Below are 288,358 nucleotides of genomic sequence, written 5' to 3' on the forward strand. Positions count from 1 at the left end.
TGCCCCATTCCTCCTTGCAAAACAGCTCGAGCTCAGTGAGGTTGGATGGAGAGCGTTTGTGAACAGCAGTTTTCAGTTCTTTCCACAGATTCTCGATTGGATTCAGGTCTCGGACTTTGACTTGGCCATTCTAACACCTGGATATGTTTATTTGTGAACCATTCCATTGTAGATTTTGCTTTATGTTTTGGATCATTGTCTTGTTGGAAGACAAATCTCCGTCCCAGTCTCAGGTCTTTTGCAGACTCCATCAGGTTTTCTTCCAGAATGGTCCTTTATTTGGCTCCATCCATCTTCCCATCAATTTTAACCATCTTCCCTGTCCCTGCTGAAGAAAAGCAGGCCCAAACCATGATGCTGCCACCACCATGTTTGACAAGTGGGGATGGTGTGTTCAGGGTGATGAGCTGTGTTGCTTTTCGCCAAACATAACGTTTTGCATTGTTGCCAAAAAGTTTGATTTTGGTTTCATCTGACCACAGCACCTTCTTCCACATGTTTGGTGTGTCTCCCAGGTGGCTTTTGGCAAACTTTAAACGACACTTTTTATGGATATCTTTAAGAAATGGCTTTCTTCTTGCCACTCTTCCATAAAGGCCAGATTTGTGCAGTATACGACTGATTGTTGTCCTATGGACAGAGTCTCCCACCTCAGCTGTAGATCTCTGCAGTTCATCCAGAGTGATCATGGGCCTCTTGGCTGCATCTCTGATCAGTCTTCTCATTGTATGAGCTGAAAGTTTAGAGGGACGGCCGGGTCTTCGTAGATTTGTAGTGGTCTGACACTCCTTCCATTTCAATATTATCGCTTGCACCAGGCTCCTTGGGATGTTTAAAGCTTGGGAAATCTTTTTGTATCCAAATCCGGCTTTAAACTTCTCCACAACAGTATCTCGGACCTGCCTGGTGTGTTCCTTGTTCTTCATGATGCTCTCTGCGCTTTACACGGACCTCTGAGACTATCACAGAGCAGGTGCATTTATACGGAGACTTGATTACACACAGCTGGATTCTATTTATCATCATTAGTCATTTAGGTCAACATTGGATCATTCAGAGATCCTCACTGAACTTCTGGAGAGAGTTTGCTGCACTGAAAGTAAAGGGGCTGAATAATTTTGCACGCCCACTTTTTCAGTTTTTTATTTGTTAAAAAAGTTTGAAATAGCCAATGAATTTCGTTCCACTTCATAATTGGGACCCACTTGTTGTTGATTCTTCACAAAAAATTACAGTTTTATATCTTTATGTTTGAGGCCTGAAATGTGGCAAAAGGTCGAAACGTTCAAGGGGGCCGAATACTTTCGCAAGGCACTGTATATTGTACACAACTGAGCTGCATGTTGAACTGGGTGGATGGATGGATATTCATACGTGATTTATACATCATGTTTTAATGTTATATAATTTAAAAAAACAACAGTGCTCCATTTTAAGATTTCAGTCTCGTTCCAATCGCTCTCGCTCATGTTTCTGTGTGTTTTTCTGTCTCTGTGTGTGTTTCAGGTACTCAGATCAGCTGCTTTGCTCCTTCTAATTTCTCCTGGAGGCAAGCTGCTTATGTGGACTCGTTCTGCTGGGCCTCTGTACATACACACACTCTACCTCTGTGGCTGCACAAGGTACACACACATACACACACTCTACCTCTGTGGCTGCACAAGGTGCACGCACACACACACACACACACACACACACACACACACACACACACACACACACACACACACACACACACACAATGTTAGAATTCCTGCAACTATTCCAGTGTGATTAGAGAGTAGTTTGAAACCTGTCCATACACCTGAACAATGCTTTGAAACACACCTACCAGAACAATGAGGCAGGTTTGGACTGCAGGCTCATTTAAAATGAGTCATCATGCCATGCAGTAATAATATAGGTATAAAGAGCATGCCATGCTGCATGGAAATAATAAATGTCTGAAAGGGATTTTCTTAAAAATTCATAACAGGATGCACTTGTGTTGTCTTCCCGTCAACCTTGAAAAAAAACACTTTTTTTCTCCAATGTTTTTGACGCCTTTTTTTCACAGTTTTAAATTGTACAATTTTTCTTGTACACATTTTCAGCGCTTATTTCTATGTCTCATATCTTTATGATATAAAGCAAAAATTGAAAATGGGTCAATTTGACCCGAAGTCGACACAAGGGTTAATCTGGTCAAAATCTGAGAGAATAGTTTTTTTTGTTGTTGTTTTTTTTACATAGCAGGAAGTTACATCGTCAGTGTCAGAGTTGTTCTCTGTATATTGTGGTGAATTCTTTGTATGGTGTATTTAATTTAATTTAATTTAATTTAATTTAAAGTAGTACCGTAGGTCAAATTTAAATTCTGCACAGGCAGGTTTTAATTTGGACATTTTAGGGCGTGGTTGACAATATCATTATGGTGTAGGCTAAGGTGAGACATAGAGCGCTGTGTGTGTGTGTGTGTGTGTGTGTGTGTGTGTGTGTGTGTGATGTGTGTGTGTGTGTGTGTGTGTGTGTGTGTGTGTGTGTGTGTGTGTGTGTGTGTGTGTGTGTGTGTGTGTGTGTGTGTGTGTGTGTGTGTGTGTGTGTGTGTGTGTGTGTGTGTGTGTGTGTGTGTGTGTATTCCTTCCTAATTTAATCTTTGGGACACCCTCGAGAACGAGATGATACATCTCAAGGGGTTTATCCTAATTATAAACACATTTTGAACAATCTACCTGTAGCATTAGAACAGCTAATAGTACATCAAAATGTTTTGTAGTGACACCCAGTAGCGTCTATAAAGATAATTTACAGCTTGACCTACTGTACGCTGTATAGTGTTATACTTTTTCTTTTCACTTTAGCTACTGAAATCATTTGCTTCCTTTTTTTTTAAATCATGGTATCACGTTCATGCAGTTAGAGAAGCCTTATGAAACCTCTTAAACCTTATCAGACAAGTTATGGAGGTTTGCTGCGCCGCTTTTAATGCTTCAAGTTCAACTTGTGGTATTGATTAAACAGACACACTCACCTTTGACTCTGGTTAGTGAGTTAGTTTTTTTTATTTGTGTAATTAAAGAGTTTGCAGTAGCTTCCAGTAGCTTTTTTTTTTGCACAATCTACTGGAGCGGTGCCACTGCAACCCAAACTTCTCAAAATCTGGATGTTGTATTCATGTAACAGTCTGGCTTTTATATTTTTAGCGATAAAGGGATCGCAGATACGATACTATTTGCATTGAAACAAACATATTTCTGGTTTAAAACTGCAACCTTGACTACATTGCTATAAGGGCTGGGCATCGTTTAAAAATGTACGATACCGGCACCGATACCAGTTCCCTTAACTGGTACTTAAAGTGAAAAAGTTTTTCTAGATCTGGGTACAAAAAGGATCAAATGCAGGTATCGTTTGACTGGAGAAGTTTTAATACTACTTGGTAGGGCTGTGCAATTAATCGAAATTTAATCGTGATTATGATTTTGGCTCCCAACGATCACAAAAACAGAATAATTGAGAAAAACTATTATTTAGCTCATTACGTTTTGCAAGTAAACTCTTATTTTCTCTTGTTTTCTGAATGGAAAAAATAAAGTTTAAATAGGAAAAGTATTGAGGTAAATTTCACAGTTGTGTGTTTTTTTTTACTGTTGATTTATTTAACTTTTTCCACTGTTTTTTAAGTTCAATAATTGCAACATCTTCCCAGAAGTCAATGAGTAATGGTGTTAAATTATCGTGATTTCAATATTGACTGAAATAATCGTGATTATATTTTTTTCCATAATCGAGCAGCCCTACTACTTGGTACTTCAGTTGATACCTTATATTGAGTTCCGATACCCAGCCCTAATTACTACATCTAAATGCAGTTACGCTGCTGCACTCTTGACCAATATTATTATCAGTGGACCAAACAAATAGTTTTTTTTATTTAAAAGTTAATGTCTCCAGACAAGTACAAATCAGAAAACCGAGTGAATGAGAGACGATGGGATAAAGGACAACAACTTAGAGATTAGGCAAGAGTGCAGAAAAAAAAAACACACATATACAAACACATGATCTAATAAGACATACATAAAATAATTAGAAAAAAACACATATAGGCTGTTCATCTACTTTATTACATTACATCTGACCACCTCATGTTTCATGTTCTGAGAAGCCAATCATCCTCCTTTAAACGTGACTGAGGCTCTGACATGGAAGACTGCTGGGAGGGGAGGGGACTTTCACCAGCAGGTTTCAGGCTTCAGCTCGGAAGGATTACAAAATAAAAACCTCAGTAGACAAAACATTTCATTAAAACCTGTGTGACAAATATATGTCAAATCTAAGCTTTGTCTAGGAAGTGATTAGCAAACTCTTGAGTAGCAAACTCAGATTTATATGTATATTTTTGTTTAAATCACGCGTGGAAATGTACATTAAAAAAAATTGTCGCATCGATTATCGGTTTAGAATCGAATCGTTGGCCTCTGAATCTGAATCTGAATCGTGAGGTGCCAAGAGATTCCCACCCCTACAAACAAGGCCTCCTAACTAACACTAAAGTACATTAAAATCAAATCAGCATGCATCAGGTTGGCACCAAGTTTAGGGCTGATTTGTAAAATGAAATGGAGCCAACAACCTCACTGCAGAAATAAGGATTGCGTGCATGTCAGCTGAAGATAGTGACTCCTGTGTTTTTGGTGGAGACTTGGACAGTTGATGGGTTGTGTTTGCATGTCTTATATCAGCCACTGTATAATGTGATTTGGTTACTTACTGTGCTGTCTCTTCTCTGCAGTTCTTCCCCTACATCCTGTTGCTGGTGGCGGTGCTGATGTACACGCCGGCGCTGTTCTGGAGGTTTTCTGCAGCGCCCCTGCTGCAGTCGGACCTCAGCTTCCTCATGGAGGAGTTGGACCGCTCTTACAACCGTGCCGTCACTCTGGCCAAACGCATGGCCACCTCGGCAGTGCGCACCTCAGACGGGTACAGTTAGGGCTGTGCAATTAATCGAAATTTAATCGTGATTATGATTTTGGCTCCCAACGATCACAAAAACAGAATAATCGAGAAAAACAATTATTTAGCTCATTACGTTTTGCAAGTAAACTCTTATTTTCTCTTGTTTTCTGAATGGAAAAAATAAAGTTTAAATAGGAAAAGTATTGAGGCAAATTTCACAGATGCGTTTTTTCTTTTTACAGTTGATTTATTTAACTTTTTCCACTGTTTTTTAAGTTCAATAATTGCAACATCTTCCCAAAAGTCAACGACTAATCGTGTTAAATTATCGTGATTTCAATATTGACTGAAATAATCGTCATTATATTTTTTTCCATAATCCAGCAGCCCTAGGTACAGTAGGACGCCTGAAATCAAACTCAGAATTGCAGAGAAAACTGGCGTTGGTGTACCGTTGGGTTCAGATTTAGCATCGCGTAAGAAAACTGGTTTGAGTTTGTGCAGTGTGTGAAATATGTTGGGGGGGGGGGTCCCCTCGCTGCTGTTGTCGTCAACGTCTCTTTCTCCAAATCAACTTTACACCAGCAATTATCTCAAAATTAATTCTGGGCTCGACCTAACTTGTTGAAACAAGCGCACACTCCCATCTTGCAATAATCCTGCACATTTTAAACACCGCTGGCACCACTAGCTTTATTGATTATTTGAATCTTGTGACACCACGCTGGGATTGTTTTTCCCGTCTAAAACACTGGTGAACTGTTCCCGACAGATTCCAGGTTGACGCAGTGAGATTATTTGGCCGGCACCTTTTTACTTACTTTCCAAAAAATTCTCCAATCTCCTCAAAATATAAGGACTGATATTTTGCATTTGGGATTGTGTACGTTTACTGGACTTTAACCCTCATGCCCTCTTCGGTCATTTTTGTACATTTTTCTCAAGTTTTTTTTTTTTTTTTCATTTTGTGATCATTTTAAAATCCTAAAATAATATTGAATGTTTGGTAGTTTAGAGCAAGTTAGAAGTTGTTAAAGTGATTTATGAAAAAAAAGCAGAAAAAAATATTGATATATGATGATTTAATTACAGTTTTTTGGACATGTACATTTTTGCCTCGAAGGTGTCCAAAGGGAGTATCTGGAACTATGTAAAAAAATACTAATGCAATCAAATTAATTTAGTTGCTTATCTTTGACATATCCAAGCCTCTAATCACCACCAAAGCCCCATCTACATATTATTCATTATATGGAGAAAAAAAAAATCATTTTTTGCGTTTTTTGTAATAAAAAATGAAATACTTCAAATACATAAACTGGCATTTAAAGGGTTAAAATCCTGAAAATGATTGAATGTTTGGTAGTTTTGATTAGGTTAGAAGTTGTTAAAGTGATTTATGAAAAAAAAGCAGAAAAAAATATTGATATATGATGATTTAATAACAGTTTTTGTGTGCGTGGACATTTTTGCCTCGAAGGTGTCGAGAGTAAGTTTTTTTTTTTAAGGAGGGCATGAGGGTTAATAACGTAAATGACTGCTTTCAAATATGCAGAGAGGCAGTATCCTCAGAGTTTAAATGTGGATATTTAATGTAAATAATAAAGCCATCACACATGTTAAGTAATCCTGGCTTTCTGCTTTCTCCTAACTGTTCTCTTTCTCTCTTTGCGTCCGTATTCTCCTAACGCAGCGACATCACCGAGGGCTGTTTCGATTACCCGCTGGTGGGGAAGTTTCTGATGACCAAGCGCTGCTCGCGGTCGATGCTGTTTTACTACCTGCTGTGTCGCGGCCTGACTCTAGTCACCCTGCTGTGTGCCTGTGTCTACCTGGGCTACTACCTCCGCCTGGCCTCCAAAACGGACGAGTTTGGCTGCAGCCTGCGTGTCGGCCTGCTCGCCTCCGACCCGGGCGTCCCCGACAAGGTGCAGTGTAAGCTCGTCGCTGTGGGAGTCTTCTATCTGCTGAGGTATTTGTCTGTGCAGTAGGAGGTTCGGTTAGGTCTCTTTCCCCTATGATAGTTCTGGATGGCATTGTTATCCTAAGGTGTCTTTGTTATTTTGTCCACCTGTATAATGGGCTGCGGTTTGTAAATTGACTTTGCACCGTTATCTAGATAAACTTCATATTTGTTACTCAGTCTAAATGCTGTGAATTAGTTTCGATCCGTGTATTGTTTGTGGAGTTCTCGTCAGGCCTCCTCTCTACAGGTCAAACTGCAGCCTGCTTCTTTAACTCTTCTCTTTCCAGCCTCGTCAACTTGGTTCTGTTCGTTGCGCTGATTCCCGCGGTGATCTATGCCGGTCTCCGTCCCCTCTTCTGCCATGGATATGCCCGCTTCCTGGAAACCTACCAATCGCTGCCCACCGTGAGCGTCCTGCCCACCCCTGGTAACCAATGGGACGATCTCTCACTGTATTTGCTCTTCCTGGAGGAGAACCTCAGCGAACTGAAGTCCTACAAATACATCAAGGTGTGTTGGCATCTATTGTGTGTTTGTGTCTGAAATCACTCCCTTTTTGACTACATAGTGCACTATATTTACTGTCCACCATTTTATTATTGTCTGAAATGCTAGTGTCCATCACCGGTACACCACTGTCTGCTCACAATCCCACAATGCAGTGAACATTTTTTTAATAGTAAAATGAACAGTTGTGTGTCTCTACGGCTGTCAGTGACGACACATGATGTCAAGTGTCAGAAATCTCAGATTACTTTTTATTATTTAATTACTAAACTACCATTACACAGGGAGTAGTGAATGGGGAAATGAGAGCCCAGGTAATACATCATTTTGGATCCTGCCATTATGTCAATTGATCAAAATCTTATTTTATTACTAAGCTCTGTTTCCAGTGTGAAACTCAGACAACAACAAAAAGTGATTTAAAAAAAAAACACAAGTATGGTGTACAATTATTTAGTTTTGGCAACTAAAACAGGATATATATGGTCATATAGAATTATTTGCAGCTCTCCTTGTTTTTCGTTGTCCAATTGCGTATGTTTTTTCTGACCGTAGGTGTTGGAGTTGTTGAAGAGACGAGGTGAATGCTCAGGGGAAGACTTTGATTCCATGGGTCTGCTGCAGACTCTCTGTCCAGTGAAGATGGACAGCGTGGATGGGAAAAAACCTACCGGCGCTGCGGGGAAACAGGATCAAGTGAAGACGAATGCAGGGGACCCTGCCGGCAGCCCCACAGCACCTAAGAACAGCTGCGAGAGTCCAAACTCGTCCGAGGATAACGACAGCAAGACGGAAACTGAGATGAAAGGTGAGTACGGACGGTCTTCGATGAAGGATTCAAAATAACATTTAAATTGAGAAATGCATTACTCTTGTTTAAGCATAATTCTGTCATCCGTTTCAGTTCAGATTGATGATACGAAATTCTGTTTAAGAGGTTAAAACCGTCTTTATTTAATTTCCTATTTATTTATTTATTTATTTATTTGAAAGAAAAGGGGGACAATACATATTAATGAACATTTTCACAAATGTAAATATGCCAGATTATAGCCTTAGGCTAATTTCCATCTGCAGACCCCCTGGCAGGTTGGTGTTACACACAAATTAATGAATACATACAAAGACACTATATGCAGACTATATACAAAGGGACAAGGACAAGAACAGTGATCACATCATCCTAAAACAAACAACAACAACAAGAGTGGACAACAAGGGACATATAGAAAACAAGAAAGCATCGACTATAGTGAACAAACCACAAACTGTCTTGATATTACACTGATCCATATTACACCATTACACCATTTTAAACTGTGCCACCTTCAAAGACTCGAATGAGTTGGCCTGTAGATGGGGAAGTGCCCTGATCATGTCTCCGTGTAGTTTTACAACTTTTTGTTTTAAGTAAATGTGAAGGGGAAGGGTGAGGAATGACAGGAAACCGAGAGTTAAAGGTGGAGGAAAGGCTGTGTGACGGTGATAATTGTCCTGAGCATGCATGCCATTTTCCAGAGTGCACGTCAGCGTTTGACCTCACATAATAAAATTAGGTTTCACTTTCAGGTTTCTGTTCCAGTGGGGATCTTTTTTTTTTTTTTTGAAAGAAATAGGCGATATCTAAAATCCTACAAAATATCTGTTTGGAAGTGAACAAGGTTTTTTTTTTTTGTGACTCATCCAAAATCTACATATACACAAGACAATAACATACAGTCAGGTCCATAAATATTGGGACATCGACACAATTCTAATCTTTTTGGCTCTATACACCACCACAATGGATTTGAAATGAAACGAACAAGATGCGCTTTAACTGCAGACTTTCAGCTTTAATTTGAGGGTATTTACATCCAAATCAGGTGAACGGTGTAGGAATTACAACAGTTTGTATATGTGCCTCCCACTTTTTAAAGGGACCAAAAGTAATGGGACAGATTAACAATCATAAATCAAACTTTCACTTTTTAATACTTGCAGTCAATTACAGCCTGAAGTCTGGAACGCACAGACATCACCAGACGCTGGGTTTCATCCCTGGTGATGCTCTGCCAGGCCTCTACTGCAAATTAGAATTGTGTCGATGTCCCAATATTTATGGACCTGACTGTAGTTATGTAAAAAGGTTGAAGTTGCTGTAGTCTGTCCTTCGCATTCCACTTTGGAGGAGGGTCTGGCAAAGCGAGACTAATATTGCTCTAACGTGTAAAAATGACCATTCGCTGTTTTATGAGAGGGTAGGCAAAAAAAAAAAGAAAAGTGAATTGTCATTTTTACACTTTTATTATTTATTTATTATTATTTATTACAAACAAGATACAGCACATTACTTATTGAGCTTTAAATGTTCTGGTAGGCAGATTTTGCCAACATTGGACAGAGCCCGGCTAGCTGTTTCCAGTCTTAACGACAAGCTGAGCTCACCGACTGCACCAAAAATTTGGGCCACCTAGTAAATATGCTCCGTACATTACAATACTAATTCAGTAACCTGTTAAATGATTGATCTATTTTCAGAGCTGACTCCCTTGATACTGAGAAACAGCGACGTAACGGGCAGCAAAAGCAGCGAGGGAGAGACTCTCCGACAGCGAGCGCTGTGATCGGGACACCCTGGACAAAGTTGTTTCTTGAGGGAAATAACTCCACAACTATCCCGTGGCGCAGCCACAGCTCGTGCCCCATCCTGTCCTGATGGAGGGGTTGGAAAAATGGAATGGGAGAGAGCGAAGCACCATCATTGTCCCCCTTTTTCTTTTTCTTTTATTTTTCTTTTATTTTTTAAATGATGTGCGTTTTTTTTTTAAGAGTGGTTTGCGAAGCAGATTTATTTTTGTCTAACAGCGCAGTTAAATAAAGTGAGGATGTGAGCATGGGGTGATGTAAAACTAGACACTGGAAGATGATGTTGGTACGGATTTCAGGAATCGTTGAATTTGTCGAAACCATTAAGGACTCATACAAACTTATTTCTGACTGAATGCTTGAAACACTACAGTACTACAATGCAAGGGGTAGGGTTTTTAAGTGAGTTAAATAATATAGAAAGTGTCTTAAAGCTGCCACCATACGACAAGTATGGAATTGTCAAAATTGCAGTCATGCAGGTGATGTATTTATTTGCACGACCGTTGTGGGAGAATGTAATTTTTATGAGATTGTCAATCACATTACAAGATAATGTCAAGGTTGTGGAGGAGGATAACACTCAATGATGAAGTCCTTCTTCATTATAGGCAGCTGAAACATAAACCTGTGCTCGTAAATGTCAGAGAACTCTCTGGTCTATTTTAGAGGAGCATTCTCAGTCAGTCATTGGATTATCGATTATAAGATGTTTTACATGTGGTGCAAATGGGAGGACGAGGAAAAACGGTACAAGCTGATCAGCGTAATTTCTCCTAAATGTCAGTATTTTATAAGGAAACGGAACATCACAGGTAGTAACTCCAAGTCATTATCCAGTTTGGGGGCTTTGGGTTAAATCATTTTGTCAGAGTTTATACTTTTTTTTCAGATGTTTGGATGTCTCAACCTGGAATTAAACTTGCCATGTTGGTTTTGGGAATCTCAGGGATAAAAACATCTCACTACATCGCATGTGATTGTCTGTGTTTACGTCAGACTTGGTATTTTAAGCCTCTTCCACTGCCTGTATATATGTACTGCACTAAGTGGAACATTTTAACATTTCTTCATGAAAGTGGTCAGGTCTCCTCTTTACTATATATCAGTGTGTTTAAGAACTTCTCTGCTGTTTTTTTTTTTGCATGATAGCTAAATGTTAATGCGGGCCCTTTCTGGGGTCCTCAATGGTCAATTTCTGAAGTGACATTTTGATGTCTGCAACTGATGTTGGTCATGATTGAGATATAATGGCTGTTATTATTACACTTGTAGTATTGTCTGCAGTCTTAGAAATAAATATAGTAGATATTACCGTTGAGTTAGATGTCTGATTACTTTATGTTGGGTGAAGGTTTACAGTTTTACTGTAGGGACTTTATGCCACAGCAAAAGTAATTAGTTGTATGTATAACATTATTAACTGATATTTTAAATGTGATTACATGAACAGGATCGAACACCCTAAGTCTGTTTAAAACCGCAGCATCAATACTGTTAACCTTCTGTCTGGTCAGTAGGTGGGGCCATTTTACAAAGTCCTCACCAGATGGTCTCTTGGTGTCAGATGCTCCTCCATCTATTAGGTCTGCAAATCCTGGCTGTAAAGTCGGTCCTGGAGCGATATGAGGAGAATGCAAAGAAGAAGTTTCCCCTAATATCTGGTTGAAAATGGGGCTAGGTCTGAGCCTCACCATTTCCCCCTAAAATGTGTTTGCAGCGGTTAGTACACAAACGTATATTTCACTTCAAATTAAAGAGTATTCTCGGGAGCTTTTGGGGTTTTAAATCATGAACTTGGGAGATAAAGGACATGTTCTTACATCATCCCATCACATTTTTACCAACTATTTAACACTGTAAACTCACCGAAATATGCTTCCTCTCTACATTGTATTCAGTAAACACAAACCGATTGATTTGAGTTAAAAAATCACAAAATATTTATTTTTCATTTAAAGTCAAGCTCTGCTTTAAATTATATAAATCAAAAATTAGTTAAATTAGTTTGTTATTAATATAATCAATTCACCTCTCTCCCAATTTGAATAAATAACATGATTATAGCATTTGGTTAACTGAGGTCACGCAGTCTACGGTTAATAAGCAGTCGGTTGGTCAGTTGATGGACTTCGGTACAGAGCAATAACTTTCTTTTAATTGTAGCATTAGAAATGGAGCATTAGAAATTTAATTGTAGCATTAGAAAATGGAGCATTAGAAATTTAATTGTAGCATTAGAAATGGAGCATTAGAAATTTAATTGAAACAATTTGATTCCTTTCTCTGTCTGATTTCAGATTTGATGTATTACAGAGTCTACGTTGACTGTGGACAGTTACGGCCCGTCATTGGCCCAGAGTCTACGGTCACTGTAGACAGTTACGGCCCGTCATTGGCCCAGAGTCTACGGTGACTGTGGACAGTTACGGCCCGTCATTGGCCCAGAGTCTACGGTGACTGTGGACAGTTACGGCCCGTCATTGGCCCAGAGTCTACGGTCACTGTGGACAGTTCTGACGTCTTGGCCCAGAGTACGGTCACTGTGGACAGTTACGTATCGGTGGCTCAGAGTCTACGGTGACTGTGGACAGTTACGCGCCCGTCATTGGCCCAGAGTCTACGGTGACTGTGAGACAGTTACGGCCCGTCATTGGCCCAGAGTCTACGGTCACTTGTGGACAGTACGGCCCCGTGTGGCCCAGAGTCTACGGTCACTGTGGACAGTGCTGACGTCTTGGCCCAATCACGGTCACTGTGGACAGTACGCCCTATTGCCCAGAGTCGTCACTGTAACAGTTACGGCCCGTCATTGGCCCAGAGTCTACGGTCACTGTAGACAGTTACGGCCCGTCATTGGCCCAGAATATGCACGGTCACTGTAGACAGTTACGCCCGTAATTGGCCCAGAATATACGTTCACTGTGGACAGTTACGGCCCGTTCTTGGCCCAGAGTCTACGTTCACTGTGGACAGTTACGGCCCGTCATTGGCCTACAAGGTCTAACTGTGGACAGTTACGGCCCGTCATTGGCCCCAGAGTCTACGGTCACTGTAGACAGTTACCCCGTCATTGGCCCGATATACGTTCACTGTGGACAGTTACGGCCCGTCATTGGCCCAGAGTCGTTCACTTGACAGTTACGGCCGTCATTGGCCAAGTCTAGTCACTGTGGACAGTTCGGCCCGTCGGTATGGCCAAGTCTACGTTCACTGTAGACAGTTACGGCCGTCATTGGCCCAGAGTCTACGGTCACTGTAGACAGTTACGCCCGTCATTGGCCCAGAATATACGGTCACGTCAGTTACGGCCCGTCATTGGCCCAGAATATACGGTCACTGTAGACAGTTACGGCCCGTCATTGGCCCAGAATATACGGTCACTGTGGACAGTTACGGCCCGTCATTGGCCCAGAATATACGGTCACTGTAGACAGTTACGGCCCGTCATTGGCCCAGAGTCTACGGTCACTGTAGACAGTTACGGCCCGTCATTGGCCCAGAATATACGGTCACTGTAGACAGTTACGGCCCGTCATTGGCCCAGAATATACGTTCACTGTGGACAGTTACGGCCCGTCATTGGCCCAGAGTCTACGTTCACTGTAGACAGTTACGGCCCGTCATTGGCCCAGAGTCTACGGTCACTGTGGACAGTTACGGCCCGTCATTGGCCCAGAGTCTACGTTCACTGTAGACAGTTACGGCCCGTCATTGGCCCAGAATATACGGTCACTACAGCTACGGAGCCGGTTACGATTGCGCGCAGAATATACGGTCACTGTGGACAGTTACGGCCCGTCATTGGCCCAGAATATACGGTCACTGTGGACAGTTACGCCCGTCATTGGCCCAGAATAACGTTCACTGTAGACAGTTACGCCCGTCATTGGCCCAAATATACGGTCACTGTAGACAGTTACGCCCGTCATTGGCCCAGAGTCTACGGTCACTGTAGACAGTTACGGCCCGTCATTGGCCCAGAATATACGGTCACTGTAGACAGTTAGCCCGTCATTGGCCCAGAATATACGTTCACTGTGGACAGTTACCGGCCCGTCATTGCCCAGAGTCTACGTTCACTGTGGACAGTTACGGCCCGTCATTGCGAGTACGCGTTCACTGTGGACAGTTCGGCCCGTCATTGGCCCAGAGTCTACGGTCACTGTAGACAGTTACGGCCCGTCATTGGCCCAGAATATACGTTCACTGTGGACAGTTACGGCCCGTCATTGGCCCAGAGTCTACGTTCACTGTAGACAGTTACGGCCCGTCATTGGCCCAGAGTCTACGGTCACTGTGGACAGTTACGGCCCGTCATTGGCCCAGAGTCTACGTTCACTGTAGACAGTTACGGCCCGTCATTGGCCCAGAGTCTACGGTCACTGTAGACAGTTACGGCCCGTCATTGGCCCAGAATATACGGTCACTGTAGACAGTTACGGCCCGTCATTGGCCCAGAATATACGGTCACTGTAGACAGTTACGGCCCGTCATTGGCCCAGAATATACGGTCACTGTGGACAGTTACGGCCCGTCATTGGCCCAGAATATACGTTCACTGTAGACAGTTACGGCCCGTCATTGGCCCAGAATATACGGTCACTGTAGACAGTTACGGCCGTCATTGGCCCAGAATATACGTTCACTGTAGACAGTTACGGCCCGTCATTGGCCCAGAATATACGGTCACTGTAGACAGTTACGGCCCGTCATTGGCCCAGAATATACGGTCACTGTGGACAGTTACGGCCCGTCATTGGCCCAGAATATACGTTCACTGTAGACAGTTACGGCCCGTCATTGGCCCAGAATATACGTTCACTGTGGACAGTTACGGCCCGTCATTGGCCCAGAGTCTACGTTGACTGTGGACAGTTACGGCCCGTCATTGGCCCAGAATATACGTTCACTGTGGACAGTTACGGCCCGTCATTGGCCCAGAGTCTACGGTCTCTGTGGACAGTTACGGCCCGTCATTGGCCCAGAGTCTACGTTCACTGTAGACTCTGGGCCAATCAGAGAGCCGAACTGTCTACGGTCAGCCGGCGAACGTAGACTACCAATCAAACGTAGAGTATGCGAATTAGCCCCAGCACACGGTGACAGCGCGTAACCATCGTCAATCAGCATCTATCTCAGACAGTCTTAAAATATAAAAAATAAAAACAAAGACAGCCTGCAAAAAAAAAGCAACCAGGATTGCTAAAAATACGATACAGATTTTCGTCCCGACGAACTTGGAAGCATCATTTGGTCCCTGCTCGCCTACAGAGGAGGACGTACCGATCTGACTAGAAGCTAGTGCTAGCTACCAAGTACTACCAGAGACCACTATCAAGCTGCACCAGGCACTTTGAGGTAAGCTAACTATATACTGTTCAATTTAGACACTTATAGACACACAGAAAATGGCTTATATTCAAGTTTAGAGCGACCAATGATCTGTTAGGATGAAAAGTTACTGCTGTAGGTATCTGTCCATACACATAACGGTAGTTAGGTGTATGGTAGATGCTGCTAAGCTGCTAGCTCGCCTCTTCAATCACCCCAGAATAGCAAAGATGGACACCTTAAAATATAAACTACAGGATGTATTGGATATAAAACGGTTTATTTGATTGATGTGGGCATTCAGTCTTAACTAGATCTAGTTTGTAATTAGTCGCTGTGTAGTGACGTAGTTAGGTGAATGACCGTGCTCATCACTGAATAATGGAGATTATAAGTGAACTTGACGCTGTAATGGTAGATTTTTGTCCTGTATTTACCTACAACGATCATATTCTAGCGATATAACTACCTTTTTGATTTATCAACAAGATAACCGTTTTATTTTTAATTAAAAATTTTCAGCATAATGGGAGTCATGATTTTTAAATCATGGGAGTTTTCTTGAATCAACTCTATAAAGTTTATTTTCGCTAAAAATGTATACACCATGGCTATATTTATATCGTTTTCCTGTCTACTTTGTGAATGTCACAACAATAGATACGTTGTTAGCGTTGTAACGTGGAAGTTGAGTGACCCCAACGACAATGCACAAGCACTCTTTCAAGCTGCAACTCAAGTCAGTGTGTCTGCGATTTGGCCCGGAGACATTATTTTGCAAAAAAATAAATAAACTATCCACCTCGTTTGTATGAATTTAAATACGTGTTACATTTGCCAATTGTATATTTTTAATTCTAGTGACAAAGATATAGCTTTTGCCTCCATTTGTCTAATAATAGTGACTATTGCAATGGTTATAATGATCATGATATTGATAAAAGTATGTTGCCAATATCAGGTATTGATAATAGTCTGTTGCCAGTTTCAGGACATGGATACTTTGCTGCCAGCCCTCCGAATTAACGACACCAGCCTGCCGGCAGAGAGGCAACAATGTCTGCTAAAAGCCTCAAAGGAAACCAAGGACCAGCAGGGAAGAAGTCAGTTTGCGGGACTACAGGACCACAGGCTGAGGGATCCCAAGACTGCCATCAAGGAAGGTAACATCTTGGCATTGCATTTATACTACAAGCTAGGGCTGTGCAATTAATCGAAATTTAATTGTGATTATGATTTTGGCTCCCAACGATCACAAAAACAGAATAATCGAGAAAAACAATTATTTAGCTCATTACGTTTTGCAAGTAAACTCTTATTTTCTCTTGTTTTCTGAATGGAAAAAATAAAGTTTAAATAGGAAAAGTATTGAGGCAAATTTCAGTTGTGTGTTTTTTTTACTGTTGATTTATTTAACTTTTTCCACTGTTTTTTAAGTTCAATAATTGCAACATCTTCCCAGAAGTCAACGAGTAATCGTGTTAAATTATCGTGATTTCAATATTGACTGAAATAATCGTGATTATATTTTTTTCCATAATCGAGCAGCCCTACTACAAGCAATGAAAAGCTGTACCGCACACACTGGGGCAACACGTTGTACTGCCGTACAAAGAGGGATGGCCTTGCAGACGCCGCCGTGGTCCAGAGAGTGAAGATGGCCGAAAGGTACGCGCCAGCACAGCAGGACATCAGCCGCCTCATGTATGTGCTCGTCAAGATGCTGTGGCTGCGCTCCCCCAAGGCCTCTCGCTCCAGCCCCGAGAAGGCCAGCATCCTCAAGGCCTAGGACAGGATCCAGCACCGGGTCTTGGTGGATGACCCAATCCTGTGCAAGGCAGGCATCGCTCTCCCCAAAACAAACACAAAAACAGTGAGGGACTTCATCCCCCAGCAGGAGAGGCTGGTGGACCTGCACGCCACCAGGCAGCCAGCCGTCATCTCCAGGACCACCTCGGTGTCGAACGGACCAAGACAGCCTGGTAGCATTTTTTTTACTATGAAGGAAATGATTTGGATAAATTCCATGTTGTCATTTTGAATCTTTTAATTTTATTTGGAAAATGTTATATCCATAAATGTAAATGGTCCGAAAGAAAACCACATATTCACCAATTTAAAAATGAAAATTATGAAATTATATCTTGAAACTTTAAAAGGACGGACAAATAAGAAACCCATCCGGACTCTGAACATTTACAATGACTTACGACCTCTTTAATGTACATTTCATGCGCCTCTTTTTCATGTATGTATGTATTTATGCATTTAATGTTTTCAATGTGTTCATGTATCTGTACTTAAATAATAAAGTTTTTTGAAGACAAAAAAGAAGCCAGCCTGGTAGCGAAGCTGATATAGCCTCTTGTTTCACATTAGATGATAGAAACTGATGATGTAGACTAAACGACTTTTCATTTGAAAGTGAAATACAAGGCATTTTCTTTTTTCATGGTCAAAAGGGGATGGGAGAAATTTAAAATATGCATGTATGTATTTTATGATCTATGTGAGATAACCAAACTTCCTTCTAACGTGCAAATAAATAGACGGAATAAATAAGTCCCCTGAAATAAATATAACATATGTACTTAGGCTATTGAACTATAATGACTAATGCCTATGTTCATATTGCCTCATTTATGTATTTCATGATCTATTTCATAGCCATATTTATGTATATTTATGTATAGGAGGGCAAAAAAATGGATGATCAGTCACTCAGGGATATGCACTGCAGCCGGGATATTCTCAAACGCTTAACGTGGTTTAATGTACCTAAACAATGATCAATCAAATATCAGTCAGTTATCAGTCAGATAACGTCCATAATAAGTGGACTTTGGGTTCGATTTTTTGACTGTTTTCAGTGGTTATGAGGAGCAATATGAGAGAGAAATTTGGTAATCATTGATCATTGTTTAGGTACATTAAACCACGTTAAGCTTTTTTCACGTTAAGCATTTTAGAATATCCCGGTTGCAGTTGAGGGAAACTGTAGCCTATAACTTCCTGAGCGACTGATCATCCGTTTTGTGCCCCTCTTTACATAAATATACATAAATATGGCTATGAAATAGATCATAAAATACATAAATGAGGCAATACATATGAACATAGCATAGGCATTAGCCATTATAGTTCAATAGCCTAAGTACATATGTATTACTTATATTTATTTCAGGGGACTTTGATTTATTCTATTTATATGCACATTATATTCAAAGGAAGTTTTGTTATCTCACAGACTTAGACTAAAAGCAACTAGCAACCTGCCTGGCATCAGTGCATCATATCAGTATCTGCAAAGAAAATAAAATATGAATAAATCACGAGCGCGGCGGATTGCCAGCTCAGCTAGAGCGGGTAACGCAGCTCTGCAGACGGACCAGAGTCAGTCAGCGGCGGGGAGCGAACCGCGGGGACCGAGGTCACAGGGCTGGAGGCTAGCTAGCTGCTAGCTGCTAGCTAGCTGCAGCAGCTAATATTAGAATATTAGACCCAGCACCGGAGGTCTGATCCCCATGATCTGATCCCGAACCGCCGGTGACTCTGCCGGATCAGCAAGCTTAACGGCAGCAACAGAAAGTTTGCTGGGATTGTTAACGGTGGCGTAACGGTAACGTTACAGCCGTGAACCGAAACTCTGTTTCCTCAGCTGGTTCGACCCCTTGGGGCGAAGTTGTCTCCGGCAGGTAGAGACAGAGAGGCAGAGGGAGGCAGGGAGAGAGTAATAAATAAATAAATACATGTGACATTATGAAATAAAATTCCCTCCAAGGAAAATCAAGAGTACAGGTTTCCAAAGTAATTTTAGCCTGGGCTGAAAGCAACACTGGTAGGCTACGCTGGCGCTTGTTGCCTTGGAAATGACAACATCCGGTCTGTGAATATGAAAAAAACAAGCCTTTTTTCATTTCTATTTTCCGAGTAATTTTATTTTTGTTATATTGAAATAGAAAATGAAAATCACAGCATATTTAAAATGTCTCCCATCCCATTTTGACCATGAAAAGGAAAGAATGCCTTGTATTTCAATTTAAAATGTTGTATTTTAAAACGAAAATCAAATAACCATTTTTCACCGGTTTTCAATACCTGTTTATGAAATGAAAATCGAATGAACGAAAAAGTACACGGACCAACCAAATGTACAAGGGGGCGATTTTGCTTTATTAACAATTAACAGGTGAACCAGAAGCATACAGGTGAAACTCGAAAAATTAGAATATCGTGCAAAAGTTCTTTATTTCAGTAATTCAACTTAAAAAGGTGAAACTAATATAGTATATAGTCTCATTACATGCAAAGCGAGATATTTCAAGCCTTTATTCGTTATAATTTTAATGATTATGACTTCCAGCTTATGAAAACCCCAAATTATAAATCTCAGAAAATTTGAATATTGTGAAAAGGTTTAATATTGTAGGCTCAAAGTGTCCCACTCAATCAGCTAATTAATCCAAAACACCCGCAAAGGGTTCATGAGTCTTTAAATGGTCTCTCTGTCTGGTTCAGTGGAATTCACAATCATGCAACATACTCCTCGGATATTACCTGCACAGTCACACACCTAAACTAAGTATTTCAAAAGGTCGAACACACATACAGACGTCTAGACCGTAAAATCGCTACGTGATTACCGTTATATCCGAGGGGTGAAGTTGCATTTTAACGGGACGGTGCAAGTTGCTGCTGTAGTTTAGCTGAAGCTAACGCCGCTTGAGCTTTCACGTTACACTATAAAAGGTGTTGACCGTTGACTTAGCTAGCACGCAAACAGTTAATTTACATGTCTACGAGCATTTTAGCAAACTACACCAAGAGACAAATACCGAGGAATGTTGATAGAAAGCAGGGGAAACTAGTACTTTCATACTTCTTAGCATTGGCCAATTAGCAACCTGCCTGCCATTAGATGTTAGCTTCCGAGCTAGTTAGCAGCTAGCACCAGACGCTCATGAAAACAAGGCTTTCACCGGAGCAGTCTTAAATTATCTCCGAGCCACTCTTTTCGTTTCAAATCGGAAATCAAAATGAACAAAAAAGTACACGGGACAAATTACAGTAACTGCATGAAAACGTCACTGTTGCATGAAATGTCGTTCGTGTTTAGCTCCATCATCTGATGTGAAACAAGCATTAGCGACCAGGCTGTCCGGGGGCCTATACCATGAAGCTGGTTTAGGTGGCTAGCCAGCTATGTTTCAGTTTAGTTTCCACCAACCCTGGGTTTTAGGTACTATGAAAGTAGCTCGGCTTTAATCGGTGTTCGTTGCCATGGTATCTTACGCTGCACGGCTAACCTGCTCCGGGGCAGGTTATGTTCTGGATTCGAGATCTCAGTCTGAAGTTTGACCAATCAGCGGTGAGCAAAGAAACATATAGGTGACGTAATTAATTCCCAGCTGCTGTTCTCTGTTGCAATCATTGCAATGGCTTCACCTTTTGCTGCAAAGAAGTGTTTGTGATAAAATGTTCACAAAAATAATAAAAGGTTGTGATAAATACTCACAACTTTGAATTATATTTTTATATTTTGTCTTGATCTGCTGCCAAGAACATTTGGAGTTGGGGTTGCATCTAAAAATCAATTAATATTAATCTTTCTTAGGACGTCAAAGCCAATACATTCACATTTTACAAACATATACATATATATATATATATATATATATATATATATATATATATATATATATATATATATATATATATACACATTTTCATTTTATTTAATAAATTTTTAATATGATTAGCCTATACTCATAATTTTACATTAATGGCCTATAGAATGTATTTCTTTAACTTACGCATTGATTCACGCAATCAGCAATCTTCCTGCGTGCTTGAAAAACATTTTTATATTCTAAAATAATTTCTTGCTCCTTCGCGGAAAAATATATTGCTCTCGCTCTATCCATATCGAACGTGATTGGTTGTTCGGTGCCGACGTCACTCTTTTATGTGCACGCGCGCGGGGAGTAATCAGAGTTTGAGGATCAAAGCCTGAGTTAACAGAGAAAGTTGATAAGCTGCGTCATGGTACCAATAGAGCCTGATTGCATCGGTTTGGTTTTGTCAACTCTAAACCAATCCTGCAACCCTGAGTTTGTTCAACTACCATCATGGTACAGGCCCCGGGTCCGTTGGAGCGTATGGGGAGTAACGTAAACAATAACAAAAACAAAAGGGTCTGTTCAGCCCATAGACAGCCCCCTGTGGTAATACATCCATGGTGGTAGGGTCGTCGTGGTCTCGATCCACACAGTACAAGAGGAAGCTGGCAGACCGCCCCACAGGGCTGGGCGTTAAGTTGACGAGGCGTGCGGACACACAATCCAGGGACACAAAAAATAAAAAGACACATTGCCCTGCGATCCAACAGTTCACCCTCCAAGGGACTGGAGAACAGAGTATTTAAAAACTATGTGAACATTTTGTCTCTGTTGTGGACGGATTGGAGGAGTGAACGGCTGGCCCGTTGTAAACATTGTATATACTTCTTGTTTTACTGTTCTACATTGTGTCTTCTGGTCTCACAATTGCCCTTTAACACGAGACCTTTTTGTTCTCTGCACTGTTGCCCTATTTCGTGCACTTTATGAGGGGTTGTTCTGTGTGCTGCTGTCCTATGGACTTCGTCATCAGCTGCTTACTGTGTCCTGGGGTCAACATTGCTCTTTAACTTGGATACTGGCAAGTTTGCTGTGGTACTGAATACAATTGGTCAGTGCTACAGTCACAATGAGTCGTGGAGTCTGTAAATGGATTCATCATCATTATAAATCACTAAATGGTTTAGGGCCAAAATACATTTCTGATCTGCTACTACACTATGAGCCACCCAGACCTCTCAGGTGGTCTGGGACAGGTCTGCTTGTTGTCCCCAGAGTCAGAACTAAACAGGGGGAAGCAGCGTTCAGTTTTCATGCTCCACATATCTGGAACAAACTCCCAGAAAACTGCAGGTCCGCTTCAACTCTGTTCTTTTAAATCAAGGCTGAAGACCTATCTTTTTGATCTTGCCTTTCTTTAAATGACCTATTTTATCTGCTTTTAAAAGTTTCCTACCTAACAGTGCTTATACTGCACTGTAAATTTTATTCTTGTCTTTTTTTTTTATTCTTATACTGTAAAAAACTGAATTAAAAAAAAATATTGTAAGTAAATTTTATTCTTGACTTTGAATGTTTTTAAATTGTTTTAAATTGTTTTCTGAATGCTCTTTCATGTTTTATGTAAAGCACTTTGAATTGCCCTGTTGCTGAAATGTGCTATATAAATAAAGCTGCCTTGCCTTGCCATCAGAGAGCCAACAGTTATCAGAAAATAAGGGGCAACATAAGTCCCAGAATAATTTAAAGTGAAGACATGAGGCCTATAGAGGAATAAATGCCTTTAAATGTGCATCACACTTTTCAAAATGCCCCCAGTTGAGTCATAAGGGCCTTATGAATAAATTGCTTCTAGGGGAAAACCGTTAAGTGCCATAAGAGGCATATGAATAAGTGGTTTCTAGGGAAAAAGAAAGTGCTCACACAAGCATGCATTATGACAAATCCAGCTACTTTATTAAAAGAAAAAGGAGCAAAAGAATTACATGGCATGACTTTTGAATAGCTTCGGTTCATACACACACTTAAAATATAGCAAAGGTATTACAATTAATACATTTAATCATTCATTCTGTTGATTGACATTACAAATCCATGCAAAAAGCATACCGGGTGGGACTTCTGTGTGCAACTAAGAAGACTCAAAGTCATTAAAATGAATGCAGGGGCTTATGCTTGGTGCAATTATGAAATTGTGATGTGCCATTGCAGCTATAAAAGTCATGTTAATATCAACAGCAACTTTGGATCATTGATGTGCAATAATAAACAAGATGTATACCTTTAATTCTTAACACACAGGTCACGGTTTTGCTTGTTTTGATGATGTCAGAGGCATGTATGCTGTCAATTCCTTGGAGTTCCTGGTCCAGGACACCTGGGGGAAGGTATCTGCAAATTAGTATTTGGGTCAGTGACATCAGAGGTGTTGATTTTTCCCAACGTTGACTCTCGGCCTATGGCGTGCAGGGTCAATTGCACTTCCGTTCTGCACACAACAGTTCAATCAATTCAACTTTTGGACATCTATGAAGTCCAGTACAGGGGTAACATCAAAACACACACATTACCTACACAGTACTACATTAAGTTTTCAGGTTCCCATTAAAAACCATAGCAATAATTTACGTTATTAGCCCCTTTGGCAGGTTGATGTTAAAATAAGTTAGTATGCCCGCAGGAGTCAACCTTGAGTGGAGTGGGGACAGAACCAGTTTGTTCTTGAGTTGTTAATTTCTGTTTTTTTTTTTTAAGACATGAAAACATTTCCTAAATTTAAGGCCATGTTTACACATATGGGATGGGACGGCCAGACTGTTCCGATATGAACACGAGTTGGACTCAAACGCAAGACCGAGAGCATGATGGCGGTAAGAACAGAGTCATTTATTGTAAGAGAGGAGACTGGTGACTTGGTAGGGGAATCCCAGAACAGCAGGCGAGATGGTGATTGAAGCTGGCGTGAGCAGTGAATGTGGGGGAAGCGTAGGGAGACCACGTCCATGCCAACTGAGACAAACCGAACCAAGAGAGAGAGGGGACACAGAGAGAGGGGACACAGAGAAACTAAGGAATCTTCTGTAGGGACAACCAGTAAAACAAACACCTTTTATTCTACTCCGTTTAAGAATGCTTGATTCTGATTGGCTGGGAGGAGGGCATTAACCCGGCAGGTCGCCCGCTGACTGAGCACAGCGGCATCAAACAGATCAATACGCCGCTTGTATTTTTTTTTTTTTTATTGTAGAGCGATGTGACAGTTATCGAGACTTCGTATCACTTTTTCTTTTAAAGCCAACCCTTTTTTTTTTTCTTCCTCTCTGCCGTACAGCAACACCAGTTACTGTCAGCGGGGCGGATGGTTAAGCCTATTTTAAAAAGGAGTTATTTCAGATACTTCCCTATGGTTTAGGTTATTTTTAGACACACACACCTGCGTTAAAGGGTCCTCGCTTCGGTGGAAACCCGATGACGAGACAAGAGGCTTTGATTGACAACCTAGATGTCTCCCGTATGTGAAATACACAGCACACAGAAGATCTTTACAACCGAATAATTTCATTTGATTACTCACGTTCTGACCGCAACTTCTGCATTTATGAACCCAGGGCCTCCACCGACACTTCCTCTTTACGGCTCTTTTTTTGCAGGGTCAGTCAGACAGTTACACAAAGTAATTCACACTAAGATGTCTCTAAGCATGCTTATAATAATCTCAGTAACACAACGTTTAGCATGATTATATTGTTAAGCAATCATACAGTTTTGAAAGTAAATCAAAAATCAAAAGCAGGAGTATAGGTTTAGCCGTTTTTAGGTAATACATTTCAAAAGCATTTCATTTTTGGGGTTTTCAACTGAACCTCATTCAACACTATCACAGAAATTTCAAACATGAGGTCCATTGTAAAAAAAAAAAAATTTTCTAAAATGTGTCGGAAATCTATCGGAGGGTCAGTCGATACATAGTTCAGCAAGCGAGATACAATGTAGCAACTACGTTATTAAACTAACGTTAGTGATCAGATGCAGCCTTGTGTGGTTGCTATAGAAACTAATTAGCTACAGCTGAGCTAACGTTATTCACTGTAAGGGGACTACTTTTTGAGGGAGATGAACTCAAACAGAGTATACATTTAAAAAGCATGCAATACGAATAAGAAAAAGCATAATTATTAAAGTATTTGAATTGTTTTATTATGTTAGAAGTTAATAAGTAGAATAAATGGAATAATCACAGAGAGGCAGGGCAACAAACCGTTTGATATGCCCGGCTTGTGGAAGTGGTAAACAGTCCACAAGCCGGGCATATCAAACTGTTTATTGCCCTGCCTTGAGGGGATAATCCCTTACTTCCCCACTGATGAATAAATGCTGTAAAAAGTGGATTTTTACCAAATGTTCTTTAATGTAAAAACATTTAGAAAAGAAGCAATCATATCTCAGGTACTGAATAGTCTGGAAGGATGACATTTGAACATTTTCATCCTCTTATGTTGTACACAAAATGAAGGAAATATGTGTCTATGTCCATGGGCCTTTTTCACAGCAGACATGTTGACTTGTAATAGTAGGAAAAGCACAGCTGAAACTGATAACCTTAACGATGGCTCAGTTCCATCAAGTGTCCCAGTAAGATGTTTCTCACTCAGCATGCACAATACCAGGACCTCTCCTGAGGCTACATTTAGACGGAAACAATCTGAAGAGAAAACGCAAAAGTGGCGTTGCGTTCTCACTTTTTATTCTGCGTTTAGACGAGTTTTTTTGGGGGGGTCTGCGTGCATATGGTGACGCAAAAGTGTGTGAAATTGATGTAGTATGCACGCCAGGCGGCTAAGTGGCACTGCCACACAACCAGTGTTGGAGAAGTTACTTTAAAAAAAAAAAAAATTGTTTGCTCGTTACTTCTTAAAAAAAGTAATCCTTTACTTAGTTACCCCCTATGGAAAGTAACTTTTTACTTTACTCGTTACTTTAAAAAGCAGGTGTCTCTGGCAGAGACTGAAGTTAATTACTCAAAAGCTATCTGTGACCATAAAGCCAATCTCTGGTTTATCAGTGAAGTGTCTGAACTAGGCTACGCTGCAGATTCTCTCCTCACAGAGTGACGGCTGATTCATTACGAACGAGTCCAGCGCGGGTTGAATGCACATCGGCAGGTCATCGGCGTTACACGGTGTTAATGTGTAATGTCCATATCTACTCGTAGTACTGGTCAGGCAGCCACGATGGTCCGTGCATCGTCATAGACACATGGAGCCTCTTTTCTGGAAGTCCTTGTGTGTCCGTGCGACCGACACAAGTCCACAGCGTGTAGCCTAGTCTACGTACGAGCCCGTCTCCACGGCATCCATCTGTGAGGTTGTCAGCTTTGGGTCTGCCTGGCGTGCTCTGTCTGTAGGACGGCCGATTTAACCGCCAGTCCTCAGCGATGTAGTGGCGTGTGTCACATAGCTCCGTCCAGTAAAAAGCCGCGAAGCTCTCAAAAAACGCTCTCAAAAGTTAGTGTTGGCTGCAGCAGTGCTCCGCTACTACCAGCCTCTGCCATGTAGGCCTACCGTGTGGAGCTTGTGAGCACGCAGCCGAGAAGGTCGCTGTCAAATCTGTCCGTGGGAAAAGTAACGTTGCGCCGAATTGAAAAAGGAAGGAACTACGTTTTGTTACCAAATTTTCAGTATTAACGCGTTACTTTAAGTTACCCCGAAAAAAGTAGTTGCGTTACTCCCAACACCACCAAGGCCGCACGCCTACGTAGAACCTTCCTTCTACTTCTCTCCCTAGTCGCGCAAAACAACAACAAAAGCGACAAGGAGGTGGAGTTGCACGTTTGATGATGACCGTCTCTCTCTCTCTCTCTCTCTCACACATACACCTATAACACACATATTTCCACATGACATGGTCAAAAACATTTGTGGATTGTAAATCAAGATCCATCTTGTTCCTTTAGGAGCCCTCATCCCCAGCTAGCAGCTCTGCAGTCAGCAGGTCACCACTGCCAAGTCCCTCGCCCGCAAAGAAAAGAAAAAGAAATCCCATCCTGGATTTCCTCACTGAGGAATCCAACAAGGAGCAGCGGCGCCACGAGGAGAGCGAGGCCGAGAACAAGGCCAACACACGGCCGTTGTTGTCCCTCCTTGAGAGGATTGTTGAGAAATTGTAGTTTTTTTTTGAGTTTTCTACATTTGACTGCCTTTTTTTTTTTTTTTACCGTCATCTACCTCATGTATAGTTTTAAAAAAATGTGGCTGCCTTTTGCAAAGTTTTTTGAGTTTTATACATTTGAGTGCCTTTTTTTATTGTCATCTAGCTATGTATATTTGACTATTCCAATATTATTGCCATTGCACTGAACTGCCTTGCACTACATTCATATTTACATATTTAAATCTCAGTACACTCAACATTGCACTATTCCTGCCCTATTTTCAATTATTGTACTGTACAGGCCAAAAGTTTGGACACACCTTCTCATTCAATGTGTTTGTTTATTTTCATGACTATTTACATTGTAGATTCTCACTGAAGGCATAAAAACTATGAATGAACACATATGGAATTATGTACTTAACAAAAAAGTGTGAAATAACTGAAAACATGTCTTATATTTTAGATTCTTCAAAGTAGCCACCCTTTGCTTTTTTTGATAGCGCTGCAAACCCTTGGTGTTCTCTCAATGAGCTTCATGAGGTAGTCACCTGAAATGGTTTTACCTTCACAGGTGTGCTTTGTCAGGGTTAATTAGTGGAATTTTTAATACTTAATAAAAAAAGCAAAGGGTGGCTACTTTGAAGAATCTAAAATATAAGACATGTTTTCAGTTATTTCACACTTTTTTGTTAAGTACATAATTCCATATGTTCATTCATAGTTTTGATGCCTTCAGTGAGAATCTACAATGTAAATAGTCATGAAATAAAGAAACACATTGAATGAGAAGGTGTGTCCAAACTTTTGGCCTGTACTGTATATGTTTAACTTTTTGCACTGACTAATGTCCTGTTTTTATTCGGGCCAATAAAGCTATATTGTTATATAATGTTTTGCCCATTTACTTTCATTGGTCAAGTCATATTTGTGCAATCCAAACTTGAATTAACTATTTGGGGGGGTCTAACTGAGATGTATTAAGATAAAATAGATTTTATTAATCACACACTGGGGAAATTCCTAAGCACCGTTTGGATACTGACTCATATTGAGAGACAATAACTGTTAAGTTAAAAGCCTCTGATGTAAAGCGGCTGACGAAGTTGGTGAGTGAAATAACTGTAAACACATTGTAACACATTGTAACACATTGCCGATCCTTGTCCTGGCGACGTGACGTGGTTGGGACACACGGAGGACAGTCCGCCCGCCCCCCCCCGGTTGACAGCTGTAGCAGGCGGCCCCTCCCCTCCCCGCGGGGAGAGAGGACGCAGCGAGGGTTATTGAGGTAAAAGTCGCATCAAATCCGCCTTGGTTGTTCACACCGCGGCCGGATTGAAAAAAAAAAAAAAATCACATCTGGGTCGGATTCAGGACCACATATGGAAGTGGCCTGAATCTGATTTGAAAAAAATCAGATCTGGGCTAGATTTGAGTGTTCACACTACCTCTGAAGAAGCCTGACCGGGTCACTTGACCCCAAAAAAAAAAAAAAACAGGCCACTTTTGCCTGCAGTCTGAACGTAGCCTAAGGCAGCCAGTCTGTTTCTTGCATCATTCCCAGAGGTTTCATTGTATGCCATGTGTCCACGGGGAGGTTGGGCGTCATCCATTAAAATGTCTTCACCCGGAACCAGTGCGTCACCATTGTCCATACACACATTAGGGCTGCACAATTATGGCCAAAATGAAAATCACGATTATTTTGATCAATATTGAGATCACGATTAATTATCACGATTATTTGTTGATTTTAGTAAATAAATTGCAAATAAAGTGCATGGGTTTATGCAAAATATTAACTTGATGCTCAAATGATAAATGCAATAGGCTACAGTAAAGCCAATGTTCACATTAAATTCACAAGTTGCTGACCCGTGTTAACTCATAACCCAAGAAACATGGCAAATATAATTTAACACTTTGCATTACAAGTTCACTTGAACAACTGAACATGTTAAATAAGAGTCACTTAAGGATTCCATACCTCGCTCCACTTCCCAAGGGTGCAAAGCTAGCAGTCTACTTAGCTGTCCATTAGCCACTTGCAGGTAGTTCACCGACAGACTTAACACAAGCATATACGTTCAAAACGTAATCTGAAGCGAGGACATACAAATAAGCTTCAGTAAGAGTGAAAAATGTTGAGTTTACATGTTGTATAGTACATGTGGTGTAAGTTTTAAGTAAGAGAGCGAAAAAGTAACGGCTCTCGTCTAGCAAGGTTTGCTGCGCGCTGCTATGTTTTCCTTTTTTTGCAGCTTCCTCCTGTTCAGTGTTATTTCAAAATAAAAGTATTTTAAACTATGGTCACTTACATTCACTATAGAGGATTCCAACAGCGGGACGTCCAACAGTCTGCTGCTAAAGCTATGAGCTAAAAGACAAACTAGCACTGGTCACTGCTGTTGTCTGAAAAACAACACAGACGGGACAAAACGTTGCGTAAACTGGTAAACTGGTAAACATCGTGACCGACTTATGATGACCGACTGCTACCTGTTGTGGAATTTTCCTCACGTTACTCTGTCCTCTGTGACTGTCTACATCTAGAAACTAAGCAGCGCGGTGCAGGCAGGGAACAGCTCTGATTGGCTCATGGAGACATGTGATCAGACAGTGGTTTATGGAGCGCTAGATTGGCTTTGCAAAAAACTGTTCTATGAAGGCGTCTATGAATGATGCATTTTAAATATCGCTCAATCACGCAAATTTGATCGTGGGAAGCCAAAATCGTGATTAAAATTCGATTAATTGTGCAGCCCTAACACACATTGTGCAAAAAGGCACATGAAGCAATTAGTTGGGGTGCAAACATGGGCTTCACCTCCAAAGCTCTGAAAAGCGTTGACCTCCATCTGGTCTTCATCATGCCGAACGCCCTTTCAATTATGCTGCGCCCCCTTGACTGGTAGCAGTTGAATCGCTGTTGTACTTCTCAATGCACTGGCTCCTTGAATAAGGTGATGAGGCAAATCGGAGTTTCCAAACAGGGATACCCACAAATCACCCGGGAGGATGTAGCCTGTTGGGGGATACCGTCTTGTGGTGTAAAAACTGCTGTTTTTCAGTATCCGTGTGTCATGGACAGACCCCAGACACCCCACAAAAATGTCCAGAAACCTGCCATTCGAGTCACATATTGCCTGCATGTTGATTGAGTAAAAGCCTTTATAATTCAAACAGTCCAATCTGTGACGCTGTGGTTTTATACCTATGTGGCTGCCATTGATGGCTCCAACCACATTGAGGAATGCAGGGGTTCCAGAAACGTTGACAAATCCCTGACCCACTGCAGGCAGGTCCACTGTTTGAAGGAAGTCGATTGCTCTCCTCAGATTGTCCCATATGTTCTGGGCCACTCTGTGGATGATGTTGTGAACTGTGGCCTTTGGCATATTAAAGACACGGGCCACCACCCGATAAGAGAGTCCATGTGCCAGCCAATAGGTGTATTTGAGTACCTCAAGCTCATTACCCCAGCCACGGTCCTGCTCATTGTGCAAAAGCCTCTGTAAGCTGTGCATCGCTCTTCTGGTGAGGCGGAAATCCTGCCTCAGCTCATGGTGCGTTCTTTTTGTCCACCGAAGTCGATCTACGAGTCGTTTTTTCGGAGATACGAACCGGAAGTTGCAAAAAGAACGTCCCCGAGGTCGTATATACGACTCGTCAAGTCGTCTGAACTCAGGACCCCGAGTTAGTTTCTCGTTTTTCGACACGGATGTGACGTCACACTCAAGCTACTAGTCGCGATTACAAGACAAAAAGAACGCACCATCAGTCTCCACATCAAACCACAGGCGCAGTATAGGCATGTTGTGGTGTATGGCACAGTATGTTGTTGGATCACCAGTCTGGAAAAGAAAACCATTTCACACCATTAATGGGCTGAGTTGGAAAAATGTTTGCCCCTTCAAACTACTTTCAAACCGTCTCCCCTTCCCCACAACAATAGCACTAACAATAGTGGCTACAATTACGTCTCCCCCCAAAAATAAAACCCATCGTGACTACAGTTGTCTTCCCCAGAACAAAGCACGTAGCAGGACTGGACTTGTACAAAAAACCAACAAAATAATGTCCCCCCTTCCCCACAACAAAGTACATAGCTAGCTAGCTAGTGGCTACACGCCCCCCCTAAAATAAAACACATCGTGACTAGAGTTGTCTCCCCCCAGAACAAAGCACATATCAGGGCTGGACTGGTACAGAAAAATAATCAACAAAATAATACTTAGATATAGATATGTACTGGGGTTCGTATTACAATATAATATAGTCCATGTAATGTACGCGAGTCCAGCTCGGCTAGCTACACCATAACGTTGTTTGCAGCCAATCCATACATACCATAAACTGATCCACCAGCATTCGTAGGCATTGTAGAAGTCTTCTTCTCCTCGCATGATTTCTCCTATTTGTTGCAGACAATCGCAAAAGAATCACTATAACCAATGCAATCGACATGCGCACACTTGCAGACGGCATCTTGGATGTTTGTGATCAACTTGTCGCCTCTGGTGACGTACCAGCCGGCTAGCGACAATGCTTGATGACGTAACCGTAACCAAGTAGGGTCCGATTTCTTAGGGATAGGTTTCCTCCCCTAGCCCTTATCACTCTGCGTGTAGGGCCTAGGGTTAGGGATAAGACAAAGGGGAAGGGATAAGGGGAGGATTCGGATTCAGCCTAAGACTGTCCTACTTTAATGAAGGGGCTTAGGAAATGCCAAGTGAACAGGGTCATATGTCAACAACGCTTGGAGCTAGATGTAGTGTTTCCGTTATCCGGTAATTGCAGTTTTTTTAACCCGAAAAATCTGTTGTCAGACATATTTAAATATCTCCAGTCATAATGTCTAGTGAAAATAATCCTTTTTACAATGTATGCAGCTGTTCTTACTCTTTCCGTAGCCTCACTCAGGGCCGTTACAGAGTCAACGCATCGGTACGCATACGCGTCCACAAGGCTACGCATCGCTACGCTTCGGCCGCCATTATGCGTCGATGCGTAGCCAAATGTGTCGCCCCAGTTTTTGATTCGCGACGCGCCGATGCGCACAATACTACGCGTTGTCGGTGGGGGGCGACTCTGCACGTATTGTACATTAAAAATATTGAATCAACATATCTGAGCAATTTCATCAAACACAGGACTACTGAGTCACATTTTTCTGGTATGTATCAACGTTGTGTGTGTGTAGTCTATGCTGTGTGCCCTCCTCAAGAGGCGAGAGAGAGACCCAAATGTATCTATATATTTTTAAAACCTGCTAAACCATTTATAAATATATATTATATATATAATATATTTACCTTTTATCAATGTATTGGTCAGTGCTACCCAATCGTAGCATACTGTACTCGTGGGGAAACAAGCATCTGATAAAAAGAAATCAGCCAGCCAGCTGCTCCCTGACAAGAGCCACTCTCTCCGGGAGGGTCTGGCTCTGCCGACCGAACACCGTGGAGCCCTCTGCTGCCCCCTGTTGCGTGGGCAACGCAAGTAGACCCACGCATCGCCCGTGACGCTTGGGTCTACTTGCGTCCACTGTTTAGACTATGAAAGGGAGCGTGTCGCTCGCGTTGACTCTGTAACGGCCCTCAATGTCACAACCACAGCCCTATCTGTTACGTCACAGTAGATAGATTCTTTGTCCTAATGTAGCACAGAATACTACCCAAACAAATTACGTAAATAAAACCTGCTGGTAGTCATGTCACAGCACACCTCCACCCGGGAAAACGAAAGCTGCGTAACAAAGTTAGGCTCATGGACACGTTGCCACAACTGCACAAATAGAGCACTACAATTCACTAGGGATGCACCGAAATGAAAATTCTTGGCCAAAAAAAGAGGAAACCAAGACCGAAAACCGAAACACCGAAAGAAATTATGCCAATTATTAGTACCATTGCATTTATGGCTATGACTGTGTACTAACTTCACTAAAATCAAGGCATTGCAATTGTATAAATTTAAATTTTCAAAAAAATACATCAATTACAAATTATGCAAATATTTATTTAGCACATTGCAACAATGCACAGTATAAAATAAAATTCCAACTTAAATGTTTAACTTGACCCCACTCATGTGTACATTAAATAATAGAAGACTAGATTTACCTAGCCCCAAAACAAAAAGCTGTGCAGAGATCTACAACATTATAGCTGCAAAAAGAGTCAGTCATTCTATTGACAACATATATGAACACAAGTAAAGTAGAACTGACGTAACAGCTGTTATATATGTTAACGTTTATTTTCAAGTTTTATTTTGAGGGTCTTTTAAAGTTTACATTCTGTCTCAGCTAGCGGTTAGTTTAGCTAACAGCTAATTCGGCTAACGTTAGCTTAACTGTGGAGGCTGACAGCAGACTGCTACAATCAGCTAGCGGTTAGCCAAATTAACAGTTAGCTTCCCGGTGGAGGCCTAGCGGTCCACTGAATTAGCTATTAGCTAAACTAACGTTAGCTGGAGGCTAGCGTGGGAACAGATCGGGTAGTGTCGTAAATCCTCGTACCACAGCGCAGAGCGATCGTGCAGGTGGAACGGATCGGGTACTGACACACGTGCAGGTCGCGGTTTCTGTTTGCGCCATCACAACATTTCGGGCGTATTGTTTCGGTGATAAAAGTATTTCGGCCGAAAAGTTCTGCTTTGGGGCTAGGTAAATCTAGTCTTCTATTATTTAATGTACACATGAGTGGGGTCAAGTTAAACATTTAAGTTTTTATTTTATTTTATACTGTGCATTGTTGCAATGTGCTAAATAAATATTTGCATAATTTGTAATTGATGTATTTTTTTGAAAATAAAAATTTATACAATTGCAATGCCTTGATTTTAGTGAAGTTAGTACACAGTCATAGCTATAAATGCAATGGTACTAATAATTGGCATAATTTCTTTCGGTGTTTCGGTTTTCGGTCTTGGTAATTGTAGCCACTATTGTTAGTGCTATTGTTTCGGCTGAAGATTTTTGGTGGCCGAATATTCGGTGCATCCCTACAATCCACCTAACGAACCTCTAACTAGTGAGCACAGCAGGCAAGCCCCTGAGTGCACTGACAATTAAAAGCAACCCCCCCGGTACCTGCCTAACTTTTACTAAAGCCTAAATATCTTCTGAGGCATGCCGGGCTCGGGGCGTCTTTAAAAGCAGAACTTCAGTGACTCAACCATACAGCCAAGCCCTGAAACGCTTACCCCCACCAGAGAAACATGTCTCCACCCAGGGTTACCTCGAAAACAAAAAAGGCAAAAAAACAAATGAGTGCACCGATGGAAGGACGAATTTCTCAGTCCAGCTGGCACACTCCCTAACTAACCAGGGAGATCACTAGCAACCTCAGTGTAACAGCACTCAGACACTACACCCACCATCTACTCACCAAAGTAAGGAACTAACACAGCAGCCCACAGCCACAAAGCAGCTTTCGACATAATCTGTAACACATCAGTCTTTATTCATCTTCACAAAGTTTCTTTACTATTATCACAATTGCAGTCATATTAATGCTGACGGTATTAAGTTTATGTATACGATTCCAGTGTCCTTGACAAGCACCGAGTAGAGGGGATATCGATAGGTGCGTCTACAGACAGAGGGTTCAAGGATCGCACCTTTCAGGAGATGTGGGAGCTCTACAGTCAGTAAAGGTGTCTACACACCAACCAGACGGCCGACCCTCGGCAGAAAAGCCAGTCGAAATGATCAGTCTCCCCGTGTTGGTCCAAAAAGTGCCACAGAACACATCGAAGAGACGAGACGAGACGTAATTCATCTCTATAACAGCAGGCGGCGCTAATCTGTATTGTTGCCCAGGAAATTAAAACCGGCAGCTGATTGGACGAACGTGTCACATGGGTTTGTTTTCTCCGGAAATTCAAAGCCAGACTGTCATGGCGGCCGTTCAGAATACGCTCTCATATCGTACTAAAATAGTTCACCGAAACATGTTTCTGAAAACATTTTAAGAGAGAAATAGGTCGTGCAGTTGCTGAATCTGTCTTCATTTCAGATCAACAAAAGGTCCGTTTAAAAGATTTTCATCAGATTTTGAGAGACTGTAGTCATCTCATCCCGCTCGTCATTTCCGGGTGAGCCCCGACTGCCCTGCCGCCGACCGAACATGTCAGTTCGGCCAAAATGAACGCCGACAGCCCCCCAGACTGAAGACGGCACGGGACACACCGAACAGACTCACGTCACTGACCTCGCCAGACTGTCCAACGGCCAATAATCGGCTAAGTGTGTCCCGGCTATTAAACAATAAGACAGGCCAGCAGATTACAGCGCGGAGCAGAGGGAGCTAATACAGAAGGCCTCCAATTCTGTTAGGAGGTGGCTACACACACACCGGTGACGCACATCACCAGCGTCCAAATGAAGACATTCCAAAAAATATCAAGGATAAAGAGCAAGTGCTGATTTGATTATTTTATATGAAACCGGAAGAGCAAAATAGTAAATAGTTAAATACAGATTTTAAGCACTTCTGCTAAATGAAAATGTGTTTACTTTTGTATTCATGATGTTCAATGTTTTCACAATACAAAAACTACTTTGGTACATTCTTAGGGTAATTTTATTTGGGCGAGACTAGCAGTCAGCCTCTGGATTCCCAGTCCCAGGGTCCCCAGCCAATAGACAAGACCACACAGCCTGAGGCTGCTGACTGACCCACAGACAAGGGTCATGATTGCCCCCCCCCGAGTGACTCCCCTGTAAGTGATGCACATTATATGCAAACAATGTAATATCACACAGTAATATCCAAATGTTTTGTATGCGTTGTGTGTTGCAGGTGGAGCTAGAGGGTTGGGTGCATCTGTGGATAAACCCCAATGGCATCCCATCTGCCGACAGATCCTGGTTGAAAAGAGGACCCAGAAAGAGGGCCGTTCACCCCCCACTCTAAATGTACAGTGACATCACCGGTCTTTTGAGAAAAAGCCAGGTGATGGAAGTCTGACCGAATGTGGTTTTACCCACCAGAACTTTCTGGCTATGTCAGGGGTTCTCCCAACTCCACTGCGCTTTTTCAGAGATGTGTCACAGTGGCTCGCTGGATTGCGTGGGATTTTGCCATTTTTTCTGAATTTAGCGAGGCTCATCAAGCTTTGTTCCCTGCCATCCTCACCAGCAAGTGCCAACAACTAGGTACCTGTCTGAACACATCAATTATGTTGCTAGACAAATTTATGTTTATGTTAAAAAAAATATATACTTTTAGATTTTTTCAGCTACTGCATTGTAACAGTAGCTACTCTTCCTGGGGTCTCCTGGCATCTTCCTTGACTGTAATCCATTTTTAGCAGCACATAAAAAAAACCTGTATGAGGTTTCAAAGACAGACAGGCAATTATACATACTTTTGTCTCATTACGCCTGGGTTACTGTAACAGTCACTTTTACATGACCAAATAGAAAAACCCTAGACAGACAGACTGACAATACAGAGCTCAGCTGCCAGGCATTTAACCAGAGTAAACATGTGGCGAAGTGAAACCATAGACTGTTAATATTAATGGACAGAGCATGCGTGACGTCACCCATTGGTTTGTGGAGATCTGCTGTGAGTCGTCGAGTTTGCCGTTACGGGCGCAGCCATCCTGGTTGCGGATGTGAGGATTTTAGACGAGAGGGACGAGTGAGGGAGGAGCTAGCTGAGAGTTTGCAACGCTGCTTACACTCTACGTTCCCTGGCAATCACATCATAGCCACGCCCTAAAACACCCCCTGCTTTATCGCAGATTTTAAAATCAACGAGACCGTAATAAAAAATAAATAAATAAGCGGCGTCCGCCAGTAACCCCAACGAGCAAGGAGGTGCGAGGGCCCGTCTTGCAGCTTTAATGTTGTACATGTTCTTTGCTTGCTATGGATTTTTTAAGATGAGTGCAATATTATTAATGTGTGCATTAACCAAACCTCAAAGTGGGCACCCAAATAAAACTCAACATAATGATTGGGACCCTTCATACAGGCGAGGAATGTTGTGTGCCTTCTCAGGGACCGGACCGAAGGAAACGCTATGATCAAAGTGTGGCGGCAGATACAGGAGAATCACAATGAGGAGAACCGTCAACAAAAGGACCTGTACACCACACTCCTCATGACAGTAGCAGAACCCAGAGGGATTGTCTCTGCATTTAGACAACTCTGTTCCTGGCTTTCAAATGTTGGAAATGTTCTACTCTGTGCTGTTTGAGACTGGCCTGACCGAGGACAAGCCGTCACTCCACACTGAGCACAGAAACAACATCCTGAAGTCTGGAACAAAGTGGAGCAGCACAATAATCAGTTCAACCAGCTGTACAGAACACACTGGGGCAACACCCTCTACTGCCACACGAAGAGGGATCATCTTGTTGATGCTGCTGTGGTACAAAGAGTAAAGATGGCCCAGCACTATGCATCAGCACAACACCAGGCAGGCTGATTTACATGCTGGTTAAACTGCTGTAGTTGGGCTCGCTTTAAGGGTCTCGCAGCAGCCATGAAAAGAGCATTTTTAAAATTCTATAAGGGCATCCAGAGCCGGATTTTGGTAGATCCAGACCTGTGAAAAAACAGCCACTCCTATGCCAAAAATTAATATTAAGACTTAATTGATGTTAAAAAAGGAAAAAAAAAAAGTTTTGTAGAATGTCTACATACTGCTGGAAATAAGAAAGGAATTTGACAATGGATTAAAAAGAGCTACACAGCACTTTAAACGTTACTTGTAAATTATAGCCTCTTGACAATATTATGTGTTGATTACAAAATCCTAACTAAAGTCATCACAAACCGATTAACCGCTGCCATGCCTTTTATCGTTGGTCTAGACCAAAACGTGGGGTTAAGGGGAGGAGAATCGGGTGAAACATTAAATTACACAGGGTGCAGAAATCTGTCTGCAATGTGTGTCCGTTTACATAAACAAAAAGCTTTTGACCAAGTTAACCACTCCTTTTTAATAAGAATTTTAGAACGTTTTGGACTTGGTTCAAATTTCATGAAATGTATAAGGATTTTGTCTAACGACAAAGCAGCAGGGTAACTGTAAAAGGGTTCCTCAGCGGACAGATAAACACAAGGGATCTCCACCAAGGCTGTCCCTCGTCTGCCTTGCTTTGTTTTGTATGCTGAACCCTTGGCAAGCTCAATTATGTCGAATCCAAATATTATGTGGGTGCTGCTTCCAGGGGGAGAGGTTTGGAAGGTATTGCAATATTCAGGGCCCAGTTTTTCAAAAGTAATCCAGTGGGATTTCGGATCACGGATTGGATCAAATCTTGGAAATGGGTTTTTCAAAAGCAAAAGAGGGATTCTGAACTAAGATCAGACCACGTAATCCGATCTTACATTTGATCTGGATCAAACCTGCCTTTTGGGTTTTTCAAAACTTTGAACTTGGTTTGGGATCTATTTGATAAAAAAAAAAAAAAAGATTATCCTGATCCCATCAGAAGGGTGGATTCAGTTTAGATTTTTCGAACCAAATAAAATCAGAGACTTTGTTTTTTTTAACCCTTGTGTTGACTTCGGGTCAAATTGACCCGTTTTAAATTTTTGTTTTATATCAGAATATATGGGACGTGGAAATAAGCGCTGAAAATGTGTAGAAGAAAAATTTAACAATTTTAAAACGTTGGAAAAAGCAAAAAAAAAAAAAGGTTGACGGGAAGACAACACAAGGGTTAAGCGAATGATCACAAAATCAATGTTTACTGATATATACATTTCTTCATATTTGAAGTATATATGAAGCATGTCACATATAATGAGATATGGTCAACAAAATAAATAGGGCTGTGCTTGATTGAAGAAATTCTTAGTCGACTAACACGTATTCAATCGTATCAACTAATCGATTAGTTGATTTAAATCGTTTCTCTGCAAAGAGTCATGCAAAAGCACCACTTTAATTCTTGTGTTACCAGAGATGTGCTCGTACGTTTCTTGGAAATAAGTCATTCAGCACGAAAAAGAGCATCAGACATGACTAACGGACTAAAGAAATCTAAGTTGACTAAGACCAAAACCACCGATTAGTCGACTAATCGACTAAGAGGGAGCAGCCCTAAAAATAAACCTAACAAAATAAGGAATGTAAAATGTTTGTTTATTACAGTGTTTCTGTTTCTTAAAATTAAAACAAACAATGGCTATTTGTGGCCACCGGTATTTTGCCTACCCGTTCTTTGCTAAGCCAGTAGGCTACACTGTTAGTTCCATTTAAGGCTCTGGTCAACAGGATATGGTAATCCTGAAATTTGGTATTTGGATCACAGTGATACAATCCAATGTTCCTTGGTAAAAAGTAAGATGGATCAGGTGATCCTGGATAGCAAAACATGGGATTTCCAAATCTGTATCAATTTGATCCAGATTAAAGGTTTTGAAAAACTGGGCCCAGGTGATTTGTTTTAATATACAGCAGATGACTGCAGCTTAAAAGAAGCTCTAAAAACATTAGATGACTTCTCCCTAGCTTCAGGGTAAAAAATAAACAGAAAGAGAATGCATTATACATTTTTGGGCGTGTGTAGCTGGAGGAGAGATGCAACTGGTGGTGTATGTTTATGGCGTTTCCTTTGGTCACCCTGAGGCTGTATAATTGGTCCCAAAAGTTAAATGTGGTCAACAGAAAAATTTTACTATGGAAAAAGACACCCGATTTATGTCGGGAATGTAATGGTAGTTAAAGTAGACATTCTGCCGGTGTTAATGCATGTGACACATGTGTTCCCAATGCAAGCCTCTGTTAGGAAACCCCTGATTAAGACAATATTCATTTTTTTCTGGGGAGGTTATGAATACATATAAAATGTGACAGAATATGCACAGAAGATGGTGGGAGAAACCTCCTTTTTTGGTAATATGTTATTTGTCATCTTATAATTACAAATGTCAACCGGACACTGGACTTGACTGACTGGTTTGGACGGGCCTCTGGGTGAAAGCTAAACAGAAGCATGACCCAAGCCCACTTTTATGTACCGTGGACAGCGACTGAGACGGCAGGACTCCGCTTGACTGTGACCCAGACAGACCACAAAATACTTGGGGTGAAATTTGATAAGGAGGGGGGAGGGAAAACAAATTGGTCAGACATGGTAGGGAAAGTTAGGCAGCGACTAGAGTACTGGAGACTTAGAGGACTGACATTAGAAGGAAATGTTTTAATCATCAAAGCAGTGATTTTACCCTTTTGCTTTTACTCATCAGCTCCGTTTTTATCCCACCCAGAAAAGTAATCTTAGACCTGAACGAGCCATTTTTTATTTCCTGTGGGGGTCCAAGTGGGAACGATTGAAAAGAAACGCGATAGCAGATATTCAGCTAATCCATATAACTGCAGCCACGGCCCCATCCAGAAATCCCAAGACTGCAGCTATGACACTGTTCTGGATGGGGTCATACCTCAGAAGACTAAAGATGTTACCCTCTGATCTTCAAGTACCCGTGTCTTTTATCCTGCCGCCAACCTATGCTTTTCGACAAGCGATTATTGCAGACCACTTGCTAGCTCTCACGTGATCCGAACCGGCCAGCCTGATAGCAGACGCCTCGTCGCCTGACTTAATGACCTGGGGCCTCATGTATAAACGAGTATGCACGAAAAGCTTGCGTACACTGGCTCTCACACACACACACACACACACACACACACACACACACACACACACACACACACAGTGTGATGTATAAAAATTAACTTGTTGTAAGAATGTGCAGGTGGTCACGCAAACTCTGGAGCAGCTATGAGAATGTGCCCAAAGTCTTGTCTGGCTCTGTATCATGGAAAATTCAAACCCAGCAAACACTCCAGTTACTATCCCCATTTCCGGGTCACATTACTCCTGAAACATTTCCAGATGTAGTATTTGGTTTAAAAGCCTTCATTTGCGATTTTTGACTGTAGAAAGTGCTGGTATATTCTATCAGGCTGCGTTCACACCTACGTCAGCCATCGGATGGTCCGGCAAAAAGAACACACAAATGGTCCGTTTCATTTCTGATTTATTTTCCAAACTGGAAAATTGTAAACTGATTGTTATTTACAAAAGTTCATAATAAACAAGCACATTTTTTGCTTCTATACTTTACTTGTTGGAAGTTTTGCATGACTTCAGAACCGAGGTAAGTACCGAACCGTGACTTTTGTCGGTTACACCCCTATTGAACTTAAAATCGTGAATTGTATTGAATCGTGAGTTGAGTGTATCGTAATAACAAAGACAAAGAAAAAAAAACAAAAAGAAACCATCATAAGAACGCTAGAAAGCTACTAAAGCTTTCTGAGATGGAAAAAAAGGGGAGAACGAGTTTTCACGTTAAAATACAACTGCTTGTCATTAGTGTTAACACTTTAAAGACTGTTGAAAGATCTCTCTGTGATTAACGTGTGCTGTTGTCTTCAATTTAAAAAAGAATGGAGCTTGAACAGTCTCTAGTGGACAAAACACATAACTGCAGCTGGTACACATTTACGCCTCATTTACTGAATCTTATTCAGCAACACAACAGTAAATATCAAACCCATAGCTACACTGTACCACAGTTGCTTTACTATGTAATCCAGCATCTCCTAACAGTTTCTGCTGTTCATGATGTAGGTTATATTTTTCATTTCACATGTTATCAGGGGAGAGCGCGAACGCAGTCCCCCACTACCAGAAATTATGCAGTCGAGATTCCCACATTTGGGGAATTCGCAGAGGTCAGCTCAGCCGGAGTGCAATGGCCAAGCCTCGCCCTGGGTGAACCACCTTCTTGATCATGGTATCTCCCCTGCCAGGTAAGTATGAGTTGTACACATCAGAGTCAGGAGAGTCTTTCACAGAAACACCATGCTGACTAATGGTGCCGACAATATACAAATTACCAACATCAGAGACTAGAGAAGGCATGAACATCTACAGGATTTAAATATACAACAAACATGTTTGTACTAAGTAAACAAAGATTATTTACACTTCACTTGAGATATAAGGCATTTATATTTCCCATAATGCAATGCTGTATCTTCAAATCAAAAGCAAACTCAAAAATCACCCATTTCATGTATTTAACTCCAACAAACTAGTAACAGCCCAACAGAGAGTTTAAATAGGAACAAGCTAAATCATACTGCAACAAAAAGTAGTTTGATCCACGTTTGAAATTCAGAGAAACATAAAAACACAGTTCTGTTTCTCACATTAAAACTACTTCCTGTCTTTGTTCATTTCTGGAGGGCAACTGACCCACCACCTATTGGTCTGGAGAGTGAACAACACTTTAGTAAACATTCATCTCTGTGCTTGTGTCTATGCAACGTATACAGCAAGAAGAAATAACTTAGGCCGGTTACACACTGCACGCGTCGCGCGAGCGTGTCAGCCGCGTGGCGTGTCCATTTATATTTCGGCTCCCATGGTAACAGGTTAGAGCTTACACACTGCCGGCGTGAGACGCGCGTCTCTAGAAATGGAACTGACGCCTATTTTTCACGCAAGACGCGAGCGTGTTGGAAGAGTTTCCAGGCAAAATAGAATAGGAAAATGTTTATATGTCATTTAGACACAAAAGCATATTAATAAATGACATCTTGATGTTTGAAAGTCTAGGTTTTGACATCAATGTAGATATAAATGTAATACAAAATTTCAGAGAAAAGATTTTCAAATATTGCACCTGTCATACAGAACAAAATATTTTGTAACATATTTTGCAGTCAACACTGCCGATGTTGTCTTGATTTAATCAAATCAGCAGGCTATATATAAAGGGTAGGATAGGCTACGATAACAACATAGTGTGTGTTCTGAGTGACAGTCCAACATCAGATAGGCTGTAGGCTCTTTACAGCTACACAAAGTTGTTAAACAAACAGCCCACTTACCCATTTTTCAGAGTTTGAATCTGTCGGCACTATGTCCCGAGATCAGCCCTCCCTGTACCTAGCGGCAGGAGCAGCGCTGCGTCAGACACTTCTGGTGTGTAGGACACAGAAAAATCCACGCAGCTGAGACGCAACAGAAATGCCACGCTCGCGTGATGCGTGCAGTGTGTAACCGGCCTTAGATAACAGAAAATGAAGTGCATATGCCTTTTTAATGTCAGCAGAAAGCAGACTGGGAAACGGCAGCAGAAATTATGCAGAAAGGATTCTCACTTTTGGGGAATGAGCTAACCTAATTATCAGACTGAACCGACAGTTCATTTCAAAACCACAGTGAAATAAAGTTAACCAACTACATCAAGTTTGAGGATCTACCAAGATCAAGAATCTACAAGCAGTGAGTGCAAAGAACAGCACATTTCTTTTAACAACCTCCTCGTCTCTCTCAACAGTTACTGGTTTGATTCATTTTACAGTGACCGACATTAAAAACATGTCTCCACTTTGCAACCTCCTGCTCTTAAAACAATAACAGCACCAGAGCACTTATAAAATAAAATGTACCCACCACAACAGCCAGAAAATGTGAATAAGATTGATGTTGAACATTGAGAGGGGGGTGCACCGTTCCTGGAGGTACTGCAATACCAGGTCGATGCGTGGAGTGGACGGAGCAAGCCCCTATTCCATCTCCCAGTTCCAAAAATCAATTTAATATATGGTCCCCGGGTAGGGGACGTATCAGATATTAAACTGATAAGAACAGATACTACACTTGATCTTAGCCAAAAGGCCGAGAAGCGATACTGAGAAAGGGTCGGCAGAGAGGACCACATTCTCCGCACGGTACGTCTCACCTATGGGTCGCTAATTAACTACAACCAAACAACTGTTTAGGTCACCGTATAAAACAGGAACAACGGACATTTGAGTTCATGTACAACTGGTGACGGTTTGTGGTGATATTTATAAAAAAACTTGTATTTGGACTAAGACAGACAACAATTATTTACGTTACTTGAGAAAATGCGCACATATCCCATCATGCAATGCTGTATCCCCAAATCAGAAGCTAAAGTCACCAGTTGAATGTATCCGACTCCAACAAATGAGTAACAGCCCAACAGCAAGTTCAAATAAGACTAAACTAAATCATACTGCTACCTAAAGTAGTTTGATCCACGGTTGAAGTTCAGAGAAAAGAATGAAAACACACTTTTATTTCTCACATTACCACTACTTCCTGTCTTTGTTTTCTGCCGATGGTTAACTGACACACCGCCACCTATTGGTCTGGAGAGTGAACACCACTTTAGTGAACATTCATCTCTGTGCTTCTCTGTATGAAAATGGGAAGAATTGTCAGATTCTTGTTTTTCTTCACTGATTGACAGTTTACTTCCACATCTACTTAACAACAGAGATGTTATGACTGATTTCACATTCATTAGAGGATGATTCACTGAATCTGGATTCATTTAAAGTAATGTGAGAGGATATATTAATAACATTGCAAGAACTGATTTTGTTGCGTTAGTGTCAGACATTCATTTGATTATTCTGATGGATATATTTTCATTTCACACGTTATCAGGGGAGAGCGCGAACGCAGTCCCCCACTATCACAAATTATGCAGTCGAGATTCCCACATTTGGGGAATTCGCAGAGGTCAGCTCAGCCGGAGTGCAATGGCCAAGCCTCGCCCTGGGTGAACCACCTTCTTGATCATGGTATCTCCCCTGCCAGGTAAGTATGAGTTGTACACATCAGAGTCAGGAGAGTCTTTCACAGAAACACCACGCTGACTAATGGTGCTGACAATATACAAATTACCAACATCAGAGACTAGAGAAGGCATGAACATCTACAGGATTTAAATATAGGACAAACATGTCTGTACTAAGGCTAACAAAGATTATTTACATTTCACTTGAGAAATAAGGCATCTATATTTCCCATAATGCAATGCTGTATCTTCAAATCAAAAGCCAACTCAAAAGTCCCCCGTTTTATGTATTTAACTCCAACAAACCAGTAACAGCCCAACAGAGAGTTTAAATAGGAACAAGCTAAATCATACTGCAACAAAAAGTAGTTTGATCCACGTTTGAAATTCAGAGAAACATAAGAACACAGTTCTGTTTCTCACATTAAAACCACTTCCTGTCTTTGTTCGTTTCTGGGGGGCAACTGACCCACCACCACCTATTGGTCTGGAGTGTGAACAACACTAGAAATAACTTCGATGAAAGCCGACTGGGAAACAGCAGCAGAAATTATGCAGAAAGGATTCTCACTTTTGGGGAATGAGCTAACCTAATTAGACTGAACAGACAGTTCATTTCAAAACTACAGTGAAATAAAGCTAACCAACTACATCAAGTTTGAGGATCTACCAAGATCAAGAATCTACAAGCAGTGAGTGCAAAGAACAGCACATTTCTTTAAACAATCTTGTTCAACAGTTACTGGTTTGATTCATTTTACAGTGACAGGCATTAAAAACATGTCTCCACTTTGCAACCTCCTGCTCTTAAAACAATAAGGCTACGTTCAGACTGCAGGCAAAAGTGGCCCAAATTTTTGGGGGTCAAGTGACCAGTCAGACTTCTTCAGTAGTAGTGTGGCCAAAATAGCCAATTTGTATCCTTCTCTTCATTCTTCTCCTCCTCAGCATCTGCTCATTAATGTTACGGCTGCCATTACACAAACATTTTGAGATAAAAGCGAAAATGCTTACTTCCTCCATAACCTCCCTAACTTTAGTGCAGCAGCGTGCTGCGTCTGATGTCATGGTTACTGTTCTTTTGCGTATGCGGGTCAGTTCAAAACCGCAAACAGTTCACACTAGGGCTGTGCTCGACTGAAGAAATTCTTAGTCGACTAACACTCATTTAATTGCATCGACTAATCGATTAGTTGATTTAATCGACAGATCTGTAAATCTGAGTTTCTCCACAAAGAGTCATGCAAAAGCACCACTTTAATTCTTGAGTTTACCAGAGATGTGCTCGTACACTTCTTGGAAGTAAGTCATTCAGCACGAAAAAAGCATCAGACATGACTAATCGACTAAAGAAATCTAAGCTGACTAAGACCAAAACGACCGATTAGTCGACTAATCGACTAAGAGGGAGCAGCCCTAGTTCACACTGGAATCTGATATAGGCCACATTATAAAAGGTCATGTGAACAGCCCAAAAAAAAAAAATTGGATCTGAGCAAAAAAAAATAAAAAAAAATATCTGAATTAGGCATTAAGACTTGCGGTGTGAACGTAGCTTATTTACCCACCACCACAACAACGGCCAGAGAATGTGAATAAGATTGATGTTGAACATTGAGAGGGGGGTGCACCGTTCCTGGAGGTACTGCAATACCAGGTCGATGCGTGGAGTGGACGGAGCAAGCCCCTATTCCATCTCCCAGTTCCAAAAATCAATTTAATATATGGTCCCCGGGTAGGGGACGTATCAGATATTAAACTGATAAGAACAGATTTTTTTTATTTATTTTATTTTTTTTGCTGGCATGCGGAGGCACCACAGTGTCCGCTTCAATTTTAAGGACAAAGATGGTAATCTTTCGGTGATGTCAAGACTTGACTTCTCCAGGAAGTTAATACAGAGAACGTTACATTTCCCACCAGAAGACATCAATTGTATTGTTACCTTGCCTTTTAACAAAGGTTTTGATGTAAGCTTTCGCTCTGCCAGTGTTTTTAGAGACTTCTGGAACAGATATGAAAATGAAAAACCCCAGTTTTCTGTTTTCAATGTTGAGAAACTGACTGACAATGCCTTTAAAACAGTCATTGTTAGAATGTTCAATGAGACAGTGAATGCGGACGACATTTGTTTGTGGCTGGGGAGATATTGCACTGTGAAAGGCCAGGCTACCAAGGTGAGGGATGAGGATGGAATCTGGAATTGCGCGTGGAGGGTCCCCATATATCAATATCAGGACCCTCAGGGCTTCCAGGGCCTGAAACATCTGCCATCAATGATAGTTCTCGGTAACAACAGAGGCTACATCCACTATCAGGGACAGCCCAAACTCTGCCGCAAGTGTGGTGAGCATGGGCACCTGGCATGTGAACAGACAATTTGTGGGAAATGTAGAGAAATTGGGCATACATTTGAGGTGTGTACCAATGGCAGGAAGTGTAATCTTTGTGGAGAAACAAACTACCTTTTCAGAGATTGCCCAAAGTCTTTTGCCAACAAACTGAAAGCAGCAAAGGTAGTCACAAAGGAACAAAATGGCGGACCGGATGAACCTTTTAGAGAGCTGTTTGAAGAAGCCGAGCTGGGAAATTCAAATCTCCCTCCAAATCCTGTGATTGGAGAACAGGCAATTTGCGAGGGGGGAGAGGAGGAGGGGCCTGTAACTGCCCAACCAGGGGAGAGTGGTGAGAAAGAGGAGGCAGTGCAGGCAGAAGGCGGAGCTAGTCTAGAACATGAAAGTGAACAGTCACAAGGCAATAGCGAGGATGCCTCCCTCCCCAATGCCCAGCCGGCCAAGAGGCCATTATCGGAAACGTCCTCCGAGTCTCCTGGAGTCGCAGAGAAGAAGGGAAGAGCTGGCAACTCTTCAGACAGTTTATCTGTGGGGGAGCCCAGAGTCTTCCCGCCCAATTCTCCAAATGAGGTCTCTTTCCTAAACATAGCTCTGCAATCAACCCCCAAGGACTCAAACTTAAATGCAACCTTGCAACAAAGGCCCACCCCTAGAGTCCGACCGGGAAATGAAGCTCAAACCCTTCCCCTTTCACCAATGGGAGTGAAGGAAGAGCTCCATTCACAAGTGATTGACTGCCTCTTTTAAGACATTTTAACATTGCAACTCCCCTCTTAGTCTTTTAAAATGTCATATTTGTTATTTATAATCATACTCATGACACTTACATTCTCAACCATAAATGTGAGAAGTGTGAAGTCGAGAGTTAGAGCAGAGACTGTTTTATCTTTTCTTAACTCTTTTAAGTCTGATGTGTTTTTAATACAGGAGTGTGGCCTGCCGTTTTTAAACCATTACAGAGATTGGGAGGAGTTATGGCAACAAACATCAATATGGAGTGGATCAAACCAGAACAAAAATGATGGAGTGGCCATTCTAATCAAAAACCCCCTAGTCACGGTGAAGGGTAGCACAGTGGTGAGAGACGGCCGGGCACTTTTAGCACACTTGACTTTTATGGGAAGAGATTTTAACGTCTTAAATATTTATGGTTTTAATGATAAAAATGACAGGTATGACCTTTTAGAAGACCTGCAGTTCCACATGCTAGGTAGGGCACCACTAGTTGTAGGGGGAGATTTTAATTGTATTTTAAGCAGGAACGACAGGAAAGGAGCAGGGGAAGATCTTAAAATTGACAAAACATCGGTTTTATTACGGGACACATGCAAAGATTTTAAACTTCTCGACTGTTTTAGAACCATGCATCCCAGAGAGCAAGGCTTCACCTGGTTCAGTGGTGATGGCACTAGAGCCTCTCGTATAGATTACATTTTATCACGCGATTGCCCACCAATGGATGCTAGATTGGAACCTGTCTTCTTTTCTGACCACGCTATGCTTTCCTGCACCCTCTCACTTTCTTCTGAGGTGATACTAGGAAGTGGTCTGTGGAAGCTCAACTGCTCCCTTTTAGAAGATAGGGAGTTAGTTAGTCAGTATCGGGAGCAGTACCTAGAGTGGCAGACCCTTCAAGACTTGTAATACATATACGTGCACAGTGGTGGGAAATGGTAAAAGCGCGGACCCAGACTTTCTTTAGACAGGCAGGTAAGAGAAAGAAAGATAACGACAGACGGACAATGTTGGGACTGCAAAAACGACTCAGCGTTATTTTAAACTAAACCAACAAGGGATGGATCTACATGAAGACATGAAACAAATTAAAGTAGAGATGTCCCTTTTAGCAGAAATGAAAAGCAAGGGTGTCATTTTAAGAAGCAAAGAAAAAGAAATAGAGGAAGGGGAAAAGTGTACAAGATACTTTTTTAAGAAAATAGTAAATAAAGGGGGGGGCATTTTTAGCTTAAAAAAAGAAAATGGCTGCACTGTTAAAACAACAGAAGAACTTAAAGACACAATTGAAAACTTTTATACAGAACTATATAGAGAAAAACCGGTTCAAAGAGACACCATGATGGAAGTTTTAAATTTCATTGAGCAGACAATAGACGACAGTGTGCTTTTAACCCAAGATTTTACCATTCTAGAGTTAAATGAATGTATCAAGAGTTTTAGAACAGGGAAGTCCCCAGGAGAAGACGGACTTCCCGTAGAATTTTATTTAACATTTTGGGACATTTTAGCACCTGACTTGTTTGATGTTTTTAGTGACTTTGAAAAACTTGAACGACTTCCTGACAGCTTTAGAGTAGGGATAGTGACCCTTCTTTACAAAGACAAAGACAAGACTGACCTGAGAAATTGGAGACCCATCACACTTTTAAATGTTGATTGTAAACTTTTTAGTAAACTTTTAGCATCACGCATGTCTCTGTTTTTAGAAGGGTTGATTCACCCGGATCAAGCCTGTGCCATACCAGGGAGGAAGATCACCGACAGCCTCGTACTGATCCGAGACACCATCTGTTATGCAAGAGACAGAAACATCCGGCTAGTAGTCCTAAATTTAGATTTTGAGAAGGCTTTTGATCGGGTCTCGCACCAGTACCTTTTCCAGGTACTGCAAAAAATGGGCTTCCCAAGAAGGTTTATAGCCTGGGTGGGATTGCTGTACCGGGGCATTACCAGCAAATTCCTCGTTAATGGGAATCTGACAAAAGCAGTCAATATCAACTGCGGTGTCCGTCAGGGTTGTCCGTTATCTGCCCTCCTTTATGTTATTTCCATCGAACCACTGGCACAGATCTTGAGAAGGGACAAACTGATTAATGGGGTAGGAGTGCCGGGGAGCGGGGGACTCGCAACAAAGTGCATTTTATATATGGATGATATTAACATTTTATGCACTGACCTTTTATCTGTCAACAGGACTCTAGACTTGACCGACTGTTTCGGACGGGCCTCTGGGTCAAAACTAAATAGAGGCAAGACCCTAGCCCATTTTTATGGGCCGTGGACGGCGACTGAGACTACCGGACTCCCCCTGACTGTGACCCGGACCGACCAAAAAATACTTGGGGTAAAATTCGACCGGGAGGGGGGAGGGAAAACAAATTGGCCAGACACGGTAGGGAAAGTTAGGCAGAGACTAGGGTACTGGAAACTTAGAGGACTGACAATGGAAGGAAAGGTTTTAATCATCAAGGCAGTGATTTTACCCTTATTTTTACTCATCAGCTCTGTTTTTATCCCACCTAGGAAAGTGATTTTAGACCTGGAACGAGCCATCTTTTATTTCCTGTGGGGGTCCAAGTGGGAACGAGTGCAAAGAAGCGTGATGAAGAAGCCAAAAGAGAAAGGAGGGAAAGGAGTGCCGGACCAGTTATTGTTTTTAGGGAGCAGATTTACAGCTATACACATAACAGCAGCCACGGCCCCATCCAGAAATCCTAAGACTACAGCTATGGCACGGTTCTGGATGGGGTCATACCTCAGAAGATTGAAGATATTACCCTCGGATCTTAAAGTACCAGTGTCTTTTATCCTGCCGCCAACCTATGCTTTTATCCAGACCTTTTTAAAACGTTTTTCACCTTGAGCAAGAAGAAGTGTATGTTTTAACAAACCATCGCTCTCTCATTTCAGTTGTGCAGGAGCGGGAACCAGTGAGTCCAGTGCGCGGGCTGGCACTTGGCGAGCCCCTAACTGTTTGGCGCAACGTGAACCATTCGGCTCTCCCAAACAGACTCCGGGACCTGTCATGGATGGTGGCTCATGAGATCCTCCCGGTCAGGTCCGTTATGCACTCCCGGGGCATGTCAGCGCACTCAACCTGCCCCCGACCTGGCTGTGGCGAGCCCGAGTCGGTGAGGCATTTGCTCTGGGAGTGCAGCGCTGCCGTAGACCAGTGGGCAATGGCCGGCTCCTTGCAATTGCCGTACTTACCAGCAAGGGAGGTCCTCACAGCACAGCTAGTGCTATATGGGGTGAGCCCAAAGAAACCGATGCCAGCATGTGACTTTGCAAATCAGTGGCTCACCCTGGCCGCCATCAAAGACGCCATTTGGATCTCCAGAAACTTGCTGGTAAGAAAGCACATGCAGATCCCCCCCGTGGCTGTGATCAGGATGGCTGCAGCCACGGCCCGAATGGCCCGAGCTGCAAGCGGCAGGCCAAGGACACAGCCACAAAGAAGAATCGCCTCTGTGCCCATTCGGACGAAGGAGCCGGAGCCACACAGAAAAAGGTCAAAGCAGCGGCGGCCTGACTCTCCGGGTGAGGCAGGTGGGAAGGAGCAAAAAGGGGAGGGCCTCCTCTGAGCACCGCAAGAGGATCCCGAGAGACCCAAACGGATTAAGTACATCCTTGTTGTCCCTAACTGCGCTCCTGCACAACTGATTTTTGAAAAGAGCTTTTCAACCAACGCACTCTCTTAAGACTTTTAATATGGTCACTAAACGCACTCTGACATGCACAAGATGACAACATTTTATATTTACCTGAAACTTATGAAAACAACTTTTACCTGTATTACGTATGAAAACAAATGCTTTTACTGTACACCACCTGTTTTAAACGTAGTTTTACAGAGTAACTTATTTATTGAGTTGTATTTTAAATGGTAACTGAAGTTTTGTGAATTGTGTGAGGACCTCTATGAAATGTGTTTGAACTTGTGTCAATAATAATAATAATAATAAAAAAAACTTATAAGAACAGATACTACACTTGATCTTAGCCAAAAGGCCGAGATGCGATACTGAGAAAGGGTCGGCAGAGAGGACCACATTCTCCGCACGGTACGTCTCACCTATGGGTTGTTAATTAACTACAACCAAACAACTGTTTAGGTCACCGTATAAAACAGGAACAACGGACATTTGAGTTCATGTACAACTGGTGATGGTTTGTGGTGAGATTTATAACAAGCTTGTGTTTGTGCTAAGAAAGACAATTATTTACATGTTACTTGAGGAAAATGGGCACGTATCCCATCATGCAATGCTGTATCCCCAAATCAGAAGCTAAAGTCACCAGTTGAATGTATCCGACTCCAACAAATGACTAACAGCCCAACAGCAAGTTCAAATAAGACTAAACTAAATCATACTGCTACCTAAAGTAGTTTGATCCACATTTGAAGTTCAAAGAAAAGAATTAAAACACTTTTATTTCTCACATTACCACTACTTCCTGTCTTTGTTTTCTGCCGGTGGGTAACTGACCCACTGCCACCTATTGGTCTGGAGTGTGAACAACACTTTAGTAAACATTTACCTATGTGCTTCTCTGACAACATTACAAGAACTTATTTTGCTCCATCAACATTGTCACAGATGTTACATGTCATGTTTCCTACTTTTAATAAATAAACCCTTTGAGCTACTGTTCTCTAGATGCTTTACATGTAATCCAGCATCTTCTAGCAAAGCTTCATCTGATTATTCTGATGTGTATATTTTCATTTCACATGTTATCAGGGGAGAGCGCGAACGCAGTCCCCCACTATCACAAATTATGCAGTCGAGATTCCCACATTTGGGGAATTCACAGATGTTCTCTCTACCGAAGTGCAAAAGCTCTACGTTCACTGTAGACAGTTACGGCCCATCATTGGCCCAGAGTCTACGTTCACTGTAGACTCTGGGCCAATCAGAGAGCCGAACTGTCTACGGTCAGCCGGCTCCCCTCTCCAATCACCCCAGAACAGCCAAGGTGGACACTTTAAAATATCAACTACAGGATTTATTTGATATAAATGGGTATATTTGATTGATGTGGGCATTCAGTCATAACTAGATCTAGTTTGTAATGTCAGTCGCTGAGTAGTGACGTAGTTAGGTGAATGACCTCGCTCATCACCGAATAATCGAGATTATAAGTGAACTTGACGCTGTAATGGTAGATTTTGTCCTGCATTAACCTACAACGATCATATTCAAGCGATATAACTACCTTTTTGATTTAACAAGATAACCGTTTTATTTTTAATAAACGATTTTCAGCATAATGGGAGTCATGATTTTTTAAATCATGGGAGTTTTGTTGAATCAACTCTATAAAGTTTATTTTCGCTAAAAATGTATATATGCTATATTTATATCGTTTTCCTGTCTACTTTGTGAATGTCACAACAATAAATAAGTTGTTAGCATTGTAACGTGGAAGTTGAGTGACCCCAACGACAATGCACAAGCACTCTTTCAAGCTGCAACTCAAGTCAGTGTGTCTGCGATTTGGCCCGGAGACATTATTTATGCAAAAATAAAATAAACTATCCACCTCGTTTGTATGAATTTAAATACGTGTTACATTTGCCAATTGTGTATATTTTTTATTCTAGTGACAAAGATATAGCTTTTGCCTCCATTTGTCTAATAATAGTGACTATTGCAATGGTTATAATGATCATGATATTGATAAAAGTATGTTGCCAATATCAGGTATTGATAATAGTCTGTTGCCAATTTCAGGATACGGATACTTTGCTGCCAGCCCTCCGAATTGCTGACACCAGCCTGCCGGCAGAGAGGCAACAATGTCTGCTAAAAGCCTCAAAGGAAACCAAGGTCCAGCAGGGAAGAAGTCAGTTTGCGGGACCACAGGACCACAGGCTGAGGGATCCCAAGACTGCCTTCAAGGAAGGTAACATCTTGGCATTGCATTTATTCTACAAGGAACAATAACCTAATGTGGTGCACTAGAGCTTTTGTTTGCTTGTTCATGGAGAAGCTGCGGCCAACGGCTGAAGGACTCATGGACAGGTACACGAGAGCGGGAGAGGCGCCTCCCAAAGTCATGTCCGTGGGGTTGACTGTCGTGTCCGTGGGGTCTCGTCATTTGAGCAGCTGTTCAGAGGCTGGCATGCTGATACGGTTCGACATTTTAATTGGATACACCGATTTGATGCCGCTGTCAGAACAGATCACCATCCGAAATATGCCCTGTTCAAGTCTGCTGCCGTCCTCTCATTCAACAAAGACGACATGCTCTTGCAGGCCATTCGTGCAGGACACTCAACCCACTACGACTCCCTGACTGATGGTCTGCTGACACCTATGTCACCTATGACTTAAAAGTCACCTGTTTTATGTATTTAACGCCAACAAATTAGTAACAGCCCAACAGCAAGTTCAAATAAGACTAAACTAAAATCATACTGCTACCTAAAGTAGTTTGATCCACATTTAAAGTTCAGAGAAAAGAATAAAAAAAACGTATTTCTCACATTACCACTACTTCCTGTCTTGGTTTTCCTGCCGATGGGTAACTGACCCACCGCCACCTATTGGTCTGGAGAGTGAACGACACTTTAGTAAACATTTACCTATGTGCTTCTCTGTATGAAAATGGGAAGAATTGCTAACATGCTTATAAGGAGGTTCTCTATGTGCTTATGTGCTAAGAATTGTCAGATTCTTGTTTTCTTCACTGATTGACAGTTTACTTCCACATCTACATTAACAACAGAGATGTTATGACTGATTTCACATTCATTAGAGGATGATTCACTGAATCTGGATTCATTTAGAGTAATGTGTGAGGATATATTAATAACATTACAAGAACTGATTTTGTTGCGTTAGTGTCAGACATTCATCTGATTATTCTGATGGATATATTTTCATTTCACACGTTATCAGGGGAGAGCGCGAACGCAGTCCCCCACTATCACAAATTATGCAGTCGAGATTCCCACATTTGGGGAATTCGCAGAGGTCAGCTCAGCCGGAGTGCAATGGCCAAGCCTCGCCCTGGGTGAACCACCTTCTTGATCATGGTATCTCCCCTGCCAGGTAAGTATGAGTTGTACACATCAGAGTCAGGAGAGTCTTTCACAGAAACACCACGCTGACTAATGGTGCCGACAATATACAAATTACCAACATCTACTACAGAAGGCATGAACATCTACAGGATTTAAATATAGGACAAACATGTCTGTACTAAGGCTAACAAAGATTATTTACATTTCACTTGAGAAATAAGGCATCTATATTTCCCATAATGCAATGCTGTATCTTCAAATCAAAAGCAAACTCAAAAGTCACCCGTTTTCTGTATTTAACTCCAACAAACTACTAACAGCCCAACAGAGAGTTTAAATAGGAACAAGCTAAATCATACTGCAACAAAAAGTAGTTAGATCCACGTTTTAAATTCAGAGAAACATAAAAACACAGTTCAGTTTCTCACATTAAAACTACTTCCTGTCTTTGTTCATTTCTGGGGGGCAACTGACCCACCACCACCTATTGGTCTGGAGAGTGAACAACACTTTAGTAAACATTCATCTCTGTGCTTGTGTCTATGCAACATATACAGCAAGAAGAAATAACTTCGATAACAGAAAATGAAGTGCAGATGCCTTTTTAATGTCAGCACAAAGTCGACTGGGAAACGGCAGCAGAAATAATGCAGAAAGCAGGGCTTGACATTAACTTTTTGAGGCACTTGTCCTTTGGACAAGTACATTTACGTTTCACTTGTCCATGCACAAAAGTCACTTGTCCGGGTAAAGATTCATCATTTTATAAAAAAAATTGTTTTGCTAATGCAGAATTCTAACAAACCGTTGAAAGCATCCAAACACTATCAGCATTAATAAAATTCAGTTGAAACAGTAGAAACAAAAGTGTCTTCACCAAGAAAAAAAGGATCTCCAGACTCCATAATACAAAGTAATATGTTGCACGCCGGTGTGCAGAAGTTAATATATTTATATTCTAAGTAGGGCTGCAAGATTATGGCCAAAATGATAATCACGATTATTTTTGATCAATATTGAAATCACGATTAATTATCACGATTATTTGTTGATTTTAACCAAAAATAATATTATTGTCACATAAGCTAATTATAACTACTTTTACATCCCTATTGTGCTACATTCCTGCTAATACATCCATATTGTGCTACATTCCTCCTTTATTGAAGGATACTGTGAAGGAGTATGCCATTTCAGCTGTTGTGCGACCGCTTTCCACACATGCACGTTTGCCGTAAGGGATCTACCTGACGAAATAGCAATGCGGATTTTGGTGACTCATTACACTGCTACTTACATGTCTGCGTTGCGCTCTGATGCTCCGAAACCCACGTTCGAGGCAACATAAACATCGATGCATGTCAAGCTAGTAAACACTAATAACACGTTACACAGCAGGTAATGTTAGCCTACCATTAGCTAGCTACAGTAAACACTAATAACACGTTACACAGCAGGTAACGTTAGCCTACCATTAGCTAGCTACAGTAAACACTAATAACACGTTACACAGCAGGTAACGTTAGCCTACCATTAGCTAGCTACAGTAAACACTAATAAGACGTTACACAGCAGGTAACGTTAGCCTACCATTAGCTAGCTACAGTAAACACTAATAACACGTTACACAGCAGGTAACGTTAGCCTACCATTAGCTAGCTACAGTAAACACTAATAAGACGTTACACAGCAGGTAACGTTAGCCTACCATTAGCTAGCTACAGTAAACACTAATAACATGTTACACAGCAGGTAACGTTAGCCTACCATTAGCTAGCTACAGTAAACACTAATAATCAGGCAGATTTGATCGTGGGAAGCCAAAATCGTGATCGTGATTAAAATTCGATTAATTGTGCAGCCCTAATTCTAAGTCAATATTTTAAAGTTTGTCACTACTTTCAGATTCCTAGTCAATATTCTAAGTTACTAAGTCAATATATTGAGATACTAAGTCGATACTTTGAGATGTTGAGTAATTTATTGAGATTGTAAGTCTGTTTTAAATGTTCTCATTGGTATGAGATTCTTAGTCTATATTCTGAGTTACTACGTCAATATATTCAGATACTAAGTCAATATTTTGACATAAGTCTATATATTGAGATTCTAAGTCAATATTTTGACCAGAGGTAGTGGTGACTTAAACTTTAACTTATACTATATAATTTTGGAGACATAACAATGGATTTTGCCACTAAATGTTGGTGTTAACTTTTTTTATTTTAGTTATACAATTTCACCAATTTCTACCCAGCAGAGGCTGATTTAGAGATCCTTTAAAAAGGTGTAGCTACAAAAACAGGAGGAAAAAATCTAACTTTCATGGTTTCATTGTATAATGCTTTACTCCTCTCAATAAAAATAAATAAATAAAATAAAAAGGTGTAGCTACTTTACAGCTGATTACCTGATATTTAATCCGCATATTATTTGTTTCAAAAAGGAGCACAAAAAAAAACGACATTATAGAACGGCAAAAACGACCACTAGATGGGAAAAGGGTATTTTACAACAACTTTGAATGCAGCACGACCATGGCAAGGCCAATTTATTATTGACTTTAGTAAACATTCATCTCTGTGCTTGTGTCTATGCAACGTATACAGCAAGAAGAAATAACTTAGATAACAGAAAGTGAAGTGCATATGCCTTTTTAATGTCAGCAGAAAGCCGGCTGGGAAACGGCGGCAGAAATTAAGCAGAAAGGATTCTCACTTTTGGGGAATGAGCTAACCTAATTATCAGACTGAACAGACCGTTCAAAACTACAGTGAAATAAAACTAACCAACTACATCAAGTTTGAGGATCTACCAAGATCAAGAATCTACAAGCAGTGAGTGCAAAGAACAGCACATTTCTTTTAACAATCTCCTTCTCAACAGTTACTGGTTTGATTCATTTTACAGTGACAGGCATTAAAAACATGTCTCCACTGAGCAACCTCCTGCTCTTAAAACCACAATATCATCACCAGAGCACTTATATTACACTTATATAATAAAATGTACCCACCACAACAACAACATGTGAATAAGATTGATGTTAAACATTGAGAGGGGGGTGCACCGTTCCTGGAGGTACTGCAATACCAGGTCGATGCGTGGAGTGGACGGAGCAAGCCCCTATTCCATCTCCCAGTTCCAAAAATCAATTTAATATATGGTCCCCGGGTAGGGGACGTATCAGATATTAAACTGATAAGAACAGATACTACACTTGATCTTAGCCAAAAGGCCGAGAAGCGATACTGAGAAAGGGTCGGCAGAGAGGACCACATTCTCCGCACGGTACGTCTCACCTATGGGTCGCTAATTAACTACAACACAACTGTTTAGGTCACCGTATAAAACAGGAACGACGGACATTTGAGTTCATGTACAACTGGTGACGGTTTGTGGCGATATTTATAACAAGCTTATGGTTGTACTAAGACTGACAACAATTATTTACATGTTACTTGAGAAAACACATATCTCATCATGCAATGCTGTATCCCCAAAGTCACCAGTTGAATGTATTTGACTCCAACAAATGAGTAACAGCCCAACAGCAAGTTCAAATAAGACTAAACTAAAATCATACTGCTACCAAAAGTAGTTTGATCCACATTTAAAGTTCAGAGAAAAGAATAAAAAAACTTATTTCTCACATTACCACTACTTCCTGTCTTTGTTTTCCTGCCGATGGGTAACTGACACACCGCCACCTATTGGTCTGGAGAGTGAACGGCACTTTATTAAACATTTACCTATGTGCTTCTCTGTATGAAAATGGGAAGAATTGCTAACATGCTTATAAGGAGGTTCTCTATGTGCTTTGACTCTGTGAAGTGCTCTCTGTTTAGAATTACATCACACCGCTATATACTGCTCAGTTGTGGTCTAACTATAAGAAAAAGAGTATGCAGAGGCTCAAGGTAGCATACAATGATGCAATGAGGCTGCTGCTCTGTGTCCCTAGGTGGCATAGTGCCAGTCATTTGTTTGTGTCCACTAGAGTGCCAACCTGTGAAGCACTCTTAAGACCACTGATGTTTAGTTTCATGTGTCGCCTGGACAACTCAGAGAACCACATAATCAAAGCTCTAGTCAGCCCTGTGAAAAGCTGTTATAGATACACTTCTGGGTTAAGACAGCATTGGTGCAATAGCCTGTATATTCTATAGGTTAATATGCAATTTGTATGTATTATTGTATATCATATAGGCTAATTTGCAATTATGTATCTCTTTTTTTATACTATGTATATTGCGTTATGTGTTATATGGACCTGTGTCTGCAATAAAGTTTATACTAATTGTCGGATTCTTGTTTACTTCCACATCTACATTAACAACAGAGAGCTGTTATGACTGATTTCACATTCATTAGAGGATGGTTCACTGAATCTGGATTGATTTAAAGTAATGTGTGAGGATATATTAATATTACATGTCATGTTTCCTATTTTTAATAAATAAACCCTTTGAGCCACTGTTCTCTAGATTCTTTACATGTAATCCAGCATCTTCTAGCAAAGCTTCATCTGATTATTCTGATGAAAATATTTTCATTTCACATGTTATCAGGGGAGAGCGCGAACGCAGTCCCCCACTATCACAAATTATGCAGTCGAGATTCCCACGTTTGGGGAATTCACAGATGTTCTCTCTACCGAAGTGCAAAAGCTCTACTTTGACTGTAGACAGTTACGGCCCGTAATTGGCCCAGAGTCTACGTTCACTGTAGACTCTAGGCCAATCAGAGAGCCGAACTGTCTACGGTCAGCCGGCGAACGTAGACTACCAATTAAACGTAGAGTATGCAAATTAGTCACGGGACATGGTGACAGGGCGTAACCATCGTCAATCAGCAACTGCTCGTTAGTCCTCGTTACCTGGTGTATTTAGTCTTTGTGTTTCCCTTGTCTCTTGTCTGATTGTCTCATCTTGTTTGCTGTGCGTTCTGTTTTTGTTTCTGTATTCCCGGTCGTGGATTTCCTTTATTTATGGATTATTGCTCCAAGTAAGTTTTGCCTGTCTTTATTAAAGCATTTGGGTCCCAACCTTGCCTACCTGCGCACCAGTCCTGACAGTGGTTATAATGAACATGATATTGATAAGTTTGTTGCCAATATCAGGCATTGATAATAGTCTGTTGCCAGTTTCAGGACATGGATACTTTGCTGCCAGCCCTCCGAATTGCCGACACCAGCCTGCCGGCAGAGAGGCAACAATGTCTGCTAAAAGCCTCAAAGGAAACCAAGGTCCAGCAGGGAAGAAGTCAGTTTGCGGGACCACAGGACCACAGGCTGAGGGATCCCAAGACTGCCTTCAAGGAAGGAAACATCTTGGCATTGCATTTATACTACAAGGAACAATAACCTAATGTGGTGCACTAGAGCTTTTGCTTGGTTGTTCATTAAAAGGTCAAAATATTTCACCTCAACTCCCGCTGCCAGCAGCTGTTTGGTGAGACGGTGGAAGAGAACTTCAGGGCCCCGGCCGACGTCCAGGAAGACGAGCTGCTTGGGCTCGAATATCTTTTCAGCCAGAGCACGGGGTAGTCCTTCTCGAGGCCACCATCACCCACGGTCCTGGGCCAGAGGAGGAGGTCATTCAGCCTGGGCAGGCCGACCCAGACGCTGAAGCAGACGAGGCATACCAGAGCCACGAGGACCATCCTGCTGTCGAGCCCCGCATCACACTGACCAGCAGTGAGACTGCTACGGTCAACCCTCCTGCCTTTGTGAGTAGAGTACCTACTTGTCTGATAGAACAGAATATAGGGATAAATGTGACCGCTGAAAAACAAGACATTGTATGCACTGGAACTTTTCTCTGTGTGTGTATGTGTGTGTGTGAGCGTGGGTGTGGGTGTGTCAGTGTATGTTTTACAGGAGGATGTCTGCAGTGACAATCCTCTGCCCGGGTTTCAGAAGCTGGAGGCATTCGGCGCTGCGCTGGTGGAGGTCGGCTTGACGGACCAGAAGCTGCTCCTCAACAGATTGCAAAGGAACAGGGTCCTCGACTCCTGGAATGCGTTGGAGGAGCACGACAAGCAGTCACAGAAATACCACCAGCTGTACCACACACACTGGGGCAACATGTTGTACTGCCGTACAAAGAGGGATGACCTTGCAGACGCCGCCATGGTCCAGATAGTGAAGATGGCCAAAAGGTACGCGCCAGCACAGAAGGACATCAGCCCGCAGCACAACCGCCTTATGTATGTGCTCGTCAAGATGCTGTGGCTGCGCTCCCCTAAGGCCTCTCACTCCAGCCCCAAGAAGGCCAGCATCCTCAAGGCCTATGACAGGATCCAGCACCGGGTCTTGGTAGCATCCGTCTACCCAATGAAGGAAGAGAAGACCCAATAAGAGCCAGAACTACCATCAACAATGTGTTTTAGTTTAACCTTCCTTCACTAAAGTCCAGTCACATCATGTCTAGTGTTTTTGTTACATCAATTTCTTGACAGAAAAAGAAAACCAAAACAAACAGAACTGACTAAACACTCAGCTGTACAGTGGTTGTTAGATATGGTTTTGTCTTTGTTACACTACCAGGTTACATTTGAAGGCTGGCACAAAATGTGAGAGTCTGCTGCACATGGGCTGCCACAAGCAGATTTAAAGTGGCTGAAAGAGGACGATGTCAGGGGACTGTTCCAGAGGGCAACATCGTACCAGGACAAACACGGGCGTACGAAGTGGAGGAAAGTCCTCAAGTATGACCAGATGTGGTTTTATCCCTCGGAGCAGTGGCACAGAGAGTCCCCTCGGCAGACTCCTTTTTTCACAGCAATGGTTGTTTTTGGAGACCAGTACGGGTGTGGCGGTACAAGCCTGAGTGCCCAGTAAGTGGCAATAACACCGCTTTTCTGTACCGTTGTGGGTACTCCCACACAGTCAGACAGATCTGCGGCACGTCTGGCTGGTACTCGATGCTTACGAAGGTGCTGGCCTGCAACGCATAAAGGAAAGCTGCCAACAAGTTGGAGGAGCATGCCATTGGCTGTTTCCTGTCATGGGAGGCAGGAATCATGTATCAACTCAGCCCAGCTCACAAGGCTATGTTCCCTGCTGTGCTAACATTACGGTGAGCGTCTGTGTCATTTAACAGCTATTTGAATTTTAAATCATTGCAATATATGAAGATTCATAGGCATTAAATGATTGTGCTCTAATTTCAGGCGTGGACAAGCAGGTGATCCGCCTGATGAGGGACCGCACCGAGGGCAACACCATGGCCAAGGTGTGGAGACAGGTGCTGGAGAGCCACTGTGAGGAGTACCTGCAGAGGAAAGACCTCTGGAAAGATCACAACTCAGATATTTTTTCCTTCAGCGTTGAGGCAAAGACTAAACTAGTGAGACAGCGAAACAGTGCAGAGAGCAGCAAACACAACAGAAAGCCTTCATTGTAATAGAGTACATAAGTTCTAATGCTACTGTCAATTCTCAAATTGAGTTTTTCCATCACTAATGAGGTCTGTATCTGTGTATATTTTCTCTGCCTTCAGGGAATTTGAGCATCTCCTTCCAGTTACCTCCACCAAGGGCAGAGCTGCCATCTCCAAACCTGCTCCTTGCGACCGTGCATTTGCACGGCACTCAGACACGGCAAATCGTCACCAACGAAAAGGGAACTGTCGGCGCTCGGGCCCTAATAATAACACCTCACTAAAACACAAAGATCAACAGTGTACCAAAATGTTTGTCAATGTTAATCTGCTATCAGATCTGCAAGAAACTGTCTGGGGATGGGAAAGGCACTGCAGAATGGTGCACCAACGTGGCCAAAGAACAGAGGCAGATCCTCATGTCTGTACTGACGCGTCAGGAGTCACTGGAGAAGCTGCGGCCAACGGCTGAAGGACTCATGGACAGGTACACAAGAGCGGAGAGGCGCCTCCCAAAGTCATGTACGTGGGGTTGACTGTCGTGTCCGTGGGGTCTCATCATTTGAGCAGCTGTTCAGCAATTGGCCAGAGGCTGGCGTGCTGATACGGTTGGACATTTTAATAGGATGCACCGATTTAATGCCGCTGTCAGAACAGATCACCATCCGAAATATGCCCTGTTCAAGTCTGCTGCCGTCTTCTCATACAACAAAGACGACATGGCACTGCTCTTGCAGGCCATTCGTGCAGGACACTCAACCAACTACGACTCCCTATGTCACCTATGACTTAAAAGTCACCCGTTTTATGTATTTAACTCCAACAAACTAGTAACAGCCCAACAGAGTTTAAATAGGAACAAGCTAAATCATACTGCAACAAAGTAGTTTGATCCACATTTGAAATTCAGAGAAACATAAAGAACACAGTTCTGTTTCTCACATTAAAACTACTTCCTGTCTTTGTTCCGTTTCTGGGGGGCAACTGACCCACCACCACCTATTGGTCTGGAGTCTGAACACTTTAGTGAACATTCATCTCTGTGCTTCTCTGTATGAAAATAGGAAGAATTGTCAGATTCTTGTTATCTTCACTGAGTGACCGTTTACTTCCACATCTACATTAACAGAGAGCTGTTATGACTGATTTCACATTCATTAGAGGATGATTCACTGAATCTGGATTAATTTAAAGTAATGTGTGAGGGTATATTAATAACATTACAAGAACTGATTTTTAGGGGTGGGAATCTTTTACCATCTCACAATTCAATTCGATTCCGATTCTTGAGGCCACGATTCGATTCAAAATCGATTTTCGATTCAAAAAGATTTTCGATTCAAAACGATTCGATTTTATCCATAATGATTTCTAATCGGGTTTTTGATCATGATCTACTCTCATCTGCTTTGCTATACAGAATGACAAATGGAGACATTAAAGTGTCTTTTTCACATTTTAAGTTCAATTCTCAGGGACGTGCCTTTTATCAAAAACATTGTCTGGTTCTCAGTTGCTACTCATTAGTAGCTAGCTATAAAAATAAGTTGGAACAAAAATAAAGTGCTTCTTCATAATACAAAATGGTTGAAAATCAATGCATTTCCCAGGAAAGTTGCAGTTTACCACAAATATCATGTAGAACACAACCGGTGAAGACAAAAAAACATCTATATTTCTCAGTCAGACTCAGTAACTTAAAGAATAACAAGTTATGAAAATAAGTTGTGCAGCCAGGTTGAGAGTATGGGCAAAACATGTAATGTGTGCCAAGTTGTCAATCTGTGCAGCGGCGAGCATGTTGGCAGCATTATCAGTCACAATCACCAGATCCGAGACCGTCAGCTCCCATTCATTAGCAACGGAGTGAAACATGGCTTTGACATTTACGGCTGTATGGCTCTCGTGCATCACACGAGTTTGCAAAACACGGGATTCGAGCACCCACGTATCAGTTATGTAGTGAGCGGTGAATGTCACAAAAGACTTGGTTGCTCTTGATGTCCATGCATCACGTTAGTGCCACTCTGGTCGTTTCGGTTAGGGCACTGGCGACCTTTCTTTTAGTCTCATTGTAAAGCTGTGGCACAGCTGTCTCAGTGAAAAACTTGCGGGACGGTATGGCGTACCTCGGCTCCGCTGTCTGTAACATGCAGACGAACCCCTCGTTCTCCACCACACTGTAAGGCCTTAGGTCTTTGGCGATGAAGCAGGCGATAGACAGAGTTATTTTTTTTTGCCCTCTCGGAGTTGGCAGGAAGTTTCGTGAAGCACTGCGGTGTGTGTTGGTCTCCAGCTGGCGGCTGACTCTGCTCCGTGTTGCTGAGCTCTGGGTGATGCCTAGTAATATGAGCCCGCGCATTTGTTGTGCTGTCGAAGTACTTGGTCTTCGTTTTGCAAAGCTTTCACACTGTGTGTCATGTCCAGCGCAGTGCTTCCAGGCATTCGCTAAAAACCGAAATGACGCCAAACTTTAGCTTTAAGTGAAGACGGGGCTGGTTGGATCTCCCTCTCATCCATATTTGCTTCCTCTTTGTGTTAGTGATTTGCCGCTCACGTTCAAAAACCGGCTGCGTGGTGACCTCCGGACGTTCCGTATAGGCTAGTTACAAAAATGGAGGCGAACAGCCAGCTGATTTTATTTATTTATTAAATCGATTCTTGGACATTTCAGATCGATTCTGAATCGTTGCATATGAGAATCTAGATTCTTCTGTGAATCGATTTTTTGGCACACCCCTACTGATTTTGTTGCGATAGTGTCAGACATTCATCTGATTATTCTAATGTATATATTTTCATTTCACACGTTATCAGGGGAGAGCGCGAACGCAGTCCCCCACTATCACAAATTATGCAGTCGAGATTCCCACATTTGGGGAATTCGCAGAGGTCAGCTCAGCCGGAGTGCAATGGCCAAGCCTCGCCCTGGGTGAACCACCTTCTTGATCATGGTATCTCCCCTGCCAGGTAAGTATGAGTTGTACACATCAGAGTCAGGAGAGTCTTTCACAGAAACACCACGCTGACTAATGGTGCTGACAATATACAAATTACCAACATCAGAGACTACAGAAGGCATGAACATCTACAGGATTTAAATATAGAACAAACATGTCTGTACTAAGGCTAACAAAGATTATTTACATTTCACTTGAGAAATAAGGCATCTATATTTCCCATAATGCAATGCTGTATCTTCAAATCAAAAGCCAACTCAAAAGTCACCTGTTTTATGTATTTAACTCCAACAAACTACTAACAGCCCAACAGAGAGTTTAAATAGGAACAAGCTAAATCATACTGCAACAAAAAGTAGTTTGATCCACGTTTGAAATTCAGAGTAACATAAAAACACAGTTCTGTTTCTCACATTAAAACCACTTCCTGTCTTTGTTCGTTTCTGGGGGGCAACTGACCCACCACCTATTGGTCTGGAGTGTGAACAACACTAGAAATAACTTCGATGAAAGCCGACTGGGAAACAGCAGCAGAAATTATGCAGAAAGGATTCTCACTTTTGGGGAATGAGCTAACCTAATTATCAGACTGAACAGACAGTTCATTTCAAAACTACAGTGAAATAAAACTAACGAACTACATCAAGTTTGAGGATCTACCAAGATCAAGAATCTACAAACAGTGAGTGCAAAGAACAGCACATTTCTTTTAACAATCTTGTTCAACAGTTACTGGTTTGATTTATTTTACAGTGACAGGCATTAAAAACATGTCTCCACTGGGCAACCTCCTGCTCTTAAAACCACAATATCATCACCAGAGCACTTATATTACACTTATATAATAAAATGTACCCACCACAACAACAACAACGAGATGTGAATAAGATTGATGTTAAACATTGAGAGGGGGGTGCACCGTTCCTGGAGGTACTGCAATACCAGGTCGATGCGTGGAGTGGACGGAGCAAGCCCCTATTCCATCTCCCAGTTCCAAAAATCAATTTAATATATGGTCCCCGGGTAGGGGACGTATCAGATATTAAACTGATAAGAACAGATACTACACTTGATCTTAGCCAAAAGGCCGAGAAGCGATACTGAGAAAGGGTCGGCAGAGAGGACCACATTCTCCGCACGGTACGTCTCACCTATGGGTCGCTAATTAACTACAACACAACAACTGTTTAGGTCACCGTATAAAACAGGAACAACGGACATTTGAGTTCATGTACAACTGGTGACTGTTTGTGACGATATTTATAACAAGCTTGTGCTTGTACTAAGACTGACAATTATTTAGCCTACATGTTACTTGAGAAAAATGGGCACATATCTCATCATGCAATGCTGTATCCCCAAATCAGAAGCTAAAGTCACCAGTTGAATGTATTTGACTCCAACAAATGAGTTCAAATAAGACTAAACTAAAATCATACTGCTACCAAAAGTAGTTTGATCCACATTTAAAGTTCAGAGAAAAGAATAAAAAAACGTATTTCTCACATTACCACTACTTCCTGTCTTTGTTTTCCTGCCGATGGGTAACTGACACACCGCCACCTATTGGTCTGGAGAGTGAATGACACTTTATTAAACATTTACCTATGTGCTTCTCTGTATGAAAATGGGAAGAATTGCTAACATGCTTATAAGGAGGTTCTCTATGTGCTTTGACTCTGAAGTGCTCTCCGTTTAGAATTACATCACACCGCTATATACTGCTCAATTGTGGTCTAACTATAAGAAAAAGAGTATGCAGAGGCTCAAGGTAGCATACAATGATGCAATGAGGCTGCTGCTCTGTGTCCCTAGGTGGCATAGTGCCAGTCATTTGTTTGTGTCCACTAGAGTGCCAACCTGTGAAGCACTCTTAAGACCACTGATGTTTAGTTTCATGTGTCGCCTGGACAACTCAGAGAACCACATAATTGAAGCTCTAGTCAGCCCTGTGAAAAGCTGTTATAGATACACTTCTATGTTAAGACAGCATTGGTGCAATAGCCTGTATATTCTATAGGTTAATATGCAATTTTTATATATTATTGTATATCATATAGGCTAATATGCAATTATGTATCTCTTTTTTATACTATGTATATTGTGTTATGTGTTATATGGACCTGTGTCTGCAATAAAGTTTATACTAATTGTCGGATTCTTGTTTACTTCCACATCTACATTAACAACAGAGAGCTGTTATGACTGATTTCACATTCATTAGAGCAGGGGTTCTCAACCTTTTGCAAGCTGGGCCCCCCCAAAGCTGGTTCATTGCAGTTGGGCCCCCCCCCTCCAATTTCTTGGCGAAATGTCTGATAAACATGGCCTCAAATCATCCTCGATTTGTGCACGATTGCGGTATTTCGTTTTGAGTGCAGTCATTTCTGAGAATCCTGCCTCACACAAATATGCCGACGTGAAAGGGAGGAGAATCTCCAAGGTGACGTCACAGAGTTGAGAGTATTCCTGCATCAATGCTGCCCAGAATGACGACAGAGGGCAGGAGGTCAGTGGCGTAACTAGCCAACACCAGGCCCCTATGCAGGATTATCAAGGCGGCCCCCCCTACTACAGCATGTGACGACGGCGCAATGTCCACGAGTAGGCTACCATGAATAGGACAGGATAGGATCATAGAGACACAGCATATAAGAGATGAGATGACTGACAACATCAGGAGTAGCCTACACGCACCACAACAACAAAAAAACACTGGTGAATGGCATCATAACACATGAAAAAACACACAAGGGATGTCCCTCCAGGATTTCGTGGCCTTTTTTTGAGATTGTTGCGGCCCAAAATGCCTGATTTCACGGGAGCTTTTGTTAAAAATTGCGATAAAAGTTGTGGTGTCTTTTGTATGTTGCAATTTTTTTTATTACTTTCTTTAAAAATAAAAAGGAAACTTGTTTTGGGGAGAATAATAATTAGTACTATTAATTAATTATTCTGGGCTGAGATTTCCTAGGAACCTTAAAAGGCTCTGGATGCTGCAAATGTTGGTATAATAGGAAAATGGCTGGTGGATTTAAGACAAAAAATAATTTATTGAATGTGAATATGAATCAAATATGAACATATCTGTCACTGTCAGTGGCTTGTTGGTCTTTACATTGTTAGTTAATGTCCAATCCTGGCCAGTGGCCACACACACACACACACATTCATACGGTTTGATAAAGTACTTATTGGACTTTAACTTATCATTGCACTTACAATAACGAGCATAGCTGTCCTCAATTTAGGTCATCTGCGTTTTTTCCTGCATCCACCGTGTGTGTGTGTGTGTGCGTGCGTGCGTGCGTGCGTGCGTGCGTGCGTGCGTGTGTGCGTCAGTCGCGGGGGAAATGGAGCAGCAGCCCCGCCCGCTGCAGAGAGCAGACATTACTGAAACAGCAGCCGCTTCAGTGACTGTATAATGAAAAACGTTACAGCGTACATTGATGTTAAAATGTTCACAAGTTGGCAGGACGGTCTGAAATGTTTTGCGCGGTCTTTCGCTGTACGTTTTGTTGGTAAATGTGAGATGTTCGAGTCACACACACGATCGTCTTCATAACAGAAACAAGGAAATTAATTTGACCCGTTCTCACTCCCGCTTGGTCAGTGGCTGTTCATTGCTGACAGGTGCTCAGACGCTGATTGAAATAGAGAGGAGAAGTCGTGTGACGTGCATCAGTGATAAAGTCTGCGAGGCTGGGGAACATGTCGCTGTTCCCTCGACTGATGCGGCCATGCTATAGGTCAAGTTTTTGTGTGAAGGCGTCCACTCTGTCTGCAAGGAGCAAAATCAGAGTTTCTATGAGGAGTGGTGTGTGTCTCCTCTCTGCTCTGACTGCAGGCTGGGACTGCTGTGCGAGGCTACTGAGAGACTGACCGCCTGGGAGGGCTTTTGGACGGGGGAGGGGCTCACGGCAGCACCTGCTGCTCGTTGAGCACAGTAGCTGCAGAGTGATGCGTGCTTTTTGTCTCCAGACACCACAAAAGTCTCCAAAATCACCAGTAAAAGTCGCTAGATTAGTTTTTGACAAACAAGTCGCCAGGAGGATGATTGTGTGTTACAGTCCAACCACTTGCATTTCAACATGAGGGAAATTTTTTTTCTGAATTTTTTATTTTTTTTTTCTCCCATCCTGTAGCCTACTCGCGCCCCCCCCGGGAGAGTGTCCGCGCCCCCCCAGGGGGGCGCGGACGCCCCACCGGTTGAGAACCACTGCATTAGAGGATGGTTCACTGAATCTGGATTGATTTAAAGTAATGTGTGAGGGTATATTAACGTTACATGTCATGTTTCCTGCTTTTAATAAATAAACCCTTTGAGCCGCTGCTCCTTTGCGTCGAAAGGAGCCAGTTGAGGTGGTTCGGGCATCTGGTAAGGATGCCCCCTGGGCGCCTCCCTAGGGAGGTGTTCCAGGCACGTCCAGCTGGGAGGAGGCCTCGGGGAAGACCCAGGACTAGGTGGAGGGATTATATCTCCAACCTGGCCTGGGAACGCCTCGGGATCCCCCAGTCGGAGCTGGTTAATGTTGCTCGGGAAAGGGAAGTTTGGGGTCCCCTGCTGGAGCTGCTCCCCCCGCGACCCGACACCGGATAAGCGGACGAAGATGGATGGATGGATGGATGGACCCTTTGAGCCACTGTTCTCTAGATGCTTTACATGTAATCCAGCATCTTCTAGCGAAGCTTCATCTGATTATTCTGATGAATATATTTTCATTTCACATGTCATCAGGGGAGAGCGCGAACGCAGTCCCCCACTATCACAAATTATGCAGTCGAGATTCCCACATTTGGGGAATTCGCAGAGGTCAGCTCAGCCGGAGTGCAATGGCCAAGCCTCGCCCTGGGTGAACCACCTTCTTGATCATGGTATCTCCCCTGCCAGGTAAGTATGAGTTGTACACATCAGAGTCAGGAGAGTCTTTCACAGAAACACCACGCTGACTAATGGTGCTGACAATATACAAATTACCAACATCAGAGACTACAGAAGGCATGAACATCTACAGGATTTAAATATAGAACAAACATGTCTGTACTAAGGCTAACAAAGATTATTTACACTTCACTTGAGAAATAAGGCATCTATATTTCCCATAATGCAATGCTGTATCTTCAAATCAAAAGCAAACTCAAAAGTCACCCGTTTTATGTATTTAACTCCAACAAACTAGTAACAGCCCAACAGAGAGTTTAAATAGGAACAAGCTAAATCATACTGCAAAAAAAAGTTTGATCCACGTTTGAAATTCAGAGAAACATAAGAACACAGTTCTGTTTCTCACATTAAAACTACTTCCTGTCTTTGTTCATTTCTGGGGGGCAACTGACCCACCACCTATTGGTCTGGAGAGTGAACAACACTTTAGTAAACATTCATCTCTGTGCTTGTGTCTATGCAACGTATACAGCAAGAAGAAATCACTTAGATAACAGAAAATTAAGTGCATATGCCTTTTAAATCTTTGATTCCTAATGTTTTTTTAAGATCCAGAGCTATGAACTGAACTTATCTTTTTCATATCTTTTTGTATTTACAAACATTGTTCCATTGTTGTTTTATTTTATGTTACATTATTTAAATTCTACCTTTGCCTAACTATATTCATGGTACCTTGCACATGTGATTATGTATCTTTAAGGCATACTGTTTTTGCCTTCCCTGTTCTACCTGTAAAGCACTTTGGATCAACTGTTTGTTTAAATTAGGGATGCACCAAATATTCGGCCACCAAAAACTTTCGGCCGAAAATGGCCCAAAAGGGCAATTACATTTTTATTTATGCAAGAACCCAAATAGTCTTAGTTATTTATGCAATTATTTATTTATCCATGAATTCATACTTAAAATGTATTCATCTTCGACACATGGCCCTGAGAAGGATGGCTGGTTGGATCCAGGAAATGAAGAGGGAAGGAGAGAGTTTGGATAGCAGCTGTGTTCGGATTGAATAATTCCTGTTTTGAAGCACAGAGAGACATTCTGTTGTTCTTTCCCCAGACCATAAACCACAACGAGGCGGAAGAGCACCGTTTGCCACAGCAAGGGTTAAGTGACACTGTGGTGGTGACACATTTGTGGTGGTCCTTCATTTTGTTTTGATACCCTCATTCCCAACGTCCATCAAACGTATCGTGGTCCACTGTTGACACAATGACATGTCCTACCATGAAAGTGAGAGCACAAGGAAAGATTTTAACACTTATAGATACTTTAAAGAGCACTGAGATGCCGGTTTTTATTTATTTTCGGACCCACTTCCCTCTCTAGGTTGCGGAAAAGAACTTTTTAGCAGATTTCTCGACCTCAACACCTGGCTTCAGATTACCTGTAACCATCACAACAAAGGTTTCATTGACAATTTGAATCTGTTTTGAGAACGTGGCTCCCTGTTTAGCAGGGATGGGAGTCACCCCAATGCACGCGGCAGCCAGATGCTATGTGACAATAAACGGCATGCCCATAGACAGTTATGACGGTTTGCATCCCGAAAATACACTTTCCAGACGCACTCTCCTATAACCTCCTTCTCCTCTAGAAATAACTCTGCTGGTCCACAGACCAGCTACATCATTTCAGTCATTACCAATAATAGACCACACATACTGGTGAGTCGGCAAAGTGGTAAAAATCACTCAACTGCAAACATAGCCAACTTGGCATCCATTCCCCGTTTACTACAGCCTGCCCCAAAAAATGAGGCAGATAATTCCCTTAACACACCAACAATAGCTCTATTAAATGTCAGATCTTTAGCAGGAAAATCATTTTTAATCAATGATTTTATTATTAAACACAATCTGGATTTAATATTTTTAACTGAAACCTGGCTGGATCAGAGTAGCGGTGCTGCTGTTCTTATCGAGTCAGCTCCCCCCTGGCTTTGGTTTTACTTATTCCTATGTACACAAATATCTGTTGGAAATTTTGCTTCCTTTGAATATGTGGCTCTTCAGCAAGAGCTATATTTCTAATTATTTACAGGCCACTTAAGTATTGTGCTGCCTTTTTTGATGACTTTCCTGAACTGCTGTCAATGATCTGTGTTGACTTTGATTGTGTAATCATTGCTGGTGATTTCAACATCCATGTCGACAACCCCCAGGATAAAAAAGGGACAAAAGAGCTGTGTTGTATCTTCGACAATTACGGGCTGACTAAACATGTAACAGATCCTACGCACAGTAAGGGTCACATCCTGGACTTAATTATCTCGAAAGGTCTGAACATTTCCAAGGTTGTGGTGAATGATGTTGCTCTTTCTGACCATTCCTGTGTTTTTTTTAACAGCTCTATCTCTGTGCAAAAAAAAAAAAAAAAAAAAAGAGTTCAAACTAAGGTAATTGGAAAACGATACATCACTGAAAGCACCAGTGAAAAATTCATTCAGCTTTTTGTCTTCCACATCTGCCCCTTCTGGAGCCTCAGTAACCAAGCTTGTAGATAACTTCAACTGTAGAATTACTAATGTTATTAACGCCACTGCTCCTACTAAGGTCAAAGTTCTCTTGAACAAAAAAAAAAAATCTCCATGGAGAAATGTCACATGTAAGATCTGAAAAAGAAAAAAAAAAAAAAAGTTTGTCGAAAAGCTGAACGCAGGTGGCAAAAAAAAAAAAATCTCCAGGTTGACTATGACACTTACAGACCTGCCAAGCTTGAAGAAATTTTATGAGTACAACCCCCCGCATGCGCACCAATCACCGACAGCCCACAGCCAATATACGCTCCACCGTTGCACTCACCAATGAGAAAACTATGAGATACCTAACACCATACTACATAATATAATTTCACCAATCAAGATTATTTTGTTACTCCATAACTATATACAAGTAGACCATAAATGTTTTACAATTACTGCTATCACTCCGAACATTGAATTGAAAACAAACCGTTGTACAGGAGGCATAGCCCATGGAAACTTCTTCCACCTGAAAATACATTGTTTGGCTCATCACTACCTTCTAGATTACAATAAATTATTATTACTGTGTACAAGAGTGGATGAATGGCTGTACGCGTAGTGAAACTACTACACAAATGTTTTCTTATATCCTGTCCAATATTTTGTGCCCATATATTTGTTAGTCTAACCAACAGGAGGCAGAGAGAGCTAATAAATATGCCTAAGTACTTCGGTGTTAAAGATGAGTTAAACCAGGTTAACACATAGCCTTCCTCTGATTACTGAAGGGAAATTAAGTAGTTTAAGTAATGATTTACTCATAAAGCAACTTTAAATAGGCCTAAAGCAACTACTAAAAAAGCACAGATTGAAGCCTGACAGAGACACAATTATAGGCTAATAAATAACATGGGTCAGATATTTTCAGATACACTTTTAAAAATTTGACATGGGTGACATTGCATTATGTCAGTTCCCATCACATCACATAAATAGCCTAACCGTTACCTTTATCTTACGTTAATCAGCACCTGGCCTTTCTAAAACCTTTTAGTTTTCTAGCCATTCCACCACTTTTCTAACTGCCCCCAACAAATGGGAGGGATGGCAGGTGTGATAGGCTAGCCTATTGACACCAGTGTTGGGCAAGTTAATTCCAAAATGTAATACATTATTACTAGTTACAGTCATTTGAGACTAATTAGTTATATTACAATATTATTGTCTCTGAATTGTAATGCTTACACTACTTTTGCGTTACTTTCACCAAAATAGAAGCAGAAGTATTCTTGGCAGGTAGCTTGTGAATATCACCACGGGGTCAAAAAAGTCTCATCTTTATCCACTTTAATATCATAATTATAATTTATTCATATTATTTTGTATTATTAATCTGACGCTGCAAAGTAACTAAAGCTATAAAATAAATAGTTAAGTAAAACATTCAATAGCCTACTTGACTCTGAATTGTGGTGGACTAGAAGTAGCCTAATAAGTGAAAATAAAATGAAAAATATCCAATTAAAATTTAATCAAAGTAGCCAACAGTTACTTTCCACCGCTGATAAAATGTAATATTACGTGTAGCGAGACTAAACATTAATTCTCGACATGTTATCTGTCAGTTGCTCGGTCACATTGCTGTAGTCACTGACAGAACAGATGTTGTCCGTTACCGTCTCTGGTTTTGGTTCTGACCACGGAAACAGTGACGGGACAGCTCGCTTCAACGCAGCGTAAACAACTCTGGAAAATAACGTCCGTGTCGCAAATGTATCTCTGCAGTCAGTTCAACCACTGAATTGATTGTAATGCGTTACTGATTGACACTACGAACGCTTTTTTTCTTATCATCCATTTATTTTTAATATCATTACGTTTCGGGGGGTGGGGAGTATTTGTTTATGGGACTGTGTTCGTTACCTGTTGCCCCTTGGTGACTGATGTTGATGTCTGTCTTGCACTCTGTGCAGAACGCGTGAGGAGGGTCTATATAGGGTCTATGTGAGGTAGTCTGGACATGTGGAGGAAAGGCTATCTCCAGGGCTGGACTGGCCATCGGGCATACCGGGCATTTTGCCGGTGGGCCGACGCACTTTTGGGCCGAACCGCCGATATAAATAGGCCTTTTTTTGGCGGGCGGGGCCGGCCCATAAAGAACTCACAGCGGCCCATTGGTTAATTTTCTTTATTGGCACTGGCCTGACCCAATCAAATCCAGGAACCCCCTTCCGCACTCCAGGCCGAAAATTTACGAATCCCACTTTGGCCACGCCTCCCGGCCCTGAGACACGAGCTGTAATAGTTATGCTGGAAGTTTAGCATTCACGTTATAATGGACAAACGACCACCAAAGCGCAAGGGAGGTGCAGAGAAATGACAGGAGAAAAAGATTAAGAATCTACAGGCGGATTCCTCAAAATGTGCCAAAATTTCTGACACGTTTGGGGCTGTAGTAGCTGCTTCAACATCAGCATTACCTGAAGTAGAGGAGGAGGAGGAGAGGTGGCTGGCTATAGAAGCAGAAACAACATCATGACAGGGAAGAAGCCGAATGACCATGACAGGGCCATGGGAGCGAGTGAGGAAAAGATGGAAGGAGAGAGTAGTTGACGATGTGGTAAGGAGTAGGCAAATTAACAGGGACTCTCAGGAAGGGAGGGAGGCTGTGTGTGTGTGTGTGTGTGTGTGTGTGTGTGTGTGTGTGTGTGTGTGTGTGTGTGTGTGTGTGTGTGTGTGTGTCATGTCATAACGACAACAAGCAGTTTGGCAGTAACATTAAAGTTAGTGGTTGTCAAGTAACCAAACTGCTTAAGCTTACATTGAAAATGCTAGCGGTTAGCCTGTTGGGTAGCTGAAAAGTCTGTGATCTATAAAATCAGTGATGATACAAGCATCAGTGTTCCTTGAATGGCTTAATTAACTTCTCTTGTATTGGTGCTCTTTTCCAGGGCATATACTACTCTCAGCTTTATTGTAGCTTTTGGGAAGGGTTATAGTTACAGTATTTAGCAGACACTTGTGTCCAAAGCGACAAAATATGAATCTTACAATAGTTAAAATTAACAGTAAACGGTTTTTAAAGTTGCTAAGCCAATATTAAGCATACTAGTAATAATAACAATAGCAATACAATATCAAATGTCAATAAAAAATATACCATAAATCTACAAATCATAACTAAGAATGAATGAATTATTTAAGTGTAAGAGCAACAGATAAATCTTGAGTCCCCTCTTGAAGGATCCAAAACGATCAGATGAACGCTGAACACTAGGCAACTCATATACAATGCACGCATATTTTAAGAGGACTGTCTGCAGGGAATGTGTCTGACCAATCACGGTGGGTGTGGGCCTCCTGGGCCAAAAAATGCCAGGGCCAATTTTTGTCCCAGTCCAGCCCTGGCTCTCTCTCCCGTTAAGAAATCCTTCTGAACCTTTTTTTTGAGGCGGTTCAGCCATAGCATGCAAGCCTACGGTTATCCGGACAGCCTGGCCTGCTGAGGCACTCACTGAATTGAATTAAACGCGCAAAGCATTTGGCTAGGAGGGGCAGGTGGGCAGAGGGTTAAAATGCAGCACTCTGATTGGATGAAAGCTTTTCACTCCACTCCTCAGCAGCAGAATCAACATGATATATGTAGATTGCATAGAACCTGAAACCGGAGAAATGCGAGATGCAACAAAATGCGTACCTAGAGAGCAGCGAATCGTACAAGCGTACTTAAGGGTTAAATGCGTGCAGAGTACGCAAAATGCGTACATGTTGGCAGGTCTGCACTTACAAAGAGAGACTACGCACTTATAATATGGAACTGAGGAATGCAAGATGGTCCTTCTGATATTATTGCTAAAAACAATAATTCACGTGCCTTGTTTGCTATTGTTGATAGGTTAACAAACCCGCCAGTGCCAGTAGCATCTGAACTTTCATCTACCAAGGGTTGCAATGATTTCACCATCTTCTTCAAAGAAAAACTTAGGCAAACAGTCAGTGCATCCATGTCAAGTACAGGATATATGTTGTCACAATGTCCAGACAAAACAAATCCCAATATGACACAATTTCAAATGATTACCTATAAAAACATAGAGGACATTATACAACATCTAAAACCCTCCTCCTGTTGTCTCGATATTCTACCGACGGACTTCTTCAAAAATGTTTCAATCTGTTTGGCTCCTGATCTTCTACAGACTGTAACCACGTCTCTTTTCTCGGGTATCTTCCCACAGGCCCTGAAAACTGCAGTCATCAAGCCAATCTTAAAAAAGAACAACCTAGACACGTCACTAATGGACAATTATAGGCAAATATCGAACTTTCCATTTTTAAGCAAAATTATTGAGAAAGCTGTTTTTCAACAACTCAACCTTTTTCTATCCCTAAACAATATTTTTGATGCCTTCCAATCAGGATTTCGACCTCACCACAACACTGAGACGGCTCTTGTCAAAGTTTTTAATGACATCCACTTGAACTCAGATGGTGGTAAAACGACCTAGTATTACTTGATCTTAGTGCTCCGTTCGATACGGTTGACCACAATATACTTTTGGATCGATTAGAAAACTGTGTTGGCCTCTCCGGCTCGGTATATTAAAGTGGTTCCAATCCTATTTAAAGAATAGGAACTACTTTGTGTCCATAGGTAATTGTGTTTCAGAGCACAAAGACATGACGTGTGGAGCTCCCCAGGGCTCTGTCCTGGGGCCTCTTCAGTTTAATATCTATATGCTCCCACTGGCCCAGATAATGAAAAACAATAGCATAAGTTACCATAGTTATGCTGATGACACACAAATTTACATAAAACTGTTGCCTGGAGACTACAGTCCAATACAAAAACTGTCTAGGTGCATTGAACAAATTAATGATTGGATGTGCCAGAACTTTCTTAAATTGAATGAAGGAAAAACTGAGGTGATAATTTTTGGAGCAAAAGTGGAACGACTAAGAACCAGCACCCAGCTTCAAACTATAATGTTAAAAACAAAGTCAGAAATCTCGGTGTAATCATGGACTCGGATCTGAATTTTAACAGTCACGTTAAGACGATAACAAAGTTAGCCTTTTACCACCTTAAAAATACATCAAGGGTAAAAGGACTAATGTGTCACCAGGATTTGGAAAAGCTCGTCCACGCCTTTATTTTCAGTAGACTAGACTACTGTAACTGTGTCCTTACAGGTCTTCCTAAAAAAAAAAAAAAGTCAGACAGCTGCAGCAGATTCAGAACGCAGCTGCTCGAGTCCTCACCAACACAAGGAAAGCGGATCACATCACTCCAATTTTAAAGTCTCTACATTGGCTTCCTATGCCCCAAAGAATAGATTTCAAAATTCTTCTGCTGGTTTATAAGTCGCTAAATGGTTTAGGGCCAAATTACCTTTCGGATCTACTTGTGAACTATGAACCGCAGAGGCCTCTAAGATCATCAGGGACAGGTTTGCTTGCCATCCCCAGAATCCGAACAAAAAAAAGGGGAAAGTAGCTTTCAGTTTCTATGCAACTGTAGATCGGCACCCACGCTCAGCTCTTTTAAATAAAGGCTAAAGACCTTTCTTTTTGATACTGCCTATGTTTAATTCTTTGCACTGCACTGTATTGGGAATTTTATTCTTTTATTTCTGTATTGCCTTGGCTTGCCTTTGACTCAGATGGTGAAACAGTTTGAGACCCAATGCTATCCTTAACTTCACCACCAGATGTCCTCATAGACTTCTGAAGCTTCGAGTATTGAACCTTTTTTCGATACAGTTGGATTGAAAGCTTCACTGGTTCAGAAAGCTTCAGCTCGCCATCACTACTAGATGCTTTACATGTAATCCAGCATCTTCTAACAAAGCTTCATCTGATTATTCTGATGAATATATTTTCATTTCACACGTTATCAGGGGAGAGCGCGAACGCAGTCCCCCACTATCACAAATTATGCAGTCGAGATTCCCACATTCCCACATTTGGGGAATTCGCAGAGGTCAGCTCAGCCGGAGTGCAATGGCCAAGCCTCGCCCTGGGTGAACCACCTTCTTGATCATGGTATCTCCCCTGCCAGGTAAGTATGAGTTGTACACATCAGAGTCAGGAGAGTCTTTCACAGAAACACCATGCTGACTAATGGTGCTGACAATATACAAATTACCAACATCAGAGACTACAGAAGGCATGAACATCTACACGATTTAATATAGGACAAACATGTTTATACTAAGTAAACAAAGATTATTTACACTTCACTTGAGAAATAAGGCATCTATATTTCCCATAATGCAATGCTGTATCTTCAAATCAAAAGCCAACTTAAAAGTCCCCCGTTTTATGTATTAACTCCAACAAACCAGTAACAGCCCAACAGAGAGTTTAAATAGGAACAAGCTAAATCATACTGCAACAAAATGTAGTTTGATCCACGTTTGAAATTCAGAGAAAAATAAAAAACAGTTCTGTTTCTCACATTAAAACTACTTCCTGTCTTTGTTTGTTTCTGGAGGGCAACTGACCCACCACCACCTATTGGTCTGGAGTGTGAACAACACTTTAGTAAACATTCATCTCTGTGATTGTGTCTATGCAACATATACAGCAAGAAGAAATAACTTAGATAACAGAAAATTAAGTGCAGATGCCTTTTAACTCTTTCATTCCTAATGTTTTTTTTAAAGATTCAGAGCTATGAACTGAACTTATGTTTTTCGTATCTTTTTGTATTTACAAACATTGTTCCATTATTTAAATTCTACCTTTGCCTAACTATATTCATGGTACCTTGCACATGTGATTATGTATCTTTAAGGCATACTGTTTCTGCCTTCCCTGTTCTACCTGTAAAGCACTTTGGATCACCTGTTCGTTTAGATGTGCTATACAAATAAAACGACTTTACTTAATGTCAGCAGAAAGCCGACTGGGAAACAGCAGCAGAAATTATGCAGTACGGATTCTCACTTTTGGGGAATGAGCTAACCTAATTATCAGACTGAACAGACCGTTCAATTCAAAACTGCCGCCTCCTGTCTCCACTTTGCAACCTCCTGCTCTTAAAACAATAACAGCACCAGAACACTTATATTACACTTATATAATAAAATGTACCCACAACGACAGAGCGGGGATGTGAATAAGATTGATGTTGAACATTGAGAGGGGGGTGCACCGTTCCTGGAGGTACTGCAATACCAGGTCGATGCGTGGAGTGGACGGAGCAAGCCCCTATTCCATCTCCCAGTTCCAAAAATCAATTTAATATATGGTCCCCGGGTAGGGGACGTATCAGATATTAAACTGATAAGAACAGATACTACACTTGATCTTAGCCAAAAGGCCGAGAAGCGATACTGACAAAGGGTCGGCAGAGAGGACCGCATTCTCCGCACGGTACGTCTCACCTACGGGTCGCTAATTAACTACAACCAAACAACTGTTTAGGTCACCGTATAAAACAGGAACAACGGACATTTGAGTTCATGTACAACTGGTGACGGTCTGTGGTGAGATTTATAACAAGCTTGTATTTGTACTAAGACTGACAACAATTATTTACGTTACTTGAGAAAAATGGGCACATATCCCATCATGCAATGCTGTATCCCCAAATCAGAAGCTAAAGTCACCAGTTGAATGTATTTGACTCCAACAAATGAGTAAAAGCCCAACAGCAAGTTCAAATAAGACTAAACTAAATCATACTGCTACCTACAGTAGTTTGATTCCCATTTGAAGTTCAGAGAAAAGAATGAAAACACTTTTATTTCTCACATTACCACTACTTCCTGTCTTTGTTTTCTGCCGATGGTTAACTGACACACCGCCACCTATTGGTCTGGAGAGTGAACAACACTAAACATTCATCTCTGTGCTTCTCTGTATGAAAATAGGAAGAATTGTCAGATTCTTGTTTTCTTCACTGATTGACAGTTTACTTCCACATCTACATTAACAACAGAGAGCTTTATGACTGATTTCACATTCATTAGAGCAGTGTTTCTCAAATGGGGGTACCTGTACCCCTAGGGGTACTTTGGAGTACTGCAGGGGGTACATAAAATGTTTACAAAAATGCTAATTTAAAAATATATCATGCATAATTCCTAAAATAATTATACTATAATGATGAATGAATTAAGTGATGGATTCTAAACATTTGAAATGTAGCATTTAAATGTTTTTGTTTAAAAAAGGTTGTTGTTTGGTTAATCTATCACTGCGAGGCTGTATTGTTCCTCTTAAAAGACTTTTTTTCTACCAAAAATGTTTTGCGCTGTTCAGGGGTACTGGCTGAAAAAGCAATTCAAAGCGAGTACAATATTGAAAAAGTTTGAGAAACACTGCATTAGAGGATGGTTCACTGAATCTGGATTCATTTAAAGTAATGTTTGGGTATATTAACATTACATGTCATGTTTCCTGCTTTTAATAAATAAACCCTTTGAGCCACTGTTCTCTAGATTCTTTACATGTAATCCAGCATCTTCTAGCAAAGCTTCATCTGATTATTCTGATGTAAATATTTTCATTTCACACGTTATCAGGGGAGAGCGCGAACGCAGTCCCCCACTATCACAAATTATGCAGTCGAGATTCCCACATTTGGGGAATTCGCAGAAGTTGAGTCTACCGTTGTGCAAAGTCTACGTTGACTGTAGACAGTTACGGCCCGTGATTGGCCCAGAGTCTACGTTCACTGTAGACTCTGGGCCAATCAGAGACCCGAACTGTCTACGGTCGGCCGGCGATCGTAGACTACCAATAGGAAACGTAGGATTCGCCGACCGTAGACTACCAATCACATGCCGACGTTCAAACCTGAACCTGCCCCTGAACCTGGAGCTACTGCGTTCGACGGGGAGACCTCCGCTCATCGTAGCCTACGGTGTTTCTGGTAAGTCTGAATGAAATAATTCTTTGTAACACTCACTGCTTATATTTTTACTAAGCCTGAAATAATTAATTCTTCATTACACTCACTGTTTGTACTGCCCAGTTGGTTTTCATCGTTTGGGAAAGCGTATCAACCAAAGCTAGCTATAAGTTAACCAAAAGTCCCGTTGGTTGACAGGCAACGTTAACGTTAAAGTTACCGCTAATAGTTCATTACATTATCGATTAGCCTATTCTGAGTCCTTTGAAATAATACATTACATGTTTTTTGTTGTGTATCCACTACGGAATAGTGTTAATAGCGGCGTACGCCGGTACTGTTAACGTCACTGCTAACGTTAACGTTACTAACTTGTCATGACAGACAAAGCATATTGTGCAATGTTTTCATTAATGCCATAACCACCGGTGGAAAAATCATGTTGTAGAATAAAGTTGTTGTTGCTGTCACAACACTATTTACTAAACTTGGATAGTGGCCCAGGACCATTTCCCCTCCCCCTCTCCAAATAAATGCTGCCTTAGGATGGTTGTAAAGACAGTCACCAGAGTGAAATAATCCCTCATTATAGTACTGTCAGGACAGACAAAGCTTTAGTCAGCCTAGTTGTCATTAAATTCCATAACTTCTGGTTGAAAAATCATGTTGTAGAATAAAGTTATTGTTGCTGTCACAAAACATGAACTTATTACATATTACTAACCTAATTCATGTTTCTGTTCATGCTATAACAGCATGTGCCATCTCAGGAATGTGTTTCATCAAATAGAAATTGTAAAAGGATTTTAACTGATTTTGAGTGTAAAGAAATGGGCTACAAAGTGGATAAAATGTCAACTTCAGAAGTTATATGAACTTTACCTCAAAGACATCTTCATCTGAAGAGCTGTAATCAGGGTTGAGCAGTTGTCATCCTGCTCTGACACTTCCTCCTCGCTGTGTGATGATAATCATAGGGTATCAATGACCTTTTGTACACTAACATGCACATTGTCATATTAGAAACTGAATACAAAATATATAATGTTAAAATAAAATATATAATGTTGTGCTGTTACTGTGTCTATTTCAGTATCTATAATTGAAGATGGCGGCCCCAGCAATCCGCATCTTAAACCCAGAGGCCCCTGCACACCGCCAACAGGCCGTACTGATGGCGACTAAAGAGGCACGTTGCTATCGGGAGAAAAAGATGTTTTTCCCTAAACCTCCACAGGAGCTGCTCTTCCAGGACAGCGCCCTGACACATGCAGAGAAGCTCCTTCGAGCAGAGGGCATCCCTGCACCGTCACGTCAGCTGTGCCTGGGAAAGCTGGTAGTCCCTTTTGGCCAGTATGACAACGCACCCTTCCACTGGCTTGTCGCAAATGATGTGGGATACATAAAGTAGTAAGCATATTATATTCATTACCATTGTTGGCTGTGCGCAAAACTACTTTATTCAGTGTTTATTATTTATCTATGCAAAGTTGTCTTTACTCATCATCTTAATTGCAGTTTAACTCATGAAGATGATGGTACTACGTTGAAGTAGGGTATAAGCACCATATAAACCCCCAGAAAACTATTCATTCTACTATTCAACTAGCATTTTTTACTGTGTGATGTTTAACCTACTTGTCACATAAGTAGCACTTTTCAATGTAAGCGAAAAAGATTTGTCAATATTAAGTTATTGAAGCACATGTATGACATGTGCCTGCTGATTCAAAGGTGCAATAAAATTGAAGATATATCTAGAACTACTTTTTCTTTTGAAATCAAACTAAGGTTCAGAATGCGAGCAAACAGACCGCACTTTTTCAAATGCCATTTATAAAATAAAAGTGAAAACACTGATATAAATTGGTTATAAACACAGAGACATTAGACTTTCATTTTATCTAAAATGTTCTCACTTTAATTGGGGCAGTATAGATTAAACATCTGAAAAGCAATGTTGGTGGGCTTAATAAGCATTTACCCTATATCATTTCAGCATAATTGACAAGCACCAGTCAGAGGTCGCAAACCCAAATCGGAAGGGAGAGGTGGGGAACCGGTGGGTGAAAGACCTCCTCGCCGAATACGCCGAGAGCTTCCCACAAATCTCCTGTCACCTCGAAGCCAACATCGACAGGTGCATCTACGGACAGAAAGGGTTCGAGGATCGCACCTTCCAGGAGATGTGGGAGCTGTATAGTCAGTACCATCGACAAAAAGATAGGCCAGGCGACTACAGCGAGGAGCAGAGGGAGGTTATACAAAAGGCCTCCAATTCTGTGAGGAGATGGCTCAACACACCAGTCACCCACATCACCAGCGTGCAAATGAAGAGGTTCCGGAAATACATCAGGGACAAAGAACAAGTAAGTGTTGATTTGACTATTTATTTGTCATGAAAGAGGAAGAGCGGGATAGCTAATGACTACAATTTGTTAATTTTGTAATGGTATTTTAAGCACTTTGAATAAATGTGTATGTTTGCTTTTGGCATTTAAAAACTAGTAAATCATAAAATGTAGATAGTTACGTTACATTTGTGGTCCAGCAACCGCAGGCAAGCCCCTCCAAGAAGGATCGTTCCTTATGGCCAGGTGATGAGACGGAAATGTTAGCTGTAACCCAGGCTGTGGAAGGTAAGTGAGATTAATGAATAGAAATCAAACTGTTCAATCATAAGATAATCATAATACAAAACTATTTTGCTTGATACATTCTTAGACTTGCACAGGTCCCAAAAGACCCCATGTATGGCTATGGGCGAGGGTAGCAGTCAGTCTCAGGGTTCCCAGGCAACAGAGAAGACCAAGCAGCACGTGTTCGCTGTGCAGTCAAACCACCCTGAGACCGCTGTCCGGCCCAAGCATCGTGTGTCTGCTGTTCAGTCCAAGCAGCGCGTGTCCGCTGTCGGGTCAAAACAGCCTGAGCCTGAGAATGCATTGCGGCACAAGCAGCCTGAGCCTGAGACCACTGTCCGGCCAAAGCAGGTATCAGCTGTTCAGTCCAAGCAGCGCGTGTCCGCAGTCGGGTCAAAACAGCCTGAGCCCACTGTCCAGCCCACACAGTCCACCTCCACAACTAAGGGTCAGGATTTCCCCATGCACTCACCTCTCAGTGACTCCCCTGTAAGTGATACTCACACATATACAAACAATGTAAATGAGAATTATTATTTTAATTTTTTTAACATGTTTTTTAAAACCGTTTTTAGGTTTTAACATTAATATGTACACAGCAATAACCAAATGTTTTGTATGCATTATGTGTGTTGCAGGTGGAGTTAGAGGGTTGGGTGCGTCCATGGGAAAACCCCAATGGCATTCCCTCTGCCGACATCCCCTGGTTAAAGGAGGACCCAGAAAGAGGGCTGTTCACGCCTGTCCAGGTGTACAAAGACATCACCGGTCTTCTGAGAAAGAGACGGGTGATGAAGTCGGATCGGATGTGGTTCTACCCGCCAGAACCTCCTGGCTATGTCAGGGGGGCTATCCCAACTCCACAGCTCTTCTTCCGGAGCCGTGTTTTTGTGTGGCGCCCTGTTGGAGTTTGGAGATACTCCCTGAAGTGTCCTAGGGGTGATGAGTGTGTGGGTAGGACACAGAATGTGCACCTGTACAAGTCTGGCTACCACACCTGGGTATACCTCACTTCATCTTTGAAAAGCGTTATTACCTGTCAGTTAAATACCCAATACTATCTATGTAAACATGCAAGAAAAAAAGCTTTAGCCTTTATTTGATTCCCCCCCCCCCTATCTGTACTTTAGGTACGCCACATCTGCGACGTATCCAGCTGGTACACCATGCTGTCAGAGGTCCTGTGCTGCGGGCCGTGTACCAAGGCAGGCAGGAGCAAGGAAGGTGTGACAGTGGGTCGCTGGATTGCGTGGGATTCCGCTATTTTGTCACAACTTAGCGAGGCTCACCAAGCTATGTTCCCTGCCATCCTCACCGCCAAGTCAGTATACAAACATTCAACATTTTTGTTTACACATTTATTTGCTTGCTTGCTATTGCTATATATAAAGCACTTTGTAACTTTGTTTTGATGAGTGCAATATTATTGTACTGAACATAACGTGTGCATTACCTAAACTTAAAAGTAGTCACTCAAATCAACCTTAACATATTGATTGTGACCCTCCTCACAGGCGAGGTGTGGACAAGAATGTTGTGCGCCTTTTGAGAGACAGGACCGAAGGGAACACCATGATTAAAGTGTGGCGGCAGCTACAGGAAAATCATAATGAGGAGTACCTTCATCGGAAGGATCTGTACACCACACTCCTCGTGACTGTTTCAGAACCCGGAGGGATCGTCTCTGCATTTGGACACACCTTCCAGCCTCCCCCTCCTCAGAGAGCGCTTCCATCCGCTCCGCTCCTGCGCCATGCCTTCCTGCTGGCAGAGGCCAGCAATGTGCAGGACTACCGGAACCAGATCCTCTCCACTTTTGGCATTGTGCTGAAAATGGATTCCACCAAGAAAGTATGTAAATCACAAAAATTGTGCTATTCTGTATGATGCAAAACATTAGCAGTATTGTTTTTTTGTTTTGATTCAGCTTTAATTGAACCCAGTTTAACACTGACAGAAATAGAATCTAACAGAAGTTATCGCATTTTTTTAGGTGGTAAAGAAGCTGTCTGGCGAGGGAAAAGGCTCAGCTGAGTGGTTCACCAGCATCGGAAACGAGCACTCCCAGATTGTTTCGTTTGTGCTAACCTGTGAGGAGTCCACCGAGAAGCTGAAGCCAATGTGCCGTGGAGTCATGGAAAGGTTCCGGCTGGCCAATCAAGCTGTGCCCAAAATCTTATATGTGGACCGTGGGTGTTGCCGTGCACAGGGACCAACAGGGACGGAGACCTTGTTCCAGCCTTGGGTGGACAGTGGTATGGTTGTGCGTCTGGACATCTTCCACTGGATCCACCGGTTTGACGCAGCCATACGCACAGACTCACACTGCAAGTATGCTGTGTTCAAGTCGGCTCTCTCTGGGGCTGTGATGGCCTACAACCGCACCGACCTGGATCTACTCATCAAGGCCATCAAGGCCAAGAATCCGCCAGTGCTGAACTCTGTCCCAGACAAAGACATTGTCCGGCTATACATTTCAAGGGACCACCTCAAACACCACGTGCGGAGGGTCACACTCGGGGCTCAGGAAACATTCCGGCTCATCCAGCTGGCCATCGAGGAGCTAAAAGGTCCCGCTGGGCTGGACGAGAGTGGAGTGAGCCTCTTCAAAACACCTGGTATTAAAGACAACATAAACAAGTTATTATTATTATAACAGCAAAACAGATAGTGTAGCATAGGTAGTGAACATAACACACTGTATCTCTGAATGAATCTGTATTTACAGAGGCCATTGATGAGATGTGGGCAAGCCAGCAGAGACACCTGGAGTGCATGCAGGATCCACCAGGCATGACCATGTACAGGGTGGCGCGTACCACAAACATCAACAATGTGGACGTGCCCTTCTACAAATGTCTGCGTGGAAGCAACAGCCTGGAAGGATTCCATAAAACTCTTCCAAACATGATTCCAGGTACACAAAAGTAGTCTGTACACTTGTACTGTACACAATGTCATTATTTGAATACCTTTTATTGTATTTGTGATGGCAATTAAAAGCCTCTTGTGATGGTTCTGGTGACAGGTTACAACAACTACAGCAACGATGATGCTGACTTTGTACTTGTGTTAATGTTTGTCTTTATGTCTATAGTGTATGTGTATATTGTATGGTTTAGATAAGCCAAATTGCCCCTCTGGGTCATTTATTAAAGCAGTGCTCTATTCTATTCAGGCCCCCACTGTGCAGCAAGGCCCTATCAGGTTTACCTGATAAGTGGCATTGCACGGTGGAACTCGGACAGGAGCTCGGATGCGGTGTTTGGAGGCAGAGGACGGCATTACAGGACCTATTCAGCCCCGCTGATTGACCGCCTCAACACCCGCTGTCAGCAGCTATTCGGAGAGACTGTGGAGGAAAATTTCCGGGCCCCTGCTAATGTCCCTTCCGAAGAGCTGCTGGGGCTAGAGTACCTGTTCAGCCAGAGCACGGGTGAATCTGGACCCTTTTCACTTAAGGACATTGTAAATGATGGACCTGGTCCAGAGGAGGAGGTGGTTCAGCCCGGGCAGCCCGATCCAGAGTCCGATGAGGCGTACCAGAGCGACGTGGAGGCACATGATGATGCACTGGATGTCATCATGCCCCACATAACGCTCACCAGCGACGAAACCTCCACGGTTCACCCTCCAGCCTTTGTGAGTAACTGTGTGTCTGCCAGAATTAATTACAATGCACTGGTTGCTGGACAATGTACACACTTTAACTTTATTTATTTTAACAGGAAGATGCCTGCAGTCCAAACCCTTTGCCCGGCTTTTCAAAGCTGGAACGGTTCTGCTCTGTGCTGGTGGAGATTGGCCTGACGGAGGACAAGCTGTCGCTAAGCTCAGAGCAGAGGAACGACGTCCTGGATGCCTGGAGCAAAGTGGACGAGCATGACAAACAGCCACAGCAGTTTAACCAGCTGTACAGAACCCACTGGGGCAACACCCTGTACTGCCGGACCAAAAGAGACGACCTTGTTGATGCTGCTGTAATACAAAAGGTCAAGATGGCCAAGCGTTATGCACCAGCACAGCATGACATCAGCGCACAGCATAACCGGCTCATGTACACGCTGGTTAAACTGCTGTGGTTGCGCTCACCTCAAGGGTCACGGAAGAGTCCAGAAAAAAGCACAATATTAAAGTGCTACGAACGCATCCAGCACCGGATTTTGGTGGAGGATCCAGTGCTGTGCAAAGCAGGCATTCCTCTGCCAAAGATCAACGTCAAGACTGTGCGGGACTTCATCCGGCGGCAAGAGCGCATCCTAAATATGCACGCCACAAAGCAGGCATCCACCATCACTAAAACCACCTCAATTTCTTCTTTAGTCCTACCTCCAGCACCCCTCCAGCCAGCAGTACTCCCTCCACCAGACTACCCCCTGATGGAATATGTGCCCACACCCAACATGGCAGGGACAAAGGTGTTAAAGGAAAGGACGGAAATGATCAGGCCGCTCTTCCGGCCTCAACAACCACTACCCCCTGTTCTGCTTCCCCCGCCAGTCAGAAAAGCCCCTGCCACCTCTACCATCACCAGACCTGTGATCTCCATCACTTCATCCACACGGCCCACAATGCCTGCTCCCTCTGCTCGGCCCATAATGCCCGCCCCCTCCATGTCTGCCCCCTTGTCTCGGCCCATAATGCCCGCTCCCTCTGTACTGCCCATTATGCCCGCTCCCTCTGCTCCGCCCATAATGCCCACTCCCTCCATGTCTGCCCCCTCGGCTTGGCCCATGCCTTCCACCTCCACACAGCCCATAACGCCCGCTGCTCAGACCTGGGCGAGAGCAACGCACTTCAAGCGCAAGATCAAGGACCACCCCTCTGAAATAGGAAGCAAACTTTCACGGGTGCAAAATCTTCCTGTCTGTGCTCTCTGTGGCCAATCCACTCAGGGACATAAAAAGTACAAAAAAAAGACATTCTGCCCTGAGAAATTGATGTCCACTTCAAAAGGTCTGGACAACACTGTGTACACCAGCTACGAGCACTTCACCTCTGTCGTGGACATGTTGGGACTGGACACGGTGTAAAATAATCTGTAAATATCGTACAGTTGTATTTTGCATTGGTAAATATTAGGGCTGTCCTCAACTAAAGAAATTCTTAGTCGACTAACACTTATACGATTTTGTCGACTAATCGATTAGTTGATTTAATTGACGGAGCTGTGCGCTTTGAGAGGTGGTTAAGACTAGAAAAGCACAATATAAATGTAGTTAATTAACCATCTGTAAAACTGAGTTTAATTTAATTAATCCTGCAAAAGCACCACTTTAACTCTTGTGTTTACCATAAATGTGCTCAGAAGTTTCTTGGAAATGAGTAATTAAGCATGAATAAGCATAAAAAATGACTAATGGACTAAAGAAATCTTATTCGACTAAGACCAAAACGACCGATTAGTCGACTAATCGACTAAGAGGTGGCAGCCCTAGTAAATAGTTTAAATAACAGTTTCTTAGTCTTAATCACGTTTAATGATGCCTTTTACATTGCAAATTATTGGTACACTGTGTGTGTGTGTGTGTGTGTGTGTGTGTGTGTGTGTGTGTCTCTGTTTGTGTGTGTGTGTTTCTCTCTGTGTTTGTGTGTGTTTATACCGTGTTTAAATCTAAGTAGTAAACAGTAATCACATTGTACTTTTCTTTAACTTCCTGCAGTATTTTGTGATGTACTTTGATATTTTGGGCTTCCAGCTGACAGTACCTTGTGCCATGTGTTCTCCTGTCTGTGCTCTCTGTGGCCAATCCACTCAGGGACATAAAAAGTACCAAAAAATTGATGTCCAGTTCAAAAGGTCTGGACAACACGGGTTTACACCAGCCACGAGCACTTCACCTCTGTCATAGACATGTTGGGACTGTAGACATGACATGGTGTAAAATAATCTGTAAATATTGTAAGCTGTATTGATTGGTAAATAGTTTAAATAACAGTTTCTTAGTAAATTGCAAATTATTGGTCAAATCATAAATAGTTTTTGTTTTTATATACATATTCATGTACATATTGTAAATAGTAATCATTTTTATGTCTTTTCATTGTTCAATGTTCAACTTTTTCTACACGGTTGTGCTGTTTTTTTTTAGTGTTCTCCCATTTCGTGCACTTTATTGAATAAAGTGATATTTGCTACAGTAACAGTGAGTTGTGGAATATCAATTAATAAATGCAACAATGTTTATTAAACAATTAGGAACAAAGATACAGTACCAGTCAAAAGTTTTGGGCAAGCTTTCCGATTAAGTGAATGAGAAAGCGTGTCCAAACTTTTGACCGGTACTGTATATAGCCAGATTACTTGCATGTAAGGGCCTGTGCCATTAGTACACATACAAATACATACTTACCCAAATACATTGATCATTCATAAATTTGCACATATGGAAATAGAAACATTAAAGTAGCTTTAGGCCTTTTACATAAACTCTTCAGGCTGATAAGAACGTCCATGATCCTTAATAAATATTAATACAACCCTCAAATGAACACTATAGTTGAATCTAACTTCATTATCTTACACTTATATATAGTAGGGTGAGTGACACCACCTATCACAATACTTGAAAGAAGTTAATGTGATATACAAAAATGGCATCTGTGCTCCCTGTACATAGTGGGTGCATAACATACAAACACAAGAACAATAAAAGGATTATTCTGGATTCGTTGAGTAGGTGTGCTTAATGAGTTTTATTATAGTTGAATATATCATATTTGTACTGTTAATTTTAACATCAGTATTCTAGTGGTCACAACACTGTTTGACCACTTGGGGGAGACACATTGTCAGCTTCTGATGTTTACATATTCGACCACTAGAAGGCGCATCTGAGGTCCGCTGAAAATTTTCACCCTATCACGTTGAGGGAAATTGCACTTGGGTCCAGGTGAAGCCCATTCGCAGAGGTCAGCTAAGCCGGGGTGCAATGGCCAAGCCTCGCCCTGGGTGAACCACCTTCTTGATCATGGTATCTCCCCTGCCAGGTAAGTATGAGTTGTACACATCAGAGTCAGGAGAGTCTTTCACAGAAACACCACGCTGACTAATGGTGCCGACAATATACAAATTACCAACATCAGAGACTAGAGAAGGCATGAACATCTACAGGATTTAAATATAGGACAAACATGTCTGTACTAAGGCTAACAAAGATTATTTACACTTCACTTGAGAAATAAGGCATCTATATTTCCCATAATGCAATGCTGTATCTTCAAATCAAAAGCAAACTCAAAAGTCACCCGTTTTATGTATTTAACTCCAACAAACTAGTAACAGCCCAACAGAGAGTTTAAATGGGAACAAGCTAAATCATACTGCAACAAAAAGTAGTTTGATCCACGTTTGAAATCCAGAGAAACATAAGAACACAGTTCTGTTTCTCACATTAAAACTACTTCCTGTCTTTGTTCATTTCTGGGGGACAACTGACCCACCACCTATTGGTCTGGAGTGTGAACAACACTTTAGTAAACATTCATCTCTGTGCTTGTGTCTATGCGACGTATACAGCAAAAAGAAATACCTTAGATAACAGAAAATGAAGTGCATATGCCTTTTTAATGTCAGCAGAAAGCCGACTGGGAAACAGCAGCAGAAATTATGCAGAAAGGATTCTCACTTTTGGGGAATGAGCTAACCTAATTATCAGACTGAACAGACCGTTCAAAACTACAGTGAAATAAAGCTAACCAACTACATCAAGTTTGAGGATCTACCAAGATCAAGAATCTACAAGCAGTGAGGGCAAAGAACAGCACATTTCTTTTAACAATCTACTTCTAAACAGTTACTGGTTTGATTCATTTTACAGTGACCGACATTAAAAACATGTCTCCACTTGGCAACCTCCTGCTCTTAGAACAATAACAGCACCAGAGCACTTATATAATAAATGTATTTTAACAACAGCAGAAAGCGGATGTGACTAAGATTAATGTTGAACATTGAGAGGGGGGTGCACCGTTCCTGGAGGTACTGCAATACCAGGTCGATGCGTGGAGTGGACGGAGCAAGCCCCTATTCCATCTCCCAGTTCCAAAAATCAATTTAATATATGGTCCCCGGGTAGGGGACGTATCAGATATTAAACTGATAAGAACAGATACTACACTTGATCTTAGCCAAAAGGCCGAGAAGCGATACTGACAAAGGGTCGGCAGAGAGGACAACATTCTCCGCACGGTACGTCTCACCTACGGGTCGCTAATTAACTACAACCAAACAACAGTTTAGGTCACCGTATAAAACAGGAACAACGGACATTTGAGTTCATGTACAACTGGTGATGGTTTGTGGTGAGATTTATAACAAGCTTGTATTTGTACTAAGACTGACAATTATTTACGTTACTTGAGAAAAATGGGCACATATCCCATCATGCAACGCTGTATCCCCAAATCAGAAGCTAAAGTCACCAGTTGAATGTATCCGACTCCAATAAATGAGCAACAGCCCAACAGCAAGTTCAAATAAGAATAAACTAAATCATACTGCTACCTAAAGTAGTTTGATCCACATTTGAAGTTCACAGAAAAGAAGAAAACACACTTTTATTTCTCACATTACCACTACTTCTGTCTTTGTTTTCTGCCGATGGTTACCTGACACACCGCCACCTATTGGTCTGGAGAGTGAACAACACTAAACATTCATCTCTGTGCTTCTCTGTATGAAAATAGGAAGAATTGTCAGATTCTTGTTTTCTTCACTGATTGACAGTTTACTTCCACATCTACATTAACAACAGAGAGCTTTATGACTGATTTCACATTCATTAGAGCAGTGTTTCTCAAATGGGGGTACCTGTACCCCTAGGGGTACTTTGGAGTACTGCAGGGGGTACATAAAATGTTTACAAAAATGCTAATTTAAAAATATATCATGCATAATTCCTAAAATAATTATACTATAATAATGAATGAATTAAGTGATGGATTCTAAACATTTGAAATGTAGCATTTAAATGTTTTTGTTTAAAAAGGTTGTTGTTTGGTTAATCTATCACTGCAGGCGCTGTATTGTTCCTCTTAAAGACTTTTTTTCTACCAAAAATGTTTTGCGCTGTTCAGGGGTACCGGCTTAAAAAGCAATTCAAAGCGAGTACAATATTGAAAAAAGTTTGAGAAACACTGCATTAGAGGATGGTTCACTGAATCTGGATTCATTTAAAGTAATGTGTGGGTATATTAACATTACATGTCATGTTTCCTGCTTTTAATAAATAAACCCTTTGAGCCACTGTTCTCTAGATTCTTTACATGTAATCCAGCATCTTCTAGCAAAGCTTCATCTGATTATTCTGATGTAAATATTTTCATTTCACACGTTATCAGGGGAGAGCGCGAACGCAGTCCCCCACTATCACAAATTATGCAGTCGAGATTCCCACATTTGGGGAATTCGCAGAGGTCAGCTCAGCCGGAGTGCAATGGCCAAGCCTCGCCCTGGGTGAACCACCTTCTTGATCATGGTATCTCCCCTGCCAGGTAAGTATGAGTTGTACACATCAGAGTCAGGAGAGTCTTTCACAGAAACACCACGCTGACTAATGGTGCCGACAATATACAAATTACCAACATCAGAGACTAGAGAAGGCATGAACATCTACAGGATTTAAATATAGGACAAACATGTCTGTACTAAGGCTAACAAAGATTATTTACACTTCACTTGAGAAATAAGGCATCTATATTTCCCATAATGCAATGCTGTATCTTCAAATCAAAAGCAAACTCAAAAGTCACCCGTTTTATGTATTTAACTCCAACAAACTAGTAACAGCCCAACAGAGAGTTTAAATGGGAACAAGCTAAATCATACTGCAACAAAAAGTAGTTTGATCCACGTTTGAAATCCAGAGAAACATAAGAACACAGTTCTGTTTCTCACATTAAAACTACTTCCTGTCTTTGTTCATTTCTGGGGGACAACTGACCCACCACCTATTGGTCTGGAGTGTGAACAACACTTTAGTAAACATTCATCTCTGTGCTTGTGTCTATGCGACGTATACAGCAAAAAGAAATACCTTAGATAACAGAAAATGAAGTGCATATGCCTTTTTAATGTCAGCAGAAAGCCGACTGGGAAACAGCAGCAGAAATTATGCAGAAAGGATTCTCACTTTTGGGGAATGAGCTAACCTAATTATCAGACTGAACAGACCGTTCAAAACTACAGTGAAATAAAGCTAACCAACTACATCAAGTTTGAGGATCTACCAAGATCAAGAATCTACAAGCAGTGAGGGCAAAGAACAGCACATTTCTTTTAACAATCTACTTCTAAACAGTTACTGGTTTGATTCATTTTACAGTGACCGACATTAAAAACATGTCTCCACTTGGCAACCTCCTGCTCTTAGAACAATAACAGCACCAGAGCACTTATATAATAAATGTATTTTAACAACAGCAGAAAGCGGATGTGACTAAGATTAATGTTGAACATTGAGAGGGGGGTGCACCGTTCCTGGAGGTACTGCAATACCAGGTCGATGCGTGGGTCGCGGAGCAAGCCCTATTCCATCTCCCAGTTCCAAAATCAATTTAATATATGGTCCCCGGGTGAGGCGGTATCAGATATTAAACTGATAAGAACAGATACTACACTTGATCTTAGCCAAAAGGCCGAGAAGCGATACTGACAAAGGGTCGGCAGAGAGGACAACATTCTCCGCACGGTACGTCTCACCTACGGGTCGCTAATTAACTACAACCAAACAACTGTTTAGGTCACCGTATAAAACAGGAACAACGGACATTTGAGTTCATGTACAACTGGTGATGGTTTGTGGTGAGATTTATAACAAGCTTGTATTTGTACTAAGACTGACAATTATTTACGTTACTTGAGAAAAATGGGCACATATCCCATCATGCAACGCTGTATCCCCAAATCAGAAGCTAAAGTCACCAGTTGAATGTATCCGACTCCAATAAATGAGCAACAGCCCAACAGCAAGTTCAAATAAGAATAAACTAAATCATACTGCTACCTAAAGTAGTTTGATCCACATTTGAAGTTCACAGAAAAGAATGAAAACACACTTTTATTTCTCACATTACCACTACTTCCTGTCTTTGTTTTCTGCCGATGGTTACCTGACACACCGCCACCTATTGGTCTGGAGAGTGAACAACACTAAACATTCATCTCTGTGCTTCTCTGTATGAAAATAGGAAGAATTGTCAGATTCTTGTTTTCTTCACTGATTGACAGTTTACTTCCACATCTACATTAACAACAGAGAGCTGTTATGACTGATTTCACATTCATTAGAGCAGTGTTTCTCAAATGGGGGTACCTGTACCCCTAGGGGTACTTTGGAGTACTGCAGGGGGTACATAAAATGTTTACAAAAATGCTAATTTAAAAATATATCATGCATAATTCCTAAAATAATTATACTATAATAATGAATGAATTAAGTGATGGATTCTAAACATTTGAAATGTAGCATTTAAATGTTTTTGTTTAAAAAAGGTTGTTGTTTGGTTAATCTATCACTGCAGGCGCTGTATTGTTCCTCTTAAAGACTTTTTTTTCTACCAAAAATGTTTTGCGCTGTTCAGGGGGTACTTGGCTTAAAAAAGCAATTCAAAGCGAGTACAATATTGAAAAAAGTTTGAGAAACACTGCATTAGAGGATGGTTCACTGAATCTGGATTCATTTAAAGTAATGTGTGGGTATATTAACATTACATGTCATGTTTCCTGCTTTTAATAAATAAACCCTTTGAGCCACTGTTCTCTAGATTCTTTACATGTAATCCAGCATCTTCTAGCAAAGCTTCATCTGATTATTCTGATGTAAATATTTTCATTTCACACGTTATCAGGGGAGAGCGCGAACGCAGTCCCCCACTATCACAAATTATGCAGTCGAGATTCCCACATTTGGGGAATTCGCAGAGGTCAGCTCAGCCGGAGTGCAATGGCCAAGCCTCGCCCTGGGTGAACCACCTTCTTGATCATGGTATCTCCCCTGCCAGGTAAGTATGAGTTGTACACATCAGAGTCAGGAGAGTCTTTCACAGAAACACCACGCTGACTAATGGTGCCGACAATATACAAATTACCAACATCAGAGACTAGAGAAGGCATGAACATCTACAGGATTTAAATATAGGACAAACATGTCTGTACTAAGGCTAACAAAGATTATTTACACTTCACTTGAGAAATAAGGCATCTATATTTCCCATAATGCAATGCTGTATCTTCAAATCAAAAGCAAACTCAAAAGTCACCCGTTTTATGTATTTAACTCCAACAAACTAGTAACAGCCCAACAGAGAGTTTAAATAGGAACAAGCTAAATCATACTGCAACAAAAAGTAGTTTGATCCACGTTTGAAATTCAGAGAAACATAAGAACACAGTTCTGTTTCTCACATTAAAACCACTTCCTGTCTTTGTTCATTTCTGGAGGGCAACTGACCCACCACCTATTGGTCTGGAGTGTAAACAACACTTTAGTAAACATTCATCTCTGTGCTTGTGTCTATGCAACGTATACAGCAAGAAGAAATAACTTAGATAACAGAAAATGAAGTGCATATGCCTTTTTAATGTCAGCAGAAAGCCGACTGGGAAACAGCAGCAGAAATTATGCAGAAAGGATTCTCACTTTTGGGGAATGAGCTAACCTAATTATCAGACTGAACAGACCGTCCAAAACTACAGTGAAATAAAACTAACCAACAACATCAAGTTTTAGGATCTACCAAGATCAAGAATCTACAAGCAGTGAGTCCAAAGAACAGTAAAAACATGTCTCCACTTGGCTCATAAAACAACAATAACAGCACAAGAGCACTTATGATAAAATGTACCCACAACAACAGAAAGGAGATGTAGCTTTTATGTTAAACAGTGAGAGGGGGGTGCACCGTTCCTGGAGGTACTGCAATACCAGGTCGATGCGTGGAGTGGACGGAGCAAGCCCCTATTCCATCTCCCAGTTCCAAAAATCAATTTAATATATGGTCCCCGGGTAGGGGACGTATCAGATATTAAACTGATAAGAACAGATACTACACTTGATCTTAGCCAAAAGGCCGAGAAGCGATACTGACAAAGGGTCGGCAGAGAGGACAACATTCTCCGCACGGTACGTCTCACCTACGGGTCGCTAATTAACTACAACCAAACAACTGTTTAGGTCACCGTATAAAACAGGAACAACGGACATTTGAGTTCATGTACAACTGGTGACGGTTTGTGGCGAGATTTATAACAAGCTTGTATTTGTGCTAAGAAAGACAACAATTATTTAGCCTACATGTTACTTGAGAAAAATGGGCACGTATCCCATCATGCAATGCTGTATCTCCAAATCAGAAGCTAAAGTCACCAGTTGAATGTATCCGACTCCAACAAATGAGTAACAGCCCAACAGCAAGTTCAAATAAGACTAAACTAAATCATACTGCTACCTAAAGTAGTTTGATCCACGGTTGAAGTTCAGAGAAAAGAATGAAAACACACTTTTATTTCTCACATTACCACTACTTCCTGTCTTTGTTTTCTGCCGATGGTTAACTGACCCACTGCCACCTATTGGTCTGGAGAGCGAACAACACTTTAGTAAACATTTACCTATGTGCTTCTCTGTATGAAAATAGGAAGAATTAGCACCCTATATATAGAGAGTGTGGCCAACTCAAATCATGGGCACCATATTGGATACCAACGTCAGATAACTACAGTGTAGCCCTATGGGGTGAATATGCAATCTTGAAATAAATCGCTTATTTTCACCTTAAACAGGCATATACATGTTATTATCAACGTTTGTCAATACGTAAAAGGCCCTTACGGAAATATTCCAGTGTATATTTACCTTCTATATTGTAAATGGGCCTCTACAAAACGCCCATTGTAGTGAGTGACCACGTCGCCTAATAAGTCTCTGAGCCGTGTTTACCATTCTAATGTCCGCTAGCATACAGGCTAACTATAGCTAGCTTTGTGTGTAACGTAACAAAAACCCAACCCATCTCAGAGGAGCGAAGCTTAATATTTCATTCAATAAAACCATGGTACAAAAGCAGCACTAACGCCACAGGTCTTATGTTGACAACGTGGACGCAGATATAGGAAACTCCAAAGGCACTCGTAATATTTACCTAGCAGGCTAGGCTAACGTTGTTGCGCTAATGTTAGCAAACATCGGCGTAGCCGTCTAAACTTGTGAAAAGCCGAACATCCCCGTCCAAGCTGCGTTTCCCTTTCCCTCCAATATTATGAAAATAATAAAGACACCTGGACTCGGTCGAGACCAAAAGCCGTAGCTATGATTGTGGCAAGATCACAAGCATTTAGGTACATGGAGTGCTAGCGAAAAAGGTAATGCTAGCATAAGGGTAACTTCAAACTTCATTAATTTCTAAAGCAGCGTTAGAACTTTTTTCAGCATGGTACACCAACGATGGTATTACTATACTTGTCCTATGTAATTTGTTCTATCGAAGAGAGAAATTGACATTTACCTCCCAGCTCCCATACTTTTCACATTTTTTCTTGTGAAATCTTTTGCTGCTTCCTTGTCTTTCATTGCAGCCAAAACACACAACAGTTGGGCATTTTCTCAGTGATTTATGTCATTATTTAAATTATTTATTAAAATTTTCCACTATTCCCTGCACTATATCAATGGGAATCAGAGTCCGCGAAACACGTGACCACCTCGGAAACCAATCGCAGAACGGGATAGCTCAGAACATTCGATTCCTAGTTGGCCACACTCTAAATATAGGGCGCTAGGAAGATTTGTCAGATTCTTGTTTTCTTCACCGATTGACAGTTTACTTCCACATCTACATTAACAACAGAGAGCTGATTTCACATTCATTAGAGGATGATTCACTGAATCTGGATTCATTTAAAGAAACGTAGACTACCAATCACATGCCGACATTCAAACCTGAACCTGCGGTCAACGGGGAGATCTCCGCTCATCGTAGCCTACAGTGTTTCTGGTAAGTCTGAATGAAATAATTCTTTATAACAGTTTTTGTTGTTTGTTGTGTATCCACTACGGAATATTGTTAATAGCGTACGCCGGTACTGTTAACGTTACTGCTAACGTTTACGTTACTAACTCGTCATGACAGACAAAGCATAGTGTGCATTGTTTTCATTAATGCCATAACCACCGGTGGAAAAATCATGTTGTAGAATAAAATTGTTGTTGCTGTTACAACACTATTTACTAAACTTGGATAGTGCAGAGCCAGTGGCCTGGGACGTCTTCCCCTCCCCCTCTCCAAATAAATGCTGCCTTCAGATGGCTGTAAAAACAGTCACCAGAGTGAAAGAATCCCTCATTATAGTACTGTCGACAGACAAAGCTTTAGTCAGCCTAGTGGTCATTAAATTCCATAACTAGAATAAAGTTATTGTTGCTGTAATGATTTGTTATTGTTGCTGTCACAAAACGTTAATTTATTACATATTACTAACCTAATTCATGTTTCTGTTCATGCTATAACAGCATGTGCCATCTCAGGAATACATTTCATCAAATATAAATTGTCAGATAGACATGTTTTACTGGCAACTTTTGGGGCAAAGGAATTTTTAACTGATTTTGAGTGTAACGTTGGCATACAAACTTTGCCAGAGGGAAATGGGCTGAAAAGTGGATAAAATGTAAACTTCAGAAGTTATATGAACTCTACCTCCAAGTTATCTTCATCTGAAGAGCTGTAATCAGGGTTGAGCAGTTGTCATCCTGCTCTGACACTTCCTCCTTGCTGTGTGATAAAAGGGTATCAATGACCTTTTGTACACTAACATGCATTGTCATATTAGAAACTGAATACATCATATAAAATAATGTTCAAATAAAAAATAATGTTGTGCTGTTACTGTGTCATCAACCCAGAGGCCCCTGCACACTGCCTTGATGACCTTGCAGAACAGGCCGTACTGAAGGTAACTAGGATTTTGATAAAAGTATGTTGCCAATATCAGGTATTGATAATAGTCTGTGGCCAATTTCAGGACATGGATACTTTGCTGCCAGCCCTCCAGATTCTTGACACCAGCCTGCCGGCAGACAGGCAACAATGTGTGCTAAAAGCGTCAAAGGAAGCCAAGGCCCAGTAGGGAAGAAATCAGTTTGCGGGACCACAGGACCACAATCTGAGGGATCCCAAGACTGCCTTCGAGGAAGGTAACATCTTGGCATTGCATTTATACTACAAGCAACGATAACCTAATGTGGTGCACTATAGCTTTTGCTTTCTTGTTCACTAAGGTCATAAAATGTTTTGTCTGCAGCAAAAAGGCACTGTGGGCTGGAGAGGCCTACTGAGGCACAGTACCTGGGGTAGCTGGTGTTGATATTTGGCCGCTACACTGGCAGGACCTTCAGTTACTCTCAGATGACAGTAACTAGTAATCCATAATGTATTATATTTTTGAAGTAACTTGCCCAACACTGAGCATTTCCCAGAAAACCAAACCATGCACAGTTTCCCTTTACTAAAACTAACAACGATAAGTGTATGTATTTAAGTCTCATCGACTGCCACATCAAAGAGCAGTCAGCCGGAGAGGCATGCGGCCATCAATGACGAGTGGGTGAAGGACCCTAACCCACCACCAGGCAGACCGTCGAGCTGGGAGGGAGCAAGATCAGAAGATGGCGCAGGAGGTTCACACTTCTGTCAAGCAATGGCTGCTGATAAAGGAAAGCGACATCACGTCCAAGTTGCTTAAGCGCTTTCGTCAGTACATTCTTGACAAAGAGGTAACTACATTGCATTCTGTAACTACATTGCAATACCCAATACAAATGCAAAAGCTCACACTCACCTCCTGTAATTCACAGAAGCCTCCACAGGACGCCACTCCTGCTGCCGCCACTTCCAGCTCTTCCAGGTCCCCTGCACCATCTGCCAACTCCCACTCGTCATGGGACAATGACGCTCTGGACGACACCGTCTTGGTAAATGCCCTCGTCACTTTTCAGAGCCACACGGAGCTCTTGCCAATCTCCACCAGCCAGCCTGTGTCCGCCGAGTGTCCCAAACAGCCGCCGCTCTCCACCAGCGTGCCAGCAACTGCAGAGCGTCCCGAGCAGTCTCCTCTGTCTACCAGCAAGAAGGCAAAGCGCAACAAGCAGCAGAAGCCCCAGCTGCCCTCACTGCCCTCCACCAGCAAGGCTGCCTCCAGTGAGCATCCCAAGCAGCAGACGCCCCTGCCGTCCTCAGCGCCTGGTCAGTCTTCCCCTGATGCTCGCCCCGAGGACCCGCTGTCGACCTCCAACAGCCAGCCTGCGTCTGTCACCACCTTGCCGCAGAGCGACGCTCCTGTAAGTGTAAAATCACAATATACACAAGCAATGTTAATGCATTTCACAAAATCCCTTGGTTACTAACCCACACCACATTATGGAAAATAACTAAAAAATAACTAACTAACTAAATGTTGTGTCTTGCAGGTGGAGCTGGAAGGCTGGGTGCGGGAGGCTGTGGGAAGAGTCCCATGGCATCCCATCTGCAGACATCCCCTGGCTGAAGGAGGACAGCGAGAGAGGCCTCTTTACGCCCGTCCAAATGTACAAGGACATCAAGGGCGTCATTAGAAGGCGGCGCGTCCTGAACTCTGACCGGATGTGGTTTTACCCCCCTGAGCCACCCGGCTTCGTTAGCGGCGGCATCCCCACTCCGCAGGCCTTTTATGGCAGCAGTGTTTTCTTCTGGCACCCCATCAGAGTGTGGCGGTGCTCCCTGAAGTGTCCGCGTGGTGATAAGTGCGCTGGGGCCGGAGGCAACGCACACCTCTCCAAGTCTGGTTACCACACACGGGTAACACTCAGTCTCTTCACACTTGTGTTTAGAGTAATACATATACATCAGTATTGACTACTGTATCAGTAATGCTGATCTGTGATTCTCTCTCTCTCTGTGTGTGTGTGTGTGTGTGTGTGTGTGTGTGTGTGTGTGTGTGTGTGTGTGTGTGTGTGTGTGTGTGTGTGTGTGTGTGTGTGTGTGTGTGTGTGTGTGTGTGCGTGCGCGCGGTTGGTACGCCATGGTGACAGAGGTGGTTTCCTACGGACCGTGCCTCAAGGCTGCCAGGGGTGGACAGAGTGGTCCCATGGGTCGGTGGCTGGCGTGGGACGATGTCATTCTGCAGCAGCTGAGCGAGGCTCGTCGGGCCAGGTTTCCGGCCGTGCTGACCGCAAGGCGTGGGGTGGACAAAACTGTAATTCGCCTCCTGCGTGACCACACAGAGGGCAACACCATGTTTAAGGAGTGGTGGCAGGTGCATGAGAACCACCTGGAGGACTACTATCAGAGGAAGGACCTCTACACCACGCTCCTCATGGCCTTGGTGAAACCCGGAGGCATCGTCTCTGCGTCCAGGCAGCACCTCTTCCCAGAGAACTACCCTGCGAGCAGCTCCTGCGGCACGCCTTCCTCCTGGCCGAGGCGGACAACATTCAGGACTACCGGAGCCAGATACTCTCCACGTTTGGCACCGTCCTTGTCCACACCTGAAATTAGAACAATAATTTAATGGCCGTGAATCTTCATATATTGCAATTATTTACAATTCAAATAGCTGTGAAATGACGCAGACACTCACCGTAATGTTAGCACAGCAGGGAACATAGCCTTGTGAGCTGGGCTGAGCTGATCCATGATGCCTGCCTCCCATGACAGGAAACAGTCAATGGCATGCTCCTCCAACTCGTTGGCAGCGTTCCTTTATGCGTTGCAGGCCAGCACATGACCGTCCAAAACTACAGTGAAATAAAACTAACCAACAACATCCAAGTTTGAGGATCTACCAAGATCAAGAATCTACAAGCAGTGAGTGCAAAGAACAGCACATTTCTTTTAACAATCTCCTTCTCTCTCTCAACAGTTACTGGTTTGATTTATTTTACAGTGACAGCCATTTAAAACATGTCTCCACTTTGCAACCTCCTGCTCTTAAAAAGACAACAGCCCCAGAGCACTTATATTACACGTATATAATAAAATGTACCCACAACAACAGCAGCAGCCAGAGAATGTGACTAAGATTGATGTTAAACATTGAGAGGGGGGTGCACCGTTCCTGGAGGTACTGCAATACCAGGTCGATGCGTGGAGTGGACGGAGCAAGCCCCTATTCCATCTCCCAGTTCCAAAAATCAATTTAATATATGGTCCCCGGGTAGGGGACGTATCAGATATTAAACTGATAAGAACAGATACTACACTTGATCTTAGCCAAAAGGCCGAGAAGCGATACTGAGAAAGGGTCGGCAGAGAGGACCACATTCTCCGCACGGTACGTCTCACCTATGGGTCGCTAATTAACTACAACCAAACAACTGTTTAGGTCACCGTATAAAACAGGAACAACGGACATTTGAGTTCATGTACAACTGGTGACTGTTTGTGGCGATATTTAAAACAAACTCATGCTTGTGTTTGTACTAAGACTGAAAAAAATTATTTACATGTTACTTGCGAAAAATGGGCACATATCCCATCATGCAATGCTGTATCCCCAAATCAGAAGCTAAAGTCACCAGTTGAATGTATTTGACTCCAACAAATTATTAACAGCCCAACAGCAAGTTCAAATAAGACTAAACTAAATCATACTGCTACCTAAAGTAGTTTGATCCACATTTCAAGTTCACAGAAAACAATGAAAACACACTTTGATTTCTCACATTACCACTACTTCCTGTCTTTGTTGTCTGCCGATGGTTAACTGACACACCGCAACCTATTGGTCCGGAGAGTGAACAACACTTTAGTAAACATTTACCTATGTGCTTCTCTGTTAGCCTAGAAATCTAGACACACCCTAGCGGCAGCAAATGTAATTTGCAGCCAGGGGGGTCTAGGCACTCTCCGTTGGCTTGCGAGCTGGAAAAACCAAACTTGTCAGGCCAATCACATCGTGTATAGAGTCGGTGGGCGGGGCTTATGGCTGCTGCTGGGAACAGCGGTCTTCTGGAAGACTTGGAGTTAAGCTTTTCTTTGAGAAAAGAACGGCACTGAAATCATTCTTAAAAAAGGAAGATGTGTTCGGAGTTTTGCCGACCGGATACGGCCAAAGTTTAACCTATCAACTAGCTCCGCTACCTTCTTCACTGCTCTGCCTGGTTGTAGTGCCCCTTGGATTGAGCCCTGTCAATGGTGATCTCCCAGACCAAACATCTTGATGTAGGTCTGACTTGTTAGTAGAGGTCTTGAAATTAATCAAATAATCGTGGACATGGACGATGCTGCATCGATAATCGGCCGGCTGATAATCGATTATTTCGGTTTACAATTTAATGTAGGCCTAACATTTGTTTACATATTCTGGTATGTTTTGCACATTCAGGAAGTGCCATATGCTCAGTGCTGTATAGGTTTATGTATCCAATTTATTTAGTATTAGAGCACTGCAGAATATTTTGTTCTTAAAGCTTGAAAAGCTTTGAATTAAATATCCTACATGGCTTTAATAGAAAAATGTATTTGACGCATCGTGATATCGAATCGAAGACCTAATCGAATCGGGAGATCAGTGAAGATTCACACCTCTACTTGTCTGGCTGCTTCTCTGTATGAAAATAGGAAGAATTGTCAGATTCTTGTTTTCTTCACTGATTGACAGTTTACTTCCACATCTACATTAACAACAGAGAGCTGTTATGTAGTGAGGTTACCCGTGAACCTCCTGCTTCGAGGCACGTATCGAAGAAATTAACCAATTTGGAATGAAGCTTTGATTCGTTTTGAGATAATCACGTGACCAGTGACGTCCGAAGCTTCGTTTCTCACACACACCCCCACGTGACTGCTTCGAAGTTGAATTCAAAGCTTTAAAAATAGTGCGACACAGGGCGCGTATTTGTGGGTTGCTGCAGTGGGAGAGTCAGGAGAGTTAGTGAATATAGAGATTATTATAGCAATTATTATAGCGAGTAGACAGTTTATTGCAGGTAAGAAAAGAAATGGGCTCAGCCCTGGAACAGTGGAAAAAAATTCTGTTTCTGAATAAAAATGACATCTGATGTCTATTCCTACAAACATTTGTCACCAAGCACAATAATCACCTGTCCACGAGCACTGTTGTTGTCCATAAGCACCATCACTGTTTGTTAACTGTCACAAGCACTTTCACTGTCCCAAAGTATGTCCTTGCCACTGTCAAAGCACTGCCCCAATCAATTGACTCAAACCGTTTCTATAAACACCACACTGGCAGTAGACTACATGTCAGACTTTTAGATTGCTCATATAGCGTACACCTTCTGCACTGCCGATCTCACCTATCTGGCTGAGGAGACAATGTTGCTCTAGGCTACGTCCTCAATGCAATCACAGAAATGTGTGTACAATGTGTTCTTCATTCATTTCCCTCCCAAATTGATGCATTTGTTTACAAACACAAGTTCACAACCAAAATCCTAACTTTGTTTTATGTGGAGAAGGCAATTACATTTTTATTTATGCAAGGTCCCAAATAGGTTTAGTTATGTAATGATTTATTTATCCATGAATTCCTACTCAAAATGTTTTCATCTTTGACTCAAAAGCCCTATTCGCACGGGATAAGTATTATCTTGGGACCTCGTGTGAATTATAAATAACCCACCCACGTATGATTTTCATCTGGCGCATTCGAACGGGATAAGCGAAGCCTGTGATTTTACTTGAATTTACTGACATTAAGCAACAGTAGAAACATGGGTGTGGGTAGCTCTGCTACGTGTGTTTGTGTGTGGTCAGATCTCGAGGACACACACGCACACAATCTCAACCGGGTAGTCAGTCATCGTCCGAACTGCGACCTCTCCTTTTTCTCTCTCTCACTTTTTTCTCCGGATGGTGTCAAGCAGGGTCCGGTTAGATGGATAAAACTAAACATTTCACCAGGTTAAAATCTATTAGCTCAAGCTTTCGCGCATTTATTTGTAACATTAACCTCTAATTATGAAGTGAGCCCCCTCGCTTGATTGTGCATTATTTTTGATAAGCTATTGCTTGGAGAGGTGTTGTCGTTATCTCTAGATTTATGATAACATAAAAAATATACTTGCCGCATGCTGCTATACATGTCATCCATCGCCATCTAATCATTCTTTTTGTCTTCGCACTTGTGGTGGTTTTCATCTTTCTCTTTCTGCAAATTGTATATGATGTATAGCGACATGACCCAGCATCCAAAACACTGTCAAAACACTCCAACGCACCCTCCATTCTTCGCGAAAGATGGATAAAAAGGCGCAAAAGAAGGAAATAGGTACCTTGAAAAAACAGAAAAGCCCGCCAAATCCTGGACAAATCAGAGATGCCGATTCGCACGGGACTAATATTATCACAGGACCTCCGTTTTCGGCAAAATATGGTAGGTCATTTGCGGGGGAATTATTACTTTACAAATTACAGACATGACCGATTCGCACGGGATTAATATCACAGACAACCTCTGCAATTATTACAAATGACTGGAGGTCACCAGGTAATACTTATCCCGTGCGAATAGGGCTAAAGACATTCATGGCTAATATCTGTGAAACAGTTTGAGACCCAATGCTATCCTTAACTTCACCACCAGATGTCCTCATAGACTTCTGAAGCTTCGAGTATTGAACCTTTTTTCAATACAGTTGGATTGAAAGCTTCACTGGTTCAGAAAGCTTCAGCTCGCCATCACTACTAGATGCTTTACACGTAATCCAGCATCTTCTAGCGAAGCTTCATCTGATTATTCTGATGGATATATTTTCATTTCACATGTTATCAGGGGAGAGCGCGAACGCAGTCCCCCACTATCACAAATTATGCAGTCGAGATTCCCACATTTGGGGAATTCGCAGAGGTCAGCTCAGCCGGAGTGCAATGGCCAAGCCTCGCCCTGGGTGAACCACCTTCTTGATCATGGTATCTCCCCTGCCAGGTAAGTATGAGTTGTACACATCAGAGTCAGGAGAGTCTTTCACAGAAACACCACGCTGACTAATGGTGCTGACAATATACAAATTACCAACATCAGAGACTAGAGAAGGCATGAACATCTACAGGATTTAATATAGGACAAACATGTTTGTACTAAGGCTAACAAAGATTATTTACACTTTACTTGAGAAATAAGGCATCTATATTTCCCATAATGCAATGCTGTATCTTCAAATCAAAAGCTAACTCAAAAGTCACCCGTTTTATGTATTTAACTCCAACAAACTAGTAACAGCCCAACAGAGAGTTTAAATAGGAACAAGCTAAATCATACTGCAACAAAAAGTAGTTTGATCCACGTTTGAAATTCAGAGAAATATAAAAACACAGTTCTGTTTCTCACATTAAAACTACTTCCTGTCTTTGTTCATTTCTGGAGGGCAACTGACCCACCGCCACCTATTGGTCTGGAGTGTGAACAACACTTTAGTAAACATTCATCTCTGTGCTTGTGTCTATGCAACGTATACAGCAAGAAGAAATAAGTTAGATAACAGAAAATGAAGTGCATATGCCTTTTTAATGTCAGCAGAAAGCCGACTGGGAAACAGCAGCAGAAATTATGCTGAAAGGATTCTCACTTTTGGGGAATGAGCTAACCTAATTATCAGACTGAACAGACCGTTCATTTCAAAACTACAGTGAAATAAAACTAACCAACTACATCAAGTTTGAGGATCTACCAAGATCAAGAATCTAGCATGTGCGATAGGAACCAAAAGATGGTGAACTATAGCCGCTTTCCGACCAAGTAGTTACAGGAACGTAGTTATAGGAAAAGTCCACTTCTAAGCAGTTCTACTAACTACTTTCCCCCAAAACCGTTTTTCCCATTTGCATTCGCACTGGCCAAGTGGCCACAGGGACTATAGGAAGGGTAAGGGAGTGATGCAAGCATGGCAACGGTCTTTATAGCATTACAATCAGAAACCAAATGCACCAAAAAAGTGTGAACTAAATACTAAATCTAATGTATATAGCATATTTGTAGGGCTGGGTATTGTTCAAAATCTTTCGATCAGCTGCCAACTTCGATACCTCAGTTTCGATAGTTTCCTAACGATACTTTTTTCGATACCATATGTTTAAAATCCATTTCAACATCAACAAAAATATATTAAACACAAAACTTTTATTTTTCACCTTAATTAATTTATTCGACATGGCACTGATCTCGTCTTTGCTTGGACATTTTCCCTCTTGCTGCCAGTGTGAAGGGATTGACACTTTCTGGTATTGTCTTCCTATTCCTAACATCAGGCGACCGGTGCAGAGGCTAATGTGAAGGGGGGGAAATAGACAGAGCGAACGCTACAGCGATCGTCCGACTAGGAGAAACAAGCTAACATACATAAAGTGGTAGTCAACGTTATGGGGATGCAGTCGGTTTAAGTAGTGAAATTACACTTATCTGTCAAGTATTTCTAAAATGTGTAACCTTAACGTTACGTTGGAAAAACAAAGATGTTGCCTGGTCAAAGAATAACGTTATAGCTCCTAGGTAACGTTACATCGCAACGCAGAGTTGCATCCACACATTCAAACTACTCGCATTAGCGTAAACAATTACTTTAACTTCTGTTCGCTAAAAAAGGTTATCTTTCTGACCTACTACAATCCCAGAAATGGCAGATGATGTTGAAGGGGGCGGGTTTGACTGCGAGGTGGTGAAAGGCTCCTCTGGTTCCATCTTTTTACAGTCGAATACCGTGCAACTTTCTGCCTTAATATTGATCCCGTGCATGGTCAAGTGCTTCATTAAATTGGTGGTATTGCCGCATTTGGTTGCAATACTCTTAGCGTATATGTTGCACTTTGCTGACTCTGCATCCAGTTTTTATAAAATGTAGCCACACTTTAGACCTCTTTGGCATTGTAAAACTATGCGGTACAACACATGAGGAAAAAACAACTAGCTACACTTGTGTTGTGTGACTGAGTATCTTCAGAAATCCTCCCCGTCACGTGGTGGTGGACAGCCAATCGCCGGCGACTTTAGGTCTTTACATGCAAGTATGCTACAGGGTCACACAGACGCAGCAGCTTCGGCTTTTGGAACCGAAATTTGGCACCGAAAGATAAATCATTTTTCGATACTCCTAGTATTGGAGTTTTTCGCTCGATACCATGAAAGTATCGACGTTCGGTGCCCAGCCCTAGTGAATATAGAGAGATTATTATAGATTATAGCGAGTAGAGAGTTCATAGAAAGTTTATAGCGAGTAGACAGTTTATTGCAGGTACGTTTATAGCGAGTAGACCATTTATTGCAGGTAAGAAAAGAAATAGGCTCAGCCCTGGAACAGTGGATAATTCCGTTTCTGAATAAAACGGACATGTGATGTCTATTCCCACAAATGTTTGTCACCAAGCACAATAATATCCCCCTGACCGGTCCACAAGCACAGTTATTGTCCATAAGCACCATCACTGTTTGTTAACTGTCATAAGCACTTTCACTGTCCCAAAGTATGTCCTTGCCACTGGCAAAGCACTGCCCCAATCAATTGACTCAAACAGATTCTATAAACATCACACTGGCAGTAGACTACATGTCAGACTGTTAGATTGCTCATATAGCGTACACCTTCTGCACTGCCGATCTCACCTATCTGGCTGAGGAGACAATGTTGCTCTAGGCTACGTCCTCAATACAATCACAGAAATGTGTGTACAATGTGTTCTTCATTCATTTCCCTCCCAAATTGATGCATTTGTTTACAAACACAAGTTCACAACCAAAATCCTAACTTTGTTTTATGTGGAGAAGGCAATTACATTTTTATTTATGCAAGGTCCCAAATAGGCTTAGTTATTTACGTAATTATTTATTTATCCATGAATTCATACTCAAAATGTTTTCATCTTTGACTCAAAGACATTCATGACTAATATCTGTGAAACAGTTTGAGACCCAATGCTATCCTTAACTTCACCACCAGATGTCCTCATAGACTTCTGAAGCTTCGAGTATTGAACCTTTTTTCGATACAGTTGGATTGAAAGCTTCACTGGTTCGGAAAGCTTCAGCTCGCCATCACTACTAGATGCTTTACATGTAATCCAGCATCTTCTAGCGAAGCTTCATCTGATTATTCTGATGGATACATTTTCATTTCACATGTTATCAGGGGAGAGCGCGAACGCAGTCCCCCACTATCACAAATTATGCAGTCGAGATTCCCACATTTGGGGAATTCGCAGAGGTCAGCTCAGCCGGAGTGCAATGGCCAAGCCTCGCCCTGGGTGAACCACCTTCTTGATCATGGTATCTCCCCTGCCAGGTAAGTATGAGTTGTACACATCAGAGTCAGGAGAGTCTTTCACAGAAACACCACGCTGACTAATGGTGCTGACAATATACAAATTACCAACATCAGAGACTACAGAAGGCATGAACATCTACAGGATTTAAATATAGAACATGTTTGCACTAAGGCTAACAAAAGGTTATTTATACTTCACTTGAGAACTCACTCATTTATACTTCCCATAATGCAATGCTGTATCTTCAAATCAAAAGCAAACCCAAAAGTCACCCGTTTTATGTATTTAACTCCAACAAACTAGTAACAGCCCAACAGAGAGTTTAAATAGGAACAAGCTAAATCATACTGCAACAAAAAGTAGTTTGATCCACGTTTGAAATCCAGAGAAACAAAAACACAGTTCTGTTTCTCACATTAAAACTACTTCCTGTCTTTGTTCGTTTCTGGAGGGCAACTGACCCACCGCCACCTATTGGTCTGGAGTGTGAACAACACTTTAGTAAACATTCATCTGTGCAATGTATACAGCAAAAAGAAATTAGTTAGATAACAGAAAGTGAAGTGCATATGCCTTTTTAATGTCAGCAGAAAGCCGACTGGGAAACAGCAGCAGAAATTATGCAGAAAGGATTCTCACTTTTGGGGAATGAGCTAACCTAATTATCAGACTTATCAGACCGTCCAAAACTAGAGTGAAATAAACTAACCAACAACATCAAGTTTGAGGATCTACCAAGATCAAGAATCTACAAGCAGTGAGGGCAAAGAACAGCACATTTCTTTTAACAACCTCCTCGTCTCTCTCAACAGTTACTGGTTTGATTTATTTTACAGTGACAGACATTAAAAACATGTCTCTACTTGGCAACCTCCTGCTCTTAAAACAACAATAACAGCACCAGAGCACGTATATTAAACTTATATAATATATGTACCCACAACGACAGAGAGGGGATGTAAATAAGATTGATGTTAAACATTGAGAGGGGGGTGCACCGTTCCTGGAGGTACTGCAATACCAGGTCGATGCGTGGAGTGGACGGAGCAAGCCCCTATTCCATCTCCCAGTTCCAAAAATCAATTTAATATATGGTCCCCGGGTAGGGGACGTATCAGATATTAAACTGATAAGAACAGATACTACACTTGATCTTAGCCAAAAGGCCGAGAAGCGATACTGAGAAAGGGTCGGCAGAGAGGACCACATTCTCCGCACGGTACGTCTCACCTACGGGTTGTTAATTAACTACAACCAAACAACTGTTTAGGTCACCGTATAAAACAGGAACAACGGACATTTGAGTTCATGTACAACTGGTGACGGTTTGTGGCGATATTTATAACAAACTTGTGTTTGTGCTAAGACTGACAATTATTTAGCCTACATGTTACTTGAGAAAAATGGGCACATATCCCATCATGCAATGCTGTATCCCCAAATCAGAAGCTAAAGTCACCAGTTGAATGTATTTGACTCCAACAAATGATTAACAGCCCAACAGCAAGTTCAAATAGGACTAAACTAAATCATACTGCTACCAAAAGTAGTTTGATCCACATTTGAAGTTCACAGAAAACAATGAAAACACACTTATTTCTCACATTACCACTACTTCCTGTCTTTGTTTTCTGCCAATGGGTAACTGACCCACCGCCACCTATTGGTCTGGAGTGTGAACAACACCTTATTAAACATTTACCTATGTGCTTCTCTGTTAGCCTAGAAATCTAGACACACCCTAGCGGCAGCAAATTTATTTTGCAGCCAGGGGGGTCTAGCAACTCTCCGTTGGCTTGCGAGCTGGAAAAAACAAACTCTAGTCAGGCCAATCACATCGTGTATAGAGTTGGTGGGCGGGGCTTATGGCTGCTGCTGCTGCTGGGAACAGCGGTCTTCTGGAAGACTTGGAGTTAAGCTTTTCTTTGTGAAAAGAACGGCACTGAAATCATTCTTAGGGCGAGACACGGCAGGCAAAAACATCGTTTTTTTCACTGGTTAATTTTTAGATTTTTGGCTATTTGTGTTCGATAACATGTCTTCTTTCAGACTTGTGGTGAAAAAAAGTCCAAAATACACATTTAGGTCTTTATTTTAACTACGCTTTGTCTGTTTGCGTCGGTATATTTCTCCTAAATTCAACAAAAGTTGGCGTTCCAGCCTAAATCATCCCGCTGCTCCGCGATCGCTGTCTGCACCCTGTCATCTCATATACAGTTGGAAAGCTCTCTCTCTCCTCTACAATGCTGTCGGATCCAAATATGGTCATTTGCTTTTCATCAGCAACCAATCGTGAAAGTAAAAGGGGGGATTTAACTCAAAATGTGCAATCTCATTGGCTGATGCCAATTTCTGACAACGTGATTCGTTCAGAATCGTCACGTGACGCGCTCTGACATTTCCGCGGTAGTTCAGAATGTCGAAAGAGGTGCGTCTACAACAGTCGAAAATCACCTCAGAGAAGACGAAAACAGTTGTCATTAGCAAGAAGACACAGGGGATTACACACTAAGACAGCAGATGATGAAATGCCTTCACATAGTACGTTGATGTGTAAACTGTCGTTCAGCGGAGGTAATCAGACTCTCTCTCAAAGCACTTTACAGAAAGTCATATAGCCTACATGTCAGATATACTACACTGTACTGATCGCGATACAACACACTGCATTACAAAACAATTACATTACACAACAGTTAAAATGGTTGTATAATATAATTACTATATAATAGGCTACTAAAAAAATTTGTAATTTTGGGATCTAAGTGGTTGTGAGTCCCTCAGGCTGTGGCAGGCAGATACACATTTAGCTGTTCGTGGAGCTGCTGTCCCCTCTCCTAGTAGAACTACCAGTTTCTTTTCTGGTGTTATCTTTAGGAAGTTTTTTTTTTTTTGGCTATTTTTCCAAGGTGTAAATCTTTTAGTGAAGATAGTTTTTCCCAGTGGAGGAGGAAATGCATATCTCTCTCTCTCTCTCTCTCTCTCTCTCTCTCTCTCTCTCTCTCTCTCTCTCTCTAACAATTTAGTCTACTTTGTTTGCTTTCTCCAATGTTCTAAATATTGATCTTTTGAATGATTCATAATTAGTTTTGTTCTGTTGTTATGAACCAGTGCTGATGGGAGCCTGGTTAGTTAGCTTCACCATCAGCTGACTGAGGGGACTGGTTAGTTAGCTTCACCATCGGCTGACTGAGGGGACTGGTTAGTTAGCTTCACCATCGGCTGACTGAGGGGACTGGTTAGTTAGCTTCACCATCGGCTGACTGAGGGGACTGGTTAGTTAGCTTCACCATCGGCTGACTGAGGGGACTGGTTAGTTAGCTTCACCATCGGCTGACTGAGGGGACTGGTTAGTTAGCTTCACCATCGGCTGACTGAGGGGACTGTTTTGTGGGGAAAGTAAGCTTGAGGCAGCAGCAATATGGCCATCTCCATCTTCGATGAAGGTGCTTCTGCCATGCTTTCTGTTATGGAGAAGTTGTGGCTTCAGAGCACAGTTGTGATGGTCAATTCAATGAGAGAAACTGATATGCTCAGGATCTCGAAAGCTGAGGATGTCACAACTGCCAGTGTAAAACAAAAGGCGCAAGAGTCTAAGCACAGCTAAAATAGCCTACATATAGTGCTGGAATGGACAATTAGACTTTAGAAAGCTGTGACATCTACTGTTGGTCTTGTTCTGTGTCCATACAACTGTCTAGCATGGGTTTTGTCTGCAACTTTGTGCATGATACACCAATATTAATTCATTGAGTTACTGCAGTTGTAGGCCTTATATGCCTGTCATTTTATTAAGTAATCAATTTTCATGAGCTTGAAATATTCTATATTATTATTACTACTACTAAGGGCCTGGGCATTTATTCTGTTTTTGAGCAATTTTTCCAATAGAAATGTATAAAATTTCCCTATTTAAATCTTTAAATGCCATTTTCTCAAAATGAGTTTTTTGTCATTTTCCTGTATAAACATCTCAGCCTATGTAGCACCTATGTACACCAAACTTTCCAGTTATACACTTAGTAGTATTCTGAAGACATTTACAGAGGGATTTGTTAATAAATCATTCCTGGCCTGATTTATGTGACATTTTAAGCAAAAAATTATGGCGAAAATCGATTTTTTAAGGCTATGGACAGTATATTTGGATTTTCTAGATAATGAAAGCATATTTCTTGAAATCCCTCTGTAATTTTGTTTTCATCTTGTGTGTAAACAAAATGAAAAAATATATTGCACCTGGCTTTATCATATGTTCAGATCTATCTATCGAAAATATATGCAAAATCATGCATATTTAATGAGATAATGCCTAATTTGCATAATTAAACATACACATTTCAAAAACTTGTAATACATTTTTTATATATACTTATGCAAGTAATCAACTGACGAAGTTTCATGGTGATATCCATTATTTAAAAATGTTACCCTATTCACCTGTAGTGTCTCGCCTTAAGGAAGATGTGTTCGGAGTTTTGCCGACCGGATACGGCCAAAGTTTAACCTATCAACTAGCTCCGCTACCTTCTTTGTTGCTCTGCCTGGTTGTAGCGCCTCTTGGATTGAGCCCTGTCAATGGTGATCTCCCAGACCAAACATCTTGTTGTGGGTCTGGCTTGTTGGTAGAGGTCTTGAAATTAATCAAATAATCGTGGACATGGATGATGCTGGATCGATAATCGGCCGGCTGATAATCGATTATTTCTGTTTACAATTTAATGTAGGCCTAACAACATTTCTGTTCACATATTCTGTTACGTTTTGCAAATTCAGGAAGTGCCATGTGCTCAGTGCTGTATAGGTTTATGTATCCAATTTATTTAGTATTAGAGCACTGCAGAATATTTTGTTCTTAAAGCTTGAAAAGCTTTGAATTAAATATCCTACATGGCTTTAATAAAAAAATGTATTTGACGCATCGTGATATCGAATCGAAGACATAATCGAATCGGGAGATCAGTGAAGATTCACACCTCTACTTGTCAGGCTGCTTCTCTGTATGAAAATAGGACGAATTGTCAGATTCTTGTTTTCTTCACTGATTGACAGTTTACTTCCACATCTACATTAACAACAGAGAGCGGTTATGTAGTGAGGTTACCCGTGAACCTCCTGCTTCGAGGCACGTATCGAAGAAATGAACCAATGACAATGTTGCTCTAGGCTACGTCCTCAATACAATCACAGAAATGTGTGTACAATGTGTTCTTCATTCATTTCCCTCCCAAACTGATGCATTTGTTTACAAATACAAGACAAGTTCACAACCAAAATCCTAACTTTATGGTTTGTGGAGAAGGCAATTACATTTTTATTTATGCAAGGTCCCAAATAGGCTTAATTATTTATGTAATTATTTATTTATCCATGAATTCATACTCAAAATGTTTTCATCTTTGACTCAAAGACATTCATGACTAATATCTGTGAAACAGTTTGAGACCCAATGCTATCCTTAACTTCACCACCAGATGTCCTCACAGACTTCTGAAGCTTCGAGTATTGAACCTTTTTTCGATACAGTTGGATTGAAAGCTTCACTGGTTCAGAAAGCTTCAGCTCGCCATCACTACTAGATGCTTTACACGTAATCCAGCATCTTCTAGCGAAGCTTCATCTGATTATTCTGATGGATATATTTTCATTTCACATGTTATCAGGGGAGAGCGCGAACGCAGTCCCCCACTATCACAAATTATGCAGTCGAGATTCCCACATTTGGGGAATTCGCAGAGGTCAGCTCAGCCGGAGTGCAATGGCCAAGCCTCGCCCTGGGTGAACCACCTTCTTGATCATGGTATCTCCCCTGCCAGGTAAGTATGAGTTGTACACATCAGAGTCAGGAGAGTCTTTCACAGAAACACCACGCTGACTAATGGTGCCGACAATATACAAATTACCAACATCAGAGACTAGAGAAGGCATGAACATCTACAGGATTTAATATAGAACAAACATGTTTGTACTAAGGCTAACAAAGATTATTTACACTAGAGAAATAACATTTATACTTCCCATAATGCAATGCTGTATCTTCAAATCAAAAGCAAACTCAAAAGTCACCTGTTTTATGTATTTAACTCCAACAAACTAGGAACAGCCCAACAGAGAGTTTAAATAGGAACAAGCTAAATCATACTGCAACAAAAAGTAGTTTTATCCACGTTTGAAATCCAGAGAAACATAAAAACACAGTTCCGTTTCTCACATTAAAACTACTTCCTGTCTTTGTTCGTTTCTGGGGGGCAACTGACCCACCGCCACCTATTGGTCTGGAGTGTGAACAACACTTTAGTAAACATTCATCTGTGCAATGTATACAGCAAAAAGAAATAAGTTAGATAACAGAAAATGAAGTGCATATGCCTTTTTAATGTCAGCAGAAAGCCAACTGGGAAACAGCAGCAGAAATTATTCAGAAAGGATTCTCACTTTTGGGGAATGAGCTAACCTAATTATCAGACTTAACAGACCGTCCAAAACTACAGTGAAATAAAACTAACCAACTACATCAAGTTTGAGGATCTACCAAGATCAAGAATCTACAAGCAGTGAGTCCAAAGAACAGTAAAAACATGTCTCCACTTGGCTCTTAAAACAACAATAACAGCACAAGAGCACTTATGATAAAATGTACCCACAACAACAGAAACGAGATGTAGCTTTTATGTTAAACATTGAGAGGGGGGTGCACCGTTCCTGGAGGTACTGCAATACCAGGTCGATGCGTGGAGTGGACGGAGCAAGCCCCTATTCCATCTCCCAGTTCCAAAAATCAATTTAATATATGGTCCCCGGGTAGGGGACGTATCAGATATTAAACTGATAAGAACAGATACTACACTTGATCTTAGCCAAAAGGCCGAGAAGCGATACTGAGAAAAGGTCGGCAGAGAGGACAACATTCTCCGCACGGTACGTCTCACCTATGGGTCGCTAATTAACTACAACCAAACAACTGTTTAGGTCACCGTATAAAACAGGAACAACGGACATTTGAGTTCATGTACAACTGGTGATGGTTTGTGGCGATATCAAACTTGTGTTTGTACTAAGACTGACAATTATTTAGCCTACATGTTACTTGAGAAAAATGGGCACATATCCCATCATGCAATGCTGTATCCCCAAATCAGAAGCTAAAGTCACCAGTTGAATGTATTTGACTCCAACAAATGAGTAACAGCCCAACAGCAAGTTCAAATAAGACTAAACTAAATCATACTGCTACCTAAAGTAGTTTGATCCACGGTTGAAGTTCAGAGAAAAGAATGAAAGAATGAACACACTTATTTCTCACATTACCACTACTTCCTGTCTTTGTTTTCTGCCGGTGGGTAACTGACACACCGCCACCTATTGGTCTGGAGTGTAAACAACACTAGTAAACATTTACATACAGTGCTCAGCATAAGTGAATACACCCATGCTAAAGTTAATAAAAAAAGAGGAATAAAAAAATAAATTAAAAAAAATAATCATCTTTTGGAAATTGATCTCAATGCCGTAAATTGTGAATGACTAATGTATCATAAATAAATAAATCTTCTTCCTTAAAATACAGGGGGCATAAGTATACACACCCCTATGTTAAATTCCCATAGAGGCAGGCAGGTTTTTATACCTAGAGATCGGCATGGGGTACTTTCCATAAGATCATCTTTCAATGCAAATCAAATCAGCTATTAGGCTAACTGAAATAAAACCGTGCCAATCTCTAGGTATGGTGAAGGGTATGTGATGATGTTAGGGTATGGTGAAGGGTATGTGATGATGTGGGGGTATGGTGAAGGGTATGTGATGATGTGGGGGTATGGTGAAGGGTATGTGATGATTGTGGGGGTATGGTGAAGGGTATGTGATGATGTGGGGGGATGGTGAAGGGGATGTGATGATGTGGGGGTATGGTGAAGGGTATGTGATGATGTGGGGTATGGTGAAGGGTATGTGATGATGTGGGGGTATGGTGAAGGGTATGTGATGATGTGGGGGTTTGGTGAAGGGTATGTGATGATGTGGGGGTATGGTGAAGGGTATGTGTATGTGATGATGTAGGGGTATGGTGAAGTGTATGTGATGATGTGGGGGTATGGTGAAGGGTATGTGATGATGTGGGGGTATGGTGAAGGGTATGTGATGATGTGGGGGTATGGTGAAGGGTATGTGATGATGTGGGGGTATGGTGAAGGGTATGTGATGATGTGGGGGTATGGTGAAGGGTATGTGATGATGTGGGGGTATGGTGAAGGGTATGTGATGATGTAGGGGTATGGTGAAGGGTATGTGATGATGTGGGGGTATGGTGAAGGGTATGTGATGATGTAGGGGTATGGTGAAGGGTATGTGATGATGTGGGGGTATGGTGAAGGGTATGTGATGATGTGGGGGTATGGTGAAGGGTATGTGATGATGTGGGGGGGCTATTTTAATTCCAAAGGCCAAGGGAACTTTATCAGGATGCATAGTATCCTGGATCCATGAAATAACTGGCCTTTAAAAACAAAAATATGCCTGCCTCTATGGGACTTTAACATAGGGGTGTATTTACTTATGCCCCCTGTATTTTAAGGAAGAACATTTATTTATTTACCATACATTATTCATTCACAAAGAAATTTGGTGTCCTTAAAGGTTGGACTTTTCCTCATTTTTTTTAATTAAGGTATTATGAACAATTTCCAAAACATGTTTTTTTATTCCTTTTTAGTCAACTTTAGCATGGGTTCATAACGTTATGCAGAGCACTGTATGTGCTTCTCTGTATGAAAACATGAATTGTCAGATTCTTGTTTTCTTCACTGATTGACAGTTTACTTCCACATCTACATTAACAACAGAGAGCTGTTATGACTGATTTCACATTCGTAAGAGAATGATTCACTGAATCTGGATTCATTTAAAGTAATGTGTGAGGATATATTAACGTTACAGGAACTTATTTTACTGAGTTAATAGTGTCACAGACGTTACGTCATCGTTTCCTGCTTTTAATAAATAAACCCTTTGAGCCACTGTTCTCTAGATGCTTTACGTGTAATCCAGCATCTTCTAACAAAGCTTCATCTGATTATTCTGATGGATACATTTTCATTTCACATGTTATCAGGGGAGAGCGCGAACGCAGTCCCCCACTATCACAAATTATGCAGTCGAGATTCCCACATTTGGGGAATTCGCAGAGGTCAGCTCAGCCGGAGTGCAATGGCCAAGCCTCGCCCTGGGTGAACCACCTTCTTGATCATGGTATCTCCCCTGCCAGGTAAGTATGAGTTGTACACATCAGAGTCAGGAGAGTCTTTCACAGAAACACCACGCTGACTAATGGTGCTGACAATATACAAATTACCAACATCAGAGACTACAGAAGGCATGAACATCTACAGGATTTAATATAGGACAAACATGTTTGTACTAAGGCTAACAAAGATTATTTACATTTCACTTGAGAAATAAGGCATCTATATTTCCCATAATGCAATGCTGTATCTTCAAATCAAAAGCAAAACTCAAAAGTCACCCGTTTTATGTATTTAACTCCAACAAACCAGTAACAGCGCAACAGAGAGTTTAAATAGGAACAAGCTAAATCATACTGCAACAAAAAGTGGTTTGATCCACGTTTGAAATTCAGAGAAACATAAAAACACAGTTCAGTTTCTCACATTAAAACTACTTCCTGTCTTTGTTCGTTTCTGGGGGGCAACTGACCCACCGCCACCTATTGGTCTGGAGTGTGAACAACACTTTAGTAAACATTCATCTGTGCAATGTATACAGCAAAAAGAAATAACTTCGATAACAGAAAATGAAGTGCATATGCCTTTTTAATGTCAGCAGAAAGCCGACTGGGAAACAGCAGCAGAAATTATGCTGAAAGGATTCTCACTTTCGGGGAATGAGCTAACCTAATTATCAGACTGAACAGACCGTTCATTTCAAAACTACAGTGAAATAAAGCTAACCAACTACATCAAGTTTGAGGATCTACCAAGATCAAGAATCTACAAGCAGTGAGTCCAAAGAACAGCACATTTCTTTTAACAATCTTGTTCAACAGTTACTGGTTTGATTCATTTTACAGTGACAGACATTAAAAACATGTCTCCACTTTGCAACCTCCTGCTCTTAAAACAATAACAGCACCAGAACACGTATATTACACTTATATAATATATGTACCCACAACGACAGAGAGGGGATGTAAATAAGGTTGATGTTAAACATTGAGAGGGGGGTGCACCGTTCCTGGAGGTACTGCAATACCAGGTCGATGCGTGGAGTGGACGGAGCAAGCCCCTATTCCATCTCCCAGTTCCAAAAATCAATTTAATATATGGTCCCCGGGTAGGGGACGTATCAGATATTAAACTGATAAGAACAGATACTACACTTGATCTTAGCCAAAAGGCCGAGAAGCGATACTGAGAAAGGGTCGGCAGAGAGGACCACATTCTCCTCACGGTACGTCTCACCTACGGGTCGCTAATTAACTACAACCAAACAACAGTTTTGGTCACCGTATAAAACAGTAACAAAGGACATTTGAGTTAATGTACAACTGGTGACGGTTTGTGGCGATATTTTTAATAAACCCGTGTTATAAAATGCGACTTCTGGTGTCTTCCGGGACACGTGGTATGCTTTAGTCCAATAGGATGTAAGGAACTTTTAACTTCAAACTAATACTTCTAATTTCCTTTTACAGACACGTTAGCATATGTATATATATTCATTCATTCAACTTAACTTATTTGCGTAAAACCACCCTGTGCGGTTAAGGAAAATAATGTTTTCACGCTTCAAAACTCACTTCCCAACAACAAACACAGAGCTCCTCCAGGAGTTTCCAGTGGCGAGGAGCGCTAACTACACACTTCACGGCCTTCAGACTCCCATAAAATGATGAAACCCCGGCAAAGCAATCATTTGCCAATTTACCGCGGACGCCATGCTCCGCTACTCATCCAGAACAGGAACAAAAATAACCATTATTGTGACACAGGTGTCACAATAATGGATGCCAGCATGTCAAACAGTTGCAGGCAAAGACAACGAGCCAATCAGAGGGAGAGGAGGGCGGGTTATGTCTTCGCCATTCGAGGGAGAACAAAAATGGTCCACCATTAAATTTAACCCCAGAGTTGACTTTCGGTCAAATTGACCAGTTTTCAATTTTTGTTTTATATAAAAAAAAATATGGGACGTAGAAATAAGCGTTGAAAATGTGTAGAAGGAAAATTTAACAATTTAAAAACACTGGAAATAGCAAAGACAAACTGAAAAAAGGCGTCAAAAACGTCGAAGAAAAACTTTTAATGCAATAAACTGTCACTCTTTGTAAAAAACAAACAAAAAAAACTCTATAGGTTATTTCACTGGCTTGTTCGTTAAATACGCAGATTAAACTCGTAACGTTAATGTTACGGTGACAAAAACGGCACTGAGGCGTTAAGTAGGCCTATCGTGATTATCGGACATGGAGGTGAAGTAACCCGCTATTAAGGACTGGAGGTCGGTCTGAAATAAGCTAAAGCGAGTAGGTCATCTTCCACTGCCACCCCGACGAAATAAGTATTAACACAACTCAGTTTTTACTACGCAAAGGGTAGCATAAAAACAAAATACTCCAAATAAAATTCGTTTTGGCAAGCTAACGTTAGCTTGTCAAAACACGGTTAACGGTTTAACGTTCTGCGGTCGAAAAAAGGCCGTTTTCCTCCTCAATAGCTGTTATCTAAATAGTTAACGTTATATTCTTTCTATACATCTATAAGAAATGTTACGTTATTTCGTTAAAATTAACTTACTTCGACGATAAAGTTGTCCTCGACCGCGGCCGAAGTATGGCCGTGGCAAACAGCAGCAGCTCTTCTCTTTTTTTTTTTTTGGCAGCAGCAGAGTAACGTGATCCAGTGCGCTTGACCGTGTGCAAAATTACGTACGTTTAGCTCAACCAACCAATTAGCGTTAGCTACGGTGCGACCTCTAGCCCACCCGGAAGAGCGTGCGCCATATCAATGCGCCATATAGGCAATAATATCAATAAATCAGATAATAAAAATACAAGAGTTTATTTCAGATCGCATTTTAGTACAGCAACAATTTTCGAGCTTTCTGATTGCTCCTTTTCAGGGCGTTTGAAAATAAATGTACACAAGTATTCAGAAGGAGATGGGTTGGGGGCCATACCTGTCAAGTATCCCGTTTTGGCCGGGAAAGTCCCGTATTTTACCCTTCTTTCCCGCCGTCCTCCCGTATTAGTATTTTCCCGTAAATCTCCCGTATTTTAACCTGCGTTATTAAAAAATAATACCCCGGGTCCGAGCGGAGTAAAAAAAAAAAACATTTCCAATCTGAGCTCTGTCACTAGCCTCGTGATAACTGCCACCTGCAGTAGCCTATTACAGGTACTGTAGGTGGCAGTTGTCGCGAGTTTAGTGTGTGAGGTCAGATGATGAGTGACGGATGATGGACGCTTCGACAGAGACGGTGCGCTGCCAAAACTTATGAAGGCTTTACTGCATTCCCCATAGCAATGCAAGTTCAGAAAGGGTGTTTAGCATGGTACGAAAGATTGTTACAGAGAATAGGATGACGTTAGACAACAGAACTGTTTGCGCTCTACTCTCATGTAAACCACTCTGTAAACCACTCTGGCCCAGCCCACAAATACACTCCTTCCAAAACAATCTTAAAGAATGCAAAGTCTGCAACAAATTTATACAATAACTCACTAAAAGAGTAAAGAAAATTTATGTGAAATGAAAAGAAAAACTGTAAAAGAAAAGCAATATGAAATGAAAAGAATGTGTGGAATGAAAATAAAATGTAAAGACAAGCAATGTTATAAATTGTAAATGTTTTCAGCATTCTGCATCAAGTGGTGATTTTAGCTTTCTTGTACACCTGTCTTAAAATGTAAGGGATACTGGAGCTTGGTTGGGGTGGTGGGACTGCTTGCAATGGGTGCCGGAAAAAATTCCCTTATTTTCAAATCCAAAACTTGACAGGTATGGTTGGGGGTCAAAGTCACCAAACATGATATCTCCTTCAAACAAAAAGCTTATTTTATATTGTCTCGAGCAGAAAAAAAGAATAGCTTAAAATGCAACTTGCTAGTGCAAAGTTAGCACCAACAAGGCAACTAGTAGTTAAGAAATAGATTGTTTAGCCTATTTTTCTTTTACAATGCACAACGTTTTTTAATACATTTTTAATTTGTTTTAATAATATTGTTTTTAACTGTTTAGCTGTCAAAATTCTTACCATCAGTTAACGGTTGAATGGATAACTGTTGACATCCCCAAGCCATTAAGTGGAATATCTTATTCCATTATTATCAACAGTTAAGTAATCCGAGGGCCTCATGTGCAATTTTATATAAAAATGTCTGTTTTGGAGTGCCTGGCTGAAACACCAAGACCCCTTTGATAGTTTAAAATTATTTAAAATTAATCAAATTAATCAAATTAATTTCTCTGATCCCAGGCAAGATGTCTATAAAAAGAGATCAAGATTATTTAAAAAAGAAATCAGAAATTAAAATGTCATAACACACACAAGCAAGAAGCTTATTCATACCTCACAAATTGAAATGTTAGTTCACTGTGTGTCTGTGTTGCTTTGTGCATACGTGTGAACACACACTTCCTGTTTGACATGTTTTACCAGGTGTGTCACAGCATGAATATACTGGGTGATTCAACCTGTCCCGGTTTCATTTTGCGATAGTGTGACTGTCTATACAGGTGAGTGTTTGTTGGGCAGGGTGGGGGTGGTGTGGTGGTGGTAGTAAGTAAATTGAGAAGGATTTATGTGTGTGTGTGTGTGTGTGTGAGCGAGTGAGTGAGAGATCACATAACGTTGAGTACATGTTTACTCAGTAAACTCTGGCTAAACCTGCCTGATAGGTGTGGGCTGGCTGGCACTGACTTGCGCAGGTATGAAGAGGAATCCAGCACAGTCCTGAGAGAGGAGGGAAACTACAGCACTTCTGTGACGGGACCTCTAATTTCTCTCAAAAATAAGGGGGGGAATAGTCGCACACACAGATACCTGTACAGGTGGAAGAAGAAACCCTGGGAACGAGGAAAGGCTGTTTTGGAAGGAGAAAGACAGGAGAATACTTCAGAATGTGAAATAACCCGGAGGAGATTCTTCAACTGCGGTTCGACCAATGGGTCTGGGATTCCAATGTGGCATTTCAGGCTCTGGGATGTACAAGATGTTGCTGTTTTTCTCAGCATCACATTATATATGTGTCACCTAGGTAAGCATTCCAACACATGCTTATAATGTGGTTTTCTCTAGAGCATGCCTATGTGGCAATCTTATATTTGCTCAGGGCTAAATACATAGGATGAGGATCCAGTCCTTTCAAAGAGAACTTAGTTGCAATTCTGGCAGGGGTGAAAACTAGAGATAGAACTGTAAACATCAGATTGCCCAAGGTCCCAGTGCACAAGAATCTGAATTGCAAGGAAAAAAGCTTTTTTTTTCCACACCGTCTTGTTACGTTTAGTCAGCCTTGGTAATCTCAGGTAGAATTATTTACCTGTGACTCATTAAGTAAACACCACCAGCAGAACCAGATCTCCCAGTGAAAACTTGTGAAAATATTTGATGAGGGGCGGCCAAAACAGAGCAGCACTGTTGGCTACATTCAAATAGATACTTCTCAGCTTGTTTGAATTGTTTCATCCCTCCAGCGAGAGGCTTGTAATTTGCCAAAAGAAACTAACAGAGCAGCACATTTCTGTCTGTACATGGAATTCAATGCATATGAGTCACAGTGTTGGCGAGCAACAGTGACTTACTGTGTCTTGAAATGCAAAACATATGAGGTAAAACATTTTCTATTTATGGTGCTGTATGTGTCATGCTCTGAAATGTATCCGCTGTAATTACTGTCCTACCTAGATGAAGGTTGAACAGGAGCTAAAATGGTGAAAGACAAAGGTGTGACCGTAACAATCATGCAGTGTGCAATATTGTTGTGCCTTCTGAGCAAACATCTATCTATCTATCTATCTATCTATCTATCTATCTATTATATTTTTTTTTTTTTTTTTTTTTTTGTTTCCTATCTATCTATCTATCTATCTATCTATCTATCTATCTATCTGTCTATCTGTCTGTCTGTCTATCTATCTATCTATCTATCTATCTATCTATCTGTCTCTCTGTCTATATCTATCTATCTATCTATCTATCTGTCTGTCTATCTATCTATCTATCTATCTATCTATCTATCTATCTATCTGTCTATCTGTCTCTCTGTCTATATCTATCTATCTATCTATCTATCTATCTATCTATCTATCTGTCTGTCTGTCTATCTATCTATCTATCTATCTATCTATCTATCTATCTATCTATCTGTCTCTGTCTATATCTATCTATCTATCTATCTATCTATCTATCTATCTATATGTCTGTCTATCTATCTATCTATCTATCTATCTATCTATGTCTGTCTGTCTGTCTGTCTGTCTGTCTGTCTGTCTGTCTGTCTGTCTGTCTGTCTGTCTATATCTATCTATCTATCTATCTATCTATGTCTGTCTGTCTAGGCTCTTGCCCCATATCTTGATGTGTATTACATCTGTTTTTAAACTCCAAAATGCATTCACAGTTCATCTATAATCCATATCTTCACATATGTTTATCCTTTTGACTTTGGAAGCTGAAGCCATCTCCATTCAGTCTCCCCAGAGGAGCCTGACCAGGTCGGTGCAGGAGGATGTGTTTTTCTCAGTGGATGTTACGTGTTTTGGGATCCCCACCATACAATGGACCTTTATGTCAGGGGCGGTGAGCCGCACCATAGGGACTTGGCAGTCGGGGGTGTACACCAACATAACAGAGGATTACAGCAGCAGAGTGCAGTCCTTCAACAATGGCTCAATGGGCCTGTCAGACCTGCAGCTGCAGGATGCTGGATACTACGTGGTCACTGTCACAGACACGGCAGGAAGCAGCAAGGACGCTGGCTTTGTCCTGAAAGTGAACGGTGAGTGGGTCTGGGCTTCTGTGTATGTCATTCGATAAGAGTGCTACATTTTGGAAAACCTCATTTGACCACATTTTCTTTTGCATTAAAAGCCTTAGGTCAAATTAACAGAGCTTGATTTCACACCTGCTGCCTAATACAAGCGAATTAGACAAGAGTATAAAGCAAGAACGTTTAAAAAACAAAACAGGATGTACCACAAAATACAGCTAGTGAACTGATTTGCTAAGCACTGATGGTCCTAATTCAAGCATGAAAAAACAGTCTTAAGATCCCAGTCTGGCAGTCTGACTGCGAGTGTGCCTTGCTCAACAGCATTGTGGTAACAGTTGTTGGCATATAAGAATGATAGTTGCCCTGCCAACATTTCCCAAACTTGTCTGCACTTATCCCTCCTTCATTACCACCACTAAGGTGCTCTTGAGCAAGTCGCTAAACTTTAACTACTCAGTAACCAGTAGATCAGACTTTGGTTGTACTGGGCAGCTTCCAGGTGGGAATTTGCGTAAGTGTGCTTGAGGAATTCCTGCAAAAAAAGAACTGAATAAATAAAGGTAAAAAATAACCAAAACACTGGCAAATTACCTCATTTTATAGACATTTATGATGTAGTCAGCTACTCCGGTATCTGTGAAGGTGGTGAAAGTCTGGAGTGACATTTTCAAATTTTTTTTTAACTTTCAGATCTTCCGATCAAGCAGATACTTTGAGTTTATCATAGTTATTCATCAGTAGACGACACGAGCAACATTACAATCAGATACAGGACTTTACTGTTAAAAGGATGATACAAATAGGTATACATACCAAATGATCTTGACATAAAAATTTGAATGTTATTATTTCTCAACACTGAACAGAGTAATTGTTGTGTTTGCATCTTTGGAAAGTAGTCTGTGCCCAAGGCTATTTTGAAGTGAACATGATTTGGCTTCCTGTGTCTCTGTTCTCCAGAGGTGCTGTATGAGGATCTCCAGTACCTGTCTGTCTCTGCCTTAGCACTGGCCTTTGTGGCTGCCCTTCTCATGCTGGCCACATGGCTACTAGACAAGGCCTACAGGAAGATAGTTGCATGTAGACGCAGGAAAGAGATGCCAGGTAAATAACGTAAAAATTATTCTTTTCTTTTCTAAAGTGCATGCCCCTTTATGAACAATCATTTTGTATGAAAGATAAAATGTCACTTAACTACTCAATGAGTTATTACAGAAGCTTAGGGAAATTACAATGTAGGATAGTGGCATGTACTGCTGTTTGTCTAGATGGTACTAAAATGCTTTTTTAAACAAGAATATAATTGCTGGATTTTCATTAAATAAACCCACGTTTTATATAAGCTTGTATGGATGAGTGTAGTTCAGTTTATTTTGTTGCTGCTACATCATTGTATGTGTGATGTATGAATATGGCTTTATGGGCGTGAATGTGGGTTTAAGTTATTTATTGTGTGTAAGTATGGGTGTGTTTGAGTACAAAGGTCCATTATAGCTTTGTTACATCGGTGCGTTAAGTTGAATTCTCCTTTTATGCAGAAAATGACGCAACAGAGCTGCAGCCCCTCTGAAGGACGTCTGGCTGTGCTTTGTACCTGGCAGGGAAACACCAGAGACTGTTCATCGAACATAAGGACTGCTTTTTAAATAAAAATGTTTAAGTTAGATGTGTACATAAAATAACAGAGTTACTGTCTAAGCAAATTAATTGTGTGATTTACTTTGAGTTATGGGTTCTTCACAACAATTATCAAAGTTGAATCAGGCTTTGAAAAAAGGTTTTATAGCAGGTAGTCTGTATCAGACCTTTGATGCAGTAACAGATGGAATGAACAATAAGTCTACTTTTCTCATCACTTACGTACATTGCTCATTTTAAAAGGTGAACTAAAATCTAACGCATGGTTCTTTCTTACAGTAAAACTGATGAATCAGACTAAGAAGAAAGTCAGTTTCTCTAAAATGCTATTCAAATCAGACAAATTATAAAGATTAAGCAAAACTGCAGAAACACATTCCTCACAATAAAAAGACATTAACCAGAAGTCCTTAGAAAACAGCAAAATAGCTTTATGATATGACAAATCAGCACAAATACATATAGACAGACAAAGTTTTATTTTGTATCAGATTGTTTGAAGTACACACAAACATAAAAAACAGCTGCAGACACTACTGGAGGTGGAAAGGAAGAGAAAAGTCACATTTTTTAAAAAGGAGTCCGCAGACTGATTGTATCTAAGGACAAGGAGTCAGTGCAGCCATGAGGAGCTCCATCTTGTAGACAAAGTTTCTTCCTTCCATCTTGCTCCAGTGGACCTCTTTGCTCGGCCCTCTGAGGTGGCTCCACTTGGCGTCCTGGATGACGTCGCTCTTCGGCAGCTCTTTGGTCTGGGTGCGGGGGAACTGGACCAAAACTTTGCACCCGCTCTCTGGGCCGTTACGCACTGAATAGACCAACAGATACACAACAGTATTAGTGACTAAAATCTGCTTATATTAATACATCCATGCCCAATTCCTAGTCATTTGAGGTTATGCGGCTATTCAGTGTTCATTCATTGTCTTAGGATACTCTTATCATGTTAGATAACATTAATTCATGATGTTGATGTGATGCATTCAAGGGGTTATTTTGTGGTGAAGTGTTTTGATTAATTTTCTCAATGACCCCTCAACTTGAATAAACTCAGAGTGATTTTAGACAGGGTGTGTGGCCTAGATGCATTCAGTGAGAGCAATGCTCGAGTTGCTTCCCCTTGTTTGGGAAAAAGGGAAAAGTTGGGCCATTTAAATCAAAATGCAACAGGTCTCATCTGCTGCATTGCATTCTGGTCATTTAGGCCTAATGTTGGTAAATATCATTATTTCCAATTCTCATGCATTTCTCCTTCTGTCTGTTGAATCTCCCTGTTTGATTTCCAGATACTGACGCAAAAACCTGATAAAACCGATAGGTCAACATTATTTAGCTATCTAGCTGGTTATTGCACTGAATATTTTTATTTGTTGGACTAAGAAAAACACATACTAGCAACAATAAAGCTCCACAAGTAGCTGATTCTTTTTTTTTTTTAACATGCTTCAAAGTTGAATTTGTATAAGTTTTCTTAATATTAAGGTGAACTTTGTATCTGGATCTTTACCACACTCATCTCACCTGAGATGGCGTACTCTCCATTGGGAGATGCAACAGTTATAGCTGAGGCATTTCCAATGCTCTCCACTGGGCCCAGGCCTACATGGTTACTGAAGCTTAGGACATGCCAGCCCATCACTTTGGCCAGCTGCTGAACTGCATGCACCTGATGCTGTGACATCTGTAGAAGTAGAAATACCACACTGAAAACACTCAAATAAATTACAAGTTTAAGTCTGCATTCAAAACCTTCCATAAGTAAAAGTATGTAAGAAGTATCAGCAAAACTTGAAAAGTAAAAGCATTGCTTGTGTAGTAAAATGTTCCCTGTCAGCGTTTGATGTTTCTGGATTAATATTCCTGCTGCATTAATGTGTATGCTGTAGATGTTTAAGGTTGTGCTCATTTATATGCTGTTGGGTAGTTTAATCTACAGTAATGCGTCATGGTCTATAAGATCATCATATGTTTGTAGCGTCGCTGTCCTGTGAGAACCACGTATCTCTAAAAAGTTTTAAAACTTTTCATGGTGTCAGAAAAACAGCCCTGTTTTCAGCTTCGTGGCGATGCATTTTACCAGCTGATCCGAATTGTTTCAACACATAAAGGAACACTTCATCCTTCAGTTTATCACAAAAATTCAACATTTGGAGATTCATGGTTTTCATGGATAGGAATGGGATGAAAAACTGTCATCTGAAAATCAACTAAAGCTTTCAGACAAATGAAGTGAATTAAAAAGTACAATATGTACCTCTGAGATGTAGTGGAGTAAAACATAATGTTCAGTTCAATCAGGGAACTGTGATACCTGCGAGAGGAGGAAGTCCTGCAGTTCCTGTTCCTGGTGGGACAGTGTGACGACACGCCCATCTCTGTGCACCACTCTGATTTGCTCGACGCCGATGTTCAGCTGCAGCTGGATGGACCTAAACACGCAGAACATGTTACGCCTTATCTAGGATCGTATGCGTCAGTCAAGTGGAATGAGACCAACCATGTGCAAGCAAAGAAATACAGGAGGGACTAAAAAATGCATTTCATAAAAGCAGAAACTCATAGCATTGTGTGGCCTGTATTTCACAGCCATGTAAGACTCACTTCTATTTCTAAATTCATAATGAGAGTATAACATGCTGAAAAACAACAGCCATAGCTTCCAATTTACATAATTTAAAATGTTATTAAATGGCCTTCACATGCCAACAGCAGCTCTTCAAAACATTAGCAGGTCCCCCCCCCTGTCCCTGTATTTCCCACACTGTGTCCCCTTATCTGATCTGGTTCTTCCTTTGGCTTAATCTACACTACTACGTTTTAATTTATAAGCAGCATTTTGAGACTTAGACAATCTCCATCCACACAAGAGTTTTCGTTGCAATAGCAGAACTAATCTCCGTCCATATTAACACATCTGACAACGCATATCACATGACGATTCACGCACACCGGGCATGTGCGTGCCAGTGTTAAACGGTAAGCAGATTGTCTGACGTTACTCTGCGGTTGAAAATCATGGATGTAAAAGTTGAAAATACAGAAAAATACACTGGAGAAAGAACAACAATGGCGAAAATGTAAGAGATGGGATTTATTAGCTTGGACCGACGACGAAAGGTATGTAAGCCTACCTAACCGATAAGACTGACAGATGTGCATCGTCGTTATCAAAGGTCTCCGTTTGTGCCCGTCCAGACTACAAAGCACGGCTGTAGTACTTGAGTACTCAAGACGCTTTTCTGTTGTCTCGGACTCGGCCATTGAACTTGCCAAATATTCTAGTTGGTCTCGACCGAGTCCAGCACTAAATGCTTTTGTTCTAAAGTAACTTCCTCCTTCAAAACAAAACCATAGATGAAGCATGGTTGTTCAGAAAACAGGTATTAGTTTAATTCAAAATCCATCTAGAACAGGCATCGTGATTGGTCGCCTGGTATACACCTGGCTGCGTCATATTCCTCAATCATCAGGTATCAATTATTTTCATTTTGGCCACAGACACAATGTCAGCGAGTAATAATAGTAAGAGTAATAAGTTCAAGAATGGGAACACTTCCATTTTATATTTTAAGTAAATAATATGGCTTAATTTGATCCTATAGTGTTTTATTGCACTTGCTTTTTGATTATTACAAATAATAAGCAAAATGATCATCTTAATAGATGATATACTGTCTCTCACGTCACATAAATTATGAACAGGTAAGTAAATGGTCTTGAAGAGGATTCTTTTTTTCTGTCTCGATATTGACTGTCTCTCATTTGGACTCTGTGTTAACTTGGACTTGAACCTCTTTGGACTCTGTCTTGACTCGGTCTCGACAAAGGTGGACACGACTACAGCCCTGCTACAAGGCAGCCCCGGATTCTTCAAACTAAAACGAGGAAAGCAGTGTTTCCAAATCCTCAGTTTTAGGGGCTCGGAAATGCTGGAGTGGTGTGCCCTTGAGGCGCAAACGTAGCAAAAGACTTTAAAGTTTTAAACCAAAACGTAGTAGTGCAAATGTAGCCTCTCTTTCCCTCTTCTCCTCCACTTACTTGCAGATCTGCTCGTAGCCCTGAGAGGTGATGAGCACCTTGACGCTGGACTCATACACATCATTGATATTAGACCAGTGAGCCTGGATTTGGGGGTCTTCTATGCGCATTGCCAGGCTGTCAATGGTCCGCGCCGTCCTGGTGATTACAAACAACAATACTGCTGAATTATGAAGCAGGTGGCTAAAAATGAAACCTAATACCTACTGCCTTTACTCATCATGATATACTCAACACTGCTTAGAAAAACTTTAAATATTGCTAAGGATTTGTATTTTGCTGGGCTCAAACTATGATGAGCAAAGACAAAGTACGCCATCTTTTGGCCAAATGTGGCATTGCAAACAGTTAGGGGAATGTTTGGTAGTTTCATATTATGTGGTCCGAGCATTGTTTGCTTACTTTAACTGAGCAAATAGTACTTAATTGCACAACCTCCAATTATTTTCACTGCAAACCATGGCATTATATACCTGACGCTTCCACCTGGTTTTACATACCAGATCTATGGTGGTAATACATAGTTGAATGTTTATTGCTCCTAACTTTACTCTAGCTTTAAATGTTGGGATACAACGCAACGGTTTTGTGATCTGTTGTGAATATGTTACTTTCCATTCTGTTCAAACCTCCGAACAAAGCCTCTCTCATCGGTTCTCATTTGTATCGGAAAAATAAACACTGTTTTCCTTCTTGAAGATGTATCTGTGTCAACCAACCTTAAACCAATCCTTCTGTCCTCTGGAGCCTCTCTCATATCTTTCTACTCTTATGTCATCTAAGTGAATGGAGCGATTGTTAGAAAATGTATATATCCTTTTGTGTCTCATTAAACCTTTAGAACATTGTGAATTGAACCCTGCTTCGTTTCACTTTTATTCTCCAAGCCACTGCTTACAGAATCAACTCACAGAGGTCCAGCCAGCAGATGATAGGATACGAACTGTAATGGAGAATTGACAACTAGGACTGTGACTGTAGCTAGTTGGGAATAGGTGACCGCTGTGGTGCATCGGTAACAATCGTGATCGGATTGCTTCCTAACATGATCAGTCCTCAAATAAAATCATAGATGATACAACTAAAGTTACCTGCTACGCAGGAAAATGTGTTTGGCCTGTTTGATGATCTTCTCGAGAAGCCCCTCACTCTGCTGCAAGCTGGAGATTTCAGCTTTGTCGTAGGCCATCGGCCCCGCTAGGCGCATGCGCTTGTGGCCAAAGGGGGCGCTAGCAGGATGCGGCATTACCACAGAGCTCAGCTGCTGCTTGTGAAACTGAAACAGAAACGAGGCTGTTGAATGAAATGAGAATTGATGAAATGTAACCATTACGAATGAAGTGTTGCAGGATGTCTCCAGACAGATGAGTCTGCTTTTGCAAAAGTTGTTAAATTTCCTGTGCGGGACAATAAAGACTGAACTGAACTAAAGTAAAACTGTAATATATGTGTATTATATATATATATATATATATGTGTATTATATATATATATATATACACACACACACATATATAAATAAATAAACAAATATTAATGGTGCCAAGTCATAACATTTGTTATTTCAACCAGAATCATTGAGTGCAGCCACAGTCTAAGGGCAACTGGCAGCACTAGTGTCAGCGTTCAGTTTTTTAGCAGTCAAAAGTACAGTATACTGTATAAGTATTACTTTATTCAGATTCTAATAATTCTATTCAAGATGAGGCCTACCACGCAGCTCCAGACCAGAGAGGGAGGGAGAGCATGCAGAGCACCACTCAACAAGTCAGCCTTTTTCCAGATTATAGCAATAGCCCCTCCAAATGTCTGTGCACGTCCCTGCTGTAATCCAATAGACTACTAGTTATATTACTTAATAATAATAATAGCAACAGGAAGATAGCACAAAAATGCCAACTCACATTATAGTGACAATTTGTGTTTTAAATATATTCTGATTGTATCCCTGTGATTGTTATTTTTTCCTGTAAACAAGACTCAACCTGGTTGTCAAAAGCTTACAGCTGTAAAAACAGACTGCATTTCTAGAAAGTATAGCGTGAATGATAAAGGGTATTTAAGGCAAAAAAATATTTGAAATAATGAAATTGATATTTAAGAATAAAAAATAAAAAATCCTTAAGGATATATTGACTGAATTTTTACACAACCCATAAAATAAATCAACATTTTTGATAAGGTTCCCTTGAAAAAAGTTACTACAGTTACTACTCTTTTGTTGGAAAAACCCTGTTTAAAAACATATCTTTGGCTTTTCGGTATGTCAGATGAGATGCAGAGTGACTTCCCACAGTGTTTCACCTCTCTCATCATTTGATGCAGATTGTGTTCCAGTACGTAAAGGTGGTCATCTGGTTTGGGTTTCTCTGGAGACGCCCGGTGGTTCTTCTTCTCTCCCGTAAAGTGGCACAGTGAGATGGACAGCTGCAGACCTATGAAGGAACAAGGCGCGAGTATGTTTGTTTTATGCCTCTATACAGAAAAGAAAAATCAAAGCCAACTCCAGAGACACAGATCATAAAATGTTTCTACGTTACTCAAATGCAAATATTATGAATGATGTCTGTACCAGCAGAGCAACTGAACTTTGGATAAAATACTGCTCTAAATTAGTTCTTCCAAGAAGTTGTTTTATCTTTTGGAATATTTTTGTTCATACCATCTCTCTTCTAGGTTTATAGCATAGACATGTCAGTTATCCATTTTTAAAATGCAGTACCAATGTACTACTATTATATATATACTATATACTGTATATAACTATTAGAATTGAACACAGGCCTATAGTGATGCATTTTAATGTTTAATATGCAACGTAGGAAAGCTTTTTTTGCACACCTCTTTTGTCGGGCAGGTGCGTAGGATATGATCAAAAGTAGCAGATCAAAAGCTTAGAGAAAGTCCTGCACACCGACCACTACGCAAGCAATAATTTATTTAGAAAAATACAACGTTTCGGTCTCAGACCTTCATCAGGTAAAAATGTTTAATATGCAACACACATAGATAATGTCCAACAAAACATGTCATGAGCGTTCTGACCTGGGAAGGGCTGCGAGATGATCTGATTCTTCACGACAATGTGAGGGATCTGGGATTTAATCTGGACCGCTTCCCTGGACAGCTGGGCAAAGATCTCCTTACACAGCAAAACGTTCTGAGCTGCCTCTAGCTTTACATGCCACAGCTGGGTACCTGGGCGGAGAGGACGCCAGGATGAAGAGCGATCCGGTGAGGAGAACGGGAAGAGATCAAAGATGACGTGTGAGGATGTGGAGGGAAAGAGAGTTGGGCAATTTTAGAGATGACATCCATTTCAGACTGATCTCAATAAGTGGCGTATGTATGACACGACAATTCGTATGCCATTTTGGCGTGTTATCAAGACGCATACTCGCTTTTTAGTGTGTTTATCAATGCCGTTTGGCCTCCATTGACTTACATTACCTTGTGATTGCGTGTCAATTTACACCGTAGCGAGTAGTATGAAAGCCCGAAAATCCGCATAGGGAGGTTGGATGGGTCAAACAACGCAGGACTATCACCCAGGAGACCGGAGATCGTGTCCCGCGCTTCACGTTTCCTAAACCCAACCCGTCCGAAAAGCGATTATGTCTTTTAGGAACTGTGACACGCGGGTTGGGTTTAGGAAAACAAGAAATGTAGTAGAAACAAAGTAAACGCTACACGCATGGGATGCGATCCCCACTTTCCTCTGTCAAAGTCCTGTGTTTTACCCATCCACCACCCCGACCAACCTTGCTATGCGGCTTTTCGCCCTTTCAAACTACTAAGGCATCAATTCACACGCAATTGCAAGGTAAGGTAAGTCAATGGAGGCCAAACAGCGTTGATAAACATAAAGCGAATATGCGTCTTGATAACACGCCAAAATGGCATGTCATACATACGCCACTTATTGAGATCAGTCTGATACGGCGTAGACATAGCTCCAAATGCGTACAGATAACAGAGAAAGTGGCGTGTACGTTTACGCCAAGTCATGATGTCACGTTGTCCATTTACTGTTCTACAGGCAGAGATTCAGGCAATTACTAAATCAGTCCTTAAAGTGTAAGGCCTGTTGGAAGACATGCAATGCTATGTCTTTCTTTCTTGTTTATTGGTATTTTAAAAATCCTTTTTTAACATCGAGGCCAGGGGATTACAGATGGAAAAATAGCCTTTTGGCTAATTCTGGCATTTTTAACCCATGCGTAATTGAGTGTTGTTTTGTAATTTGCATTGTCCCCTTCCTAAATAAACTGAATTTTAACTCTGGGTATTGAACCATACCGGCTTTGGTTTTTGGCGGTCTTCTGAACAGGTTGACGGTTCCCAGATCACCGATGTCTGGAGCTTGTTTCTGGATGGACACCTGAAGACATAAACAGTACTTGACCATTATAACTACACCTTTCTGAAATCTTAAAAAAAGGGTATATTATAGGTGACAGTTGTATGGAAATTTTAAACAGATAAAAAGAGCTATAGCTGTTGTGCGTTTTCCCTGTCTACCAAAGTGGCAGATGGCTTGACGATTTTACACGCAACTGAGAACAAATGACCAGCATTTGGCGGGTGCTAATTTCAGACCCTGTTACGCTGAATAGAAAAGACTGTATTTAAATAAAATGTGCCAATTGTGGAGAGACATGTTTCGTTTTCCTCTCACCTTGATATAAGCAGATCCCTCCAAGTCACTGGGGATCTGCACATCAAGCGGGCAGTAGTCCTCTGGGATCTTTTTGTCCAGATCAATGTCTGTGTTCTTTATCACCTCAAACGTGCCATGGTGAGGAAAAAGGGAACCTGCATGCGTAGATAGTCAAAACATGTTACACTGGGATTAGAATACAAGTTCAAAATGTCCTCAGGTTACTTTGTAGAACACAACAGGACAACTGTGTTTTGTAAAAAGCCTTTCACAGATTTGAGTTTACACATTAGAGGCCTTATCACCTGCGCTCCGGTAGCTGAGGTCTCCCAGGATCTTGTCTCCCACTTTGCGTAGTTTCCACTGAGAGCGGAGTCGCAGCAGCTCAGAGTTGAAGTCCCTCTGCCTCCTGTTCTCCAGGTTCTCTGCTACTGACTTGCTGAGCTTCTCTGCTCCCTTCAGGAGGAGCTGCGCTGCTGTGCCCAATGATTTCTTTTTACTTATCAGCTGGAACACCTGGGGGGTCTGCACGAAGGGCAAGAAGAAAAAAACAAACAGAGAAGGTGCAAAGATCTCCTTGAGAAATATGAACCACAGAACGTCATCATTTTTGTTTCACGTTTCATTAGTGTTGCAGTCACACTCGGGTGTTATCTGTAGGATCCTTACTCGCCCTCCTATAGATGTTAAGTGATGGTAGTTAAAGTGATATTCTTTAGCAGTTTACCTTGCCAGCTGTTGGATCCTGAGACACTGGGTCTAAGGCCATGTACTTCTTCTCCTTCACCACGCTGAGCACATCATGGAGCACACACATCTCTGTCAGGGCACTGCGCAGGTTGTTACGCACCGAGTCCCAGGGCCAAAGAGATGGCTGAAACTTCACTGTGCCTGTGTAAGAAAACTGCTAATTAGATTGGTATGTTACGCAAAGTCTCTTTACCTTATTGTGTTTTTATTATTTAACTAAATGTTCTTACTTGATCTTGATGTAAGATGCCCTTAACTTCCTGGTTGTTATTTATTTATTTATTTATTTATTTTATGAATTAAACTATCAACTTAATGTACCACCTTTAAGACAAAGGACCATTCAGCTGAAAACGCCGTTTGTTGGTCGAAAGTTGTGCAACTTGTTTTTCAATTTGAAAAATGAATAAACTTGAGTTAGAAAAGAATAAAAAATATAAGAAAAAGCTGAATTACCAACGTCTCAATTTTAATCTCCTACTTTTCTTTAAATGTATTAATGTATAAATTCCCTCACATTGTGTGTGGGTGTTCCCCTAGCAAGCAATCAAATTAGCTGATTATCTGAAATCCATTTCTCAAAAACAATTAATCAGTGATGGATCAATCAGAATCTAGCCCTGGCTCTAAATGTCCCTGCTTTCTCTAGAGCATGTTACCTTCTTCTTCCTCTGGCTCCTGCTTGCTCCACTCGCGGTCCCTGGGTTCGCCCTCCGTCCCATCCTCCTCGGAGTCAGATCCCTGGCTGAAGTCAATTCTTTGGGCCAACTTTGCCAAGTTCTGCGACATGGACAGAGGGGGGACGTAGGTTTCGGTTCCATCGAGGGCCACTTCCTGCACCTGCTTCTCACAGGAAGACTCAATGCTGACCCTTACTGCTGGACCACCAGACATGATGACAAGGCTGATAGGAGGAACACAAGCACAGTCTGAAACACGGTAGAGCACAAAGCAACTTATTTAAGTGGATCTCTAAATGTTCTTTGACATATTTTAAAGCCAGTAGGGCTGCTCCCTCTTAGTCGATTAGTCGACTAATCAGTCGTTTTAGTTTTCAATGCTGAATGACTTATTTCCAAGAAACGTACGAGCACATCTCTGGTAAACACAAGAATTAAAGTGGTGCTTTTGCGTGACTCTTTGCGGAGAAACTCAGATTTACAGATCTGTCGATTAAATCAACTAATCGATTAGTCGGTACAATTGAATGAGTGTTAGTCGACTAAGAATTTCTTCAATGGAGCACAGCCCTAAAAGCCAGTTTGAATAAGTAGACCAAAGACAAATTCACTTCACAAAATGTTTACAATAAAAAGAAGATGCACAAACCACAAAACAGATCTGCATAAGTGGACTTGGTATCTAATAAGGGGAAAAAAACTGTATTTTACCACCTCCAAAATCTAAAACTTAAGTGATCATGTTAAGTCATCTACTTTAACTTTAGACTAGGATCTTTTAAGTCTTTAAGAACTTTTCGGGACCTCTTCAGGAAGTGTTCTATACTTTTTGCCTGTACTTCACTACATCTCAGAGGTAAATATTGTAGTTTTTACTCCACTACATTTGTCTACTGCTTTAGTTACTTTTCAGATGACAGCTTTCCCTTCCTCCCTGTCCAGTGAAAACCACGCATCTCCAGATGTGTTGATGTTGAATGTTTGTGATAAACTGAAGGATGAAGTCTTCCTTTATGTGTTGAGTAAGTTCTCCTACTTCTTAATCTAAATAAAGTCTTTAAAAATCCTCTCGGATCAGCTGGAAAATGCATCGTCACAAAGCTGAAAACAGGGCTGTTTTTCTGACACTATTAAAAGTTTTAAACCTTTTTAGAGATACGTGGTTCTCACAGGACAGCTTTGCTACAAACATATGATGATCTTATAAAATATGAAGCATTACTGTAGATTAAACTACCCAACAGTAACTATATAAAGGAGTTAAAATGAGCACAACCTTAAACATCTACAGCAGTAAAATGCAACATAGACATGAATGCAGCAGGAATATTAATCCAGAAACATCAAACGCTGACAGGGAATATTTCAATGCACAAGCAATGCTTTTACTTAGTATATTTTATTTATCAGATAATACTATACATTACATACTTTAAGTGAAGTTTGATTGCAGGGTGTTTTTACTGGTAACGCTGTGGTATTACATTACTTTACATACTTTAAATTAACTCTGACATCTCTCCATTAGTGCATGTATAGGTACTGAGCATGTGTGTGTAATTCAGGCCTGTGTGTAATAACAACAGAGTGAAATCATTGTAATTTCCACTTGCGGGATTAATACAGTATACATTATTATTATTATTAAGTTTGAGTGCAGGAGTTTTACTGGTAACGCTGTGGTATTAGTACTTCACTTAAATGATCTGAATACTTCTTCCACCACTGCTGGGTTGTCTTTAACCCTTAAAGAGGTTTTCTAAATAACTGCATCAATAAATATTACTAATAGTGGCTGCACGAGCTAGCTGCATTTGATTGTGTATTTCTGCGTCTGGCTAGCGTGAAAAGCTAGCGTTAGCCCCTCGCTAATAGGCTCACAGGACAAAATAAAACCACGGCGCTCGAAATAAATGGCCAAATGAGAACGTGTTTTATTCGTGTTCATCTTACCTCTAGTATGCACTAGCTAGTCACAAGTATAAAGGTTATTCACTTCAATTGAGGAGTATTTTCCAGCAGGGAGGTGAATGATTCATTATTCGCTTTCTACACAGTCAGGAACAACAGCACTCTACCCATAGACATAGACACATAGACAGTATATACACTGTCTACCGCCTTCTTCTTCTTCTTCTTCGGGTTTTAACGGCAGCTAATGTCGCACTACTGCCACCGTCTGGCGTTAGTTAACTCCTACAGTCTCCGGAATGCCAGCCTGTGGATTTCACTCAAGTCCTGTCCACACCATAGACCAGGGATCTTCAACAGGGATATGTCCCCAGGGGGACTCTCCTCAGAGTCAATGCAGGGGGCCCTCCAAATTATTGTTCATTTTTGAAAGTCTTTTTCAAAAATTAAAAAGTCTTGACATTAATCCAACATAGCCTATTATTAGCAAATACAAATCCCCTCTGCTTACTGGCCTATAAGGTATAAGGTAGCCATCCACAGACCGTTTATTCTGAGGATTCACTGTGCCACATGGATGTTTAACGTTAAAACTTTCATTCATAAAATCAAGCCACAATTATTAGGCTATTTTAATAGCTTAGTATTCTATGCAAAAAAAAAAAAAAGGTAGGCTATGTATAATGCTTTAGGCCGCCCTGCACGTTATTGTAGGCCCAGTTTAATATGCAACTTCATTTTATACAATATATGTAGTAGGGGGTCCCTGATCCATCTCTCTTTCAGTTAGGGGGTCCTTGGCTTAAAAACGTTGAAAACCCCTGCCATAGACAGTGAAAGACCACACGAAGGTCCGCACACTGCATATAAATAATCCTTTCTCATTAGGAAGCTGACCAAGCATCTTGTGCCTTGTCCACTGTCACCATACTCCACTATGTTCTTTACTCCTACTCCTGTTATCCCAAATCGGTTTATTTTTGCCACTATATGTCCTTTCTCTCTGATAGGCATACATATTTTGTATGGATTTTACCTCCAGAAGTTGTAACCCCATGGATGTGTAATTGTCTACCAGCTGTTTACCGACGTAACCACAATGGCATTTCAGCTGCTTCAACTTGAAGTGCACGGCCTACCGGGGAGTTTCTAGCTAACCGGTTTTGGGAGTTTAGCATATTTAGGGGCTCAATTTGACTTTTATTGAATATCTTTTTATTTCTTAATGAAAACTGTTTTTGTTTAATTTAAAGTAGGTATGGTAATTTATTTTCGACGCACATATTGTGGATAGGAACTAGGACCCATGTTTATTTTATTTTTTAACATACAAAACTCTCGTTGGAGAAAAAGAATATACATGCGTATATACAATACAAATGGTGTCCATGCACAAGAAATAATCACCTAAGAAAAACAAACAAACAGCAAAGAACACACCAACAAGGGGGAGCTACTTAAAAATACACAAGTCAAAAGCAAAAAGGCTAGAAAAAAATAAACATTTACAGCAGCACACAATTAAGGGGAGATTAATCAAAACTGTAGTTTCCTAGATATGTCACTACACATTTTTCTTGCAATTTTACTAGATCTGATCTTTTTCAGTGTGGAAAAAAAAACTATTTAAAATCATTTATAAACCAAACAAAGGAACTTACTGCAATGCATATGATATTTACCCATAAGAATAATCATATTGATTAAGTCTGATACTGATGAATCTGTATTATCCATATAAAAGAGGATGTGTGGCAAGGTGAGAGTAGCGATATTATCAATCTTAAGTGACAGACAATTATGTATCTCAGACCAGAAGCTGTTGGACACGGGGCAAAGAGTCTCCTCAGCCACCTCACAAAATACAAAAGGGTCTACATTCAATTTGAATCTTTTTCCAAGAAAGTCAACGATAGATAGGCCTATATCTTATAGATTATTTTAAAGTGAGTCTCTTTGACTTTTGGGGAAATGGGCCATTTAATGAATTTAAAATGTGTTTTTTCTAATGCAACCATATTTGGAACCTGTATATATATATATATATATATATATATATATATATATATATATATATATATATATATATATATATATAAAACAATGTGCTTTGAATTAACTGTAATAATGGTATAGGCATTGCTTTACAGATCTTGTTGTATTCTGTATAAGTAGCCTACAGTTTAAATTATATTTGTCAAAGAAAGCTATAGCTATAGGAACCATGTTTAGTGTCTGGTCGGAACCAATGTTACAGATTTTAGCGCGGAATGGAGACGTACGGCGGGCAGTTTAAACTACCGGAAGTGATGTTTAGGACAAAAAGCGTTCACTGTTTTTTTTCAGGTTGGCAGGCGATAAACAAAACATAGTGTTGATTTAGCGAGTCGTCTTGCGCTAGCTACCTTTTCCTAAAATTATTTGCATTTATTTTACTTTTTAAACTTTTCCGATGGCTGTCTGAGTCGTAATGGTTGTAAATGTCTGCAACACAATGAAGCTAATATAAACTAACGTTAGCTAATATCAACTAGCACGGCTAATGTAGCTAGCTAACGCTAGTTGTTAGCTAGCTACCTTGCTTTTTGGGAAATGTCCACCAGCATATTTGAGGAAAATGAAGAGAAAAGTGGCCAAATTAAGACTGAGTCCTAACGAAGAGGCTCGGGTAATACGAGAGGAGCATGAAAGGAGGAGAAAACTTCGAATACAGCAGGTAAGCTAATGTCAGATGATAATAACATAAGTTCATTTCAGCGATTTTTCTGCTTAACTTACCGTACTTACCGTACCGTTAACGTTATCCTAAAATAATGAGTTAGTATCTCAAAATATGCAGTGTGTTAAACGTTTTTTAAGCTACTTTTATGAAAACGCCCCTCTGAATAGTTTTCAAAAGCATCTGTTATTTTGAGGCTGACTATGCAATTGCATGTATATTTTTGCATTGACCTCCAGGTGCGGGAGCAGCAGCGGTACATCGCTCTGCAGATCCGCCGAGAGGTTGAGCAGAGACGGCAGCGTGAGCTGGAGCAGCTGGAGGAGGAGCTGAGGAAGGACTGGGAGCGACAGCAGAGGGAGAAACTCGACACGCTACAGAATCTATACCAGGAGAGCCTCAAGCTTCTCGGTCAGGGACACAGGAGTGCAAAAGAACATGTAAGATAACATTTATGTTGCTGGTTGAACACAATACACCTGTTGAAGCTGTCACTACCCTTGGGAACATTTTAGTCCACTGTTGAGTTAGTTGCTCAGTGCAAACAATAGGTAAGATGAATTTGGAGACGCTGAAACTGACATTATCAAAGACCAAACCATGGGGAACATCTGAAATGAAAACCATCACATGATAACAACTTCACTAAGAGATGAACAAAGTGTCCCAATCATTGAATTTTTGTGTAGTGATTTTGATTTCTTTGCACAAGGAACCCGACTTGGCCGCCATAGCTCAGAGGGAGGAGGAAAATCATTTCAAAGCAGAGGAGCGTTATCGAGAAGCCTTAAAGGATCTCAAATCACAAAGGCTTAAAGATGATGAGAGACAAAGCCGGTAAGCAGCCTCACCAACATTAGCTTGAAAGACGTTTGTTTGTTTGAATTTGATCAGAATTAACTGAACATTAAGTCTATTCCTTTTGCTTCTCTGTAGATCCATCAATGCCAGGAAGAAGGCACTACAGGCAGAAAAGGAAAGATCAGCAAAAGTGGCCAGCCTCCCCCCGCCTCTTCCAAACCCCATTCAGGTGATTTGCCCAATCTGTAATATAATTTACACTTTTTTTCTGTTGACCTGGATTTAGCTGACTTTTCACTTCATGGTAAGAATCAGTCCGGCAATTTATGGTTGCCGAAGCGCCTGAGGCTATGGGAATTAGGGGTGGGAATCACCAGAGGCCTCACAATAGGATATCATCCCGATACTTATGTCACGATACGATATTATTGCGATTTTAAACATATTGCAATATTCTGCGATATATTGCAATGTATTACCTTTTTTCCAACTTAAAATTTTTCCCAATTTGAAATGATGTCCCGAAAGGACAATTTTGTCAACATCTGTTGTATCTAAAAAGATACATTTCTCTGTTTGTTCATCTCACTTCAGTTTTATTGGTGCAAAATGTGATTGTCAAGCAGACAAACTGACCAACACATATATCATAAAAGATCCATACTTCTGCGTCTGTGTATTGTTACAGTATTGCCACGAAAAATATCGCGATACTATGCTGTATCGATTTTTTTTTTTTTCCACTCCTAATGTGAATGCAGCCTTAAAGGTGTGGACACACTAGGCCGAAAATCGGCCGTTGGACAGACTGGCGAGGTCAGTGACTCGAGTCTGTTCGGTGTGTCCCGTGCCGTCGTCCGTCTGGGGGGCTGTCGGCGTTCATTTTGGCCGACCTGAAATGTTCGGTCGCCGGCAGAGCAGTCGGGACTCACCCGGAAATGGCGAGCAGAATGAGGTGACTAGAGTCTCTCAAAATCTGACGAAAATCTTTTAAACTGACCTTTGTTGATCTGAAATGAACACAGATTCAGCAACTGCATGGCCTATTTCTCTCTTAAAATGTTTTCAGAAACAAGTTTCAGTGAACTATTTTAATCCAATGTGAGATCGTATTCTGAACGGCCGCCATGACAGTCTGGCTTTGAATTTCCTAAGGGTGTAAGCGAGCGTCTGGAATGCGTAGCTCCTTTGGCGCCATTTTGATGCTAACAAGAGGTCACCCGCCGTTAGCGTTCCATTGACTCCCTTTCATTTTTGACGTTAACTTTACATCTGAAGCATTTAAAGACTCTATTTGTCCGTTGTTTATTTCTAAAGAAACACGACAATGTATAAAAGGTTCCATTACCTTGTAGCTCACGTTATGGCTCCGTAGCAGACGTTTTTATAAAAATAGGCTAACGATTGTGTCATAACCACGAGACTTACTGTCACACAGTAGAGGAATTACCGTATAGTACAGGAGAAGCTCACAGGCAGTTTGGACTTACGTTAGCTGTTTAGGTTTAATTGCTAATGTTAACTAGCATGTTAGTGATCAGTAATTACTAATGTTAACTAGCATGTTAGTGATCAGTAATTAGCCTGTGCCCATGTTATCTCCTTACATATACCTACGCTCTCCGTCTCTGTGAGATTGGGAATGATTGAGATTTCTCTCGGCACAACTACCAGAAGACTTACAACTTTCAGACAGGTTGCTCACGTCACATCTACGTTGTCTCTCTCAGTTGGAGGCTGCTCAGTAACGCTCAGCCATCACCGGAAAAGTGCTTCTAATAACCTTCACTGGTCTCCGTCCAGAGCAACGGGATCTATTGGTCCATTATATATACTGTCTATGAAATTTTCGGAGACAACAAAACCCATGTGACGCGTTCGTCCAATCGGCTGCCGGTTGTCATTTCTTGGGCAACAATACAGAGTAGCGCCGCCTGCTGCTATGGAGACGTATTATGTTTCTCAAGTCGGTGTCGCCTCAGTCTGTTCCGAGGCAGTTTTTTGGACCTCGGGGACCCGACTCAACTCATCTCGACTGGCTTTTCTTTCAACGGTCAGCCATCGGCTTAATGTGTCAGCACCTTAGGCACGATCTCTCTATTTATCGTCCTGACACACAACTAAGCATTGCTACCGATCTGTTTTGTCTTATCCTGTTTACAAAGCTTTCCAAGTTACAAAGTTTAGGTTCTGGGTGAAGTCAAGGTAACATTGTCTTGTTTCTTTTTCAATCAGAGCATTGATTCCAAGAAGCCACATATAGTAAAGAAATCTGATGTAAGTGCCTTTGCTGCCACGCATTATCACATGCCTGAGAGCACAGTGGACAGAGAGGAAGCCACAAAGCAGGTAATCGTCTGATTTATTGTATGCACTTAACCACATGGTTTGTTTATCTCCCTTTTTTATCGGAGTTGTCTAATCTGCACATGTGTCTACAGCCTAATGCCCATGAGGGAGCTGAGCTGCAGGCGAGGAGACTGCAGGACTTACAGAGGGAGGACAAGAAGAGGAGAGAAGAGCAGCTTGAGAAGGCTCGTCTCCGAGGGAAAGAAGCTCTGAGGAGGGAACATCTCGTGCAGGTACAATTTTATTTGTTACTTGACGAACAGATAGACACCAAAATTGAGCTTGTGTATCTGACAGAAGATTTGCTCTGATTTACTTGCCATCACTGTTGCAAACACTGTTGACTGACAGCAAGACAACACCATTCACCAAAGTAAGAAGACTGACCTTTAATGCAGAGATTGTAGTGGTTTGTACTGTATTATTAAGACCCTGTTTACACTTGGTTTAAAAATGCGTTTTGGTGATCCGGGAACAAGTGGACGCAAGACGCATTTTAAAACGTGTAAACCGGGTTTAATTGTTGCATTTGTGTCATAGCAACAGAACACCAGTTCTCCCAAATCCTAGTGCAGTCCTTCATAGGAAAATGAGTTGGTACCAGAATAAAACGTTTTCCCCTAAGCATGTAGTCTTGTATCAGAGTGCCAAGAGAGATAACAAATGTTTAGGGTGAATACACAATCTGTTTTTATTCTCTTTTAGGATCGTGAACGCTTGCTTGTTGAACTGGAGCACATGCAGCAGACAGACCTGCTGAGGAGGAGACAGCAGGTATCACAAATGCCTCCTCAGATTTTCCAGCCTCTCTATAAACGACAGGAGACAAGGGAGGACTTCCAGAGGGAGATAGAGTTTGCCTTTGAGGACATGTACACTGGAGAGAGGAGTAAGGACTGTTCAGGAGTGAAGTATTCACCTATGAATGTGTTTTGTAACAAATAATCAGAAAAACATGTATGTGTCATCGGTTTTCAGTACTTTTATCTTTTCTTAAAATCATGCAAATCATTTTGTTGTAAGTAGCCTGAATTTAGCCAGATATAGCATACATGTATAGTTGTAGAGAAGCCTTATTAAACCTCAGCTGTGTCTGATGCCAGGGGTTAAAGGAGATCTGGTGGTCCAGCTGGCACCTGAGCCTCTGCCAGCTCTGTCCACAGGCAGCCAGGACCAAGAGCTGGACATCACACTGGATGAAATCGCCGCACAAGAAACAAGAAACGCACAACATGACACTGATCAGGATGCTGGAGGCACCGAGCAGGAAACATCTGCTCATGGTGAAGAGAAGCACCACATACACATTAAACCTAAATGTATTTGTCTTTAAAGGTTGTAACAAGATTTATTTTTAAAAGTAAAGTGCCAGTTACTTTCTGGCATTTACACAAAAAAACAATACACAAATTGTGGTTTACTGTTCTATATAAATTAAGTAAGTTCAAGCCTCTTACATTTACCAACCCTGAATACAATCTGACTGTCCTGTGTGATATGCTTGATGTAATTTTCTTGAAACTCATCTTTACTAAGCCAGAACTGCATTCAGCGTTTTTCTTTACTTGCAGTGGAGCCCTCCAAACCTGCTCCGAGACGGGCGTTGAAGAAACTCCTGGATCGTATCAGGAGCCAGAGGAATCAGTGGACCGACCACAGCAGTCACGCGCCTGCGGCCGATTCGCCGACGGCCATCACTGATCAGATCCCAGAGCGGGACACGACCATCGACACAGGCTCTCTGACCAGCGAGGAGAAAGACAAACTGCCCCCCATCGAGCTTGCTGAGCCTGGCCACTCACCCCCGGGTAAGTCATTCACTGTCAACCGCTGTAATCCAATTCGTCTAGAAGACCGTGCACGATGTGATCCAGTTTCTATTTTCTTATTTCATTATTTTCACATTTTCCCCCTCCCTGTTTACACAAATATATCTGAGCTTTGGCAAGCTCTATATTAATAGTGATTATTAATGCTATGAAAATATGTTCTAAATGTGTTTTTTATTTATATCTTCATCTATTTCTAAAATATAATTGTATGGTCAAAGTGATTCAGACTAGAGCCCGACTGATATATCGGAGGGCCGATATTATCCGCTGATATCAGGCATTTTCCAAACAATTAGTTTCAGCATTTATAATGGCAGATAAATTAATATTTAAAAAACAAAATAAAAACAGATGAAACACCCTTCAACCATGTTCTGAGTGTTGGCGTTGCGTAGTTTGTCCACCAGAGGGCGCTCTACAGCGGCCCTGTTGGCAGAGACTCCTTGATTTTTGTTGTCGTTATTGTGTTTTGTTCAAAGGACTTTAAAGTGATGGTTCGGAGTAATTTACCCTAGGGTCCTTTGCACCATGACCTCGAGCCAAACACCCCCCCAGAAGCTTTTTTCACCTGGGTCTAACATTGGGAGAAGTTAGCAGAGTAGCGAGCGCTGTAAGCTTGTTAGCTGGATCCTGGTGTCTCTTATCCATATCTAATCATGCCGAAATGATACAAAGGTCTACACTAGTATATAGAATGCGACGCGAAACGACGGGATTGTGTGTGTTTAAAGTATAATTGTGAAGTTTATTATACACTTGCTTGCTGGCTGCTCTCTGTTGTTGTTGTTGTTTAAGACGAGTAGCTTAGGGACATCTACAACCAAATTACACCGAAAAAGTACGAAAAATATTTTTTATTTAACTTAATTTTTAAAGTAAGTGCTGTAGTATAACTAGCAGGAGACAAGTAATAATTGAGGTAAGTGTTGGGAGACATTACCTTATTTAATCATTAAATTAATAAATATTTTTGTGCATCTCTTTTCAGTGTTGTAATTTGTAGATGTCCCTAAGCACTCTTTTGCCCGGTAGTAAAGCAGCAGCAGCAGCAGAGAGCAGAAGCCAGCAGGCAAGTGTTATTTACATAAACTTCTGGTGTAATTTACAAATTTTACAATCCATCTGTTTTATGAGTGCATAACCTATTTGTATTACTGTGTGACGTTTGGTACATTTCGGGATTATTAGTGGGGTAATGTTAAGAGACACTGGGATCAAGCATTAGCTCGCGCTAAGCTATTCAGCTGATAACGCTACGCTACGCTAACGCTCCCAATGTTCGACCCAGGTGAAAAAAGCTTCTGGGGGGGTGTTTGGCTCGAGATCATGGTGCAAAGGACCCTAGGGTGAAATTACTCCGAACCATCACTTTAAGTTTCATATCTTAAGTTTGTTTTATATAAATAATAAATATTATAAAAATAAATTTTATTTATCAGAACTTTAATATATTTTGATGTTCTGACAATAAAACAAACATATTATTCATTCAAATAACTAATGTTAGGGAAGTCTGTTGATGTATATGTGTGTATATATATGTGTGTATATATATATATGTATGTGTGTATATATATGTGTGTATATATATATGTATGTGTGTATATATATGTATGTATGTATGTGTATATATATGTATGTATGTATATATATATGTATGTATGTATGTATATATATATGTGTATGTATGTATATGTATATGTATATGTGCCGATATATCAGATTTTTTAAATCACTAAATATTTGTATCGATATTGGCCTTAAAAATCCTTTATCGGTCGGGCTCTAATTCAGACTACTTCTAGGCTACTGAGTTATCCCAACTGTTTCTTTCTTTGGGCTTTTAATTCATTCTTCTCAAATTTTCCTATTCCTGTTTTGTTTTCCAAACATACCTCCCTGAGGCAAAACGTCACAATACTTAGTTGTTGTGAGATCATAATTATTTTGTGTTTTTCTTGGACCAGTGTTGGAGACAACCGAACATTCAACTGCAGCAGATACTCTACCTCCTGATGTACTCGCCAACAGAATCCAAGAGTTTGAAGAACGAAAAAAAAGGGTACATGCTGATTCCCATTTATACGACACCGAGCAGGAACTATTTTTGTACATGTACACATTAGGGGTGGGAATCACCAGAGGCCTCACGATACGATATCATCCCGATACTTATGTCACGATACGATATTATTGCGATTTTAAACATATTGCAATATTCTGCGATATATTGCAATGTATTTACCTTTTTTCCAATTTCAGATTTTTCCCAATTTCAAATGATGTCCCCAAAGGACAATTTTGTCAACATCTGTTTTATGTAAAAAGATACATTTCTCTGCTTGTTCATCTCACTTCAATTTTATTGCTGCAAAATGGGATTGTCAAGCAGACAAACTGACCAAGACATATATAATAAAAGATCGATACTTGGCGTCTGTGTATCGATACGGTATTGCCATGAAAAATATCGCGATACTATGCTGTATCGATTTTTTCCCCCACCCCTAGTACATATAGGCAGGAGCAGGTAATCAGACAGGTTGAAATGCTTGTACTGTATATCCAGTGACAGTTGTTAGACCACATTAACATGGAGAAACATGCAGTGTTCGGTTATGCCTGCTGAAATTGTAAATCACTCTTGTTTTCTCGTTTGTGACACAGCCGTTAATTTGATTAATTGATTGATTCTGCTTGTCTTTCTGCATTCCACACACAAATTACATCAAAAATTAAGTTATAGGAAGCAGAAAGTTGATAATTGAGTGCTGAGTTTTACACTACACCAAGGTACTGTAATTTGACGCTTTGTCAGAGAGGTTATTCTGTATGTGTCTGGTTATATTGTTATCCCAAAAGCTTCATGCGTTATTTTTGTTTGCGATTGGTCGGAATTCATTGATCCAGGTGTTCCTCATAACTTAATTAGTCTAGCCTCTATCTGAAGCATGAGCGGGTTGAGCAGGGTGTGGTTACATCTCCCTCTGCATTACAGTTTGTTCCTGCTGTGAACATGTTGTTTGATTTGTTTGGGCTTCCACTTTTCAGTCCAGCTGCAATGTCTCAACTTTTGTTATCGTTAAGACAACTGATGCCTCAAATGTTTTTTGTCTTTTCTCATTTTTTTTTATTCAGGAAGAGGAGCTCGAAAGCCAGAAGCAGCAGCAGGTGGTTTTGCTCCAGGAGCTGGAAGAGCAGAAAGCCAAATTGGAGCAGATGCTGCTTGAGGCCCAGCAGGAGAGAGAAGATTTGAAGGCGGTTGTGACACAGCGACTTCCTATTAACCAAACAGAACTATCTGTCCATGACCAGGAAGCCACCTCTGTCACTCCTGGTCTAGTCACTGAGGTAGGCTCTTTGATACAACATCAAAGATATCCTAAGTTAACCTGTTCTCATATTTCCTTTTTAATATTCCTGCCAAGTTCAAATTATTTACATGTATTGCTGTGTCATCCTTTAAGACAGGGGTGTCAAACTCCATTTCACTACGGGCCACACTGGAAATGACGATCACAATAAGGGCCAGACATGTTGAGTTTATTGACATGCTTTTATTTAACAAAAAAAAAGTCTATTAACTTTGTATTGTTGCATGTCTCTTATAGCTTTCTCCCATACAGTTTGGTCGACATAAAACCCTAAAAAAGTCAGCAAAAAAGTTTCTTAACCATCGTAGAATTTAGCTAGTCATGAAAAACAAACCACAACCTGTTTCACAGCCTGAATATTGAAAATCTCTCTGCTTCTGTGGTGAAATCTGAGTCTCAAAGTCGGTAAATCAGTCAAATTCTGCACGGCAGTGTCGCATAATTATATTGTATAACTGTATTTTTTTTGGCGTGGTGCACAACTAGTCGGGTCAAAATTAGCTGTGAACCTAAATTGAAATAAAGGGCCGGGTCAAAATTTGCAAGGGCCCGGATTTGTCCCCCGGGCCTTGAGTTTGACACATGTGCTTTAAGATATCATCATAAAGTGAGGTCTGTATAGTTCACTTAGTTCAGTGATGGGTAATTGCTACTTCTGCACTCTACAGCTGGTGCCTCCTGCAGGTGAAGATGACCACAACAGAAGGATTAGAGAATATCAACAGCGGTTGCTGGAACAAAACAGGTGTGTTTAAAGCCTGAAAATAAACTACTTTTTTGTTGTTAACAATTCACATTCATCCCTTTTGCCATGCAGTTATTCTTTAAAGTAGTATCTCAACATGTGCCAGAATAATTAACCCTTCATATGTACTTACTTACTTTAATTGTCACTATATTTATCACAACCATTCCTCAAATAATACAGCTTTAGAGGATCTTAGTATAGGGGGTGCCGATGCTCTACAGATTGTAAAGCCCTTTAAGGCAGCTTTGTGATACTGGGCTGTTTAAATAAAAGTTGTATTCCTTTGGACCACCTTTTTATTTCAGAATTCACAAGAGGTCAGTAGAGGTGGCTCGTCAGCGCCTGGAGGAATACCAGCGAGCTCTACGAATTCGTCACAACATGTCCGCCACATCGTTGCTATCTGCTGTTGTGCCGTCAGTCCCAATTCGCCCACGTCTGCACAGTGCTCAGTCTGTGCATCTTCCAGCTCCTCTGCAACTCCCTACATCTCCTGCAGTGCAAGAATACACCCACACCAAATCACAAACCTCTGTGGAAGTTCCTACAAGAGAGTCTGACATGTTGGCTTCACCTTCAAGACTTCCCAGCTCCCCTGTAAGCGTTGGCTCCAAGTCGCTGCCCGATGAAGTTGAATCTATTGCGAGCAGTCAGAGGAACCAGAGACCAGATGTCACTGCCTTGCTGACTGACAACATAATGGAGAGAGTAACGGAGCACCTTAAAGAGAGATTGAGACCCTCCTCAGAGCCGCTGCCTTACAAACTGTTCCCAACACATCGTTCAACTGGCATCCCACTCCAGCCAACCTCTGAACCCATCCACGCCATTAGCCCGAGCGTCACAGATGGTGCAACTCTGGTTCCAGGACATGCAGCGGTTATGCCTGGGACCTTGCTGCATGGCTCCCTGTGGACTGGGTCTCTGAACTCCAGAGAGAACGACGACATGGAGAGGCAGAGACGAGAGCTGCAGGACGTCCAGAGAAGGGTGCTGGAGCAGAGACAGCAAGAGGAGGAGAGGCAGGGACGAGAGCTGCAGGATGTCCAGAGAAGGGTGCTGGAGCAGAGACAGCAAGAGGAAGAGAGGCAGAGACGAGAGCTGCAGGACGTCCAGAGAAGGGTGCTGGAGCAGAGACAGCAAGAGGAGGAGAGGCAGAGACGAGAGCTGCAGGATGTCCAGAGAAGGGTGCTGGAGCAGAGGGAGATAATGGCGCTGCAGCAGAGACAGCAAGAGGAAGAGAGGCAGAGACGAGAGCTGCAGGATGTCCAGAGAAGGGTGCTGGAGCGGAGGGAGGCAATTGCGCTGCAGCAGAGACAGCAAGAGGAGGAGAGGCAGAGACAGGAAGAGCAGCGACAGAGACAGGAAGTGGAGATGGAGCAGATCAGGAGGCAAAAGGAGACCCTGCAAGCTCTGATTCATACTGATGCACAAGTAAGTGAGGGGACTATTACGGCCCTGGTGATTCTGTTGTAGTACAGCAGACAAAGTATGGTTACTACACAAAAAGATAAAACAGAAGTAGTACGTGGAAAGATAAAGTAAACTCTGCTCAAGAGCCCTTTTTTAAATATATTGCGGGGCGACCTCTAGCTCACCCAGTAAGAGCGTGCGCCCCATGTAGGCTGAGTCCTTTGCAGCGGCCCGGGTTCGAGTCCGACCTGCGGCCCTTTGCTGCGTGTCATCCCCCATCTCTCTCCCACCATTCCTGTCTATTCACTGTCATGATCTAATAAAGGAAGAAAGCCCCAAAAAATTATCTTAAAAAACTAATATTGCAATAGAACCACAGCAAGATGTTTGTTTGTGTGTGTGTTGAGCGATGATGTAAAATTACCAAACCTGAAATGTATTTAATTAAAAATACGTTCCATGATGGTTTCTACACTTGAACTGAGCTCAGTGAGTGTGTCCGTGTGTGTCCGTGTGTGTCCGTGTGTGTCCGTGTGTGTCCGTGTGTGTCCGTGTGTGTCTGTGTGTGTGTGTGTGTCTGTGCGTCCATCCGTCCACTGAGCGATGATGTGAAATTACCTGACCTGAAGTGTATTTAATTACAAATACATTCCATGATGGTTTCTACACTTGAACTGAGCTCAGTCAGTATGTTTACATGCACACTATTATTCCGAATATGACAAATAAGGCCTTTTTCCGAATATAGCTTTTTCCGATTAAGACGTGGGATATTCCGGTATTATTCAGGTTTTAGAGGCATTGTTTGGACATGTATACAGCGTATTCAGAATATGTCTGTGCGTTGCTCTGGTTTCTCTACAAAAACCAACCAGCCAACAGTTTGCAAGTTTGGAGACCCGATAAGGAGAAACACAGCTACTTTTAAACATTATCAAAGACTTGGATATCAACAGGTTTTTGGATATGCGCAAACATCGCTACGCCAACCTTTTCAAGAAGCTGGTTGAAGGAATGAAAGAGGGACGCTGTGTCCACACGGTCCAACAAGTTTGGCACTGCTGGTACGCTTTGAAAAAATCCTGTTTTGCATGGCTACATGTAAACGGGAATGTTAGTCAGAATATCGTCTTTTTCGGAATAAGGGCAAAAACGGGAATATTGTGTATGTAAACGTACTGAGTGAGTCTGTGTTCATGTATGGGAAAATAACTTTTCTGATGCATTTTCTTACCCACAGCCAGTTCCAGAGGCTGCCAGTGAAGTGTTAGTTTCAGAGAACATCGGTCAGACCCGCCTGAAATTACTTGCGTCCCTGCTGAGAGCTATAGAGGAGTCTAACGGAGGAACTTTATCACACCTAGAAGACCCTCAGGAGAGAGATGGATCCTCTCCGCAACCGCCATCTAACAGTGGTGAGACCGGTAACTGACATGTCAGATTGCACATAGTTTTATTTATTTTTTTCACACAATTTCCATTTAACTTCAGAATGGAAAACCTTTTCTACTTAATATATTTACCCTTTTGATTTTGGTGATCTTGCCAAAAAGTGCCACCTTGTCCCTTGCTGTTTTATTCAGTACTGGTTATTAAAATTAAGTGAATGGATTTACACATTTCCCATTAAACTAACTAACTAATAAAACAGTTTTAATGCTAGTAGCATTTAAATACAAAACTGTACTTCTGAATAATTGATAGTGTTGTACTTACATTACAAATTAAATGGCATGCACTTAAAGTAACCGTAAAAACACTGCAGTATCATCAAAATTGTTGTTAATGTTTTATTTTCCATTTAGATCTCATATCTCGGAGCAATGTTCCTGCTGGACCTGGCCCGGTGTCAGTACTCCTCCCTCCTCCTCCTCCTCCTCGAGCAGCAAAGCCCCCGGTGACCCGCGTCAGGCTGGGCGTCATGGACATGATGACTGAACAACATGAGCTTAGTGCCATTCAAGAGGTGGAGACACCAGCCGACACCAGCCAAGTCACAGGTCAGATCAGCGCCAGAAACACACGAATAACCCCCGATTTTTCCACTGGGCTGCGTTCTGGTTTGTTCTGTCCTCTGCCACGCGGCATACCACACCGGGAGCGTCTCAGAAGCGGAGCGTCTTGCTGCCCGACTCGCAAGTACTTTACAGAACAATTACGTGTTTATTAGGCTAGTATCTACCTTCCATTTCAAGCACTCCTGTAACTAAACTCCATGCCTTCTCTCTTCTGGCGTTGTCTTTATACAAAAGATTTGTAATGTCTATTATGTTTTTCCAACTCCAAGATGAATCTCTCGTCGTCAGTGGTGTTGTAGAGGAGACATATATATATATATATATATATATATATATATATATATATATATATATATATATATATATATATATATATATATATATATATATATATATATATATGATATTGGGGGGTGTCTTTTAGTAAATACACTCGCTGTTTCACTTCCTGCCCGGCTGTTGGAGCTGCTCACGTGAAAATAGACCTGCTGCGTGTCTTTAGCGGAGCGGAGAGACGCTTCACGCACGCTTCTGGGACGCTTCTGGGACGCTCCGTGGCGCGGCTGGTGGAATATCAAGCATTGACTTGAATGGCAGCGATTGCTCGCGGGGGTTCACAGCACCTCCAGAACGCGGCACTGACGCTCCCGGTGGAAAATAGGGTTAACGGATTGTTTTCACCACACACGTGTGACGAGCTATGGACAGGATTACTCAGTTGATTGGGTCGTTGATGTGTCCTATCTTCAGGTCCAGAGGATAGTGTGAAGGTCCCGCCACACACTGTGGACCGGGATATGCAAGAGGATTCAGAGTCGTCTGTGGCCTCTGACACGTCCCAGCAGACACCCTCTTGGTCCAGCAGCGAGCAGCGGACCGCTGAACGATCAACCAGCTCTGGAACGAGCTCGGGGAGATCCAGCAGTGTCATCTGGAGAGAGAGGCAGCTGATGGGGGCAGGAACATCTCCAGAATCCTCAGAGTCTGGTATGTAGATGGCAGCTGAAGAGCGATGAGATGAAGAATACAGATGAGAGAAAAAATGTTAGCATTTGATACATAATAATGGGGCAAAAATTAAGATATTTCCACTTGGTTGGAATATTGTTTTCCAGATTTAGTCCGGAGGATAATCTCACCACCTTCCTCTGACTCTGGGAGAGGAGCTGACTACTCTGGTCCTGCAATCCCAAGTTACAGATCCCCCACAGAGGTAACCAGAACAACTGAAGATGTACTAAACTTAGTCCTTTCTTCTCTTTTTAAGTCATCAACGTTGTGGCAAACCTTTGCAGCAGATGCTGATAAGAGTGTTACAAGGGAACGAACCGTTTTGGTCCATATGCAGAGACAGAGCATCTGGCTGCTCTCTGTTGGAGATAATCTTTCTGTTTAATGCCATGTTGTCAACTTTAATGTAAGCGTGTCCCCTCTGTGAATTGCAGTTAGTTTGAGTGATGATTTTGCATTGATTATGCACACATTTTGCCAGCATGCTGCAGACACCAGTGATAATAGTACTAATTAGAAAATGACAAATGTCATTGCATGTTGGCATAGAGCTTTAATACTCTCTGAGGTTCATATTGTAGATTAGTGATAAAACCAGCCAAATCTGAGCACCTGGGCAATATCTGCCTCTGGTTTTGTTTGTGAAGCTTTTATATTGGGTCTCTGTCTGGCTTCCTTTTTATGGTGTGTGTATGTAAGAGTAAGTGTGAGTATGTTGGGGTGGTGTTTGGTTTCTTTACACTTGAGCGATGATGTGAAATTACTGGACCTGACGTGTGTCTAATTAAAGATACGTTTCATGAGGGTTTCTACACTTGAACTGAGCTCAGTGAGTCTGTGTGCATGAACATGTCTTATTCCAAATGCAAATTTACGTCATTTCACTACAGTAAGTAAGTTAAAAGTGTGTGTGTGTGTGTTTCTTTCTGAGCGATGATGTGAAATTACCCCACCTGAAGTGTATTTAATTAAAAATACTTTTCATGAAGGTTTCTACACTTGAACTGAGCTCATTGAGTGTACATGAATGGTTCTCTAATCTGTTATGTTTCTCTCCTTTACACATTTATTGTGTGTGTGTGTTTGTGTGTGTCAGTCTGTACATAGGCCTCCTGATTCGGACTGCCTCTCCTCCACCACCATCTCCACCGGCAGCTACATCACCTCTGATCCTGAGCAAAACGTAAACACTGGTAAGGGACAGCAGGGTCGTGTCTTGTATCACGCGGATCTTATGTCGTCGTTTGTTCCTGATTTTTGTCCATGTGGTTGATTGTGCTTTGAATCTTGTGTGAAATCTTGGAAAATGTAATTTCACAGTACGATAACCATCGAAGACAGGGGTCTTCAATGTTTTTTAGGCCAAGGACTCCTTAACTGAAAGAGAGACGGAGCAGGGACCCCCTACTACATATATTGTATAAACTGAAGTTGCATATTAAATTGGGCCTACAATAACCTGTAGGGCAGCCTAAAACCTTTATACATACATTTCTTGCCTAGAATACTATGGTATAAAAGTAGCCTAATAATTATTGGCATGATTTTATAAATCATAAATCGTTTTTATGTTAAAACATAAATGTGGCCCAGTGAATCCTTAGGATGAACTGTATCTGGGGATGGATATCTAAGTGACTACCTTACCCATAGGCCAGTAAGCCTATCATCAGTGGGGATTAGTATTTGCTAATAAAATGTTAGATTCATGTTAAGACTTTTTAATTTTTGAAAAAACTTCAAAATTTTGCAATAATTTGGAGGCCCCCCCTGCATTAACTCTGAGGACCCCCATCTTTCAGATGTTGAAGATCCCTGGTCTAAGAATATATCACGATATACGGTATATTACACAATTATCATCAGTAACAATTACCCTTAAAGGAATGAAAACGGAAGGTTTTTGGTTAAACAAACGCTTTATTATAATTGAAACTTAAAGCCATTTTCTATGGGAGTTGTGAAAAATAATAATAATTCCATACCGTAGATAAGCCGTCAATTTTCATACCACGGTATTCCATGAAACTGGTATACTGCTGAAACCATGAAGTACCGTATTTAAATCCCCTTACCAACATGACTTGGCTCTTCATTGTTCACTAGAGAATCTGAGTGTGTGCTTCCAGTTATTGAGCATTATTGTGTGACCTGTTGGAATATGCTTCATTCTGCCGTCTGTTGAGTGCTGCTGTGCATTCATGTCGTTTTGTTATATTCATCCTTTTTAAGGTGACAATATGTACACATGACCTTTTTAATGTGTATATTCACCAGACAACACGCTGATTGCATTTCTAACTTTATTATAGCCTTAATCTAATCTCTTCTTTTTTCTCCCATTTCTTCATTAGATAAATCCCCGTCTCTAAGACGTTTAGAACAAGGAGCCGATTCACCTGGCGTTTCCTCTCCATCCGGTCAAAGCTTCGGTATTAAGGAAAGCTCGACTGAAGCCCGTCCTGGTTTGGCTGTAGACTCTCTGTTTAATGACAGCAGCATCCAGCACATTATAGACAGATACACAAGGGAGCTAAACATCTCGCTCAGCACTGCTGGCAAAACCACAGGTATACATATACTGCACACATTTACAAGAGTATCATTTCTGTCTTCAGCTTGATAGATTGGTGTCAGTTGCCTCATCGGTGTTAGTTTACTGCAATTATTTAAAACACCTCAGTAAGTTTGATGGTACAAGTTAAGATCGGTACGCTTTAAGCAAACTACTACTTCTTTTTACAGTGTGTCTTCCGACCACTTCTGAAAATGTTTGTCAAAGGCAAAAAGATCTGCATTCAAATCGAGGGGCGAGATGCGATAACCGTACCACCATACGTCTCTCGTCTAGGGCATTCAAGCGGTTTCACTTAGTTGTACACACGAAAAGTGACACACAGCGATTGTTCCAGGTGTGCAGAGGTGTGATTCCAACGTCTGAAATGTGTGTGTTAGTGTTAGACTGCATCATGTTAGTACAGCGTCTTGTTTCTTCTTCTTTGTTGGCCGGCAGACAGTGAATCCTCATATATGGAAGAAACAGGCTCTTCAGTCTCCCAGCAGTCTTTGGTTCGAGTCTCGGAGAGGAGAGGGGAGGAGGAAAGCTCTACGCCTCACCAGTCTCTTCCCTCAGACACCGCAGGAGCACGGAGGAGTGGCCTGGTCAGTGACTCGCAATCCTTATTTTTTTTTTTGTAATTAAAAGTTGTAACCTTGATGTTTTTTGTGGTCACTTGGGGAAAATATTTTAACTTGTTAACAATTAAAAACAATAAACTTGTACTTTAAAGCACCCATGTTATGCTCATTTTCAGGTTCATAATTGTATTTAGAGGTTGTACCAGAATAGGTTTACATGGTTTAACTTTCAAAAAACATCATATTTTTGTTGTACTGCACATTGCTACAGCTCCTCTTTTCACCCTGTGTGTTGAGCTCTCTGTTTTAGCTACAGAGTGAGACATCCCACTTCTGTTCCATCTTTGTTGGGAGTCACACATGCGCAGTAGGTAGTTAAGGAGCTAGCTAGCTATCTGTTTCTCCAACTTCAGTCAGTACGAGGCGGGATTAGCCGGGAGACTTCTTCTAAACAAGGGCGCACTTCCAACTTTTGCGTGGAATACCTGCAGAACAGGGACATGTAAGTAGTTATATTGTAGATTATGGTGAACTAGTGCGTGTTGTAGCAGTGTTTTGCCATTGAGAACGAGGGAGCTAGCGCTAGCATGCTAGCGGTTAGCCCGGCGTTTCGGCTAGTGACGTAGAAAGCCGTGCAGATTCTGAACAGCTCACCCAGAGACTGAAGACAGGATACATTCAGAAACCCGTATCTCACTCAGAACAGCATGGATGGATTTTTTTTCCAAGTTTTTATACATGTGGAAGCACCAGAGACACAAAATAACACCCCAAATCCCAGAAAAAGTGATTTCTTTTCATAATATGGGCACTTTAAAGAATCTGCAAAAAGTATTATATGGCGTGCTGGTTGATGTTACTGCACTTTGCATCTTTAAACAGTTTGACTTTGACTCTGCATAGTTTCCATTTTATTTCAGAACTTATATCATAAATGGAAGTCAGTTATAAATAGTTTTGCTGTTAAATAAATACCCAACATTCAATCAGTGTTTTTGTTTTTGCTACAGGAACGGGACAATACAGTCAATCCGATCCTGGAGCACTTCTCAGGCGAGGACACGTCACTGGCTGTGGACCAAGAGGAGGACTCTTTCAGACCTCTGATTGGCCAGCTGGCGGACCAGTCATCCTGTTTCGCTGTTGACCAGAGGGACTCAGCCATGGAGCGCCTGGTCGGTCACCCATCGGCTCACTCGTCCATGATTGGTCAGCTGACAGGTCGGCCTGTTTCAATGAGCTTTGATCAAGGTGGATGGGATTCCACTCTGAGTCGAATGATTGGTCGACTCTCCCATCAGACCAGCTCCCATTGGCTGAGTGGTGGGCAGGACTTTTATGCCGGTCAGCTGATGGGTCAGATGCCATTGGAGCGGTCGACCACGTGGTTGGATGAGAGCAGAATGAGACCGCTGGTTGGGGAGCTGGATGAGTCTGCGGGGCAGCACAGTGGACGCTCAGGTAAAGAAAGGTGTACGAGGACTCCACCCTAGTGATTAACTTAAATAAGTTCATCATGGCCATTTCCCATGATTAAATTAAATCAACTGTTAGTTGCATTTGCAGTTGAAACATTATCCACTGGTAACACATCTATTGATGCTATTTTTTTTATGTTTAGTTAGGCAGTGACCCCTCGATTCACACAGCTCTTTATGAATGAATACAGTTGAGTTAAAAGTGAATTGCTCTGAGTCAGTTTATATCAGCATATTTAATGTGAGCGTTAACATGAATACACTGCTGTTCAAAAAGTTTGTAATAACTATTTTAACAGAGATAAAGACAGTATAATTCAGACAGTATTATGTAACATATTATGTGAAATAGTTTTGGCACCAAAAGAACTACTAAATGATTCAAACTTTAATTTAGTCAATGTCCCATAGCGTTGCAAGTCATGGAGAATACTGCTGGAACTTTGTCCAGAAAAGCGTCACTGACCCTTTTAACTTAACTTTATTGAAGCACAACGGTGCAACGTGCTCTAAATATTGTTTTTCTTTGGGCCCTCTGCAGACTTCTCAATGGTTAGACTGAAGAGGATTAAACTGTTATTTGTCAGGCAATAGTATGTTCAGCTGATATTAGATATATAGGCTGCATTATTGAACACTTGACACTGAAACAGTAAACTGTTTGTATTTAAATCTGCACACATGTTGATGCTAAGCTTCCAGTTTCTTTTACCAATGACTGCTGATTTCTTCTCTTCCTATTCAACTGTTGCTCAGAGGGATCTTTTGTCGTCAGTCTGGTTGAACCATTATACAGAGTTTTGTTCTCCATGTACAAAACTAAATAACATCTATTCGTAAAGAGGACTTTCTACAACTTAAAAGACCATTTGAACATATGGAGTTGTCCTCTCAGACATCCAACTGGACCCAATCAAGATTTGTGGCAGAAGATTACAAATGTGTGTCCCTGATCTACTTCTTCAACGTAGGGAAAAAAAGTTTGTGAGTTTGTCATCTGATCTGCTGTTTCTAGATGAAAGAACCCATGTAGATCTTGGTGTCTCCACTGAGGCCAGTGGGCCGTCATACCCAGTGTTGCCTCCTGAAGCCTGGTCACACAGTCCTTCTGTCCCGGCTGTGAATCCACATCCGCAGGACCAAACCAACATGGACCTGGGCCCAGAGAGGACTGAAGGTGAGGCATAAAATAGTGAATTCTAAAATGACCTTGTGGTGGTTGTACCCGAAGGAGAATACGATCACGAACAAATATGTATCTGTTGTCTCAGTTTGTAGCTCAAGCCAGGTTAAAGTTGAATTCAGGAAACTTGAAGCAAAAAGAGTCAAATGTGTTCATGCGGTTCTTTTAACTAATGTTTTAGATGTCAGCCATCTTTGCATGTCTGTTTCTAACCTAGTGAGAAACTTAAATGTGCTTTTATGTTCATGTTTATCACCATCTTTAGTGTTTCCAGGTTCAGACTCATTCCACCCGCTTCTGGCTGAGGTCACCCACAACGAAACAGCAGACCCCTCCATGACCTTTCACCAGCCCGAACACGATGGGCGTGCCACCTCCCCTGAAGGACAGCCAGCCAGCGGGGGAAGCCGTGTTTCCACACCTTCTGAGGAGGTTGAAATCCACACTGTTGAGTCTGAACCTTCACCCGAGCGTGTCAGAACAGAGGATCCGTCCGGCTGCGTAGCGGATTCCCCCGCCTCGCAGGAATCCTTCTCCCAGCTCGCCACCTCCCAGTACCAACCAAGAGACTCTGTCCTCGTGCTGTCTCCCACCATGATGTCGCCAGAGGGAGCGGATGCAGACAGAAACGTCATTTCTGAAAGGCTGGGAGATGCAGTCCCATTCAGCGACCTCTGTCCTGTCTCAGATAAGATATGGGTGCGATTGTCACGCTTCAACTGCAGGCTGTTATTTGTAGAATCTAAGGTCACCGTTTATTTTGGAAAATGACCACTTAAAGGAACACGCCGACTTATTGGGAATTTATCTTATTCACCGTAACCCCCAGAGTTAGACAAGTCGATACATACCCTTCTCATCTCTGTGCGTGCTGTAACGCTGGCCCACGGCTCCAGCGGCATCAGCCCATCACAGAACAGGCAGGTGAATGGTTCCAGTAAGCCTACTGCTCGCGGAAAGTGACAAAATCAAACTTGTTGCTATTAATATTGTGATTTGTAGATTGTGGCGTGTACAAAAAACAACATAACATGAGACACAGCCATCTTCTAACCGTTAACAAACCGGGAACTGTATTCTCAGGCGGAAGAATATAGTACTTGAGCAGAGTGATATGCTCGCAGCAAGCCTGTCTGAGAATATAGTTCCCGGTTTGTTTACGGTTAGAAGATGGCTGTGTCTCATGTTGCGTTGTTTTTTGTACACGCTGTGACTCTACAAATCACAACATGTAAACAGGAACATGTTGGCGTTATTTTGTCACTTTTGTCACAATTCGGAGCAGTAGGCTAGTTGGAACCAGTTACCTGCAGGATCTGTGCTAAGCTAAGCTAATGCTGGAGCCGTCAGACAGCGTTACAGCACGCACGGAGATGAGAAGGGTATGTATGGACTTGTCTTACTCTGGGGGTTACGGTGAATAAGCTAAAGTCCCAATAAGTCGGCGTGTTCCTTTAATGCTTTTAAACCGTGTTGTCCTCTCTCGTTTATTGTTATAACTTGTGTGCTGTGTCATTGGCTGAGTTCAATTCAATTCAATTTTATTTATAGTATCAAATCATAACATAAGTTATCTCGAGACACTTTACAGATAGAGTAGGTCTAGACCACACTCTATAATTTACAAAGCCCCAACAATTCCAACAGTTCCAGTAATTCCCTCAAGAGCAAGCAGTGCGACAGTGGCGAGGAAAAACTCCCTCTTGGGAAGAAACCTCGGACAGACCCAGGCTCTTGGTACGCGGTGTCTGACGAGCCGGTTGGGGGTGTGATGAACAGTGGAGATAGTAGTCACATTAATAATGGAACAGTGACTGGATGTAGCGGGAAGCTGCAGGGTTCAGCATGACGCAGCATGACATTGCAGGGCATCACTGAGTTCAGCAGGGAGTGCAGCAGGACCATGGCGACAGCTGCGACCAGGATCTTGGTGCCAACGTTCTCCAAGGAAATACGCTGGGGGAAAAAAGCATAAGGACTCCGGGGAGTAAACTCCCCAGAAGCTAGGATTAGTAACTTTAGTAACTTAGTAATTTCTGGGACGGGCTGCACACAAATAGTAATAGTAATAGTAACGGTAATAGAAAGGGAGAGGAGAGAGCAGCTCAGTGTGTCAAAGGAAGGAAGTCCCTCGGCAGTCTAGGACTATAACAGCGTAACTATAACAGGTAACTAAGAGAGACAGGTCATAAGTGGAGCAGTAGGCTAGTTGGAACCAGTTACCTGCAGGATCTGTGCTAGGCTAAGCTAATGCTGGAGCCGTCAGACAGCGTTACAGCACGCATGGAGATAAAAAAAGAAAGTATGGAGTTGTTTTTTTGGGGGGGGGTGTGTAAAAAAAAAAAAAAAAAAAAAATGGGGGGGGGGTTTTTTTATTTTTAAAAAATGTGGGTTTTTTTTTTTTTTTTTTTTTATTTTTTGTTGGGTTTTTTTTTGTTTTTTTTTTTTTTTTTTTTTTTTTTGTTTGGGGGGGGGGGCGCCAGTGAGAAGGGGATCCTGGAGCAGTCGGAGATAACACTAGTGAGCCTGACAGATACCACGCTGCAGGACCAAGAGACGACCATCGCTGAGGACGAGGGAATTTGGGAAGACAAACCTCCAGATGGAGCGAGGGAAGAGGGACAGACAGGCCATGAGACAGAGGTGACTGTCTATACATGTTGTTGACTTTAGCTGCAGGCGTCTTTCAGATCTCTGAACGCAAACCCTTGTCTTCTCTAGGGGACGGAATCCACGTCGTCACCGGATGAGACTCCAGAGGACAAGAACCAAACGCACCCAGGTAAATCGCAACAGTTAGAGCAGGGGTCTCAAACTCAATTTACCTGGGGGCCGCTGGAGGCAGAGTCTGGGTGAGGCTGGGCCGCATCAGGTTTTCCACAAGAAAAGCTTTGTTAAAAAAATTCCAATCTTCTCAAATCTCTTTATTTTTATTATTTATATTCTTTTATCCCGCCGCGTACGCATCACTTTGATTTACTTTGTCAGAGAGAGAGACCTCATATTAACTCTCTAAGTGCCATTGACGTGTGTATATATATATATATATATATATATATATATATATATATATATATATATATATATATATATATATATATATATATATATATATATATATACATACACATACATATATATATATATACACATACATACATACATACATACATACATACATACATACATACATACATACATACAAAAATAAACCGTTAAATGGCACTTTCTGGAGAGTTTTGGAGAAATTGAGTCTTACATGATATGTGCAAAACTGCAAGGTTAAGAGCCTATACTCTGCATTGTTGTAGTATCATCAGGTATTTGGGCATTTAGCATTTGCATTACTGTTAATTAGTCATCACTTGATTACACATTGTATTACCTTGTTATGATATAAGAAGTGACCCATACAATGTGCCAATAAACATAATGTGCCACATGAAGAGACAGTGCAGCATGACAGTAGCAACAGCTGAGAAGATTTGGGTCTGTGGTGACCAGGTCCACCTCACACAAACGTCTTCTCCCATTCTCTCTCTTTACTTACACACACACACACACACACACACACACACACACACACACACACACACACACACACACACACACACACACACACACACACACACAAACCCAAAAAAAGGTTGTTTTTTTTTTTGCGAGGCGCGCCCCGCTCCTATGCCCTGAGCCTTCTGCGCGGAAGTGGCCATGCGTGAGCACTGGTTCAACGGCTTGGTCAGCGACATGAACTCGTAGCGGCCGGTGGAGGTTGCGAACGGGGTTTTTAGCTTTATGAGAAGGCATTTTATCTGTTAATCCTACCGACGGAGACACTTTGGCGTTATGTAGTTGACCCGCGGTGGTGAAATGTCTGCAGTTCTGGGCGGGTTGTTGCCGTGTTCTGATTGTTCTCAGCTCCGCCGAGACAAAATAGACATGCCATTTCAAAAAAATGTCATTTATTCATGTATCATCATTCAAATATCATGTTTTCAAAAGCATCACTTTCATCAAATCTTTTGTGACATATTTAGACTGCAAGCAGGCACATCTGGACAAACTAGCAGGCTTATGTGCCGGAGCTGAGCCCCGGAGAGCCCCGGCCCAATTTAACCCCTCGTTATATATATATAACGAGAGCTATATAAATGTATATACATTTATATACATATATATAGGCTACGTATAATGTCCTGGGCAGCAACTTCAAATAAGTGAAGTGTTGTGAACGCAGCGCGCTTGGACGAATGTCCACATGTGCCCAATAGAAACGAGGCAGCCAGCCAGGCACGGAAGAAAACACTCCATGGCAACGCGGCTGTAACTTTCACTCATTGAGGAATGTTTCTCTGCTTGCATCAAGCCCGGCCGATGTCCCGCCCCCGAGAGCCATATACCCCACCGTGATTGGTGGGTTCGTTCAGATCCGCAAACAACACTGTAAAGTACCATACATATCAAACTCGTGGGCTGCACTAACATTAAACTTTCATATTAAGGCGGGGGCCACAAACTATCGTCCCGCGGGCCGCAATTGGCCCGCGGGCCGCGAGTTTGAGACCCCTGAGTTAGAGACTCAGTATATCTAACTGAGATATAACGCTGATGGGAGTGCTGCATGTGTGAGATGCGGAATTGTGGAGAAACTTAAATGTGGATGTGATCAGGAACAAAAAAAGCAATAGCAATAATTCAATTTCATTTTGTGTGTAGTGTCAAATCATAACGGACGTTATCTCAGGACACTTTACAGATAGGGTAGGTAATTTACAGACACCTAGCAGTTTCCCCCAAGAGCATGCATTTGGTGTGACAGCAACCAGGAAAACCTTTCTAACAGGCAGAAACCTCACGCAGAACCTAGCTCTTGGCTTTTGGCCATCTGACGCGACAAATGCTTTTTTTCGCATCCTTTTTTCTGTCAGAACATTGTAAACTCGTGTAAACTTTTCCTCCCTAGATTCAGTGATGCTCCTGGAGTTTCAGTGGGGTCCTAGCAGAGGCCTGCAGGAGGTCCACCATGAGAAGCGCAGGGCGCTGCTCCAGAGATCGTCCCGCAGGGTGGAGGAAATTAAGGCTAAAGCGACTCGTGCCAAGATTCAACCTGAGGTCCAAGCTCCATCTGAAGCCGGAGAGCAGTCTAAAGCTCAGGAATCTCAACCAGTCACCTGTAAGGAAAAGTTGAAGACAGAACCTCAACATAAGACTAATACCAAGTCAAAGGGGGGACAGGCTGAACTGCATCAAACTACTGAGAAATCTGGCTTTATCAAGCCGAAAAAGCCCCAGCTTCCCCCTCCAGGTATCTTAACTTTTTATACCATTGGACACTTTGAGTCATCTCACTTTAAGTACCACGAGCCCTACATTAGTATCAGGCCCACAAGTTGGAGCTGTTTGTTGTACCTTTTGGTCTCGTGGTGAACATTTGTACCTAAGGCATAATTTAAAAATGTACCTTGATGAAAACTACTAGTCCCTACTCACAATTATCCCAGTCATTCACCTCCCTGAAATGTCTTTAATCTGATTTTACACCCAGCTGGCTCTGTGCTGTACTACGTGTTGTATGGCTTCCTTGAGAGAAATAATGACCTGTTAAGTTTAATTTGTAGGCCAGCCATAAGTCGGTGCTTTGTTAAGTTGTCAGCAACAATCTGTGCAAACATTAAGTCATTTTCTGTGTTTCCCTCAGTGAGCGATTTCAGGCTGAAAAAGGTGGACGAGGTGAAGAGCTGCACACCGGAGCAAAGGAAACTGGATGTCTCTGAGATGCACCAGAGAACTCAGAGGTACTGCTACAATCGGGCGCCTAGATAGCTCACCTGGTAGAGCAGGCGCCCATATATAGAGGTTTACTCCTCGACGCAGGGGACCAGAGTTCGACTCCGACCTGCGGCCCTTTGCTGCATGTCATTCCCCCCTCTCTCCCCTTTAATGTCTTCTGCTGTCCTATCAAAATAAAGGCTGAAAATGGCCAAAAAATAATCTTAAAAAAAAAAAAAGAGGTACTGCTACAATATTAGCTTTGACCTCTACTCTGTCTACTGTGGAGTTAATGTTGCTTCTCCGTACTACTACTTCTAATTGAATAATTATTGAAGGGGAAAATCCCAAACTTGATTACTTGCATTAAAAGGGAACACCACCTAAATTAAGAATTCCAACATGTGGGGCGACCTCTAGCCCACCCCGTACGAGCATGCGCCCCATGTAGGGTCCTTTGCAGTGGCCCGGGTTCGAGTCCGACCTGCGCCCCTTTGCTGCGTGTCATCCCCCAATCTCTCTTCCACCTTTCCTGTCTATCCACTGTCACTATCAAAGGGAAAAGCCTCAAAAAATTATCTTTTAAAATTGTTATTTTCATCGCCTAGGAAAGTTCAATTAATATTTCATTACATGAGCTACTCTCTCTCAAAGACAGAAACCAGGGAAGTAGGTCTCAAACTTGTGATATCAGGTGAAAAGTCTGGAGCACCTCCTTAGACAATGAATGGGAGACTGATTTTGTGGACCTGCAGAATGTTTTTATTTTATTGGTGTTCTCAGTTCTGACACAGAACATGTACAATATACTCCAAACATTCCCCTTGGTGCTCTGTGTCATCTATTACATCTTTCCCAATTCCTTGTCTTTGGAGCAGTCCCAGAGTTCATACTACACTGACAAATCTTGGTTTTAGCACTCTAGTTTTTGAATATGGGAGAGTTGTTCACATTGCAGTGTATGTGTGTTGCTGCAGACTGTATAAGCAGCTGGAGGAAGTGAAGCTTCAGCAAGCGATCAGGAACAGACAGGAAGCTTGTGCAAGAAACCGACTGAAGGCCAAGGAGTTCCACAAGGTAAAAACGCGTGAATCATGAGCGTTTGTTTGAGAACAATTTTTTAAAGACTAGGCTTATTACAGAACTGTGAGCACCAAATGTTTTAGTTGCATGAATTCTGAGTTGAATATTTTTCTACCATCTCTTCACAGAAAACCTTACAGAAACTTCGTGCCAAGCAGACGCAGACACTGTGAATGTGTTCTAGTTCCACTTTTGTAAATTTAAGTTTGTGTATAATTTAAGTTTTTATCAATAAAGCATTTTAAGTTATTTTAATCTGCCTTTTGTTAAATCATTTTAGAAAATAACAGGTAAATATGGCTATTTCGAAATCAGATTTTTACCAGATTAGTTTCTTTAATAAGATTAAACATTCATGAAGTCGATTATAGATTTAAAAAACCAGCTATTTTTTTTACAGCGACAAGTTCAGAAAATCCCTTGTTATATTACAGTTTGACATCATCTGGGGGAAGAGGTTAACCTGAACTTACTTATTATTCCAATTTTACACATGGATGACTTATCAAAATGCTGTTTAAAAGGCTTTTCCACCCAAATAATAATGCATTTCTTTGGAAACCAATCCCAAGAAGGACTGTCATATTTCCAACTGTGGATTCAAGCCTCCAAATCTTAAATCTCACTACATCATCTTCAAGTGGCCACAGATTGCCAGAGAGTATAGATGTGGTTCCCCTTCACACAGAAAGGCCACAATGGCAGCTTTTGTGTTTGTATATCTGAACTTTGCGTCAGTGAGGTTTAGAGTTTGGAGAAAGCTATTGTCTTGGGACTCTTCTTCTCCATGGCGGCCTGAGCTGATTTCATCACGTCTTGAGTCTGAAGCATGCTCATGTTCCAGGTAGCCTGGGGAAGGATGAACAAGGTATTTAGTGTAGGCTAATATAAAAAGGCAGCTCCATGGTCACGGGGATTCTGACTAAATAAACATGCTCAGAAAAATCCTCCATTGTTGTTTTAGAATATAGTTATCTCACCATGTAGTTCAGTCCCTCTGCTACACTGTGGTCTCTGGAATAGATCAGGTTGACTTTGGTGCCCTGCACCGCTACAGGGCTGCGACCGGCGATCTCCCCGGCCATCTCCAGAGCTCCGGCCATCATGGCCTCCTTATCTGCAAACACTCGGCTGGAGAGGAAAGGTGTTGAAAAATATAAGAATCCTTGCTTAAAAAGGTGATCTCATACAGCAACGTCCATATTCATTTGAATCCTCCCCATCACGATTGTGATCCTGATGTTATGTTGCGGGTGATTCTTTGAGAGACACAGCTGTAAAGATTTACAAAATGTTGGGCCTGTAAGCTACACCACCTCTGGAGTGGCTGAGTCGACCAGTGTACCAATAACTGTCGATGCAGCTGATCACTTTTTAACTGAGGTGATGGCCCAACACGTCCAAATCTACACTGACAAAATCAAAACTGGCCAACAACTTTTTAGGTTTAGTAAAAACAATACTGCTTAACGAAAGAAAACCCCTGCTGTATGCAAGTGTATATATAGTGTACATATAAGCTCACCTGACCAGTCCGCTGCTTTTGGCTTCATCGGCATACAGCTTCCTGGCTGTCAGAGCCAACTCGTTCACTAGGCTACAGAAAGAGGGAGAGCTATTAATCACGAGTGTGGTGGCTTTTAGAGAGAGCATGGATAACTGCTTCAGTTCCCCGTTTGAAGGGCTGTCCGCCAGCAAGGTAAAGCTGTGAACATTTTCTAAATACAATGTACACTTAAATAGTTTTTCTTTCTTTTAGGTGGTCCTTTTTGTAAGTGTCTAAATCCATATAACTGCTGCCCCTGTCAACAGCAGGACATTGCTCAGAATCCGTGTGGGTACTCCTCCCGGTTTCTCCGAACTGGGGGCATGCCGACCGCCATCTACTGTAGCTAACACACTGACTATGGAGAAGTAGCTCATACAAACACACTATTTGATGCGCATACTAAATCCCATGACCTCCCCACAAGACTCTCTTGGTTTATTAAAATGGGCGGTTTACCTGCGGCTGCCGATGACTTTAGGAAGTCTCTGGAGAGTTCCAACATCTGCTGCAAGTCCAATATCAACTTCCTGTACAGCCGACCAGAAACACAGAAACTGTGGTACAACTCTCATTTCCCTTTTTCCCTTACCACAGTTCCAAATTGTAATAATTAGATGGACGTGTACGTACCTTTATCTGGAACCAGGCGTCCTGGGTACACAGGCGAATGTCACATGCTGTGATCAGATCAACACCTGCCACAGAGCACAACATCCACAGTGAACATGACAGTGTGTAAACTCAGTTTTCTCCACTTTTAATAACACACCCTCCTGATTACCTGAGCATGCAGATAATCGTAACATTTTCTGAAGACTTATCTAAATGATTAAAAACATAGTGATACAGTGAGATGTGAAAGAGCAGCCATATTTTCCATGCAAACACACAAAGTGTACCATTCTGGGGCCTGTATCACAAAGCAAGTTTAACTGAGTCTGGCAACATTTCTCATCCTGACCTCTCTGGATCAGGTTAGCCGTGCAGCATCTGTTACCATGGTTTTCTACTCTGGTAAAAAGTGAGCCAGCTACGTGACACCAGAAAACCAGAGTTAAAGCCCAAATCTTGCCAGCTATCCCACTAATCTTACTTTGTAATATGGGCCCCTGGTCTGAATTCCTGGCTGCACTATGACCGTGTGATCACGATGTCCTACCTCCCCCAACACAGGCTCCGTGAACAGCTACCACAACAGGCTTTGGACACTACAAGAAGAAACCACAATCAACTTTCACAGAAAAATACACTGACAACCCATCATTTTAAAAATGCTGTCCAAATACATAATCATGTCTGAACGTTCAGATCTTAAAGCTACATTGTGTAAGAATTTCTCCCATCTAGCGGTGAAATTGTATATGACAACCAAATGAATATTACTTTCTAGCCCCTCCCATTCTGAGCGCATTTAAACTCCTACGGTGGCCGAACCTGAATTTAGCTCTTAGTATCTCCATCGTTTACACGCAGCTGTTCTAGCCACTCCAATTGGTCTTGTTGCTTTGCCTGTTGCACTGTCGTTTTAATTCCCTCTTTTGCTTCCCTGAAAGTGATCTCCCCCTGGCGCAAAGGCAGAAGTATGTCCCTCTTTGGCTAATGTATTTTAAAGATGGAGGCGCTACATGGCTGCCGCATAGACAGTATAAAAGACTCGCTCGTATCTATTCTGAATGGCAGATTCTACGCTTATGAGAATACTCTGATTAGTTGGTGGAAGTAATTACACACGAATGAGTACATATTTGTGAAAGAACAAAGGGGTTTTTGCTAAGAATCAACTCAAAAAAATTACACAATGTAGATTTCAAATTCCTGTGTGATAAAAAAATAAAACACTCCTTGACCTTCTCTATGACAGAGAACGTCTCTTGATACTTGGTGATTATTTTTCTCATGTTCCAGGAAATTCTGGCCGTGTCGTCGCCCTCCGGTTGGAGTACGTCGCTGGCCATGTCCATCAGGTCAATACCTGGACAGTGACACAGCACAGAGAATAAATACAACTTTACTACGAAGCTGGCGCCATTAAATGCAAACAGACCGATACCTACCAGCTGTGAAGATCTTCCCGGCTCCAGAAACCACAACCACTCGGCATTCGGGGTCGCCAGCTATCTCATTGAAGCAATCCACCATCTCACTGGGAGAAGAAAGAAATGCATTTCCTGTCAGTGTTGGATAAACTTAAAAAAATTTACTAAACTTTTGTATACATAAGTGCTTGAATCACATATTCCAGTGATTTACTTTTAAATATTAGTTTACATTTTTTATTTATATATTATTAATGTTTAAAAGTTTGTTGTAATTCGGAACATTTGCTCACTAAGTCAACACAGTCTGTTATGTTATTTAATATCTTTCAATATCTATTTAAAGTCATTTGGGGGCTAGTTGGTTTTTAAATCTCCGCCAAGGCCATGCCCTTTCTTGTTAACAGCAGTAAAAAATAATTTGTGTATCTGCTCCAAACGTTTATGGGTTCTTCCTCGCTGCATCCTTTAACAAAGTTTCGTGAAAATTGGGCCAGTAGTTTTTCCTTAATCCTGCCTGTAGAGTGATGTCATTTTCTGAATTTACCAGATTGTTGTAACTTCTATTATTTGCCTTTACCCACTTAGTCATTAGGCTAAATCCACATTACTGATGATTATTTATCAAAAATCTCATTGAGTAAATATTTTTGAGCATCAATAGTCGACAATCTAATATCGTTGCGGTATCGATAGAGGAATTTAGTCAAAAATATCGTGATATTTGATTTTCTCCATATCGCCCAGCCCTACTTGTAAGTTTTAGCAACTCAACTGCAGAACATTGCTCAAAAGGATTTAAATAAAACAGATTAATACGTTAAATGTGTCATATGTAAAAACATAATAGTTAATTTTGTTTTGTGTGTTTTTGGTGTCTTTGCATATTAATTTAAACAGATTCCTGCCTCCAGAAAGCTCTGTTCATGGCGTTACGTTTCTCCGGGCGGTGCAGCTCTACGTGTGTGATGGACTCTGCTGGGTGACTGATGGCGAGGGTGGTGTAAGGGGAGGGGGCACCGCCTGAGGACGACATGGCCCTGACCACAGCCCGACTGGGCAGCCAGCACCTCCTGTCTGAGAGGAAAGAGACAGAACGACACAAACAACACAACAAGTTCATCTAAAACAACTGCAACAGGATGGGACTAAAAAAACCTTTGTAGCCAATAAACTGTTACAGGAACTTAGATTAAGAGATCGATACAGAGAGCAGTGGAAGCTAAATGGCTGCCATGGTAAAAATGACCTATTTTTCTAATTAATTTAAATCATTAAAAGAAAAAAACAAATATTCTGATTCCAGCTTTTCTCATTATGAGGATTTAATGATGGACCATCTTTGTGTTTGTGTGCCATTAGTTGGATAAAACCAGACATGTAAAGAACATGATGGAGGTTCACGCCATTTTGTGGTATTTCTATTGATTTATAACGGGTATTCAAATAGATAATAGACAGACTAATTATTGAAAATAATCTTTATTTCTAGCCCTGATTCAGGGTATTTTTCTTTCCACTGCAATGAAAACGGAATATCCTGAAAACAGAATCTAAAAATACATTAAATCAACATAAGTGAAGTACAAAGTGCCACAAAGGAGAAATAGGAGTAGAAGAGAAAGACAGGAAATATTTGGAAGGTCAAATGTGTGGCAAAGTGGAGTTCAGTTTGTTTCGGTCTATGTTGCAGATACAAAACACCTCTTTAAGGAATTTATTATCTTGGTCTGTTGATAATACATAGATGTAATCTGTGACGTAATGCTGGTAGCATTACCTAAATAAGATCAGCAATGTTACACTGCTAGACTCATAAATGTGTAGTGCACAGCTATTTGCACAATGCACAAATAATATATATGGCCTAGAATATGTAATGCAAACAATGTATACAGCTTTTTAATTCAATTATCTTCATTTCATATTTCGTTGTATATCTTATTTATCAATATTTTCTGACATTTTATAGACATAACTATTAATTGAAAAAATAATCAGCACGTTAACGGTTGATGAAAAAAATTATTAACTGAAGAGTAAAGTATAAAAAAAATACATATTAGAGCCCAAGAGATGAGCTCTACAATACAACCTTGCATGCTGCAACAACAACAAATGCTGGTGACCTTTCACCTACAAAGCCCTTCAAAGTTTTTTTAACGCAGTTTTTTAATACTTAGTCTACAAACTAGGGCGAGCTAACAGACCTGTATCGCTAACAGCTGGTGCACTTTGAATTTTATAAACATTACATCACGTTTTCATTTATAATAAAGACGACAATAAACAGCAAACGACCAAATAAACAATTGTCACTTACATTTCGTGAGAGCTGACCTGGCAACTGACAACATCGCCCTTCGGACCTTGCACACTATTTAGAGGTCAATATAACCGCAGCAAACAGAGATAACACGTTAATGAAGTCACTTCACCTGCTTCGCCTGTCTCTGTAGCTCAGTGTGCTGTTAACTAACGTTAGCGTGGAGCCACACTGACGCCAGCTAATGCTAACTAGTTATTAACAGCTGCCTCTTTGTGGTAACGTTGTCTGCACGCCAAGAAGAACAGTGGTGCTGCGACTGCTGTGTGCGCCAAAAGGGAATTTGCAGCCCACTAAATGTAACAGTGTACTAACTTTCATTAACCCTTCCTTCCTACTAACGTTAGCTCAAGCTCTTTTATAAACAGCCTGCTACGGTGGCCGACGAGGCAAACTCGAGAACCATAGATGATGTGTATATACCATTGATATAAACACTATGTGTATGCAATAGACTGGGGAAAAAAATAGGTATGCCTTTATTAATTATACATGGGGCCTACAGTTTTTAAACATAAGGTGTAAACAACAAGATACAAAACAGGTACAGTACACGATACAAGACAATTGATAACAAATATAGGTGTGGAATAAAATAAAATATAAACAATAATTAATTAATAATAAAATAAAATTTAAAAATAATAAAATAAAATATAAACACAAATAGTGTAAATAAAAAAAATAAAAAAATTGCAAAGTGAAGAAGTGTAATAAACAACAGTAAAAGCAGTTATTGGGTCCCTGAGGTATTACTATTAAGGATGTCAGTAATCTACCGTCGTCAAATCCTACATTCCAATTGGGAGTCTACGGTCAAATGGACCCATTTCATTGGTAGTCTACAGTCAAAATGGATCGATTTCATTGGTAGTCTACAGTCAAAATGGATCGATTTCATTGGGAGTCTACGGTCAAAATGGATCGATTTCATTGGTAGTCTACGGTCAAATGGACCCATTTCATTGGGAGTCTACGGTCAAATGGACCCATTTCATTGGGAGTCTACGGTCAAAATGGATCGATTTCATTGGGAGTCTACAGTCAAAAAGGATCGATTTCATTGGGAGTCTACAGTCAAAATGGATCGATTTCATTGGTAGTATACGGTCAAATGGACCCATTTCATTGGGAGTCTACGGTCAAAATGGATCGATTTCATTGGTAGTATCAGTCAAAATGGATCGATTTCATTGGTAGTCTACGGTCAAAATGGATCAATTTCATTGGGAGTCTACGGTCAAATGGACCCATTTCATTGGTAGTCTACAGTCAAAATGGATCGATTTCATTGGGAGTCTACGGTCAAATGGACCCATTTCATTGGGAGTCTACGGTCAAAATGGATCGATTTCATTGGGAGTCTACGGTCAAAATGGATCGATTTCATTGGTAGTCTACAGTCAAAATGGATCGATTTCATTGGTAGTCTACAGTCAAATGGACAGATTTCATTGGTAGTATACGGTCAAATGGACCCATTTCATTGGGAGTCTACGGTCAAAATGGATCGATTTCATTGGTAGTCTACGGTCAAATGGACCGATTTCTCTCCCTGATAATATGTGAAATGATAAAACTAATCCATAGATGTATATTAATCTCCCTCGCTGGGTATTGTAAGATACATTAAGTCAAGGTGCGCAAATATCGGTTTGATATCGGTTTCTGTTTTAGTGTCAATGAAAGTAGGTAACATATATGATGTAGTGAATGGCAGTTACAGCTTTACATTTTAGTTTGAAAAAGAAATTATTGAAATCTTCTGGATATCTTTTGGAGGGCGAAACAATCTGCTGAAAAAAACTGCAAACAAATCCATTGTGTAGTACAGAGTAATAAGGGGATTTCTGGAAACAGCTGAATAAATGACAATTTTAAAGCATTTTGAAAAATAAAATCCAGGTTGTTTTTATACTATGACTTTTTAATTATAACTTTGGATGATTCAGGCCTCCCCGTCGTCCAATTCCTGATCATGGACACTCAACGGACGGGCATTAACCCTTACATAAAGAATGTATTTGCAACTCATGTAGCATCTTTTAAGGGGAAAACCATGAGAAATGTATAACTCGTAAAATAAAGTATTTAATTATCGTCTGTCTGGCAGTTAACTGATCAAACGTTACTTTCTCCGCTCAGAGAGGACTTATATTATATAAACGTTATTTTTATATCTGTAACTCAGATGGCATTTTGTTTATTTAAACTAGAAGTTACAGCTTGATCTCTGACAGTAAATATATGATAGTGTCCGTTGACTGTAGACAGTGTCGCGTTATAAACTCTTGTTGAACTATGACTACACTACGTCACCAGGAAGCGCTGGCTTCCGCCACCAGATGGTGCCGTTCCATATGTCTAACGGGAAGGGCGGTTCTCAACGTGGGTGGAGTCAAACGTCCATGTGGATCACCGCCCCGAATTATACACGCAGTGAGGGCTTCTTTCTATAACTTCACATGTGACAACATTACTCTATAAAAAAAAGAAATGAGACATTGTGTTGCCATTTTACAGCACTTTTCTCTCATTTTCTGTGTGTAGTGTAGTACATTGAATCCCACCGTGTTTGGTTGTGACTGAACCAGATATTTGAACCATGAGTGACGAAGACCGTGCGGAGAATGTGGTCCTCTCTGCCGACCCTTTCTCAGTATCGCTTCTCGGCCTTTTGGCTAAGATCAAGTGTAGTATCTGTTCTTATCAGTTTAATATCTGATACGTCCCCTACCCGGGGACCATATATTAAATTGATTTTTGGAACTGGGAGATGGAATAGGGGCTTGCTCCGTCCACTCCACGCATCGACCTGGTATTGCAGTACCTCCAGGAACGGTGCACCCCCCTCTCAATGTTTAACATCAATCTTAATCACATTCTCCGACTGTTGTTGTGAGTACATTTCATCATAAGTGCTCTGTTGCTCTTATTGTTGTTTTAAGAGTAGGAGGTTGCCAAGTGGAGAAATGTTTTCAATGCCTGTCACTGTAAAATAAATCAAACCAGTAACTGTTTGCGACAGAGAAGATTGTTAAAGAAATGTGCTGTTCTTTGCACTCACTGCTTGTAGGTTCTTGATCTTGGTAGATCCTCAAACTTGATGTTGTTGCTTAGTTTTATTTCACTGTAGTTTTGGACGGTCGGTTCAGTCTGATAATTAGGTTGCACATGCACAATGCATGGCATTTTAAATACCTTTTTGGAGTCCAGCTTCATTGATTGTATGGCTGTCCTGCTGTTTTTTACACACTGAAAAATACATAGGCACAAAGTTTTTTTTTTAGTTTTTTTTATTATCTAAAAGTAGTTTGTATACTGGAGGAAATGGAAACATAAATTGAATGTTTGTCTACACTCAGGATACGCAATTCTAACATCTTCAGGTACACAAAACTGAAGGCATTTAAAGTTGTATAAAAACATGGATATAAAAACAAAACCCTTCAAGGAACTATTCAGTCTCGACACAGCAACATAGCAACAAAACAAATGTTACCGTTCCTGGCCTTGGTTTGGGAATGACTTCGTTGTAGCCCTTGAAAGTTGAGTTCTCAAATATTTTCTTCTATCATTCCAATTGAATAGATGCAGATGGAGAGATCTTGTCCACTGTTAGTTTATTTGTTTATCTCCAACAATCAACAATGTTGCAAAAACATAAAAAACATAAAAAGGATTATAGTTCAAGAAGGAGCAGGCAGAAGCAAATAGCTTATTTGGTCCTGCCCCTTATTTCCCAAAATTATATTATACAAAGTAAAATAGATATGCAAATACAGCATTCAATCTTTCGGTCTTACAGTAATTTACAACAATACAATTATATACAACAATACCTTTAAATTACAAATTACAATCCTATGTTTTAGTTTATTCTTTTCTGTATTGATCAAGTAATGATGTCTTTAATCTATTTTTGAACTGAATGATATTCTGGCTCTGTTTGATATCATTGTTCAGTCCATTCCATAAGGTCACCCCACAAACTGAAACACACATGCTTTTAACAGTAGGTTTAAGCACAAGAAGTTGCTTAAACATACAATGACCTCTTAGACGATATCCCCCATTTCTTTCATTAAACATATCTATCAGAGTCGCACCATTGCATGATATTCTGGTAGGTTTTGTGATTGTTGGAAAAAGACTCAAACTATACAGTGTTTCAATAAACTCTTCCGTTGATTTCACAATCTCTGACTGTTGTTGTGGGTACGTCAAGTCCCCTGGTGATGTTACTGTAGTTTTAAGAGCAGGAGGTTGACAAGTGGAGACATGTTTTTAATGCCTGTCACTGTAAAATAAATCAAACCAGTAACTGTTGTGTGAGAGAAGATTGTTAAAAGAAATGTGCTGTTCTTTGCACTCACTGCTTGTAGATTCTTGATCTTGGTAGATCCTCAAACTTGATGTAGCTGGTTAGCTTTATTTCACTGTAGTTTTGGACGGTCTGTTCAGTCTGATAATTAGGTTAGCTCATTCCCCAAAAGTGAGAATCCTTTCAGAGCTGCAGTTAAGACGGTTAAGAGATGTTGGTACTTTAAAAATAGGCTTCAACTTGAGCAGAGATGTTCTGGATTTAATTAAACTGGGTGGCTCAAACAATGGCTCATGTAGACACCACAGACCTATCATGAAAATTTGTTGTAACTTCGCATAAACATTTCTTCTTTTTTAGATTATTTTTTGGGCTTTTCATGCAGCCGTTCATTTTTGACAGGAGAGCTAGGTGAGAGAGGGGAGAGAGAGAGGGGGAAGACAGGTTGGATTTGAACTCTGGACCTCTGCGTGGAGGCATGAACCTCTCTGTATATGTGCGCATTTATTCTTATCTTCTGCAGAAAGGTAATTTTCAGAATAACCTGTACAGAGCAGCTATTTCAATATTGTTGGCTGTAATATGTTGTAATATGATAAGGCTTTACACAGTATAAAAAGTCTGCTAAAGTAACTTGGCTTGAATGCAGTCCACATTCCACTTACGGGACAGTTGGGGTACATCCAAACGGCGTCCAGGCACAGTACGGGTCCTGGGCCAGAACACAATCTGCACAGGACTTATTCTCCTGACATTTCTGGAGATCCATGATAGAAATCTTCTCCGAAAAACCCACCACTAGTCTTTTCTGAGCAAAGGTAGACAGAAACATACCCTTGGGTGCAGTGCAAAAAGCTGTAAACACAACACTGACATACAGTATTATGACCATATAAAGTTGCTATGGGGAACATGCTAGAAAATAATCGGCAATATACACACCCAGCATATATGATTCACGAAAGCACTTGGAGTTATGTTTCTGATGCACCGGTATGTAAGTCCCATATTTCTTTTACCTTTTAGCTCTGTTTTGTTCTCAACCAACTAATAAGGGATATTCTTGTCTCTCTATGCTGCTAAATGCTCCACTAATCGCTAATTTTGCCTGTCTGCTGTTAGGTGCTGGGCAGGAGCATACAGTTGGTTTTTTAGAGCTTTTATGCTGAAAATAGCTGCCTGTTGTAAGCCTGAACTAAAACAGTGAAGCTACGGGACGTCACGATAGATACTAAAACTCTCTATAAATCTGAGGGAATCTGGAAAGTCAGGTAATAATTCTCTGTGGATTTGTTACTACCAGCGACCCCTTTCACATTGCACTTGTCATTTAATATAAAAAAAAACGATTAGTGATGATTTCAAATATAAAATTAAATTTTCATGTAAAAAATATTTTTGACCTAAGGGCAGTGGCTGACAAAAACACAACTGACAACATTGCGCAGCACAATGCATGGCATTTTAAATACCTTTTTGGAGTCCAGCTTCATTGATTGTATGGCTGTCCTGCTGTTTTTTACACACTGAAAAATACATAGGCACAAAGTTTTTTTTGTGTTTTTTTTATTATTTAAAAGTAGTTTGTATACTGGAGGAAATGGAAACATAAATTGAATGTTTGTCTACACTCAGGATACGCAATTCTAACATCTTCAGGTACACAAAACTGAAGGCATTTAAAGTTGTATAAAAACATGGATATAAAAACAAAACCCTTCAAGGAACTATTCAGTCTCAACACAGCAACATAGCAACAAAACAAATGTTACCGTTCCTGGCCTTGGTTTGGGAATGACTTCGTTGTAGCCCTTGAAAGTTGAGTTCTCAAATATTTTCTTCTATCATTCCAATTGAATAGATGCAGATGGAGAGATCTTGTCCACTGTTAGTTTATTTGTTTATCTCCAACAATCAACAATGTTGCAAAAACATAAAAAACATAAAAAGGATTAGTTCAAGAAGGAGCAGGCAGAAGCAAATAGCTTATTTGGTCCTGCCCCTTATTTCCCAAAATTATATTATACAAAGTAAAATAGATATGCAAATACAGCATACAATCTTTCGGTCTTACAGTAATTTACAACAATACAATTATATACAACAATACCTTTAAATTACAAATTCCAATCCTATGTTTTAGTTTATTCTTTTCTGTATTGATCAAGTAATGATGTCTTTAATCTATTTTTGAACTGAATGATATTCTGTCTCTGTTTGATATCATTGTTCAGTCCATTCCATAAGGTCACCCCACAAACTGAAACACACATGCTTTTAACAGTAGGTTTAAGCACAAGAAGTTGCGTAAACATACAATGACCTCTTAGACGATATCCCCCATTTCTTTCATTAAACATATCTATCAGAGTGGCACCATTGCATGTTATTCTGGTAGGTTTTGTGATTGTTGGAAAAAGACTCAAACTATACAGTGTTTCAATAAACTCTTCCGTCGATTTGTGTTTGTTGGGATTTAGTAGGTCAATGTTGAAATCCCCACATATATAGTTGACTTTATGCTTTACTTTATTAAACATTTTTTTCCATTATTTCTGTGAATATTTCAACATTGGATCCTGGTTTCCTATATACACAACTTACTACATACATAATTCAATTGAGATACACTCCATTATTTCATCCATGATTACTGTCATGTTTTCAACAACCTTGTAAATTAGCCCTTTATCAATAAAGAGCGCCACCCCTCCTCCACAACCGTTTATTCACATACTTAAATTCATATCCCTGTAACTCAAAATCCACGCCCCTAACGGCATTAATCCATGTTTCTGAAATAGCTATAATATTAAAGGGTTGCTTGAACTGTCCTAAATATTCCTTTATATTCTGGAAGTTTGAATACAGACTTCTGCTGTTAAAATGAATGATAGATATGCTGTAATCAATTTTAATGTTATTATTGAACTGTTGCTCTGTGTAATAGCTGCAGTTATTATTTATGTTAACATAAAAGTTATTTTCTGGATCAATGTTCTGTTCAAAATCAGGCGCACTCAGGTCATTGTCAGAACAACTGGAAAAATGAAAACTAGTCATATTATTAGACATAACAAAAAACTAAAGCTTTAACAATGGAAAAATAAAATAATAAAAAAGTTACATGAACCAACTCATAGGAGGACCAGGTAGCTTGAATCTTCCCTTGTTTCTTCAAGAACCTTGCCTTTCTTGCAATATCTGCATTCATTTTGTTTAGATGCTCAGTGATGTAAACATTTGTGCCCTTCAATTTGCGGCCCTGTCTGAGCAGGTCAATTTTATGCTTTCTGTTAGGAAAGCGTACAATGACAATGTGATTGTCACTCTGGTTTCTTGATGGAATAATGTGACATGCCTCAATATTGTGTCTGTTTATGGATATGTATTTGTCATGGAGAAAGGCTGTTACCTGAGCCTCAGTTGAATCATCATGGTCTACGCTCTCAACTCGCACATTCCCCTTCAGAGCATGAGCATAAGACCGAGGCTTAATGCCATTACCACTTTAACATTGCTCTCTGCCCCACCTAACTCATTCTGATTTCCTGCAGTCACCTCCGAAATGACCTGTGGTGTGGGGCTCCCTTTTGTCTCACGATTTAAGATGACCGTCGAACCCTCATAGAGCTCTGTGTTCTCAATGCTGGGCTGATAGGCAGTTGTGACAGTAGGGGCCTTACAGTCCAGTTTGGGAATCGCTGTAACCATTGTGCCCTTCAGGTGTTCAGGGGCATCACATAAAATGGAATATGTATCAGGGACAGAAATCTCGGTTGTCGTGATCCAATCCCTTAACCACTCCAGGCTGCAGGAGCATTTGAAGGGGTTGTTAAAAATCTGAAGGTGGGCCATGGAGGAGAGAGCACTGAAGGTACCCTGCACAATGGTGGTAAACTTGTTGTTGTTGATGCGCAGCGACCTCAGGTCTTTCAGGGTGGAAAATGCGTCCTTTGGAAGGCTCACCATCTCATTGTTGTTCATTTTCAGGAGCTGCAGGGCTGTAAGGTTGTGCAGTTCCTCCCATGGAAAGTTCACAATTTTGTTGTAGCTGATGTCCAGGTTGCGGAGCTGGATCAGACCAGCCAAGGTGTCTGCTTCTATAGTAACTATCTCATTGTGGGCCAGCCAGAGAGAGGTGACCTGTGTGATATTGATGAAGCTTTTACTTTTCAGAAATTTGATCTTATTGGCAGAAAGGCTCACGGTGTTAACATTGGTGGGGAAACCCACAGGTACTACCAGCAGGTCTTTGTAAGCACAATCAGCAAACTGCTGGGCAAATTTATCCTGGCAGCTGCAGAGCTCTGGACAGCACTGCACAATGCCAACCACAGTAGTCCACAGGGCAAGGTGCTGCAGGAGCTGTCTCGCCATTTTCTGCACCTGCAAGCATCAATTACCAGACATCAGCCCAAGGTCCAATTTTTATCAGACATTCACATAACATTATGTCCATTATACCAGCGGAAATGCACTGTGGAAGCTTTTACATCTTATATCCATTTAGACATGTTTTACTGGGTAGGCTATGTTTTTCAAGGGGAATCAAAGCTCTTTAATGCATCTTACAATTGCATGACAAACTCACAAAAACAAAAAACATCCCAGATGAATACTGCTGCTGCTGTCATTCCATCTGGTTTAAAGAATCAGCAAATTCCCCTTTTGTTTCGTATGGCACTTTAAACATATGCACTACACAAAAACGACATCGATTTTTTTGAAGGAGTTTTTGACAGCCTACAAATAAATAAAAGCAAATATGAACATGCTATGTGTCATATTTTCAGTCGTTTCAGGGTCAGGTGGTCTCCTGCTCTGAGCGCGTTTCCACAATCCGATGCGGAATAACTGGCGCATTAAGGTGATCAGACCTTTGATTTTTGCAGCTAATTAAAAACATACTTTTAGCAAGAGTTCAATTGCAATATTGCCATTATCAGTTTACATAGAGACTATAGCTTTTTGCACTCATGAACAGATGCCCTTGTGATTCATCGGAGTTGCGCACAGGGCGATGTTTTTTCACCTTATCTTAGATCTGGATGCTTCTTTTGTCATATTTTACGTCTATAGTAACTGCCCCATTAACTACTGAATCGTCTTACCTGTCCAATGTTAACTTCAATTCCTGTGTGTTATTAATCACTTCCCGAGGTTTCCAATCCTCTGAAACAAGTTTAATGGTCGAAAAAAACTTTTAAGAGAAACTAGTTTAATGGTCGAAAAAAACTTTTAAGAGAAACAAGTTTAATGGTCGAAAAAAACTTTTAAGAGAAACAAGTTTAATGGTCGAAAAAAACTTTTTTTAAGAGAGTCCTCCTCTTAGGTTGCGGATCCTTTCACATGACTTTTGCAGACATCGACAGCGTTGGTAAAGGGCGGTGGAGGGAACATTTTTTCCGGTGAGTCGCTGTTGCGGTCCGAAGGCGCTTTTTTTCCAACCTGCGAGGGTGGGCTCTACTGCGCGTTCCCGACGCCGCGAAGCGAGAAAAGGAACCATGAACGCGCAGCCTCTTCCATCTCTCTCATCACTATTAAAGATACAGACGCTCCGGGTCCTCCACCCTCAAAGAAAATTCATAATTTAGGACCTGATGTTTAATTTATTACCCCGACCCAAGCCTAATCTTTGACCTCATTCGGTTTGGCTGCAGCCTATTGTCTTTAATTAAAGGACTTTAGACAAGAGTTTCCAAACGCACTTAGATTTGTCCTGCGACTAACAGCCTACAGACACAATTTTCAGCACTGCTGCATTAAGAAATTGTCTTTAATATAAAAAAAAACAATAATAACAACTGTCCGTTTACTGTAGACAGTGTCGCGTTATAAACTCTTGTTGAACTATGACTACACTATGTCACCAGGAAGCGCTGGCTTCCGCCACCAGATGGTGCCGGTCCATAATTGGTTCTATATGTCTAACGGGAAGAGGCGGTGGGTGGAGTCAAACGTCCATGTGGAGCACCGCCCCGAATTATACACGCAGTGAGGGCTTCTTTCTGTAACTTCACATGCGACAACATAACTTTATAAAAACAATGACACATTTTGTTGCCATTAACAGCACTGTTCACTCATTTTCTGTGTGTAGTGTAGTACATTGAATCCCACCGTGTTTAGTTGTGACTGAACCAGATATTTGAACCATGAGTGACGAAGACCGTGCGGAGAATGTGGTCCTCTCTGCCGACCCTTTCTCAGTATCGCTTCTCGGCCTTTTGGCTAAGATCAAGTGTAGTATCTGTTCTTATCAGTTTAATATCTGATACGTCCCCTACCCGGGGACCATATATTAAATTGATTTTTGGAACTGGGAGATGGAATAGGGGCTTGCTCCGTCCTCTCCACGCATCGACCTGGTATTGCAGTACCTCCAGGAACGGTGCACCCCCCTCTCAATGTTTAACATCAATCTCATTCACGTTCTCTGGCTGTTGTTGTTGTGGGTACATATTTTCATAAGTGCTCAGGTGCTGTTATTGTTCTAAGAGCAGGGTGTTGCCAAGTAGAGACATGTTTTTAATACCGGTCACTGTAAAATAAATCAAACCAGTAACTGTTGAGAGAGACGAGGAGGTTGTTAAAAGAAATGTGCTGTTCTTTGCCCTCACTGCTTGTAGATTCTTGATCTTGGTAGATCCTCAAACTTGATGTTGTTGGTTAGTTTATTTCACTGTAGTTTTGAAATGAACGGTCTGTTCAGTCTGATAATTAGGTTAGCTCATTCCCCAAAAGTGAGAATCCTTTCTGCATAATTTCTGCTGCTGTTTCCCAGTCGGCTTTCTGCTGACATTAAAAAGGCATATGCACTTCATTTTCTGTTATCTAAGTTATTTCTTCTTGCTGTATACGTTGCATAAACACGAGCACAGAGATGAATGTTTACTAAAATGTTGTTCACACTCCAGACCAATAGGTGGTGGTGGGTCAGTTGTCCCCCAGAAACGAACAAAGACAGGAAGTGGTTGTGATGTTAGAAACAGAACTGTGTTTTTATGTTTCTCTGGATTTCAAACGTGGATCAAACTACTTTTTGTTGCAGTATGATTTAGCTTGTTTCCTATTTAAACTCTTGGTTAGGCTGTTACTGGTTTGTTGGAGTTAAATACATAAAACGGGTGACTTTTGAGTTTGCTTTTAATTTGAAGATACAGCATTGCATTATGGGAAATATAGATGCCTTATTTCACAAGTGAAGTCTAAATAATCTTTGTTAGCCTTAGATCTGATATGATGATGAATAAAATCATAGATTGTTTTCATGACATACTAAACTATGACTTTTTTATTATAACTTTGGATGATTTAGGCCTCCCTGTTGTCCATTAATTCATAGCATTGCCTTTACATAAAGAATGTATATTGCAACTCCTGTAGCATCTTTTAAGGGAAATACCATGAGAAATGTATATTTATAGCCAAAGGTTATTTATCTTAATGATAGGAACCTTCTGTTTAAAAAATGTATTTTCGTAGAGCCTGGGTTACTCTTTACTCATCTATATCCTTGATGTTCCACTTCCGGTATTCCTACGGTGCCGCAGGAAATTCCACCGGATGCATCTATCTTCGCCGATGTCCGTTACCTTCCGCTTTCTTTGTGTTGGCGTTCTAACCTCCAGTGGATTTGTGAGGACTGTGGTTAACTGCTCCTCAGATCTCTGCAGGGTAAATCCAGACAGCTAGCTAGACTATCTGTCCAATCTGAGTTTTCTGTTGCACGATTATTTTACAGCGGCTCTGTGCGGAGTTTAGCACCACCCAAGACGATTGTGATTGGTTTAAAGAAATGCCAATAAACCAGAGCACGTTGTTCTCCCATCCCTGAATGCTGTGTAAACTAGTCAGACCCTACTCCACTCCGCAGTGTTTACAATCCCAATATTATTAATATCTCTGAAACATGGCTACATAGTAAAATCACTGATGATGAAATTAAAATTGTCAATTTTGTACTGTTTAGAGCTGATAGGGCTTCTAGAGGAGGTGGGGTGGCCTGCAAAAATTGTCTCTGAGTTCATTTTGAATGTCTTTTTCAACATTTATAGACCTCCCTCTGCTCCGACTGACTCTACAAAGTTTAATTGATCAACTATCAATTCTCTTGGAAAGCATGATGAAATTATTGTTTTGGGTGACTTTAACAGAAACTGGCTACTCCAGTTTGTAAATCTCACCCAGCTAATCGGTCTTCATCATTATTAGATTGGATAATTGTCACTAATCCTGACAGGATAATTCATTCTGGTGTTATGTCTGATTTTTTAAGCGATCACACAGTTATATTTTGTGTCTGGAAAATAAAAATTAGTATAGCATGTCGAAAAAAGTCATAGTATAGTATGTTTAAAAAAAAGTAATAGTATGATATGACGAAAAAATTGATAAAAAAAGTCAAAGTATAGTATGTTTATAAAAAGTGATAAAAAAAGTCAATGACCTTTTTAGACATACTGTACTATGTCATTAAAAAGTCATAGTATAGTATGTTGGAAAAAAGTCATAAAAAAGTAATAGTATAGTATGTCGAAAAAAGTCATAGTATAGTATGTCGAAAAAAGTCATAGTATAGTATGTCGAAAAAAGTCATAAAAAAGTCATAGTATAGTATGTCGAAAAAAGTCGTAGTATAGTATGTCGAAAAAAAGTCATAGTATAGTATGTCGAAAAAAAGTCATAGTATAGTATGTCGAAAAAAAGAATCATAGTATAGTATGTCGAAAAAAGTCATAGTATAATTAGTCGAAAAAGTCATAAAAAGTCATAGTATAGTATGTCGAAAAAAGTCATAGTATAGTATGTCGAAAAAAGTCATAGTATAGTATATATAGTATAGAATGCAAAAAAAGTCATAGTATAGTATGGCCAAAAAAAGTCATAGTATGGTAATAATGAGAAAAAAGTCATAGTATAGTATGTCGAAAAAAATCATAAAAAGTCATAGTATAGTATGTCGAAAAAAGTCATAGTATAGTATGTCGAAAAAAGTCATAGTATAGTATGGCGAAAAAAAGTCATAGTATAGTATGTCGAAAAAAAGTCATAGTATAGTATGTCGAAAAAAGTCATAAAAAAGTCATAGTATAGTATGTCTAAAAAAAGTCATAAAAAAGTCATAGTATAGTATGTCGAAAAGTGTTTACATGCCATAAAATGCACATTGTTTGTTTCCATCCATAAAAATACCAATAAATGAAAATAAAATGTGTTGGCATTCCTGTAAAATAAATAAGAAAAATACACATTTTAATTGATTGTTTCTGTGAACATGTTCCTGTATTGAAGTTATTTTTGAGCTGGTAGCGTGCAGCTCTTAAACCAACGTTGGTTCCTTATGCGTCCAGAAACCATGTCTACTGGGGTCTTCCAACCAGCGTTATATCACACTGAGCCATCTCACGGACACGATCACCATTGTTTCGTAGCATATTTGACTTCTTTATTTTGGGTTTTGGACCTTAAAATTCAACATTCCTCACAGGGTTTGAACCCACAACCTTATATGTTCATACAGACCACAAGGTAGTAATCACACAGAGATATTTGCTAAGTTACACACCCCGTGGTTTGACGTTGTAGTTATTGTTCCACATTACTGAGGACAGAAAATGAAAAACTGAAGACAGAGCTGGGGTTAGACTTTTGTTTATAATTTAAGATACTATGACTTTTTGACATACTATTTTCATACTTTTATGACTTCTTAATAACTTTTCAACATACTATACTATGACTTAATTTTGATACCTTAAACTGTCATGCCCTTCAATGGGTTTGAACCCACAACCTTGACAATCTTCAAAGTGATCACCAGTATTGATCACACTGAGCAACATGTGAAGCTTGACATCAATAGATTTGACGTTGTATTTATTGTTCAACATTACTGAGGACAGAAAATGAAAAACTCTGGAGACACAGCAGGGGGATAGATACTTCAACCTCAGATTATGGTCTATCCATAAAGTCAAAATCTTACCTTGGTGAGCTATACCCTAAAGAGTATGCCAATAAGTAAAAGTTATAAAAAAGTCATAGTATAGTATGTCAAAAAAAGTCATAAAGTAGTATAGTATGTAAAAAAAAAGTCATAGTATAGTATGTGGAAAAAAGTCATAGTATAGTATGTCAAAAAAAAAAAAAGTCATAGTATAGTATGTCGAAAAAAGTCATAGTATAGTATGTCGAAAAAAGTCATAAAAAAGTCATAGTATAGTATGTCGAAAAAGTCATAGTATAGTATGTCGAAAAAAGTCATAGTATAGTATGTCGAAAAAAGTCATAGTATAGTATGTCGAAAAAGTCATAGTATAGTATGTCGAAAAAAGTCATAAAAAAGTCATAGTATAGTATGTCTAAAAAAAGTCATAAAAAAGTCATAGTATAGTATGTCGAAAAGTGTTTACATGCCATAAAATGCACATTGTTTGTTTCCATCCATAAAAATACCAATAAATGAAAATAAAATGTGTTGGCATTCCTGTAAAATAAATAAGAAAAATACACATTTTAATTGATTGTTTCTGTGAACATGTTCCTGTATTGAAGTTATTTTGAGCTGGTAGCCTGCAGCTCTTGAACCCAACGTTGGTTCCTTATGCGTCCAGAAACCATGTCTACTGGGGTCTTCCAACCAGCGTTATATCACACTGAGCCATCTCACTGACACGATCACCATTGTTTCGTAGCATATTTGACTTCTTTATTTTGGGTTTTAGACCTTAAAATTCAACATTCCTCACAGGGTTTGAACCCACAACCTTATATGTTCATACAGACCACAAGGTAGTAATCACACAGAGATATTTGCTAAGTTACACACCCAGTGGTTTGACGTTGTAGTTATTGTTCCACATTACTGAGGACAGAAAATGAAAAACTGAAGACAGAGCTGGGGTTAGACTTTTGTTTATAATTTAAGATACTATGACTTTTTGACATACTATTTTCATACTTTTATGACTTCTTAATAACTTTTTCAACATACTATACTATGACTTAATTTTGATACCTTAAACTGTCATGCCCTTCAATGGGTTTGAACCCACAACCTTGACAATCTTCAAAGTGATCACCAGTATTGATCACACTGAGCAACATGTGAAGCTTGACATCAATAGATTTGACGTTGTATTTATTGTTCAACATTACTGAGGACAGAAAATGAAAAACTCTGGAGACACAGCAGGGGGATAGATACTTCAACCTCAGATTATGGTCTATCCATAAAGTCAAAATCTTACCTTGGTGAGCTATACCTAAAGCTTAAAGGTATTGTTCAGTGATAACAATACTTGGATAATCTCAAGATGGTATGGTTAGACAGGGGAGCCAGGATTGGAGCCTTTCACTTCAGACTTAGGGGCAACAGCCTCACTTGCTGAGCCATTTCTCTTGTCAAAAATTTGGTCCATATCCATAGAAAAAAGTCATAATATAGTATGTCCAAAAAAGTCATAAAAATTCATGGTATAGTATGTTGAAAAAAAGTCAAGTATATTATATAAAATAAAAATAAAAAGTCATAAAAAGTGATAGTATGCCAAAAAAAGTCATAGTATAGTATGTCGAAAAAAAGTCATAAAATGTCATAGTATAGTATTTTACACTGCTTAAGAGCTGCTGAACAGATTGACATGGTACTTTGAGCAAAATGATATCTGTCTGTTAGACCTGTTGTCAAGGTGGCAAAGGGTAACACACTTTGGATTTAAGAGCCAAACAAATATAAATGTGTTCTTGTCAAAGTTACTACATAAACTTGTTTCAGGTTTGAGACAATTGCCACAATTATGCAAGTAAACACAAATACTTGAACATGTAATTTACTGCAACATTCCAAGTGGACTGCAGGCATGCATGGTTTACATTGTTTGTTGGTAAAGTAATGTACAGCACTGTGTGGGGAAATAATCACAGGCCCCCTCATTCATTTCTATTAGGCAGTTAAGAGTTTGGGTCTTTTGCAGCACAAAGGTTCATGACCAGGGTTAGAGCTTTAAGGACTTCTAAAAATGAGCTACAGTCCAGTCCCGAGCCATCCTCACAGAGGAACAGAAGCTAATTCACTGCGACTGGATGTCGTCAGTAGCCTACCAGGCATTGTTTGGATGAAAGTTGACAGAACAGTCTTCTTTAGTAAATACTTCTTAAAAACACAGATAGCCAATTCTGTTTACAAGTTCAATAACTCTTTATGGTCTAGCAGTTAAACTGTGTCCCAAAAAAAATAAAAATACTACTTACACCATTTTATTTATTTTAATACGGACCAACAATCATAGAACGACAGGAAAACAACTTAGCAAAGTATAAATAGGAAAGTTGGGCATATGTGAAACGAAACCATGCGATTCAGATGTCAAATGTCACCGCTAGTTAAACTTCTCAGAGGAAAACAATTTCCAAGACTGTTGAATTGGTGCTTTAAGAAATCTTTGTGGAGCCACTTCTTTGAGTTGTTAGCAGCTTCTTCATGTAGGGTTAGGGTCAGGATCCATCAACAGCCACCGGCTAGTTGGAGTATACTTTGTGTGAATATAGCAGTGTTTAAAATGAGTATGTAGTATGGATTTGAGACTATTACAATTTAGGCCTTTAAATACCATGGCTCATATTCATCACCAGGTCAGTGCTGAGAGTCAGTCTGAAAATAGTTCAAAATGTACCTAAAAACATTTGATGGAAGAAACCCAAACTTTGAAATTTTATTTTTTATTTTTCTTACAACAAAACAATTCTCCATCTGCATATCAGACACGGAGACGCAGAACTGAATAGGTAGCAATTAAAACAAAAACAAAAAGTGAGCTATAATAATAAAAGTTTCAAAAGCGACTCTTTTACAAAACCATGTTGTCCACTGCCACTAACCATAGGATTAGCATAAAACCAATTATTTCAAAACGCGCTCTCACATTTCAGGTTACTGTTTTAAGCATAATACAAAAAGTAAAAAGGACAACTTAATTGTGAAGACACACAGGTACTGATACTCTATAAACCACATCTGGGGCATAAATATCCAAACTTTGAAATGCCTGTTAGCATTTGTTAAATCTGCTTAAATTTATCAAATAGGAGGAGTTTGCACTTCAGGGATCAATTGCATTGTGAAAATGTATTATTTCACAGTATTTTAGGCATTTTTTGAAAAATCTATCTCCAGGCGTTGCAAGCAGTCATGGTCTAAATACATGTGTACACGGGAATGGTGGACCAATCTTCATCTCACTGGCTACGAGGGAGCGCTCAGTTGGCGTGCTGAACGGTGGAGAAGCACAGTTTGAGGGTGTACGGGTAAGGACCAGCTGTGAAGAAAGAGAGGAGAGTCAAAATTAGACCACAAGAAACATGAGCCATGAGACCAATAATCCATTTCACCCCTGGGACACTTCACCATTACTTGGGTTTACACCTCCGTATAAATGTGCTCTCGTTAAAGTTACTCCAGTAAGTGGTTTTGGGGTTGAGAGAGAGATGTCATAACTATGCAAGTAAACAAACTTTTTCAAAAAGAAAGACGATTCCCCACACACACACACACACACAAACACACGTCACATCTGCATTTGGTTTATTTGGTTGGTCGACTTCTCATGCGTCTGTGATTTGTGTGCAGGAATTTTCTATGGAAATGGCCCTTCGGGGAATTAATTTTCTGCACCACAAAGGAGACAAAGCAAGTGGTGTTGCTTTCTACTCAAGTAAACACCAACCTAAAAAAAAGTGAACATGTAATTACTGCAACATTGCTTCCAGCTCAACTGCATGCATCATTTACAAGCTTGTTGGTAAGGCAATTTCCCCATCTTGCTATGGCTTCTTAGGCCGCGTTACAGACAACAGCACTGTGTGTGGGGAAAGAAGCGCATTCATTTGAATTAGGCAATTAAGCGCGTTTTCACACCTATCGTTTGTTTGCTCTGGTCCGAATCGGTTGATGAGTTTGTGAACTTGGGAGCGATTTCCCCTCGTTTCACACCTGGAAAAAGCGCATGTGTCAAGCCAGACAGGTAATCACATACAGGAAGACCACAGGGCAGCCACATATTTGACAAAAAAACACATTCACAATAAAAACACCCATCATGACTTCCCACAGTGAGACACGCGATCAGCCAACTGGACTATACAGGACAGGACCGTGGTTGCCAACTGTTTGTGGTGTGACTGATTTCCCCTCTAGTCTCCAATCGTTTCAGATTAATTTAAAACACAATGGCTGATGACTGAGCTAATCATTTGTAGGTTGCTTTTTTTCCCTTAAAATTATTCTTACTAATAAATGTGTAGAAAATAAAGACTTTAAGAGCCCTAGTTAAAGGGAAATGAGTTCAGTGGCTTACCCATACCTGCATTTTTCATCTGGTAGTGGTTCATCATGGCCAGGGCCTCCATGGCATCGTTGATGGACTCCCACTCCAGGAGCCCTGAAGCACTGCGGTCGCTGGGAGCCGCGCCGCCTGGGGGGTTACAAGGGTCCAAATTACACATCACACACACTGCACATACAGAAATACCTCTACATGCAGTGTAAAGTGTATCTCAAGGGTTTGTGATGTTTTAAATGTTTGTCTACGATGAGCTTGGCTATTGAGGCATTCCTTTTGTAACGGCAGCCACGTTTGACGTAATGTTTCTATACTTACTCTTTCCTGTGAACATTTTGACGTTGACGGGGCTCTTGACACCGATCTCGTCACAAATCTGTAAAGAGAACATTTATTATTTAGGACTGCACAACACTTCATTTGATTTTGTTCCGACAGTCAAAGCCTGTACGGTAGAAAACACAGGATATATAGGAAGGCCTTTGCTTTAATATTTATGAATGCTCTTTAATCCCCCATCCTTTGGGTTAACTATTGTACATTTGTATAACAGTAAGTCTGAAACCCAAGTATTTTCAAAGACTTTCCAGATTGGTCATACCAAAGAAAAATGCAACAACAGGATGTCAGATTGTCAAAGTGACCTAAACAGCTAAAAACGTTACAAAACGTTCTCGGTCCATGAAATAAAAAGATCTTTATAACTGCAGCACCGCCTCCTGATGAATACAACGATCATCCTCGGCAAGTCTTTAACACTTGCAGTTATTTTTAGTACATTTTTTCTTCTTCTCTTTCTTCATGAATACTTTGACACCAACCTGATTGAAAATCTCTGGCGTGACGTCTGGCTGGGCGTTGAAGAAGTGCAACACGTTGCTCGGGTGCTGGATGCGGTTTTTGGCCGCCTGTTCTGGCGACGTGAAGCGGTTGTTCCTGGAGCCGTGGAAGTCTTTGAAACTGGTGGAGCCGTCCTCCAGGTCGTAGCACTGGCCAGGGACGATGGCCTGCTGCTTGGAAACGCTGCACGGAGGGAGGATTAGAACTTTTAAAAATGCGTATTCACTTAAAAGTTAGGAGAGACACCAAGAAAGGCTGGAGCTTTGACTGATGGGGTTGTAATATTAGAGTTAAGAATGTGATGGTAACATTAGGGGTTGCGAAGTTGTTGTTTTTTTTACCCTCCATTGTCAAAGAAATGCCAGGACACTAATTCTTACTTCTTTAGTGGTTTTTGAACCGACAAACAGAATGTGTCCATTTGCACGAGGCTTCAGTAGTCTTAATATCCTCGAGGAGTCGTACTTCACACCATAGCTTACTTATGTGGACAACCGAAAGGTTTTGGGAAGGGGACGGGATGAACTCACCACACATTCAGTCTCTGTCCAAAGAGAAAGTTGTTGTTGAGGTGAGTGATGGCGCGATCCACTGCATAGCAGTCTCCCATTTCCACCATGGCTGCCCCAGGCTTACTCTTCATGAACTTCACCTGTGCAACGGGACAGAAAAAAGGAAAAAAAGGATTGACCAGTGCCCTTAAAAAAAAGGAGTCATAAAAAGATTAATTCAGAGACACAAATAGTTGGGTTTGAGATGATGGCTTGGGGCAAGGGTGTGTGCGGTTATAGATGGCTAATCAAAGTCAAATGTCAGTTACGCAGCAAAGCTCTGCCCTTGTCCCATAAAAAAAATAAAAAATATTCACTAACAGTTCTCAGTTGATATCTCTTGTTTGGGTCTAAATGTTAACTTATTAACAACCTTTGGCCAGCTGCTAACCTCAGTCCGTTATTTAATGCCAAAGAGTTCGTGATAAACTAAATACATTACTATTTTAGGAGCAGCTATTCATAGAAGCACGAAAACTGCTGCTCACAGCAATATACATTTTATTTTTTAAATTAGGGCTTTGACATAAAACTCTTTTCTTTTTAACTAGTAAGGAATTCAAAGTGTTATTTCCTTACTTCCCCTGGTAACAAGACCTAACAAAAACAAAAACTGATTTGTTTCTTCTGGACAACGCACACATTTGTATCTCTCTGTACACCGGTTGTTCTTTTGTATCCTGCGATTGCAGGAGGGGCCGTGGGGCCGACTTGGTTTCGTCGGTACAGTATATAACCTGCAGCCTGTTTTCCACAGATGACTGCCTGAAACGTTACAGTAATAAAAACGTGGGCGCAGATCTTCGTGTGGACCGCTTCCCCATCCCCTTCACAGCAGAGACACATCCATCAGGTACTGACCCGCTCTACGTTGCCATAGAGACAAAAGATATTGAAGACACGGTCGGCGTTCATCTTGACGGGCTCCAACCCGTACAACATGACGACCGGCGACTCGGCGTGGCCACCGTACTCGCCGGGGGGAGGGGGAGGAGGTCCGTAGCTCGGCCCGTAGCTTCTCCCGCCACGCCCTCTCATCGGTGGACCCATGCGGCGACCCTCGTAGGGCGGGGAGCCGTAGCTCTCGTCGTAGCCATGGTAACCACCGCCTGAAGAATGAAAACGAGCGAGAAGACAGAAAATAAAACTACCAATCAAGCAAGGAGAGATCGACTCAAGGGACAACCATTTTTCTAGAAATGGTCACTGCTTTGAGAAAAAGATTTCGTCCCAATATCATAAATATGTTAACATAAAAAAAATAACAGCATCACTTAACTGTGTGTCAGTGTGTGGAGGAGCCATTTATAAACTCAGATTAACTCATAAATCAACTTTAACATTCCTAACCGTCTACACAGAATGTATTTCAGGTGATAAACCGAGTATAGAAGAGAAAAGTAACAACGCAGTAATTTGTTTCACACGTTGTTTTCTTGTTCCTCAGGGGAGGGAGAGCCTTACCGTAGTCTGGAGGGTGGTCGCCCAGCAGAGCAGGCTGTCTCTGGCGCTTGTTGGGGTTGGCATTTACATCTTCTATATGAGCAGGAAGACAAAGTAAGAGGAGAAAAAAAAAGGTAGAGAAAGAAAGTGACAGATTTGAGCATTTTAGGTATGACATTTTGACTCAGATCGCACACTATTAGGTAGATAAATAGTTGGTCATGGGTAACTTTATCAAGGACTAGTACTTGAGACAGATGCATGCATTTCAAGACCGATTCATCTTGCCTGTAAAGAGTCCTAGCAGCACAGACATAACCCTCCCCCCCCCCAATATTAAATGGGCGCCTTAAGACCAAAGAACACGATCCAGCTATTGTGGGTTGTGTGGCGGTGGGAGGGTGACTTAAATGGCCCATTTATGTGACTTACTGTTGCGTCAAATGTAGCACAAGCAGACTTCTATTTCACAATTATAGTTCTCAGTCAGATGCGGACCCTACCCTACTACCAAAGCCTAAACGCACTACCCCTATTCAAGATGAATAGGAAGACCTGAGTCTTCACTGGACCGTCTGACGACCGCTTGAGTAAGTGCACAACAATCAAACCAAGTAGCTGAAATCTGAGCGATTGACCTTGGTCTGTATTAAAAGTAGTGGAGGGAAATGGAAAGGGAGGTGTGTGGGGGGATGTAGCAATACTGATGTTAAGTTCTATAGAAATAACTCTAAAAACAGACAAATCCACAATGATAAACTTTCAGAATGTGAAGTGCAACAGGGGGAAATGGCAAACATGGAGGTGGATCCTGATGATCTAGAGTGTGTAAAAGGATGAGAGACAAATAAGTAGGTTACATTTAAGAAAAATGTGTACGCTCACACACCTGAATTGCTCCCATTGCCATCTGCATCACCATCTGTACAGATACACAATAATCATTCACAATCAGAATTGAAGCCGGGTTAATCAAAAAAGGTACTTTTTTTCCCCCCCAGACAAATGATAAATCACCCCCAGTAAAACCATTTAATGACAAAGCTGCCTGTCCTCATTTAGGAAGTATTTTGGGGTAAATATTGGTAATGGAAGGTTGATGGCTTGGTACCAACAGATTCTAAAAGCAATTTGGCAACTAAAATTAAAAAAGCAGCTTGTAAATTTTAAACAAATACATGATTTAATTCCCACAGAAACACTGTGTAGATAAGATTCCTGGGACAAGACATAGTGAACAGACATACAGCAGGTTCGAGTTACATTAGAAAACGCAGGCTCCGACAGAAACCCAACCAACACTCCTCCAGAAAGAGAAAGATTAAGCCTGTATGAGAGGGGGTGGGGGGAGGGGAAGAAATGGAGTCATGTCAGTCTTGTGTGGCGATGTTGGGTGCTGGGCTTTGGGGTGATGTGGTGCTGTGCAGTTATGTTCCCTGAGGAGGGTCTCGAATTACTTACTGCATGCCTCCACCACTCTCCACTCAATTCATTTCATCCCACACTCTTATCCAGTTCCTCTTTTGGGGAAACAACTCTCCACCCTCAGGATCGATTCCTGGTTTTATCAAGTTGAAACGCCCATTGGTGGGTTGGTTGGCCGTTTGGCTGGCGTTTCCATCCTGTTTGTTCCTTTTTGGGAATAGTCCGCTTAGCGCCCACTGGTAGGCCTTGAGGCTGCCATAGAGCACATTTCAGTTGGGAAGCTGGCTCCTCTTAGCCCCAAATTGCCAAACCTGCATCACATGGAAGGCGTTACACAGGTGCTAGAGACTTTAAAATACCAAGAAAAAAAAGAAAAAAAGAAAAAAGAGGGGCTAGCTTAACAGAGATGCATGTAGTAAGAATAACAGAGGGAGGAAAAGATGGAGAAATGAGAAAGAGCAAAAGCTGAACTCCATGTGGGAGCAAACACATAAAACCAAAAATGGGCCTGAGTGTGCTTGATGGTGTTGTCAGCAGTGTCTTGTCTTCATCAGTTGTCTCCAATGAGGCTGGCTACAGCTCGATTCGGGGGGGTGTGAGTCATCTATTGGATCAGTTGGTACGCCGTCAGCGAGTGTCGGAGGAGTGTGTTGCTTGAATGTTTTGTTTTCGTGTCAGCAACGCGAGCAACGCGGCCCGGGAAGGGCCGAGGCTTGTGCAAATGTGATCTCGGGTCGACTGGTCAGTATCAGTATGCATCAGCTGTTGTACTGAGATGTCTGTCGCTACCTTCTGTTTGGGTGGATGCTGTGTCTCCTCTGGTATCAGTCTCCGTTTGGTGTTGACAGTGGGAGGCTGTAGATGCAAGCTTTGGCCTGCTTCAATGTGTCATTCGCTTGTGTCTCAAAATGGGTAAACAAAAAAAAAAAGGAGGAAGGGCCCAAGTGTAGCTCAGTGCCCAAAACTCCCCACCCTCTAGACGTGTGCGTTGTCTTCGTGGCTCTTGTGCAGGAATGCGGAGATGAGGAATGGTATATCAGTCCTACATCATCATGTTGAATGGGTGGTGTCTTGTAGTTTTATCCCCTTGTATCTCAGGGGGACATTTGGCCCTCTGTATGAAAGTGGTTGTGTCCTCACTGAAGAAGTGGAAACTCGAGGTGGTGGTTGCGGAGTGGGGATGTTGTCAGCATGTATCTGCCTCTCCCCCGTGTGCATGTTTTTTTTTTTTGTGGACTTGCTGAGATCACAGATTTATCAGGGAGGAGATAAGAGTTACATGATGCTGCAGACAGCCTGTTAACGATGCTGGTCCTTGCCTCTGTTCTCACTTCTCAGACGTACAGCCTTATTTGGAAGACCGATTTGTCTGAGTTCAACCAACTTGTCTTTTCTCGTAACCACTTTTGGTTTTATATCAAACTCATTTCGGCTCTACTGAGTGCCATAAGGGCTAGACTTTAGTATGTTGTTGGTCAAGTTAAACTAAATGGGAGAATTGAATGTAGAAGTTAGAGGACAGAGGAAAAGACCAGGATCAGTCTTGGTGGCAAAAAGATTTGTTACCATCGATTGCCTTTAAAGTCAAAGTTGAAATACATTTTGCCTGAACTGTTACAAAACTAGTAATGGTGCTTTCATTTTGAACTTTAAGTTGCAATGCAATATTTATAGCTGCGTTTTAAGGAAGGCAGGAACAGCAAATGCCGGCATGACTGAAATATGTAAACAGGATTCTTAAGAGTTAGTTTGTTGTTGTTGTTGTTGTAGGAAAGTTCATGAAAACGTGCCATCACTCAGCAGCGTGCCGCTCGAGACAACAGCACTTATGTGTATTATTGATCCAATCTTGCTTAACCTTTTGCAGAGATGAATGAGATTTGACCGTTGCCTACTACGATTACAACTGGTTATAAGTAAAATAACATTTTGATACTTTTAAAATTTGACGTTTATCGTTACCTCCTCCTTAGTCAAGGAGTTAAATGAACCCATGTCATTTTCAAAAATCAAAGTAATTATTTAATAGTGTCTGGCTAGGTTGCCCTTCTTCCTCTCTGCTATACTCTGCTCGCTCTTGATCTCAATTGGATTATCGGATTAAATAAAAAAGGTTTTTCCTTCTAAAATGAATTTTGTTTTGCAATTGGGCATTGGTCTCTAGCCTGAATGATAAAATAAAAATCTATCACTGACAGACTTCTATTTAGTCAAACCGATTTGGCAGCTCTGTGATGCTGCAAACCCTTTAAAAAAATAAATAAAAATAAAGTCAACATTGAAGACTAAGAACATAAACAATAATTGATAAATTCATCTTTAAAGGATATAAAAAAAAAAAAAACTCATTAGCAATGTCCAACCTTTGATAGATAAGGCGTCCTTCTGTACTTTACCGGAGTACTAAATGTTTAGTTACTAGTTTAGTTATTACCGTAAACAATGTCAAAAAGGTATGACTGGAACAAGGTTTTATAAGAGGAAATTCATTTCTGCAATAATTATAGCTCAGATGCTGAAAGTGGTCTCATATTTTTGCATATAGTTTCATCAAGTACCCAGTAAACAGAGACTGAGGGCTACACCCAGTTAATATAGACATCTTGTCAGGTGAAGTAAACCACAACAACTACATGCCACCAAGAACAAGAATGCTAGCCTGGAGACAGAAGAGAATACTGCACAAGACTAATTGTACACTTAGAAAAATATAATTGGATAACGTCCGTGAGCAACATTATCTTTCTATATGCAAATGTGTTCCCGCCATTCCTGCCACACAGCAGAGGTCTTTCTATTTAGCTGGAATTGTGGGTATTCATTTCATATTTCTGATCTTGTGCTAAAATTCTTGACGACAACTGGTTTCACAGTTTTTTTTGTTGTTGTTACGGCCGACTTTTTGCGAGTTATCCAACATGATTATTCACATTGTCATCACATACTCCCAAACTTTCCACCCCTGCATATGAACCCTGACCATAGTGTGTATTGAAAAGTACACACACACACACACACACACACACACACACACACACACACACACACACACACACACACACACACACACACACACACACACACACACACACACACACACACACACACACACTTTGAGGTTTACCTGGGCCTCCCAGGTTGGGGTTTGTGTAGTCCCAGGTGTCTTGGTCATTCTTGAACACATTCAGGCGAGTGGGCTGAGGAAATACAACAAGCACGAATAGACAAAGTTTTAACATCACCGACTTTCAAGACACAAGCATGTTCATCCTCTTCTACCATAATGTCAGGCTGCCCACCACACTCATTTTGTCTGTGAACATTGGCTTGTGCTTTGTGTTTTGCAGCGGTACCTTGGCGTACTCGATCTTCAGCGTGCAGCAACCAGAGTAGATGTCTGCGCCGTTGAGGGATGCCTTGGCGCGCTGGGCGCTTTGCACAGAGTCAAACGTAACGACGGAGTTAAGGACAAGACAGGGAAGTACCAGGTTATCTTAGACAGGAGCGAGAATGCAGACTTCCAGAGAGAGAAAATAAAAAAACCTGCACACAAGTTATGTTGCTCCTAGTTCCTCTTGAAGTCTACAGGGATATGACTATGCTTCGTTTTTGTACAAAAGCATTACGCATGTGCATATGCCTTCTGATGATTTACAGACTCATCAGAAGCCACAAGCTAATCGCCAATTAAACTTGACTAGCAGGATTTTATCATTTGCATCTGTGAAATACACCTACATATTTTAGAACAGGTTAGTGTGATTGTACCAGGGACAGGCGTTCCTGTTCCTACACCAACCACTATTTGTGTCAGAACTTATTGTTTAGGAGGTTATGTGCATTTATTATTGCATTGCCACATTTGCTGTAAGGACCTCAGGAAGAAGAGCACCTGCAATGCAAGCTAATGAGGATCCTAAATAAACAAAACAAATCCAGCAGTCCATGCTATTTTTGTAACGTGGCAAAACTGTCAGTAAACAATCAGATTGCATCCCCCGTCAGACAGCACCCATGGCAAAAGGATATTCAACCATCGCTTGGACGCCATTCTTCCTGAAGATGACGATTCTCTGGACAGGTCCACAGTTGTTGCAGATGGTGTAGAGGACATCCTGTGAAAACGCACCAGGTTAAAAATAATAAAACTACACAGAGGCAAATGCAAAATCACAGTGAGTACAACAGCAGTGCAACACATGCAAGTCTGAACTTGGTTAAACATGCAAACTGTAACAGACACATAAAGAAGGCGTCGACATTTACTTTGCTCTGCAGACATTTGGTTTGCAGAGAATACTTCCAAAGTACAGTTAGGAATTTAAACGCACAATATTATTGTAGTATTTAGTGGTTCCCCCCCCCCCCAGATTTGACAGATGAGACATGTCAGAGTCGTTTCACGTCACCACATTATTGTAAATTAAATCAGTGGTTTCGGCTGTTGATCATACATTTTAAAGACATCACCTCAGACTGGACATTTCTCACTATTTGACCTTTTATAGACTAAATGCTTAGCTGGGAAAATAAATCAGTTGATTAATCAATAATGAAAAAAAAATAGTTTTCGGTCCTTGTTCCATGACGGCAGACCCATTTAAGTTTCTGTTTCTTCAAGCGGTGAACAGTCACTATTCTGCTTACATTCAAACTACGCAGCATGTTTCAAACAAAACACCCGAGAATCAAACTGCAGAGGAGCAGCAGATGAGTAGAGTAAGAAATTAAAAAGGCCTAAAACACAGACTGCACACAGACTTCTGTTTACTACTAACAGAGCTGACATTTCAACAGCACCACTGCCAAATGCTGCCATTAGTCTTTGTGAATTAAAAACCTAACGTCACAAAGGGAGACAAAGCTCCACAACTACGTTAAAGACACAATGGCCAAAGATCTTTGCGTTTACCGAGGTGATGGGGTAGATCGGGTTCATGATGGTGAGCAGAAGAACATTGTTAACGCTTCGAGAGTCATCAGAGTCTCCCGGCCTCGAGATCTTCTGGCTGGTGGAGTAGTTGATAAAGGCTGGGTGGCCGGCGATGTAAACCTGGTTGTCTGCAGCGTAGGTTACGGCTGTGGACGCCCCGTTCATGTCTTCGTACTCCACCAGTGCCTGGCGCTTCTTGGGCATCACCACCACATAGCTATAAACAACAGCAATAAAAACAAAATGGGGTTGGATAAAAAGGCAGATGCTGTGAACTCAACTGGGTCACATTTGCAGCTAGTTCCTCATCAAAACTTTTATTTTATTTATTAAAATCTACTTTATGACTAACACGCTGTGGAAATGTTGCATTTCTTTTCAACTTATTTTCCCACACAAATTAAGCCAGTCCATTCCTCTACCTGATTGCTCCAAATTCTTGCAAGGCCTCCACCAGATCAGCCTCCGTAACACCGTCCACCAGACCCCGGACATGCACCACGACAGACGGAAGGGTCTTGTGCGGATCTTCGTATCCCTGCGTTAAAGAAAACAGAAAATTAGCAAACACGATCATGATTATTTACTCGTCTTTAGAGCTGGGCGATATGGAGAAAATCAATTATCTCGATATTGTGACAATATTGTAGAGCTGACAATTGGTGCTTAAAAAAATAAAATATTTAAACTGAGATTTTTGATTAAATAATCATCAGTAATGTAGATATAATGACTAAGTGAGTAAAGGTAAATAATAAAACCACTAGAACAGTCTGATTAGTTTAGAAAGTACATCACTTTACTGTAATGCAGCCTTTAAAACCAGGAAAAGACAACACTCTTGTCATATCACGTTGTCCAAAATTTAAGACTATATATTAAGACTAATATAGTCTCATATCAATATAATGCTCAGCCCTACTTGTCTTATCTAAAGTGCACACATGGGTGGGAGTTTTCTCTGCTGCGATCTTGTTGACTGTCTTTTGCCATTTGTTGCGATAAAACTGGAGGTTTCAGTGTTTTTCTGAGCACTAGTAATTAAAATTGGCACATCCTTAAACATCTACAGTGGTAAAATGCAAAATACAGGGCTGGGTAGGGGTACAAGATACCTTTTAGGGGTATCAAATGAAGTAAAAGAAGGTATCAAATGAAGTAGTCTGTTGATAGCACTTTTTTTTATATAAACAATACCACCCAGCTCTAATACACATGGACAACGACGCTACAGACCTATGATGATCTTATAGAATAAACCAGTTTAAAAAATGCTGACTGAATATTTTACTGCACATTGAGTACTTACTTTTGAAACTACACGTATATTTACAGTATTTCCCTAGGTTTGTGGAAGACTCAGGTGCAGGTATTTGGCGAGGGGGTTTACTAGTGTAATTTCACATCATTTGGGACCATTATTTACCCCCCCCCCACCACCCTTTTATTTAGAAGTCTAGGTGATCAGCCCCTATTTTAAACAATAAAGAAAGTAAGACCTATTTTTATTGTACATAGTTTAGCATTAGTCTTTCCAGAAGAATGTATCGTTATGATCAACTTAATTATTTTCTGGATTTTGTATCACCATAGTCTCTAAACTTCAGTAGAAAATGCAGTCAATGGGATTCAAATAGAAAATATTTCTCTGGTGGAGGACCCCCAGACCCCCTGTTTTGCAATAAAGATAAATATAAAAAGATAATAAATAAATGTTTAACACTAAAAAAAAAAGCTTAAAGACAAAACTTGCTAAAGAAGTTACAGAAGTCAGTTGACAAAAGTAATTAAAGTTAGTTTTTAACGCTCACATTGATTGTTACATTTGGCTTAGGTGGTGCCCAAAATGGCTTGGGTGCTGCACCTAAACCTTTTAAAATGGTAGGGAAAACACTGATTAGTGTTAAATAATTTTACTTGAAGTTTTGAATGCAGAACTTGTAGTGGCGTATTTTTATTTAACAAAATGATCTCAATAAGTCTTCTGCCTTTACATGAATGCAACATCTCTTTTGCTCTGGTCACTTTCAGAAATAGAAGAGCCAGTAGATGCTGTTGCTCAGCCTTTGTTCTGTATTCGTCTCAAAACAACACACCTTTAATTACCTCAGGTTGCATACGCAGGGTTTTCGCTACCATTACTAGCCAGCACCCAAGCCAAATGAATGTAAAAATCAAGACTCTTCTCCTCCGACCTAATGGTTGTAACGTTAGTTCTATTCTGCTCTAGCTTCCCAATGTTTAAACACAATATAAAAAGGTAAATGGTCTAAATGATGTGATATTGCATGTTTTTAATTGAAAAACGTAACATTTTCATGAGAGAGGACCTCTGAAACCCCCACTAAATGCGTGCACCCAAGTCTTCCACAAACCTAGGGAAAACCCAGATAGGGGTGAAAGAGGTAGTTAATTTCCGTGTGTTATTTTATTGTTAAATAAATTATAATTGGATTACACTTACATGTACAACAACACTAAAAGCGGGTGCTCTGATGCTGCCCGGTCTGATTCTACCAGTGTGTGGCTAACGGCTAACGTTAGCACAATGCTAACCGGTAACGCTCCAAGAACAAAGCCAGGCTCAGGCGAGGCCCGCTGACCTCAAACAATCCCAACCGGACAACACAGGTATACGTAGCCACGATTTATGTTTCGGGATGTGTCCTTGAGAGCCCCACGAGTATAATACACGCGACAAAGCTGATAAAAACATAAGATTTATACACACACAAACATAGACTGAGCAACCTGTGACGCGTCGTGACATTTTTTTTTTCCTTCTTCCAAACGCGCATTTGAATGAATCAGATTGAACCACGAACACTGTAACCGAGCGGAGCGTGTTCGTTATGCAAGTTAAACTAATCTCCCACTGCGAGCAAACAGTCTCAACTCACCGTGGCCATTCCGTCGGTTTTCTGTCGTTTCGTTGCCCTACCGTCTTCGCTGTAGTAACGGCTCGCTGCAGTAGCCATGTTGTCCCGGTTAAAAAGGATGGTGGTAGTGACGAAGAACTGAAATGGACGGAAAAGTCAAGAAAAACGAGGCTCGTGTATTCACGCCCAGTACAGCAGCACCGCGGACTGTGATAGGCTCAGGCGGCTGTCAATCTATCTGTGGCTTCAGTAACAACCAATAGGGGAGCAGTAAGCGTTAAGACGCTTGAACTCAAGTAGTTGTCTCTCACAAAGCATGTTTTATACAGTCTATGAATGCATGTGAAGCCTCCGGTTATTAATACCTCTTGTTAGGGGCCCATCGGTCCCTGGCACTGAAAGTGCGAGTAACCTATTGTTTTTGTAAGGATTATTATTATTTCTCTGCTGCGCAATCGCATTTTGAGGGGCTTAGGATACTCGTAAACTCACCAACCAAGCACACACGTCTAAATTCTGCGGTGACCGGGCTCGTGCGTAGCCATCATGCACCCCCACGTTTCAGATAATGTTGGGGAGATTATACTCATCTTAGAATATATATTTTTTGTTGTTCTTTTATTTCACCAAACAGGAATTTTTTTGTGCGTTAAAAATACATCCATGGTTATTTCATTTTATGAACACGTTTGAGGACTTTAGCATGCACAAAAACTCTTAACATTTTACAGCCATGTTCAAAATAGTAAATACTTAGATTTAATATCTCGCTTGGGCTTGGGCATGAATGGCGGCCCGCATTTTTGATGCCCTTAATATCCTCGAAAACAAACATTTGCCACACAAACTTTTAAGCATTTGGTTCATGCGAATTTAGCGGGTTCCAGCGCCCCCTAATGCGTGGAAGGGCTTATTTGGAAAGTTGCTGCAATATTCCCCAAATTCGGTACACCCATTACTCTCATTATTTTGGACGTATTTCCAATTTACTTTTATTAGCTCCGCCCAACCGGAAGTCGGCCATTTTGAATTGTATGGGTTTTTGACTATTTTTTTGCCAATTCTTTTGAACTCCTCCTAGGAGGTTTATTGGATTTGTCTCATATTAGGTTGGTATAATCCTCCCACTGATGTGACCTTAAATTGCGAATACATTTCCGATTGCTGTCATAGGTTATGTGACCACGCGCCATTTTAGGCACTTTAGTTGCGGGACTTTTTGAAACTCCTCCGAGGATTCAACAGATCCTTCCCAAATTGGGTCAGCAGTAGCATGTCAAGACATTCACGATGCTAAATTGCAAAGCTTTTGTGTTTTCGTGGAACAGCGTGTGTGCATGGTGTGGCGGCCTCTTGTCCATTTCCCCATAACACATGGAACTGTTATAACTGGTGGTAACTTTACATTATAACGTTATGTTCAAGGAACTGCAAAAATCCCTCCGGTCGGAAAGTGGCTATTGTCCAATCTGCCTGAAACTTCACATGCATAAGAGTCCAGGCCTGGAGACATCTATACGCCCATATTGAGTCATTGTCATAGCGCCACCTACTGACAACAGGAAGTCATGCTTATGGGACTCATACGACTTACATGCCATTTTTGCAGTCTACACAGCAACTAGCCATATAATTGTTCTCTAGCGCTACATAGTGGACAGAGTGTTACAGGCAACCCACCAGTACCCCAGTGTGCTGGGAGGGGTGAGGGCCCGTTCATCGTTGCTTGCAGCTTTAATTTTATTAAACTACACTGCAAATGTCATTTTAATTTATATACTATTTTATATCTGTACATAAAATGTTTTGTCCATCTTTGTTGTCCTAATTTTAGCCGTGTTTATTTCTGTGCATGTACATTGACAGCGACAAACCAAATTCCTTGTATGTGTACACATTCTACATAAAAATATCTGAAGTTTGTGATGACATTATGCCTGTAGTTTGAAAGACTTAATATAATTGCATAAAAGTACAGCAACAAACTGCCATATGTACAGTGCCTTGCGAAAGTATTCGGCCCCCTTGAACGTTTCGACCTTTTGCCACATTTCAGGCCTCAAACATAAAGATATAAAACTGTAATTTTTTGTGAAGAATCAACAACAAGTGGGTCCCAATTATGAAGTGGAACGAAATTCATTGGCTATTTCAAACTTTTTTAACAAATAAAAAACTGAAAAAGTGGGCGTGCAAAATTATTCAGCCCCTTTACTTTCAGTGCAGCAAACTCTCTCCAGAAGTTCAGTGAGGATCTCTGAATGATCCAATGTTGACCTAAATGACTAATAATGATAAATAGAATCCAGCTGTGTGTAATCTAGTCTCCGTATAAATGCACCTGCTCTGTGATAGTCTCAGAGGTCCGTGTAAAGCGCAGAGAGCATCATGAAGAACAAGGAACACACCAGGCAGGTCCGAGATACTGTTGTGGAGAAGTTTAAAGCCGGATTTGGATACAAAAAGATTTCCCAAGCTTTAAACATCCCAAGGAGCACTGTGCAAGCGATAATATTGAAATGGAAGGAGTATCAGACCACTACAAATCTACGAAGACCCGGCCGTCCCTCTAAACTTTCAGCTCATACAAGAGAAGACGGATCAGAGATGCAAAGCAACAGGCCCATGATCACTCTGGATGAACTGCAGAGATCTACAGCTGAGGTGGGAGACTCTGTCCATAGGACAACAATCAGTCGTATACTGCACAAATCTGGCCTTTATGGAAGAGTGGCAAGAAGAAAGCCATTTCTTAAAGATATCCATAAAAGTGTCGTTTAAAGTTTGCCAAAACCCACCTGGGAGACACACCAAACATGTGGAAGAAGGTGCTGTGGTCAGATGAAACCAAAATCGAACTTTTGGCAACAATGCAAAACGTTATGTTTGGCGTAAAAGCAACACAGCTCATCACCCTGAACACACCATCCCCACTGTCAAACATGGTGGTGGCAGCATCATGGTTTGGGCCTGCTTTTCTTCAGCAGGGACAGGGAAGATGGTTAAAATTGATGGGAAGATGGATGGAGCCAAATACAGGACCATTCTGGAAGAAAACCTGATGGAGTCTGCAAAAGACCTTAGACTGGGACGGAGATTTGTCTTCCAACAAGACAATGATCCAAAACATAAAGCAAAATCTACAATGGAATGGTTCACAAATAAACATATCCAGGTGTTAGAATGGCCAAGTCAAAGTCCAGACCTGAATCCAATCGAGAATCTGTGGAAAGAACGGAAAACTGCTGTTCACAAACGCTCTCCATCCAACCTCACTGAGCTTGAGCTGTTTTGCAAGGAGGAATGGGCAAAAATGTCAGTCTCTCGATGTGCAAAACTGATAGAGACATACCCCAAGCGACTTACAGCTGTAATCGCAGCAAAAGGTGGCGCTACAAAGTATTAACTTAAGGGGGCTGAATAATTTTGCACCCAATATTTCAGTTTTTTATTTGTTTAAAAGGTTTGAAATATCCAATAAATTTCGTTCCACTTCATGATTGTGTCCCACTTGTTGTTGATTCTTCACAAAAAATTACAGTTTTATATCTTTATGTTTGAGGCCTGAAATGTGGCAAAAGGTCGAAAAGTTCAAAGGGGCCGAATACTTTCGCAAGGCACTGTATATAGTACACCACTAATTAAACATATGTAATGAAAACTGCGGATATCTTGACATCTTTTAAAAGTACCATAGCAAAACAAACGGGTGAAATAAAACCACTGAGGTACGTTGAAGGGGTTTATTCAAAACTGAAACTGCCACTGTCTTACAGTATAAGCCAGGAACAGAACAAAACTGTTAAAGCAGCCCTTACAGAAATCAAACTTCAGCACTGTATTTTTTTTAAAATTAAAAGTCAAACAAAATCGGAGATTCAACACATGGGGAAAATCCATTCAGCACACCGTAAAGCTGATGAGGTTCATAAAAGGGGGCAGTGCAGCACAGAAACAACAAACAGGAATGTGACTACATATTCAAAGGCATGCAGGCCAGCAACTACCTCCTTATGCCATCATGAGTGGAAACATTAAACGGCAGCTTAACCTAAAAATTCAAATTGGAGAGCAATACAAAAAAAAAAAAAATTGTTTGCCGATTCTCAATGGGGAAAATATTTTGATGGTTTAGAAATTTTAGGGAATAAAAGCAGTTTTCAATGCAATGTCTTCACTCTCAAACGCTGCATCAACTGGGCTATCTTCCACAGAAAGTGTACTGTACAAGCTACTCATATCACTGCTAAAAGCCAATGGCAACATTCAGTATCACCTTAACACAGGTGTTGCTTCTTACACTTGCTACAGCACGCGTCTTCAGAGAAGAAAGAGGACCTATGCAACAGCAGTACACTTTCTATCAAATGGAAACTGATTTTGTCTGCTAAACTGACTAATTCTTCAACAATCTGAGGCTGCACGAAGACTACTAGTCCTGGGGAGAAAAATAATCTTAAAAAAGACTGGGACTAAACAGACAAAGTACAAAAAACAGCTGCTGTAGGGCTGTGAAAGCAGACGGGGTGCAGAGTAGAGGGTCTGTCTGTTAAGGAACTAATAAGTCTTCTTCACTCAGTCGTCTGCCGGCGTGGGGCTTCGGTGTGGACTTGCTGTACGGGAACGACTGAAACAGAAACGAAGAGGAGTTAGCTCGCCACAGGGGAGGATGGAAGAATGATCACACACAAAATCCCTCATTACTCAACATCTTAACACGGTGTACATCTTGTGAGAAAGTCCGTGACTGGATAGGCGCGGATACTGGTTAACTACCTCAATACCTCTTTGACCTCTCAGACCAAGGACCAGATGATTTTATTCTTCTTTCAGTGTTTACTATGTCTAAGGCAACTTTATATTTGTATTTCAAAGAAATACATGTCATGTCAAAAGCTAAATACACAATTGAACCCCCCCCAGGGCAAAAAACACCCATTTAAAATCCTGACTGTTCCTTGACATAGTCTCCTCACTTGCGACTACAACAGATTTATAGTTTCTGCTCTGAGGAGTGTCCGTGTGCTTCCCGACCACAATCTGGAAGCTGAAGCAGGAACATTCGCAACAGGTTTACAACGAGGCGAGTGGTAGAGCCACTTGAATTTTGAACACAGTTTATGTTGACAGTATCCAATGTTGTGTTGGTCATACTATAGAATGATTTATAGCTTGTGTATAGGTAATACAGAAGATTACCTTTTTTTAAAATCACAATTTAAGTGTAAAAAAGCAATTCAATTATTTCCCCATATCGTTAAGCCCTAATGGAAACTGTTCTATATCATGACCAGAGAAGGAACTGCACATCTAAAAGCCACCACTATTATTGTACTGTACTAAAATGATAAAGCTGCTTAAAAACTGTAATGATGTTGCAACATCTACGGCACAAGAAGAAAAACATGTCTGACAAACCCTCCTCAGAGCTCAACCCATTAAAATTCACCTTGCCTTCCTCTCTTGCACTCACTCAATCATCCACGCGCACTCGCATGCAAACACACATTTGTACTCTGAGCATGCTTGTTAAAGCCTCAACTTTAGCTCTACAATCACCAGTTTTCCAGACTACATCAGACCTGTGCATTTTCTTTCACCATGAACATGAGCTTGTCAGGGGGTTTGATTTTTGGTTACCTTTGGAGACAGTGGCAGAAACAACAAGTACAGAGAAGCGAAGGATGAAAGGACTGTAGGACGGACGACTACAACTCGGAGAGACACTGCGCTGGGAGGCTCTTGAAGACTGATCTCTCGTCAGCTCTCTTTCAGAAGCTAAGACAGAGGCCGAAGAACTCTGGTAGGTAGGGGGGTCTGGTAGGTAGGTAATGGATTTAAAAAGGTAGCGGTCGAACTCTGATCTGTGTGGGTCAGCCCTCTGGTACATCTGAAGGCTGGCTGGCTGGGTGACTCTAGTAGAACTCTAGTAGAACAACTGTATGTGTGCACGGGCTGATCTCGTCTTAGCGTGTGCGTCGGTTGAACAGACGGTCACCCATTTACTGTGGGGAGGGTTCGGTCGGTAGGTCGACCTCTTTCTCGCTGTCTAACACCAGATGCAGACGAAGGCTGATCTCAGGTCAGCGCTTAGTCACCCTCCCGCAGGACGTACACACCGCCAGCTGGCAGACCCTGGGCCTGGGATCAGCTGTGGTGTCAGTGCGGTGCTCAGCTCCCACCACACGCTTTAAAGAAAATATGAAAAATAAACAAAACTGTGCTGCAAAGATGCTTAACTTAAGTCACACCAATGGTGTCGTTTTGTCTGATATCAGCTAATAGTTTTCTGGAGAGTTCTCTTGCTCTAGCCAAATTCAGGATAGGGAATTTTTTTTTTAACAGTTACAATACTACCTCTGACCATCTTTACTTTGCACTTGTCAATCCAATAAATACAATTTTTCTGTAGAATTGAGCTACATCTAGGGTGGGTGAGGTTAAAGAAAAGAAAGAGTACAGAGGATATTTGTGCATCTCACTGGTTTTAACGTTTAGAGTCTGAAAAGTTTACATGCTATATCTTTCGTGTGCTCTATTATCAAGATCAAGTGAGACTGATTAAGAGCTACACTGAGATTAAACAGTGCACAGCTATCAAGAGTTGGAAAAGAGCACAAGAGAGAGAGGTCTAATCTTTCATCTAAGTATACTTCTCTACACCAGACAGAGCTCCCAAGTCACTGTCCTCTACCCCACTCCACTGCTGGCCAACAGCAGAGGCAGAAGATGCAGATCTCTCTGTGTCGAGGAGGTGGATGGGTCTTGGCGGTCGTCCATCTCACCGTCAAGTGGGGGTTGTTTGGAGGCAGCATGACGCTCCGCGTAGAAGGAGGGTCTATTTAATAGTCATTCCCTGCCTAGGATGGAGCACCTAGTTCTGGCTAACGTGAAGAACATCTGACTGTCTTGGAACGCAAGATAGTTGTGGTCTCAACTGCGATATCTATATCAATAATTGTTAATATAGACCTTACTGGCGCTTCTTCCTACTGAGGTGTTAAGTCTAAAATGTCTTGGTAAAACACTGACAACTGGCAGGACTAAACACTAGACATTTATTTAACAGCCTACACCCTGTTTCAGTGAATGAGAGACATCTAGACTGAGGGTTTACCTGTTCCTCTTGTGATTGGCTGCTGGAGATCGTGAGCGAGATCGGGAGGGAGAGCGTCGTCTGGGCGCAGAGCCGGACCGAGATCTGGAACGACTGGAGAAGAGAGAGAGAGAAAAAAACACATTTACATGCTCCACTATCGAATTCTAAAGCTGGAATTATGTTTCTGCAGAGATGCACACAAACATCTCTGCAAACCCACGCAGAGAAGGGTGTTATGGGTAGGTTGCAGACGCTCGCAGATTTTCTGATCTATTCTGCATTTTCTTGACATTTGCTAAACCTGGCTTTTTGTAAAATGGTGCTGACACCATGAGGACTGACTAAATAAATTAAAATGCAAGCCAACACACCAGCAGCAATCATTGTGTGTGTGTAAACATCACAAAGACTTGGTATGTCTTACTCCACAATCATGTCACCAGGATGGAAGGCTTGCGTTGACAACAATAGTGCGTTTTAGAGACAAGATTGTGCAATTATGGTGTGAAAACCTGCAGCTTACACAACCTACCTTCTCACTGGAGTCCTGGACTTGGAACGGGCTGGAGAGCCAGACCTAATGTTACAGGAAGCAAAGTGGATTTAATTACAGCTATGGTGGGAACCATGGCAACACTTAGTGTTAACAACCAGAGTGAGGCTGAGAAAAAAAATAAAAATGCACACAGCACATGTACATAATTGATCCCCGAGGGATGGACTACTCATCTGTTCTGCCTCGGTCACATTCTGCTGCAGAACTGGGTTAACACAACACTGATGAGGAGCGGCTACATTTGTTTATATATTGCTAACGCTACAAAAAGCACAGAAATGAATGTACAAGCTGTATTCCTACCTGCTCCTGCGTCTGGAATAGGATGGAGATCGACGACGGCTCCTGAAGAAGTAAAACACAAGTCACAAAAAGGATAGACAAAAGGTTCATCCGTTATTAATCAACACAACAAAGTGTAACTCTTTACTATTCAAGATAAAAACAACTGTGCACGATGTTGTGATGATCGTGTGCAAACTCTTATTTGTAAAGTGAATTATGAATTTAGATATTCATTTGTGTTAATCTGATCGGTGTGATTTGCTGAGGCTGGATCACCTGTAGCTCACACCAGTACATTCAGGCTCAAATGCATTTGGTTTGTAAAGCAGTAAAAAAAAATTAGAACCAGAAGCCACCGTGTCTGCTTTTTTGGTGTTGACGTACCGGCTGTGGCTACGGCTACGGCTGTGGGAGCGAGAGCGATAACGGCGCCCGCGGGACCTGGACCTAGACCTGGAGTGAGATCGAGACCTGAAAGGGAAACAAAGTTTATCAACTGCTGCCCTTGACGGAAGAAAAATGGCATAATACTGTTTAAAGCAGAGCAAGAAATTATGAGCTGCACGAGTGTCAATGTGCACTGAAAACATGCATCACATCAGCCATGACCACACGCAAAACAGACTGTATTCCTTCTAGGGGTGGGGGAAAAAATCGATACAGCATAGTATCGCGATATTTTTCGTGGCAATACTGTATCGATACACAGATGCCAAGTATCGATCTTTTATGATATATGTGTTGGTCAGTTTGTCTGTCCCATTTTGCAGCAATAAAATTGAAGTGAGATGAACAAACAGAGAAATTTATCTTTCTAGATAAAACAGATGTTGACAAAATTGTCCTTTGGGGACATAATTTGAAATTGGGAAAAATTTTAAGTTGGAAAAAAGGTAGTACATTGCAATATATCGAAGAATGTTGCAATATGTTTAAAATCGCAATAATATCGTATCGTGACGTAGGTATCGTGATGATATCGTATCGTGAGGCCTCTGGGGATTCCCACCCCTAATTCCTTCACCTGCTGCGACGGCCTCCGCGCTTGCTAAAGCGGTAGCAGTCGTAGGCATAGTGGCCCCGGTCCCCACACTGGTAACACCGATCATTGGGGTCGAACTGGCGTCGGCTGGGGCGCCCACGGCCCTTCCTGGAGAGGCCCGTTGACAGCTCCACGCGAACACGGGAACCACAAAGGACCCTGAGGAGAGGAAAGGTCAGAAAGAGAGGCCAGAGTCAGTTTTAATCCCTGAAATTGTTCTTCATGCCCGGCTGCGAGGACTAGACACCTAGATTAGATTACACGTTTGTTTTCTGGAGTCCTCAATATTTGACAAAACAAGTGCAACACGCAGGATTTAAGGGCTAAACGCTGTTGTATTTGGGATTTGTAATTTACACAGTAGAGGCTCATTTTTGTTGAAGTTTTTCTTCTTCTGAGCTTCACCTTTTTAAAAATTGAGAACAAATCAGAGGACTACTGAAATATAACACAAAAGTTTTACACAACACGTATAATTATATATTTATAATATAAAAATGACTACTTACTTTCCATCCATGCCTTTCACAGCATCTTCTGCATCTCTGGCATCCTCAAACTCCACAAAGGCAAAGCCAGGTGGGTTTCGGGCCACCCAGACAGTTCTCAGCGGGCCATAATAACTGAATGCTCGCTCCAGCTCCCCCTTGGCAGCACCGTTGCCCAAATCACCCACGTACACTTTACAGTCGGTCGCCCGAGACGAACTACGGGAAGACGAATAGTGGGACATCTCTCCTTGCCTGTCGGGAAAAAGGAGAAAATGTGCATAAATTAAAGTTGAAACAACAAGCCTGTTAATCAAGACAATTGACAAAAACTTGATTGAAAATTACTCTCTACTTTGATAATCAGTAGTTGAGCTCTGAAAAACTAGATTGGGCACTTATCGTCATTTCATAGAATAACTGATTTTATTGAATTTAGTATTTGACAAAATAATCTGTTTAATCAATTAGGAAAATAGAGTTGCAGAGAATGCAGGACTTTTACTTATAGTTGAGTATTTTCAAAGTGTGGTATTAGCAGTGGTGGAAGGTTACTAAGTACATTTACTGCATGTACCGTACTTGAGTACAAATCTGAGTCTTTTCATGCTACTTTCTACTCCGCTACATTTCAGGGGGAATTTTGTACTTCTTACTCCACTACATTCATCTGACAACTTTAGTTACTTTCCAAATTAAGATTTTTGCACAAAAGAATTAAAAAATACGATGTTGAAACCCCAACAACAAATAGTGCAGCTGAAATGATTAGCCGATTAACCACAAACAGTTTTGATCGTTTGCAGTTTCTAAAGAAAAAAACTTATTACTTTTGTAACATTTTCAATGCAGGACTTTTACTTGTAACAGAGTATATTTCTTTACAGTGTGGTATTAGTACTTTTACTTAAGTAAAGGATCTCCTACTTCTTCCACCACTGCACCTGTGTTAGAGGGGTCTGAAAACATGTCGTTTGGTAGCTCAGCAGGTGCAACAGCGCCACACTAGTCGCCAACGTTACCGCCTGTTAGCGCGCCAAACACTGCCTCCTGAAATAATTTTACACCAACATTAATCACGTCCTGTTCGCCGTGTTCAAGACACAAATCAACGGTGACAACTTCATTCACAAGGATTTACATTATTCGATTAACCGCCGTCACGAACTGATAAACACAGAGCAGTGTTGTATTAATATTAAGCGCGCACATTTCATTAAGGCCCATTATAAGTCTATTTAATCTGTATTATTATTTTATTATTATATCGGATACCATCTGTGGACACAATTTCGTACGCTTGAATTAAAATATATGCGCGGATCAGTCTACGAAACGTTAGCTTAACGTTACCTAACGTTACGTTACAGTCAAGACGGTCATGGAGCCATTTCTAGCCCAATAACGGTTCAATGAATAACAATGTAATGTAGATAGACCTTTTCGTAGATAACTATTCCAATCCAACACACAATATATGGTTTGTGCGTGTAGTATGCAAGTGGTTATACCCAGGAATTAACGTCAGCCGAAGGCCTTGCTCTCCGCCTGCTCATAAACAATGGCGACTGCCGAAGCGCTAGCTAGGTTAGCTAACGTTACCTTGTTCCGCTGTTCCGATGATTTCTGATTCAGCTACACGCAGGTGAAATTCAACCGCCTCAAACAGAAGCCCGAGGTGGCTTTGAACGAATAAACGACTATTTTTTTTTTGCTGAATGAACTAGCTAAATAGCCACTCGTGGACATTAACAAGTCTTCCACATGTCTGTCGCACAGTTCGACCAGCTAACAGCTAACCACCACCAGAATTTCCTGGATAGAATACAACCCCACAATCTAAAGGCGTCACTTCCGCATCTGCGCACTGTGACTCAAAAGACGCATTTCAAACCACTGATCAAACCATGGATCAAACTGATATAATCATACAATTAATTAACAGAAATTGGCCACCTAAGGCTAAAGAAGTTCATATTAAAATGATGAAGAATATTTACAATGACAATGACTTCTTGCAGCAAAAGTTTTACTTAGATTTGAATATTTGTACTACTCTGTAACTCAGACATTGAAACCACGGAACACCTTTCTCGCTTGTAGATTACCTAGGACCAGGGTTCTAAATTAGCACCGTTTACCAGCCAAATGCTGGTGAAATATGCAAGTGGCTGGTAGATTTGCTTCACTCACCAGCCAAAAAACCCAATGGTAATCTATTGAATGGCTGGTAATATTTGAACATTCATTAGCCATTTGGCTGGTAGACGAAAATGTTAATTTTGAAGCCTGCCTAGGACCTTTCAAAAGATAATGATCAAAGTATTCCGATTCGAACATATGAAAACATACAGTATGGTCTGCAACTGGAGGTCAAGAAAACATACATGATTCCTATTCCTGCATTTCTAAACGAGATAATTATACAAAAATAAGTCAAATTTGAAAAGTCTTATGTCCATTATGAATATTTATGTACCTTAATTCCGGATTGACCACTTATGTTTTTTGTTTTGTAATTTCCATTTTTATATATATATATATATATATATATATATAAAAAATAAAAAAAATAAAAAAATAACTAAATTAAAATTAAAAGCAACACAGCTGTGTAGAAATACTCTGTTACAAGTAAAAGTCCTGCATTGAAAATCTTACTGAAGTAAAAAATGGAATAGGCCTAAAAAGTACAATATTGGTTATCTAAATGTAGTGGAGTAGAAGTAGAAAGTTGCATAAAATGGATAGTAGCCTATCTCAAAATTCTACTTAAGTAAATGTACTTAGTTACATTCCACCAGTGGAAACACTAACCCATATTCTTCAGTGAGAATAACACTAAGTAAGACCTCATACTGATTTTTTGTATTAAATATTTTTTATCAAACAATATTAATCTCTGGCCAGCACCTTTCAATGCCGAAGTAGCGCTGTGGAGACGGTCTCTTATAATACATCCATATGTGGAGATAGGTCTGACAATGCGAGGCTAAAGTAGGCTAATGCTGAAGTAATTAGTGGCCACTGGAGGGCAGTAAACACATTTATACAGACTTTCAGAATGAGTAGCTGTATTACTTTTTATTATATAATTGATAAATACTATAATAATATGTACTAAGTACTGTATATGTGTCCCATTGAAGAATACAATGGGATTTCTAAATCTGACAACCGCAAAATTGTTAAAATTATGATTAAGTCATGATTATTTCTAATTCATTTCGGATTGTGTCTGTTTTGGTCACTGTATCTTGGTATCCCTTCCAAGGCGTTTCCTAAAGGCTCCCTTTGGGTTACAGTTTTGTAACCTTTAAAGAATGTTTTAGGAACGTTTTCATTAAATGTTATCACATATAATGGATTCATGGATCTATTTTATTTCTACGAGTAAAATGGTTTCAGGGACATTCTTAGAACGACTGAGAAACGGTTCCTCAAGTTAAGATTGACAGGCAAATTTACAAAATTAATTTCAATTTATTATACACTATTGGTGAGAATATTACAAATTAGGATGTACGTATAATATTTAGATATTTATATATCAATAGGGTGTTGGTAAATTTGTAGAAGTGGTGATTTTGTCACCTGCCCAGGGACTGTAGACATTAGCCATAGGTAGTATAAAGCATCCTTTTGTCTTTTTTGAGATGAATGTATTTTGTACATGGTCCCTGATGTAAATAAATTAAATAAACTAAAACACGACTTTAGAGTTATGGTTAACCTGTGAAATGTCTCTAACCGTGCAGGTGCTGCATACCTGTACAGTCTCATACTCTGTCCATGTTGGTTTGACTGCTGCTGTGTGCTCACTTAGTGCAAAAATAATGACTCAGACACGTTACGCCTTGAAAATAAATAAACTATATTCAAATAAGGTCAATTTCACGTAATTAAAGACCTTCATTTTCTTTCGGTAACACATTACACCTCATGCCATGTTCTCAAAAACAAGTTGTCATTTTTTTTTTTTTTCAAAGAATCTTTTTCTGCATTTCATAAAAAAAAACTTAAATATCATCTTCAGTTAATAATTTATTACAGTATTGAATAAATGTCTATGTCTATCACATGATATTGTAGTAACTCAGTCATAATTTCCCTACAAAGGTTCAGGCAGAGAGAGACATTTTCATCATCACAGGAAAAAACTTCACAGAGAGACACATTGAAGAGCAAGACCTGGGAGGGAGCGAATGGGAGAACAAGAGAAGAAGAAGGGGGACACTAACACAGACACAGAAATATCGTACACCAACAAACAAAAAAAGATGACCTGGGATGTTGCTCGTTGCAGCCGTAGTCTTGACGCAACAGAGAACGCTCTCTTTTCACAGCTTCTAAAAAGGTAACTAAACAAATGAGCAGTAGACACTGAATCCCTAGATGCCGTCTCTGTGTGTGTGTGTGTGTGTGTGGTGTGTGTGTGCATCTCTTCAGTTTTGTCTGTACCGAGTTGTGGTTGTGTCTTGTGTGTGTGCTACTGGCTCATTTTATTTCACAAAGAGCCTCTGGTATTTGGGATTCAAACTGTGTGGGGGGGAATTACCCCACAGGTAAAATATGCCTACAAGGTGTCCATCACAGTAAGACCATGCTGCTAACACACGTACACAGGGATTCATCATGCATCTGGGGGAGGAACACAGAAGGGAAGCAAACACAGACACACACCGGGCAGGGCTGGGTTGAGGAGGAGAGGCCGGATGGGGAGGCATCACATCTAGCTACAGAACAGCAAAGGCCGAAACCAGACAGTTTAGTACAGAAGTTCATGGAAACGTGGAACATTGTCCGGACATTGTAGACAGTTCTGTTTTTTGGGGCGCTGAGCCACACCTGGGTCACACCTTCTGGGACAACGCTCAGCACATAATCCGATGCATCCTGTACCCACTGGTGCCGATCATTCTTCAACCGGTCATAGATTACACACGAGTTCAGCAGACCTGTTTGTGTGTGTGTGTGTGTGTGTGTGTGTGATATATATATCCGAGTCTGTGGTATGCATGAGTGTGCATTCTCACACAGCGTGGGAGAGGGACGTGAGAGGATGACCTATGGATATCTGTGTGTTTGTGTGTGTGTGATGTGTAATTGTGGTCCCACATGGTGGTTTAGTGAGTAGACTAGAGTTAGACTACTGTTACAACCTCACGCCCCACCGACCTGCCCCACAGCCTCCATTAATATCGGCAAAAAAAGTTCTTTAGCTCACGACGACCCGAGACTGACAATTATACTGGCAAATGTTCCACACCGTTTCTTCATGTAAACATGCTACTTACACTCAAAAAACTCCTCCTCCAAGAGAACTGAATGAAGAAATGTACATTGGCGGAGGGTTACAACAAACACTGGAGCAGTAAAAGATGTCAACTGACCTCTAGTCAAAGCTACGAACGAAACAAGATGTGTTTTTAACAGCTTTTGCTCCTTGAACTAAACGCCAAACTGTTCGCCTCGAGGACCTGCGGCACAGCTTTATCTCTACATAAATAATCTTGTAAATAAATAAATATCTAAATAAATAATCTTATGCAGTAAGTTACATAGACACGAACGTCCTTATTTAAATCAGATGGGATAGTGTTTGGTTATGATACACTACACCCGTTTGGAGCAGTTCAAAGGGGAGCTTCTTCGCTGTGGAAAATAAATCTAAATCCACTTAAATTCAGTAACGATATAATCTACACTACCAATTGTATATATTGATACTATTCTAAACGTCGATTAGAAGTACAAAAAAAAAAAAATCGACCTTGGCTATATATGCAAGGGAAAGATACAAAATTTTAGAAAGTTTACAAAGTATAGTTAGTCAATGGTAAACGAATCGATTCTTTCTGATATTATCGCATGTAATAACGGTAATAACAAATTCCACTGGTATAGCACTTATCATTTGTGGGTGGAATGTTTGCTACGCACCTGCAGCACAAAGTGCAATGTATTTAATGTGACTAAGATTAGGCGGTGAATATTACAGTGATTCTAACGCTGACTGGGATGATGAATCAACTCTTCCTCCTTTAGAAGAGGAAAGCTGGCCTCTTGAAGCTTCTAGTCTAAGCTCATGGTTAACTGCTTTATCATCGTACTGTGGTGTGGCACACTGCTCGCTTCATTCGCTGTGACATGTTTTTCATGCACTGACTTCTAACCTTTATGTAGCTCAATGTTAAAAGTAATTAACCTGAAATGTCCACAGCAGTTTACACTGGTGTGTACTGTTTTTAGTTGTGCGTTCTGTTTTTTTTTTTTTTCTGTTAAGCAGCCAGTAGTTTCTGTAGCGTGTGAACACTTTTAACTGTATGTTCCAACTCTGCCATGCAATACTAAGCAACGCATACATATGCCTTGAACGTTTCCCACTGAAAACTGCCTATGCTATGGTACTATGACTACAGAAACTGTCTTAGATTTGAACCTCTGATGAGGCCGACTGTCAGCTGTCTGCTGTTGAGCTACAGACTGTAAACAAACTCTGAAGAACATTAGATGACAGCCCTTAGTTTGTTCTTTTAAACAGTGTGCAGACTTCCAATAAAACAGAAAGTATTTCCTTTAAAATGTCTTCTGCTCATATTGTGCTCTAAGCACAGGTGGATGGGCAGGGATGGAATTACAACAATCCCTTTCCACAGGACAAGAAACCTGATGTAGAAAACTTTAGACACTTCATAGTTTTACTCCAGGGACTCATGTATTGCACGCTAATAGTTTGTCGACTAAAGGAAAAAGAAAAACACAGCATGTTTTAGTTACATTAAATAAAGTGCAGCTTTGTACAGCCGGAAGCTTGAATACTAGATTTTTACTTGAGAGTTTTCCTTAAGGCATTGTATAGGTGCCATCTTGAAGCATCAGTGTAATATGGACTAGCACCCTGCATCCTAATTAAAGTTCGGATTAGGATCTTGTGTCCTTATCAATATGCTGTAGACTGAACGTTGATGATTGGAATCCATTGTTTCAGTTTATAAAAGGACTCATTGTAATTCACTGGCTTTACTCTTGAAAGTAAACTAACACTGTTAAGTCTTGTTCGATGACCCATGCATGTTTGTCTGACCGTGCTGCTGTCACTAAAAGGTAAAGGATTAGTCTGTCAGGATACATGCCACAGTAATGGATTACTCTGTTACTACCCACGATGCCACGGTGACGACTGACTGCAGTTCAGTGTCTCAGATCTCAGTCCATCTGGATGGAGAAAAAAGCTTCGAACAACGTTTCCACGTGTGTTTTGATTACACTCCACACAGCGAATGTGTGTTTATGTGTGTGAGTGAACATATATGGTCCTTCTGAGGAGGAAAATGTCCTTTTTGTTCCTCTCAGATCAAACACCTCACCTCTTCCCCGTCGGCCTACACAAATGCAGGGATGTCATTTACAGGCGGATTCTGATTATTCCATTTCACAAAGTATATTTGTGACTTATTGGGTGAAGATGTTCAATATCTGGCTATGCATGCATGCAAAAAAAAAAGAAAAAAGAAATAATCTGTCAGTTTGATATACTGTCAGAGAGGGGCTATGGGTACCACGGAAACCTTCGGGTAAAAAGACACATCTGACGGGAACGCAGGATGCTAGGGATGTATGGCTTTTTCATACACTTTTATCTCACCAGTTTTATCATTCGTCTGTTTGGTCGGCTAAGACATTCTAATAGTTTGTAGCCAAAAATTGACCCACGCTCGTTGAGCTGTCTTCACTAATGTTCGTGATCTGTGGGCGGCGTTCCAGTCTGCGCGTGGATTTTTTAAAAACATCGAAGCAGTAGACCTGACTGTTGTTTTTACGGGGGTTTTTTTTCGATGTAATTTGACTCTCTATACAGAATGGTAGCTACGTATTTCCCCCCCTCTCTAACTTTGTCAGTGGTAGGCATTGTCTGCCTACTGAAAACACTACACTCTATATGTACAGTACACTGGTTTTAACTATTTACAGCGCGTGTGGAGAACCACCTTCATCTATACAGAGTATCAGACAAGCATCACCACTTTATACGAACCTCCTGTAGTAAACAAACGTAATGATATTGTTATTGTAAACATTCCACTCCTTTTTTTTTTTTTCACACAACGCTCCACCCCCTCAGTGTAGCTGTACCAGTAAAGACAGTAATACAGAGGAGAGGCGGGCAGGACAGGTTTTTGTTGTAGGAAACTAAAGTTTCTTCAGTGAAACTCCGATAGATACATTTAGTGTGGTGTGCACAGGATTCTGTTCCTCTTCTCTATTAGTGGTCTGACCCTACAGGACAGCTCCTCGGCTCCAACCTAAACACATCTGACTTTACAATTAATAACACAGCACTCCAGAGGCTGGACCTTACTTTCTTTATACCTCTAAAATCTCAACCTCACAATCACTCTCTTTCTCTCTCCGTCTTCTCTCTGCTAACTTTGCTGCGGTAACCTTTTGCATTCACATCTCTCGCCCCTCGCTAACACTTCTTCTTGCCCTTCATCATGCCTGTAAATGTTTGTTATGATCTGTTTACACATGCGTACATAGAGAGTGTGTGTGTGTGTGTGTGTGAACATTTATCTGAAGTGTTTTAGTGTCCCTGCATCAAAGACCAGGACCCTTCCAAGCCCTATCAAAACAGATGAATCTTACACTTGTTTCATGTCGAACTGTGAACTGTATGGACTGGGTGTTAAAGTATATATGTTTGTGTGTGTGTGTGTGTGTTGCTGTGGAATATTTTCATCCAGAGCTTTCTCCATCTCCTGTTTAAAAGCCGCTGATGTGGCAGTAAGCCTCCAGGCTGGAGAAGAGGATGTAGAGGAACCACAGGCCCAGGAACAGCAGGCTGGTGACGAGGCGGGCCCCCTTCGGGCCGCCGAGCTCTCCCCCGATGGAGGGCCTGCGCCTGAACATCAGCACCCCCATGCAGATGAAAGCGAAGATGGTGAAGAGTGTGACGGAGAAGGCCAGCGACCCCGGGTCCACCTTGAACTCCTTCCCTTTGATTTTCCAGTAGATGGAGGCCACCGACCACGCCACGCCGATCCCGAGGAACACGTTGACCGCGTTGCTACCGGTGACGTTACCAATAGACGCATCGGCGTGCTGGTCCTGCATGGCGGCCACTTTGCTAGCAAAGGTGTCTGAGAAGAGAGAAAGCGGTGGAGCACACAGACAGAAGAAGCAACACTGATGAACTCCGATACACACCCTGCAGTGCCCTGCTACGCCCTGCTACACCCTGCAGTGCCCTGCTACGCCCTGCTACACCCTGCAGTGCCCTGCTACGCCCTGCTACACCCTGCAGTGCCCTGCTACGCCCTGCTACACCCTGCAGTGCCCTGCTACGCTATGAACTACTACAACTACTATTTCTAGTCATAGTTTTATTATCTTTATTGTTACCATAATTGCCACTGTTCATCACACCCCCAACCGGCACCGCCAGACACCGCCTACCAAGAGCCTGGGTCTGTCCCAGGTTTCTCCCTAAAAGGGAGTTTTTCCTCGCCACTGTTTCACTAAATGCTTGCTCTTGGGGGAATTACTGGAATTGTTGGGTCTTTGTCAATTATAGAGTGTGGTCTAGACCTACTATATCTGTAAACTGTCTTGAGATAACTCTTGTTATGATTTGATACTATAAATAAAATTGGATTAAATTGAATTTTAGGCTGCATACCGACCCTTTACAGAAATATCAGGGCAGATGACAAAATTACGTCATGCAAACCCTTGTGGACCCTCGCAGCCATGGGTGGATTCCTGAACAGACCTATATGCCACAGGTCTAGAGGCCCCCAGATGACTTGGGTCCCTGGGTCTATGCCCTGTAGTCTGTTTGGAAAAGTCAATCATATGACTACAAAGAGACACAAAATAACCACAAAGAGACACAAAACAACCACAAAGTAGTTCTCACCTTCTTCAATGAAAGGCTTTTAGAAAACTGGTTGGTACTGCCAAAGTGATACTTTGGCTTACAGGGCAGGTGGAGGCTTTGTGTTATTCCGGCAGAGAAACTTCTACCTCATGTTGAAAATGTGAATCTCATTAAGTGGCCTGTGTATTTCTTGACCAACAGGTCAGCATGCCAGGGTCAGTGTTGTTGTTGTCTTCCACAGATTCTTTCTCTCACTCAAGATTAAAAAATTTTTTTACACGAATGACTGCTAGAATTACAAATGAATGTGGTGTATTGGTTGTGATGTATTATTTAGAATTTCAATTGGAAGGAAAGAGTCATTCAATTCAACCCTTGTGTTGTCTTCGCGTTGACCACGCAGCTTTTTGTCATCCCGGGTCTAGTTTTAAGACCGTCCTGATCTGGCGAGCTCCAGTTTTCCACTCGCAGATCAGTCTGACATCTTGAGCTAGAGAAAATTTGGAGCCGTTCGCCAAACGACCGACCAATCAGCGTTGGTTTTGAGGCGGGTTTAGGTGTGACTCAACGAAAAGTGACTGTTCAGTCTAAACAACGTGGCGGCTTCCACGGATGAGCGTAGCTATCGCAGCAAGTTTTATCCGAATTAGAAAGTATTCCTTCATTGTAAGAAGAGCAAAAAAACGGCACTGGAGGCTTTTCTCGGCGGAAAAGATGTTTTTGCTCTTCTCCCGACTGGTTTCGGCAAGAGTTTGATCTGATTGGTTGATTTGGCCCGTCTATCACCAACTATAGGTGGTAGACAGACAGATGGTTTATCCAATCAGCTAACCAGGATTTTCACCCCTTCCCAAAAGTTCTCCAACGGAAAGCTCCCAGATGGATATGCCGAGCAAATGCGAAGCGATCCATCTGGCGGAGTCAGGTTAATAAAATCTAATAAAATACCCAAATTAATTGAAAGTATTGAACTGATCATTTATTTTACACTAAAGCACGTTGTATGGAACCATCCAAGTTATTTTTTTTGGACAATTTGGTGAAAGAAAACCAAATTTTTTATACTGTAATGCAGCCTTTAAAACCAGGAAAAGACAACACTTATGTCATATCACGATATTCCGATATCCAAAATCTAAGACGATATTTAGTCTCACATCACGATATCGATATATTGCCAAGCTCAATTTTTTTGGGACAATTTGTTGAAAGAAACCCAAATTTTTAATATAGAGACTTTTTTGAAATTGGGTCAAATTGGGTCCCGAGGACAACAGGAGGGTTAAAAGAGCTCCGGTAATGTCAAGCGGTCTGTCTCGGGTTGTCTCACAGGGAAAGAGGATATTCACTCACCTGGAATAGAAGTTCCCAACGCCACAAACACCACGGCAGTCACGGTGTCCCGGAGCCCGACGGTGCAGCCGAAATGTGACGCCAAATCTCCGATGAATGCGGTGAGGAGGCCGATGACGCAGATGGAGACTAAGAAGCAGGCCCAGCCGTTCCAGTACTCTGTGGGCGGGACGCAGGCGAACAGAACCTTCCAGAAGACGGTGACGAAATGCATGACGTAGTCGTAACAAGATGGAAGGCGCTCTTCGCGACCCTCCTCGTCGTCGTCGCCGTCGCCTGGAAGGGAGACAAACCGGAGGAACATTAGACAACATCGCGGAGAAGATAAGAGTCGGAACTAATTAAAAAAATTTATGTTTTGACTATGATAGGTGTGAAAAACAATTCTAATTAAATTATTAAATGAAATCATACTCACAATGTCTCACAATTTCTTTAAAAATGCATTGATTTGTTATGAAAAAATAATACTATTAAACATTTGCATTTAAATTACAACTTTTTAATGTATAGAAACAACATTCAAAACAAATACAATCTGAATCTGAACAACATAATAGAACCCATATTAAAGAAAAAAAAAAAATAATAATGCTGCTGTGCTTCCGACTCATTTTCCTGCTTTTGTTTTGTTTTCAGAGCTGTTTCTCCTCTCCTCGGTCCTCTCCTCCGAGTGTGACAGTGTATGTATGTGTTTGTGTGTGTGTGTGTGTGTGATGGCTCGGCCCCTCCCTCATGCCGCATAATTGGTTGACACCTTGTGTATGATTGACAGGAACAGAATGTGAGGCTGATCAGACAGTCGAAACTAATGTGTGCCTATATAATTATTTTTTTGTTCTTTGAATTAGTCAATTATTTTAAATAAAATAAAATTCACTCATTATTTCATTATTACATAATGATTTAATTTCTATAGGCTATATTTTTAAAAATAGAGTCGGCTCTTCGGATATGTGAGCCAGCTCCCGTCGTTCATCTACAAGAGCGGCTCTTAGAGCCGACTCATTCGCGAACGACCCATCACTAGTCGGAACAGCTTTAAAAAACAGTAAAAGATGTACAGAAACTCTACTTCACAGTACACACTGACACAGCTGGTGCCAGATTGACATGTTAGTATTAAAATACAAACACACCGAATAAATGTACAGACTTTAAAGTCCAAAAATTTACCCAGTTGATACCAGAGTGGAATAATGAATCTCTGCAGTGAACTGTTACTTCCACTAGATGATGGCCTTTAACTACAAATCCAATGTATCACAATGTAAATAGATACATGATACTTTAGGATTCAATGTTGTATTTTCTCTGTTTGCTACAAAGAACACTTTGCTTTACTTTTTTTTGTTTTTCACTGATGTTCAATTTTAGCATGTTTTTAATGTGGATAATAACTGTAAATACAAAAACAAACAAGTGGGCAGTCCCTCTGATTCCCCCCTGAGCAGTGTCTGTAGATCATTCCCAACAGTTAACATAATTAAGAAACTGCTGCCTGTTCTTTTATTTGAGAAAAGGTCAGTGTACATTTCAAAAATATTCATGCAATCAAACTGCAACTTATTTTGTTTCAAACCGTTAAATAATTAATTTGCCATTTATTTTGATCATAACTTGGTGGGACATCTCTGACAGTAGCTAGAGCCAGCTAACATATACATCTGTATTTGTTTGTGTATTTGCAGCGTGTTGAACTGTCAGCGCCACCGCATAACAGCAGGGTTCATACGCATTTTAACCAGTACTTTTCCATGACTTTTTCATGACTTTTCCATGACTTTTTGGCAAATTTCCATGACTATGTGTTCCTGAAAATGTCAGTCGACGTTCTACAATAAGAATACAAATCTGTGTTAAAGTTTCCCCTCAGAGGTTTAACTATAAAATGAATGACGATGTCTGTGGTTCATAGTGGGATTTGTAATATTGCTCCTCGAATACAATGCTGAGGTTAAGACGACGTGAAAATGCATTTATTAATGACATATTATTATGCTGTGTTATAAAAAATTCCATGACTTTTCCAAAACTTTCTGGGTCTTTTTATGTTTCCAAAACCTTTCCAGGCCTGGAATTTGCATTTTTCAAATTCCATAACTTTTCCAGGTTTTTTCAAAACGTATGAACCCTGTAACAGACTCATTTTATTCACTATCAGTCAAGACAACAAGGCCAAGACCTCTAATAGATACATAGATAGATCGATACATAGGTAGATAGACAGACCGATAGATACATGAATAAACAGTAATTAGAGAGCTTAAAGCACATTATAAAGAATGATGACACTTGATGACAATGAATGCTGAATCACACTTACCTGGCCTGCTGTGTCAGATGCGCACACACACACACACGCACGCACGCACGCACGCACGCACGCACGCACGCACGCACGCACGCACGCACGCACGCACGCACGCACAGCTCACCTGCGCTGACAGTGACCGCCTCCACAAACTGCTCCCTCCAGGAGTGTGTGCCAATCACCAGGGCCAAGTTGGTCTTCTTAATGAGCTTGTCAACGGTGCTCTGCCAATCAGAAGCACAACACACACTTCATTAGCAACCAATTACAGCCGAGGACAGGTGACAGGGTCACTCAGGTGAGGCCAAGCTTGTTAGCTGTGCTGTGCGGGAATCAAGCACTTCCATCTTTCTTTCTTTTTTAATTTGAGTTCTGAATAAGAAACTTCAAGGAAATCTGAGGTCGAAATTTAAGGCTTAATTAAAATTATAATTTAATTTAAACATCATGATTTAAAGGGGCCTTCCCTCTTTTTTTTTACACATGAAGCTCAGTTTACTCATCATGAAGAGCGCTACGATCTTATGTGGCTCGCTCTGGAGGGAGCTCTTTAAAGACTTGAAAAATACAAATTTTTAAGAGAAATCTTGGCAGTTTACCCCAAAAGATGTTATTGGATTGCATTATGGAAAATGTGTGAAAAGTCGAGCTATATCAGCCTCTGCTGGCTCAATTCACTTTCTGGCAGAGAGTAAAACAAGGATCGATCAGTGGTGTAGTCTACGTGATACGCAGGTATACACAATATACCCACTAAGAAAGCTGCAGGATTTCCATGTACCCACTTAAAAATGCCCAATGACACGCACAACATACTTTGCATTGTAATTTTGATATATTTTGAATTGTCATCTGTGTTTTTCTTCTTCACATAGGCTAAATAAAGGTATTTCCACCGCAAAATGGCCCATTCTGGCCCATACATATACAGTACAGTATACCCACTACAATACATTAGACTACACCACTGGGATCGATACCACTGTCGTATCCGTACGTTAAATTTGAAGCTACTGCCTGCAGCCAATTAGCTTAGCTTAGCATAAAGAAACAGCTAGCCTGGCTCTGTCCACAGGAAACAGCACCTCTAAAGCTCTATTATTAACAAGTTATATCTTGTTTGTTTAATCCATATTGACTATAAACTCAAAGGGTAAAATAACCCAAGGCACAAGCAAAGACATTTTCCTCTCCATGTGTTTCACCTCTATCCAGTCGTGCTGTTTTTCTGCTTGATTTGCAGAGGACATAATTTCCCACTCGACCAAATAAAACTCCATATCTATTGGAGTAAACTGGGCAAACTAAACCTTGAAATTGCTTTTAAAGTAAAAACAGTAAGAAAAACATCTACAGTACATATGAACAGATATGCTGAGTGTGTTGACACACTCTGTAAGAACTAAGTAAAAAACGTAATGTCTGATTTTTTTTGTTGCTGTGATTTTCCTTTTTAAGGAAAAAACACTTCAGTAAGTTTAACTGCAAAATACAAAAATGAGCAGACAATACAACCTACCTAGCAGACAGAGATCCCCAGTCCACTCACATTGATCTCCGGGGTACTAAATCCAAATGCCAATCATACTGAATTGCATTATTCCTCCAGTTGGTTCTCACTACCCGCAAATCATAAGAGACAAGTCTAATTATATCTGTCCACAAGGGGGTCAATTGACTTAGTAATCATATGAAACAAATAGAATTTTGGTGGAGTGTGTATCGAGCGATGATAGAACGACGGACTCTCATCTCTTTTGTTTGTTTGGTGCTCATTTTGTACTCTCTCTCCTTCTGTTATTAATGGTTTTGAATTGGCTCAAAGTGAAGTGGATGCTTGATTTGTTTGCTCAATTAATTTGTATGTTATTTAGGGAAAGTGTAAACGAGGACAAGAGGGCCTTTAAGGGCCGAGGTTTCCTCAGAAATGCAGACGCACAACAATGCCAAACACACTGCTGTTACTTACTGTATGTTTGAGGGTATTTCATGATTTTTGGACTTTTGAAACACCCACTGATTCAATTACAGACATGAGTGCTGATGACAAACGCAGTTACAGTACTTGTTGAAATTGAAATAATTTATTCTGTGCGTATTACACAGACTCAGAGGCGTTAAAACAATACGATAGTTCCCTCAGCGCTTCTGGTAAAACAGCATTCGGTTTAGATCCCAAAAAGTTAAACCGAGTCCCATGGAGAGAAATAGAGCAAAAACCTCACTGGAAGTCTAAGACTGCAAGACCTCGCCTTTACAGGTGTGTGTCCAAAAAAGTGTATGCTAGCCTATGGCCCTATTATCACCAACACGTTGACCAACTTTAAACAGGTGGAGGAGCAGCTATGCTACACCAATACGTGGCATTTGAACACCCCAATTTGGCAGAACATGCACTTAATGTCTGGTAACAAACCTTTTGTTTGTAACCAGTGGAGTGACAGAGGTATTTATACTCTAGTTATTCAATGGGGAAGGTATGTTAAGTTTTGAAGAACTAAGAGCTAGTTTTGTGGTCCCCAGGACATCCTTCTTCATTTTTCTTCACTTAAGATCAGCCCTAAAATGTTATGGAGTACCATGGGGAAACAGTCTTGAGATGCACCCAGTCATTAAATGGCTTGTTGATTCTCCTGTGAGAGGATTAGTGTCCGGGATTTATGCTAAACTGATGCAAGTATCCGTAGGAGAACTCTCAATAGTAGAGAAATGGGAGCGAGAGCTGAGCCCAGAGGAGAACGTAATTAATTGGGAGACAGTTTGGGACAACATTTCCCACTGTTCCAAGGACCCAAATCACCAGCAGATCCACTTCAACATATGTCATAGGACATATCGGACTCCTCAGAAGAGATACGTCTCTAAAGTCATTCCTACTCCCTATTGTACGTTCTGTCAACCTGAACAAACTGGAACTTTCCTGCACATGGTCTGGGAGTGTGAACAGGTACATGAGTTTTGGAATAAAACAACATCAATAATATCTGATGTGACAGGATGTCGAATTCAGCAGCACAGGTATCAGTCTTAATGACCTCAGCATAACAAGAATTAGAGGAGAGCGACCAGGCAAGGTGTGATTTCTGTTTTTGTTTATTTGTTTGTTTTTGTTTTCCTCCAGACCGCAGAGGGTGGGGGGTGGGAGAGGGGGTTCTTGTTCAGTTGTGTTTGTCCGTTCTGTATGTTTAAAAATATAAAACTAATAAAAAATTGATCTTAAAAAAAAAGTAAAACTGCACATGAGGGAGCTTTTTCCTTAATTACAATTAACATTGTTTTAATTTTCTAAAGGGCAATAAATGGATTAGCAATATAACATTCTTCTGTGTGTTGGACCTTTTGTGAATTGAGACTTATGGCTATGCCAGTAAATTGTACTAATGTTATTGCCTAGAGTGGCTGGCAGTGGATATTTGCTAATGTGGTGGCTGCTTTTATTTGCTTAAAATACACCTGAGCTCAATGCACATTTCAAATATTTGGATTGCTCGTGGTCCGCTTCCTCCGATTTTGCTCTCTGTGCACAGGGGATCGCAGTGGAAGCCTGAGAGGTATGCCTCAAGCTTTCTACCACATCATCCATTTAAATCCATATGCATCCATATGCAACTTGCTCGTTGAGAGGGTTATGACCCGGGTTCACTAGTGTGAGAGAGAGAGAGTGTAAAGGGGTATTATATAACAAGTTCAGAAAAGCCTTTTTGGCCACAATATCAGTGCCCCAAACACAGTCTACAGCGCAGGACCACAAGGGTGAACATTTCTTCTCTGGTTTTTGCATTTAGATTGGAATAACATACTTTATACATACATTTAACGTTCAACTCTGCTTCTCTGCTATTAGACTGCTGCTTAAAGCAGGCTTCTTTGCCATTTTCTTAAAAAAAATACAATAAAATGAGTTGAGTAATAAACTTTAAAGCTGCTGTTAGAGCCAAATAGATTTTTTGTAAAAAATAAATGTAAAAAATAAAAGTAATTTAGTTGTATTGTTTGTATGCAAAAACATTACATGGTTATGGGTAGAGGCATATGAAAGGCATGTGCTGTTAAATTGCACCTTATATATGTGCATGTGGGTGCCTCCCATTGTATATGGCGGTCGAGAAAGTGAACATTTTGAAAGGTCAAACAGACAAATATAGTTGAAAGCACCAGATTTTTAGAAGTAATTACATTTATTTTCTTTCAATAAATGTTTTCACTTTTAGACTTTCAAGCACTCTGGAGTTATTAGAATTGTTTGGATCACGCAGCCACCACTGTGATGGAATAAACGGGCATCTTTTCACAGCACAAAACACAAAGAGGGTGCGAAAACAAATACATGAATGGTGCACCTTGAATTCGTACGACTCCTCGATGACCACCTCCAGGCGGCTGTGCTCTCCCAGGATCGGCTTCCCCATCTCAGCTATCTTGCGAGCCTCCTCCTCCTCGGAGCTCATCTGCCCCTCCGCCCCCTCTGTGGGAGGGAGAGGTGATGGGAAGGAAACAAGAAGGACACCAACGGTGAGCGTGGATTGAAACCAAAGTGCATGTCACAGATATTTCCAAGTTCTACCGCTATCAATAATAGATCGTGAGTCAGCATTTTATTTCAAGCTGCACTGCATCAACACGTCTGAAATATGTATCCGAGTCTGTGGTATGCGTGCGTTCTCACACAGCATGGGAGAGGGACGCGAGAGGATGACAGATGGATATCTGTGTATGTGTGTGAGTGTGTGTGTGTGTGTGTGTGGAAGCAGAAAAACAACAGCAGCGACACAAAGAAAGATCAGGGAGGTGGATCTACAGAGAGTAAACACTAACTTTTGATTGCATTGCTGCTTAGCTGAAGTTCGGAATCAAACAGAAAATATTCTATTATAGGTTTAGACGAAGGCGCCTACGGACTGTGTGAGATGGGTGTTGTAAGATCTTGGTCTAAGTCTGTGACAGACTGCACAATCCCAAAGATATCCAGTTTACAATGATATAAAGCTTAGTGACGCAAATCCTATTGGTTGTAAAGCAGGAAGCGGAGAGTCTTTTTTGCTTAATAAATGACTTAAACATATGATGAATGGTGCCAACAAATGGAAAACGTATATTGTGGGGCCTCCTGCTGCTGGCTCAGTTTGCCAAGGTATATATGATGTAACCTCAATCCAGCTTGGATCTTAGACCTAAACGTTGCATGCCAAAGCTTCTAGTACTGTCTGCAAAAGATAAGATCATATAATCCATTATTCATACCTAGAGGGGAAATTCAGGTGTTGCAGCAGCACAACACAAATAAAAAAACACTTTCTGTGCTAGAAATGTGGTCTCTTCAGTAGGGCGGGGCAATATATCGATATTATATCGATATATGAGGCTAAATATCGTCTTAAATTTTGTAAATCCTAATATCCTGATATGACACAAGTGGTGTCTTTTCCTGGTTTTAAAGGCTGCATTAAAGTAGAGTGATGTCATTTTCTGAACTTACCAGACTGTTCTAGCTGTTCTATTATTTGCCTTTACCCACATATTTATTATATCAACATAAGTACATAACTGATGATTATTTATCAAAAATCTTATTGTGTGCATATTTTGTGAAAGCACCAATTGTCAACCCCACAATATCGATGTTGAGGTATTTGGTCAAAAATATCGGGATATTTGATTTTCTCCATATCGCCCAGCTCTACTCTTCAGCTGGTTTGAATGATATAAAGACAGACAAGGTGAAGCTACTATCCCTTTACACAAAGCTTAACCTTGTGCCTCTTGATAATATCGATCCATTTGTGAGTCTCTTCTTCTTCTTGGGCTTCCATACAGTATTTGAGAGAGAGATGGGGAGCTAACAATTTGCAAGAAGAGGGGATTAATGCTGACATGAGGTTTGTGTTATTGATGTAGCAACAGAAGAGTTCAACACACAGAAATAACTGAGAAAGTGAGCCAATCAGGGATTCAAGTCTCTTCTCTTTACCAAAGAGAGGCTGTTACAGTCGGGTGATCCACAAAGAGCTTTAGAAACACTTCTTCTAGAAAGACTCTCTGTGTGAGTGGCTTTTTCACATCCGTCCCTTCTGCTCAGGAGTGAGAGAATTGAAATAAAGAGACCAGGAAGTATGGAGACGGTGTGTGTGTGTGTGTGTGTGTGTGAAGAGCAGGCAGAGATTATAGCCCTCTCCTCTCTCTTCAAAGGCGCCCCGTGTTTAATAATGAAAAGACTGTAGTAGTAAAGCAGCATATGGAAACTTTGCCTGCATCGTTGACACTATTTCAAGCTGTCATAAACACAGACACGCGTTAATGCCCACATTAGCATGCACACGCTCAAACATGGCTTCGCTTCACTTTAAAGTGCTTCGCTAGAGCAGCAACATCGTCCAGCCTTCACCAGAAGACCGACTCTATGAAGACCGCCTCCCACGGGGTGAACGACCAATCACCTTCAGGGCAACGATGCCGCAGGGCCTACCGCTCTCGGTGCACTTTTAATTGATCCTTCAGTCATTTGAGGTGAAAGCTGCTCCGTTGCTTTGCGCTCCAAGTGGCAGCAAGAGGCACTTCGAAATTTTAGAAAGTTCTAAGACTTCATCAGACAAAACACATGATGTCAGTTACCTGTGCACACTGGGGAAATGAATACATACATCTGCTTTACTGGGCACTAAAAAGTGTTCTGGCCGGATTATTATTGGCAAATCTCGTTTTCTTTGGATTCAGCTGCTGCTGGTTGGAGAAAATTGTGTTTTTCATTAGTATATTATTATTTGTCACAAGCTCAGAGGACTTGCGACTCAAAAGTAATCTAAACTTAAATAAATGGGTTGTTAGTGAGCATGGAGGAGGCGCTCTTCTCCTTCCAAAAATCAATAAACACATCCCAGACTTACTTCATTCTTTCTGCTGCTCTCTTCGATTTGTATGAAATCCAAACAAACAATTTCCATATAACCAAATCAGACCTCAAGTTTTAGAGTTATACGCTTTCTTTTGCGTCCCACACAAGTTTTTTTTGTCATAAAAAGCAATATAATATTAAAGTATAGTATGACGTCTATGATAAAGTACAGCCACGGCAGGCTTGGATGATCCATCTGCATCAGCAGCACACAAACAGAGCCCAGAGTGTGGAGCGCCGACTCATTTGTAAGCATTTATTTCCAACCTGTTCAATTGTGCTGTGCTGAGATTCACAGAGGCCAGTTCTGCTGGGATCCAAACCCATGGCTCCCCTGAACAGGGTTAACATCAGAGAGATGCCAGAAATGTGAGCCAGGCCATTACAAGGTAGTACCGAGTAAACAAGGCAGACGCTCAGCAAAATACCTGAGCAGCTGCAGCAGAAAACAAAACGATTGCAGCTGCAAGAACGTGTGGCATTTGTTCGAATGTACTGCAAATGGAAATAAATTACTTTTTTGGATTCCAAAAATACCAAACATTTCCTTGTGTCAGCTTCTCAGTTATGAGGATTTTCTGCTTTTCTCTGTTTTATAACATTATAAACTGAATAACTACTGTCGGTCGGACAAAACAAGACCACTGAAGAGATCATCTTTGACTTAAGGAAATTTGGCTGTTTTCTGACATTCTATAAAGCACAAGATGAATCGACAAATCAAGAAAACAATCTGCAGATGAATTGATAATAAAAAAAATGCCATGTGGAGTAGCCAGACCCTCCTCTAGCGCGCTTTGGAGGAGGGTCTGGCTACTCCACATAGCATTTGGGGATGGGATGGAAATGAAAATGTGCTCTGGTTTATTGGCATTTCTTTAAACCAATCACAATCGTCTTTGGCGGTGCTAAGCGCTGGAGAAAAGCCGCGGTGCAGCTGCGAAATAGGCTCGGGAAGGAAATTGTTTTGGTGGAACGTGTGTACGTTTAAAAGTTGTTTTAGTCGTGCGAGAGAAAACTCAGATTGGACAGACAGTCTAGCTAGCTGTCTGGATTTACCCTGCAGAGATCTGAGGAGAAGTTAACCATAGTCCTCACAAATCCACCGGAGGTTAGAACGCCAACACAAAGAAAGAGGAAGGAATAATCAGATGGTCTTACCTTGGTTGAGCAGCAGAGCTGTGAAAAGGACAGAGAGGGAGGGGAAAGAGAGCAGTGAGTATTAGCACACATTCAGCCTGACAGCAACATCTAATACATCAAACTCAACTTGACGCGGCCAGATCAAACACAAACTCACTGAATCCCTGTGAACTTTCTTTGCATGGGCCATCAGAACACTCAACATACCTCCAAACCACTAACTCGCCTTTATCATCCTGCAGTAATATTACAATATTCATACACCATGTGCAATATTTTTCCTGTCCCGTTCTTAGTGTTTTTTTATGTCTTAAATTATTCTTGCTTTTAGCTATTTATTGTCTATCTTGTCATTATATTATCTCTAATGCACCTTCAGTTGTGGCACTCACAATTCCATTGTATGGGTCTCTTTGCAATGACAATATAGGTTTATCTATCTTATCTTATTTACCATCAACAAAACTTTGTCCTCTTAACCCCTTTATCTGACAGCAGCCAGTAGTTTTGTAACCTCTACGTTGATAACACACTGTGGCGACGGCTGTCTGACTTCTAAAAAAAATACAAAGAAAAAAGAAGGCGGCTCAGCCCTGGTGTTTTGTTTGTGCAGTGACAGGTAATTGATAAATGCATGGATCCCTGAACGTGCGCGAGTCTTTGTGTCTAAGAGAACTTTATTGATCCCTGTGGGTGAAGCGGGTCACTGAAGCAGCTAAAAAAATCTAAACAAACAGAACAAAAAGACAAAAGGAAACGACTCAGCAAAACACAGAATACACAAACTAGAACAGCACAAAAGTTTGCAGTCGGTTAGATTCATTTAAAACGCGCAATGTGTAATTTTCTTCTGGTAGGGGTCTCTCCATCAAAACAATAACAAAAGATGCAGTTTGATGACTCTGTGAAGTAGCGTGGTATCAGTTGTTGTCTTCAGCACCATTGCTGTCAGCTTCTCCCGGTTAGATTTCCTTCACTGCTAATTCTTTCTCGTTTACCACTCAGGAGATATTTACCAGGAGCCGAATTATCCACAGAGGCATTCTCCTCTCCAAAACAAACAGACCCTCTGATTAAAACTGGTTAAACACTGGGTAAAGCAGTGTCACGTTAAAAATCTGCTTCTCTTGTGGCCAGGTTGGCTCAGTGGGGCAGAGCAGGCGCACACATACTGAGAAGTTTATGCCTCGACGCAGAGGTCCAGGGTTAGAATCCGACCTGCGACAATTTCCTGCATGTCTTCCCCCTCTCTCTCTCTCCCCTTTCTCACCTAGCTGTCCTGTCAAATTAAAGGCGGAAATGCCCCAAAAAATAATCTTTAAAAAACGCTGTTCGGAACGTCAGCGGAGGGTCCGGAGCCGAGCTGCCACTAACGTTTGCTCAGCTTGTTTCTCTGATATCTTAAGATTCAGACGTCTGAAAACTACAAACTTCAATCTGATAAAACATATAGTTAAAATCCACCAAGACCTAAAAAGTGTATCGTAAAAATTTGGCTTAAAACTGGATAAAAAGTCAATTTTATGACAGCTTATGGCAAGACCAAATGTAAAGAACTGTTACCTTGATTGAAATTAGAGATTTCTGTGGGAAATCTTTGTCTGGAAACATTTGGGATGATTTAAAGTACACAACTCAACAAAATATAAAACATAGGTCTAGTCAGTTTTTTTTAATTTTTTTTTTATCAACACTAAAAAATATTTCTTTTATTTTGACAATTACAACCAATTTGTTTCTTCTTAAGAAGCTAAAGAAGTTCTCAAAAGTTAAATTTTGTCTAAATTCAAAAAGGACTATGCTGAAATGAAACAGTTTAAACGCTGAATGTACAGATGTATACAGTATGTGGTGCTCTGGTCCAACTCTGTGTACTGACTACTATTTGAGTGAAACGTAGACGCCACACATTACCTATCTCCCTGTTGTGGTTTGGGTACCACATCATTCTCTCCTGTTTTCTAACCGTTCATCAATATTCATGAAATATGAGCCCCGGTTGCAGTCTGGACTAATAATTCATTGTTTATTAATTATTTCTTCATGAGCTATTTGTGAAACCAGAACATGAATACATTTGCAATTTTAAATTGACTTTCTTGCCGGTAGGTTTTCAACACAGCGTCTGTGTTCCTGAGATATAACAACTACTGATGAAACATTTTGGGCCCTATTTTAGCAATCTAAGAGCACGGTGTGAAGCGCATGATGCAGGTGTGTTTAGGGCGTGTCCAAATCCACTTTTGCTAGTTTGAAAAAAGGGTCTGTGTGCATGGTTCAAAAGGGTTGTACTTAGTGTCTTCATTAATTCATAGGTGTGTTTTGAGCGTATATTTTTATTTGTAATCTTTTGCATGTGTGTGTGCTGCTGCGCCTCCCTGTGTGTGTAACAAAAATGGAAATGGAATGGAAATTGATTTATTTGAAACAGGGACAATGCACAAATAAACATTAAACTTGTTAAACAAGAGAATATGTCTTGGGCCAGGTTACAGCAACAATTGCTACTTTCCACCTGTAGTCCCTGGGCAGGTTTGTGTGTGCACACGCTGTGCATAGTGTGCGCATGCTGTGCACGAGCCTAGGCACATTTTACTAATGTGCTGTTAAATTAACAATGAAATGCTGACTTTAGACCAGGGTTTTTGTTGGTTAATGGCGCGATCACTTCCCGCTGCCTCCAGATAGCAACACGCCAAGAATGCACCTGAACACACCTCCCTGTAAGACCAGCACGCCCAGAATGCACCTGAACACACCTCCCTGTAAGACCAGCAAGCCCAGAATGCACCTGAACACACCTCCCTGTAAGACCAGCACGCCCAGAATGCAACTGAACACACCTCCCTGTAAGACCAGCACGCCCAGAATGCATCTGAACACACCTCCCTGTAAGACCAGCACACCAGAATGCACCTGAACACACCTCCCTGTAAGACCAGCACGCCCAGAATGCACCTGAACACACCTCCCTGTAAGACCAGCACGCCCAGAATGCACCTGAACACACCTCCCTGTAAGACCAGCACAAGACCACAAGTTTCTCTAGAAGGTGAAATAAAATCATCAGTCAAGTAAAAAAAAAAAAACATATACTGTATATATACATACCTGAGATTCCTCTCTTAAGCCAGCGTGGCTCCTCCAACACAATGAAGAAGTTTTCATGTTTTTCATATTCCTCATCATCAATTATCCTGACCTGGAAAGTCTGACTGCACGCACACACACACACACACACACACACACACACACACACACACACACACACACACACACACACACACACACACACACACACACACACACACGTGTTTTATTAGTATTTAGTATTGTAACAAACATATGTACTGTATGTAGGGAAGCATCTGTGAAGACGATTAGTCTCCCTTCTGTTGTCTGATCAGGACCAGCTGCTGTGTAAATCACAGCAGAAGGCAGCAGGATGCAGAGAGTCTCAATAATTCAGACAAAGGTGGGAGCAGAGGAAGAAAGTAAAGAAGGAAGAAAAAAGAAGCAGAAACAGTTTGCACTGCAAACCTGAAATGTCCTAGACATTATTCCACATCAGTTGGACCGGACATTAAATGGACTTTACCCTGCCAGCTCTCTAGTGTAAAGTCCACGTAATGTCCAATCGAGATAGATAGAACAGGTCGTTGTCTGGAGAATTCACAGTGAGCAAGTTGATGATGTTTCTAACATGGACCCAAGGGTGAAGAAGAAACGTCATTTATACGAAGAGCCCAACGAAAATATCTAACTGAAGAGACAACGAGATTCTGGATCTTCTGTCGGTAAGGGCAGAAGCCGAATTCCTCAGACAAATTAAAAGAAAGGCAAGAGACTCACTCTGTTATTTATTCCTATATTATCAACCGGCTTAGCTTAATTTAGTTTAAAGATGCAGTAGGTAAGTCTTATAAAACTAACTTTCTGTCATATTTGCTGAAACTGACCCTATGTTCCAGTAGAACTACATGAATTATGTAAAATAAAAACCCAGCTCCTCTGGCACTTCCTACAGCCTGTAGTGCCATTGGCAAAATTCCACCGCTCCCGGTCGATTTTCTCCAATCAGGGCCACAGGGGGTGAGGTCTATCTGCCTGTCAATCACTGCTCAGGCAGACGCATATATAGCGTTCTCCCCTCCCCCTCCCCGGGCACGAGCTGCAGAAAGGTTTCCAAAACTCCGGTGAATATTGGAGCGGCTTTTCAGAGGTGGGGTGGCTGCAGGATTTTAAAGATCTGAAGAACGATGCAGACGTAGCCACATTTCCTCTCGACAGGTAACATAATTACGATGAATGATTTATCTTTCGCTTGGTTATTAGTAGTCAAAAATCCACAAAGCTACACTGGTGAGGATAATAGTAACGTTTGCACAGTGGTCGGTCTGATGTGATGCTGAAATGGCTAACGCTAGCCCGCTAGTTAGCATCGTTTTACTGTTGGTGAGTAAAGTTAACGTTGTGTTAGTGTTTAGTCATTCTGAATGACTGAATGTTCTGTCAAACTCCGTTGTGTGGGAGGGGCTTAGGAGACGGTTTGGGCTGCAGCAGAAAGGGGGGAGGGACTGAGAAGTTGTCGATGTTCAAATTTGTTGGCAAAGTCCTGGATCTTCACAATCTTACCTACTGCAGCTTTAACTGAATAGCTTCGGAGTCATCGGAATGGTTATATGACTTTTCGAGTTGAATGGTGGTCGTCTCGCTTCCCCCTAGCGCCTGCGAGCGGAAAAACCACCCTTGCAACTTTCGGCTGGCGAGCCGCAGGCCTCAGCGTCAGGAAGTATCGCGTAATATCAGGTCTTGCGATGTAACGAATTGCTTCAAGGCACTGCACACATATGGCCATTCAGGAACCGGCTAACAAGGTGGCGATGGACTTTTTCACACTATCTCCATGGCTGAGCCGGCAAAAAAGAAGCAGAAAGCTAGGAAAGCATTGTCGGAGGAACAGAGAAAGAGGAAACGGCAGGCTGACCGAGTGAGGAGTCAGACACAAGTAAACATAGGAGCTGCCAAATATCTATTCCCAAGCTGTAGGGGGAGCGCTATGGAGAAAACTGCATAGCGCCCCTTTAAATACACAAACATGAGACATGAAGACATGACATGGAATAAAAGGATCTTCAAAGAGAGTCTGCATTCTCAGAAACTTTACACCGGAAGAATCAAAGTTACAAAAGACAAGAAAGGGATAGCTTCATGAGGGCCATGGCACCGACACTGAGGGGAAAAGAAGTGAACGATTAAAAGAAAAAAATGAGTCAGAGGGATGATAGCAGTAGGTATTGAAGGAGAGGATGTGAAGTGAAGATGAAGTGATGATGACAAGACCTGTTAGTGTCTCTGAGGACCAGCGGACCGAAATGGGAACCTGCTTACAGAGAATGAAGACAAACCACACTGACAGCAGACAGAGAGAGAAAATGAAAGATGGAGGAAAGGGTTAAAATAGACAGGGGAAGGGGAAAAAGGGAGGAAGAAGAGGAGGTGAAAGATAAAGAAGGGAGGGAGACAACGGAGCGATGTAAGAGTAGAGAGAAAGAAACAGGCGGAAACAGGGGGAGAGGAGACCCACAGCGAGGGAAAACGGAAAATCAGCGAAGCAAGGAATGGATGGACAGAAAGTGAAAGAAGGTGAAAAAAGAGAGAGATGGAGAGATGGAGTCAATCTGTCACCTTGACGGGAGAGCAATGTGTCGTAAAAAAGACGGTAATGGAGGAGGGAGATGATTAAATGAGGTGAGGATGAGCGGACAGAAGGATAATAAAACTGCAGAGTAACAGCAATAAGGACACTGCTGAAAGCTATAAAGTGTACTGACACTGACATGAAAATTAATTCTATTTAATTGACAAACTCCTCAAAGCGTCACAGCCAATGGACCAGACCGGCATTGCGTCATCTAGCGTCAATCACCGAGGCCGCACCACATTTTTGGGGGGAAAGAATCGTGCTGTCACATAAGGAGAGAAGCTGTTATGTTGGGGATTAACTGAGACTTGTTGTTGTAGATCAAACAGTTGGCTATTAACAGGTTGGTACTTCACAGACAGCACTTAACCTAATGATGCCTGCTGATTCAATCAAATATGTATCATTACTAGTCATAGTTCTATTATTTTTATTGTTACTGTACTTCATTATCACTGGTGGGGGAAATTGTTGGGTCTCTGTAAATTATAGAGTGTGGTCTGGATCGGTAAAGTGTCCCGAGATAACTTCTGTTGTGATTTGACACTATAAATGAAATTGAATTGAAAACAGGAAAGCCCAGCATCCCGGTCAAGACAAATCCAGCATCCAAGCAAAACAAGGTGGACTTGTGGAGCAACAAAAAAAAAAAAAAATCACACAAACAAGGCCCCTGGTTTCAGGGACGGATTCAAGGACGGAGACAGATGTGAGCCAACAGTTCAGCAGAGGTCCTTGCTATGATTCCACATGACAAGCTGTGGCCAAGAGGAGCCCAAACTGCTCTCCCAATAGAGCTGACTGAACTCTGAGCAGAGGGAGCCTCGTCACAAGACACAGACAGGCAAATGTATGTGGCCGCAGAAGCATGAAGAACTGTGGAACTGCAGTCGCAGCGATTTTCACAGTCAAAGTTGGATCCGTAGGCTTGTAAGTGCATCAGTGATCAAGCAGTAAGGGGCAGAGAAGGCAGAAAGAGGAAGCTGTTGGCTGTAGATGAGGAAAAACAGACGACAACGCTGTCAATCCAGCAGCAGAAACGTTCCAGTATTTTTGGTTTGAGGGCGACACAGAGCCAAGGTGGTTTTCCATCGTCACACGTGAGATCCATCCACTCAACCATCACTCATCCCCAGGCCTACCTCACCTAATCCAGGTCTCTGTCAGTCAATGAACCTGCCAGTTCACATCAGCCGAGAGCCCCTGGAATCAATAACAGTCCGATCGAATTTCTCACATGTGCTGCACAAACGTAAAACCAAAGAAACACAACGGTGTCTCAACAATTTATATATATATATATATAGGAGACACACCATGATAAAGATTAACAACAATATACTTTATTAACCAAATTAAACCAAATTAAAGGATTACTAAGGTATGGGATGTGGTTGCCAGTATAGTCAGTGGTGTTAAGTGTGCCTGAGTGATGGATGTGTGTGTGTGTGTGTGTGTGTGTGTGTGTGCGTGTGTGTGTCAGTGTAAAGTGCAGACAGAGAATACAGATAAACTAAAGCAACATAACCAAACCAAACCATCGAATAAGAAGGGAGAGCTGGAACAGCAGAAATCGGCAGGCAGGCAGAGAGAGAAATCTGCGAGAATTGCAGAGAAGTAATTCATTCCAAATTTATGTCCATACTTTAATGTCCATACTTTAATGTCAGAGAATATCCAAGTTCTTTTTCTGTAAATTTACGACTTTAATCTTACAAATTCTGAGTTTTTTTCTCCGAATATTACCCCGCTCTCCCGGGTCTGTAACATTATATTTTTTCCTACAATGACGTTAGAATGCTGACGTAGCAGAAGCAACTCGCATTTGCCAATATCATGCTGACAAGAAACTCTGTGGCAAATTAAGTTTCTGATCTTTCTGGAGTGGTTTACTGGCCCACTTGAGATCAAAGACTGTCAACATACTTTTGAGCAAGGCAGTGAACGTCCCACACAGTTTGCTTTGTGACCAGCAACAGAAGATGGAGGTTGTGCAGACCTCTCCGGGATGCAAATGTATAATAATTTTTGGATACATGGAAGTGTAAAAAAGACAATAATGATTAGTTTGACTCACGTGGTCTGGTCGTTGGTGAACTCCAGCTCTCCTCTAGCCTCCTCGTAGTCCTCCCCGGCCTTGGCGGTGCCTGACTCGGTGTAGTACGGCAGGATGACGGTGCCGCGGGCACCTGAGTTGCGCACCACCGTCACCTCCATTGTGCCCACGCTCTCGCTCACCCGCACCATGCGCTCGCTGAACGTGAAGATACCAGCGTGGTCGTCATCCAGGATGGTCACCATAGCTACCAGGGGCTCAACCAAGCGAGCTTTGGGGGCAGAACCCACTTCGTCGCTCTCGAACATGCCTTCTGCGTCGCCAATGCGCAAATTCAGCAGGCGCACAAAGAAGTGCTCGTCCTCTTCGAATATGTCGTCGTCGATTATACCGACCTGGAGACGCAGAGAGACAGAAGCACGGTACCTTTAGGCATGAATGATCAGAAAACTGTACTTTGACACCTAAAAAGAGAGGGGGTGGTAGAGTCCAAGTGGTACTGGCCTTTTCAACAACACCTGCTGTAAAGTTGCTTAAAGGTCCCATGGCATGAACATTTCACTTTATGAGATTTTTTAACATTAAAATGAGTTCCCCCAGCCTGCCTATGGTCCCCCAGTGGCTAGAAATGGTGATAGGTGTAAACCGAGCCCTGGGTATCCTGCTCTGCCTTTGAGAAAATGAAAGCTCAGATGGGCCGATCTGGAATCTTCCCTTTATGATGTCATAAGGGGAAAGGTTACCTCCCCTTTCTCTGCTTTGCCCGCCCAGAGAATTTGGCCCACCCATGAGATAGAGACATCATGGCTTTCAAACGAGCAAAGTGGCAGTTGGTCAAGGCCACACCCCCACCCTCCACCTTCCCCCCCCTCTCTTCCTCAATAGCTACAGACACAGAAATGGCACATCCTAAGGAAAGCTCATTGTGGGACTGGCTCTAGTGGCTGTAATTCTGCACCAAGGCTGAATTTGGGAAAAGAGACTTCAGATACAGTATTAGGGGACCACTAAGGTCTATATATAAGAGACTTCAGATACAGTATTAGGGGACCACTAAGGTCTATATAAAAGAGACTTCAGATACAGTATTAGGGGGCCACTAAGGCCTATATAAAAGAGACTTCAGATACAGTATTAGGGGACCACTAAGGTCTATATAAAAGAGACTTCAGATACAGTATTAGGGGGCCACTAAGGTCTATATAAAAGAGACTTCCGATACAGTATTAGGGGACCACTAAGGCCTATATAAAAGAGACTTCAGATACAGTATTAGGGGGCCACTAAGGCCTATATAAAAGAGACTTCAGATACAGTATTAGGGGACCACTAAGGTCTATATAAAAGAGACTTCAGATACAGTATTAGGGGGCCACTAAGGCCTATATAAAAGAGACTTCAGATACAGTATTAGGGGACCACTAAGGTCTATATAAAAGAGACTTCAGATTACAGTATTAGGGGACCACTAGCATGTCATAGGACCTTTAAATGTTTCTACCAGTTTCATACACAAGAAATCAAACAGGATGAGGCGCTAGATGCGTAGCTGAGAGTCCAGTATACTTTCTATATCAGAAGAGTGCTTATGCTGGCGAAAAGAGAAGCGTTGTTTAAATGATTCACATCTGTTTGTAGTCAGTTTAACCCATGATTACACATGCTTTGTAGATGGTAGAGGAAACTTTCCCAAGCAGCAACTGTAGATAGTACAACTTATATGGATAACTGCAATTTAGCGTGCATTTTGAGATGGCAAACATGCACGATACACAATTTGTTATGAAGAATCCGTTTAGTCAAGAAACTGAGTTCTGGAGGTGGAATTCCACAGTAGCTGATATTAAATGTTTTCTCATTAAGAAGTTACCAGAAAAAAAGATCCCAGACTTGTGCGATTATTATTTGAACTGCGGTTTAATTTTATCAATTTAAAGTGAATTGACATCAATCCTGGTCTGGATGCTTGTGCTGAATATTGAGCGGAGGCAGGGCTGAGAGCATCTCCCTCAGCAACAGAGGCTCCAGTTTGATCAGGATATATCCTTTAATGCCAATCTAAAACAAACCGCAAGAACAGCCTTTTTTCATCTTCGTAACATTGCCAAAATTAGGAATATCCTGTCTCAAAACGATGCTGAAAAACTAGTCCATGCATTTGTTACTTCCAGGCTGGACTATTGCAATTCCCTACTGTCAGGTTGCTCAAATAAGTCTCTTAAGACTCTCCAGCTGATCCAGAATGCTGCAGCGCGTGTTTTCACAAGAACTAAGAAAAGAGATCATATTTCTCCTGTATTAGCTTCTCTGCATTGGCTTCCTGTTGAATCCAGGATTGAGTTTAAAGTCCTTCTCTTGACCTACAAAGCTCTAAATGGTCTAGCACCATCATATCTAGAAGAGCTCCTAATACCCTATTGTCCCACTAGAGCACTGCGCTCCCAGAATGCAGAGTTACTGGTGGTACCTAGAGTCTCTAAAAGTAGAATGGGAGCTAGAGCCTTCAGTTATATCGGCTCCTCTCCTATGGAACCAGCTCCCGATCTGGGTTCGGGGGGCAGAAACTGTCACCTCATTCAAGAATGAACTTAAAACTCTCCTATTTGATAAAGCTTATAGTTAGGGAGTGAGGAGTTGCAGTGTTCACCTAACTGGCCCAACCGCTTCTCTTCATAATTGTTAGATTAATAATACATAACAAAGTAGAGGGAGGCAGGCCAGCCAAGCCAGATCCGGCAGGGGGAGAGTTCTAAGCCCGAAAAAGCTACCTCTCCTTATGACCTGTCTCTCTTAGTTACCTGTTATAGTTACGCTGTTATAGTTTTAGACTGCCGGGGGACTTCCTTCCTTTGACACACTGAGCTGCTCTCTCCTCTCCCTTTCTATTACTGTTACTATTACTATTACTATTACTATTTGTGTGCAGCCCGTCCCAGAAATTACTAAGTTACTAAAGTTACTAATCCTAGCTTCTGGGGAGTTTACTCCCCGGAGTCCTTATGCTTTTTTCCCCCAGCGTATTTCCTTGGAGAACGTTGGCACCAAGATCCTGGTCGCAGCTGTCGCCGTGGTCCTGCTGCACTCCCTGCTGAACTCAGTGATGCCCTGCAATGTCATGCTGCGTCCTGCTGAACCCTGCAGCTTCCCGCTACATCCAGTCACTGTTCCATTATTAATGTGACTACTATCTCCACTGTTCATCACACACCCCCGCCTGCCGTCAGACACCGCCTACCAAGAGCCTGGGTCTGTCCGAGGTTTATTCCCAAGAGGGAGTTTTTCCTCGCCACTGTCGCACTGCTTGCTCTTGAGGGAATTACTGGAACTGTTGGAATTGTTGGGGCTTTGTAAATTATAGAGTGTGGTCTAGACCTACTCTATCTGTAAAGGGTCTCGAGATAACTTATGTTATGATTTGATACTATAAATAAAATTGAATTGAATTGAAAGTTACATCTCTCTTCTATATGAGACTGTTACAATCCAATCACGCCGCTGAACATTAACGGACAGGTGGAGAAGCTCCCAAATCGGATTAGGTTGGCACTGTAATCTAATGAGCCAGACCACGTCCTGCCATGGGTTCAGACTTCAAAGCAACATGGGGCAGTGGTGGCCTTAAGGTTAGAGAAGCGAGCTAGTGACTGTCGATTCAATCCCCCGGACCGTCAGGATAAATCTGGGTGGGAAAAGTGAAAAGCAGCGATTGTCCCTCCCTCATCACCACCACTGATGTGTCCTTGAACAAGTCCCTTAACCCAACTGCTCCAGTGGAGCTGCCCAGTGACCAACAGATCAGACTGTGGCTGTACTGGACAGCTTCCAGGTGTGAATGTTTTCAGGATGTTGCTGAAAAAGAGAGCCTTGCTCTCAGTGAAAATTCCCTCAACAAATAAAAGGCAAAAAACTAAAAAAACATGAAGAGACGAATAAGGCAAAAATGATCTGATTCTTTTTTTGCAAGATGATAAACGTTTCCTTTCTTGTATAACACACTGTTATTTTATTGCTTCTTTTGTAAAATATTTTATTCTATAGATTTCTGTTCTATTTATTTCTATTTCTCAACTGCTCTCTGAAGGTAGGCACAAAATAACTTTACTACACCTTGGACTGGGCACTCTGACAGAGAACAACTAAGAAAGACTGTACATTGGTCATATCATCAGTGCCATAATATACATTCACACACAGATGAACAATGTGCCATTTGCATCAATATTTTTAGACTTGAACAACTGGCAGCACTGTTATAATCTTGCTGCACTTCCATTTCATCACTGAGTTGCAAATCAAATTAATTCTGCAACTCGAAAGACATGTATAAAATTGTGACTCTTTGTTACAACAGAGTGCTGATAACAAGGCCTTTGATTGGCTCTGCCAACCCGATCTCTTTTGTTTAATCAGCAGAGAACAGAGTCACACAGTGGAACTGACTGAGACATTCAAGTTTAATTGGTTTCCCTGCTGCTCATTTCTGGCACCATGATCGATGAAATCCACCGGTATGCTGTGGAAATAGATGACATTGACCTTTGTAATGTACTCACTAAGCTTTTCTCCATCCATTCACTCATGGTAGATGAGCCAATTTATAGTGTGTGTTGTTTTAATTCCCAGCCCTCTCCGTGCTTCTTTTATGTAACTCCTCAGGCTCTCTCCTCTCACCCAGCTCTCGCATTTCTTATCAGAGGGGAGATTACCCATCTTACTGCGTCTTTACCTCGTGCAATCATACTATGGGCCCTATTTTAACGATCTGAAACGCAAGTATGAAACGCCAAACGCAAGTAGCTTTGTGGGCGGATCTCGGGCGCTGTTGCTATGATACCGGCGGGATAAATGACTCTTGCGCCCGACGCAAATCTTAAATGGGTTGGTCTGAAGTAGCTAGGTGTGGTTTGGGCGTAACGTGAAAATAACCAATCAGAGCGTCATCTCACATTCCCTTTAAGAGCAGGCGCGCTTGTTCCATGGCGGATTGCTATTATAACGGCGGATTTGCCTGGCGCACGCCAGCGGGAGCTGTGCGGGATGCGGCAAAGTAATAAATGCCCGTCTTGACCGGGTGGCGATGTTGCTGCGGCCTCTCGGGCGCGTCTCCTCAAGTCTGGAGAGGATTGCTGCAGCCATGGAGCGTGGGCCTCCAAACGCACCACCTGCACCTGTTGTGCCCTTCCTCCCCCACTCCATCTCCGTCCACCCGCTCCACCAGGAGCACATCGCGCATTAGGCTAGTCCATATTCACCAGATTCCGCCGGAGTGTCCAATCCCACCGTAGTTCAACATCACGTCTCCTTAATTCCTCTAATATTTCCTCATTTATGTCATCAACACATCCATGATTCATGGAAATGTGTAAAACACAACAAGCCACAAAGAATGCTGCGACTTTTTGAGGACTGTACTGTAAAGTGCCTCCTGATCTATCCAAACACTTGAAGCACATTTTCAGTAATATTTTTCTTTGTAATTATGTATGGTTTTCAAAAATGGGAACTGTTGTAGATGAGAGAAGCAAAGTGTATGCGCGTTGTGCACACGCTACATTATGGCCAAGCATTCGTCCCTAAAATAGCATCTGAATAACGCGCTACTGACTTTAGACTAGCGCCACTGACTTTAGACCAGGTTTTTCCTGGTCAGTGGCGGAATTGTTTTCTGAAACTACAAAATAGGACTACGTAACGTTTGCGCCTGAACACGCCTCCTCTTTTTGCTGAACCGCCCCCGGGAGCGCAAATACATTCCCTAATTTACCGACGTGCGTCTGTGGAGGGAAAAGTCCGCTGTGCGTCGGGTGCAAAATAGGAACGATACATGCGTCGGTGTACAAAGGCAATTGCGCTGAGTGCAAGATAGGGCCCTATATGTTTTCCATTCACACAGCATAGTGTGCTTTTAAAAGGTACATTGTAGGTTTATTAAATTCAGATTGCAGAAAAAACTGGGATTGGGAGCATCTGTGATGATTTGACTGGTCTTACCGACCAGTCAAAGTGCTTTACAACACAAGCCAACATTCACCCATTCACACACACATTCATACACTGATGGCAGAGGTTCGAGCTGCTCATAAGGAGTGAGGGATAACATTCACACAGTTCAGTATCTTGCCTAACAACACTTCAACATGTAAACTGCAGGGGCCAGAGATCGAACCACCGACCTTCTGGTTAGTGGATATTTAAAACTCTAAAACTCTAACTTGGTAAATACCAACATACACCAAGAAGAAAAACAGGCTAAAATGCATATAATGTACATAGACAGATACATAATTTAGATAAATAAAGCTCAATTAAAAGCCAGACTAAAAAAGTAGGTCTTGAGTTGCTTTTAAAAGTATCAACATTCTTTGCTGCCCTCAGGTCCTCAGGAAGGCTGTTCCAGAGGCGTGGGCCATGGTAAGAAAAGGACGTCTAATTTTTTGTTTTGACTTTAGGGATATTAAAAGGCCACTAACAGAAGCTGCAGATCTGATCATGCCTAAAAAGCAAATCTGATAAATAGATAGGACGAAGACCATTAGAAGCTTTATGAACCAATATATAAGGACCTTAAGAATCAATTCTGAAGCAAACAGGTAGCGAGTGCAGAGACTTCAAAGTTGGTGTAATGTGTGCTCTCTTTATGGTCCGGGTCAACACATGTGCACCCGAGCTTTGCAGTAAATGTAATTGAGCTATATTCTTTTTAAGGAAACCAGAAATTAAAGCATTAAAATACTTAATCCTGTCTTAATTAATATCTCTGAACTGGCTTGGGAGAAAAACGTTTGCACTCTGGCGATGTTCTTAAGATGATAAAATGCATTCTTAGTTATGTTTCTAATGTGAGGTTTAAAACTAATAGCACCATTGGGTCGAGTCTTCTTACTTTTTTTAATTCTTCTCTTAGTTTAGGCTCTGTCCCAGCTGCCTTTAAACATGCTGTGGTCAGGCCCCTACTTAAGAAGCCTAATCTTGACCCCACAGTGTTGTCCAATTTTAGACCAGTCTCTCATCTGCCTTTTCTGTCAAAGGTTTTGGAAAAAGTTGTTTTTATACAGTTACAAGCCTTTTTACAGCAGAACTCTGTGTTTGAAAAATTTCAATCTGGTTTTAGATCACGTCACAGTACTAAGTCTGCACTGTTGAGAGTACATAATGATATTGCCTTGTCAGTAGATGCCGGGAATCCTACTGTTTTAGTGCTTTTAGACCTCACAGCAGCTTTTGACACAGTGGACCATGCAGTCCTCCTCTCTCGCCTTGAACATTGTGTAGGCATCAGAGGCTCGGCACTTAAATGGTTTAGCTCCTATTTGGCAAATAGGAGCTTTTCTGTCATGATTGGTGACCTCTCCTCGTCAGCTGCTCCTCTCTCCTGTGGGGTACCCCAGGGCTCAGTTTTCTTTATACATGTTGCCTTTAGGGGCTATTATAGGAAAGCATAACCTGTCATTTCATTGTTACGCAGATGATTTGCAAATCTATTTGCCTATGAAAGCTAATGACAGTGTTGCACTACATTCCCTGCTTAGTTGTATCGCTGATATTAAGTTGTGGCTTTCAGAAAACTTTCTTAAATTGAATGAAGATAAAACGGAGTGTATTATTTTCAGTGCTTCAGCCACGCAAGATGGTCCAGCTTTGAATCTGGGAGCTCTGGCATCCTACACTAGGTCATCTGTCAAAAACTTGGGGGTTACTTTTGATTGCAGCATGAAATTTGACAAGCAGATCAGTAATGTTGTTAGAATGAGCTTTTTCCAGCTTCGTCTCCTGGCTAAAGTTAAGCCTTTCCTGAACAGGCATGATCTAGAAAAGGCGATCCATGCTCTTATCAGTTCAAGATTAGATTACTGTAATGCTCTTTATATTGGTCTGAATCAAACCTCCATCTCACGTCTTCAACTTGTACAAAATGCTCGCTTTTTAACAAATACATCTAGACGTACACATATTACTCCCGTTCTCCACACTCTACATTGGCTCCCTGTGCGTTTTAGAATAGATTTTAAGATTTTGTTGTTTGCTTTTAAGGCCCCGGAGTATTTGTCTGAAATTTTAACTTTGCGGGAGCACAACCGGTCATTGCGTTCTTCAAATCTGCGAGTTTTAGAAGTGCCTAGGTCAAGGTATAAACGTTGGGGTGATCAATTCAATTCAATTCAATTTTATTTATAGTATCAAATCATAAGAGTTATCTCGAGACACTTTACAGATAGAGTAGGTCTAGACCACACTCTATAATTTACAAAGCCCCAACAATTACAGTAATTCCCTCTAGAGCAAGCATTAGCAGTGGCTATTGCGACAGTGGCGAGGAAAAACTCCCTTTTAGGAAGAAACCTCGGCAGACCCAGACTCTTGGTAGGCGGTGTCTGACGGGGCCGGTTGGGGGTGTGATGAACAGTGGCGATAATAGTCACATTAAAGATAGTGGAACAGTGACTTCGAAGGTAGTCGTTGTAGTTCATGTCATAGCAGGGCACATCGTGTCATACTGAGTAGTGCAGTCTCCTATACCGGATCCTGACTACTCTGTGCGTATGAACATCACTGCAGGACGTTGCGGGATGTAACGTGGCGCTGCAGAGCATGGGTGGATGCGGCGGACGCAGCGGGACGCGGCTGGACATTGCAGGGAGATTGAAGAAGAAACATAAGGACTCCGGGGAGTAAACTCCCCAGAGCTAGGTTAGTAACAAGCAGTTCTGGGACAGGATGCATACAAAAGGAAACAAATGAAAACATTGATGAGAGGCTGTACTGGCCTGCCTCCCTCTACTCTCACTATATTATTGATTATATGATAAACAAATCTGATGACTACCAAGAGAAGCAGGTGGGCCAGGTTAGGCGGACGCTGCAACTCCTCACTCCTTAACTATAAGCTTTATCAAAGAGGAGAGTTTTCAGTTTACTCTTAAATATGGTGACGGTGTCTGCCCCCCGAACCCAGACTGGGAGCTGGTTCCACAAGAAAGGAGCCTGGTAGCTGAAGGCTCTGGCTCCCATTCTACTTTTAGAGACTCTAGGAACCACAAGTAACTCTGCATTCTGGGAGCGCAGTGCTCTAGTGGGACAATAAGGTACTAAGAGCTGTTCTAGATAGGATGGTGCTTGACCATTTAGGGCTTTGTAGGTCAGAAGAAGGACTTTAAAGTCAATCCTGTATTTTACAGGAAGCCAATGCAGAGAAGCTAATACAGGAGAAATATGATCTCTTTTCTTAGTTCTCGTCAGAACACGTGCTGCAGCATTCTGGATCAGCTGGAGAGTCTTAAGGGACTTATCAGGCTTTTGCAGTTGCTGCCCCGAGACTCTGGAACAAGTTACCCCCTGATATTCGCACTATCACAGATGTAGCTCTTTTTAGGTCCAAACTCAAAACGTATCTGTTCCGTCTGGCCTTTAATACGTAGCAGTGGTGTGACAATTTAATTTTTTTGTTTCTGTGTAACCTTTTCTGATTTTACAGTTTTCTATGTTCATTCTTTCTATTGTATGACATGTGTTTCTGATGTTAAGCACTTTGGATACCTGCTGGTTTTTGTAAAGTGCTATATAAATACATTTTGATTGCATGATTGATTGATAAAACTAAGGTCAGAATCAAAGATAACTCCTCGGTTTTTAACTTGTTGACTTGGTTTAATGCCGGTGTTTGCAGTTTTTTATTGAGTTTCTCTTTGAGCTTCAGTACCAATAACCAATACTTCCGTTTTGTCCTGGTTGAGCTGTAAAAAATGATCTGTCATCTATAACTTGATATCTAAAATGCAGTAAAAAAGGGCATCTGTTGGCCCTGAGTCATCAGGTGACACAGCAATGTATTTTATTTATTTATTTTACCTTTATTTTTTCAGGCAAGTCATTAAGAACAGATTCTTATTTACATTGGTGGCCTGTCTACAACGGCGGCCTGACGGTAAAGCTGTGTGTCATCAGCATAACTATGGAAATTTATGCCGTGCCTCCTGATGACGTTTTCAAGTTGCAGCAGCTAAAGGTTAAAAAGCATAGGACCTAAAACTAAACCCTGAGGAACACCACAAATAACTTTATAGATTGTAGATGAACATTCATTCATGCTTACAAAAACTTTATGAATAAAGTCAATGATCTGCATTGTAAACATTGAATCGCTTTTCAGGTAATTTACTACCTTAAATTTACCCTCTGTGTAAAAGTGTAAATAAAGTTGCCTTGGGGTACTGTTTACATAAAGGATCTGGGCAGGCAGTGAAATTTGGGCACAATGATAAACATAACAGCTCTCACCAAGTATAACTCAGTTCCCTTCGTTCGTACCAAAGAGCTGTTGAAAATAGTTGGATTGTTTGCGAAAGTAACATCACTATGTCAGAGCACCTCAATCAGGTGTGAAAGCAGTCTAATAAGCCAATGACATCTTTTAGGTGGTTTGTGGTGGTTTTAGTGCCCAGTGTTTAAATTCTTCTCTCCATTAAATCTCTCCTCACTCTGCCTTTGACTTACCTTAATATCTCTGCGAGTGTCTCCAGGTTTGAACACCAGTGTTCCTTCGCAGTACTCGTAATCCGACCCAGCGTTGGCTGAACCGTCCTCTGTCCTGTAGTCCACGTAGAAGGTGTTCTCCCCCAGACCCCCTAAACGGCAGGAATAAACAGGATAACGATTTAAATGTATCTGACAGTGTATGAAAACTTAAATAAGATGTACCTTTTACAGTTCAGTTATATGAAGAGGTTGCTTTGCATAGGGACAATTACGAAACCCTGTTAGATTTTTACATCCTGACAAATCTCTGCTCTGATCTAAAGTAAACGGGTGGAAGTCCTGAGAGGCAAGTGAACTTAAACTGATAAAAAAAAATGTAGTAGCATTAATTTCAAGTGTAGAAACTAACTGAATTATGTGAAATCAATATTAGCTTAATTATTTTACTACCTTGGCAGACTACAGCCAGTGTCACAAAGCCACAGTTCTCCATGCACTGACTGTGGGCACTTTCAAATGAGATGCGGCTGCATATCCCCAGGTCTTCATCTTCTGGTGCTTCCTCGTCGGTTACGGCTGTGCGGCGAGCGTTGTCGGCTGCATGCTTCTTCAGGACGTTTCCAGCTCCAATCATCATACGAGTCGCCTTGATGGAGACAGACAGGAGGAGGTCTTAAAAGAAACTTTTCACTCTTTAAAATGTATAAATCAAGAAAAGGACAGGTATTTCTTAAATGTAACGTGTCAACAGTTGTGAAAGAAGTATTCAGATCATTTAATTCAGGACAAGTCCTAATACCACAATGTAAAAGTTTAGTAAAAGTATGCAAGTATAATCAGGAAATGTACTCAAAGTATTAAAAGTATAATAATTTCCCCTTTTTTACATTATATAATTTGACTATTATTACTCAAGCATTAAGGTAAAAATCAGCATTATATTTTTGTTGGTTGAGTTGAAGCTCTACTAATAATTATTTTCATTATGAATTAATCTGCTGATTATTTTTTCCATTAATCGATTGATTGATTGTTAGTTTGGTTTGTAAAAATATTAAAAATAGCGAGAAATTGCATCATAATTAGCCTAACCCAAAGTGACACCTTCTCAATGTTTGTTTTGTCCAACCAACAGTCCAAACCTCACCATTATAACTAATACATTAACATTATTAACATTATTAAAAGGAAAAACAGTCTGGAAGCATGAAATGTTTTACATGAAAAATGACTTCAACCATCAAAATAGTTGCAGCCGATCAACGAATTGATTTATTGACTTAATGTTTCAGGTGTACTTGTATAAACTGTTGAGTAGTTCAATTTATAATAAAACATGATTTATAAGCTTTTGTTTCTCTCTTAACTTCTAAGGAAACTTAAGCTGTCAGATAAATGTCGTGAAGTAAAAGGCAGAATATTTCTATTGAGATGTAGTGGAGTAGAAGTAAAAAGTTGCATGAGAAAAAAATAAAATTCAGTCTTAGAAGTCCTTGAACTACTTTATGTGCTAATGTAGGTCTGGGAAACCTTGTGTGTTTACAACAGGGACTATTTATGAATAGCGTGTGTGTGTGTGTGTGTGTGTGTGTGTGTGTTACCTGTATGCGGTAGAAGGCTCTGCTCTTCTGTTGGTGCAGCAGTGCGTAATAGTTGGCCAGCTCCACCAGCTGGTCCAGCTCTTTGTCGGGATATTTTTGTTTCAGCTCCTTTATGATACGAATCACCTGGAGGAGAGACGAGAGGACACACTCATGATACAAAAATATCTAAAATGCCCACACTGACAGCATGCACGGCTGTCCATACAAACACTGACTTTCCGTCTCCGTAGCTGGGAGAAAGATTGGAGGAATGTATGCTTTAGCTTGCAGCTCAACAACAATTTCCTACAATGATTGAACTTTTAAAGGGCTCTTCCTATTAGCTAATTACCTCTAATCATTTTCATGTTTTAACACCTGCTGAACGATGGCTTGGTTTTATGTGTGGGTTAAAAACAAAATCCTGCAACTTTATGAACTGTTGAAACCATTCCCAAAACGTTAAGACGCAGACTGCCAACTGGATAAAAGACAGAACATTTCTGCTGCCCCACAAGAAGGTTTAGGCCAAGGTTGAACTGCATTAAAAAAACTCAAAGGCTGAGCTGAGTCAGAAAATATAAGTTCAGATATTTTGCAGATGGTCAATCAATAAAAAACAGAAAGTTTTTGCTTTAGAAAGGGTATTTTGTTCACGACTCACCCTATCTCTAAAAACGACACAAGCTGCTTATCTCGCCGTTTTATCTCCTTTCGGCTCTCTCATTCTCTCCTCCTCGTTGTCGTCGTGTGGATGTTTCTCCCTCTGTGTCTGGTTTCTCCTGGACTTCTCTGAACCTCATTATCAAATTTTCGCTTTGTCTGTCAAACCTCCCACATGTTCCTCTCTCTTTGCCATTATCTCGCAAACCCGTCTTATATTCTCTCCTTCTCCTTAATGGGGAAACAACTTTATTTTCGGCAGGCTATTAACAGGTTTAAATGTGGATAACGTAATCTACCTTCACTCTGCATGCTCTGCAAGTGTTTTCTGTGTAAATCTATCAAGTAAAGAGGAACAAAGTTTACATAAAAACTGGGATCACAAAAAACAAGAACAACATGCATCACTTCAGGAAATGTAAACTGGAGCCACTCCTGCAGGGAAATTATCCATTATTTTGCACACCAATCATGTCATAATCACAACAGAGAGAGTGTTTTTTATGTTTACTGCATTTTTCACCAACAAAAGACCTGAAATGCGATTAGAGCGCAATCTGCAGTAATAACAATGTCTCTGAATGCGTTGTAAAGCTCATGTGTGAATAAAAACTTTCTTTGCTGTCTTTGTCATTTCCCCCTCTGTTAGGGTGAGCAGTTTGCCCTCATGAGCGGTCCCTTTTTTCTTTTTGGCTGGCTAGTAGTGGGCGGGGCTTAACAGTCAACCCGGTGGCGCAGGTGTGATAAGGCTGCTGGGTAGCAGCGTCCTGTTTAGAGATTTTGGCGCTAAACAACCTTGAGAGTGAGCGACTCGACACCGGAGAAACTTTCGAATTTGGAGAAATGTTTGACTGTAGAACTGAAGCTCTAGGTCGGAGCTAGCCGTTGTTGCTAACCGGAGGTAAGGCCACACACAACCCACTGCCAGCCAGCCTTCTCTTTACAACGCACATTTAAAGGAACACGCCGACTTATTGGGAATTTAGCTTATTCACCGTAACCCCCAGAGTTAGACAAGTTGATACATACCCTTCTCATCTCTGTGCGTGCTGTAACGCTGTCTGACGGCTCCAGCGGCAGCAGCCCATCACAGAACAGGCAGGTGAATGGTTCCAGTAATCCTACTGCTCCGAATAAGTGACAAAATAACGCCAACATGTTCCTATTTACATGTTGTGATTTGTAGAGTCACAGCGTGTACAAAAAACAACGTAACATGAGACACAGCCATCTTCTAACCGTAAACAAACCGGGAACTATATTCTCAGGCGGAAGAATATAGTACTTGGGCGGAGTGATATGCTCGCAGCAAGCCTGTCTGAGAATATAGTTCCCGGTTTGTTTACGGTTAGAAGATGGCTGTGTCTCATGTTACGTTGTTTTTTGTACACGCTGTGACTCTACAAATCACAACATGTAAATAGGAACATGTTGGTGTTATTTTGTCACTTTGTCACAATTTGGAGCAGTAGGCTAGTTGGAACCAGTTACCTGCAGGATCTGTGCTAGGCTAAGCTAATGCTGGAGCCGTCAGACAGCGTTACAGCACGCACGGAGATGAGAAGGGTATGTATGGACTTGTCTAACTCTGGGGGTTACGGTGAATAAGATAAATTCCCAATAAGTCGGCGTGTTCCTTTAATGTTACTTAACTTACCCTAGACACGCTAAGACCCGAACAGTGTCATTCTCGTTAAATCCTCTCTGTAAAGGATCTGATGTTGAAATAATGTTCTGCACAAACCAGTGGTGTATTACAGCATTTGCCAGTTGTTAATGTGAAGTAGGAAAAGACCAAACACACCATTATGGAAGAGAGCGCAATTATGACACTGCACTGCAAAATATTTGTATATTTTCTTAATGGCATCCCTGTGGATGGGACCAATGGATCAGCGAGGGCGATGGCAAAACAACGAAGGGTCGCAACGCAACGCAACATCATCCTGCAAGGTGTGAATGTGGGTTTGCATGCCCACATTCCTGCTAGATTACTCTGGAACACCGCTGTGTTTCTACCATTTACAGTTGCATTTCTATGTAACAGATTTCTAAAAGATTTTATAATTTCTGTCTCTCACCTCTTTGCGGCTCTCGTCCAGTTCCCTGCTGCTCTCCACGTTGACCATGGCGCTGTTGGAGTTGGGCAGGTTGGCCCCCGCACCGATGTTGTTGGATGCAGCGCCCGCTGTGCCGTCCTGAGTTCCGCCCCCACAGTTCTCGGCGGGAAGCACGGTGCCCCCTCGTGTTGGGAACTTGCCGTCTATGATCATCTCCATGCCGCCCTTGTTAGGTGTCAAGTCTCCCTCAGTCTCCACGACGATGCCGTGGCGCTTGTCGGCACGGTAGCGCTTGCCCATGTACTTGTAAAAGAGTAGGCGGCGGTCGGCGATCCAAGCCAGGATGACACACACTGGGAAGTACAGCAGGGTCACCAGAGCCTCCCACACCTGAAACACACACACACACACACACACACACACACACACAGTGAGTGGTATAGTTCTGGCACAAACCGAGACACAATTATTAAATATTAAAATACAGCCTCCCAAACACATACAGCAGCACAGATAAGAGTATGTTCCTTTTCGAGCTAAATTTACATTTCAACAGTGGTGAAAAGAAATATTCAGATCATTAAAGCTTCCTTGCGTTACTTTTGAATAAATATACATACTTAATACTTAAATATTTAGCTTAAGAAGGAGGAGAACTTTCTCAGCACATAAAGACCCACACAAACATTCAACCAACATCGACCCATCTGGAGATACATGGTTTTTACTGGACAGGGAGGGGATGGAAAACGCTCATCTGAAAACTATCTAAAGCAGTCAGACAAATATGGTGGAGTACATGTACAAAGTGGCAGACGGAAATGGAAATACTCAAGTAAAGTATAAGTAGCTCAGGTTTTTGCTTTCTGGTCGGTACAGTACTGGTACTTCTGGTCGGTTCAAGTCCCTGCACAGGGCAAGTACGGAGAGAGGACTAGAGTATCTGAATTACATTCTGCAAGTTCTGCAATAATTAGGCCTACAGTTATTCTAGTTCAATAAGGGCAAAGTGACATTGTATTCATTTATTTATTTCACTTTTTATTTTTATTTTAGAATGATGTTGTTGGCTGTGGTTTGATTTGCTTAGGTTGTTTTATTTTGTTTTGTTTTTTCAGTCTGTTAACGCACGGTTACAGATTTTATGTTAGTCCCTGTTGATTGGATCCCTCAGGCTGCCGTATGAAACAGAGGCGAGAGCCCCTGGAAAGAAAGAGCGAGGGAGTGGGAGTGTTAATAAAGCATTTGGCTGGAGTAAAAGACAGCCTGCTCCTGTAAGATTATTGTTGGGTCCTGCTGGGACCCCCCGGGATCCTAATCTCAATGCAGTCCTCTGGTGTGGACCTCCCAAATGCTCGGGGAGACCAACCTGTGAGGCACCCATTACGTACAGACTTTGGTACAACATGCCGGAGGAAATAAGACTTGCATGATTGGTGGACTCTTTAAAGTCACTTCTCAAAACAAATTTTTATAAAAGGTGCTATATAAATAAAGTTATTATTATTATGTGTATAGGTCCTGCATGTGTCTCCTTGCAGGATTAATAAAGTCCACCTTCTGAGTCCATCTCACCTCCACGACGCCTGGCGTTATGACGGACAGGATGAGGTAGAGCCAGATGTAGGCGAAGATGCTCCAGAAGGCGGTGATGAAGAACACCCTGAGGTGTTTGATTTTGCGGGTCTGCCCGTTGGGGATCGTCCACACGCAGATCCCGATGATCACAAACATGTTGAAGGCGGCGCTGCCGACGATGGTTCCTGGTCCCAAGTCACCAGCATGGAAGCCGTGACCGCATACCTGGAGAGGTAAGAGTGTGTGTGTGTGTGTGTGTGTGTGAGGTTTGTAGTAGGAGGGAAGAGACTGAGACTGAGGAAAGGAATCAAAACAAACACTCTTTTATAACACGGCTCGTTTTGCAAACTGAGCAATTATTTTGTTTTAAAATGTAATGCAAAATGATTGCTCTGCCTTGAAAATGATTAACCAGTCTGATGTGATGACAACATGATATTCAAGTTATACAGATGCAGCTAAAACATAAACCCCTGTGATAGAAAGACACAATGGTGTGTGTGTGTGTGTGTGTGTGTGTGTGTGTGTGTACCTCTATAACAGACAGCAGTATCTCCGGAGCGCTGGAGCCAAGAGCCATGAGAGTCAGATTGGACACTGTTTCGTTCCAGATTCGAACCGTCGCCACGGATGTTTCCCCGTTAGGCATGGTGATAGTCACCTCCTTCTCCTGTTGGCGAGCGCACACACACACACACACACACACACACACACACACACACACACACACACACACACACACACACACACACACACACACACACACACACACACACACACACAGGTGTTAAAATTCATAGATAGGATACATGGATGGAGAGGGAAATCTATATGAATTCCCATTAAGGGATCTGATCAGGCCTGGCTTACAGTAAAGAGACAAAGAAATGATGATGCAAACACATTCACTGGCAGCTTCACTTCCTCAGTGGACATCAAACACACTCACTAACCTTGAGCATACCGAGCACTAATGAGTCATTAAACATGCATGCACTGCCTGGAAATGGATTCATACTATAGAGTAAGTCTATTTTGGGATGTTTGTTGCATTGTCAACATGGTTTCTGTCCATTTGCAAGCAATTATATCTACTGCTACTGACTAACGTTTAAGAGCTGATGGGGCAACATGGCTGATTTAATGCGCCATTATCTCTGTAGATGTAAGTCGAGGCAAAACCCTTGAAAGGGGGAAATATAAGAGGCTGTGAAATAATCGTATATCTGTGCACATAACGTTTGGGTGCAACAACTGACTGGTAGAGCAAACACTACATTAACAAAAACAATTCCTGGTATTAAAGTGAAAAGAATGAAGTGTAATGAAGAAGCTTAAGGTGCTTTCATACTAATACTTCCAGTAAATATTGTGTTTTTGGCAGGTGCTGAAACTGTAAAAATCTTTGTTTCTGTGTGAATGTGCTTTACAATAGAGAAGAAAAGAATACGACTAATTTGAAAGTCTTGCCTTTATACAGCATTTAAAGGCTTTATGGGTTCTGACAGCACTGCATTTGTCCCTTGAAGAATAAGTGCACATACACTCATAGAGATTTGTGTGGCTAATCTGAATCCAAATAACTGGGAAATCTGGGAAGAGTGAATATTAAATAAGCGTGGTAACAATCCGGATTAACACATCCGTCTTTTGACTGTAGCTGGGATTAAACAAGCTATTTGACGACTTTGTGCTTCATTTTTCACAATTGACAAGATCATTTAAATATATATTATTTGAAGAAATATTTAAGAGATTATAATGAAAAAAATATGCATTGTAAATTGCAGCCCTATCTGGATGGATGCAAGCTTTTCATCAAAGAATTAACATCTCAAGTGAAGGACAACATTTAGTCTCCATTGTGTTCTATTCAGGAAAGAAAACTGCAGATGTCACAAGCAGTGTCGTAGTACTCGTGATCGGTCTTTTTGAAAGTCTTGTCTCGGAATCAGCCGCAGTTTTACTCGGTCTTGTCTCGGTCTCAGATAAAGAGGACTCTGGATTTTATATCAAGACAGGTAAAGCAGGTAAACCACACCTTCCTTTTGATTATTTTATTAAGGCATTTCTCATGATACACTTATGGCAAAAAAAGAGAAGAAGAATTTACTGTGGGTGCTTTTTTTTATTTAGGAAGGTTTTTGGCGGCATTTTAGGCCTTTAGTTGACAGGACAGCTTTGGACAGGTAAGGGGAGAGACAGAGAGAGAGAGAGAGAGAGAGAGAGAGAGAGAGAGAGAGAGAGAGAGAGAGGGGGTGGGCAGGGAGGGATGACATGCAGCAAAAGGGCCACAGGTCAGAATCAAACCCTGCGGCGGCTGCGGTAAGGACCGAGCCTTTGTACATGGGGCGCTCAACCAGGTGAGCTACCCAGGGGCCCCTCTGTGGGTGTTTTTTTTTTATGGGAATGTGGATCTTTCAGATCAATTTGAGGAGTGCCTACGGTTAGCATTTTCCACATTTGATCATGTCATGCAGTGTGGGACTCGCACTGGTCTGGTCTTGGTCTGCACTTGGTCTCGGTTTAGGTAGTCTTGACAACAATTTTTACAAGCATTTTGTTTTGACAATAAGCTGCAGGTCCACTCCAATAACTCAATCAGCGTAAAACAACTCATAAGCTGCACACATATTATCTGTTCAGGCCCACTTAGACTGGCAAGCTCCTTCTCCTCCTTTATAGCCCTTTTAAAAACGCATCTTTATAAGAAAAACGTGTTTTTTTGTGATTGTTGCGGGCAAAAATCCTTGATTATGCGGCACGTTTTCTTAAAAATGCCATGGAATATGCGGGATATTTATGCAATTTTATGCGATGAAATTGCGGGAACTTGCAAAAAATGCGTGAACTTGCAAAAAATGCAGTTTGATGAAAAAGAGAAGAAAACACCCTGCTTTTTTTAAACTTAATTTCCAAAAATAGTTTACAGATATTCAGTCATTGCAATAAGTAAACAAATAAGATACAAAAATATATACAAATAATATAATATTAAAGTAAAAATAAAAGTAATAGTCTAAACAGAGGGAAATAAAAGATATAAAAGAGAAAGACTTTCAAAAATCGTTAATATATAATAATATAATATATATATAATAATAATAATAATATAATAATATAGACAGCAGGAGCACTTAAAGAAATTTGAGTGACATCAGATATTAAGATAGCTTTCTTATTGGATACCAACTTAAGAGACTCACAGTACTCAAAGTACAACATGTCAAATTCAACCTCCAACATCCTGCTTTTCGATGATGTTCACGTCGCGTAATTACGTCACTTCATAACGTTCCCATGGCAACAGGGGGAAATGGCTGCTCTTGTGTGAAGTAAACGCAACATTTTTTCAACTTTCTGCTAAGATATATTATGGGACTTTTTTGCAACGAAAATGTGGGGATTATGAAATCATGCAAGAACCGCATATTTTGCGCGGAAATCTGAAATTTATGCGCCGAAAGTGCGGCATATTTGAAAAAATGCGGCCCCCGCACGAATATGCGGACTTTGGCTGATTATGCATTGAATTATGCGATCGCATAATCGCGTTTTTCTGGAGGGACTAATAAGTGCGCTTTCACAGGGTTTGTGGCCTGAAGGTACTTTTATCTATTTAATCCTATTTGATATGTAATGGCATTCTATTAACCTTTATTCTTTTGACTATTATAATTAGTTTATATTTGTTTATTATACTTATTCTCTTGTTTTGCTCCTTTTTTTTAATAATGTAAAACTTTAACTTTGTTTTAAATAGTGTTTATCATTGTTGGTCTGCCATGTTATTATTGTCTTGTCAAGCACTTTGTAACTTTTTTTTCAAAAGTGCAATATAAATAAAGTTATTATTATTAATTATTTTTTTATTATTGCCACATAATGGCAATATGCCCGCTACTTCCTGCTAAATTACACCACCCATGTGTTCCTCCATTCACTCGTTCTCACCTGTGAAGTGATGACCTCTATGGACGCCATGAAGCGGTCTGCGATGATGGACACTCCCAGGAACATGTACATGAGTGACGCAAAGTAGACCACAGCTCTGGCCACCTGTTGGCCGAGCCCAGGCCGGTTGGGCTCCCAGATGGGCAGCAGGATGCCGGGCTTGCACATCGCCACTTCCCCACACTTCTCTTTTTTCTCAGGCGTGCTGCTGTTACCGTAAGACATGGAAGGAGGATAGGAGGATGGGAACATGGAGGGAGAGACCGCTGGGAACTCGGGGTCGCTGCTGGAGTCGATGCGCTGGGACTCCGGCTGGCAGGGAGGCAGTGGGAGGAGGAAGAGGAGGAGGAGGAGGAGGAGGGAGGGGGCGGGACAGGCCAAGACAGACATGGCGGCGGGTGGTCCCCACAAGAGGCGCGAGGAAAAGGTGAGGCAGAGGATGATGGGATTAGGCTGAGGAAGAGGGAGGGGGAGATGCTGCGTAGAGCTGACGGGGGTGCGACTAGCTCACCTAAAGGGGGAGAGAGAGAGAGAGAGAGAGAGAGAGAGAGAGAGAGAGAATGTAAAGAGAAAGACAAATTAGCTTGTAGACTTCATAAATACAGACCAGACAGCCTTTATTTCTCTTTTGTCATAAATACAGCTCATTTTATTATGTTTTTACAAAGCACGCATGAGCAGAGGTGTCAAAAGTATTCACATTCATTACTCAAGTAGAAGTATAGATACGGGGCGACCTCTAGCTCACCCAGTAAGGGCGTGCGCCCCATGTAGGCTGAGGCCTCTGCAGCGGCCCGGGTTGAAATCCAACCTGCGGCCCTTTGCTGCGTGTCATCCCCCATTTCTCTCCCACCTTTCCTGTCTATCCACTGTCACTATCAAATAAAGGGAAAAAGCCCCAAAAAAATAATCTTTAAAAAAAAAAGAAGTGTAGACACTAGGGTTCAAAAAGACTTCTGTAGAAGTTGAAGTATCAACTCAAGCTTCTTACTCAAGTAAAAGTGTAAAAGTACTGGTTTCAGAACTACTTAAAGTATCAAAGTAAAAGTAATGTAAAGGGGAAAAAATGCCATTAAGGACAAAAGCTTAGCCCCCACAGGGGCCTAATAGTGCACTACCCCACCTCCACAAAAAAACATTTTTCTAAAGGCCATAATGACTATAATGTTATATTAAAATCATACCTGAAAACTCAAGGGCTGAAAAAGGTGATACATCTCTCTCTCTCTCTCTCTCTCTCTCTCTCTCTATCTATCTATCTATCTATCTATCTATCTATCTATCTATCTATCTATCTATCTATCTATCTATATAGGAGCACCTCTTTCAATTGTATTTGTCTGTTCAGTATGTTAAAAAATATAAAACAATAAAAGGTTGATCTAAAAAAAGAAAAGGAGCACAAGGCGACATTAAAGAACGGCTTGTGTATTGCTAAGGCCACAGGGTCAAAATTAAATGATTTATTAAAAATGTAATAACAATAACTTATAACAATAACTTATTTCAGACTGAGTCTGTGTTTTTCAGACAATGGCAGCTAAAGTCTGGTGTTAGAATCCTCTCCAGAGAAATACAGACACACTTTTACACCGTTTAGCTGTCAGCATTTTAACCGTGTTTACTCCAGCTGCTAGCTAACGGTATGCTAACGTTACTTGCTGTCGAGTGTAGTGTTAACTAGCTAATGGTATGCTAACGTTACCTGCTGTCGAGTGTGGTGTTAACTAGCTAACGGTAGGCTAACGTTACCTGCTGTCGAGTCTGGTGTTAACTAGCTAACGGTAGGTTAACGTTACCTGCTGTCGAGTCTAGTGTTAACTAGCTAACGGTAGGCTAACGTTTCTTGCTGTCGAGTGTGGTGTTAACTAGCTAACGGTAGGCTAACGTTACCTGCTGTCGAGTCTAGTGTTAACTAGCTAACGGTAGGCTAACGTTACCTGCTGTCGAGTGTGGTGTTAACTAGCTCTGTGCGGCGATGTTTCGGTTCCCTCTAACGTCCGTTTTCGGGGCATCATCAGAGAGAAGCGCGGCACCGAAATCCGCGTTGCTCTTTGGTCCGATAGACAACGGTCGTTATGGCACCGGTGCCGTATTTGCACCGGGTCTGTGCCTTATATATATGTCAATGGTCTGTGCAGGTGCGATGGATCGTAGGGTGTCGGATGGTATATGTTTGTTCTTCTCATCCAATCACAATCAAATTCACTCTCTCTTGGATAGGTTGTTTTTGTGTGTGTTTTTTTGAACGATGACAAGCCGGACTGAAAACAAGCCAACTGAAATAAGGAGTCTATTTTTAAAATGTAAGGAGTAGAAAGTACAGATAACTGCGTGAAAATAAGGAGTAGAAGTAAAAAGTCTGCTGTAAAAGAATTACTCCAGTAAAGTATACCCAAAATTTCTACTTAAAAGGTATACGTAACTTTTCTGCATTAAAAAGTCCCACTGACAGTGAATAACTTTACATCTGAAGCGTTTAAAGACTCTATTTGTCCGTTGTTTATTTCTAAAGAAACACGACAATGTATAAAAGGCTCCATTACCTTGTAGCTCACGTTATGGCTCCATAGCAGACGCTTTTATAAAAATAGGCTAACGATTGTGTCATAACCACGAGACTTACTGTCGCACAGTAGAGGAATTACCGTATAGTACAGGAGAAGCTTGCAGGCAGTTTTGACTTACATTAGCTGTTTAGGTTTAATTACTAATGTTAACTAGCATGTTAGTGATCAGTAATTAGCCTGTGCCTATGTTATCTCCTTACATACACCTACACTCTCCGTCTCTGTAAGATTGGGAATGATTGAGATTTCTCTCGGCAGAGCTACCAGAAGACTTCACACTTTCAGACAGGTTGCTCACGTCACATCTACGTTGTCTCTCTGTTGGAGGCTGCGCAGTAACGTTCAGCGCTCACCGGAAAAGTGCTTCTAATATCCTTCACTGGTCTCCGTCCAGAGCAACGGGATCTGTTGGTCCATTCTTATATACTGTCTATGATCAAAACACGGACACCCAGATGCTATGTTCGAGAGTAGCCTAATTGTAAATCATAGGCCTACAATGTCACAGAATAAAATACTGGTAACACTGCTTTTTCTGCCAAAAGGCATCATTTTGTGATTAATTACATGCCACTTTGCATACAGCAGAAACCTTATTTATTGATACATATCAATATTAATCCAGCTTAATGTTGCTACAATGTATGGTTGACAAGTAGCTAACATTAATGCTAGCTAATGCTTGGTGGATATTGGCTGTGTGCATTTCTCTGTGGATTCAACATTTTGATACTTTCACAGTATTTATATAGCACCTCAACCTGCTTTATAACCAAAAAAGACCTTGAAATAACATTCCAGCTTTGCTTTTGAGAAAGATGCATTGAAAAACAAGTTTGCGCTATGAATTGCTGCTACAGAAGTATATCTACTTGTTTGCACATCCATGAACGGCCAAGTCTTTTGTTTTGCTTTTCAATGTCAAATCCATTTTGAGAAGATGTCCATGTTTACCAGAAAGAGCTGCCTCATCTAGCAACAATACCTCCATTTATATGATGTGTTTACTATTCATATGAACGCAGAAAATCTCCACGGGTCCTTGAACATTAAGAATTCAAATCGGTGCACTTAAACGTTCAACTTCAACTTTACGAATTCTGAAAAGATGAAAAGTATGATTCATAGCAGATGACGTGATCCGGCAGAGACCCTGGCACGCTCTATTCATGGTGGTGAGTCACCGGTAGTGCGATGAAGGCCACTAGCCAAAACATGTCGGTCTGACAATAGAGTTGTCCTTTCTACGTTGCCTCAGACTTGTTGTTGTGCCAGAATTTCCTACTCTGCTTCTACAGTGAGTCACTCGTACACAGGAAATGACAAAAGAGGCGGTAAAGAAGAAAAGGTTATAGGAAAGAAAAGCAGGGCTAGAAAGTTAGATGGAGCAGTTGGTTACTAGGAGATGAGAAAGGAGAAGAGGAATGAAAGAAATAAGAAGATGAGGAAGAGAGAAGAGACAGAAAGACTGAGATTGAGGGACGTGGAAAAGTGAATGTGCAGAGAGGAGACAAAGAAACAACAAAGAGGTATGGAGGGTAAATAAAGAAAAGAGAAAATCAGGAATTAAAAAGGTATTGGTAGGTGTGACTGACTTATTTTAGTTCAGATCAGGCTCTTTCCTGCAGCATTTCTTTTAATCCAGGACATTTTTCTTTTACAAGCGGCAATTAAAGTAACCTTTACCTCTGGGGATATTTTGATGGAGGAAAAAAAAGAACACGGGGGAGAAGAGATGAAGAAAAAGAAAAGAGTGGGAGGGTGAAACCTGGAGTGCTCAACCGTAACTCCTTTCCGTCATGCAAGCGTGCATGCACACACGCAGTGTGGAAGTTTTGATCAAAATTACCATTTTTTTTTCCTTTTTTGGCTCCCTGTCCTCTGTATCTCCACAACACACTGTGTGTGTGTGTGTGTGTGTGTGTGTGTGTGTGCGTGTGTGTGCAAGAATGCTTCTGCCAACTGGTGATATTTAAACCTCAGCGTGAAACCAAAGGATGGACAGATGGACTGAACCCTGTTTCCTTCAGTATGTTCATCTTCTGCCTCTCTCTTCCTCTCGGGCTTCACCTCTCTCTCTCTCCATCCGTCCATTTGTGAGGATGAAAGCACCTGTTCACACCTTCTGTTTGTTTGTTTTTTTAATTATTTTTTGGGCATTTCCACCTTTAATGGAGAGGACAGCTAGATGAGAAAGGGGAAAAAGAGAGAGGGGGAAGACATGCAGGAAATCGTCAAGGCATTAACCTCTTTGTACATGTGCACCTGCTCTACCCGCTGAGCCAACCCGGCCACGCGGTTTCTTTCTTAACTTCTAATTCCTCCATTTCTATACATCTTTCTGTCCTCTCTGTGGACAAGTTTCTGTACATGACAAAGAAGAGTTGTAACAATATATATATATCTTTTAACAGTACTTCAACAGTAACCAGTAATCATCAAGTGAGAACATACTTTTACGATTTGCATAAGACAGACAATCACATTTTGTTGAAAAACCACCATCTGTGAAGAACTGAGAGTGTCCTCCTGCTGCATAACAATCCCAGTTCACACAATAAATACACCAAGGTCAGCCTCTTCAAATGTTGGCTGTCTCCTCTGATAAACCCGACAACACAAGCAGAGACAGCAAATATTCTGACATGACAAACACGACTTTCATGCACTTTCAGTTTGGATTTGTATGACTAAACAAAATGTTTATTCTCCATATTTGCTTTTCTGTATCTCCTGTGACCCAAGAGGACACGACAGAGCTGCAGAATAGTTTTGTCAACAAACACAACAGGAATGAAATGAGAATAATAGTCGGTAAGGGTATGCTTGTTCTCAAAAAACATCCCATGAGTAGCTCCAGGTTCCTGTTGTCCTATTGGCCTGTCTTATATAAGATAAGATGAGTTGTTTCAGTTAAACGTTCAAATGAAATGATAAAAATCAAACAACAGAGCTGTGTCTTCCTATAGGCGAGCTATGCAGATGCAATCGGACCCCCCGAAGCCACTATAGGGGGCCCCAAAGCTGCAAGTTCAGCCCGTTCAGCCTCAGCCTATATCATATATAGGGAGTAGGGCTGCACAATATATTGTTTTTTTTATTGTCATCGCAATATCAACTGGCACGATATACATATTGTGAAAGGTTGCGACATATCACCATGGACACTACGAGTTTTGTTTGTGTTAGTTGAAAGAAAATAGCAGTAGAAAACTGCACTTTAAAGTCTATATGTCCCTTTTTTAGTAGTGCCTGTCATTGTCAATTCAATGTTCAATTTGTTCAATAAAAGAATGTTTTAACAAGCAATTTGTTGTATTTTAAAAGAATACTGAAAGCGTCAGAAAGGCAGAACTGAGTACTCAAATATCTGATAATTTATCGCAAGTAATATCGTTATTGCGATATTCAACGTTATCGCATATTTTCCTCATATCGTGCAGCCCTAATAGGGAGAAATAAAATGACCTGTCTTTATTTAGCCACTAGCAAGTAGCCTTCTTTGTTTTTAAATAAACCTGTTTGAGGAAAATCCTGCATCTGTTGCATTTATTGATGTAGAGGAGCCTCATTGTAAACTTTTTTATTATCATTTCTGTAGGTTTAAACTGCTTGGGTCAACTTGAGATTTTTAATTTGAATTTGAGAGAGGTTTTTACGAATCTAGCCTGTTTTCCTCCTAAAGTGTAACAGATTGATGCATCTCCACGGATCGTCTTCAAGGTTTGAATCCCCCCTACCCCCCATTATAGTTTGACAAAATAGGGCCCCCAAAACAGCATCTTGCATAATGGCCCACCAAAAACTAGAAACGGCCCTGTTAAAAAAATATAACATAACAGTGTGTGCGTACAGTTTATTTAAACATAGTTACGCATTGCCAGACCTATCTCCACAGCGTTGCCGAGGAAGGTCTGGCTAGTCCACACAAAATTTCAGGATAGAAGAAAAACGTGCTCTGGTTCACGTTATCACTACTGAGTTTATCTTTCAGCATTAACAGCAACCAGATATGATTTTGCTTTCATTCCGCCTTTTATAAACCCCAGACAACTTTAGAAATTAGATTTTAATTATTTGTGCGTCTCTGGCGATGACAGTGGGTTTTAAAACGTGTTTAGTTACATGTAGGTGTCTCATTAACGTCATCTCTTCTCTCCTGTTTCATTTCTCTTGTTGGGACCAAGAGTCTCCGTGGAGCTGGGAGCACGTCCAAATTGAAAGGGAAACAAAGTGGAGATGAGAGTGAAGACTAATGACTAATGGACTCTGCTGTGATTTTTACATTTTTACATTTTTACACCAGCAGAAGTGATTACATTTAGTCGGTTTGGATTAACTCACCTTGACTGCCGCTGCATTTACTCTCTTTGAAAAACAATGCAATTTGAAAGGAGTTATCAATTTAACCGATGTGTTGGCAGAGGCATACGAAGACTTGACACTGCAATGGTGTTTTTATAGTTTAATAGATAGTCTTTATTGTCCCCAAAGGGAAATTCATTTTGCTTTGTCGAGCAAACATGAGGAGCATCATCAAACATCGTGAGTCAGTACCTAGAAGCACGTCTCTAAAGATGCACATTTGCCAGTTTCACTGATTGTGTTTTTATTTTTGCAGACGACACAGCGTTCTGTAAAAGGCCAAAGGTGCATTTATAGACTTGCTTATTTCTGAGTGATGAATTTCATCATTTGTTTTGTGTACATTTGAGCCCCCATCTCTGTGTTAATGATCGTTTTTATTTGATCCTGACTTATGAAGCACTTTATAACATCTGTTTCAACACGAGCGCTATCTATGGATGATCGAACATCCTTCTTCTGACGTTTAATAATAATAACAATGAGATAATAATAAGATTTATTTGACTGAGATTTACTGCGATGATAGCTTGCAGAAACGTGATTAATGTGTAACAGAAAGGAGATGTCGAGAGGTAAAGGAAAGGATGCAGAGAAGGAGTGAAAGGCATTGACGGAGAAATTAAACAAGTGCGTCGGGGTTGACACAGGGATACAAGTTGGGATGAGAGGTGCAGAAGGAGTGATGGAGGGATAAAATAAGTCATAAAGGGGTAGATGGAGGGATAAAAGAGGCAATGAGGTGTAGAACGAGGGATACGAGGAGGGATGGAAGGGGTAGATGGGTGGGTAGGAGATGTAAAGGGGGGGGCTGAAGGAGGGATGAAGGGTTGATTAAAGAGGAGTAAAAGAGGTGATAGGAGGGACAAAAGGCGTCACGGAGGTATAGATGGTGGGATTAAATAAGTAACGGAGAGGGCAGTTGGATTGATAAAAGGGCTAGAAGGAAAGGGAGGGATAGAGGACACAAAGAAGGGGACATGAAAGGAATATGGGAAGTGATCAAAGAGAAGGAAGAGATAGAAGGAGGGATGGCGGCTGGAGGAGCGAAGGGAGGGGTAATAAAGTCATAGGCTAAATAACACGAAGGATGTGGAGGAAGGGAGGAGAGGATATAAAAGGAGGGGATTGGATCGCAGGAACGATGTGGGCCGAGGTCCTAAAGACATTTGTAGTCGCCATTCGGGATATAGGCACATGTGTGGTGTCGTTGCGACCAGGGGAGAGGTTGGGTGGGGTAATTAATCAGAGAGAGAGAGGGAGAAAGAGAGAGAGACAGACAGAGAGAGAGAGACATACCATACTATATAAAGTATATACATGGAACAATCCGATCTTGATTGTTTTGTGGTTCGTATCCTATCATCTACTGGCTTGACCTCTGTGAGTTTAAAATCCCCCAATAATCAAAACTGGTCAGTACAACCCCCCCAAAAACCTATTATAATTTTCTTTACATAAATAAAGACATTTGCGCCATGACTTGATGCAGAAAAAGGCACAAATTCACCAGAATGCAGAAAATGAAGTCTTTGATATGCTCAAAATTTTAATTTGGTTAAAGGTGGGCTCACACAGATAGATATAGGTAACAGATTTACAACACACACCCACAAATCTGTCCCAAACCCCCGATCTCAAATTACTTAAAACTTTGACAAATGAGGCCAAAGCTATCTGATTCAACTAGTGCACTCTTTGCTTCTATCATGAAATAAAAACAGAAAAACATGGTAAACGCAGTGATTGAACTGCAATCAAGCTGTCTGCCTGTGCAATATTACATCACGCTCTATCTCTCTTTTGTTGTATTGCGTGAGCACACACACACACACACACACACGCACACACACACACTGTATATTTCTCCCATCATGCACGTTACAGTAAGTGCCATCATTAGCCTCTGACTCCAATCCTCCCGATCATCAAACAGCCATTTAAACAGGGCATTAAACAATGTTTGCTGATGCTGATAGGTCTGTTCCTATTAATTCCTTTTGGTGGTGACTGGGATGAAAGGTGAATTTAAAGCCATTACTGTAATATGTTTGTGTGTTCTGCAGCAACGATGAGAGCTCTGAGGACACATTAGTTGTCTCTTTATGTGCCATAGCTAAAGGAAATGCTTCTTCTATGCACACACACACACACACACACACACACACACACACATTGTGGCATAGCTGTGCGTTCTGCCAGAGGCTAGCTGGTGTAGCTGGCAATCGATACTACAGGCTGACAGATTGACTGGCTGGCTTTACAACAGGGGGCTGAATGTCACAGTGTTCACCTGCTGCACTGCTGAGCATCAACACAAGGCAACAGAAACACGTGAGAGCACTGGACACTTCAGGGACGTTAAAGGTGCAGTAAGTGATTCTGCACAAAGATTGTTGATATTTTTTTTTTTTTTTAATTTTTTATTTTATTTTCAAGTTTTTCAAGTTTTTCAAGTTATACGTCATAGCGACAGAAAAGATAACACAAAACAAAATAACAAAAAAAAAAATACCAGAGCTGCCATATAAATTTAAAAGCGTGTCTTGAATGAATGTAATATTGCCGTTACCTACAGGGCCAAATGTTACAAAAATACAAATTGCAAAGGCACATCTATGCAGAAAAGGGTTACATGTCTTTAAGATAGTCAATGAATGGTCCCCAAATGCTTAGAAAGCGTTTTAGTGTTTTAGAGTTGTGGAAGCGTATCCTTTCCATCTGGATAATCTCAGTCATTTCGTTGAGCCATTTTCGAAAGCAAGGGGAGGTGGGGGACTTCCAGTCCAGGAGAATAATTTTCTTTGCAGCAACCATGCCAAGCATTAGTGCTTGTTGTAACTCAGGCGAGAACCTGAGAGCATTCTCCGAGCACCCAAAGAGCGCCAGCTCTGGATCAGGGGCAATGTCCAAGTTATAAACCAGACTAAGCCACTGAAATACATCACACCAGAACTTATGCAGTTGAGGACATAACCAAAAAAGATGTGATAACGAGCCCTCTGCACCTCCACATCGGTCACACAGTGGAGAAAGTGATGGATAAATTCTATGCAGCTTTAGCTTAGAATAATGCAACCGATGAATCAATTTATATCTAACATTGATAGAGCATGTGTGAATTCTGGTCAAAGCTTAATTCCAGGTATCGTCAGACACCTCAAGCTCCAGCTCGTTAGACCAGGCTTCTCTGAGATGGTGAGTGGATGCGGAAGTGGAGAACAGGGATACAAAGCGAGATATTAGGTGCCTGGAGTCAGGAGGAAGCAGCATGAGATCATAGAATGGGCAACTTGTTGGCATGGTGTCAAAGTTTTGAAATACGCCTGATTTGAAGATATCGAAAGTGATGAGAATTTGGTAAATTAAATTTTTTTGTCAGTTGACCAAATGAAGCAAAATGTTTGTCTACATATAGGTCTCCGAGGGCAACAAGTCCCCTCTCCCTCCAGTCTACAAACACCCCATCCGTCCGGGATGGTAAGAATGAATGGTTGTGGCATATAGGAGTGTGTACAGAAGTGTTCGGCAGCTTGCAAATGCTCCTTATCTGATTCAAGATCCTGAGGGAGTTTCTCAGAACAAAGTTGTTACCAATAAGTTTACAAGGAGACTCTGTCTTAGAAAAAAGTAAGGTGCAAAGGGAAGAGCCTTGTACCGCTGCGGCTTCAATGTTTACCCACAGGAGAGAGCTGTTAGGGGCCTCACCGGGCTGACCCTGCCGCCAGTACATCAAGGCCCTAGCATTAGCCGCCCAATAGTGATTCCTGAAAACGGGGAGACCAAACCCCCCCTCATCTGTAGGCTTATACAGGTGTGCTTTAGATATGCGATGCGCTTTGTACCCCCAAATAAAAGGAAAGACAATTGAGTCCAATTTCTTAAAAAATGCTGAGGTGAGAAAGATTGGCAGATTCTGAAAAAAGTACAAAAACCTAGGAAGAGCCACCATCTTGACTGCATTGATACGCCCCACCGTGGACAGTGGCAGAGTTCTCCATTTCTCTATGTTGCGTTTTAGCTTCAAGATCATATCAGCATAGTTAAGTTTAAATAATTGCTTAGGGTCACGGGGTATTTTAAGCCCTAGATACGTGAAGTGATCTTTCACTAATGTAAATGGCAGCGAAGATTGTTGATATTTGAACTCGAATGCGATCACGGAAGGCTTATAACATGTGGACGTGCTGACAGCTTTGTTGGCATTACTTAGACTTCATCATGGGGGCGACAGAAACTACAAACTATAGCTTTAAAATGTTGTCGCTGTATTTTGCACAGTCCGCAGACAGACAGACAGACAGACACATATAAAGTAGGGCTGTACTGGATTAAAGAAATTCTTCTGTTCTGTAAAACTGAGTTTCTCTAGAAACAATCTTGCAAAAGCACCACTTTAAAATCTGGCGTTTACCAGAGATGTGCTCATACATTTCTTGGAAATAAGTCATTCAGCATGAAATAAAACAATGACTAATCGACTGAAGAAATCATAGTCAACTAAGAAAGAAAATTATCGATTAGTCGTCTAATCGACTCAGAGGGAGCAGCACTATCATAAACACCTGGCAACGCTCCCGCTAGTAGGCGTCTCTAGGACATTTTGCCACCATGACACACACACAGACTCACAAGGTGAAAACGATAGCTGTCGCAGCTGGTTATAATGAACAGAATTAATTTAATGCATTCTGGGATGCTGAATCAAACAAACTTTGCAGCGTAGTCATGGTCACCCCTCCTATCTCCCATTTACCAAATCGATGTTGAATATCAATAGGTAATTTGTGCCGAAACTAGCAGGGCAGGCAGGCTCATTACAGCCATACAGGCAACTCAGTTTTCAGCAGAAAATCCACTTAGGTTTGGTGACATATTGAGACCTTCACATTTTGCAAGAAACCCTAAAGGAGGGTTTCACACACGGACACAGACAAAACGTTTAAAAAAACTCTTTAAGAGCACACACTCTTTTCACACTGTTTATTGTGTTTAACAGGGGCTGGAGCTTATCTAACCCTGTCAGCATCCCAGAGTTTCCAATTAAAGCAACCTTGAAACTACATTAATACATCAAAATAACAGCAACTGCACTGTACCATTCACATCCAACAAAATGTTCTCTTCAAGACTCACTTTGGCACTTTTTATGTCCTTCTTGTTACATCTGAGCAACGCTGAGAATGAAAGGAAATTTTAATGGATTTTGGTGATTTGTTTTCTTTTTGAACTTCTGATATATTTGTATGTACTGTAGATAACTGAGTAATTAATTATTTTGTTCTTGGTTCAAATTACGTCCTTCAAGCGAAGCACTAAACCCAGAATAATTGTGACTATTTCAACTGAAAGTGCTCAAGACTTTTTTGTTGGGAGTTAAGTGTTCACACACAATCGTGTTTCACCTCTCAAATAATGTCAGCCTTTTGCCTCCGGTGATATTCAAAGATTAAATCTTTATTGAAAGTAACAATCACAGAGATCTCTGTTTTTCGTTCTTTTATTGGCAGTTCGTGTGGTGATAAGCGGTAATTGCAGGTGTGTTTTTGGATCTCACTTTCAATTCAAATTGTTTTGTTTTTTAAATTTTCTTTGTTTGTTCGGACATAGTAACCATTACCAGAGACTGGGAATGACAGGTCGCCGCTTCACACACAAGTGAGATGAAGAGCGAGTCTGCTGCATTATTTAATCATGCCATAGCTCACATACAATTGGCAGAAACCTTTTTCACAGCAGACATGTTGACTTGTCATAGTAGGAAAAGCACAGCTGAAACTGATAACCTTAATGATGGCTCAGTTCCATCAAGTGTCCCAGTAAGCTATTTCAATGAGTCAGCATGCACAATACCAGGACCTCTCCTGAGTGGAATGCAGCCATCAGTAATGGGTTTGAATACACCTTTGCTTTTCCTACTTTGACATGCCATGTCTGCTGTGAAAAAGGTCTACAGATAGTGACCTAAGAGACATTTATTTAAAAAATAATTTTCTTTAGATTACTTCTTTGAGATTCAATCCTTAAATCCCTTTAGGATTCTGGGAAGGAGGCTCAATGTAATGCTCCGAGGTCAAAACCACTGCAGTGTGAGGCGGTGTGCCTAATAATACGGAAACAAGAAACAGTAATTCATTAAAAATGATCATGAATTGTTTGGTGGATGACCAGAGTTAAACGCTCCACTGTCCGAAAGTACGTTTGTTCTGGTGTCTAAAAAAGGAGTTCAGGTCAAACAGGCTTACCGCTATCTGTGCTTCTTATCACACCCTATTAGAGCTGAAGATCTTTGCCCGAACCCGACGGGACCCGACAGTCAGGTTTGGTCTTAATTGGGCTCGGGCTTGCGCTCCGGGTTGCGCGGTCAATGAGCGGTCAGGTGATGCGTTTCGATCAGCGCGAAAATGGATGCTGAGGAGGTGAAAGGGAGGCTGGCCTCTGGAGGATTTATTTTATTTCTTTGTACCAACTTCCAAGTAGCCTATAGCCTACAATAGTCATGAATAAATGGTGTTAAAAATGTCAAAAAGAGCTGTGTGCGTGCGATATTGAATAATGTCAGGCTTTAAACAGGTCCGGGCTTTTAAAAAGCTGTCAATCAAAATGTAATTTTCGGGCTCGGGTCTCGTCGGGCCTAACTTTTACGGCCCGTTTACAGCGCTACACCCTATTGATCCCTGAGGGGTTTATCATCTTTTTCTCTGTCACTTCTCTGAGCTTTAGAACAGGCTCTGAGGGATTTAGTGTCTAATTTCAGTGTGGTGGATGCTTGCTGTCATGGTGGTTTGAACTTGGGTGCATCAGTGGACGGGCATCAGCTGGAAATGCCAACAAGCTGTTTGCAAGTAAACAGAGCATACACTTCCCACAGGCAATCATGCATACAGTCACAATCCATCATGTCCACCAGATTTAAGTGTCCACATGTGTCCACAGCGTGTGTCCACAGCGTGCGTCCACAGCGTGCGTATGAAAGTCCTGATGACACAATGACAGAGTCGGTCGTTGAAGGTACCTGACACATTTGACTGAACCAAAAAGACTCCATAAAACCATTTTTATCAAATCCAAATCAGCATTGAATCTTTTGATGATTAAAATTTTTTTAACAAAATACACAACATGAACACATCCCCCCACCTTGTCATCACCACCCACCCAGACAACAATCAAGAAATGACACAGTAACTACAATATTCAAAACCATTCAACCGAATAATACCAAAATAGACAATAAACCATAAACCAAATAAACATATGTATAACACCATAAACCCATCATACACGTCCCTCCCCAGCACAGAGATTCTTAGGAGCCCTCCAGAAAGTTCAGGTACTTTCCCCATTTTCTAGTGTAGACGTCCAACCTGGCAAAGCGTTTATATGACATTTTTCCAAACGCCGCCACCCTAGCCATCTCACAAGCCCACTCCTGGATTGACGGCACCCCCTTCATGCTTCCATCCTCTTAAAAGAATCTGTCCGGCTATCATTAAACCAGTCTGGACCCAGCTTCTTATGTGCTTATCCATCCCCCGCTTAGGATTAACCCATCTCCCAGAACAAATTGAATCTTTTTTTTAATTAAATCCGAATCCTTTCTAATCCCAAAACAAATCTAATTTCCTATCCTAACTACCTACCTACAGCTAAATGATATGTGCGTTTGCTTTTTGGAAACATAAAAAAGATTAAGGCGAGATATAAGGTCCCATAAGGGAAATGCAGCTTGATTAAAAAACGTGTCTATGCCAACGGCGATCCAAAATGAAATGTATAGCAACTCAATCCTACTGTAGGTATAATAATATCAGGCTGCATCCGCCTACTACCTCTACTGAGAGAGGACAGACCAGAGGAGGCTTATTTGTGAGTAAACCATAAACACTGGCTATTTCAAGCATTTCAACAAATGACCAATGCTGCTTTCTTTCTTGTGTCCAAGTGATGCTTTGCATTTTAGCACAAGTTCTAAGATCTTGTCAGTTTGCACTGAGTGATAATGTGATGTGCAGGCCGGCAGGGTCAAGGCTGAAAGTTGTTTGGCAAAGACTTAAAGAGCAGTGACTCAAGGACACCTGCCACTCTGAGGCAGAGGTCTAATAGACTCGTCTCTGCTCTTTTAAAATCAGACATCGTTACCAGTGGCAGCAAAACACTTAGGCTTTTCTGTCCCTGGTGCTTTTCTCGGCCTATTTCTGTCCCCTCTCTCCCCATCTGTCTGTCTCTCTCTTTTTCCCCTCTCTCTCTCACTTGTTCTCCCTCTCAATGTTCATTCTCCTTAGTGGCTCACAAACACAAAGCTGTCCAACTTGGCACCCTGGCTACAACGTGCCAGTGATGTCCTCTAGCTAGCAGGTCATTTTACGGTCATCACAAAAGTCCTCATCCAAACTTTTAAAATACTACTTTCCCACAAAGACAAAGACAGGATAGACTCAAACGACTCTCTCTCTCTCCCACTCACTCTCTTCATCGCACACTCCCTCACCTCGCTCTTTTTGCTCCTCATCCGTGTCATCATGTTTTGTGAAGGACTATTTCTTCGATTCTTTTAGCCGCTGCCAAAACATCAGGCGGTCCAGATTAAAAGTGTGTGAGGTTCTAGGGCTTTAATCTACAGATCAGAGGCAGCAGACCACTCTGTCTAATGAGATCAAGCTGTGACAAGAAGGGCTCGCTGTTTTGGTTTTAACCTTTATTTGTCTGAGAACGTTTTCTCTTTCTCGCAAACTAGTGGCTGGTATCATATTTATTCTTATGCTGATTTGGATAGTGGTTATTTGCAAAGCCTCGTTCTGATTCCTGTTATTAACGGTTTAGTCGATGTCCCCACAGTGTTGCATGTCAGGGGAGAATGCTGTTGGAACTTTTGAATTTGTTTTCCAATCCAGAAAAGCGTACGTGGATGTTTAAGGGTTTAAGGTTGCGCTAATTTCGAGGTACGTGGTTTTCAATTGACAGAAAGGCGATGACACATTGTAATCTGTAAGTAAAAAGAACAGTATTTACCTCTGAGATATAGTGAAGTAGAAGTATAAAGTATCTTAAAATGGAAATACTCATTAAAGTACACAAGTACCTCGAATTTGTACTTAAGTACAGTACAGTAATGTAGCTGGAGTGACATGTTAGGATATTGTTAGAACACGTGTTTTAGGATGGGCAGGTTATCTAATATGATCGCGATTTCGGCCCCTAACGATCCCCAAAACAATGCAATCATCAAACAGTTATTTTGCATATTACGTTTTGCAAGTAAACTCTTCTTTTTGCAAGTAAACGCTTCTTTTTGCAAGTAAACTCTTCTTTTGTCCTGTGTTCTGAATGGCAGTTTGGCCCCCTCCCAAAGGCTAAACTCACTCAGCCAACATTTGAATATATTTTATTTTTACGTTATATATATTTCAATGGGAATTCAAAAAGTTCAACTGGTGAAGTATCCAGGGAAATTTCATAGTTGAAGGTGTTTCAACTGTTGATTTGTGTTTGTTTCACCGTTTTATAAGTTCAATAAATGCAACATCTTTCCAAACGTCAATGAGTAATCATGTTTGATATTGACCTAAATAACTGTCATTTTTTTTCAGTAAGGGAGCAGCCCTACTTGTGGTCACTCTATTCCAAAGAAGAGCCGTGTTTTGAAGGTTTCCTACAACCGATAGTTGAACCAAAACCTTCACTGAATGACTTTGTATTACAGATGCCTTTAGATGACTTGTGTCTTTAGAAATGAATGATGCCGGTATTAATGCAGCATCCATTTTCATCTCAACACACCCTTTGTCTGTGCCCACTTTCTCATCCCATTCAGTACATCAAGTTAAAGGACATTTGATGAGTGATTGCTCCTCATAAGACACCTCTGTAATATCGACTGAAGCCAGCTGGCCGAGGAGTGAAAAGCTCTCCCTGCTGTAAATTCTGATGACACTAATTTCTAGGGAATGATTATAAAGTGTTTCTTAAGAGGAGGACGATGGAACCCAGCTGTCAGGGACGTTAATGCACGATTCAGCCTTTGTTCACGGAGGGAAGAAAACAGCAACAACCCAGTGTAGGCCTGTGTGTGTGTGTATTTGTGATGATGACACCATCTGCTGTTGACTTGACTGGGGGAAACATTAGAGCCACATGGAGAGGCTCTCTGATGTATTCATTCAATATAATAGACACATTCTTTTCTATTTTCTGCAAAATATGAAGGCTTGTTTGAAAAATCATTTCTTTTTACCTCTAATATAGCCATGCAGATAGTGTTGGTTTCATTGGCACATGTTAGCAAATATCGGTCTTTGACATTTCTGCCTCCACACCAGGTGGTGAGGTGAACAGTTCTCATCAGAGCTACGTTTTACCAAAGAAATAGTTCCTACTCCTCATTGTTTCTGTGTGTGTAGTGTCGCATTGCCAGACCTTCCTCCATAGCGCTGCCGAGGAAGGTCTGGCGAGTCCACACAGCATTCCTGGATGGGAGAAAAACGTGCTCTGGTTTATTGGCATTTCTTTAAACCAATCACAATCGTCTTGGGCGGTGCTAAGCGCCGGATTCAATGACGGTGCCTCTGCTAAATAGCCTCGCGAAGGAACTTGTTTTGGTGGAACATGTATACATTTAAAAGTAGTTTTAGTCGTACAACAGAAAATTGAGACAGGACAGATAGTCTAGCTAGCTGTCTGGATTTACCCTGCAGAGATCTGAGGAGCAGTTAACCGTAGTCCTCAGAAATAAACCAGAGTTTAGAATGCCAACACAAAGAAGGCGGAAGGTAACGGACATCGGGCCTAAAAAGAGGGACATCCAGCTGAATTACCTGAACAATCAAAGAAGTGGAACGTCGTTGATATAGACTAGTGGGTGTGTGCAGCCCGGTATCCGCAGGAATTACGCTCATATTGATACTACGCTTCACGTAGGTGATTCTCAAAGTGGGTCAAAAATGTTCTCTAAGTGAAAAATTTTCAGATTCATTCATTTAAATTATCATGGTATACAGTAAAATGATTCCCTGGTATATTCTGTAACTTGTAAGGGGTCCTTGGCTGAAAAGAAGGTCTCTGCTTAAAATAACTTGGCAGAAAGTAAGTCAAACTAATGTTCGCCTTTTTATTGAACCATAACTAAGGTATTTCTCTAACCTTAACCCTATTGTAGCTGCTGTGTACAGATATAATAGAAAGCCATATTTATTTAATATATAATTTGTTATTTTTGCAAAACCGTCCAATGTTGATGGCCTTGTCTGGCAATATAGTTGCTGTGTTTGTATTTGTTAGGTGGGTGTGGTGCTCTCAGGAGGTGATGCCACCAGGGATTGGCAAAAACATAAATGGAGGCATCTGTGTAACCAGCAGGACCTCCACACACACACAACACACACACACACACACACACACACACACACACACACACACACACACACACACACACACACACACACACACACACACACACACACACACACACACACACACACACACACAGTCTCCTCTCTGATGTGTCAAGTACCAACACAACCTAATTTAAGACACAAAGGACACTTAATTACTTTATGGATTGGTGCTTTTCTGACAGCTTTTAACGCTATTTCCTTTCAATGTTTTTCTTCTATATACAGTATTGTTTTGTACACTACATAAACAACAAAATGTTTATTAAAAAAAAAATGTGTGTGACTTTCAAGAACTAGTCAGAATTGTCAGGAATCCACAAATCCTTTAAACTAAACAACAAAATCATGTATTTGTCGTCCACATCGGCGTCAGATCAGAAACAATAACGCTGTTTCTCAGTGATTTACGAAACACTGACCACTATTACCATTTCAAAAATGACTCATGGGAATTATTGCTCTCCCTCCTGTGGTTAAAGGTCCCATGGCATGAAAATTTCACTTTATGAGGTTTATTTAACATTAAAATGCGTTCCCCCAGCCTGTCTATGGTCCCCCAGTGGCTAGAAATGGTGATAGGTGTAAACAGAGCCCTGGGTATCCTGCTCTGCCTTTGAGAAAATGAAAGCTCAGATGGGCCAATCAGGAATCTTCTCCTTATGAGGTCATAAGGAGCAAGGTTACCTCCCCTTTCTCTGCTTTGCCCCCCTCCCAGAGAATTTGGCCCACCCATGAGAGAGAGAGAGACATCATGGCTTTCAAACGAGCAAAGTGGCAGTTGGTCAAGGCCACACCCCCACCCTCCACCTTGCCCCCCCCTCTCTCCTCCTCAATAGCTACAGACACAGAAATGTCACATCCTAAGGAAAGCTCATTGTGGGACTGGCTCTAGTGGCTGTAATTCTGCACCAAGGCTGAATTTGAGAAAGAGACTTCAGATACAGTATTAGGGGACCACTAAGGTCTATATAAAAGAGACTTCAGATACAGTATTAGGGGACCACTAAGGTCTATATAAAAGAGACTTCAGATACAGTATTAGGGGACCACTAAGGTCTATATAAAAGAGACTTCAGATACAGTATTAGGGGACCACTAAGGTCTATATAAAAGAGACTTCAGATACAGTATTAGGGGACCACTAAGGTCTATATAAAAGAGACTTCAGATACAGTATTAGGGGACCACTAAGGTCTATATAAAAGAGACTTCAGATACAGTATTAGGGGACCACTAAGGCCTATATAAAAGAGACTTCAGATACAGTATTAGGGGACCACTAAGGCCTATATAAAGAGACTTCAGATACAGTATTAGGGGACCACTAAGGCCTATATAAAAAGAGACTTCAGATACAGTATTATTAGGGGACCACTAAGGTCTATATAAAAGAGACTTCAGATACAGTATTAGGGGACCACAAAGGTCTATATAAAAGAGACTTCAGATACAGTATTAGGGGACCACTAAGGTCTATATAAAAGAGACTTCAGATACAGTATTAGGGGACCACTAAGGTCTATATAAAAGAGACTTCAGATACAGTATTGGGGGACCACAAAGGTCTATATAAAAGAGACTTCAGATACAGTTATTAGGGGACCACTAAGGTCTATATAAAAGAGACTTCAGATACAGTATTAGGGGACCACTAAGGTCTATATAAAAGAGACTTCAGATACAGTATTAGGGGACCACTAAGGTGTACTATAAAAAGAGACTTCAGATACAGTATTAGGGGACCACTAAGGTCTATATAAAAGAGACTTCAGATACAGTATTGGGGGACCACTAAGGTCATATAAAAGAGACTTCAGATACAGTATTAGGGGACCACTAAGGTCTATATAAAAGAGACTTCAGATACAGTATTAGGGGACCACAAAGGTCTATATAAAAGAGACTTCAGATACAGTATTAGGGGACCACTAAGGTCTATATAAAAGAGACTTCAGATACAGTATTAGGGGACCACTAAGGCCTATATAAAAGAGACTTCAGATACAGTATTAGGGGACCACTAAGGTCTATATAAAAGAGACTTCAGATACAGTATTAGGGGACCACTAAGGTCTATATAAAAGAGACTTCAGATACAGTATTAGGGGACCACTAAGGTCTATATAAAAGAGACTTCAGATACAGTATTAGGGGACCACTAAGGTCTATATAAAAGAGACTTCAGATACAGTATTAGGGGACCACTAAGGCCTATATAAAAGCATCCACAAAGCACCATGTCATGGGACCTTTAAGGTTGGGTAAGGTTCGGCAAATGGTTGTAAACAAACCCCCAGCTTAGGCAAATGTATTTGAAAAATAAAATGAAGGTGAATAGTGAAATCAATATCCAAACTGATGGCCAAAACTTTGATAATAAGACCACAGTTACAATAAACCACAAATATACCTTAACAATAGCAGTAGTGTCAATAAACAGCAGTAATCCAACTGTGTAAAATACTCAGTCACGTGTGGTCCATCATTACACATCTACACACCATGGCTGTGTCCCATTCATCATGAGTGACCTATGCAGATGCATTGCACATATACAACACACATATGATCAATTCTGTGTCCCATCCATCACTATAGCTGCATGAATAGTAGCTGTCTCCAGCCTGTACTTGGATTTGCAGTGTTAGTGTGATTAATGAGCTGATCTGGGAGAAGGAGGGATGTAAAACACACACACACACAAAACACACAAACACACACACACACCACAACACCACACACACACACACACACACACACACACACACACACACACACACACACACACACACACATTATGCGGACATATCCAGGGTTCAAAATTAACTTTTTCGTCTACCAGCCAAATGGCTATTGAATGCTAAAGTTTAAACCAGCCACTCTAAGATTTACCACTGTTTTTTTGTCTGGTAAGTGAAGCAAATCTACCAGCCACTTGCATATTTTACCAGCATTTGGCTAGTAAATGGTGTTCATTTTTAACCCTGGACATATCACAGTTTTACATAAAAATATAAAAGCAAGGCTAATGTTATTCTTTATCTGACTGTGGGTCATTTCTCTCTCTCTCTCTCTCTCTCTTAAAATCTGTGTGTGTGTCGGTTTTATTCGTGACACTGATGTACTGCATCTCTGTAAAAAAGGCCATGCCCTGAGCATGCATTCCCATTATGTATCCACTGTGTCTGATCACACGCTCTGCATGTGCACTCTTTGTGCCCACACTGACGACGGCCCCTGAACGCAGCAGCGAGTGAGAAGCACGGAGGAGCAGACATCAGCTGGACTTGAGTTTAGACTGCGGTGATTTTTGACGGACAGTTTCTTTTCCGTGTGTGCGTCCATGGAAATGTAAGTTTAATTGTTGTGTTAGGTAACACACCGTCAGTGTTTATTAGCCGTGAATGCATTTAGGTTTCTGTTAGCTAACAACGGGATTCAGTTTGCCTTTGCTATTGGTCTGTAACTATTCTTTCTAAACAGTCTGTATTGCTGTGCTTTTTTGTTACAGAACCACACACGCACAGAAACACAAACCTATTTGTTTATATAAACCAGCTAAACTGCAACCCTGGACTCTGCATCTCCTTTCTCCCCACACTCTCACCTGAACATTGGAATAGTGTCCTGACCCGACACCCTGAAGCGATTGCTGCCACACCTATTAAACCATATTTACATTATATCATACAATCTCCCTCGGGACAGTAACACTCAAGACACTCATGGGATTGCTGGGAGAACACCTCAATTCATCACGTGATGAGTCACGTTGGTGTGTGCAGCAGAGTGTGTCCCAGAGTTTCACAACCACTCTTTTGAAATTTCCAAAATTGGATTCACAGTGTTGGTGTTTATTTATCTCTAATTCCTTACTTTTGTTTTTATCCTGTGCGTTAACAAACCCAATGCGCTCCTGCTTTCAAATGGTGCAAGACAAACAGCACTTTGCAACCCACACACACACACACACACACACACACACACACACACACACACACACACACACACACACACACACACACACAGCAGTGGATGAGAAACTAAATTGAATCAAAGAGTAAAAGTACTTTTAAGATGTTTCCGTCTCAAGCTAATGAAGAGAGCATTTAGCAGCGTGCTGCTGTGATTGCTAAAACACTTGTGCTACCTTTTATTTGTTTCATTCATTCAGCAAAAGCTTTTACACAGAACTTCTGCTCAGTGCACCAATAAACTAGAATCAAATAGAAAATGTGGACAGGCTGCATTACATTAAACAGCCCGACCGAGGCCACTCCTGATTATGGAAGAACATTTCCAACGTGAATTATTCACAAAGATGTGCCAGCTACCACAGTTTATAGAGAATGTGCTGTCAGTGTATCAAAGAGTTGAGTAATTTCTTTGTAAAGCTGACATACTCATGATTGATTATAATCAATATATTCATCATTATATATTAATCTACAGAACCATTTCGTGCTTCACAAATGTCTTCACACACTGCATTTAGGGTGCACGTTTGACCATACAGTTTGCAAAGTAATATTAGTCAATAAAGGTATCACATATTTCTCATGTGAGAAATCACAGTTCTGCAGTTTAACATATTCACATGTCTAGTAAATAATAGCTTGTAAAACTTGTTCAATTTAGTTTTCTGAGACATTTGTTTGACTTGTGTGGGTGCGAGGTCACGGAAGGCTTGTATCATGTGGACGCGTCGACAGTTTTGTTGTCATTACTTAGAATTCCTCATGGGGGCGACAGAAACTACGCACTACAGCTTTAAAGTTTTAATTATTTAAATGCCAGTCCTGGCTTATATGGAGACACCTGATAGAAATGACCATTACAGCTTTACAGTGCAGCCAAACAAACCGAAATACAAGGATTCATCGCTTCACAATGTTTTCTTACAAAATAGTTATTTTTATTAGCACGATCCTTTGATCTTTTGTTTTCAACAAACTCACAGAGTGACTCGCTGTTAACGTTAAAACTTTGTGGGTTTACTACAGTACACGAAAATCAATAAAAATGAAAAATGAAAAAACTCTCACCGGGACAATTCCTCGTCTTTATTTCCTAGCGCTCCATCTCATTCATGACGCTGCGGTTCTGAAGGCACTAACAGTATGTGAGACATCAGTTTAGATTGGACTCACTGTTTCACTGCATTAATTGTTAATTGCCTGGAAAGAAATCCAAGTTTCTCATTAATAATGCCAACGGCTGTATTGTATGAGGCAGTTTGTTCAAAAACAGCAATCAATACGT

At 41.2% G+C, this 288,358-nt stretch overlaps 10 protein-coding genes, 25 non-coding genes and 6 pseudogenes across 50 annotated transcripts in view; 5 read left to right on the top strand and 36 right to left on the bottom strand.

Moving 5' to 3' along the window:
* LOC120552034 (pannexin-1-like) overlaps positions 1-11,353 on the top strand; it is a 14,454-nt gene extending 3,101 nt beyond the window's left edge. For both annotated transcript variants that reach the window (XM_039789669.1, XM_039789679.1), the window contains exons 3-8: positions 1,507-1,622; positions 4,775-4,962; positions 6,632-6,910; positions 7,192-7,414; positions 7,967-8,219; positions 9,932-11,353. In XM_039789669.1, coding sequence (XP_039645603.1) covers positions 1,507-1,622; positions 4,775-4,962; positions 6,632-6,910; positions 7,192-7,414; positions 7,967-8,219; positions 9,932-10,017 — 1,145 coding nt within the window. In that variant the 3' untranslated portion in view covers positions 10,018-11,353. The remainder of the gene's footprint in view (positions 1-1,506; positions 1,623-4,774; positions 4,963-6,631; positions 6,911-7,191; positions 7,415-7,966; positions 8,220-9,931) is intronic.
* Positions 11,354-41,786: 30,433 nt separating this feature from the next.
* Positions 41,787-41,950, bottom strand: LOC120554324. The gene has a single exon (XR_005638366.1). It is a non-coding gene; the product is annotated as a U1 spliceosomal RNA (small nuclear RNA).
* A 1,692-nt stretch (positions 41,951-43,642) lies between these two features.
* LOC120554526 lies at positions 43,643-43,833 on the bottom strand. Its single transcript, XR_005638494.1, has one exon. It is a non-coding gene; the product is annotated as a U2 spliceosomal RNA (small nuclear RNA).
* Positions 43,834-44,619: 786 nt separating this feature from the next.
* LOC120554512 lies at positions 44,620-44,783 on the bottom strand. Its single transcript, XR_005638489.1, has one exon. It is a non-coding gene; the product is annotated as a U1 spliceosomal RNA (small nuclear RNA).
* Positions 44,784-46,375: 1,592 nt separating this feature from the next.
* Positions 46,376-46,547, bottom strand: LOC120554658 (annotated as a pseudogene).
* Positions 46,548-51,751: 5,204 nt separating this feature from the next.
* On the bottom strand, positions 51,752-51,870 carry LOC120554682 (annotated as a pseudogene).
* Positions 51,871-52,589: 719 nt separating this feature from the next.
* On the bottom strand, positions 52,590-52,726 carry LOC120554516 (annotated as a pseudogene).
* A 2,026-nt stretch (positions 52,727-54,752) lies between these two features.
* On the bottom strand, positions 54,753-54,916 carry LOC120554552. The gene has a single exon (XR_005638506.1). It is a non-coding gene; the product is annotated as a U1 spliceosomal RNA (small nuclear RNA).
* A 3,023-nt stretch (positions 54,917-57,939) lies between these two features.
* On the bottom strand, positions 57,940-58,130 carry LOC120554527. Its single transcript, XR_005638495.1, has one exon. It is a non-coding gene; the product is annotated as a U2 spliceosomal RNA (small nuclear RNA).
* A 1,318-nt stretch (positions 58,131-59,448) lies between these two features.
* LOC120554497 lies at positions 59,449-59,588 on the bottom strand (annotated as a pseudogene).
* A 5,491-nt stretch (positions 59,589-65,079) lies between these two features.
* Positions 65,080-65,243, bottom strand: LOC120554597. The gene has a single exon (XR_005638530.1). It is a non-coding gene; the product is annotated as a U1 spliceosomal RNA (small nuclear RNA).
* Positions 65,244-66,133: 890 nt separating this feature from the next.
* On the bottom strand, positions 66,134-66,324 carry LOC120554530. Its single transcript, XR_005638496.1, has one exon. It is a non-coding gene; the product is annotated as a U2 spliceosomal RNA (small nuclear RNA).
* Positions 66,325-69,960: 3,636 nt separating this feature from the next.
* On the bottom strand, positions 69,961-70,124 carry LOC120554653. The gene has a single exon (XR_005638544.1). It is a non-coding gene; the product is annotated as a U1 spliceosomal RNA (small nuclear RNA).
* An 8,413-nt stretch (positions 70,125-78,537) lies between these two features.
* On the bottom strand, positions 78,538-78,709 carry LOC120554489. Its single transcript, XR_005638468.1, has one exon. It is a non-coding gene; the product is annotated as a U1 spliceosomal RNA (small nuclear RNA).
* A 1,079-nt stretch (positions 78,710-79,788) lies between these two features.
* Positions 79,789-79,979, bottom strand: LOC120554533. The gene has a single exon (XR_005638498.1). It is a non-coding gene; the product is annotated as a U2 spliceosomal RNA (small nuclear RNA).
* A 1,192-nt stretch (positions 79,980-81,171) lies between these two features.
* Positions 81,172-81,309, bottom strand: LOC120554504 (annotated as a pseudogene).
* A 9,705-nt stretch (positions 81,310-91,014) lies between these two features.
* On the bottom strand, positions 91,015-91,140 carry LOC120554495 (annotated as a pseudogene).
* Positions 91,141-92,101: 961 nt separating this feature from the next.
* On the bottom strand, positions 92,102-92,292 carry LOC120554536. Its single transcript, XR_005638499.1, has one exon. It is a non-coding gene; the product is annotated as a U2 spliceosomal RNA (small nuclear RNA).
* Positions 92,293-93,481: 1,189 nt separating this feature from the next.
* On the bottom strand, positions 93,482-93,645 carry LOC120554358. Its single transcript, XR_005638378.1, has one exon. It is a non-coding gene; the product is annotated as a U1 spliceosomal RNA (small nuclear RNA).
* Positions 93,646-94,606: 961 nt separating this feature from the next.
* On the bottom strand, positions 94,607-94,792 carry LOC120554618. The gene has a single exon (XR_005638537.1). It is a non-coding gene; the product is annotated as a U2 spliceosomal RNA (small nuclear RNA).
* Positions 94,793-95,989: 1,197 nt separating this feature from the next.
* On the bottom strand, positions 95,990-96,153 carry LOC120554398. Its single transcript, XR_005638393.1, has one exon. It is a non-coding gene; the product is annotated as a U1 spliceosomal RNA (small nuclear RNA).
* Positions 96,154-97,034: 881 nt separating this feature from the next.
* On the bottom strand, positions 97,035-97,225 carry LOC120554539. The gene has a single exon (XR_005638501.1). It is a non-coding gene; the product is annotated as a U2 spliceosomal RNA (small nuclear RNA).
* A 4,362-nt stretch (positions 97,226-101,587) lies between these two features.
* Positions 101,588-122,372, bottom strand: LOC120551266. The gene is made up of 4 exons (XM_039788555.1): positions 122,203-122,372; positions 102,756-102,928; positions 102,178-102,663; positions 101,588-101,957 (listed from the first exon to the last, which is right to left on the bottom strand). Exons 2-4 carry the CDS (start codon positions 102,809-102,811, stop codon positions 101,588-101,590), a joined length of 912 nt encoding a protein of 303 aa, XP_039644489.1. The 5' UTR covers positions 102,812-102,928; positions 122,203-122,372.
* LOC120554543 lies at positions 103,217-103,407 on the bottom strand. Its single transcript, XR_005638504.1, has one exon. It is a non-coding gene; the product is annotated as a U2 spliceosomal RNA (small nuclear RNA).
* Positions 106,911-107,074, bottom strand: LOC120554458. The gene has a single exon (XR_005638455.1). It is a non-coding gene; the product is annotated as a U1 spliceosomal RNA (small nuclear RNA).
* LOC120554474 lies at positions 110,254-110,417 on the bottom strand. The gene has a single exon (XR_005638462.1). It is a non-coding gene; the product is annotated as a U1 spliceosomal RNA (small nuclear RNA).
* On the bottom strand, positions 111,380-111,570 carry LOC120554546. Its single transcript, XR_005638505.1, has one exon. It is a non-coding gene; the product is annotated as a U2 spliceosomal RNA (small nuclear RNA).
* LOC120554479 lies at positions 116,053-116,216 on the bottom strand. Its single transcript, XR_005638463.1, has one exon. It is a non-coding gene; the product is annotated as a U1 spliceosomal RNA (small nuclear RNA).
* LOC120554559 lies at positions 117,079-117,269 on the bottom strand. The gene has a single exon (XR_005638508.1). It is a non-coding gene; the product is annotated as a U2 spliceosomal RNA (small nuclear RNA).
* Positions 119,499-119,662, bottom strand: LOC120554484. Its single transcript, XR_005638465.1, has one exon. It is a non-coding gene; the product is annotated as a U1 spliceosomal RNA (small nuclear RNA).
* On the bottom strand, positions 120,625-120,815 carry LOC120554567. Its single transcript, XR_005638514.1, has one exon. It is a non-coding gene; the product is annotated as a U2 spliceosomal RNA (small nuclear RNA).
* Positions 122,373-123,898: 1,526 nt separating the features above from the next.
* Positions 123,899-128,108, top strand: LOC120552565 (V-set and transmembrane domain-containing protein 5). The gene is made up of 5 exons (XM_039790737.1): positions 123,899-124,143; positions 124,306-124,664; positions 126,081-126,407; positions 127,362-127,505; positions 127,940-128,108. The coding sequence occupies exons 2-5, from the start codon at positions 124,589-124,591 to the stop codon at positions 127,969-127,971; spliced, it is 579 nt and encodes a 192-aa protein (XP_039646671.1). The 5' UTR covers positions 123,899-124,143; positions 124,306-124,588; the 3' UTR covers positions 127,972-128,108.
* A 338-nt stretch (positions 128,109-128,446) lies between these two features.
* med17 (mediator complex subunit 17) lies at positions 128,447-140,268 on the bottom strand. Of its 3 annotated transcripts, none has more exons than XM_039790715.1 (13): positions 140,121-140,268; positions 138,147-138,416; positions 137,465-137,628; positions 137,043-137,262; positions 136,756-136,892; positions 136,377-136,458; positions 135,123-135,275; positions 134,382-134,512; positions 133,169-133,353; positions 132,078-132,215; positions 130,351-130,468; positions 129,561-129,720; positions 128,639-128,847 (listed from the first exon to the last, which is right to left on the bottom strand). In XM_039790715.1, the coding sequence occupies exons 2-13, from the start codon at positions 138,379-138,381 to the stop codon at positions 128,639-128,641; spliced, it is 1,932 nt and encodes a 643-aa protein (XP_039646649.1). In that variant the 5' UTR covers positions 138,382-138,416; positions 140,121-140,268. The 3 variants fall into 3 exon arrangements, with proteins under 3 accessions (XP_039646657.1, XP_039646649.1, XP_039646638.1); XM_039790704.1 differs by having other exon boundaries at positions 138,147-138,391; positions 140,121-140,267; XM_039790723.1 differs by lacking the exon at positions 140,121-140,268 and having other exon boundaries at positions 128,447-128,847; positions 138,147-138,381.
* Positions 140,269-142,382: 2,114 nt separating this feature from the next.
* On the top strand, positions 142,383-169,249 carry cep295 (centrosomal protein 295). Of its 6 annotated transcripts, none has more exons than XM_039790782.1 (30): positions 142,383-142,794; positions 143,037-143,237; positions 143,510-143,634; positions 143,734-143,827; positions 145,834-145,947; positions 146,040-146,180; positions 146,653-146,836; positions 147,051-147,230; positions 147,519-147,755; positions 149,747-149,841; positions 150,918-151,130; positions 151,822-151,898; positions 152,207-153,103; positions 153,218-153,335; positions 154,555-154,738; positions 155,120-155,314; positions 156,083-156,319; positions 156,448-156,545; positions 157,440-157,536; positions 158,698-158,913; positions 159,357-159,505; positions 160,492-160,942; positions 161,975-162,136; positions 162,408-162,841; positions 164,615-164,785; positions 164,864-164,924; positions 167,106-167,447; positions 167,841-167,937; positions 168,889-168,988; positions 169,123-169,249. In XM_039790782.1, exons 1-30 carry the CDS (start codon positions 142,696-142,698, stop codon positions 169,165-169,167), a joined length of 5,814 nt encoding a protein of 1,937 aa, XP_039646716.1. In that variant the 5' UTR covers positions 142,383-142,695; the 3' UTR covers positions 169,168-169,249. The 6 variants fall into 6 exon arrangements, with proteins under 6 accessions (XP_039646716.1, XP_039646723.1, XP_039646722.1 ...); XM_039790789.1 differs by having other exon boundaries at positions 152,207-152,923; positions 153,056-153,335; XM_039790788.1 differs by having other exon boundaries at positions 152,207-152,857; positions 152,990-153,335.
* ech1 (enoyl CoA hydratase 1, peroxisomal) lies at positions 168,651-175,285 on the bottom strand. 2 transcript variants are annotated; one of them, XM_039790801.1, is made up of 10 exons: positions 174,903-175,284; positions 173,488-173,656; positions 172,598-172,686; positions 172,391-172,515; positions 171,703-171,751; positions 171,174-171,238; positions 171,000-171,070; positions 170,520-170,591; positions 169,975-170,125; positions 168,651-169,843 (listed from the first exon to the last, which is right to left on the bottom strand). In XM_039790801.1, the coding sequence occupies exons 1-10, from the start codon at positions 174,934-174,936 to the stop codon at positions 169,739-169,741; spliced, it is 930 nt and encodes a 309-aa protein (XP_039646735.1). In that variant the 5' UTR covers positions 174,937-175,284; the 3' UTR covers positions 168,651-169,738. The 2 variants fall into 2 exon arrangements, with proteins under 2 accessions (XP_039646735.1, XP_039646743.1); XM_039790809.1 differs by having other exon boundaries at positions 169,702-169,843; positions 173,488-173,652; positions 174,903-175,285.
* Positions 175,286-177,566: 2,281 nt separating this feature from the next.
* On the top strand, positions 177,567-177,757 carry LOC120554572. Its single transcript, XR_005638517.1, has one exon. It is a non-coding gene; the product is annotated as a U2 spliceosomal RNA (small nuclear RNA).
* A 2,977-nt stretch (positions 177,758-180,734) lies between these two features.
* On the bottom strand, positions 180,735-184,862 carry LOC120544465 (immunoglobulin superfamily containing leucine-rich repeat protein-like). The gene is made up of 3 exons (XM_039778242.1): positions 184,344-184,862; positions 181,002-183,618; positions 180,735-180,755 (listed from the first exon to the last, which is right to left on the bottom strand). Exon 2 carries the CDS (start codon positions 183,607-183,609, stop codon positions 182,698-182,700), a length of 912 nt encoding a protein of 303 aa, XP_039634176.1. The 5' UTR covers positions 183,610-183,618; positions 184,344-184,862; the 3' UTR covers positions 180,735-180,755; positions 181,002-182,697.
* A 581-nt stretch (positions 184,863-185,443) lies between these two features.
* LOC120554522 lies at positions 185,444-185,634 on the top strand. The gene has a single exon (XR_005638490.1). It is a non-coding gene; the product is annotated as a U2 spliceosomal RNA (small nuclear RNA).
* Positions 185,635-191,935: 6,301 nt separating this feature from the next.
* LOC120544471 (heterogeneous nuclear ribonucleoprotein L-like) lies at positions 191,936-205,845 on the bottom strand. Of its 4 annotated transcripts, XM_039778254.1 has the most exons (15): positions 205,667-205,845; positions 203,189-203,304; positions 202,746-202,983; positions 201,863-201,948; positions 201,187-201,283; positions 200,958-201,030; positions 197,298-197,330; positions 196,430-196,501; positions 195,827-196,074; positions 194,945-195,066; positions 194,396-194,597; positions 193,893-193,950; positions 193,590-193,706; positions 193,151-193,225; positions 192,493-192,551 (listed from the first exon to the last, which is right to left on the bottom strand). In XM_039778254.1, the coding sequence occupies exons 1-15, from the start codon at positions 205,742-205,744 to the stop codon at positions 192,493-192,495; spliced, it is 1,674 nt and encodes a 557-aa protein (XP_039634188.1). In that variant the 5' UTR covers positions 205,745-205,845. The 4 variants fall into 4 exon arrangements, with proteins under 4 accessions (XP_039634213.1, XP_039634195.1, XP_039634205.1 ...); XM_039778279.1 differs by lacking the exon at positions 193,151-193,225 and having other exon boundaries at positions 191,936-192,551; positions 193,596-193,706; positions 205,667-205,843; XM_039778261.1 differs by lacking the exon at positions 205,667-205,845 and having other exon boundaries at positions 191,936-192,551; positions 193,596-193,706.
* Positions 205,846-209,374: 3,529 nt separating this feature from the next.
* On the bottom strand, positions 209,375-216,960 carry srsf7a (serine and arginine rich splicing factor 7a). 3 transcript variants are annotated; one of them, XR_005637072.1, is made up of 9 exons: positions 216,718-216,960; positions 215,137-215,370; positions 214,610-214,786; positions 213,970-214,056; positions 213,604-213,645; positions 213,277-213,321; positions 212,763-212,855; positions 211,286-211,833; positions 209,375-210,272 (listed from the first exon to the last, which is right to left on the bottom strand). XR_005637072.1 is itself a non-coding variant. In XM_039782949.1 (8 exons), exons 2-8 carry the CDS (start codon positions 215,358-215,360, stop codon positions 211,740-211,742), a joined length of 762 nt encoding a protein of 253 aa, XP_039638883.1. In that variant the 5' UTR covers positions 215,361-215,370; positions 216,718-216,960; the 3' UTR covers positions 209,375-211,739. The 3 variants fall into 3 exon arrangements, 2 of the variants coding, with proteins under 2 accessions (XP_039638883.1, XP_039638894.1); XM_039782949.1 differs by having other exon boundaries at positions 209,375-211,833; XM_039782960.1 differs by lacking the exon at positions 211,286-211,833 and having other exon boundaries at positions 216,718-216,958.
* Positions 216,961-218,968: 2,008 nt separating this feature from the next.
* The window catches only part of slc8a2b (solute carrier family 8 member 2b), a 191,529-nt gene continuing 122,139 nt past the window's right edge, over positions 218,969-288,358 (bottom strand). For both annotated transcript variants that reach the window (XM_039779394.1, XM_039779404.1), the window contains 14 exons: positions 264,769-265,279; positions 261,347-261,484; positions 260,812-261,039; positions 259,258-259,626; positions 256,532-256,657; positions 255,381-255,576; positions 254,949-255,079; positions 244,479-244,852; positions 239,809-239,912; positions 236,716-236,733; positions 233,006-233,130; positions 228,790-228,889; positions 226,352-226,627; positions 218,969-224,258 (listed from right to left, as the gene is read on the bottom strand). In XM_039779394.1, coding sequence (XP_039635328.1) covers positions 223,882-224,258; positions 226,352-226,627; positions 228,790-228,889; positions 233,006-233,130; positions 236,716-236,733; positions 239,809-239,912; positions 244,479-244,852; positions 254,949-255,079; positions 255,381-255,576; positions 256,532-256,657; positions 259,258-259,626; positions 260,812-261,039; positions 261,347-261,484; positions 264,769-265,158 — 2,952 coding nt within the window. In that variant the 5' untranslated portion in view covers positions 265,159-265,279 and the 3' untranslated portion in view covers positions 218,969-223,881. The remainder of the gene's footprint in view (positions 224,259-226,351; positions 226,628-228,789; positions 228,890-233,005; positions 233,131-236,715; positions 236,734-239,808; positions 239,913-244,478; positions 244,853-254,948; positions 255,080-255,380; positions 255,577-256,531; positions 256,658-259,257; positions 259,627-260,811; positions 261,040-261,346; positions 261,485-264,768; positions 265,280-288,358) is intronic.

The sequence above is a fragment of the Perca fluviatilis genome, chromosome 2 (genome assembly GCF_010015445.1).
Source record: "Perca fluviatilis chromosome 2, GENO_Pfluv_1.0, whole genome shotgun sequence".
Classification (NCBI taxonomy): domain Eukaryota; kingdom Metazoa; phylum Chordata; class Actinopteri; order Perciformes; family Percidae; genus Perca; species Perca fluviatilis.

Bases quoted from the DNA above. Each gene is read 5' to 3' on its own strand.
- LOC120551266 (XM_039788555.1), bottom strand. From the start codon at position 102,811: ATGGATCAGCTCAGCCCAGCTCACAAGGCTATGTTCCCTGCTGTGCTA. The intron at 102,664-102,755 runs GTGAGTGTCTGC...TTCTAATTTCAG, and splicing joins CCTGCTGTGCTAACATTACG to GTGTGGACAAGGACGGTGCC. The intron at 101,958-102,177 runs GCACACACACAC...TGTGGTAACCAG, and splicing joins GGCGTACCAACCGCGCGCAC to ACTTGGAGAGGTGTGCGTTG.
- LOC120552565 (XM_039790737.1), top strand. From the start codon at position 124,589: ATGTGGCATTTCAGGCTCTGGGATGTACAAGATGTTGCTGTTTTTCTC. The intron at 124,665-126,080 runs GTAAGCATTCCA...TGACTTTGGAAG, and splicing joins ATTATATATGTGTCACCTAG to CTGAAGCCATCTCCATTCAG. The intron at 126,408-127,361 runs GTGAGTGGGTCT...TCTGTTCTCCAG, and splicing joins CTTTGTCCTGAAAGTGAACG to AGGTGCTGTATGAGGATCTC.
- med17 (XM_039790723.1), bottom strand. From the start codon at position 138,381: ATGTCTGGTGGTCCAGCAGTAAGGGTCAGCATTGAGTCTTCCTGTGAG. The intron at 136,459-136,755 runs GTGAGAGGAAAA...TTATGTCTTCAG, and splicing joins AGGGATCTGCTTATATCAAG to GTGTCCATCCAGAAACAAGC. The intron at 135,276-136,376 runs GTATGGTTCAAT...CTCTCCGCCCAG, and splicing joins ACCGCCAAAAACCAAAGCCG to GTACCCAGCTGTGGCATGTA.
- cep295 (XM_039790759.1), top strand. From the start codon at position 142,696: ATGAAGAGAAAAGTGGCCAAATTAAGACTGAGTCCTAACGAAGAGGCT. The intron at 145,948-146,039 runs GTAATCGTCTGA...ATGTGTCTACAG, and splicing joins GAGAGGAAGCCACAAAGCAG to CCTAATGCCCATGAGGGAGC. The intron at 160,943-161,974 runs GTAAAGAAAGGT...TGCTGTTTCTAG, and splicing joins GCAGCACAGTGGACGCTCAG to ATGAAAGAACCCATGTAGAT.
- ech1 (XM_039790801.1), bottom strand. From the start codon at position 174,936: ATGTTGTCAGTTGCCAGGTCAGCTCTCACGAAAT. The intron at 171,752-172,390 runs GTCAAGGAGTGT...TTCTTCTTGTAG, and splicing joins CGTTCTCTGTCATAGAGAAG to TGTCCAAAGCCTGTTGTGGT. The intron at 171,071-171,173 runs GTACGTACACGT...TCGGCTGTACAG, and splicing joins ACGCCTGGTTCCAGATAAAG to GAAGTTGATATTGGACTTGC.
- LOC120544465 (XM_039778242.1), bottom strand. From the start codon at position 183,609: ATGGCGAGACAGCTCCTGCAGCACCTTGCCCTGTGGACTACTGTGGTT.
- LOC120544471 (XM_039778254.1), bottom strand. From the start codon at position 205,744: ATGGCTACTGCAGCGAGCCGTTACTACAGCGAAGACGGTAGGGCAACG. The intron at 201,031-201,186 runs GTACCGCTGCAA...GTATTTCCTCAG, and splicing joins TGAAGATCGAGTACGCCAAG to CCCACTCGCCTGAATGTGTT. The intron at 197,331-200,957 runs GTAAACCTCAAA...GTATCTGTACAG, and splicing joins CCCCAACCTGGGAGGCCCAG to ATGGTGATGCAGATGGCAAT.
- srsf7a (XM_039782949.1), bottom strand. From the start codon at position 215,360: ATGTCCCACTATTCGTCTTCCCGTAGTTCGTCTCGGGCGACCGACTGT. The intron at 213,646-213,969 runs GTACGTCAACAC...TTACTTCTTCAG, and splicing joins CGTAGCCGTAGCCACAGCCG to GAGCCGTCGTCGATCTCCAT. The intron at 212,856-213,276 runs GTAGGTTGTGTA...TCTCTTCTCCAG, and splicing joins TCCAGGACTCCAGTGAGAAG to TCGTTCCAGATCTCGGTCCG.